This window comes from Triturus cristatus, chromosome 7, assembly GCF_964204655.1.
Source record: "Triturus cristatus chromosome 7, aTriCri1.1, whole genome shotgun sequence".
Classification (NCBI taxonomy): Eukaryota; Metazoa; Chordata; class Amphibia; order Caudata; family Salamandridae; genus Triturus; species Triturus cristatus.
In genome coordinates, this window is record NC_140590.1 from 821,227,696 (window position 1) to 821,502,582 (window position 274,887).

Here is a 274,887-nt window from a genome sequence, read left to right on the forward strand (position 1 = left end):
TTGCGGAGGGTAGTCCTGAGGTACTCTTTCCTTCTGACTTTAGATTGCGGAAGGTAGTCCTGAGGTACTCTTTCCTTCTGGCTTTAGATTGCGGAGGGTAGTCCTGAGGTACTCTTTCCTTCTGACTTTAGATTGCGGAGGGTAGTCCTGGGGTACTCTTTCCTTCTGACTTTAGATTAAAATAAAAATTTGTAAATTTGATACTTGTATAGCGCACTACTCACCCGCAAGGGTCTCAAGGCACTTGTACGAATACCGCTGTGGAACCAATCCTGGCTTTCCCTGTGAGGCGTCCACTCCTGGGCACCCCCACGGTGGAGGCCAGGCATCCTTAGCGTTGTGGGGGCCGTTGTGGAGATTAAGCAAGCTATTGCCCAGAGTTGCAGAGTGGGACTCCATGATTGGAATAGGCACCGAGGCGAGAATTATCAGGTCCATGAAATTTTTGAGCCCAAGACCCGCCAAGGCGGGGAATTGAACCTTGGTCCCGGGCTAGACCTCTGCATCAGGGTCTGCCGCTCTAATCATTGAGCCACACTTCTCCAGGGGCGGAGGGTAGTCCTGAGGTACTCTTTCCTTCTGACTTTAGATTGCTGAGGGAAGTCCTGAGGTACACTTTCCTTCTGACTTTAGATTGCGGAGGGAAGTCCTGAGGTACTCTTTCCTTCTGACTTTAGATTGCAGAGACTGGTCCTGAAGCATTGTCCTTCTAGTAGAAAGAGGCTACCAAAGGAACAGCTCCTGATACGGGTACTCGTAAACATGTGTCAAGAGCAGGAATACTACTCCTTTTTTATCTAAGAATGGATGTAATGTCTTATTCCTTTTTTTCACAGGCAATAGCTGGACACTATCAGAGAGAAGCACGACCCTCCCTTCGCCTTCCTCTCCTTTCATCTGTTCCTTAGGCGCTGGGTCTTGTAGACCTGGGAATAAAAGTGTCACATTATTCCTGCCAGTTAACTTGAAAAACACCTGGTCAGTCTTTGTAATTCCTGACATCCAATAATCCTTAGCAGGAACGTGAATTAGGCACTGGTACAGATTGTGTTTCCTACAAGTCCATATTCGCAATCAGCTTACGTTGTTCTTAAACTGAGGGTTGTGATGGGTTGGAAACAGTCACGGTCCATGCACTCGCTGTAGTGAGTAGAAGCAGCTTGGTCCTTCCTGACTGCCTGCAGAGGCCTGCGGTACTCGCGTTGTGTTGCTGCAGCAGTCACAGGTTGGCCAGGTCCAGCCAACGCCTTCAGAGCAGGCGACCTTCTGAGGAAACAGAATGATGCTGCTCATCAGCTTTGGGGGGCGATCCTGGGTTCCTCTACAGTCAAAGACCATTCTTGAGCCAACAAAGCAGATCACATTGTACGGTAGTAGCGCGCTACCTTGAGCCAGTGCACAGTACATGTAGCAAGGCACTTTGTGTCTGGATCTCCACCCTCCAGCCACAGGAATGTAGACAATATGCTTCCAATGACTGGAGAACATGTCCCCATCCTGCATTTTGTGCTATGCCAAACTAGAGTAATCCAAAATGGATCACACCAGTTTCAATACTGCAAGACTTATGCACATAGAGAATTACTACCATACATGTACAACGCATACACTATTCACAAACAGGATGTCATTGCAGGGTTCTGGGTTCCATATAACAGCAGAACTTTACATAAAATGTGTCAGCGGGCCACACTCTCACCTACATAGATAACAAGATCTAGTCAACTATAAGATAACAAAACACAGTAAGTGCAACTGACTCTACATATGCTAAATCCTGAACAAAGACAGTAACCCTCTGTTATGGGGGCTTGCTTGGTGTGCTCCTCCAGAACACAGGAGAGGTCCTGGGCCTTGCATTGTCAGGGACAGCCCCATGCATCGGTACACAAAATAGATTAGTGTGATGTCAGTGCCAAAATGAAAAGCAGGATACCAGACAAACTAGCAGCCAACTAGCAGCCAAGCAGGTTTGGCAGGAACACATGCTAAAAAGCCATGCAGGGGCATTCACATCCCAACAGGAGGCAGCAATGTTTTTCGCAAGATATACAACACATCAGGAAGCACAAGTCCCTCTGGACACAAAGCAGTGGTACCCGATGGCACACTGTTATTCTGGCTTGTAGTTCCTTCACTCATGTTGCCACATAAATTTCACAGGGAGACCAGGTGATCCTTCACAACTTCAGTCAATGCTGGCTTCAATCCCGGGTTCTCCACAGGCTGGGAAGATGGGGGAGGGGGTCTCCTTAACAATCTCTCCTACTGCAGGACCACACACTCCCCTCTCTGAATAGGCATGCAGGCTTCTAGGCACTGGACAGCGCCACAGCTTCTCCAGCAAGTTACACAGGCTCAAGGTAATGTTGCCTTACCTCTTGGAGACTGGCTGTAAGGCAGACACCAGCCCTGGACTCTTAGTAGCTCTAGAATATTCTGTGAAGCACTCCCTTCCTTGGCAAGAAGAAGTTGGAGCTGGGACAAAGTGGGATGGTTTGGATCCCATCTTAACACTCATTTTGCAGATAGGGAATGTGGATCCAATGCCAGATGTCTTGGGCCAGATTGGGGGGATTCCCTTTCAAATGTCATTTTCTGGCTGTGATGCAGAAAGGGTCTTTTTACAAGTTGCGGGCTCTCTCAGCAGGTAGAGGAGATGCTGGCTCTAAGGAGGGATGTCCAGAACATGGACACATTGAAGTGTGATGACTCTGCCCTTGTCTGTCATCAGCCTTTCTCAAGTAGCAATTAGGGAAAAACAAAGGGGCAGGCCCTGGGCAAAACCTTCTTTACCATTCACAACAGAATCTGCTGGTGCGTCCCCTCAACACTACCATCCAACAAATGGCAATGGTCAGGAAAACTAATCAGCAATCACCTGTTGATAGGTCCTCATAGAATAGAATTTTTAAGGAAAGCCCTGTCTCCATCCTCCCTCACTTCAGTGTCTGGGTCTCCACCCGCCAGGTTCAGGAATTCAGTCCACCCTCCATATTGTGCAATCCTAAACCAAGGGCATTCCGGAATGCATCCAACTGGCCCCATAAATCATATTCTCACCATATAGAGTCATGCCATACATTCACTATAATTAACATACATGTAACATGCACACCACATGTCAGCGCTATGGTCTGGGTGTGACATCTAAACCAAACTTTACATACGTGGGGCCTCTGAAACAGAAAAACAGTCTGCTGAGGACTATTAATGCACAAAATCGATACGCTGCCACTACTGCTTCGTGCCAACACCCAGGCCATGAGCAGTAGTCCCATGTCAGTAAAATGTAAGAAGGGCATGATTGGTGCACCCATCCAGGTCACAGAACAGGTTCTGGTACTAGGCTTTGCAGTGGACAGTCCTAGGCATCAGTGCACACTCTAGATTAATGTGTTTGCTGGGCCAATAAACAGTCGGGATATCTGATTCACATGCGGCCGGGTCATTCAGGGCAGGGTAGGCTCACATTATCTATGAAGGGGGCATTACCATCCCAACAATGGCCCGGGCTGGGTGAGAGGTCCACCAGAGATTAAAGAGATGTTGAGTTTGTGATCTCATTAATCGTAGCTCTCAGTGCTCTGGGTTTCAAAGACCCTCTGCCCTTTCCTACTAAACTAGGGGTAAGGGAGCCCATTGTCTTTGCTTGTATGATGCACCATAGCACTGTTGCTATGTGAAGTAAGCACAGGATTCACATCAGGTGGATTCCAGGTAGATTTATTACCATCAGAGAGGACAACTTATACAACCACACAGGACAGACTCTAACTGCTAATGAGCTGTCAACACATCATGGAACCTAGAACCCTAGTGATACAATAACACTCCATAATAGAACATGACCACAGATAACATGGACACTACACACCTTCCCCCCCCAAAAAAACAAAAAAAACACACAAAAAAACTAAAACATAACAAAATCATTCATTTTAACGGGTGGTTTTCTCACCCGAGAACTTTTCCTTGGAACAGGTGAAATGGATACTTCAACAGGAGAACTAACAAGTTGGTTCTCAACAGGGACCACATTAGATGTTGCAGAGGAACATTGAGTCAAACAAGGTTCAGCAGCATTCCCAACATTATCCAAATTGTCAATATTTGAAGAAGGAAACACCCCTTCAAACTCAGAATTAGAACCATTGAATGTATCCAGAAAATTTTGAAAGTCCCCATTCTCCTCAGTATTCAAAGACTTCTTTACTGGAGAAACAGGTGAATCATCACAAAAATCTTTGGATCTAAATATGGATATCCGTCTGAAATTCCATATTTTGCCACCATGTACCCTAACAGCTCTGCTGAAAACCTCAATTACTTTCACCGGGTCAGACCATTTAGACCATCGTTTGTCAATGCCACCCAATTTAACACGAACTAAATCACCCACTTTGATTTTACAAACTTTTGAAGAGTTGTTGTTCTTCGTGTTTAGCATCTTATCTTGATATCTTTGAATCCGCTCTCTAACCATTTTGAGATCCACCATGGGATCAGGACACTTGTTTTTCCTCAACCAACATGGCATGAGCTTTGAGGACGGCTTCCTTCCTCTTAACATCTCAAATGGAGAACAACCTGTAACAGAATGAGGAGACATCCGATATGTGTGCAAAGTGGCCCGTAAAGCCTTCCTCCAATCAATATTACTTTTAATAGCTAGCTGTATAGATTCTTTCACAACCCTATTGAAACGCTCAACCTGACCATTAGCCATTGGGTTATAGTTAGAAACTCTTTTATGCGTGACCCCGCATTTGTTTAGAAACATTTCAAATTCATGACTGATAAATTGTGGCCCATTATCAGAAACTAATTCAGATGGAATACCTTCTCTACTAAAAATGTTGTCTAAAAATTCTATCACATGGTTAGAGGTTATTTTGTCTACCACCTTGACTTCTGGCCATTTCGAAAAATAATCCACTAAAACCACCGCAAAGACCTGTTTAGCAGAAGAAAAATTCAAAGGCCCGATAATATCAATCCCTAATTTACTCCAGGGACACAGGGAATACTCAATAGGTGAAATCCCCACAGATAAAGGTTTGACCGATTTGTCACTCTTAGAACATTGAATACAATCACTAACCCACCTGTCCACCATACCATCCATGCTTGGCCACCAATAGAACTCTCTCAAACGACGTTTAGTGGAAGACATTCCTAAATGTCCTTCATGTGACAACTTTACTAACTGTTCTCTAACACTTTGAGGTGGAACAATCTTATCGCCTCTAATTACGAATCCATGCAAAAACATAAGTTCATCATTAACTTTCCAAAACGAACTCAACTCACCACTCAACTTCCTTTCTTCCGGCCATTCTCCTTGTAAATACTTTACAACATTTTGTAAAACGTCATCTTCCGACATTGCCTTAATCCAAATCTCCTCCGAGATAGCACTCGAACTTACACTTTCCTTCACATCTTCCATAGTATAAGCTACGTCACATTCCTCAGGGGTAATACTTACACCAGAACTCTCATCTAAAGACAATCGAGACATGCAATCCGCATGAACATTCAAACGGCCAGGAATATACACAACTGAACACTGGTATTCCTGCAATTTAGCAGCTAACCTGGCTAATCGAGCAGTCAAAGTTCTACCACCACCAGCCGCTAACATGTTTATCAGAGGTTTATGGTCAGTCCTTAATTGAAACTTTGTCCCCCATAAAAATTGCCTAAAATGCTGAGCAGCCCAGGTACACGCAAGTAATTCCTTTTCAATAGTGGAGTAATTAACCTCCGCTCCTCTTAAAGTTCTTGAGGCATACGAAACAACATACTCCTCCCCAAATTTCTTTTGTAAAAGCACAGCGCCTAAACCAGTGTTGCTAGCGTCTACCGCTACCATACATTCCCCACCAATAGTAAAAGGTCTCAAAAACGGAGCCACACAAATCTCATTTTTAAGTGTTTCAAAAGCTAACTTTTGCTCACTTCCCCAGATAAATTTAGCGTTTTTCTTCAGTAGATTGCGCAACGGAAACACTTTCGAGGCATAGATCTTGACAAACTTACTGTAAAATTCCGTTAGACCTAAGAATGACAACTATTGATCTTTAGAAGTAGGAGACGGAGCCTTAGTAATACTAGCTACATGATCCATTTTTGGTTTGATACCCTCTCTTGAAATCTCGTGGCCTAAATATTCCACATTATCTTTTCTGAATTTGCATTTGGATAGTTTAAGCGTTAAACCTTTACACTGTATGTTATTCAACACCTTTTTTAGATTACTATCATGGTCTTCAAAGTCTTTCCCAAAAATCAGAATATCATCCTGAAAGGCTATGGCACCAGGGCAACGTTCCAGGACATCCTTCATGATTCTCTGAAAGACCGAAGCGGCACTAGCCAAACCAAATGGCATCCTCTTATATTGATACATGCCCTCCGGAGTAATGAAAGCTGTCAAGCATTTGGATTGTTCATGTAACATAATCTGGTGGTATGCACTCGCCAAATCAACTGTGGAAAACACACACGCACCAGATAAAGTTGATATCAATTCATGAATGTTGGGTAAAGGATGTCTATCAATCCAAATCTCCTTATTTAAGCTACGGAGATCAACACACAACCTAAGATCTCCGTTGCCTTTAAGGGAAAGAACTACCGGAGAAACCCATGGGGATGATTCTATAGGTTCTATAATATTCCTTGAAACTAGATCCTTCAACATGTCTTTCAACTTGTCACGATAAGCTAAGGGAACATTACGAACCCTATGTCTTACAGGAATAGCAGAGTCCTTTAGTATTATTTTGTGTTTAAAGTTTGCATATTCCCCAAGCTGATCACTGAATACTTTAGGAAACATTTTTTTTATGTCATCCACGCAATCCCCACTGAAAATACTGTATACTGGTGGAGACGCATTGGGATCTAATTTTATGCCCAATTCTTGTTGATGGGGCCACCCAAGTATAGATACCCCTTTGGTTGCTACATATAATTTCCCTTTAGTTGACTTCCCTTTGAAAGACAAATCTGTCCAAAAATAACCTTCCAGTGCAATTTTGTGCCCTGAGTAACTACCAGGTTTAATGTCCGGAGGTAATAATTCTCTGTTCTCCCATAGTTTTATGAAAAGATCCCTACCTATAATGGAGTACCACGCACACGAATCTATCATCATCATGACTTCTTTTCCATCTATTAGTATGGAACCAGATGGAAACCCTTTACAATTGTTTTCAGAAACACAAGCAATGCAATTAAATGCATTAAACTCTGTAGCAATCTCCTCTTCATCACAGGTAATACAATTGACTTTTTGTTGAGATCTGCACATTTTTCCAAAATGACCTGGCTTTTTACATTTAATACAAATTTTAGTCCATGCTGGACATCCCTTATAGTTACCAACATGTTCAAAACTGCCACACCTATAGCAGATCACAGGATTTCTCCTGTTGCTAAATTTATTGTCCTTGAAACTTGGATCTCTTCTAATAAAAACTGAAGGAGTTTTCTTTTGAAAAACCTGAGGCTTCACTACTGAAACTTCAGCTACAGGATCTTGTGCTTTAACGTTGACAATTGAAGGTTGACCTCTGATCTCGCTTACAAACTTTTCTGATTGTTCTATGCCTTTAGCGATATTGACCACAGCATTCAGGGAAGATTCAGTACCCAACCATAACCTCTCTTGTATCTTTTTACTTTTGGTTTTCATCATTATTTGGTCTCTAAGCACTTGCTCGTAATTGATGGTATCAAATGCACAAGAGCCGGCAAGAGAACGTAAAGCTGACACATAGTTTTCAATGGATTCATCCTCTTTTTGAGCACGGGAATAAAATTTAAATCTTTCCATCACAATGTTTATTTTCTTCCCGAATCTGGTGCTCATCTTTTTAACTGCTACCTCAAACACATTTACACCTTCAGTGCTCTCGAGAGGAGGCAAATTATCAAATTCTTTGATCCCTTGACCACCTAAACAATGTCTTAACAAATCCAATTTCCTTTTTGGGGAACAACCTTCCTCCTCGAAAACCTCAACATAAGCTAGAAACATGGGATACCATAAATCCCATTCCATTTTAGGCTCTCCAGCTGTAGGCAAAAAATGTGGTGGTGCCGAAATGTTAGACATTTTAATAAAAACTTTTAGTTGCCTTTACACAAAAAAAAATATAGGCGTAATTAAATTGCTTAGAGTCTTGTTTTTTTTTTTAAGAATATAATTTGATTGAAGAGAAGAAAAAAAAAAATGAAAAATAAAAATTTGAATGAAAATGAGTAACGTGACTTCTCTCTTATTTTTTTCCTTAAATTAAGCAAAATTGTATAAGTCAGGTAATGCTGCTTGCCACACGAGTAAAGTTGCCAATATTAATCACTGTATCCGAAACTAGACCAATCCAAGATGGCGGCTAAAACGCGTGACATCATCACGCTCCCAGCATGCTTTGCTGATCTTCCGTGAGAAGGGAAGCGCGTAATCAAGAGAATGCAGAAGATGGTTCCTGACAAGAACGCTGCAGCTAGGGCTAGAGCTCGAGCGGGTGAGTGTGGCTTTTTCAAAACATAACCACGTAACCGCTACGATCTCCCCAGCATACGCACGCCAGTATTTCCATACACAGAAATTTTCCGATTTTGGTGAAACACACTGCCGCAGGCGCGATCAAAGCGCAAGACGATTTCACACACTGCCGCAGGCGCAATCAAAGCGCAAGACAGTTTCACACCGTGCAGACCACTAAGAAAGTGTCATAGGCACAAGTATCGACCGCTCCAAAACACCACTTCAATAAACGATTGAACAGCAGTATCAAACAGCCGCAGGTGCAATCAGAAGCACATACCATTTAAACAGCCGCAGGTGCATTCATGCACAACCAAAAAAAAAAAAATACCTTGAACGCGTCTTCACTAGTGAACGCTGTCCTCCTCTGACTCCCAGTCGTCGCCAGTGTGAAGTAAGCACAGGATTCACATCAGGTGGATTCCAGGTAGATTTATTACCATCAGAGAGGACAACTTATACAACCACACAGGACAGACTCTAACTGCTAATGAGCTGTCAACACATCATGGAACCTAGAACCCTAGTGATACAATAACACTCCATAATAGAACATGACCACAGATAACATGGACACTACACTATGCCGCTGGAATGCTCTTTGCACCTGCATTGATCGCCAACTACCAGAAGCTCCGAAGAGAGCTGTGTATCAGAGCTGCCAAAAACAAAGTCGCCGGTGGGTGATTGTGTTGTTTTGCTTGAACATCCCCAAGATCTCCAGACGGCCATCCATAGTTCACATAAGGCCGGCACAAACTAAGAGAAGAGAGTTCCCAAGGTCCTTGAGAGGCCTTTCAGGTGACGGTACAGCTCAAATCACCCCTGAGTGTACAAAGGGGACTCCAGATGGTTCTCAGTGACACCCGTTTAATTATCAGCAACGGGAACAAACTGTGAATCCCTCCAGGCTTGTTGGAGAAAGTTTCAGACCAAAATATTGCCTGACATAAATACCATAAAATAAATATTATTCACAAAATGATCACCCCGTTGGGGTTAATAATAGAAAATCTACCCCAGTAGAACAGTATTTTTGAATCCGATATTTAGAACACAATATTTCTGTCAGACGATATTTTTGCTAGCTATATTCTGCCATAAAACTCTGATCTACCACTCCCAACCTTTGATGGCATCATAAATTTGCCAAGTGTCTCACAAGACAAGAATATCCAGCACCTTACATTTTACGTAACCCTCCTTAAAGAATAAAACAATATAATGAGGCACAGCAATGCGAAATGTACATTTAATAAACGGCGCTATTGCGCTTGCCTTTATCTCCCACAGAAGCCCTTGAAGAGCTGGCAGGTGGCAAGTCACCATCGACACGACTTATCTCGACTTGCAGCCATACCACCAACCCTTCCCACAACAGCTCTTCTCGCGAGGTCTTCCTCAGAGATTCCTTTAATCAACTGCACTCAACCCTTGTTAGACTTCAGTCCTAGTGCGTCACTGCAGGCTCAAGCCAATCACATCCAGGCAGTCGCTTGGAGGAAGGACACGCTAAGGCCAGTCGTCGCCATGTTCCTAGTGTTGAAATAATCTTGAGCCAGCAATCACCTTTCTGCGCCACCCAAAAATCTTCATGACATCCCTAACAAGTTCAATAAATGAACAGTCAAGTTTCTAGGAGAGACTGACACCTCTACACTGAGTCACTAAAAACACCGCTGGGATAACAGCGGTGACACTTTTCCTCTGCGATGTGTGTGCTTTTCTCAGGACTTATGTACAGTGCAGAGACCGGGCTTTGTATTTTTAACATAATAGCTTTTATTCAAGAAACGAAGTGCACACAAGACTTGCAGATATTTTGACTAAAGGTTAAGGAACAATTCACGGATCTTGGCTTGGCTCCTAGCAGTGGTTTGGGGCATGTGGCCTGGCACTCAACAGCCATGAATGAATGAATGAATGAAATAAATTTATAGTGCGCAACTAAAACCCGAAGGCATCAAGGCGCCTACCAAACAGATCAAAAACCAGAAAACAAAACACCACTACAAGTATGATTTTACAAAAAGATGGGTTTTCAAGGCAGCTCTGAAAAGCTGTAAAGTGGGAAGAGACCTAAGTTCAAGTGGGAGATCATTCCACCACTTAGGTGCCAGAAAGGAAAAGGCTTTGCCTCCCCATCTCACTTTCCGGACACGGGGAACCAGTAGGAGAAGCTTGTTAGAGGAACGCAAATTCCTGGAGGGGCTATAATGGGACAGAATAGCACCCACACCAGAAGAGCTGCCCCTAGCTAGAGCCCTATAGGTCATACACATGGTCTTAAATAGTATGCGATCCTCTATGGGCAGCCAGTGTAACAATTTTCTGGCAGCGGTAGCCGAGGCATACCTAGGCAGATCAAGGACAAACCTAGCTGCTGCGTTCTGGGCTACTTGCAAGCGCTGCAGCAGACTTCTATTAAGTCCCGCATAAAGCGCATTGCAGTAGTCCAGCCGAGAGCCGATAAGAGCAACACCCACTTGTTTCCTTGCCTGTTGTGAGAGATAGTGTCTGATTTTTCTCAATCTGTATATAATGCCCCAGCAGGTAGAGACCGTTCTATTAACTTGTTGACACATGTTAAGGGTAGGGTCGATCAAAACGCCTAGATTTTTGGCCGACGAGGTGGGGTCAGGGCACATTCCCAATGAATCAGGCCACCAATCATGTGACCAGACCTTTTCCTTTCCGCCAAACACCATCACCTCCGTCTTCTCCCCATTCAGTTTCAGTGAGTTGTGAATCATCCATTGTCCTACAGCCTCCATACAAGATCTAAAGTTGGAGGCAGTTGACATAACTGACTGGGAGAGAGAGACGAGGGTCTGTGTGTCATCTGCGTAGGAGACTACCTCCATCCCAAAAGATCTTATAAGTCTGGCAAGGGGGGTCACATATATGTTAAAAAGGGTCGGGCTTAAAGCTGACCCCTGAGGGACCCCACATTGCACAGACAGGGATGGAGATAGAAACTCCCCCAGCTTCACTCTTTGCTCTCTTTGACCAAGAAAAGAGGTCAATAAACACAAAGCTGCTCCATCAACCCCAATCTCCCTCAGACGAGATGACAAGACTGAGGGAGATAGGGTATCAAAGGCTGCCGTAAGGTCCAGTAGGATAAGGAGGGCGGTCTGACCCCCATCTACCCGAGTGCGGATATTATCTAGCACTATGGTGAGGGCCGACTCGGTGCTGTGTTCCCTCCTAAAGCCATGCTGGGAATGATCCAGGCAGCCAGAGCTTTCTACGAAAGCTGCGAGATGTTTATTGAGATGAGTTTCTAACATCTTCGCAGGGGCAGGGAGCAGTGAGATGGGGCGGAAGTTTTTTAAGACCCCAGGATCAAGAGATGGCTTCTTAACTAGGGGCTTCACTACAGCCCTTTTCCATTGAGGAGGGAAGATACCATCCCTTATGGCCCTATTCATGATGTCAACAAGGGGAGGCAAAAAGGTTTCCCTGCATTGCTTAAGAATCTTAAGGGGACAGATATCCAGAGGTGAACCAGACTTAGTATTAGTCAGGAGGATCTCTAAATCTTGCAGGGAGAGAAGTGGAAAGCATTCCAAATGTCCCCGAGAAGGATTCTCCATTAGAGCAGTGGGAACCTGAGCCACATCCCTAAATACCGGGGGCTCAATGGTCGAGGTCCTCTGCAACTCCAAGGTGGAATAGATATCAGAGATCTTTGTCTGGAAAAAGACAGCTATACTGTCACAGAGTTGCTGCGAAGCAGTAACAGGGTCCGGGGTTTGAAGGGACATAAGAGAGTCCACTATCCTAAAAAGCTCTTTAGGAGAGGAAAGAGAGGAGGAAAGGGCCGTAAAGTATTCCTGTTTAGCCCTTATCACTTCCTGCTTATACTTCCTCATCAAGATTCTATGGGCTTCCTTGTTCCTCCAATCCCAACTAGAATGCCAGAGCCGCTCCCGTCTCCTGACTTCCTGTCTGAGAGATCTTAGATGCTCCGAAAACCAAGGGGCAGAAGGTATTTTTCTCGCTGAATAACGCACCCGGATAGGCGCCAACTCATCCAGTGCGTCAGTGACAGCCTTTTCAAATAGCGTTACCGCCCCCTGAACATTCTCCTCTTGAGAGACAGCCAGGCTGGAAGCCCAAGGAGCAAAGGAGCCATCCGTAATTTTCCTAAAATCCCTACGGAGTTCCATCCTGCTAGGAGCTTTATCATGCCTGTTCATAGTCGGGCAAGACACCACAAACGGGACAGCCAGATGATCGGACCAAGAGAGGAAGAAGGGGTCCCTTACTCCCAACCTTTCATCGTTCGAAAAGATCCCATCAAGCGTATGACCCGCTCGATGGGTAATGCCTCTGACCAGTTGCGTCAATCCAGAGGCTGACATAACTTCCAGCAGGGAGAGAGTATCGGTAGACTCCGGTGATTCTAGGTGATAGTTTAGGTCTCCCAGAACCGTAAGGTTTTTGCGACAGAAATAGGGTTCTAAGATATGGAGTAGCTGATGACCAAAGTCCCCTCTGGGACCAGGGGGACGATAAATCAAAATCCCATTGAAAGTGGACTCATGAGCAGCCTTTAGAGAAAAGTACATAGCCTGAAAATTATCTTTAGGATCTGATAAAGATAAAGTGTGGCAGTAGAAAGTGTCTTTATACAAAATCGCCAGACCTCCTCCAACACGACCAATTCTATCCTGCCGAGACAGACAATAGCCCATAGGGACCGCTTCCACCAAATCAGGACCAGAGGAGTCCCTAGCCCATGTTTCCGTAACAAAGACCCATGAGGGTTTCCTGTCCAGTACAAGCTCCTTGAAAGACGTATTGTTTTTTATCAATGAGCGAGCATTAATAAGAATGCAGTCTTCTCCTATCAAATTGATTTCAACCTTGGTGTTATGTGTAGACACGTGGGAGATAGGAGGGAGGATCAAATCTCCCGATCCTACCAGTGAACAGCCACAACCCAAAGGAAGTACAAATTTGTCCGGTGCGGTCTTATGGGAACATGGGAGTCTGGGGGGTTTTAGCCTAAGTAAGTCACTCATAGAGTATAAACGGGATGTAAAACTTTCCCTGCACTGACCTGATGTCCAGCCGGACAGCCCGTCCTCAGCGCGGACGGGCGCAGACGGGCTGGACTCTGGCGTGACTCCGGCGTCACTGTGGCGCTCACGCTGCGCGCTAACGCCCCATTCAAGGATGCATGGATCACCGGGTCTACCATTTGGGCCTGGACAGAGAAAGTCAAGAAGGAATCCCATCGGACTCCAGGGGGAGACTTTAATTTTTTGGACTGGCATTCAAGGAAGAATGAGGTATTAGTAAACACGCCTGCTGCTCAGGGCCTGGGTTTATGGAGGTACAGAGATTGGACATTTTGGCGCGGTTAGCGCTCTAGTGCTTATTTTTTTCGGGTAGGCTAGTCTGTGCCTCGACGCAGATCCTTTTCTAGCTCTTCGAAATGCCACAGAGAATCCATTCCCCCGGCAAAGAGGCGCAGACGGGACAATATCCTTAAAGTTATGCGCAAGTGTCCATTTTACTGCTGAGGTGGGGGGAAGAGAGCATACTTGGAATGGGGCGGGGTAAAAACTGCCCATGCCCCCACTCTTTCGGCATAGTTTGTCCAACTACCCTACTTTGCACCAATAACCCTGTCCTCCTCCCGGATGTCAGAAACCACAAATGACATCTCTGGACCCTGGGAATGGGTGGCTGCACAAATCCCGTGTCAACCAGCGGTTTTGCTGTGTAAACAGAAAAAAACATATTTGCACGTAGCGAGAATTTAGGAAGCGCTTCAGCGGTAAAGACGAACCCAGCCAAACCGACTGGAAATCTCTTCAGAGCAGCAGCTACGGCAGGAGGGGCACGCGGCCGGGTTATGTTGTGGAGTCAGATTTAACACAGGGTGTCTTTAATAAAAACATGAGTCAGCTCCTGGCGAGCAGGCTGAATTTTCTAAACATTTCCTCATATCCTGAGAAAAGCGAGGAAAAAAAGGTCTTAAAGTGTAGGGAAAACAGACGGATTGAAAGCAGGCTCCGCTCTGGCCTGTGAAATGTAGTGTGGGGTGGGAGAAAGGCGACGGGCACAGACGCTCAGAAAAGAGAAGAAATGGGAAGAGGGGCAGACAAGACAAGAGGGAGGGGAAACGAGTGTGGAAGGGAAGCAAAGAACAGAGAGAGAGGCGAAGAAAGGAAGGGACGAAAAGAAGAGGCGTGGAAAGGGAAAAAAAGTCAATCCCCATACGCTAAATCCTGGTCCCCCTTGGCTGTGCAAATCATGTCCCTAACACTTAATTTCTCTCTAAGGGCATGTAACGGACGCACTATCTCTGATACCCCTTCTGCATGCACGTTTAACAGGAAGAACCATGAATCCAGGCTGGACTATATTTTTGTAGACATTAGCCTATGGCCAAAGGTCCTGGACTTTAAAGTCACTGATAGATCGGACAGTGACCACAATGCACTTATAATGGAGATGGTGCATCCTGTGGCTGCCGTGCGATCTTCCTCTGTTGAGCTTGGTCATGATCCTGGGAACCTGGTACTTAGCTCAAACAGACGCAGGGTCAAGTGGGGGAAACTGGAGAACTCAGAGGAGTCCATAAGTAACATCTACAGGATAGCACTCCCAAAGCTACAAGAACTGGATTTGCTAATTATGCAGCCTAAAGATCTGCAATTTAACGAGAAGCTGGCCTTAATCCATGACGACCTAGTGGGTGCACTGGGTGAGGTTTTCTACCCAGTGCTACCGCAGAGGAAAAATAAAACACGTACCCCAACATGGTATAATTCATCCTGTAGAAAGATTAAGACAGAATTACTAAATACAGTCAAAATAGGTATGGATAAAACTAAAATTTCTGAGCTTAGACGAAACTACAGGAGAGCTATGGCAGTGGCACGGTCAGAATGGGATTGGAACAGATGGCAGGATCTCACATTCGCACTTGAAACAAGGGATATGAGAAAATTTTGGTCTCTGGTAAATGCCGGCACGGCAGAACCCAAAGCTGCAGTGGAGTCAAACATTGCAGCATCCATATGGGAGGCCCATTTTGGACAGCTTTATCAAGAACCGCTTCGATGCGATGATGAGGGGTATGTGGCTCCTACAATTGCCCATGACCCCACATCTGATCTGGAATTCACTCTTGTCGAGGTGGTTAATGCAATCGGGGGTTTGGCGAAGGGCAAGGCACCGGGTCTTGATAGGTTGCCTGGCGACCTCTTTCGTCTTCATCCAGACATTTGGGGTCCTTATTTCCTCATACTTTTCAATTCCATTCTGGGTGGGATGGAGATTCCCTGTACTTGGCTGGGGGCGGAGATAGTTCCAATTTTTAAAAAGGGCTCTCCTCTTCTCCCAGCCAACTACAGGCCAATAAGTCTCATAGATGTCCCTCAAAAATTATATTCTCGCCTCCTCTTGAACCACCTCTCGGAGTGGATGGAGGACAATAAAATTCTTAGTCCTCTTCAGGCTGGCTTCAGGAAAAAAACGTCCACCATGGACCAGATCTTCCGCCTCGTTCTCCTTTATTGGAAAACTGTAACCATCGAGAGGGGAAGGCTGTACATGGTGTTCGTGGACCTGAGGTCAGCATTCGACCTAGTTCCCAGGAAAAAATTATGGCAGACCTTAAAGGAGTTAGGCGTTCCGACTCATATATTAAATGCCATTATCAGGCTCCATGAGAATAACTACGCACAGGTCAGGCATGGGAGGTTGGGAGCACTATCATCAAAATTCCCGGTCCTCAGAGGGGTCAGGCAGGGCTGTGTCCTTGCACCAACCCTGTTCTGTCTTTATGTCAACAGTGTCATAGCACATCTTGACACTGTTGTCGACAATGATGCCCCCTGTTTGGGCAGCAGGAGGGTACCCGCCATCATGTTTGCAGATGACACCCTCCTGCTGTCAAAATCTCCGATGGGGATCCAACGGATCCTAGATGGATTTGGCCTTTTCTGTAAGCAACATGGTCTAGAAATTAATACAGAAAAGACCAAGTTTATGATATTTAATCCATCATCTAAAACCAGACCTAATCCTTCTCTGAGCACTGAAAGATTGGAGAGGGTGAATACCTTCCAGTATCTGGGGGTAACTCTCCATGAGAATTTATCTTGGGAACCTCAGGTGACTAGAAGTCGGCTCAAGCTTTCTCAACTGTCAGGGGGAATTCTGAAAGTGGCAAATTCCTCTACATACAAACCTATCAGTCCGGCAGTTGAGATGTATAAGACGCAAGCAAGAGCAGCCGCATCCTATGGTGGAGAACTTTGGGGACACAAAGCGGGTCTAGGAATTGTAAAAGTAGAGAACAATTTCATAAGGCGCCTTTTGGCCCTCCCTTGTGGCACACCCCTTCTCCCCCTAAGATTAGACTTGGGTCTACCCTCCATAAGAGAAGACCTGGAATTAATGCCACTGAGATTCTGGCATAGGCTTTGGTCCACCGCTGAGCTCGAACACTACAGGCAAGAGCTTGCCCATGTCATGAATTATAATTTCTGTGATAAAATCCCGTGGCTGGTTTTTATAAAGAAAGAACTTTACCGACTAGGTCTTCACGAACTATGGGATTCCCCGGAACAAGGCTGTTTCAAGGTGTCACGCAAACACCTTGTGGGTATTTATAGGGAAAAAAGTTTTGCCTCCCTTGTTTCTGCCACCAATAAAGGTATTTTGACTGTTAGATTTTTGGATTTTAAGGATTTATACCAATTCGAAGGGTTTATGGACATAATTTTCCCCATACTAGCTAGAAAATTGTTTATCCAATGGAGGCTAGGGACTCTTCCCATTAAAACATTTACTTACAACTGGACAAAAAGGACGGATAAAATCTGCCCAGGTTGTTGCATTTATGATGAGGAAGAACCCCATATTATGTTTTTCTGTCCTGCATACAATCGACCCAGAAAATACTGGTTAGCTCCTCTATGCAGAAACTTGGGCTTAAGGAGCTATCTCCATTCCCTTAGAATATTGAAAACGAGCACGGCACCCCACATAGTATTTGCAGTTGCTAAATTTTTAATGGCCATGTGGCAGTTAAGGTCAAAATATCTTAAAGACTGATCCTTTTGGCTATGATTCTTAACGCCTTTCGCAATCGGAAATTCTTTTTATACTATGATGGTTTTATGTATTTTACTATGTTCTTAAACAAATGTGGATGCATTTTAATGATATTGTTTTTGCATCTTTTATGGCCAAATTGGCCGAAATAAAGAATTTGATTGATTGATTGATTGAAAAAAAGTAATGAGAAAGAGACGTGGATGAAGCTATGGTAGCAGGCATATATTTGCATAGCGCTCTTGCCATTCCTGTGACCTCGCGGCGCTGGAGAACCATAAAATGGGAAATAGGTTATGAGGGAGGGGAGGTGGAAGATATGAAGAAGGTAAGAAAGAGGGGGATGAGATGGAAGAAAAATATATGACGCTAATGGAAAAGGGAATACAAAAAATAGAGAAGGAATTGCTATAAAGGGCCGGGGATAATGCATGACAGGAGAGAGTGTGAGACAGGAGCAGAGCAGTGTATGTGCGTGAGACACAGGGCACACGAGGGTTGAGAGAGAAGTGTGCGTGAGAGGCAGGGAGACATGAATGGTTAGAGAAGGATGGAACAGGGAAGAAGGATAATGTGAGGAGTGGGAACGGAGGGAGGTAGAGAGTTGGCGAGGAAGAGAGCAGAGTGAGTGAAAGAGAGAGCTGGGGTAGCGGTGCAGGGAGAGCGAGGAGAGGGTGGGGGTGCTTGGGAGGAATCCGCATTCTTGGCCACAGACTCAATGGAAATACTTCTGGGACAGACACAGAGGGTCAAAAGCAGACATGGCAGGAGCCAGAGACAAGAAGGGAGACATCGGGAGCGAGAGGAAAGTGGGAAGAGAAGTGAGGGGGGGTGAATAGTGAGACCGTGCGAGAGCTCAGCGGCATGAGACAGCGCAGTAGAAAAGGTGTCTTCGGTGATCGCACGGATTCGTAGTAAAAGACTGCCGTAGGAGGGATGAACCCCACCACACAGGGGCGTCGTGAACCCCACACGCTCGTAGCTTGATGGGGCGAAGGGGGTACCACTGAGAAGTGTGTGCAAAATACAACTTTTAAACTTTTGATCGAGACACTGGACTCTACAACGTAGGTGCTCAGTACCACAGCAAGGGAAATGTTATGAGGAGGTGGGCAGAGGGAACAAATGAAACAATCTATCACGAAAGAAAATAAGGCAAGGAAGGAAGGAGAGAGGGGCAGGCCAGGGATGGAAGGAAGGATGGAGGAAGGGTGACTGTATAAAAGAGATTGATGGAAGGATGATGGGTGGACCGATGGGAGTGTGGTTCTACGAATGGATAGATTGTTAGATGGATGGATGGATGGACGGACAGACAGGCGGATGGATGTGTGGGTGGATGGACGGACGGAGGGGTTGGGTGGATTGATGGATGAATGGGTGGGCTTGGTGGTCTATGGAGGGATGGATTGTTGGATGGACGGAGAGGGGTGAGTGGATGGATGGGTTTGGGGGTCCACGGATGGATGGATTGTTGGATGGATGGAGAGGGGTGAATGGATGGATGGGTGTATGGATGGGTTTGTGGATGGATGGATGAGGGTGTCTACGGATGGATGGATTGTTGGATGGACAGAGAGGAGTGGGTGGGTGGATGGATGGGTGGTTTTGGGGGTCCGCGGATGGATGGATTGCTGGCTGGACGGAGAGGGGTGAATGGATGGATGCTTGTATGGATGGATGGATGAGGGTGTCTACGGATGGATGGATTGTTGGATGGATGGAGAGGGGTGTGTGGATGGATGAGGGAGTCCTTGGATGCATTGTCGGATGGAAGGAGAGGGGTGGATGGATGGATGGGTGTGTGGGTTTGTGGGTGGAGGGATGGATGAGGGAGTCTACGGATGGATGGATTGTTGGATGGACAGGGACGGGTGGGTGGATAGATGGATTTGTGGGTTTGGGGGTCCACGGATGGATGAATTGTTGGATGGATGGAGAGGGACATATGGATGGACGGACATAGGGATGAATGGATGTCTAAAATTGTTGACAAAGGCCACTCTTTGGTGGAATGAGACGGAGGCATGGAGGGACACGGGTAGATGGACTCCGTGAGATACTGGGTCAGACATGCATGATGAGGAGAGGGTTCAATACGCCAGTCACCGCGGCTGCCAAAGGAACAGAATCAGAGGGCGCAGCTTATGAGCTGTCAGCGGGTCAGAGGCTCTTTGATCTCAAACGTCATGTGTCCTTTGGTGTAGCTAATGACGTCACGCATCGGGGACCCCACTCCTAGACTAGCGCTAGGCAGTGCTTAAGGTTCCCAAATGGAGGGAGGGGGCTGAAAGGAGAAGGCGCGTTGTGCACATGCCCTCCTGGTTTCGCCGGGGGTCTGCCGGATGTCAGAGAGCTTTGCTGCTTTTCTCTTCGGTTTTTAAGAATAAAATCCTGATTGCTCCTGACCATAGAACTTCTGAGTTGAGATGAGCTGCTCAAAACCTTGAAATAACCAACCCACGCCCAAAATCAACGAGAGCCCGCTGAACGCGACAATTGAAATAATCGGAAACTTCTATAAAGTTTAAGAAGCCCGTTCCATGGTCGTCTGAAGGGCAGCGCTCCGCCCCCCAGCCAAGAGCCAATGGGCTGCGGCCCCAGTGCCCCCACCCTTGAGCTGCGGGTGGGGGGCTCCCCACTCTTTCCTTCAGATGGGCAGATTTGGAAGACCGTCCGCCCACGGGGAGGTTTGTGAGCACTTTTCTACCGAAGCTGAGACATTTAAATAGACAAGAGGGGCTTTTGCGAGCCGGAGGGGCCAGGCAGCTTCGAGCAGCAGAGACCACTGACGGTAGGACACTCTTCATTACCCCACGTACGCCAGCTTCTGTTTCCCTCGGGCCACAAGCTCTACACAGCAGCACCCACTCTCCTCGCCCCCTACACGCTCTACATGGCGGTACCCACCCCCACCACAGTACACTAGAAAAGTGAACAATGTACTGTGATGCACCTGTGTGTGTGGGGGGGGGGGGGGGTGGAGGCGGGGCTGTCATCCTCTGTCGGGGCACTCGAGCGGGATTAGGACGGGTGAGTTTGCCACCAGGGGACCCTCACTACACCTGGGGGACAGGTCCCTCCCTCTTGTATCCCAATCCCCGCTTCTAAGCACTGCAGCGCGACCTTCTTCAGAGAGCACTTGTCCCATGTTCAAACGCAGCACGGGCCCTTTCTGTGCTATGACATATCAAGCATGGGGGTTTAAACTCGCTATCGGGGCCGTGCAGCGCGCGAGAAGCACTTGTTTTGGTCCACAACACACGCGCAGCGGGTTTCACCCCAAAATGAAGGCAGAGGCAGAATGTTTGGGCTATGCAAATATTTCGCACGGACACGCCCACGGCTTTGGTCTACTGTCTCCTGCACAAAATCTCAGGTCAATGGCGCAACGTTAAGGCGGGAGTACTTAAAAGCTAGTTTGGTTTTGATAAAAACTGAAGTTTGGGGCAGAATCTTCAGCAGATGTTAGAGAAGGCGGGCGAGATCTAATGGGCCCCGCCCCCAGCATTTTTCCTGGGCTCCCTGGAATGTGTCTGGCTGGACGGACACTAGTTTGCTTTGGACTGAAAGTTGACGGCTAGCAGCAACACCCACGCCCGTTATGTGGCTTTACTATCCATATGCGTCCCGTGCATGTTCCAAAGCGACCCCCCGCCCCCCGTACTCAACCCCCCTCTTGCTGGCTTTTGTGCTATTTGTATTTTTGCCTCAGTGCTTTTTTGGCGGTCGAACAACTTTTGTCTGCCTCTTTGAAAGGATGACTGCCGCCCATATATCTTCACCAGTGTAAGAGACTAAACCCCTCAGTGTCCACAGCGCAAAAAATAGAGCCAGATGAAGATGTTCGCTGAATATTTGAATAGTGGCTGTAGTGGTTTTAATTAATGGCTCTTTCGTGCATGTTTAACACTTCTAGTTAGCCGTGTTCACTGTACTGATGACACCATTACACACTTCCCTCATTGTGCACAGTACAGGCAGCAAAAAAGCAACAGCTCGAATGCCATCACAATCTGCTTCAGCAGCGGGCAACTTTACAAAGTCCGTCAAGTTTTAGAGATAGTATCACGGGTGACGTCACAAAATACATAAATGTGGCATCACGCATGCACCGAAGTGGACAAAGGAGATAGCAATATGGACCATTGTGTAACCACCACATTCTGAAACAGCTGCACTAGACATCTTTAAAATAATACCATCTTTCATACCCATGGCACCACAAGTGACATAACTGCAGCAGCAGGGAAGTTTAAGGTTTTACCTTCAATCGTGCATATGACATCACAAGTGACATCACCACCTGTCATCTCGCGCGGTCTGAAAGGGGACAACAGAGGCGGCAACTCATGTGGCAATAGAATCAGCCTGGACAGGAGCGTGACACTTTTAGACATTTGGCTCATTCACACTGTTGATGCCACGGATGACACAGTCACATGCACACTCCACTTGCGTGCCTTCTGATAGCATCACAATTGACCTCACACACGAGGTTACTCACGAACCAGAACAGAGGGCATGACGCAGTGGGCAGCAAGGAATGATACCACACATCGCAATGGTTGTATTACTTACCTCATTAGCATGTTTAATGTAACACCTACATGTTGGTCACTACTAATGCCGGTCCGCTATTCGCCGCTGCCCAGTGGAGCAATGCGGATAGCACATCATTGGTCACAGGCTCCTTTCAAAGGTCTCCTTCGTCTCCACTGATGACGTCACTACGGATACCACAGGGTAGGCAGTGCAATGCACGGGGTGGACATAGTTACTTCATAATATAGAATCTCTTCTACATACCAGCATCTCTCCTCACAGAGGTGTGTTGTAACATCCACAGCTGCGCACCCTGCTAACCACCCTTCTGTCGCCCAAACCGCACTGAGAAAATGGAAGCTAAACAACGAGAAAAGTCCCCCCAAAAAATGAAATTCGTTCAACTCGGATGTTTGTGCTGATGACATCCTTCATGACGTCACGCACCACCCCACGCATCTTTCTGTTGCACTAAATCGTCGATCCCCAGTGCTGGAAATGATGAACACGTCGGGGGTCCACTAGGGGTTTGAACCCGTGACCCTACAGCCTGGAGAGCTCTCTTCTGATTGGTTGTGTTTTTCTTTCACTTAAGTATGTGGCAGCTGCTGCCCTACCACTATGTGTTGTCAATAAGATTATCATTCCGTGACTCATACGTTGCCTGACGTATCGGTGGTGGCGAGGCAGCTTTCTGGTGTTAAACATTTCATTTGGATGAAAAGAACGTTGAGGGAGGCATCGACTCTGCCAAGATCACACACTCATTGTCAGGGGGACAATCGGAGGGCTCCGTCATGCGACCGACCGTGGCCTGCCACCCACGTTATGAGCTTTCCACGTCTGCGTGGTTCCTGTTTGGCAGTTCTAATAGTGCCCTTTGCAGCTGAGCGCTCGGCGCAGGGGCCCGGAGGGCTGCGGCGCTGCCTGCTTCTCTTGTTTTGGGATATGATACCCGGGCACGGCTCCCTTCCAGAAGCCTCTCCCCTCCCAAACCCCTCTTTGGCATGGAGAGTTTCACGTGACTTTGTTATTGTAATTCCCGGTGGCAGCACGCTCTGGAAACAATTAAGAGTGTCGTAACTGCTGGAAGCAGGAGCCGGTGAAAGGGGAGGAGCCTAGGCTCAGAGACCCGAGTAAAAACCCGTTCTGTTGTATTCGCGCAGTGCTGTTTTTATTGTCCCGTAGTGTCACAGCGCTGTAGTGTACAGGGAAACCAGTGTGTGCTCAGTGTGGGAAACATCCATTACAACGCAGTCATTACAACGCGCTACCTTTACACCGTGGCTGTTACAACACAACAGCCTTACATCTCATGCCATTCCAATACAGCCATTACAACGCATGTCACTACAACGCATGCCAGTACAACGCATACCATTACAACGCATGCCGTTACAACGCATTATATGGTTAATAATGGGGATTTTTAAAGTTTTAGGGTGGGAATGGGTTTTAGGGTACATGAGAATAGTCATTTTTACCCCTACACTGTCCAACACTTACCCTACTGTTGCACTCACTGTAGTGGGAATAGTCATTTTTACCGCTACACTATCCAACACTTACCCTACTGTTGCCCTAAAAGTATTATGCGTTGTAATGGTATGTGTTGTAATGGTATGCATTGTAATGGAATGCGTTGTAAATGTAGTTTCTAAAAATGCATTGTAATGGCATGCGTTGTAAAATCATGCGTTGTAATGGATGTTGCAATGTAAAAAACGCGTTGTAAAAGCATGCGTTGTAAATGTTTACGTTGTAACATGTCCTACTCCTGAGCGCGCGCTGTGAGCTCAATCATCTTCACCTGCATGGGTTTGGTGCCTGCGGTAGGTGAGGGCCCTGGTGATAAAAGTACCCCCTGGCAGGTCCATATCCCACATCTTATGCCTGAGCTTCACGCTTCCCACAATCTCAATGTACCTAGCGCTTCACATCACCGGCCGGAGTTCCAAGCTCTTTACACTGGCTGTACAAGTGCTCGAAGCTCTCCAGACTCTGTCTACGAGCCCCACGTTCTCCACACTGTCATGGGGCACCTTACCCAGTATTGAACATGTCTTTCATTGCATTATATTTTCATTTACATAGCGTCTACTGTGCTCACTATTTCAGACGAGCCTTTGAAGCACTTTATGGCGAGCAGCAAGTTCCTGAATAAATGTATCTGAAAATCTCCTCATTTACGCTGACCCCCTCAAGCTCGAAGTACTATGGACGTGCACCAAGTTTGCCACACTTTCAGAGACTCACCTTCCTTGCATTGGCTGTCCGTGTGTCTGAAACACCCCACACTCTGAGACCAACGTCCTTTGCACTCTGTCAAGGGCTCCTCGCCCACTACCCTGTCCGCACCTGGGCCTGAAATTCTCTTGGCTTTCAATGAGTCCCCACAATCTTCACACAGTCCATGTGCACCAAGTTACCAACACTGTCTGCTCATGTGCCCAAAGCTTCTCTCACTTCCTATCCATGAACCCCACGCCCCTCACACTGTCTCGGTACCCTAAACTCCCCACATCCTCTGGCTGAGCCAGGCCCCCACACCTCTGCCCACCTGCCCTAAGCGATGCAGGCTGTGAGCCCGCCTGGCACCCTGCTATCTGCCCACATGACCCAAACTCCTCGCCCTCTCTGCGGTGGCAGGTAGTGTTATATTAAGGTATTACAAGTGCCACTAGAATTATGTGGCAGGAGAGGGCCAAATTATGAGGCAGGATTGAGTAAATAATGTGGCAAGAAAAAACGAATTATGCGGCATAATGCGGCACGTTTTGTAACAGTATTACGTCCTTATTTTGTCATTTCTACACTTATTAACAGTGCCTGGGAATTGGTTGCCCCTCATTAGGACCAGTTTAACACCCAAAGATGGCAATAGGCAACAGAAAGGTGACCAGTCCAGCTTTGCAAAGGGCCTTCCACTGAGCGGCAACACGCGACGTTGCATTTTAGCAACTTTTGTGCAGTTTGAGCTAGAAACCCATTTTTTTTAATCTGCAGATTGTGTGGCATAGGATGGATTATGTGGTAAATGCAGCAAATTTATAATTATGCGAAAATCGTCGCACATAATTCCAGTGGCCCTGGGTATTACTAGGCAGCGGCCCAGTGCAACACCTCTATGGGGACACAAATTCCCACTGAAGAATCAATTTTGTCCCATTGCCAACAGAAGAGAGGGTGCCAAAATTTGGCAAAATGTCACTTCGGTTAATGCGCTAAAGTTGTTCCAGTGGACTGTCTGGTTCTTCTATGCGCCTCAGGCTCCTTTTTGTGCCTCAACCGGTTACACTGACTATCATTGCTGAGTATCAGTCCAGGAGCCATGCCGAGCTCCCAACACTGTTGGTATGCCCACCCTGTCTCTGTGTCTTAAGCTTCTCACAGTGCCTGTCCATGGGCCCTTGCTCATCACATGCTCCGTGTGCCAGACCTACTCACAGTGTTCTGGGCCCCACACCACTCATAATGTCCAAGTGTGCTAACTGACTCACACTGGTTAGCAACGTGCTCCCCACAATGTCTACAATGCGAGTTAAGCTGCTCACACTATTTATCAATGTTTCTAAATATCGTCAAACTGCCTATCTGCCCTCAATTCCTCAAACTGCCCATCCAGGCATCTGGCCAACCTCCTCACAGTGACTGCACGTGAGTCCCAGGGCTCTCACACCGTCAGTGAGAGCACAGGCCACTTAAACCGCCTCACATAGTCAGTGAGAGCCCCAAACTCCTCTCATTGTCAGTGAGAGCCTCAAACTCCTCACAGTGTCTGCACCTAAGTCCCAGGTTCCACACACCTTCAGTGAAAACACAGGCCATTTATACTACCTCACATAGTCAGTGAGAGCCCCAAACTCCTCACATTGTCAGTGAGAGCCTCAAACTCCTCACAGTGTCTGCACCTAAGTTCCAGGTTCCACACACCTTCAGTGAGAGCACAGGTCATTTATACTACCTCACATTGTCAGTGAGAGCCTCAAACCTCTCACATTGTCAGTGAGAGCCTCAAACTCCTCACAATCTCTGCACGTGAGCCCTAGGCCTCTTACACCGTCAGTGAGAGCACAGGCCACCTATAATGCCTCACATTGTCAGTGAGAGCCTCAAACTCCTCACAGTGTCCGCACCTGAGACCAAGGGCTCTCACACCGTCAGTGAGAGCACGTCCACCTATACTTCCTCACATTGGCAGTGAGAGCCTCAAACTCCTCACATTGTCAGTGAGAGCCTCAAACTCCTCATATTGTCAGTGAAAGCCTCAAACTTCTCACACTGTCAGTGAATGCTTAACATTCCTCATGATGCTTTTCCCCGAGCCCCACACTTCTCACACTAACTGTCCATGTACCCCAAGCTCCTCATCCTGTGAGCGAGAGCCTCAAACCCCTCACACTGTCAGTATATATGCCCTGAACTCTCTGAGAGCTGTTGTGTTGTCATACCAGGGATCATAGGTAAGTTACCACAGAGACTCAGATATTATAATGTTTACAAAACGTACCCTCTCTCTACATTAGTTCACCTACTTCATGTGGAGGCTTGTCTCCACCCACGCTGACCCTACACTTATTATCTAATCATTTAAAAAAAAAAAAGTCAAGATAAACTTTTTTCCCATTTAATAGAAATATCCACCATTCCCAAATGGTGACATCAATGGCCTCGCTTTGGGGCATTATTCAGATTTTGGGGAAGCGGGAACACCACTGTGAAGACAGTGGACCGTCTGCCAGGGCCAGGGCCTAATGTAAAATCTGCCGATTCTGGGCAGATGGGGGGTCGTTTCTCTTGGGAGGTTGCTGCAGAGCTCCACAGCTGTTGGCATTACCCACTTAACTGCATGTGTGTCTTTGATGCCATCACTGCTTCCTTTGGGGGGAGGATGCACATAGAGTGTGAATGTGTGCTTTCATTTCTAAGTCGAAGCATAACAGACAGCTGCAAAAAGACCTCTTGGGGACTTTCAGAAAGCTTCCCTGGAATGCATTCCATTGGCTTTTTGGTTTGTAACTCACATTTTCTGGCTTTCTATTTGCTGGCTTTATTTGTTTTGTTTTAGGCTGCCCAGCATGTCATTGTCCCTCCTGTGGAACAAAGCTTGTTCACCAATGCTCCTTGTATTCTTCCATGAGTCCTCGCTTTCTGTAAACAAGCCTTTACATTTTGTTCTTGTCACATTTGGTGTGCATTCAAAGTCAGAGGTCAAATGTCAGGCTCTATCTTCTGAGGAAGCTTGGCGTTTATTTTTCTTTCTCTGACTTTAAAGTGAGAGGATTTATGTTACAATATTGCCAGGAAAGAAAAGGTTTTCTTTCTAGCACACAACAAAATATAAATGTCTGTAAATGAACTGTGCAAATATTCCAGAATATATCACAATTAGGAAAGCACACATGATGCAAATTCTTTTGTAGTTCGGATGTTTGGTGGAAAAAAATATGTTAATACAATAAAAACAAGTCAGTACACTAAGCAATGCCATTTCCATGCATTATTGTTTGTGCGTTATATAGTTTTATCAGTAAAACTGTATGTGCAAATGTAATGGTCATTTCAATTGAAAATGTGTTGTCTGTAATGGCAGTGTGGGACTACTTGAGCAAGCGCCACCTGTATAGGGGATGTCCCCCTGAGCACAGCTGTAGCCCACCTCATGGGGGTAAGAAACGATGTGCCAAATTCTTGCTCAAAATGATTTGCACAAAACATGGTGAAAACATTGAAATATTTAATGTGCATAAGTCATTGTTGATATTTCATTCTTCATATCAATCTTAGATTAGATTCCATACAAATTTATTATTTATATTCCAATCCCAATGCATTTCGGGCTGTCAAAGCCCTTCGTCAGGGACCAAATATCTGTAAATAATGAGCAGGGATATAATGAGGAAACATACTGTACAAGAGGCGAATAGGAGAGTTACTAAATGCGAGAATGTCACGCATGCAAGTAGCGTGCTTGAAAACAAGCGTGAACCAAGACTGTATAAGCGCTGCACCGATAGACCAAAAACCTGGTTTCCCGTAATAGGGCGCCATCACTAGTGGTGGTGAAGTGCCTGAAATGAGGATAGAAGTGCCCGAGTGAAAAAACAACACTGCGTGAATCTGCACTCAAATTGAATGAGGAGCAACCGAATAGTGTTACCATAAGCGAAAGCGTGATCACAGTCTAACATTGTGGTTGAGAAGAGTACTTCATCGCCTGTGGCAACGTGTAACTAAAAGTGGAATGAAAATCAACGAAAACTTACATGTCCCAGCGCTCGGCGGCGGCAAAAGTCTTAGCGTGTGTGTCAGCAGTGTGGATTCCGCGGGTTTAGTATATGGTGATCAGACAGTGAATATGGACTCAGACGATGCCGAGAGACGTGGCGGCCATATTAGAAGATGCAATAGTCAGCAGTACGATACAGTGAAACGTTGAGAAGATAAAGTAAAAGATGTACAAATACTAAAAATATGAGTGCAATAGTGAATGATGAAATGTGTACAAACGGTATAAAAAAAGGAAAGTGACTATACAATGCGTCATGCCAGCTAAATGATACACAACCATCTGAGGGGCCATGTACTATACATGAAGGGAAGTATCCAATGAAAATAGAGAGACCAATGAGGCGAGTGAGTCCCACGAAGTGGAGCATGTAAACAGGATGTGACAAAATAGAAAATTGAAAGAAAAGGTAGAAAGCATAAAAAGTATGCAGGTGCTGATGTGGGATGGGTGAAGAGATAATTGGAAAATGAGCCAAAGGGTGAACCCGCAAAAAAGTACAAGAAACAAAAAGTGTAACAAATAGCAATTACGAATAGAAATGTATGAGTAAATGAAAAATAGAAGATAACTGGTGCACCAGGTTGATGCCAGCCATACGGCAGGCATATGTACAGTCTGAAGGAATCAGCAAGTCCAGAGAAATAGTTCCAGGAGTTACAGATAACAGGAAAACTCCATTTTGTCATTCAAACCAAGAGGTTTTAAAAAGTTGAGGGCTTTAATCCAATAGTTCTCTCTTTGTACGAGGTAATTGTTGTTGTTTCTGCCTTCTACCTTCTCAATCGTTTCCAGTACTAAAGATTTCAGTTGGCTTGTGTTGTGGTGATTGTCTACAAAGTGTGCGGCAACTGTTGATTTCAGATTTTTAGTTCTGATAATTATCTTGTGTTCGTGTATTCTTGTCTTTATTTTCCTCTCCGTCCTGCCGACATAAGGTAACCCACACGGGCATTTCAGAAGATACACCACATTAGTAGTGTCACAAGTTGCTGTAACTTTCAGATTGATACGAGTCCCTTTCATGGGATGAGTCATCCAGGGACCTCTGATGACATTGTTGCAGTTGCTACAGTTCAGACAGGGTATAGTTTCTTTGTATGTCTTGGTGGGAGTGATTTCTTTAGGCTGTGTTAAAAGGTCCTTCAAATTATTGCCTCTGTTGTATGCAAAGATAGGTTTTTCACAGAAGAGATCCTTGAAGTCAGGTTCCATGACCAGGATTTGCCAATATTTGTTAATGATGTTCTTGTAACGTTGGCTCAGGGTAGAAAATGTTGATACCACTACCATACGGTTCTGACGAGGTTTGAGAGTTTTAATCAATAGTTCAGACCTGGTTTTAGATGCACAACGTGACTTGGCTTGATCCAAAATGTGAGAAGGGTAACCACGGTCAGAAAATCTAGTAAGCATGGCATCGATTTGTTTAGTGCATGTTTCTGGTTGTGAGACAATACGTTTCACTCTCAACAGTTGTGAGTAAGGCAATGATTTTTAAGAGATTGTTGGTGAAAACTGTAAAAGTGCAGAAGATTGTTTCTGTCTGTAGTTTTGCGGAACATATCTGTCTCCAGTTTGTTAGCAACTTTCTTGATGTGCACATCCAGAAAAGACGTGTGTTCTTCGTGTATTTCAAAAGTGAACTGAATCCGGTAATTGATTATGCTCAACCTGTTTAGAGTAATCATGAGTTCATTGTGGGGACCGTTCCATAGGATAAAAATATCGTCTATGTATCTTAAAAAGACTCTGGTGTGTACCTTCCATATATCCTGATTGAGAATATGTTCTTCTTCAAATTGTTGCATGAAGATGTTGGCGTACGCTGGGGCGGCACAATTGCCCATGGATGTACCAGAGAGTTGCAAGAACCATTGATCATCCCACTTAAAATAGCTCTGTTAAAGAGTAAAGTTGAGCAATTCCATGAGGAACAGTTGAAAGCTGGAATCCAAGTCGGAGTTTAGTAGGACATTCTCAATGACAGTAATGCCTATGTCATCTGATATTGAAGTGTACAAAGATTTAACATTGATTGTACATAACCAAATTTCATCGTCATTTTCAAAAGAAATCTGATTAATTCTTGAATTGAAATCAGTGGTATCGCTGATGTATGTTTGCATTTTCAAAACAAACAGTTCCAGATGTTTAACGAGAAACTTTCCTACGGCCTTTCAAGCTTTCTCTGGTGGACACAATTGGCCTGAACGGAGGTTGGTTAAGACTCTTGTGTACCTTAGGTCACATGTCATTGGTGGGTGATTTGGGGTGAAGTTGTGTCAACTATCTTTGAACTTTTTCAGTGATGATACCATCATCCACAGCCTTTTTCAATAAAGTTTTAAAAATGTGAACAAAATCATCAGTAGGATTATGATCTAATAGCGCATAGGTTTCAGTGTTAATCACATGATTGGGTACCTGTTGCTTATAGAAGCTAGTATTCATTATCACAAGGGCTCCACCCTTATCTGCGTTATTAGCTAGATTTTGTAGTGCTATACCTTCTTTCGTAGTCAAGATGCAGTGTTTGGAATTCTTGTTGAATTTGATAGATTGTAAGTCATGTTTAACAAGTGTTTCAAAAGTATCAATGCTTTTGTGACTTATAGAAGCCATGTACGCCATGCATACTCCACACCACGCCACTCCACTCTACACCACTCTAAAACACTCTACTCCACTCTATGCCCCTCCACTCTAAACCACTCCACTCTCTGCCACTCTACTCTACTCTAAGACGCTCTACTTTATGACACTATACTGCACCCTACAACACTCTACGACACTCTACTCCATTCTACGACACAACACTCCACTCCACCACACTCCACTCCACTCTATGCTACTTCACTCTAGGTTACTCTAGTCCGCAAAACAACACTACACTCTAGGACACTTCATGCCACTCCACTCTATGACACTCCAATCTACAATACTCCACACTGCATCACTCTGTGCCACTTCGCTCCACTATATGCCACTCTATGCTACGCCACTCCCCTCTACATCACTCTATGGCACACCACTCTACACCACTATACAACTCCTTACTCCACTTTACGGCCTTCCACTCTACGCCCCTCTACTCTATGACACTCTAGTTTACTCCTCTTTACTCTACGACACTCTACACCACTCCACTCTATACTACTCCACTCTACTACTTTCCACTCTATGACACTCTATGCCACCATACACTACTCCACCCTACGACTCTATGAAACTGTATGACACTCCACTGTATGACTCGACTCCATGACTCTACACCACTCTACTCTGTGCCACTCTATGCCCCCCTACTCTACACCCCTCCACTCTGCGCCCCTCCACTCTATGCCCCTCCACTCCACTCCACTCCACAACACTCCATTCCACTCCACGACACTCCAGTCCATGACATTCCATGGCACTCCATGCCACTCTTCGCCACTCTACTCTACGCTTCACCACTCCACTCTACGCCACTCTCCTCTATGTCACTATCTTTAAATTATGCTGAACAGCAGCCATGCTGGTGTTCAACATGGCAGAAACACATTGGCAAAGCAAAATAGCTCTTACATAGGCGAAACCTATTGGCTTTGCCTATACTTGTTTTAGGTTTCGCCTAGACAGCGTATGCACTGTCTCTGGGAAATATTTTTACATACAGTGGGTTTACAGCCCACCCATAGCTTACCATTTGTTAGTTTCAGTGTTGCTCTCATTTCCTTCATCCCTGTTTGTCACGGCATGCAATTAACATGTCCTTTTCTTGGGTTTGGCCCTCACTTGGAGCATGGACTAAGAACTTGTGTCTTTCCACTGCTCAAGCTTTTGGAGTTATTTTTTCTTTGTATGAATGCTTGTGTTTCAATCCGTCTCCCATATCCCATCCATGTAGCTTTTATTCCCTCCCACCCTCCCTCCTTCTATGTTGCTTCTTTTCCCTCCCAACCCTCTCCCCTGTACTCCACGTTACTGCACTCTTCACCACTGCACTCTACATTGCTCCACTCTACTCTATGCCACTGCACTCTACGCCACTCTGCTCTTCTCTGCACCACTCTACTCTATGCCTCTTCACTCTATGCCACTCTACTCTGCATCACACTATGCCACTGCACTTAGACCATTCTGCTGTACTCAGTACCACTCTACTCTACACCACTGCACTCTATGCCACTGTACTCTACGTCACTGCACTCTGCACCACTGCACTCTATTCTCCACCACTCAATGCCACACACTTTATGCCACTACACTCTACAACACTCTACTCTGCCACTCTACTCTATGCGACTGCACTCTACTCTCCACCACTTTACTCTAAGCTACTGCTCTTTATGCCACTGCACTTTACACTATTGCACTTTATGCCACTGCAGTTAATGCCACTGCACACTACAACACTCTCCACCACTCTACTCTATGCCCGCACTCTAGGCCACAATGCACTTAATGCTACTGCACTCTACTCTAGGCCATTACACGCTATGCCACTGCATTCTGTGCCACTCTATTCTGCACCACTTTACTCTACACCACTGCACTATACGACACTCTTCTATACACCACTCTACTCCACTGCACTCTGCACCTTTCCTTTCTACTTTATGCAACTGCACTCTATAACACTCTACTCTACTTTGCACCTCTCTACTCGATGCCTCTGCACTCCGTGCCACTGCACTCAAGTCACTGCACTGTACACCACTCTTCTCTATTCCACTGCACTCTCTACTCTACCCACTCTACTCCATTGCACTCTACCCCACTGCACTCTACTCTGCATGACTCTACTCTATGCCACTGCACTCTATGCCATTGCACTCTACAAAATGCCACTACACGCTATGCCACTTTACTCTACTCTATGATGCTGCACTCTGTGCCACTGCACTCTACGCCACTGCACTCTAAGCCACTGTACTGTACACCACTCTAGTGTATGCCACATCACTCTACACCATCTATTCTGCACTAGTCTACTCCACTGCACTCTACCGCAGTGCACAATATGCCATTGCACTCTACTCTGTACCACTGCACTCTACACCACTGCACTCTACGCCAGTCCACTCTACTCTGTTTCACTCCATTCTACTCTACGCCACTCCACTTTATGCCACTCCACTCCCAACCCCCAACCCTAAACTCTGCACCATGGCCCTCTGCGCTATGCCCTGCACTCTACGCAGCTGCACTCTATTCTGCACCACTCAACTCTATGCCACTTCACGCTACTCTGCTCCACTCTACTCTGCACCACTGCACTCTATTCTACTCTACACCACTTTACTCTGTGCCACTGCACTCTGTGCCACTGCACTCTTCTCTGGACCACTACTTTCTATGCCACTGAATTCTATGTCACTCTACTCTGCATCACTCTATGCCACTGCACTCTGTGCCACTGCTCTCTATTCTCCACCACTCTACGCCACTGCGCTCTATGTCACTGTACTTTGTGCCACTGCAATGTACGACACACTATTCCGCACCAATCTACTCTACGTCACTGCTTTCTATGCCACTGCACCTTACTCTGCACCACTCTAATCTAAGACACTGCACTCTACACCCTATACCACTCTACTCTTCACCACTCCACATCACTGCACTTTATGCCACTGCACTCAACGACACTCTACTTTGAACCACTCTACTTTTAGCCACTGCACTTTATGCCACTGCACTTTACCACACACCACTCTACTCTAGGCCACTGCACTATATGCCACTGTACTCTGCACCACTCTACGCTAGACCACTGCACTCTACTCCATTGCTCTCTACTTTGCATCACTCTACTGTCCACACAATGCACTCTACACAACTCTCTATCCCACTCCACCCCACGCAATGCTACTCTACTCTGTGCCACTCTACTATACACCTCTCTACTTTACACAACTTCCCTCTACCCCATTTCACTCTACGCCACTATACTCTATGCCACTCTTCTCTACGCTACTTCCAGCCACACTTAACCACACTTAACCACTCCAAGCCACTCTGCTCCACTCTAGGTGACTCCACACCTCTCTACACCATGCCACTCCAGTCTATGCCACTCGACACCACTCCACTCTACGCCATTCTACTCAGTTCAGCTGTACTTTATGGAAATCTACTCTATGCTACTGCACTCTTCTCTACTTAACTTTACGCCACTCTACTCTATTCCAGTCATCTCTATTCTACTCTGCGCCACTTCACTCTTTTCTATGCCACTCCACTCTACTCTATGCCACTCCACTCTACACCACTATATGCCACTCCACTGTACGCCCCTTCACTTTACGCTACGCCACTCCAAGCCACTCTACTCCACTCCACTCCTATCTACGCCACACCACTCTATGCCACTCCACACCACTCTGTGCCAAGCCATTTTACTGCACTCTACTCAACTCCACTCCACGCTGCTGTACAACATGGCTAAAAGACATTGGCAAAGCCAATAGCTTTCACGTAGGTGAAACCTATTGACTTTGCCAATGCCTGTGTTCCTTGAAGTGTTGTGATGCTTGTTTGCTATACACATTAGAACTTTGCACATCCATCTTACTTGGGTAGCAATGCTTTCAGCAGGATACAAAAGGAGCTGAGCTCCAAAAGTGCTGTGGATTGCGAAGTAACTAAGAAACTTTCAAAAGAGGCATGGCCTACATAACCAAGCCATCCTATGCTTGATAAATTCATAAGTAAATTGTTCCTGGATGAAGAATGATCTAAATCAGCAAGAAAGATGATATTTATCTATTATAGAGGCCCACCATCCTTGGTCTTAAACAATAAAACATATCCCAATGTACATTTAAAAGTAAGCCTCAGTATGGCAGCGTGCTTATGCACCCTTTTAGAGTGTGCAAAGGTGATACATTGGTTATTCGCCTGCAATGGAACATTATCTTAGGCCCTTGGACTCAATGGTAAATAACAGTAAATCCTGAGTTGCTTCTTCTCAGTGCCTCAAATGGCCCTTCTGAGGAAACTGTGTTGTATCTTAAGCGTGTGACAGGCAGGCAGAGTTTTTTTCTTCTGCTTACAAGGGAAACAAGCATTGTCACAACCAGTAGGTCTGGTATTGGCTTTCAGCCTTTATGCTTTGTCAATGCTTGTTTTGTTTTATCATGGTTTTTAAAAAACTTTATTGTTGGGGGAGCTGCTAGGCCTTCACCAAAATAAAAACGAAATCATTGGCTAAAGACAATGTTTTTTGGTCTCAAGTTGCTTCCATGCCAGTCTCTGGCTCTGAAGGGAACTTCTTAGTGCAACATGTGCTCCTTGTGAAAGGGCACACTATCATCTCACATTGTAAAGTTAACCAATGGCTGAAATGAGCCCCATGAGGTAAGCTTTAATGGGCAGAACAAAAATCTGACCGACAGAGTAACAGACCAACAGATGAAGGAGGCTGGCTAAAAGCACTTATAAGTAATCATAAAATATATATATATATTTGTAAAGTCAAAAGGCCTTAGGTAGCACCAAACCACAAAAATAGAGGATTCAATGTTTGTGTCTCTGTGGGTTGGCTGATGATCCTTAAAAGGGGTTGGCTTGGTGCTGCACCACATTGCAGCAAGTGACGCACGCAAGCCTTACTTCCCCATGCATCGTCACAGGGGTCGATCCTTTATGGGGGCCAGTGAATATTTTTAGGGCTCCCGGTTTTATGGAATTCATTTTTTTAACTTTTCCATCTGTATTTATCCATATTTATTTTCTGCCCATCTTATTGGCATTAATCCATATTTATTTTTTGTTTTGAGAATACATTGAGTCTTAAAATTGTATAATCCCACATTTATTTAACTTATAAACATGCACTCATACTTAGCTGTCTGTCGCGCTTTCGCAAATTAAGCAGCCAAATATAGCGAAACACTACACACACAGGTAAATATCATCATTATAATACAAATATATGTTAACATATGCCTGTATTTAGGGAAACTGCAACCTGTGTTTTTTATTTAACTTTCAATGCCATCTATCTGCTCATCTGGTTTCCTAGAAATCACGAAGATAGCATGGGGAGTCAACCTTAAGAAGCACACTTTTCCATATTTTTCTACTTTAAAAAAAATGCAGTCAGGAAACACATTGTTTTCTATTTGTATTTAACTGTAAAAATCAGTAAGAAAGGTAAATTGGGAGGCTTCAATATTTTAGAGTGCCAGGACAAAAATGTCTTGCATGACAATCACGGATAGGAAAAATGTACTTCTGAAGACCTGAACGAAACAGGGAGGGCTCTCAGATGTACTGTAAAGGTGGGCCTCTGGAGCACGGATAGCTTGGTCAAAGGTTTTAAACGGCAAAGCCAGCTCAGACTTTGCTATAGAAATCCTTTCGGCGCCCCCCCTCAAAATAAGCAAATGGAACTGTAAGTTTGGCACAGCAGGAGCCCTGCCAATTTATAACGGGGTGTTGGCTCTGTCAAACTTCAAATGTCCCTTTTAGTTATTGTCTTAAAATATCATATTTCATTGTTTAGTTAATCCAGTTTTGTGCCCAAATACCAGTGTATAATTTCCTTCAGGTACCTACATGTACACCTGCCACACATGGAGGGATTCTGTCTTGTATGCCAATATATTACCACCCCTTGCCAAGGATGCCCAAATGATGCCAAGAATTAACACTGCTATGCCGAGTCAGCAGCATACTAAGGGTGTGAATCACAACACCATGGATGCTCACAAGAGGCCAAGAATTTCCACCAATAAATCAGGGCCAGGGCTGTATCAGAGTGGGCACTATCATTCTCTGGAGGTCCCAAAACATGCAACAAAGTACCACCCGTATGCCAAGACCAAGCAGCTCATGCATGTACACAGATATACACGCAGATTCACAAGCGCACAGTGAACAGCTCTGGAGTCATTGTCTTTGCTTCCATTCTGCGTGCGGTTCCTATCCTGGATGCTTGCGCTCTCTCTCTCACCATTGCCTCGATACTTAACTCCACTCCTGTCTGGTCATATTTCCTGCACCATGAAGGTCCAGGGCTGCAGCTGCTGAAATCCGTCTGTTGTGTCACAGGGTTTACGGTGGGGCCCCAGTGGCTCCCGTTATCTTGTCTTGGACTGGCTCAGATGATTGTGGTGACCTGTGGCTGTGGCCCCAACCAGTGGCAGTGCCAGTATTATTGTGCCAGTATTATTGTGCACCAGTGCAGGAAAAGAGCGGGATCCTTCCAGATCCTGGTTCCAGCAGCTATTTCTGAGTCAGATCTGGGTTCCATCTGACCTAGTGAAATAATATGAATTATGTCCTAGTGACAATTTCTAGCACCAGACACAATTCAGCAGTGCCTGCACATTGACTGCTTTCTGTTCAGAACAGCAATGTGCAGACAGTGAGGGGCTTTCTTATTTTCACTTCCAGGTGGTTCTAAAAGGTCTGATTTAAAGAGCCATCAGTCCTTCTTTTGTTGAAATATCAGCCTGGCTGGGAGCCAGCTGGAGCCTAGGACCCAGACGCCAATGCAATGGAAGGAAACAAAGGCAAACAGCTCATCACTTCACAAGAACTTAAGAGAAACTATGATTTTTAGACAGCTTTGACTTTCCTAACCCCCCAACCCCACTGTAAGAGTTGTACATGCACTGTAAGAATGTCACTTTCATCTGTGCATATGAGTAAGTAAACAAACAAATAAATTAAATGGTGCTGGTATTTTCTTCGATTTTTTTTTCTTAAATTACTTCTCATCTCAGTGTACAGTTTCAGAGAGATTTACATCACACACCAAGAGACAACAAATCATACAAGTGTGCAAATCAATGTACAGGAAATAATTCAGGAGACATTGGGGATTATAATGTGCAGGAGTCACATAAATCTATACTTCTAGACATTAAATGTTAAGAGTGCATAGCCAAGAGAAACACAAAGTCAGGATTTAAAACAGAGCAATGATTGGGTTTGTCTGCACTAAGAAGACTATATTACTGCCCAAAGGAACCCTACTTTGCAAACTGACAATAACAACAGATTGAGTAAAAAAAACAATATGTGTCTAAACCCACGACTTGCAGTCTGAATGCAGCTCCTTTATGCTGGTTCGTAGCTCACTGTGCTATATTAGGGTTGCAAATTATGAACTAGAAGTAACAAAGGATCGCTGTGTAAAAAGCATTAACCCATTTACCTATCTACATAAAACACAAATCTGAGATTTGCATCCTAAATGTTGTGCTTTGCAGGAGGAACATTAACTCTCTCTGCTAGTTTATGAGCTAAAACTGTGACTGGACAGAACTCTCCTGGAACAGCATTAACCAACAGAGTTATCTCACCATTGTTATTAAAATCCCCCGAAAATTGCTGGGCACACAAAGATCTCGGCAGCAGGAGTGCTATAACGAGCAGGTACTCAGTATCTGCACTTCTTTAACATGCAATAGATAGTACAGGCACTTCTCAGCATTACTGCTTTTAATGGGAGTGCCAGCACTCCTCAGCAGCAAAAGGTATTCTGGGACAAGGAAAACCTAAAACTGTGCAATTCTATATTTCCATTTCAAGCACTGTGCTGCGGGTTTTTTTTTTAATCCTGTACGAAATTGTTACATGCAGACTATTTGAGACAAATTAAGTTAGACAGAACTTATTTACTGTCACGTTTGTTCTTTGACAATTTTTCTGTGGCATATTTAAAAAAACGAAATGTATAAGTTGACCTGCAGACTCTGCCTTTCATAGCACTAACCCCCCCCCCCCCCCCTCAACTACACTACTTTTCCTCTGCCACTCCTTGACACCTAAATTATGGATTCGCAGAGTAATTTGTTTCCAATTCCAGCACAGTTGTGCACAGATAACACATAGTTCCATCTGAGACAAGCTAAACAAACCAACAGAATGCACGGCAAGTAACACTTGACTGTGCTTGCAGACGTGCAATGCGCACTGCAAATCATAACAGGAGGAGGATCTATGGAAATTTTCCAGTGCAATTCTAGGTGAATGGGAAGTCATCTAATTGACATTATTAATTTCATTCGCTCGCTCACAATGGGAATTGGTCAGTCATCACAAGCCACAAAAATATACAAAAACAAGTAAAGGGCACTATCAGCAAGGATTTACGCAAGGGTAGCAATGTAAAAGTTTTGGTCGTCCCTTGCATCCCACTGCAGGTGGACAGTATTACCTTGGCACGGCCTCTAAGCCAACAAAATATGTGATAAGTGACAGAGAACAAGAGCAATATCTGTTCTGCACACACATCCAGCGCTACAGGTGCATAAGCATGAAAGGTATGTATGCCAGTGTGCAATATCAACTGTACAGAAGATACCATCTATGGGTAAGTAAGGAGGACCAAGTAAAACAAGCATTGGCAAAGCTCGTAGGTCTCGACTATGATTTTGCCAATATGTTTTAGCCAAGTTGTACACCAGCGTGGCTGCTCCTCAGCTTGGCTAAAAGTTAGTGGGGTAGACGATAGTTGCATGAAGTTTTGTAGAGTGGAATGGTGAAGAGTGGAGTTGAGTGTTGTAGAGTGGAATGGTGAAAAGTGGAGTAGAGTGTTTTAGAGTAGAGTGGCAGAGAAAGTTGTGTATTTGAGTGACATAGTTCCCCTTTCCATGCGAACGGAAATGGACCTGCTGTCCTTCCGTAAGCGTTTGAAAACCTGGTTATTTCCTTAAACACTTTTCCGTATTTTGACATTTTGCCCACTCCCCTTCTGCCCCCTCCTGGATCTAGCAGGCTAAGCATCAGCGCTGGGACGCCCCCGGGTAGCTACGCGCTTTATAAATCGCAAAAATAAAATAAATAAATAGTGTGTAGTCACATAAAGTGGCAGACACTGGAGTGGCATAGAGTCAACTGGACTGGTGTAGAGTGCACTATCGAAGAGTGTTGTAGAGTATAGTGGCATAGAGTGCAGTGGTATTGAATTCAGCAGCATACAATGCAGCGTCGTAGAATGCAGTGGCATAGATTAGAGTAGTGCATAGTCAAGTGGAGTGGCACAGAGTAGAGTGGCGCAGAGAAGAGTGGCGCAGAGAAGAGTTGCGCAGTATAGAGTGGCACAGAGTAGAATGGCGTAGTGTGCAGTGGCATAGGCTGCAGTGGCATAGAGTAGAGTGGCATAAAGTGGTGCAGAGTGGAGTGGTGTAGAGTTGAGTGATGCAGAGGGCAGTGGTGCAGAGTAGAGTCGAGTGGTATAGAGTGCAGTGGAGCAGGCTAGTTCAGAGTAGAGTAGCATAGATTGGTGTGGTGTGGAGTAAAGTATAATACTGTAGAGTGCAGTGGCACAGAGTCAAGTAGCAAAGAAAAGAGTAGTACAGAGTAGAGTGGTGTAGAGTTCAGTGGTGGAGAGTGTATTAGAGTGCCGTAGAGGGCAGTGGCTAGAGTACAGTGATACAGAGTAGGTGCAGTGGCATAGAGTGCAGTGACATAGAGTGCAGTTTTGTAGAGTGCATTGATGTAGAGTGCAGTAGTTAGGAGTAGAGTGGCGTATGAGTGCAGTGGCAGAGAGTGGAGTGGCACAAAGTGGAGTAGAGTGCAGTGGCGTAGAGTAGATTGTTTCATAGTAGAGGGAAGTGGCATAGAGTGGCGTGGAGCCGAGTAGAGTGTCAGAGTGCAGTGGTGTAGAGTGTATTAGAGTGCCGTAGAGGGCAGTGGCTAGAGTGCAGTGATACAGTGTAGGTGCAGTGGCATAGAGTGCAGTGTCATAGAGTGCAGTTTTGTAGAGTGCATTGGCGTAGAGTGCAGTGGTTAAGAGTAGAGTGGCGTATGAGTGCAGTTGCAGAGAGTGGAGTGGCACAAAGTGGAGTAAAGTGGAGTAGAGTGCAGTGGCGTAGAGTAGATTGTTTCATAGTAGAGGGAAGTGGCATAGAGTGGCGTAGAGTGTAATGGTTTAGAGTGAGGTGGTGTAGAGGACAGTGGCATAGATTGCAGTGGTACAGAGTAGATTAGAGTGGCATACAGTGGATTGGCATAGAGCGTAGGGGCATAGAGTTAAGTGTTACAGAGTAAAGTTAATTGGCGTAGGTTGTACTGGCATAGAGTGCAGTGTTACACAGGGGTGTAGAGTGGAGCTATGCAGAGTAGATTAGTGTGGCCTGGGCTGGAGTGGTGTAGAGTGCAGTGGCGAAGACTGCAGTTGTGTAGAGTAGATTGGCGAAGAGTGCATTGGCATAGAGTAGAGTGGTACAGGGTGGAGCAGATAGTAGTAGCGTGAAGTGGTGTAAAGTGGAGTGGTGCAGAGTGCAGTGGTGTTGAGTGGTGTAAAGTGGAATGGTGGAGAGTAGAGTGAAGTAGTGTGGAGTGGTGCAGAGTAGAGTGGAGTGGCGGAGAGCGGAGTATGCATGGTATGGTAGCGCACTGCCATTACAGACAACACATTTTCAATTGAAATGACCATTATATTTGCACAGGCACAGTTTTAATAATTAAACCATACAGTGCACATACAACAAGCATTTGCAATGCAATAGGTCTCGCATTTACGCGACTTTAAGCTATTGGCATTGTAAATGACGATGCCTTTTATTTATGTTTGAAAAACGAAAACACAAATAAAAGGCATTGTTATTTGCAATGTGAATAGCTCAAACTCGCGTAAATGCGAGACCTATTGCATTGTAAATGCTTGTGGTTCCTTTCACTGTAGCAGTGACCTGGTTTGTTTTTAAAAAAATAAGACCTTTGGCCTCACGCTGTTTGTTCATTTGCATCTCATTGATGCTGGGAACAAAGAGATTGCAATCTTTACTGCCGATCTTTACTGCCGTGCGGCCCGCGAAAGTGAAACCAAGCGAGTGCTTTCAGGCCTCCAAATGGTGCGCGCGCCCGGCCGGCGCACTTGCACTGTATTTGGAGGCCTGAAAGCACTCATTTGCACTTCCGTTTGCTAAAGCGCTGTCTCAGGCGAGACCTAAAAATGTGTGGAAATTGCATCGCCTAGTGAAGTGATTTGTTTTTATCATATTAAAGTATTTGTTTCCAACTCAAAGCAGAAATGACAAAAAATGTACTTCATTTGTATTCCTAATTCTTATATATTCTGAAATGCTTACACAGTTCATTTAAATGTTGTCATGTGTTAGAAAAAACTCTTTCCGACCCCCTGTATCGAGCAAGATTCTCACATAAATCCTCTCACTTTGAAATCAAAAAGAGAAAAGTAAACAAGTGCCCCTGAAAGACAGCGCCTGACATTTGACCTCGGGCTTTGAACGCACAATAAATATGACAAGATAAGAACAAAATTTAAAGGGCTGTTTACAGAAAGGGAGTTCGTGGAAGTATACAGTAAACACGTTGTAGACAATGGGAGGGACAAACTCAACATGGAGAGCCTCTGGTCAAGGCCTCACTCTCTCCCCAGCAGCTCTGTGCCTAATCCACTGCCGTTGAGCCTCCTCTCCTCCTCCTGGGAGATGTTCAAGCCCCAGCTTGTCAGTTTCTTAAGATGCGCCCTGCCGGTTACCGCTGCATGATTGTAATCTTGTCATCACTGTGTGTTTATTTCACTACTGTTTTGTGCTATTTTTGGTATTCCTTGCTGTTTTTTGTAACTTTACTTTTAGTGTCAGTATCTGTCTGTGGGCCGATTTCCCTCATTCTCCCCTCGTGCATTTCCCCGCCGCTGCTGCCCCTGCGTTCCCGCCCCTCCACAGCCGATCCCGCCTCCCAGCTAATCTTCCCTCCCCCTCCCCTACTTAATGGCGGCCGCTGCAGGGGAGCGTGAGTAAGTCCCCAGACTCTGTTCAAGGCCTCACTCTCTCCCCCGCAGCTCCCCGCCTAATCCACCGCCGTTGAGCCTCCTCTCCTCCTCCTGAGAGGTGTTCGAGCCTCAGCTTGCCAGTTTCTTACGTTGCGCCCTGCCGGTTACCGCTGCCTGATGGTAATCTTGTCATCACTGTGTGTTTATTTCACTACTGTTTTGCGCTATTTTTGGTATTCCTTGGTGTTTTTTTAAACTTTACTTTTAGTGTCAGTATCTGTCTGTGGCCCGATTTCCCTCGTTCTCCATGCATCCATTTCCCTGCCGCTGCTGCCCCGCCCCCTCCACAGCCGATTCCGCCTCCCAGCTGATCTTCCCTCCCCCCTCCCATACTCAATGGCAGCCGCTGCGGGGGAGCGCGAGTAAGTCCCCTGACTCTGGTCAAGGCCTCGCTCTCTCCCCAGCAGCTCCGTGCCTAATCCTCCTCCTGGGAGGTGTTCGAGCCCCAGCTTGACAGTTTCTCCCGTTGCGCCCTGCCGGTTACCGCTGCCTGATTGTAATCTTGTCATCACTGAGTGTTTATTTCACTACTGTTTCGCGCTATTTTTGGTATTCCTTGGTGTTTTTTTAAACTTTACTTTTAGTGTCAGTATCTGTCTGTGGGCCGATTTCCCTTGTTCTCCCCGCGTCCATTTCCCCGCCGCTGCTGCCCCTTGCGGCCCCGCCCCCCTCCACAGCCGATCCGGCCTCCCAGCTACTCTTCCCCCCTCCCCTACTTATTGGCGGCCACTGCGCGTTCGCGCGCAGCGGGCGTGCCTAAGGCATGCCCGTGTGCACCCATTAGCGACCACACCGCAGCCAGCACCAGGACCCCTGGATCGCAAGGCCCAGCCGATATGACTCCGCTGCCCTCCACGCACTCAACCCCAGAAGACACACCGGCTCCCAAAGATCCACACCCAACACTACCCACGAACAGTTCTTCTGCAGACACTGCAGACGATCCTTCACCATAGACAGTGCCCCCACGACCGCCGATGGTCTACTGAACACCCGCAACACTGAAGCCCTGACATGCATCCTCCTCAACGTGCGCTCTCTACACAGACATGCCGTAGAGATCTGGGACCTGATCGACAGCCGCTCGCCCGACGTCGCCTTCCTCACGGAAGCCTGGACCAACGCTACCTCCAGCCCCAACATCATCACCGCCATCCCCGATTGATACAAGATCCAGAGAAAGGACCACCCCCCACCGCCCGGTAGGAGGACTCGCCATCGCACACAAGACCCCCCTCCGACTCTCCAGCACGAACAACCCCCTCTCCAACACAAACCACCTTCATTTCCAGATCCGGACCAACCCCAGAACCACGCTACGCGGCGCCCTTGCCTACAGACCCCCGGGTCCTCGCACCCTGTCCGCAACTACCATCACCGACCTCGTCGCACCCCACGCCATCCCCTCCACAGACTACATCCTACTCAGAGACCTGAACTTCCACCTCGACAACTGCAGCAACCCCGCCTCCACCACCCTCCTTGACAACCTCTCCAACCTCAGACTGAAGCAGCTCGTCAACACCCCCACCCACAGAGCAGGACACACCTTCAACCCCATCTTCACAGGAGGGACAAACATCCACTTCAGCCACACTACGCAGCCCCCCTGGATGGACCACCACTGCGTACACTTAACCTTCAACACCACCACCGCACCCAAGCCCACCCCACTCCCGCCACGAAGGAACTGGAGCAAGATCACAGAGGATCACCTCAACATCACTCTCCTCCTGGACCCCCCCTGCGCCTCGACTGACCCCGACTCCACAGCCAAAGAACTTCACTGCTGGATCTCCAGATGCACCAACAAGCTTGCACCCCTCCGCCACCCTACCAAACAACGCCCCCTGAAGGCCGCCTGGTTCACCACCGATCTCCAAGAAGCCAGGTGTTCCTGCAGACACCTCGAGAAAACCTGGTGAAACAGGAAAATCACAGAAGACCTGAACAGGCACAGGAGTGCCCTGAAGGAATACCACCAACGCATAAGAGACACCAAGCAGTCCTTCAAGAACAAAATCCACACCAACGCAACCAACGCCAAAGAACTTTTCAAAGTCATACAGCAATTCACCAAACCCCCCAGCGTAGCCACAGACGTCACACCATCCCAGGAACTCTGCAAAAAGCTCAGCTCCTACTTCCATCTGAAAATCAAGGCCCTCTATGACAACTTCAGCGAACAGATGCCAGACACCACCCCCCTCGCCACGACCGACAACGAGCTAACCCTCACAGCCTGGAAACCCGGCACCGTCAAACACATCACCGTGACCATGAAGCACACCCACTCAGGAGCCCCCACGGACCCCTGCCTACCGCACATCTACCACAGGGCCGTCGCCGCCATCGCACCCGAACTAGGACGGACCATCAGCGCCTCCTTCAAATCCAGCATTTTCTCAGACGACTGGAAGCGGGCAGAGGTCAAACCCCACCTCAAGAAACCGACGGACCTGAAAAACTACCGGCCCATCTCTCATCTCCCCTTCGCTGCTAAAGTCACCTAGTGACTCGTAAACGCTCAGCTGACCGCCTTCATCGAAGAGAACTCCATCCTAGACTCCTCCCTGTCTAGGTTCCGCAGCAACCACAGCACAGAGACTGCCATCCTCACCGCCACTGATGACATCCGCATGCTACTCGACCAGGGACACATGGCAGCCCTCATCCTACTAGACCTCTCCGCTGCTTTTGACACCGTCTCACTTCACACTCTCGCAGCCAGACTTCGCAACGCAGGCATACGAAGAACTGCCCTCAACTGGATCCAATCCTTTCTCTCCTGCAGAACCCAGAGGGTCAGACTACCTTCCTTCCTCGCCGAACCCACGGAGATCAACTGCAGAGTACCCCAAGGATCATCGCTCAGCCCCACGCTCTTCAACATCTACATGGCCCCCCTCGCCGCCATTTCAGACAGCATGGGCTCAGCATAGTATCTTACACCGACGACACCCAGCTCATCCTCTCCCTCATGTAGAACCCCGAAGACACCAGACTCTGCTTCCAGGAAGGAATGAAGTACATCACAGTCTGGATTAAAGATAGCTGCCTGAAGCTCAACTCGGAGAAGACTAAGGTCCTCATCCTCTGACCATCCTCCTCTGCCAGGGACAACACCTAGTGGCCCTCTGCCCTCGGGTCTCCACCTAACCCCTACGGACCACGCACGGAACCTCGGCATCATCCTTGACTCCTCCCTCACCATGACCCGCCAGATCAACTACGTCGCCTCCACCAGTTTCAACTGCCTTTGCATCCTACGTAAGATCTTCAAATAGACACCCCCCCCGAATACAGAAAGACCGTCACCCACGCACTCATTACCAGCAGACTGGACTACGGCAACGCCCCCTATGCCGGAATCAACAGAACTCTTCTACACAAGCTCCAAACCATCCAGAACACCACAGCCAGACTTGTCCTCGGGACCCAACGGCATGAACACATGACGCAACACCCACGAGACCTCCACTGGCTCCCCGTTGAGAAGAGAATAACCTTCAAACCTCTCACCCACGCCTACAAATCCCTCCACAACATCGACCCAAATACCTCAAAAAGAGAGTCTCCGTCCACGTACCAAAAAAAAGGAACCTCCGCTCTGCCGATCTCGCCCTGGCAGAGACCCCCCCACATTTGCAGAAACAAAGCAGGCGGAAGAGCTTTCTCCTACATCGCAGCCAAGACTTGGAAGGAGCTCCCAGTTAACATCAGACGCTCCCCGACCCTGCAAACCTTCAGGAAGAACCTCAAGACCTTGCTCTTTGACTGAACCGGAGCTGCAGCTCCCCTCCCCCCCCCCCCACCCCAACGCCTTGAGACCCTCACGGGTGAGTAGCGCGCTTTATAAACTCCTGATTGATTGATTGATTGATTGATTGATTGATTGATTGATTGATTGATTGATTGAGAGCCTAAAGCAAATAAATCCAGCAAATAGAACCTGGGAAAATGTGAGAAAGCCAATGCTAATCAATGGGCGGATTGCATTCCTAAGTCAACTTTCTCAAAGTCCCCAAGATGTCTTTAGCAAACCAGACATCACAGCTGCCTGGTAGGCTGCTACCTAGAAACTGCCACATGCATGAGTAACATGACACATACCTTCCGTAAAGGCAAAATAATGTAAATTAAAACGTTGTGGTGTGCAATGAAGCATAATGAAATCAAATACTTTTGCCTTACAAACTGATAATAAAATATGTGGATTCATTTGCTTTAGAAAAAGTCATGGATATAACATGAGACTGAAGAATTCCAGCATTAAACCACTGCATGCTTCACATAGCGATCAAAGTTAAACAACTGGTCCTCTTTGAATGAATGAACGCTGCTTACTCTCTGAATGAATGAACGCTGCTTTCTCATTTGGTCTGACGTCATATAGGAAAAAACAGTGAATTCATATTCTGACACCAACTTTAGAGGAGGCAACAAAATAACAATGGTGGCTTTAACACCCGAATGTTGCTGGACCTATCACTCACTACAACAAAGTGTGTAGGACCTCCTGGCACTTCTGTATGCTTTGGAAAGACAGAATTAACCAAATGTGTACTGTGCTCCATTGTTTGAAGGCAACAGGTTGAAGATGAGTGAGTGACTCAGCCAGAGAGCAAGTGAGGGAATGAATGAGTAAGTAGTGAATTGGCCAGCTTGTATAACCCACTGTTACAGGCTGGTTGACGTTGCTCTGCACACTGAGCAGAGTTTCAGGGCACGTGGCACTTAGTGTTTTAAGATGGCCAGATGCCACTCAGAGGCACATCCTCAATGGGGAGGAGGGCCCTGTCTGTTGATAATGCTCCTTTGTGCATTTTTGCATGAAAGTTGCCCACACTGGGTTCAGTAGAGCAATGCCCAGAAGTGACTCATTTAATTGCCCTACGAGGACACATAAGCGAGCTGTCCAGGGAAATCAGAGGGTATGGGACGAGGGACACTAAAGTGTATTCATGAGCCATGTTGTGGGTTCCGGACTCAAGGACTCTTCTGTTGGGTTAATAGCTATCACTGTCCATTGTATATGCCAATTTACATTTTTTGGTATAGTTAGTGCTATATATATATATATATATATATATATATATATATATATATATATATATATATATATATTCACTGAAAAAACCATAGGTTTCACACACGTTATAGTTAGGAATTAGCATTTAAAAAACCTTGCAAATTCACTTAAAAAACCATAGGTTTCACACAAGTTATAGTTAGCTGTACATTTCACTCGTAAAAAACCAATGAAATTCCACGTTATAGTTAGATCAGGTAACTATAACTCGCGCACCCGCAATGCACTGCTGATGACGTCACATATTACATCACTTATGACATGGTCAGTGACATCACTCATGACATCAATGATGACATCTGAAATGACACATTGTGCATTGCGGTTGCGCAAGTTATAGTTACCTGATCTAACTATAACGTGGAATTTCATTGGTTTTTTACGAGTGAAATGTACAGCTAACTATAACTTGTGTGAAACCTATGGTTTTTTAAGTGAATTTGCAAGGTTTTTTAAATGCTAATTCCTAACTATAACGTGTGTGAAACCTATGGTTTTTTCAGTGAATTTGTACGGTTTTTTAAATGCTAAGTTATGTATTTATTGTTAATTTTTGCGTGCACGGTGCGCTTCGCGCACCGTGCGCGCGCTGTGGGCACTCGGTGCGCTTCGCGCACCTAGCGCCCACGATGCGCATTTCGTACCGTGCACGCCTCACCATTTTTTTACAAAATATCAATTGTTTTTTTGTCCCTTGGGGGTCCTTAGATTTATATATTAAATGTGATTGTTAATTCTTTTTTTTTTATTATTTTATTTTTACCGTACGCGTACGTTGAGCTTACCGTACGCGTACCCCGCGATTTTTTTTTTAAATCAATAAATGTTTTCTTTGTACTTTTCTGTCCTTCTTTGACCCCCTTACAAATGTTAGGGGGTCTGTAACTCTCTCCCTTGCCCCCTTTTCAAGATATCACTCTTTTTTTTCTGAGTGAAACACACGAAATGGCGGCCGCCGCTTCCTGGTTTCGACCGATTCGAATGTTTACTAAGATCTAACAACCAATCAGAATCGCGCTCGCGCACGCCACCGTACGCGTACGGTAAGCGCACCGTAAGCGCACCGTACGCTGGCTCAGATATATATATTGATTTAAAGGCTATTTTCTCAGAATCTACTGAACAGATTTACACCAAACCTACAAAAGGCACTTCCTTGACCTGAGGACTACCTCTCTGCCAAATTTCAAGTAATTCTGTTCAGCCGTTCGGGCTGTAGCTGTGTCTAAAGGTCCTATGGAAAAATGCATGGGAAAAACGCGTTTTGGGACCCCCCTTTTATCTCAGCCCCCGCTTGACGAATCCCCCCGAGACTTTCAGGGTAGGAGCGGAGCGTAGCGCCCCACCTATTTTGAAAAATTCGCGAGGATTCGTCAACCGGCGCCAAAGTTATTCAAAATAGAATGTTGCGGATTTCCTATGGAAACGTGGTCCTAACTATAACTACCTACTGGCGACCGCCAGTAGGTAATATATATATATATATATATATATATATTCACATTTGTATTTAAATGCATGTATATATTGCTTGAACATTAAGTGATAGTATATAAACCGGATCGAACTTTTGTTTGGTTCATCCCCATGTGTTCCTTACCCATGCACCTAACCATCCATTCACATCCACCCACATCCACCCATTCCTCCATCAACCCACAACTAAACATATATCCATTCATCCACACTTGGGATCCATTCATGTATAACCACACCCATCCATTTTGTGCTCAGGCAGCCACCCGTTTATCCTTGCATACAGTCATTCAGCCATCGATCCATCCATCCATGTATCTAACCAACATCCACCTAGTGCCAATCTGGGTTTTCTGACTGCATGTGCATCTGTGTTTGTGTGTTGCTCTGCATGTATGTTTGCTTCCCGGTGTGGTATGTGTGCATGTACATCTCTGGAAGTGTGGTTTCTGATTTTGTGTCTAGTAATATCAAACAACAACATGCACCCATTCCAACAAACAGCACATATATCTAAAACACGCAAGACAAAAGGCTTTACCAATGTTTGTTTCATTAATGCCCACCTTCTGCATCTGCACTCTATTTAAGATGCAGACAGCCAAAGACTATGCATTCCTTAAAGACTAGCGATGGCAGGTTTGTCTGCACTGCTGAGCCCACACAGAAACGATTTTCAGGAAAAAATGTCTTCCCCACCCCAAGGCCTTTGTTTCCCATCATTCGAGTAGACAGTTCCAGAAGACTTCTCTACAGACAGGCCTCAACGTCTGCTAGGTATTGTTTTCCCGCCTTTGGAAAAGGGTGTGTTGTAGTGTCTCTTCCCTGCCCTCCTTCTTTCCCTGTGTTCCCCATTCACAAGGCCATAGTGTCCTTTCATTTTGTGGAAGTCTGCCCTGGCCTCACGCATCTGCTGTCTGTAATGAACGTGGTAGAAGCTTGACTAATGTTGCTTGCTTTCTTGTACTTGTTTCTGGTGTGAGGTGTGTTTGTACTGTTGTCGTTTGTGTTTTTCTGTGGATGTTTGAGGCTCTGCTGATGCTGCTGCCATTCTATGTACATTCCATGTTTGTGAAGTAAGCTTGCTCTGCTGCCTGTGCTGTCCTGCCACATGTGTGAGGCAATCTTGCTGTGTTGCTGCCTGTGCTCTACCTGCCTTGTCCGGCTAAGGAAACTTGGCTTGCTGCTGCATTTGCTGTACTTGTTCTTTGCTTGAGGAAAGCATTTCCTGCTGCAAAGCGAGTTGTATTGTTTGGCTGATGAAAGTTTGCTCTCCTCCGTTCTGGGGTGTATCTGTTGTCTCTGCATAAGGAAGCTTATAGTGCTGCTTCTGCTACCATGAGTGATCGTTGTGCGTAATGCAAGCTTGGACTGTTTATGCATACACCGCCTACTTGAGAAATACACTGGTGCCTTTTTTACAGTTCTTGTTCTATGTGACTGAGATTTGCATTGCTGCTGCCTGTGCTGCACATGTTCTGTGTGTGTGAGGAAAGCCTGCACTGCAGCTGTTGGTGATGTGTGTGTCTTGTTTCCACCGTTTCTGTCCGTGCTGCATTGTTCTGTGTGTGTGAGAGAAGCTTGCACTGCTGCTGTCGGTGATGTGCCTGTCTCGTTTGCACTGCTTCTGTCCATGCTGCATTGTTCTGTGTGTGAGAGAAGCTTGAACTGATGTGTCTGTCTCGTTTGTACTGCTTCTGTCCGTTCTGCACCTGCTTTGTGTGTGTGAGAGAAGCTTGCACTGCTGCTGTCAGTGTGTCTTTCTTGTTTGTTCTGCTTCTGCCGTGCTCCACCTGTTCTGTGTGAGAGAAGCTTGCACTGCTGCTGTTGATGATGTTTCTGTCACATTTGCACTGCTTCTGTCTGTGCTGCACATGTTCTCTGTGTGTTAGAGAAGCATCATCTGCGTTTGGTGATGTGTCTGTCTCGTTTGCACTGCTTCTGTCCATGCTGCACCTGTTCTGTGTGTGTGAGAGAAGCTTGCACTGCTGCTGTCAGTGATGTATCTGTCTCGTTTGTACTGTTTCTGTCCATGCACCACAGGTTCTGTGTAAGAGAACCTTGCACTGCTGCTGTCAGTGATGTGTCTATCTTGTTTGCACTGCTTCTCTCCCTGCTGCACCTGTTCTGTGTGTGTGAGAGAAGCTTGCACTGCTGCTGCCGGTGATGTGTCTGTCCGGTTTGCACTGCTTCTGTCCGTGCTCCACCTGTTCTGTGTGAGAGAAGCTTGCACTGCTGCTGGCCATACCGTACCCGTTCTTTATTCCTTGAGAAAGCATATTCACTGTACAAGAGCCATCACGCCACACCTATTTTCCATACTGTTTAACTTTGCGAGAGGATCCCTAGCAGAACCCCATAATAATATGAACTAATTACATTTACGTAATTATGAAACATTGGGGACCGCTGTCCCCCAGTCCTTGACTGAAGTTTATTGTTTAAGTTTAAGTTTATTGTATACTAGCAGTCGCCTAGCATCATTATTTAAAGCCCCCCCACAAAAAATAAAGACTATTATACCATGCACACACGTTGTGAACTCCCAAAACAAGTCAGTTTGTTCCCTCACACAGTCCTAAATACATAGGAGTAAATGCACACACAGGCCATCATGTTTGTGTACACAGACACAATCCTTCGCACACACCAAATACACGAATACAGCAGTGCTCAAACAACCATCCCAAGTGCACACACAAATGCACCCGTATAGATGCACACACCCTACAAGTACTTGTACAAAAACAGACCTCGTACACTGAAAGCAAAAGTTCCCAACATATTACAAATATACATTATCGCAGTACACAGCCATGGAGCACACACCCAGAACACGTACATCCTTGTACTTGCACACATCCTTTACATAACAATGCACACATTAACACAAGCACTACTCACATGCAAACTTCAAGATCAAACGAGCACGCACATCCCAAATACTCAAACATGCATAAGTCTTTAAACATGTATTCTCCTGTGTAGACCTACAAACACAGATGGACATATAATCTCCTGTAAACATACAATTAGCTAATCAATGTAAATGTATACACTTTCCAACACGCACACAAACACGCCCATCTGTATAAATGAAAACATCTAAGTGCTGCATCACATTGACACCCCCTCAAACACAGGAAGAGCACACACTTCAGCTGCTCCTGCATTGTTCCAGATCTCAGCTGCTACTCCCCAGGACAGGTGCTGCCTTGCCAAAAAAGGCGCATGGCACAAGGATGACTGCAGCTTTGATTCTGCGAATCCCCTTTGGCAGTGGTTCAAAACGAAAATAACCTTCAACACTGTCCCAGCCACAGATCATCGCTGATCACTCAGAGCCGCCCATACGCAATAGAGAGCCAGCAAATGCTGCCCCAGAGTACAGCTCAGCACACAGAGGCTCACATGCCACAGGGACTCAGCGACACTGCCCCAGACTACAGTTCCATCTGAGCCTTCCATAACTAATAGGGAGTCAGCGACACTGCCCCAGACTGCAGCTCGGCACCCAGAGGCACCATACGCAACAGGGAGTCAGCGACACTGCCCCAGACTGCAGCTCGGCACCCAGAGGCACCATACGCAACAGGGAGTCAGCGACACTGCTCCAGGCTGCAACTCGGCACCCAGAGGCACCATACGCAACAGGGAGTCAGCGACACTGCCCCAGACTGCAGCTCGGCACCCAGAGGCTCCATACGCAACAGGGAGTCAGCGACACTGCCCCAGGCTACAGTTCCATCTGAGCCTTCCATAACTAACAGGGAGTCAGCGACACTGCCCCAGACTACAATTCCATCTGAGCCTTCCATAACTAATAGGGAGTCAGCGACACTGCCCCAGACTGCAGCTCGGCACCCAGAGGCTCCATACGCAACAGGGAGTCAGCGACACTGCTCCAGGCTGCAACTCGGCACCCAGAGGCACCATACGCAACAGGGAGTCAGCGACACTGCCCCAGGCTACAGTTCCATCTGAGCCTTCCATAACTAATAGGGAGTCAGCGACACTGCCCCAGACTGCAGCTCGGCACCCAGAGGCTCCATACGCAACAGGGAGTCAGCGACACTGCTCCAGGCTGCAACTCGGCACCCAGAGGCTCCATACACAAAAGGGAGTCAGCGACACTGCCCCAGACTGCAGCTCGGCACCCAGAGGCTCCATACGCAACAGGGAGTCAGCGACACTGCCCCAGACTGCAGCACAGCACCCAGAGGCACCATACGCAACAGGGAGTCAGCGACACTGCCCCAGACTACAATTCCATCTGAGCCTTCCATAACTAATAGGGAGTCAGCGACACTGCCCCAGACTGCAGCTCGGCACCCAGAGGCACCATACGCAACAGGGAGTCAGCGACACTGCTCCAGGCTGCAACTCGGCACCCAGAGGCACCATACGCAACAGGGAGTCAGCGACACTGCCCCAGGCTACAGTTCCATCTGAGCCTTCCATAACTAACAGGGAGTCAGCGACACTGCCCCAGACTACAATTCCATCTGAGCCTTCCATAACTAATAGGGAGTCAGCGACACTGCCCCAGACTGCAGCTCGGCACCCAGAGGCTCCATACGCAACAGGGAGTCAGCGACACTGCTCCAGGCTGCAACTCGGCACCCAGAGGCACCATACGCAACAGGGAGTCAGCGACACTGCCCCAGGCTACAGTTCCATCTGAGCCTTCCATAACTAATAGGGAGTCAGCGACACTGCCCCAGACTGCAGCTCGGCACCCAGAGGCTCCATACGCAACAGGGAGTCAGCGACACTGCTCCAGGCTGCAACTCGGCACCCAGAGGCTCCATACACAAAAGGGAGTCAGCGACACTGCCCCAGACTGCAGCTCGGCACCCAGAGGCTCCATACGCAACAGGGAGTCAGCGACACTGCCCCAGACTGCAGCACAGCACCCAGAGGCACCATACGCAACAGGGAGTCAGCGACACTGCCCCAGACTACAATTCCATCTGAGCCTTCCATAACTAATAGGGAGTCAGCGACACTGCCCCAGACTGCAGCTCAGCACCCAGAGGCACCATACACAACAGGGAGTCAGCGACACTGCTCCAGGCTGCAACTCGGCACCCAGAGGCTCCATACACAAAAGGGAGTCAGCGACACTGCCCCAGACTGCAGCTCGGCACCCAGAGGCTCCATACGCAACAGGGAGTCAGCGACACTGCCCCAGACTGCAGCTCGGCACCCAGAGGCTCCATACGCAACAGGGAGTCAGCGACACTGCCCCAGACTGCAGCACAGCACCCAGAGGCACCATACGCAACAGGGAGTCAGCGACACTGCCCCAGACTACAATTCCATCTGAGCCTTCCATAACTAATAGGGAGTCAGCGACACTGCCCCAGACTGCAGCTCAGCACCCAGAGGCACCATACACAACAGGGAGTTAGCGACACTGCCCCAGACTACAGCTCGGCACCCAGAGGCTCCATACACCACAGGGAGTCGGCGACACTGCTCCAGACTACAGCTCAGCACACATAGGCTTCATACACAACAGTGAGCCAGCTACACTGCCCCAAACTACAGTTTGGCACTCAGAGGCTTCATACGCAAGAGGGAGTCAGCGACACTGCCCCAGATTACAGCTCAGCACCCAGAGGCTCCATACACAACAGGGAGTCAGCTACACTGCCCCAGATTACAGCTCAGCACCCAGAGTCTCCATACACAACAGGGAGTCAGCGACACTGCCCCAGACTTCAGCTCAGCACTTTGAGGCTTCATATGCAACAGGGAGTCAGCGACACTGCCCCAGACTGCAGTACAGCACCCAGAGGCTCCATACTCAACAGGGAATTAGCGACACTGCCCCAGACTACAGCTCGGCACCCAGAGTCTCCATACACAACAGGGAGTTAGCGACACTGCCCCAGACAACAGCTGGGCACTCAGAGGATCCCTATGCAACTGGGAGTCAGCACCACTATCCCAGATTACAACTCAGCACCCAGAGGCTCCAAACGCAATAGCGAGTTAGCGACCCTGCCCCAGACTACAGCTCAGCACTCAGAGGCTCCATATGCAACAGGGAGTCCGCGACACTGCCCCAGATTGTAGCTCAGCACTCAGAGGCTCCATATGCAAAAGGGAGTCAGCGACACTGCCCCAGACTGCAGCTCAGCACTCAGAGGCTCCTTATGCAATAGTGAGTCAGCGACACTGCCCCAGACTACAGCTCGGCACTCAGAGGCTCCATAGTCAACAGTGAGTCAGCGACCCTGCCCTAGACTACAGCACAGCACACAAAGGCTCCATAGGCAACAGGGAGTCAGCGACACTGTCCCAGACTACAGCTCAGCACCCAGAGGCTCCATACTCAACAGGGAGTCAGCAACACTGCCCCAGACCACAGCTCGGCACACAAAGGCTCCATAGGCAACAGGGAGTCAGCGACACTGCCCCAGACTGAAGCTCGGAACCCAGAGGCTCCATGTGCAACAGGGAATCAGCCACACTGTGCCAGACTACAGCTCAGCACCCAGAGGCTCCATACTCAACAGGGAGTCAGCAACACTGCCCCAGACCACAGCTCGGCACACAAAGGCTCCATATGCAACAGGGAGTCAGCAACACTGCCCCAGACCACAGCTCGGCACACAAAGGCTCCATACTCAACAGGGAGTCAGCAACACTGCCCCAGACCACAGCTCGGCACACAAAGGCTCCATAGGCAACAGGGAGTCAGCGACACTGCCCCAGACTAAAGCTCGGAACCCAGAGGCTCCATGTGCAACAGGGAATCAGTGACACTGTGCCAGACTACAGCTCAGCACCTAGATGCTCCATACGCAACAGGGAGTCAGCGACATTGCCCCAGACTACAGCTCGGCTCTCAGAGGCTCTATATGCAACAGGGAGTCAGCAACACTGCCCCAGATTACAGCTCGGCACCCAAACGTTCCCATACGCAACAGGGAGTTAGCGACACTGCCCCAGACTACAGCGCAGCACCCAGAGGCTCCATATGCAACAGGGAGTCGGCGACACTGCCCCAGACTACAGCGCAGCACCCAGAGGCTCTATACACAACAGGGAATCGGCGACACTGCTCCAGACTACAGCTCAGCACACTTGGGTTCATACACAACAGTGAGCCAGCTACACTGCCCCAAACTACAGCTCGGCACTCAGAGGCTCCATGAAAAACAGGGAGTCAGCAACACTGCCCCAGACTACAGCTCAGCACCCAGAAGCTCCATACACAACAAAGAGTCAGCGACACTGCCCCAGACTACAGCTCAGCATCCAGAGGCTCCATACACAACAGGGAGTCAGCGACACTGCCCCAGACTACAGTTCGGCACCCAGAAGATCCATAGGCAACAGGGAGTTAGCGACACTGCCCCAGACAACAGCTGGGCACTCAGAGGCTCTATACACCACAGGGAGTCGGCGACACTGCCCCAGACTTCAGCTCAGCATCCAGAGGCTCCATACACAACAGGGAGTCAGCAACACTGCCCCAGACTACAGTTCGGCACCCAGAAGCTCCATATGCAACAGGGAGTCAGCAACACTGCCCCAGATTACAGCTCGGCACCCAGAGGCTCCCATACGAACAGGGTGTCCGTTGGACTGCCCCAGACTACAACTCCGCACTTGAGGCTCCATACGCAACAGGGAGTTAGCGACACTGCACTAGATTACAGCTTAGCACCCAGAGGCTCCATACGCAACAGAGAGTTAGCAACACTGCCCCAGATCACAGCTCATTACCCTGTGGCTCCCATATGCAACAGGGAGTCAGCGACACTGCCCCAGACTACAGTTCAGCACCCAGAGGCTCCATATCCAACAGGGAGTCAGCGACACTGCCCTAGACTACAGCTCAACAATGGGAGGCTCCCATATGCAACAGGGAGTTAGCGATACTGCCCCAGACTACAGCTCAGCACCCAGTGGCTCCATACGCAATAGGGTGTCAGCTGTACTGCCCCAAACTGCAGCTCAGCACCCAGAGACTCCATGTGCAACAGGGAGTCAGCGACACTGCCCCAGGTTTGGTAAGCCGCTCCCAATATGTTTTCTTTCACGGGTAACTGTAAGTAACTGTGTCTCCCAGGAAAGCCATAGGTATATCAAGGAGTAAGGTGACGTATCCTCCCAGAGAAAGACATAGTGTCAGTCAGCGATAGCAGATGGCATGTGCCATGGCCATAAAAAGTAAGGAGTAAGCTATGGGTAGGATAGGGGCGGCACAGAGCATGTAGATAAGGTAGGCACATACTTGAGGTTAGAGAAATGTACGTGCCTGAGGTTAGGTAGTGTGCCAGCTAGAGGTTAGATAAGCTATTCCCAGGGTATCTGTCAGGGGTAAGAAAAGGTTTGTGAAGGGGTACGAGAGTGTAGCCGTAAAAGTCAGAAAAAGGGAATAAATATAATATCTTTCAGGGGTAAGAAAAGGTATGTGCCAGGGGGAAGAAAGGTAATCTGTCGTAGGTAACAGAGGGTACATATCAGGAATAGTATATGTCACCTGCTATGGGAAGTGTCAGGAGTAAGTTAGGATATCTGTCAGAGGAAAAATAAGGTATGAGTGAGGAGTAAATAGGGTACAGGTGGTGTTAGCCAGAGGGATGAGGAGCATCTGACAGCGTGAGATAGGGCACTGGTTAGCGCATTTCATGATATCTGTGGACAACAAGCAGCCCTCCTACAGCCAAGGAGCAGACAGCTGACAAAGGGGGTAGGACTTATTTATGACGAATGATTGGTGTAATCAGAATCCGTCATAAAACTATAGTATATACACACAAACGTACACCTGTATTTAACCCGCTTCTCTCAGTGCTCTCTGCATCTTAGAAACACCTCAGCGTTACCAGGGCCTTCTCGATCACTTTATTTCACCTCCTTTGTTTATTTCACTGGGAGTTGTAGATCAGAGAAAAGCAATTAATCATCTACCATTGTACTTTACTACTATTTTTCTTGTGTTTCTTCACTAGGCGGCATGAATAGGGCACATGAGACAGGAGACACACGCCACAGGCTGGGTAGGCTACTAGAAAGAGGTAAAGGGAGGTTATTGGCTAACAAGGTGCCGAAGCAGGAACTGAAGAACAAGGAAGCAACCCTTAAACATGGCCGAGACAAGGAGCATTCCATTAGTGCTCATGACACCGGGTGGCATAGTTTAATACTTGACTAACAAATGAATCTCGATGGGGCCATGGAAACATGGTTTAGGCAAGCCCCCTCCCCACTCCGAAGCCACCATCTTCACAGGTGTTTCAGATATTAGATGGTAATGGTCATTGGACAAATGATAGTGGGCGTCTGGCAAAAATAGGCGATCTGGAATTGATTCTGCAGATGTGTAAATCAAATCCGACAAATTCTTTTGAGAACCCTGGACTTAAAGTTATGTGTAGAGTAAATGAAACAGTGACACTAGTAGCTCGGATAAACTGCCCAACAAAGAGTTTCTGTGAGTTTGATAGCGGAGCGAATGGAAAGGGCATTGCCTTACAGGTTGGCTAATACACAGCTCATAGAGTTAGGAGGCGTCCAGCCCTGAGGACACTGATGCTGGTGAGGGAGAGTCACATTGAAGGAGCTGGGAATCATTCCATTACCATGCTTACCAATGCATCAGGAAGCGAGGCACTAGACTAGTTACTGACACATCAGAATGAGTAGGAGATGGTAATACTCAAAACTTATATTGGGGAGACCATAAAGCGTCCCCTTCACACTAATCACTGAAACACAGAAAGTCACACTGAATGGGGCCAGCAGATACTACTTACATATGTAAAGAACCTGACCCGATCACAAAGGCAGACATCTTGAAAAGACAACTGTGTTACATGTAAGTCAGTTGCGCTTTGAGAAAAAGCACTCACTAAATATAAGAGGGCAATGCTGAACTCATGAATAAAACACATCCTAAAAATTGTGAAATCGAAATCCCATAACACATGTTATGAAACTTATAAACAGCGGACTGAAGGATTCGAAAAGCAATGAAAAACTGTGTGACAAAAAGTCCACCTGATGGAATAAAATACACCCAACGAAAAAACAAAAAGAGCACAAAAGGAAATGTATGTATGCAATACTCGAAACTAAGAAATGTTTCTTCAATGAGAGGACACAATAGGATACAAGAATCAGAAAATGCATCAAAGGAATTGTTCAGGAGGCTAAAAGAGAGCTCTGATCTGACTAGCATCACATCTAACAGTGATTCAGATGTGCTGTGCTGTACTTTGATGTGATGATGGTTTAGTCTAGGCAGACCATCACACACTCAGAGCTGGACACACTCAGAAACGGGGTGGAGAAAATAGAAACAGTGACTAATAGAACAGCCAGACAGGACACCTTCTTCTTTAGAGCAGCGACAGTGAAGTGTCCATCCATGCCAAGAAATATATGAACGCTGCGATATGTCCAGGCTATAGTGGCGATCAAAGATGCTTAGGACATTTTGTAAGGAACTGTCTCCCCTTTTCACAACAGCCCTTTCACCACCTCTCAGGGTTTTCCCTTTAAACCCTAGGAAGAGGAATACACCTCTTATCGTTTCCAAGGGGAATAGGATAAGAAAGGAGGGACAAATTCTACATTGTTGTGGGTGTTCAAAACTTACCAGAGAAGCCCTGCCCAAACGTTCACTTGCTGCCCCTTGCGTGTGGTTTACTCATGTATGATATTTCAACTTCGTGAACAATATCACACATTTGTTTAGGCTTTGGTAATACATTTGGCTCATCAATCCAGCCATTTCTGCGTGTAATTCTGAATTACATGTGCAAATGTTTTTTTACATGAGGCTATAACCTACCACACGTGGGGCACGGTGGTTTGAAATGGCCTCTGTGTAACAAAAACATAAACATAATTTAAGTTTAAGGATGTAGTAGCCTGGTATCCTGTAATTCAGGATCATGGTATGTTTGTAAATAGAAAGCAGGATCAATGCACACCACAAAAACATATGATCTGTAATTACTGGTGTGACATTGGACCGATCGCACATCCTACACTGGGAAAAGAACTAAAGTGCTACAATACGCAATTAAAGGCCGCGCGCTGGTGGGGCGCACCGCAGCACAGCCAACAAGAAGGGGCTTCCCTGGAGAAGGAAAATACACTGCTCTTGGAGACTGTGCCAGTGATGCCCAGAACAACGAGGAGAAGCAGCTGAAACAGCACAAGGCGTTATAAAATGTGAATAACATCGTTTCATGGAAACAGAGATGTATGCTTTTGTTAAGAATACACAGTAAAATCAAATAATAACAATTAAAGCAAGACAGAAAAGAAAACGTGGCTCAGGAGAAAGCGAACAGAGCCAGAGAAGCAAACGGTGCCAGAAAGACAAAAGGCTACACAAGGCCTGCAATGTATGGCCCCGCAAACTGAATAAGAGAAAAGAGTGGTGTTTAACAATATGAAAGTAAATGTGGAATATAATCTAAATTCATAACATAGAGTCACCAACACAAATGAGCAAGGCCTTCTCCATGCACCGAGCAGCAGAGTAGAGCGAAGCCGTCTTACCTCCCCTGTCTTATGGCCAGGGCCCCAGGAATGATGCAGCAGGAGCCACCAAGCTATGCAGCAGGGAGCCACCAAGCTATGCAGCAGGGAGCCACCAAGCTATGCAGCAGGGAGCCACCAAGCTATGCAGCTGGGAGCCACCAAGCTATGCAGCTGGGAGCCACCAAGCTATGCAGCAGGGAGCCACCAAGCTATGCAGCTGGGAGCCACCAAGCTATGCAGCAGGGAGCCACCAAGCTATGCAGCAGGGAGCCACCAAGCTATGCAGCAGGGAGCCACCAAGCTATGCAGCTGGGAGCCACCAAGCTATGCAGCTGGGAGCCACCAAGCTATGCAGCAGGGAGCCACCAAGCTATGCAGCTGGGAGCCACCAAGCTATGCAGCTGGGAGCCACCAAGCTATGCAGCAGGAGCCACCAAGCTATGCAGCAGGGAGCCACCAAGCTATGCAGCAGGGAGCCACCAAGCTATGCAGCAGGGAGCCACCAAGCTATGCAGCAGGGAGCCACCAAGCTATGCAGCTGGGAGCCACCAAGCTATGCAGCTGGGAGCCACCAAGCTATGCAGCAGGGAGCCACCAAGCTATGCAGCAGGGAGCCACCAAGCTATGCAGCAGGGAGCCACCAAGCTATGCAGCAGGGAGCCACCAAGCTATGCAGCAGGGTTGGTTGGCCAACTTGTGTTGTATGAAAAGGCAAATATTTAGGAGTAATACGACACATTTTTTAATAGTATTACTACATTATTTCTTAACATTTGTACTTGGTAATACTGTCTGAGCGAACATATCCCCTCATTAGTACCAGTGTAACAACAAATACGGAAAAAACAACAAACAAATGAGCAGTTTACTTTTGCAAAAAGTTTTCCATTGCGCACGGACAGATCGCCATGTTTTGATTCGTTTGCGCTATCTTTTTAATTAAAATATTCAGATTATTCATCTGATAATGTATTTGGAGGCAAATGAGGAAATTCCATAATTATGCGGAATAAAGCCGCTGCCACAGAATCCCATAATTCCAGCGGCTCTGCTTATGCCGGATACATTTACTTTGTGGCATTTTTCTGCCAAGTGTCCATCTTTGCTGCTGAGTCCAATGGCATTAAAAATACTTGTGCGTACTTCAAGCTTGTGTGCCATCTTATAACCTGCATTGGAAAATACAATATGTCTAGTGTTAGCAGCCAGCCTTTTGGCATTGTCAATGCTTGTTCAGTTTTGTTATGGTTTTTGTAAAACTTTTTTGTAAGGGCAGCTACCTCTCCAATATAAATAAAGATGCATTGGCAAAGCCAATTTGTCTTGCCTCCACGAGATCTGTTGGCTTTATCCATGTTGCAAATGACTGAAAGAAAAGACAAAATCTATATGACAAAGCTAGCGCTGACTGCATGATCGCATTTTATTTTAACTGCAGCTGTGCTGCACTGAAGCCAGTGCTGCTGTACTATCAGTACTGTAACGTCCCTGTAGATCTATATTCTGGGGGCAGCAAGCGCACTCCCGACCTTTGCATGTGCCCCCGAGTTCAAAACAGGCAAGCATTTATTTACAGGTTAATTCCATGTGAAAGAAAGGAAGGAACTAGGGTGTCCTGCACAGTCAACTTTAGGGCCACCTTCATTTTCAAAGACATTTTGTAAAAAACATGTAAAATATGAAAAAGTCTCTTCAATTTTTTCAGAAATTTATTTTATTTACATGCAGAACTGTTTCATCTTGGTAGAAGTAGTACATCAGACTAAATCATTACAAGTATTTTTATTTTTAAGGAATAGTTTTCAAACATGAATTTTGAAACATTCATGCTTCCACCCACCCTGGCAATACCAATAATGAACTTCATGCCCATGAATGAAAGGCATATGTTTTGTGCAGGGGAAGAACGAAATACCTTTTGAGTTGGCAATGTCTAAATATGTTTATTTAAAGGGAATAAGCAGGCTTCATAGAGAAAGTGCGCTGCATTCCTCATTCCTGTAGCCGAAAGCAAAATAAACACCAAGCTCCCTCGAAGACACAGCTTGACATTTGACCTCGAAATTTGAATGCACAGCAAATGTGATAAGATAAGAACAAGATTTATAGGGCTGATTATGACAGAAAACGAGTTCATGGAAGAATACTGTAAACACGGCTTTGGCATGGGGAGGTATGTACTTGAGCTGTATAGCCTAAAGCCAGAAAACATGAGTTGCAAATCACAAAGCCAATGGTAAGCAAAGGGCAGAACACATTCCCAGGTCAATTTTCTGAAACTCTCCAAGATGCCTTTCATGTACCACACAACTGCGCTTTCTAGTTGGCTGTGAGCTAAAATTTGCTAAAACTGAATAACTGAATTGAGCTGACCCACAGCTCCATGCTGTAGCTGTAATAGGTGGAAGAAAAATCTTAATACACAAAAACAGACTAATGGATGAAGAGGGCTGGTTGAAAACTAGGGGTGGGTGGAAAATTCCACTCTGCCAACGGAGTTCACAGGGTTTTGCCCACTCCGCGCAATATGAGTATTGCAGAGTTCTGGAAAAACTCCATCAAGTGTCATGTGGTGTAGATTTTTCTTGCGCACGGCTCGCCAATTGTAAGTTGTTGAGCATGATTGAGACTTTGTGTCCCGTAGCATGATTTTCGGGTGCTAGAACACCTCCTGGTGAGATTCAGCATAAGCAGCACAGTGTGCCGAATTCTGTCCGCTCTCAGAACTTCCTGGAATCTCCAGGAGTTTTTATGTAACTCCATGGAATTTCATGAAGTAAATCTCCACGGGCTCCGCATACCCATACTGGAAACTCCTATAACTTAAAATATTCTATATATAATTTTAGTAAAACCAAAAGGTCTTGGCTAATGCAAGATGTAAAAACACTCTACATCAGCAAAATGCACCAGGCACATCAGTCTAGCAAAACTAGTAGATATCTACAAGTAAATACTATAGTTTCATGTGAAGTTGGGGCATACAGTGAGACACAACAAGTATGCTATTATAAAATTACTTCCTTGGTATTAATAGTGAAACTTTACGTAACAGTGGATTATAAACATAAATATATTGTAATATGTATAACCCATACACTGATTTGTATCATCTGTGATGGGGTTTGTACTCTATGATCATTTTTTTCCAAGATTAACCTTTGAAGTTGAATGGATTAGATTTTGTACAGCTTAATATATTTTTATATTCGTTATTAACTGAAAAATGTACAATGTTGGTTACTGTGGTATTTGTATTCTCGGAAGAAATTCCACAGGTTATTTTTGTATCTGTAGATTCTCAAGTAAGCTGTCACTTCATCACTTCAGGAACGTTCTTTAGCAGCTCTTCTCTTTGTTGTGATAAACATCTTGTGCTAAGTATAACCTGTCCAAAAGTCCGTTTTGTTTAGTTAAGGAACATTATAAGTCTTGAAATCCGACACAGGGAGGGAGGCAGGCCAGCTGCACAAAGCACAGACCTGTGGATTGTATTCAGGAGTATGCACTCACCAGTTCAAGTGCATGTAAGTGCATGCACTCACCAGGTCAGGTGGATGTAAAGGCATGCACTCACCAGGTCAGGTGCATGTAAGCACATGCACTCACCAGGTCAGGTGCATGTAAGCACATGCATTCACCAGGTCAGCTGCATGTAAGCGCATACATTCACCAGGTCAGGTGCATGTAAGCGCATACATTCACCAGGTCAGGTGCATGTAAATGCATACAATTACCGGGTCAGGTGCATGTAAGGACGTGAACTCACTGGGTCAGGTGCATGTAAATGCATACATTCACCGGGTCAGATCAATGTAAGCTGATGGACTCACCGTGGCAGGTGCCTATAAGCGCATCCACTCACCAGGTCAGCTGCATGTAAGCGCATGCCTTCAACAGGTTAGGTGCATGTAAGTGTATGCATTCACCAGGTCAGGCAAATGTGCATTCATGCATTCACAAGGCAGAACATCACGTGAGTGCCTGCATACAACAAGTCATGCACACTTAAATGCACAAATTAACCAAGCTATGTGCATGTAATAGCACACACTCACTTGTACATTTAGGTATAAGTATGCAATGTCTGCAAGCCTTGTGCATATAAGTTCCCCAGGCATTGCGTTACAAAATGGTCAATACGCAGCTGAGAGAGTTGGGAGGCGTCCATCTTGGGAATAGAATTAAGAGGAGAGGACACTGATGCTGGTATGGTAGAGTCCACATTGAACCAGCTGAAATGCATTAAGTGGTCATGCTTCCCAATGCTCCAGAAAGGCAAGACACTAGACATACAGTGGTGAGACGGGGGTTGTGAGGGGCGAGGGAGATAGAAAATGGCCTCAGCTTCCCGGATGTGTAGTTAAAATTATATCGTTAGGGGTGCAGTGGGTCTTTTACACCTTTTTGTGCCACTGCACCTGCTGCACTAATTATAGCCCATCGGCACATATGTGGACACGCTGAGCAACTGATGCACAGATGCTTCATTAATGTAAGTACACACCTCTCGAAGTCATGCACGTCCGTGCTCACATTCACAACAAACTAAAAACGTCATTAGGTGTCGGTGTACACACCTGCACCACCACTAGCAAGGCAGTGCACGCTTTTACCTACCTACACACATAGAAATGCACATGTTCAAACACTGCAGTCAGGCGACTAGTTACCCAACTTTTGAAGAGCCCTGCCTGCCGTTTCTGGGCTGAAAAGCGCCCAGTGTTCCTACCGCAGCTCCTGGCGGCTCAGGCTGTCTCCCAGCTCTGCTCAAGGGCTTGGAGGAGAAGGCTGGCGCTAACAAGACGCAGAAGTTGGCACTGCTAAACAGCTCCATTCACACAGGATTCGGCTGAACCTGGCTAGACACACGGTCTCATTTATGCAGAAATATGTTTGCTTGTGGGTTTTTGTGAAATGATGCCAGCAGCCATTTTGCTCAAAACATTTCCCTGTCTCTGCACCCCTTTCCCGCTCACTCCGCCTTTCTCCTGTCCTGTAGTACCGTCTCTCGCTCAATCTGCTTTCATTTTCTGTGCTCTCATCTCACCCTGTTCTAAGGCAAACTTTCTTCCAATCGTTCCTTCTCATTTCATACCTGCCTCTCTGTATTTTCCATCTTTTCTGTCTCCAGCTTTCTCCTTGCACCTCTTTCACTTGGTCTTTCATTTTTCATTTCTACCCTCCCACTTCTCTCTATCATAAGTTGTAAAAACAAGTGCTGGTGCCCAGCGTTTTGCTCAGAAGCCAGCAACAGGCGCTATCGCATGTCGTGGGCGCGAATTCCAAGGCTGCATAGTCTTGATGCCATCACATGCCTCTTTCCTCCACCACCAGACTCGAACCCTTTATCTCACTCTTTCAAATTCTTTTTCATACTTGATTTTTTCCTATGCTACAGATTTTCCAACTTTCTATACCTCCTTCTCACCCCGTTTATTTTTTTCTCTGTCTTGCTCAGGTTCAAAGTTTGATGAGGAAAAATAAGTGCCGGTCCCCAAAAATTGGTAGTGGTGGGCCTCACCTGTAACAACCCGCTCAAATTAAGCAATATAAACACCTCTCCTGTACTTCTACTACTTGTTTATCCTGCACTACTTTTTCTCTCTAGCTTCAGTCTTACTACCTGACCTCTCGAATCACCTCTTACTCATTCCTTCCATTTTTCTCCGAGCTCCCTACCTCAGCCCTTTTCATCACTTGGGGCCTCATTTGGATGTCTGTTGGAAAGCTTCCGACGGACATCCAAGGTTTGATTTCCGACCGCCTAATAACAATCTAGGCGGTTGGAAGTCAAACCGCCCGGTCATTCCGGCTAGCTTACGACGAGCTCAAAGAGCCTTTTGGCCAGTCAGAACCGCACCTTAAGGACAGCATTTCTGCCATCGGGATTACGATGTTGGTTTCCCACAGGCTTTTCAAGTCGGGCTTTCTGACATGAAAAGCCTGTCAGAAAGTGACTTTGGAGGCCCATAGACCCCCATGCTTCCAGTTGCCCCCTGTAAATCTGTGCACCGCATGGCAGGCACCATGAGGTGCCTGCCTCCCGGTTTAGGAATTAACACAAACTCCCTTTTCTCTATGGGAGCTTGTGCTGCGAGCGGACACCACCTGCAGCACAAGCTAGGTGGTCGGAACCGCCGACCTACTGTTGGTCGTTCCAACACCGAAACAGTGCGTCCACCCTACATCGTAATAAGGCCCTTTGTTTCCTCTCCCATCTCTCTAGCTCTGCGCTGGCAGCATCACCTGTTTTGGCAATTGCTTCTTCACCCCTCAGCCCGATCTAGTTTTTGAGAAACAATTAGTCATATTTGCCATGGTTAGTCCCTGTCTATGGTCACAGAGACAAGATAAAGCCAAGCATTGGCAAAACCCATTGGTCTCGCAATAAAATAACCATAAAAGTTTCTAGGCGTGCACTTGTGTGATGATGTGTGTGTGTGGATGCATTATTATGCCTGCTCGCCCACAAAATGACACTGTGGCCAATTTTTTTGTCAACCAATCTGAGAAGAATTTACAAACTGAAAAAATGAAAGAGTAGCAGCACAAAAACACCGTTTTTAAGGCAGAGGTGTCGGCTGCAATTTCATGCTGTGTCCCAACGCACCCGAAAAATCGCAATAAAAAAAAAAGAAAATGGCCGGTGGGGAGCAATGGAGCTGCGGGTCCGGAGGAAGCAGTGGGGAGGGGGCAGGGCAGGGGAAAAGCAGCACATGAGTAAGAGTGACACATTAGGTTGGGGAGAAGCACACAGGCAAGAAAGCAGCACTGAGTATGGGAAAGTCAGGTAGTATGACGAGCGAGAAGCATACAAGAGAAAGCTTGCATTATAAGGGAGAGAGCAACATGAAGGGTGAGTATTTGGTGGGGGAGAGAAGCACACAAAAGAGAGAAAGCTGGAAAGCACATGGACTCATGTGGAATAGTCAACTAAAAAGTAGTTCCCTAAAAGTGAGCAGTAAAAGGATAAAAGTTAGCCAGTCAGAGAGATGGTAAAGGAGCTAAGCTCCAGGGGATGGGCAAACAGAGAATGGACAAGCTGGGAGGATGAAAGCCATTGAAAAAGAAGCACGCAAATGAGAGTGATAATAAAGCCAACTAATGGTAAGCCATGGGTGAGCTGTAACCCCTGTAAATCCTACTTAAGCCTGCAAGGCTGTCTGTCTATAAGCAGGTAAATAGCTGATCACCTACAATACAGAAGGAGCAAAAAGTTGCATCATAACTAATTTTATACGACAAAGTTACTAAGTAGATCTTTTTTCTATTCTTGAGCAGAATTGTCTTACTGGCAATTACTGCAGTGTCAATAAATAGTGTAAGTGAACTGTAAGAATAGGGTCCACCCACTATAGAATTGGCGGTCGTTGCGGGGCACATCTTTTTCTTGTGGATGATATGTAACTTACCCTAAAGTGAGTGGATTCTTGGTGTACCACACGAGAGTTCATTTCAAAATGGCTGAATAAGTTCATGTAATCGCCCTTATGTTAAAGGAAGCCATGGAAGTCCTCTGTGTCTAGTCCAATGGTCGCAGGTTTGAATATTAGCGGGTACTCCAGAAGTGCATGCCTGCAGCATTTTAGTCCATTGAATTCTAAGAGTACTCATCTCAAAATGTTCCTCAAAATGAGTACCCATAAATGCTCTCCATGGGGCATATTGTCAAGCATGGCGTTAAAATTATCGCTGCTTTAGCGGCAGAAAACTGCCGCTAAAGCGGCGATAATGGGCTTGATAATATGCCACAGAGAATTCCAATAGAAGCCCATGTTGACACCAGAACATGGGCTTCTATTGGAATTGTCAAGGGCATATTATCAAGCCCATTATCGCCGCTTTAGCGGCAGTTTTCTGCCGCTAAAGCGGCAATAATTTTAATGCCGTTTCTTGATAATATGCCCCATATGCTTAATCATAGCTGTTAAGAGTATCAGCTGACCGATGGTGTCCTGTTTTTCCAAACATGGTAGGCTAGGCCTCAAATTTACTCTGTGTCCAAATTATCCATATTTGTTATTTTTATTGACGGTCTCAAATGTATTGAAAAAATAAATAGCTGGTTGTGCCTCACTAGCTACCCACCATCATGTGACATCACTCTAAAATAAAGAGGTGATATTTTTATTTTCCAGCTCCTGTTCCCTCTCTCTGCTCCTCTGTACCCATGATTCCTATCAAAACCTACTTGTGTTTATCACCCATCCTTATACCTCTTCACATGGCAGCCTATCCAGGTTGTAGCAAATTCAGTGCTTTCCTTTTGTTGAACCACTCATGGAGTCTCTGTACCGCAATAGGTTGATGGGCTCCAAAGTATACATTTTTAGGTAGTTAGCAGGTAGATGATTTTACTTGTGAGTGGTTTGAGAAGGTGTTATTGAATTGATTCATCACCATGTCAAAGACCATGTTGTTATGCATTTTGATGGAGAGAAGGATTTTACTTCCCTATCTGAGCGGAAGATAAGAGACACTCCTCAGGTAGTGCCTATTTCCTTTGATGGTACTCACACCAGTTGCACACTCTTTAGAGAGGCCACAGATGAACTGTGAAGGATAGACTTTGTGCAAATAGAAAAGGCTGGAAATGGTCTTTGTTGCAAAGGTACGCCTGAATTGAGGGAATTTACTAGTCCAACATGACCCTCTGCCTTATACCAAGGACGGTCCCACATTTGCGGAATCTGGTGGAAATAAAATAAAAGATCGCTACTGCACATTTTGTTCCATCCAAACGCTCTAGGAATGTTCCATTTTGGTGACATGTCTTCAAACTGAGTTTTACGTTCTGCACCGGTCCAGTGACAAGGAACATATCTCATTCTTGAGCGACAATATACTAGGTCAATGGCCACATCATCAGGCCGAGAGTGTTTTTAAAGTTTCAATTGTTCATTTATGTCATAAGCCCTTATGAGCCCTTTCTGCTACTTTAGAGTAATTGAAAATGGCCTTAGGACGTCTTGTGCTCTTTGATCAGCGTAACCGCGCTGCTCATCAGAATTTCCACGAGTACGAACTCTTCCTCCCTCATTACAAAGCGTGTCCCTAGGATCATCATAGAATAGAAGAGTGCACAGCCAAATTTACCCAGTTAAAACTAGAAACTGGTGGGTTGAACGGACACCAAAGTCAAATGAGTACCTCCTACTAATGAAAAATAAAAACCCTGTTTCTTGGCCAGCAGCGTATAATGTACGGACCTCTATATTTGTTTACCCTTGGGGAGCGGCTATCGATGGCCCATTGTCAGCACCTTTAGACCTCCTGTTTATGTCTTCGAGCAGGGGGCCACTTGAGGCAGTTTCTCGTCTCCATTGAACTGCACCTAGTGCCTGCTTTGTCACCAACCACCAGAACCCAGAGATCCTTCTAGATGAACAGTAGAACTTTGATTTTGCACTGATTTTGAGACACCTTAAATGGATCATTTATCTGTGGGTGTGAATCAGCATTCACTTTTGGACAGTGTTTTATGGGCATTTGAGACATTGCTTTGCTTTTTGGCAATTTTTAAAATATGTTCCTAGTTGATTTGACTGAAACCGATTCAGTTGTCCTTCCTTGCACCCCGGGGTGTAGCTTGGTAGATTGGTTGGGGGGTGCGAGCGTCAGATTTCCCAACAATCACGCTGGGATATCTTGCTAAAGCACATTATGTGAGAAGCACGACAGGAGGGGGGACTTGAGAGGTTGTGGAAAAGAGAGGAAGGCAGATGGTTAGAGGAACTTAAAACAAATTTTTCCAACTAATAAGCATTTTTGTTGCCTTCTAAACAGAGACGTGCGTGTGTGTGTATGTTTGTGTGTGTGTGTGTGTGTGTGCATGCGTGTTTGTGTGTTGTTGTCAGGGTGGCAACATAAAAATCCATGGTGAAGTCTTACAGACACTTCACCATACCCAACTGAAAGCAATTGTACCCAACTATTTACAACAAAATGCATATAATTTATTTAGGGGGGTGCAACACCCCAAACACACCCCTGAAGCTACACTCCTGCGCGCACCTATGCTTGCTGAGAAACTAGGATACGACCAGACATATTGCAGCTTCTGCACTGTTTCGAAAGTCACCTCTGGAGTACTGAATGTGCTCTAGTGGCATACTAATGGCATAGACACTTACACCATACAAATAACAAAGAATAATACTTGAGCATAGTATCATTCTCTTGGGCACTATTTGCTCCGTTGAATGAGTAGTGTTAACATACCCATATAAAACCCCTTAGTTTCAAAGGTTGCCAAGATTTGCTGAGTAATCACAAACCGGCCTTTAAAGAATAACGGGGCATATTATCAAGAGCTGGCGATAACATTATCACCGCTTTAGCATCCGTTTTCGGGCGAAAAGCGGCGATAATCTTATCGCCTTATTAACAAGGACACGCTAGCGCATGTTTCCTTGCCTTAGCGCCCGGTTTCTTTCTGCCTCACAACGCATCGTTAATGAGATGTAAGGTAGGTGTGCCTCGTAAAACTTCAGTGTAAAATATCGCTAACGGGGCTTCGCGATATTTACAACGAGGCCCGTCCGGTGTAGCACTGATCTTTTTCGCGCTAACTTGGCCTTAACGCAGGAATTTAACGTCTGATAAATTCCTGACTAAGGCGTACCTAACATGGGAGGTGGATTGTGGGGCTAAGACCACAGGGCCCTATCATCAACCATATCGCCGTTTTCCACAGAACATCGCTGGAAAACCAGCGTTGTTCCATGGAAAACGGCGATATCCCTGCTATCGATGGAATTTTTTTCGCCTCTGTGATACACATTGTTAATAACGCGCTAACCGGGCGATAAATTCCAGCGATAAACGGCGATAAATAAAAGAGCGCAAAGCGCGCTTTGCGATATTTATTGCCGTCTATTGATAATATGCCCCAACATTGTTAAGAGAGGCACAGATTATGTGAACAGCATAGATTTTCTGGTGAATCACTGTAAAGGTTTGGGATGATGTGCTGGATCCAGAACATAGGATGCCACTCTGTTAATATTGTTCTTAATTTTAACTGTCCTGCATATTCAGCCTGTAAATAGGATAGATACAGCTGAGTGTGATCATCCTATAATTGGCTTCCAAACCTTCCACTACACCTGGAGTCATCTTGACTGTTTGACTGGCTTCCCTGAGAACATCAAGTGAATAAAAGGAGTAAACTGGTGATCCAGTTTGAGAGTAATAATGCCTGAGGTCTTGGACACCAGTAATGAACGACAGACCCTACCATAGATACTGATCATGAACCTCTGACTAACCTCGACCTACAGAAAAAGCCTTACAACAATCAACAAAGCAAATTCACTTACGAAATCCTGAATAAATTATTTATGATTTCTATTGGCACAAATGAGCCAAACAGAGATTCCCAATTCAAATCGATGGCTTGATTCAGACATACAAGCAGGGCAGATGTTCTGCAGTGTGCACTTTGAAATAGCCCAATGTAGATGACAACTGCTTTAAGTTGTGCTTTGTGAATCTACTAGCCAAAAATGGAGTGATTTTTATTCAAACTCTCTTTCAAGTGATTTTCAAAAATACTACTATTTTGAATATGGAGAAGCATTTAATAACATGCAGTGATTTGTGTTTCACATTTTTTGCACAAATTCACTTACGAAATCCTGAATAAATTATTTATGATTTCTATTGGCACAAATGAGCCAAACAGTGATTCCCAATTCAAATTTTCTGCAATGAAGAAGGTAAATGATTTGGGATATTCCTATTAATCTCAGAATGAACCAATCAATCCATGGTTCACATTCCAAAGTCACGAAAACCATCACCCTGAATAGTGAAACACCCTCCATCAGTGTGCAGTGCGGCGACTCCGAGGTGTTGGACGGGTTTGCCCATAATTCTGGTAGAATTCTCAAATCGAGAAAATGAAAAAAGTGCCCAGCCCTGATGTCGGTGATGGACTGTGACACAAAATGTGTCTCATGAGTAACCTGAACTTAAAGGAAACTCTTTCGGGTTAATGCCTCCAGGTGGTATTCCTATTTGCTTTGACATTTTAATTTATATTGAATTATGTTTCTTAACGTAGCCACAGATATATTAAGAACTGCTATGTCATAAGGATTTATTTAAGTTACTTGGTATTATAGTAGGGCAATCAGAGGCTGTTCTTGTCAGTATGTGTATTTCCATGCTATAAGCAGAGTGAGAAGTGAGGGACTCAGGCTAATGCATGAGGTTGGAAGTATTGCTTCATGCAGAGGAGGTGTGGGAGGGTGCTCCAGAGGGTGAAGGCTTGAGTATAGGATTCTTCAGATGTGAAGGTATAGCGTCTCAAGCTCGGGTGCACCCTGACATACCCAGGTACAGTTTCGCAGGCCTCTGCACCCCCTCTTCTTCCCAGAAAGAGTCCCCTACTTCCAAGAGAATCTTTATATTCCCAGTTAGAGCCATCCTATGCCTAGGTACAACCCTGTGCACCCAGCACAGCACAATGTTCCAGTATCATTTCAGCTCATAGGTCGAGGTGCAGCTGCATATGAAGTTAACCCTTAGGTACTCAAGTAGAGCCTCATAGACCCATGTCCAACTTCATGTGGCTATGTAAAACCCTATATGCCCAGACACGTCCATCATATGCCCAAAGGTGTGCACAGCCGCAGTATTACCATGTCACTTTTAATTCTTGACACAGGCATTAAACCCCTGTTACCAGCCGCATCAGCACTTACTGGCCCCTTGCAGTGAGGGTGTAAATGGTTTCACCACCGATGTTGATGTGAGTTGCCATTTCCTTTAATTTTTTGCATAGTATGTGGGCACCTCAATTCAAATGTTAATCAGTACAAATGCCAGTGAGTCAGTATGTGCATAGAATCTGTCAGAAATGTTGTCCTTTCTGCAGAATCACCCCCGATATTGTTTTGCATTTTTGCTGGTTATAGAACTCTCTGGACTTTTCCTCTGCTAACCAGTGTTAATGCTTGCACTAGTCTACAGTTGATTGGCATAATTAACTTACAAGCCAATAGTCTCGCATAGGCTAGAGTCAATGGATTTGCCAATGTTTGTTGTTTTTATCTTGTCATATTTGCTGGGCATTCAAAGACAGGTCAAATATCAGGCTATGTCTTCTGACAAATTGTTACTTATTCTTTCTACATGGAGATTGGTGTTTACTTCTCTTTCTCTAACTGCCAAGTTAAAGGATTTAGTAAACCATCTGACAATCTTGCTGGGTAAAGGGTGTGTGAATGGAAAGGATGTAGGATATCAGTTTTTTTCCAACACACAACATTTAGGTACCAGCAAAAATAACTCTATAGATATTGCAAAATATATCAGCAGATAGAAAAGCACAAATCTGAAGTCTATCCTGCTCCATTTTAATAGGATCAAAATAAATTAAGACACTTTTCTTAGTGATGTACAAATGGTAAATATTTTCTAAAAACCAACTGCCACATATCATTATTTGTTTTGTTTTGTTATATAGTTCCATAGGTAAAACTGCATGTCAGTTCAAATTTTGTGGCCATTTTTACCCCATATTTTATCTGGCCACAAAGACGTCCTGGAGCAATATTTTCATCTGGTGGGATGTGTGTTTTGGAGCCTTATGAACACATTGGTGCTGCAATATTTACAAAGATATTTTACAGGAATATATTTTCTCACACAATTATTACTGCTAATACATAGGCACCCTAGAGTTTTCCACACAACCACATCCATTTTTCAAGTCCACCAATCATAGTGCAATGTTTTTAAGCGTAATAGTCTTTTAGCCTCAAGTTAGCCTGTGAAACCTTGTCTGTGAATTCAACCTTATTAGGGAAAAAATGTAAGGAGAGACCACTTTCTTTGTGATAGATTCAGTATTGAAATGTATCCCTGTTCTTTAAGCGTCTGTGAATTTCTTTTACATAACCTCAACTTACTATAGAAAATCTCAATATAACAAACCAAAATCCATTTCTAGGAAAATTATCCCCTTTTCAATAGAGAGTTTGACAGCAATCCCCTTTGTGGTGTTTGTAAGAAAGGGCATTATAGCCTGTCTTGAACCAGCCTGACTTTTCTTCCTACTGAATGTCATCTTAACATCAGTCGAAAACATTACAATTTCCAAAAAGAGAGTTCAAAATTCTCTCAGATAGCTCAGGAATATTTGGACCATTCCCTGCAGGCTCAGGGAAACCGACCTAATGAATGTTATCATTTCAGCAATAATTTTCAATTCTACTTTTTTTTCTGTAGTTCTGTCTTCACTTCATCCTCCACCTTTTATCAACCTATGCACTTTGCATGTTTTACTGTCCGTTTATCCACGTCTCTCTTCTGCTGAAGAGGCTTTATCAGAGAGGGCAAGTTATTATACCCCTCGGGTAGGTCACTTCCCCACCGCTACAGCTCCGCCTGCCTGCCCGCCTTCCTGCTCTGCTTCCAGGTCAGCGCTCTGACCAATCGCCACCTGCCTTGAGACCCCTTCTCTCTTCTGTACCCGAGTGCCAGGTTCGCCCCCATCGTATTTTTCCACTTGTACCCCGTGTGCCTGCACCTCCTTCTCTCTTTTTGTACCCTGAGTGCCAGTTTCGCCCCCATTGTATTTTTCCACTTGTACCCCGTGTGCCTGTACCTCCCTCTCTCTTTTGTACCCTGAGTGCCAGTTTCGCCCCCTTGTATTTTCCCTGCTGTGCCCCGTACGCCTAGTGGACTGCCCCGGCCAGCGCTCGCTTCCTTCGCGCCGTTTTCCCGCCGCTGCATCCCGTGTGGCCCCGCCCCCCGCCCCTATTGGCTATTCCCTCCCGCCTCCCAGCTGACCCCTCCTCCCCTCCCTCCCTCTTATGGCGACCGCTGCGTGGCGGAGTCAGTGACCCTTGACCCTCTGGTAGGTCACTTCCCCACCGCTACAGCTCCGCCTGCCTGCCCGCCTTCCTGCCTGCTCTGCTTCCAGGTCAGCGCTCTGACCAATCGCCACCTGCCTTGAGACCCCTTCTCTCTTCTGTACCCCGAGTGCCAGGTTCGCCCCCATCGTATTTTTCCACTTGTACCCTGTGTGCCTGCACCTCCTTCTCTCTTTTTGTACCCTGAGTGCCAGTTTCGCCCCCATTGTATTTTTCCACTTGTACCCCGTGTGATGTACCTCTCTCTCTCTTTTGTACCCTGAGTGCCAGTTTCGCCCCCTTGTATTTTCCCTGCTGTGCCCCGTACGCCTAGTGGACTGCCCCGGCCAGCGCTCGCTTCCTTCGCGTTTTCCCGCTGCTGCATCCCGTGCGGCCCCGCCCCGATTGGTTATTCCCTCCCGCATCCCAGCTGACCCCTCCTCCCCTCCCTCCCTCTTATGGTGACCGCTGCGCGGCCGTGCCGCTGGCGCGCCCAAGGCAAGCCCGTCTGCGCCCGTCCGCACCTGGACCGCGCCCAGCGCCAGGACCCCTGGCCCCCGAGAACACCAGCCAACACGACGGACTTACGACCCCACCACCCTTAACGCACTCAACACCGGCCGGAACCCCACCTGCTACCGAGCCACCCCGAGACGCACCCACGGACCCTTCACCTGCCAAGACTGCAAATTCACCTGCCTCCGGACCTGCACCACCCCCGCCAAGCCAGACACCAGCAACAACCACCTCAAATGCATCCTGCTCAACACCCGCTCCGTCCACAGGCACACCATCGAACTCTGGAGCCTGCTCGACGCAACAGCACCAGACGTCGCCTTCCTTACTGAAACCTGGATGAACGCCTCCTCAGCGCCTGACATCGCCATAGCCATCCCGGACGGACACAAGATCACCCGGAGGGACCGCGTCAACCAGACGGGAGGAGGCATCGCCATCGTACACAAGAACACCATCCGCATCTCGACCAACTCCGACGAAACCTTCACCGCCGCCGAACACCTCCACTTCCAGATACACACCGACCCCAAGACCACCCTCAGAGGCACCCTCATCTACAGACCCCCGGGACCACGCACACAATTCAGCGATGACATTGCAGACTTCATCAGCCCGCACGCCCTTCCCTCCGTTGACTACATCCTCCTAGGGGACCTCAACTTCCACCTGGAGAACAACAATGACAGAAACACCACCACCCTGCTGGACAACCTCGCCAACCTTGGACTCAAGCAACTGGTGAACACCCCCACCCACTACGCCGGCCACACGCTTGACCCCGTCTTCTCATCCAGCAAGCACATCTCCTTCAGCCACTCCACCGGACTCCACTGGACTGACCACAGCTGCGTCCACTTCAGCTTCAGAAGAACCACAACGCACCACCTCCCGCAACAGGTTCCTCGCCGGAGCTGGAGCAAGATCACCGCCGAGCAGCTCACCACCTCCCTCAGCCAGAACCCTCCCACCAGCACAACGGACCCCAACGAAGCAGCCAGCAACCTCACCAAGTGGCTGACCGCCTGCACCGATGACCTCGCACCACTAAAGAATGCTCCCAGCAGACCCGGCAGCAAGAAAACCCCCTGGTTCACTGACGAAATCAAGGACTCCAAGAAGAACTGCCACACCCTCGAGAAAGCCTGGCGGCTCGACCAGACTACAGACAACAGGACCGCCCTCAAGCACGCCACCCGCAAACACCATCAGCTGATCCGCGCCACCAAGAAGACAGCACTCAAAGAACGACTGGACAACAACGCCCACGACAGCAAGGAACTCTTCAGCATCGTCAAAGAGTTCTCCAACCCCAGCGCCGGAAACAACGACATCACTCCCTCGCAAGACCTCTGCAACTCACTCGCCTCATTCTTCCACCGCAAGATCGCCGACATACACAACAGCTTCGTCGCACAGACCACGCACCCTACCACCGAACCAACGCCCGCCACCACCACCCTCTGCAACTGGACCCCGATCAGCACCGAAGACACCACCCGCACGATGAACACCATCCACTCCGGATCCCCCACCGACCCCCGCCCCCACCACGTCTTCAACAAGGCCGACGCCATCATCGCACCCCATCTCCGGGACATCATCAACACCTCCTTCCACACCGCCACCTTCCCGGAGAGCTGGAAGCACGCCGAGCTTAGCGCCCTCCTGAAGAAACCAACGGCGGACCCCACCGACCTCAAGAACTACCGTCCCATCTCGCTCCTTCCTTTTCCTGCCAAAGTCATCGAGAAGACCGTCAACAGACAGCTCGCCCCCTTCCTCGAGACGAACGGCTCCCTCGACCCCTCGCAGTCTGGATTTCGGGCCAACCACAGCACCAAGACCGCCCTGATCGCAGCCACCGACGACATCAGATCCCTGATCGACAACGGGGAAACAGCGGCCCTCATCCTCCTGGACCTCTCTGCTGCGTTCGACACTGTCTGCCACCGCACCCTAGTGCAGCGCCTCAGCAACATCGGAATCCAAGAGAAGGCACTGGAGTGGATCATCTCGTTCCTCGCCGGAAGAACCCAGAGAGTCCGCCTCCCCCCGTTCAGTTCCGAGGCCACCGAAGTCATCTGCGGCGTACCTCAAGGATCATCACTCAGCCCAACCCTCTTCAACGTCTACATGAGCCCCCTCGCAGCCATCGCACGCCAACACAACCTCAACATCATCTCCTACGCCGACGACACCCAACTGATCCTCTCCCTCACCAACGACCCCGCCACCGCCAGAGCCAGCCTACACGAAGGGATGAAAGACGTCGCAGAGTGGATGAAGAACAGCCGCCTGAAACTGAATTCAGACAAGATGGAAGTCCTCATCCTGGGATCATCCCCCTCCGCCTGGGATGATTCCTGGTGGCCCCCTGCCCTGGGCACCACTCCCAAACCAACGGACCACGCGCGCAACCTGGGCTTCATCCTGGACTCCTCCCTCTCGATGACCAGACAAGTCAACGCCGTCTCCTCATCATGCTTCAACACCCTGCGCATGCTCCGCAAGATCTTCAGATGGATCCCCACAGAAACCAGGAAAACCATTACCCAGGCACTCGTCACCAGCCGACTGGACTACGGGAACACCCTCTACGCCGGAACCACAGCCAAACTTCAAAAAAGACTCCAACGCATCCAGAACGCCTCCGCACGACTCATCCTGGACATCCCCCGACAAAAGCCACATCACCGGACACCTGAGAGACCTGCACTGGCTCCCCATCAGCAAGAGAATCACGTTCAGACTCCTCACCCACGCACACAAGGCTCTCCACGACCTGGGCCCCAAGTACCTCAACGACCGCATGACCTTCTACACGCCCAACCGCCAGCTACGATCGACCAGCCACGCCCTCGTCACCGTACCACGCATCCGCAGAGTCACCGCCGGAGGAAGATCCTTCTCCTACCTGGCAGCCAAGACTTGGAACTCCCTCCCCATCCACCTTCAGCTAACCCAAGACCATCTCTCCTTCAGGAAGCAGCTCAAGACCTGGCTGTTCGAGCGGTAGCGTACCCCTCCCCCCCAGCACCTTGAGACCCTTCCGGGTGAGTAGCGCGCTATACAAATGTCGTGATTGATTGATTGATTGATTGATTGATTGATTGATTGATTATAATGTCATATAACTTTCACCCTTGGTCTTGTTAGTGAAGATTGAAGCTGTCTTTACATTTCAAGGTCTTTGCCAGTTCAGCTGGAGGTATTTCTGCATTGCATTTCAGGTATGGGAGCAAAAGAAGCATCATTTCTGTTCATGACCATGATGTCCATCTTTATCCTAGAAGAGTAACCTGATGTAGAAATGGCATTGATCACATCTCCTTTGATTAACATTATGTGAGTATAGTGGCAGCATCTCCTGGATCAATGTGCCAAACCATTGATGACATCACAGCACAGAAGGTTTTTTCTTAACATAAAGGAGCCTCTTTTACCTCTTCAAATACCCAAGTATTGCATTTGTGACTTTTAAGTTTAATTTCTTTAGTGATGAAGCTAGAGAGATGGTTAGTATGATACATTTTCTACATTCTCTAGAACACAACCTAGGAATAGGTTTTCTTGACTCGATGGTACTAGGACTAGGCCTGGGCTAAAAGTCTGTTTCGCTCGTGGAAATTGCGATAATTTGACATTTTCGCATTCCGCGGAGAGCGTTAAAATGTAAAAATTTCCGCAATCCTCATTTTACCGGAAATTTTTTGCTTGCTCGCGCTGTAAAATAATACATTCTCGCGTGCGCGCGATCGCCTTACCTGAATCACCGCGTTCGCCGACAAGTTTTCCCGATCCGGTCGCGTTCTCCACGAGATGTTGGATTGTTGGTAGCCATTTGCGCTGTCTCATGACAGTTTGCGCCCGCTGTAAAGCGATTCGTCGCGCGATCACGTCTTTCTTCTCGCGATCATGCACCGCGAGACAAGTGAAAACAAGATAGCCGCGCCCGCGAGCAACCGTATGGGTAAGTTAGCGAGCCGCGACCACGCAGAAAATACCGCAAACGGGCGGGAAAAAACTTCCGCATCTTCGCGGTATTTCCGCGTGTTTGCAGAGATTTTTAACATTTTCGCGATAATTTGCAAAAGTGAATTTCGCAAATTCTGCCCACCCCTAACTAGGACATTGTTAATGTGCCAGCATAAGACCGAAAGTTAGCTGGACTGCAACCACACTACAGCCCACTGGGCAGTAGTTAAGTGAGATGAGTTTCAGGTAAAAATCGGTTTTGTGAACTATCACAGTGATGATTAGTGGAACCCAAATTCTCTTTCGTGATAGAAAAGCATACTCAATAACACTAGGAAACAATGAATATATTTTAAAGATTTATTTTAAAAATCAAAATATTATCCAAGTGCCTACAGTAGGTGTAGCAACTATTATAAGAAACAAAAAGAATAGTAGCTGCAAGATTTATAAGTATTGTAAGAAAATATTCAAACATATTGACTGTTTAGCTTTGGATGGATCACCCTCATATATTTGGCTTACTCATCTAAACTAGGCACCAAAAGTAATTCAAATGCTGGTGTACACTCCAAGTATTGGCACTGTACACAATAGGTCTTCGACAACAGACAGCTGAAAGCAAAACAACAGATAGCTAGAAACTGAATGTCATCCTATTTCAAATAACTTCTGAGAATCCAAATGTGGATGACACAATTTAAACACAATGTAACTAATTACATTTTGACATCTAGGTAAATTTTGTAACTGGTTTGGGCGGGGCGTTCTGTAATTAAATACATCATAGGAGTGCTTATGTACCGCTGGTTCCACTACATTCAGTGCTATTAAACACTTCACACATGATGATGCGTTGTTTCCACCTTCACTCCTGCTTCACAGGTGCTGGAGGGCAGGTACAGAACAGGACATACTTCTTTTACAAAAGAATCTGGACATCACTGGAATTTTGGCTGTCTCCTGGTAGATGAGGTTTACTGTGGATAAGATAAGGGTTATTTGTTAAGGGCGCAACGAGGACACAATAAAACACAAGCTAAACATCAAAAAGATAATAGTGATGCTGAAAAGAGCACCTTGAAGTGTAAAAGCACAACAACCCAAAATAAGTGCACTGTCATATTGTGACTAACAAAAGCAAGCAGTGTGTTGTCATCCCACTAAAGAGGCATAGAGAGTAGGTCAAGAAACATATTAGTATATTTATGTGAAAATGGCGCAGCACAGTGCTTTAAGCAATTTTGCTGCGCTGATCTGCATAATTTTCAAAACGCAGGGATGTGTCGTATTAACCACTAATACAGTGCATCCCTGTGCTCACCCCTGCACGGGCGCTAAACAAACTACCAAGCGCCAAAGCAAAAACAACAATTGATGGACAGAATGCAGAACAATGCCATACATTCACCCCAGTACAGAGATCTGGGCCTAAATCCATCGTTTTTTTGCTCACCATGCCATTCCAGTTTGAACCCAGCCATATGCAAATCAGTCTTGACCCTGTGCCTCATGGGAACAGTCCAGCCCGAACTGCCAAGCCAGGTCCTCCCTGGACTGGAAACAAGTATCCTAGGACCGGTTTCAGGGTTTCACCCCTCTTCAGCCAGGATAGCTTGATTCCAGTGGCATATGGCCATGTCTGAACTGGGGTGGTGGAGTGAGCTATAGAATGATGATGGATTAAACCTAGATCAGTTGACTGGGGGTGAGTGTTTGATTTGCTCAAACGCTCCGTCCATCATCCCCTTTGGTATCGCTTTGTTCGCCCTAAGTTGGCAGGGTATGCCCAGACGTGGGTCCCTTGCTCACTTTGCCACTGGATTCAAGATATCCTGGCTGATGAGGGTTATGAACCCAAAACCGGTCCCAGGATGCTTGTTTCCGGTCCAGGGAAGACATGGCTTGGCAGTTCGGGCTTGACTGTTCCCATGACGCACAGGGTCAGACTGTTTTGCATATGGCCATGTCTGAACTGGGGTGGTGGAGTGAGCTAAAGAATGATGATGGATTAAACCCAGATCAGTTGACTGGGGGTGAGTGTTTGATTTGCTCAAACGCTCCGTCCATCATCCCCTTTGGTATCGCTTTAGGCGCTAAAGCAGGCACCCAGCAGGCACCCTTGCAGCATGGTGCAAGGTGCTCTGCGTTGCAGGAATCCCGCACTAAAACAATCATTAATGGTATTTTGCTCCTTCTATGTGTGCTGAAGAATGTAGCACACATAGAAAGAGCAAAAAACAAGGAGAAATAAAAGTATTTCTCCTCGTTGCACCACATTAACGCCTCCCTTTGAAAGGCGTTAGTTTTGGTGCCGCCTCAGATTTACAGATCCTTTCACATCTGGAGCAGTGTCAAAAAAGCCATGGGTGTTGCTGGGAACGTCCACAACAACACCCATTGCACGCTACTTGGCCACAGAAAACTGCATGAGGGCCATATTTACAAGGCTGTGTTAAGCCACGAAAGGTGCACCACCGGAGCATCAAAGAAAGTGACGCTCCGGTGGTGCTAAAGGCTTGTAAAGATACCCCTTAGTTTTTATAACGTCATGTATGTGGTCATAACCGGCCACAACTCGATTTTTGTTCATCTGTGCACACTGTACTACTTTATTTTTTATGTGTGTGCCATTTCTTGGACGCTTGCCTCAGTCTGTAGGCTGCTTCAGAAGAATTGTTAGTAATCTGGAAAATGTTTAAAGGGATGTGAGGGTTCTGGTGCGAGGCCCAGCGAGTCGGGTTGTGCATTTACAGACAAGGTGGCTTTGGATCCCAAGGTTAGCTCTCAATCTATCAAATCACATCACAATATGACCTAGTTCTTCAGAAATCAGATGTATTGCCAATGTACCACCCTAGAAGGAAGGATGGCTGGCTGAGTTTGCCTTGCCGGGATTCGAGCTGTGGCCATCAGATCACCTCATGTTTCAACTCACCCGGTCATGCCCCCAGTGCCCAGAGTTGGGGGTGCGGGAGTGCTACGTCACCCCTGATATTGTGGAAAAAGTCCGAAAGAAGAAAGCGACATAAGGCTGCCGTTTCAAGTGTTTGTTTTGCAATGTCGGTTCTAAGGCCTACCGTTCCCAGGCCGTTGTCTAAACAGTAAATAAACAAGGGACAACTTTGCCTCATAAAGGACAGCTGTAGTTTTTGGACTACACAGACCTAGGGTTACGTTTGCCCAGTGAGAAACTGTGTTCATTGTGTAACTTGCAGCGAATTAGATTGTGTGCTTCGTCACAGGGCAGGGTGAAAGGCGACAGCTAGGACATGTCTTTACTAAAACAGGCAAAAAATACCTTGCTTTCTGATTCCCGATGTCTACAAACATTTTGATCTGAGGTAGAATTTCAAAAGTGGTATATTACTTCCTAAAACTGAAGAATGATGACAAAGTTTTCTACAACGGTCAAAGTGAATCAATCTTCAAAAGGCTGCGGGGAGCACAGATGCTCAGACAGCTCTTTGCCTGCTGCGCTCGCTCTCTTGGAGCAATTAGTGTCTGGTATTCAAAAGCTCCCTGCTTTGGATTCCCAGTCCACCCCAGAATGTTGTGCTTCTTGTTCAGAGCTCCAATAAAATAGCTTCTCTACTGTTGCACAACCCTTCTCATGTTGTTCTTCAAGGGTGATACCTGGTTGCATAAGGTTTCTGCGGGTGAATTTCGTAGCGCGCCCTGCATCGCAATTTGCGATGCAGCGCGCGCTACGAAATTGGTTTTATTTATTTAATTGTTTACTTACCTCCAATTATCCATATTCCGGTTTTTGGTACACCCCACCCTGCCCCTCCCCTGCCCCGCCTTTCCGCCCCACGGAACACCCTCCACGGGCCGCGGCTGGTCTTCACCTAACGTCTTCTACCTCATCCGAAAAAATGTGTCAGTCCTTTTTTAGTGTCGCCGAAGACGTGAAAAAAAGGCAAAAAAAAGAAAAAGGGAGGCTTGGGGGGCCTCCCCCCCCCAAAAAAAAAGCGTGGTAAAGGAAAAATCGAGGTAAAGGCTATGCGTAGAAAAATCATTCCGTTGTAACGCATGCGTGTAAAAGGCATGCGTTGCAACGGAATGCGTAGTAACATCATATATTCGTCATGTGTTTGTTGTGAAGTCACTTTTAGGGGTGGGCATAACTAGTATAATTCTGTGTAGTGTAATCATGCAGATTTACCCAAAAATTCAGAAAGATTACAGGGAATTATGCAAGAAATAATTTCTGCATTTAGCACTATTGTCTTAGTGCAAAAATGCCCCCACGCTTCCAAAATGGGCCCGAGGATGCATTTTGCGCAAAGAAATAATGCTAAATGCAACCGAACATGATTAGCGTGCACAAGCAGTTTGACTCGGATTATAGAATATGTCTGGAAGCTGGCTGAATGTGCATTTGAGGCACGGTTTTTCCCAAATTTACTCCTGGCATTTATGCCAAACTGAACTCGAGGATGCATTTTGTGCTTGGAATATAGCAGTAAATGCAAAAGAACGTAAGCCGCGGTGCAAGCAGCCACTCATGCTCGCTAAATGTGCTCTTGCGGTAGAATGTTTTCTCCTACATTCCTCCTAATTACATAAGTGGACGTAATCACATTATTATTGGTAATTCCGCATCAAAGAGTATCACAGAATTACTTCGATTACTCCGGAATCATTGAAAGTCTGTCCAGGTCTACTCACTATGTGGGCTTTGTCATGGTCACAGGCGACTGAGAATCTGTGCATACAGCACTATGGATAGATGGATACAGGTGTTATCATTAATTGAGCGCAATGTGCGGTTTGGAAATTACCAGGAGTAAATCATGAGACCGCCGGTGCATTACCGTTCGGTAATACCGCAGTGGTTACAAAAAGGATGAGGTCACAATAGTGGCATGTATCCACCCCTGCTCTAAACACTGTTCCAACAGAGACGTTTTAATGCATGGGCAAAGTGGGCTCTGGCCCAGGGCCCCAGTTTTTCAGGGGGCCCCCTGCTAGAGTCCTGCAGAGTATTGCCTTATTGACCTTAACTATTTCTTAAACAGATTGTTTTAAATACTGTTTTCCTTTAATTTACTTTTAATGTGGGTGATGTGTAAGAGTCCAGTACAGACATTCTGCAGAGAAACGTGCTTGTTTCATGCAACATCCATAAAATGTTTCTTGGAGATCAAAAGAGGGCCTCACATATGAGAAATGGGAGGGTGTCATAGAGATTATTTGCATTAATATTGGTGAGCTGCTGCTGTGTTAAAATATTGAAAACACACATCACTCTCCCTCAAAAAGAGATGTAAACACATTTAGAATTTGGACGAGTGTTTCTGTCATGGAGCTAGCCAAAGAAGGCATGAAATTATGTCATGAATTCAAAGCTGGTCTGAACAGGGGCCCCGAAATACGTTTGGCCCAGGGCCCCAAAAATCCTTAAAATGTCCCTGTGTTCCAACCCCCCTCCCCCTCCCTCACTTTCGTGTACTTGAGTTGTATTATCAAAAGTTTTAAAGCCACGTGAACAGCTTCTGGGGCTGTGTTTTAAGACACCCTGTATTTCATAGAATGCGCGCGTGCAAATCCAATAACACTGTGCACATTCTCAGAGGGGGAGGGAGATGGGGCACGGAGGAGATGGCGGCTTCCTTTAATTGAGCGCACAGGAGGAGGCCCCAAACCTGTCGCCGAGTGGAACAGATGAAGGGAAGTATCTCCCTCCTACGCTGCAAGATGTTTTCTCTCTCGCCAGTGAAACATTTTGATTTAATTAGTGGGGAGAGATGCCCCTCCCCGAGCAAGGATCCGACTGCGCACATTGTCAGAGCTCCTCTCAGCTGCCCGTCTCACTGCTCCCATGCAGCAGCCGGACAGATGACCCAGGCTCACATTCCCGACTCACCCTCCGACGCACAGTGCACCCTCCGACTCCTGCCACCAAGCTGCCCCACTAAGCTCCCTTATGAGTGAGCCCACATTTACAGCTTCCTGTGGGCTCATGTCGGACTGTTATGTTATAGAATTGTAATTGTATTTAAATAGCGCTTACTATCCCTAATGGGGCATCGAAGTGAGTTACACCAAGCACACGCTGCTCTGGAACCCAAGGTTAATGGTTAGTTCAATGTTATTGGTCACTTTATTAGGATTCGTTTTGTGCGCTCAAAGCAAACCATTCCATGCAGTCATTTCAGTTTTTTTTATAGTGGACCATGTAATAGTGGTTGGTTGTAATTATTATCAGAGGGGAGGTGAGCTCAAGCACATGGTTGGTGGGATTAATACACAAGTTAAAGGAGATTAGATATTGTTAGGTTGCATAGGTATGATTTTCAGCTGAAGGAGGAGAGACTGTAATCTTGTAAATGAGTTGTGGGAAATTTGCTGAAATAGAGAATAGTCACACATGCACGTGTCAAGAGTAGTTTGTGCTCAGACAGAAATGGACTCAGATCATGGAATATGTCTGGCTTTGCATGTAAACTTGCTACATACTCATATGTGTCAGGGCTTGTGGAATAGTGGAGAAGATGGAAGGGATGTAGAGGGGCATTTGAAAGAGAAGAAAAAAATGAGGTGATAAACACAGATTTTAATTAAAGGACAGTTTTTTAATGCTGGATTTAAGGAATGTAGTGAATACTTTTGAGACAGCATGCAGTTTGAGGATGCAAGAATGTTGAAAGAACATTATTTACTTGTGTAAATTGTGCTACATTGGACATTTTTTATAGGAACTAGAATCAGGTAAGCCATCTCTCTGTTGCTAGACTGATGCTAGACCACCGATCCAGCCAGGTCAGTTGATCAGCTCAAGATATGAAAGTGAAATATAATGGCTGGACGCATACGTCGAGAAACAACATGGGTAATAATGTACAAATTGAAAAAGAGAATCTGACGTTCATCCTCAGATTTGGCATAGGGGATATATGTTATGTTATGTTAGCTTCTTGAAGCTTAAATTAAACAAAAGCAACTACAAAACTGAGTGTGATAAAAAAAATCAGATTCAAGGAAGTGTGTTACACCTTATCAAATAAGCATCAGATCTGGAAATAAGACCAGGGTTCTAAGGACAAGCACCCAAATAGGAAAGTGATAGCCATCTCTCCCCGGCTCCCTTCTGATCTTGAGGACTTTTGACAAACATCGATCACCGCAGGATTCAATGTTTCACTTAGGTGCACACTTTCCCTTCAGTTCAGGAGCAGTGAATGATGACCTTTGAGGGCCCAAAGGGAAGGGGCTGAACTGGCCCTCATGGGCATCAGGTACCGACTGAAGAGAGCAAAGGCCAGAAGAGTTCCGCCAGTCGGGAGAGGAGGATTCGGACATCCCTCTGGGCTTACATTCCATGAGACACATTCTTGGTCTCTCTGAGATCTGTTCCCAGTCCCCCTTGTGCTCAATATCTCCAACGCTCATCTCGGTTCCCTCTAGATCCACATTTCAATCTCTTCCTGGACTCCCAACCCCAGAACCCACATTCATGGTTCCTCAGGGACTCACATTTCATTCAATGTCTGCACCAAAAATTGTACAAGTCCACAATCTTGACTCCGTATATATTCCCATCCCAGTCACCCTCTCTGCTTATATTAGATGAACTTACATGTTTTGCACCTATGGGCTCCCATTCTCCCAGGCCGTCTTCAGTTGTTTATGTTGTCATACGTCGGACTCCCTTTATGTTCATATTCTCTGGGCCAGTTTCATGGCTCCTTTTTGGTCTTCATTCCTTGCTTCTTATGCACTCTCATTCTTGGGATCACATTCAAGTTATTTCAGAATACACATTTGAGTCTGCCCCTGGATAAACATTTTATGCTTCCTGTGGGTTCACATTCCAAATTCTCTATGAGTTACCCATATTTCACACTTGATATGAACACATGTTCTGGTCTATCTCTGTGGTTGTTTATTCCTTAGTCTGAATTAACTCAGATTCTAGAATATGTCTTGGTTGGCATGTAAACTTGCTATATACTCCCATTCAAGTGTCAGGACTTGTGGAATAGTGGCCTCCAGGCTTCAGATTCTCATTGGCCTCACGTTATTGGCTCACACGCCAAGCTCAGTGTACATTCCAGTCTTCCTGTGAACACACGCTCCCAACTCCTTCAAGATTCCAATTCTCTCTACTCAAATTCCAACCTTCCACGAAAATCCCATTTTATCCTCTTTCTGAACCATCATTTCTTTATCCTCCTGCACTCATTCCCTTTGGATCATCATTCTTTGCCCTTCTTGGCTCACTAACAGACTCACTCTGGGCACTCACGGACAGGGTTCACACTTTAAGCTCACTCTATGCTCACATCCCAGTAGCTCTCGGTGACTTCGTTCCGTGCTGCCCATGAACTCCTATTCAGCCACCCTATCGACCTTCAATCCATATTCTCTCCAAACTTTCTCTGGAGTAAGGATGCACATGGTCTGGGCCCACATTTTAGGCTCTCTTTGTATTCACAGTTTTACTTTCCTTTCCGAGGTTTAATTCCATGCTCGCCATGGGGTCATATGAAAGTCTTCCTCTGGACCTTCATTCCATACTCCCCCTGGATCACCCCCCAGACTGATTCTGGGCTCACACAATCTGAGCCCACACTTCAACCTCCCACTGTATTCACTTTCCGGCCCCTCTCTAGCACTTAATTTCCTGTGGATTCCTATGACAGCCTCCCTTCGAACGGTCGTTCCATGTGCTCCATGGACTTAAAACCCTTGACTCCCTCTGGGGCTGACTCCCATAACTGAGCTCATAAGCTGAACTCACTGTACCCTCCCATTCATCTCTCCATGGACCATCATTCCATGCCCCCTGTACTCACACCCCAGACTCCCCCATGGTCTGGGCCAACACCTAAAGTTGCCTCTGTGACTTAGTTTCATGCTCTCTGGGGGCTAATATTCCAGTCGCTCTCCGGACCATCATTTCATGCTCTCCCTGGACACAAACCCCTCTTAGATCATAATTCAATGCTCCCTGTAGACTATCGTCCCAGGCTTCCTCTGGGGCTGGCTTACATAGACCCAGACTTCATTTCAAGACTGGCCTGTACGCTTTTCCACTTTCCCTTTGGATCATTATTCTGAGTTTCTATAGACTCAGATCCACCTGAAACATCAATCCAGGCTACAGCTGAAGTAATTGCAGTCTACCTTTGAACCATCATTCAAACCTCCCCCGTACTTACTCTCTCTGGGCTATCATTCTACACTCCCACCACCACAGACTCACTCTAGTCTCACACGGTCTGGCCTCAGACCCGCTGTACTCACATTCCACTTTTGTTCTAGACCATCATTCCACGCTCCATGTGGGCTCGTATTGCAGTTTCCATCTAGACCATCATTCCGGGCTCTTCTTGGACTCTCACCCCAGACTCTCGCTGGGCTCATGGGGTATGTGCCCACACCTCAGACTCCCTCTCTTCTTAAACTGCAGAATCCCTCTGGGACTTCATTCCATACTCACTGGGTGCTTAAATTCAAGTCACCCTCTGGACCATCATTCCATACTCCACAAGGCTAATAGTCCAATCACCTTGTGGACCATTATTCTATGCTTCCCATGGACACAAACCTTTCTGGATCATAACTTCGGGCTCCGCATCGATTAACAACCTACACTCTCTCAGAGGATGGTTCCCATAGACGGAGGCCACATTTCAAGCCTGCTGGTTACTCCATTCAGCCATCTCTCTGGGCCATCCTTCATGTTCCCTGTGCAATCCAAGCTCCCTGGGCCATGATGTTATGATCTTGTGGATTCATAGTAAAGTCTGCCCTTGCCCATCATTACTTGCTTCCCGTAGATTCACACTCCCAACACTCTCTGGGGCTCGTGTAGACTGAACTCACTTGCCCATCTCCCTCTGGACCATCATTTCAAACTCCATGTGGACTCACATTCCACTCTTCCTTTGGACCATCACTCCATGCTCATAATGAACTTAACTCCCTCTGGGCCATCATTGAACTCTCCCATAGATGCACATTCCACTCTCTCTATGGGCCATCATTCCATGCTGCCGGTGGACTCAAGCCCTCCTAGGCCATCATTCCATGCTCCCATAGATGCACATTCCTTTCCATCAAAGGAGACCATCATTCCATGCGCAACGCAGACTCAAACTCATCTGGACCACCATTATACACTCCCCATGGAGTCCCATTACGCTCTCCCCGCGAGTCATCATCCCATGCTACCTGTAGACTCAAACTCCCCTGGACCATCAGTCCACACTCCCCATAGACTCATACCCCTGGCTCTGTCCCGGGCCTGGCTTACATAGACAGAGCACACATATAAACCTATCCGTGTACTCTCGTTCCTCTCTACCGCTAGGCCAACTTTCCCAGGGTCGACCCTCTCGGTTCCTTCCGGGCTCACACAGCCCCCTGGCTCCTTGCATCCCCTGTGACTCTTCGCCGCCTCCCCCTGCACTGGCCTCTCCTGTGCCCCTGGTGGCTCCACACTGCGGCGCTCAGAGGCTTGACACTAGCAGGAAGTAGGGAGGACCCGAGGGAGGGAGGGAGATAAAGGGAGCCACATCTGGGGAGATAGGGAGCCTGAGAACTTGAACTGTCTCAGACTCAGGAAACCCGACTCCACCAGTGCGGCTTCTGTTCAGGCTCCAGCGTCTTCCTGTTTCTTTCCCCTTCTTTTATCGTTTTCTCACGTTTTACCTTCTCTCTCTTTCGCCGTCTCGCTTTCTCTCTTTATTAAATCCAATTATTCTTATAATGTTCCTCCTCTTTTTCTGTTTTTCTTTCTTTCCATTTTCTTTTAGATCTAACGGTGCCCTTTTTTTTACATTAAGATGCACATACATCTATTCCCCTCTTTCTTCCTGGCAGTTTTCTGAGGTTGTAAGTCTTATATCCATCTTTGGCTCTCTATTTTTGCTAGCCCAGCTCTATATTTCATCCTTTACTTCTCTCAGATTTACCTCATCACCAGGCTGTGGCTGAATGCCAATGAACCGAACACGGTCCACTCCGTCCTCTGGGTCTTTCCCCTGCCTCTTCCTCACTTCTCATCCTACATCACAACCGTCTCTTGAATGAGCTCACTCTCTTTTTATTTTTTTGTCTCTCTTTTTCTTTTGTCCTCTCTTGCTCTTTCTCTCCTCATCACGCTGTCTCTCTTCTTTTTCTGACCCTCTCACTCCACTCGCTCCTATTTCTACTTCCTCTCTCTAGTTGTTTCTTTCATTTTCTCACCCACTCTTTGTCTCCCTTCCCCTGCCTATCTCTCTTACTCTTTCTGTCCGTCTCCCTCCATCTGTCTTTAGTTCTCTCTCTCACCTTTGTCCCTTTTCTCTGCCTTTCTTGCCTCCTGTCCCCAATCAAGTATTCCACAATTAATGTCTTCGCTCCTCTTGCTGCTCCACATTTTGCGAGGGTGAGAAGGGAAAAGGCATGATACACAGGGGCCTGATGGCTCCATCTCTCTAGTGATGGGGCCTCGACTGATTAAGTGCACGCTTTTGCTGTCAAGTGAGACAGACAGGGAGCCTTGCTCACTGATCCGAGAGTAACGCTGAACACCCGGAGACAAACTACATATTCTATACTGGTGACTGCAATATTGCACTGGTGACTGCTGGACAGGTTTCACCATGATGTGCAAGCACACAACCAAATCAAAATGACTTTTGCATTGATCGCTTAGTGCAAGAATAACATAGCACCTGCCAGGGTTGGATTGGGATCAAAAATCGGCCCGGGCACACCAAAAAAAAGTGGCCCATATTTGCGTATTGCCTTTTCGCAAAACACTGCTTCAGCGAAGTTTTATGAAAAGAAAGGGGGTTTAGGGCATGTTTTATTAACTTCACTTCGATAAAAAATAAATGCACAGATTAGTTCACACTGCTGAACCACACATTAATGCAAGTCAGACCACTTCTGCTCAGGCCCCCTGCCCCCGCTCAATCAGCATACATTAATGGGCCGGCCAAGTGAAAGAAAGGGAGTGATACCTCTCCCATCTGCTTCTAGAAAGGCCACTCAGGCACCCACTGGGCCACTGGAAACATTCTAACAGCACAGACAGCCCCCAGGCTGTTCAAACAAGCATTTACAATGCAATGGTCTCGGCATTGGTAAAGTTAGAGCTATTGGCATTGCTCATGACATTATTTTTGTTTATGTTATTGTTTTTAAAACATATAAAGAAACGGCATTGTCATGAGCAATGCCAATAGCTGTAACTTTATCAATGCCGAGACCGTTGCATTGTAAATGCTTGTTTAATATATACCTTGAGACACTGGCAAAACGGATGGAGACCTAGGGGATGCAGGTGGTCTCTTGGGACCAAGTCCCTATCGACTGCAGAGAGGGTGGTGCCACTGCAAAGAGTGTACTGCAGCCCTGTGTTCCTCACATTATAAATACATGCAACTGGATGATATGTAAAACACAGTGAGATCATAGGTAATGTAGGGAAAAAACTGTACGGAGTGCTCTGGATCCTGCTTTAAATAGGCAGGTACTGAGTACCTTCACTTTTTTTGTAATTGAGTTTGCAAGGGAGTTTAGCAGCACTTTTCAGCAGGAGCAAAAAATACTTTGTTACTGAGAAGTGTGGATAATCCCATATTGAAACCGCGTGGGTGCGAGCACATGGTCTGTCAGACACGCAGCCACACACACCTGGTTTCTAGCAATTAGGGTTCAACACCCACATAATCCCGTGGCCATGTTTGAGCCCTTAAAAACATAGCTTATTGGGGGTATGGTGACGTAATTACCTTCAGCTTGGTTCAAATTGTTGTCCCACGCACCACAAATATTTAATTTCAACTGCAGATATCGGAGGGCAATCCTACACGGGGTCTCTTTTCAGTATCGCACACTGTACACAACACATAATTGGGTATTGTAAGCACACTCTCTTATGCTAAGACTCCTACTTTACAATATTAATATATGTAATCCTTTTCTCCAGCTATCCCCTCTAAATTATCCCAATCTAAAGCTTAAACGTATAATTCCGCTTTGTTGCTCCCAGATGTTGGGATTTACAGTTGTGTCACTCGTGGTGGCCAGGTGTACCTGCCATCGTCTTTTTGGACTACTCGACTGAGCCCTCTCACTGACGATCTACTGCCTGATAAACGTATTTCGGCGACGCACCCCACGCCGGCACTTACTGCTAGCCAAACTCCACGGTACCCGGGACACAAAAGCCTCAAAAACCTTCTTGGAAGCCGCCATCTTTGACAGGACACAATTCGTGTGGCTGTGACCTTCCGCAAAAACATAGAAAAGAGACTACACTTGAAACGGGCGGCAGCCATCTTCTAATTTTCTCTCATTATTTAAAGTCTTCTATGGGCGGCCATATTTAAATCAAATAACAACTTTTTTATGTAGGCCATATACAGTGTGATTCACGGAAACTTAAGCAGTACTTGCAAAGTAGCAAAAATATAATGTAAATACTGTGAATCGAACCTCACGTGTGTAAACATTCTCGTCATACCATCCATGGCAAAACACATCTAAGGGATACAATGGGAGGAGTTCACGATCTTCAAAAAAGCTAAGGAAATAGAATCACATTTGAAATGTTCCCGGTTGACAATATCTTGCAACAACTTCTGTCCCAACGACCTGTGTCATCTCTTCTGGTCTGTCTTTTGTTTCCATCCTACTTGGCGTGTCACATTCATTCACTGCCTTTCAATGCGGCATAGAGGCACTACGAGTCACGTATAACAAATCTATCTTTGACCGTTGTTGCAATTTAGGGTGTCGACTGCGATTCGTTCGCGAATCGCGACCCTGAGGTTGGGCTATTTTAATTAAATATGGCAGCCGGATTGTCGGCACGTGAGTCGGGGGAGGACGTCTTCAGGAAACTTTTCAAGTTTGACCGGCGCCGAAATCCGGCACATGACTCTTCTGCAGTCACCAACTTCTCACCTAATAGAAGTACTGACAGCAAGGTAAGAACCAGAAACGTAAAAAAAACAAGAAACGAGAGCTCGTCACTGTGAACACAAGCTGAGGGCACCGGAAGACACCACCGCCTTTCTCCGAGGCAGAGCAGAAATGCCTCGGAGAAAGGCAGCGTCGTTTTCGGATTCGGGGGCGTGTTTTGCTGTTGTCTCCTCCTTGAGACTTCTTGCAAAAAACACGCCCCCCGATCCGAAAAGGACGGGGCCTGTTTGGAATGACTGACCTCTTCTCCATTGGCTGGCCAGCATTCAAGAGGCCAGCCAATGGAAAACAGGGGAGAAGAGGGGCGGGTTCAAGCCCCTCTTCTCCAAGTCATTAAATCTCGGAGCGAGACTGCGCAAGCGCAGCCTTCGCAGCCGAGACCTAAAAAGCAGCCCACAGCTAGAACTCGGCTACCGGCCCTTGGCCATTACCCGACTGCCCGTGTTACCAATCAGACCCTGGCACCTGCTGCCAATTATATTTTGCACTGGTGATCAGTGCAAGTGCTAGTGCAGCCCTAACCAGGCAGCAGTGACACAACTGCTCATTCACAGGCATGGCGCAAGTAAGCCAAATTCTTTCCTACAACAAAATATGGAGAAATTTAGAGGTCCTCTATTTCTATTTTTCTCATTCTGTATACCTCTACTTTTCAGTGTTCCCTCTAATGTTCTCCATGCCTTTCTCTGTCTCACTCATATCCTTGCCTGTAGAAAAAGGAAGAGCTATAAACCCACAGCCATCTGGGCTCAGGAACTAAGCCATCGCCTGCAACATCGGATGAAGTAGGAAAACTAGGAGTGGTCATGGACTTCGGCCTGTCTCCAATCTCTCAAGGGAGCAAGTTACATCAGTTCTCTTCTAGACACATCTTCTCATGCCTTGGTTTCCCGCAGAAGGTCCAGGATAGCTTTGAGCTCGACCTGTCCACATAGAGTACAGAAAAATACTCTTCCTAGAAGAACCCTTTTTCCTACGCAGAAGACTTCAAAAAATCCAAAATGCTGCAGCCAGACAACTAAAATGCCTATGCCAGTGTGACTACTTCCCTGGCCCTCCAAGAATTCCATTGTCTGCCATGGCCAGGCACTCCTCCTGCAAGTCATTCTTCCTGCCCACAGGGCCATCTGTGGCAGTGGTCCATCCTTCATTCAAGTAAAAAACTTCAAAGATAATTGCAGAAAAGAATCCTTCACTTTAGACTGGCATCCCTGCCATCCATCTCACATTACAATAAGTTGTGCCAGCAGTAGTAGAACTTCCTTCTCCATACAAACTGCAAAATCTTGTGCCTCCCCCACCACCCCCACCGTCACCCCCTTTCTGTAAAGCACAACAACCAGCTAGTCAGTAAAGCAGTAGTAACCTGCACTTCCCCAGTAGACAAACAGATAATTCAAGATTGCACTACTAAAGAATCAGAACAAATATCCCACACAAGGATGATGGACAAGGCCATATGTTCATCTATCCTAAACTCCCATTCAGTTCATAAAACTCATAAGGGTTGTAGAAAAAGAGAAAGCCTCTGCTCATTACACACAACATCCAAACACTTCCTGTTACTGGCTACACACACAACCCCCACCTTTCCAGCTATTCACATGCATGGCTGCATGTGATACAATAATAAAACCACTCTCTCTGTTCATCATACAACACCAAAACACTTTCCACATAGGCCACACTACAAACCCACACCCTTACAATCAATAGAGTTGCATGGCATCCTTCTACTAGGAGTGCTAGCATCTTGTCAGGGGTATGAATGCTATAAATATTCAAATGTAATACATTAGAATACACCTGAGTGAGCATTTTGGCATGGCATAAGTCAAACAAAGTAAAGAAAAACACAGTCTAGATAATCAAATCAACAAGCAAAAGAACAATCCAAATAAACCAAAAGCTATAATTATAGGAAACCGGAGCCCGGGTTCACAAAGTACTTCTGTAGTGATAATTTACCAATTATCACTTAGTAACAGGGAAGCGGGATAAACAAGAAATACTTCCTGACATGGGCATTTATCTATGGAAAGATCCCTAACTGAAAGTAAAAAAAACTGACCCAGCCAAATTCAGAGTGAGAAAGACCCAGATGACCATACAGGCATGTTTCCGGAACAGTAAGTAGCTGAAACAGATCACTGAAGCAAACTAACCTGGTGGAATCTTTTACATTTTGACATTACCTAACACTACTCAGGAGCATGAAGGATTGGAATGTTTGGTTGGGCGAGTTTGGGTTCACCGAAAAACCTAGTGTTTATACACATTTAATCTCCATAGTTTATGACCTTCAGATAGGTTCCCAACGTCAGAAAAAGCTTTTTAAAGACCCTTCTGTGAGCAGAAATCGGCATAAGTGCCCTGGAACCCACAGCCACAGCGGGGCTACTTGTAAGCACGCTCTCTGAGTAACTTGTGAACTATCAACTTTCACCAAAACATACATGTACAAAGCCCACCCAACCCCTCGAATCTACCCCATCACTGCAGTAGACCCCGGCGTGCCACTGACTTTCCTTTAACTTTGCCTTTGACTCGTAGTGTTACACGTGTGACCCTGTTCAGGAGGCCTCAGGGCACACAGGGGGTGCTGGGCCCCAACCATGCTCTTCGAGGTCAGTTACCACTGGTGTTCTGGGATCCGTCCTACTGTGGTTCTGCAAACTGGGCCAAGGATACCTTTTTCCACACTTGAATCACAGGGTAAGGAGCTCGCGGAGGCTTAGATGTCTCTGTGAGGTAGTGTTGGGCGCCTGAGCTCCGCATCCAACTGAAGACCAACTATTACAATGAAGTAATGTCCATCCCATTGCCAGCTTCTTGAGTCAAAGAAAGGAGGAAGAGTAAGACAGGAAAATAGTGACACAGGGAAAAGGAAAGGATGAGAAGACAGCAAGTGTACAGTAGCCGAAGAAGGAGGCATGGTGGGGAATATTCAGCAGGCAGCCTCGGTTTTCAGGCACCCATGCATTCAGCAGCGCTGGCAGCAGACTCTTCAGAAACACAACCACGTCTCCACTTATTTATTTTACAAATTACTGCTGCTCTCAGCCGCGGGTTTACCTCTCTCTCTGGCTCTTTGAGCATGTGCCATGCTCTTCCTCTGTACACTGGGGACTCTGTTTTGCAGCATCAGACGAGGTCACAGCTACCACCGCCTCTGAATTTAAGGCTTCTTTCTATCCCAAAATGCTAAAGCCACACATGCAACAGTTGGTCTCATTGCTGTGGCCCCCTTCACTGAAAGGGCACCTCCCCTTACCCACACTCCTCCCTCTGAAATAACCTTTCATCCACAACGATGCTTCTCAGCACAGCACCTATGGAAGCGGTGCCTTGAGCCTATTAGTTGCAATACACTGCAGGTAGGTACATTAATGATTGCTTCTGGGTCACCTTTAAACTCGCACGGAAACACTGGAGTACTCTCTCCTTCTCCTGGGAACTAGCCAATGCATCTCTAGCCCTCTGGGCAGTTCAGGGCTTGGGTTTTAAACACTCCCGAACCTCTCTCTTGTAAAAACAAGTGGACAACACAAGCGCCTCATTGATTTAGTGGATTGGAAAAATAACCTGGAGCTTGACTTCCCCATGCCCACTTTACTCTGATCACCATGTGTGTTCATGGCCTGGAGCTTGTTTCATTGTTGTGCTAAGTGAAACATTCTCAGTGTCCTCCCAAGAACTCCATTTGCCCTTGGCCTGGTGTGGCATACCCCTGAATCTTGGCATATATCCAGGTACAAGCATATTGGTGAGCAACCTTAAAGTCCTCTGCTTGAATTCCAGCAAAGCAGCTGCCTTACAACAGAATTGGTTTTTTTCACACAACAGTGATTTTCCATTTACTTGGATTTAGAGAAGGTAGACTTCAATAGAGGATATACGGATCGGAATTAAAACCGGATTAAATGGTTCTTTTATTGCATAGATTTTCAAGCTATCAGCCCTGAAGAAGTCGTGAGCCACTCCCTCATATGACGAAACACGTGTTGGCAGGCTAAAAAAAGGAATGAAAATGTCAATGAGCCGAAAATAAAAAGAAATATATTCAAATGCTATTTGTTAATCCTCATATGTGTACTGATTACTGCTTGTTGCTAAAAATGTTGTGATGGTCTTCACTGTGGCTTGACTACTTGCGTTTTTAACAAGCATTGTCATAGCCAATAGGTCTCGCTTTTGGGACATTATAAGTATTTAGTTATGCAACTGTTGCATTAAACACTTATAAGGTCCCAAAGGCGAGACCTATTGGCTATGCCAATGCTTGTTTTCTTTCTAATCGCGGCACCGGTGCTTTACTTTTAACATTAAAAGTAAAGCGCGGGTGCCGCAGCTATAGCAAAAGTAAAGGAATAGATGTTTGTTTCTATTTCTTTACTTTTGCTCTAATCGCGGCACCGGCGCTTTACTTTTAAAATTAAAAGTAAAGCGCAGGTGCTTTTAATGTTAAAAGTAAAGCACCGGCCGGCCACAGCTTGCAGTGCATGTGCGCGAGTGGTGCGCGCGCAGCAGTAATCACGCCATATGGCGCCTCTGCTGAAGCGCGCACACGCGCACATGCACTGCAAGCTGTAGCCAGCGGTAGCATTTTTTAAAGCCCTTACTAAAGTCTCTCCGAGCAGCGCATGCACGCTGACTCAGAGAGACCTAAAAACTGCTAGCACCCATCTCTCAGAAGAAAGAGCTTGTACATCTATTCTCTTTATCCCTTATGAAGCTGCTCAGGGTTTTCGATAAACATTCTCATAACTGCTCCTTTCATGTGCTTATACGCATTGCTCTGATCTGCACCCACTTTTAAAATGGCTTCTCTGACACCCACAGGCAACATACCCAAAGCAAATTCTTACCTTAAGAGGGCTAGGCCCACTTGCTCGGTGTCATTGTTCCTGCTACAATGGGACCTCCATTTGATATGGCTCCTCTTTACTGCTTATTATTACCCTCCTTCGTTGCCCGCTTACACCTGTTTATTGTATTACTTTCCTTTTCTCACTCAATGTTCGATATTGCATTTATGTCCTCCCTTACATCGTATTGTAAAGCGCTCTGATATCCTTCGGGATCTTGTTTGCGCTATATAAAACTTTATAAATAAATAAATAAAAACGTCTCTAATACAGCATCCCAATTTCCCTCTGAAACCAGGTGAGTTTTGCAAGCTGATTCAAATAGACTGAATCTCGCCAGAGCATTACAACCTTATTGTAAATAAGAAATATCATCTTACAGATATTGGGGTGAGAGGTTCAGTTATGATCCAGACCAACCTTATTGCAAATGATGCCATTGGAGTGGATTCTCTGAGACTGTAGTTCTACTTACTTCAGCCTCATTACGCCTCGCCTCAGACAGCACATGCGCTGTCGCTTCATAGACATTTCTTAACTAAAAGGGGGCTTGGAGCCCACCAATTGCTTACCATTCGTTGGCTTCATTATCACTCTTATTTGCTGCCTCCTGATTGATCAATGCATGCCGTTTAACTTTCTCTTCCATTTGTTTCTCCCCTCTGGGGAGCATGGACCAAGTACTGATTGCTTCTTTTTTTATTCGTTTTCTTCTACTGCTTGTGCTGGAATTATGAAACTTTTTTTATCAGTGTGCAGCTCTTTGTCAATAAGGTACCCTGCAAACTATCACCCCTCGCATAAAGCAGTGCTGCTTTGCACACCTTTTACTAAATCTTGGCATTTACTACGTAAAGTTCAATTTAACAATATACATAACTACCTGGATAATATCAATCTCACACTAAAGACTATGCCTCTGTCATCAGATATGTAACATTTAAAATCAACTTGTTCACAATTTAGAATTCGTCACAAACATAAGCTTTAAGTGGGAGACATGTGACATGTGTGATGTATGCATTTATGCTGATATCCAATGATGGGAATAACATCTCTTCGTGGTTTGATTTGAGAAGTCACGTCATTAGCGGATCGCTTAGGTCGTTATAATCCTGTTACTGGGAGACAGACTGGGAGAACAGAAATACTGGTTCTATCTTATCACACGACCCAGCAGTCCCCCAAAGCATGAGACACACTTCCCCTCCGAGCTGCCCCTTTTATCCAGCGGCCTGTGTCTAGTCACTGATTAGCTGTGTGTTTACAGGACAATAAATGCACCCTGAGCTGATGCTCGGCAAAGCTGAGGCCCTCCCGGTGTCTGCAGCTCCCTGGCCCACATCTCGGGCCTGCACTCAATACGGGAAACTGTGCTTGTTTGCCAACAAGCTGCGAGCACGGTAGCATCTCCGTCTAAGTAGTGGCCCGACATGTTAGCACCAGAGCGTAACAAAGGCGGGGGCAATGGTCACCATTCAGCGTCTTCCCCTGGGGGTCGTGCTCTTATCTATTATCAGGGCCACTGGGATTATGCAGCAGAAGTGGGCCAAATTGTGTGGCAGGGTTGAGTAAATTATGCGACAAGAAAAGACAAAATATGCGGCATAATGTGACACATTTTATAATAGTATTACTTCATTTTATTTTTCATTTTTAAACTTGGTAACACTTGTTTGGGCATTGGTTGCACCCCATTATTACCAATGTAACATCCAAATTTAGCAATAAGCAGCAGGAAGTTGACTGTTCCAGCTTTTCAAAAGGCCTTCCACCACGCGGCAACACGTGTGGCTGCATTTTTAGTAACTTGTCCTTATCTGTAACCTGCATGCTGACTAGCCCTTTTGCTTCGGTTGTTACACGTACCTCTTATTTAGTCTGTAAGCACTATTTTCTTTAAATAGTTTCACCTACTATAGGCACAACATGCTTTCCTGCAACATTCAGCACGCCATGCATGCTTTCACTTTCCAAGCAGCCGGGGAAAATAGCAGCCGCCTCTTTGAAATGCAATAGGTCTTGGATTTACAAGAGTTAGAGCTATTGGCATTGTAAATGACAATGCCTTTTATTTATGGGTGAATTATCAAAACAGATAAATAAAGGGGATTGTCATTTACAATGCCAATAGCTTAAACTCTCACAAATGCAAGACCTAATGCATTGCAAATGCTTGTTGAAAAGGTGTAATTGATAAAGGGTGATATTCATTAACTTTGCTTCAGGACAAAAACAATGTGCATGAACCCACTCCTTGGCACGTAAGACAGAAGCTTAAAATCGCTGTGTGCTGCCAGAGGGGTGCAGAAACAGACTCAGCTGTCGCTTGAACAAAATTCTGTATTTCTAGGAGGAAGCCTTGTGACGATAGGCCTGAAAAATAACTGAAAACCCAGACGGTCGGATAACGGAAATAAATGTGGTGACATGGGTCCTGATTTTGACTCATCTGTGTGTCACTGGTCACTTTAAAATATAATAGTGAGAGGGCGTGGCTTGACGCCAAACGAAGATGGCCGCTTCCTGAAGCGGCTCGGGAATAATGCAGTTTTTCTCGGCGGACCCTTTCCCTGCAGCTGCGCCTCGTTGAGGATTTACGAGACACAAACCATGCAGGCATCGTTTGCTGTTTTTACTTAATGCCGGTGAGCCCGCTATCATCTTATAATTACGGCCGGCGCGTTCTCCTCATGAAACGTACCTGACATTTTGTTCTCATCTGCTCATCCTGCCTTCCCCTTACCGATATGCCGGTTTAACTAAACAGTGGGGAGAAATGCTCAGCTGCAATCAGTAAAAGGTACTGAAGTGGACATAAAACATATCAATTTGAATTGTGAGTCAAAGGCAAACCCAACATATGTATTTTGAGTAGAGTGGTTGCTTGGAAAGAGAAACTGTTATTTGCGGATGGAAATTTGAAGCAGTGGGAAACATTGACTTGGTCCACCTCGGGCATATTCAAAGTAAAGTGACTTTTTCCAGTCTAATGGATTAAGCCTTTATCTGTTTGGACATTCATTATCAATAAGTGAATATTGCTGGAGACCAGATATGCTGTTACTTTTTGCTGTTTTGTACTCACCCTGCTTTCTCTCCAATGGCATACCAGTTTTCTTAAGTTAAACTTTCTCGCTCTAGCAATCTTTTTCTTCAGTCCATTCTCTTGCATATGTTCACTGGATGAAATTCTTCTGTGCCAGAATTTTTTCTCTGTACAGTGCGATGTTTTTGAAATGTAAGCAATGGATGCTATTGATGATGCACCGCAGTGTTGTTTGACAGAGCAGAAATTATGGTATTGATGTTCTAGAAATCCTGCCAACGCACTTTTTTAGGTCTCGCCTACGCAGTGCCCATGCAATGCCTAGGAGACCTTTAGCCGTCGTGCAGCTCTTTTTCAAAGCACATACTTGTGCTTGTAGCGGCATACGCCTTACGGGAGTGTGCGCAGCGGCGCACCTCAAGCACGAGTATGTGCTTTGAAAAAGAGCACACTGCGCGCGCCTGCATACACGCACAAACCGCATTGCTTTTAAATATCAGCCTTATATCTCCATTGTTTTAAAATATCAGTACCACTCCCGGGCATGAAATATCAGCATTAGTGAATGTGTTTTTAAATATCCGCATTGCTTACAAATATCAGCCTTAGTTATTAACTTGTGCACGGGCCATTAACTCTGTAGTTCGCGCACTCTGTCATTTTTCTTTTTTTGTATTCTCCCACAGGGAAAGGTAGCATTAGTTGTGTGCTTCGAAATTTAAGCATTAGTCATTCACTTGTGCACGCATTTTCTTTTACTGGGACAAGCACGCGTATGGCGTGCACGGCTCTGTTATTTATTTTATTTTTTTAACTAGTCATTCACGAACGCAACACTCCCAGGCAAGAAATTTCAGCATTAGTGAATGTGCTTTAACATTTCCGCATTGCTTACAAATATTAGCCTTATATTGCACCTTTCCCATCCCACGACCACCTCTCTGAGTTGCTGCTCCCCATTCCCCCACCCCTCCCAGCCAGCCATGATCAGTGTCTGTTGATTTTGTCTAGTTTGACAGAAGCTAAAACAAGCATTGGCATAGTTAAGAGGTCTCGCCTTTGGGACCTTATAAGTGTTTAGCCATGCAACAGTTGATGCTGTTGTACCAATGATATTGTGCTGCATAACTAAATACTTATAAGGTCTCTAAGGCGAGACCTATTGGCTATGCCAACGCTCGTGTATTTTATGGGGAGAACGAAGTCTTCACGTCGAGTCAAAAGTTCACTCATACCTCTTTTATCTTTGGCAGACCATAATCCTTACTCTATTCTTTTATTGAATATGGGGAATTCTGAAAATATGGCGTCATCTTCTGTCACTGAACCTTTTGTATCCTAATCCAATACTCCGCTACCCACCAACAGCCCTACACCTAAAATGACCACTTCATCTATCTCATTGTCTGGTAAACGCCTCCCTCACCTTCTGCATCTCCTCCATCGGATACTTTGGCAGTACTTTTGGAAGAAATAAGATCTCTTCGACCTTACATGGAGGAAACAAATACTAGACTTCAAGCTTTGGATGATAAGTGGTCTATTATGGAAACTAGAGTTATGCAGATTGAACACCAAGTAAATTCTGTTCAAGCTGTGACGAATCAGGGTCCTGCAATGAAAGCCGAACTTGCGCAGCTCAAAAAGCACGTAAAAAATTTGGAAAACCGCAACAGATGTAATAACTTGCGCATTTATGGTTTAGCAGAAGGTTTGGAAGGTTCCGATGCTATTTCCTTCTTCAAATCCTTCATTCCACAGGTCCTTGGCTTGCCCAGTTCTCCTGTTTTAAACATCCAAAGAGCACACCGCCTGGGTCATCCTCGAACCATGACATCTTCTTCAACCAAGGCTCGAGGAGTTATTTCATACTTCCTGGAATATACTGATTTATTGAAAATTTTACAAACAGCCAAACTCAAAGGTCATATTTCATGGCAAGGTTCCAATCGTTGTCTTTGCGCAAGACTACGCTAAAGACACAGTGGAACGCAGAAAGAAATTCCTAGATATGTGAACGGCATTACGCTCTATCAATGCCAGGTTTGGCCTTTTTCACCCCTGTTTATTCAAAGTCACTTATAAGAATAAAACAACCAACTATGAAGATACTTCTCTTTTACAACAATTTTTGGATCAGTGTAGAGAAGAAGACATGGAAGTCTCCAGATATGCTGCTGTTTAATTTCATGCTGTTGTTGTTCTCAAAATGCTATGTCGGTCAAGCTCTGTTGTCTGTTGTAAAGTGACTTATGATATCAAGACTATGATCTACCAAGATCCTGTATTGCTACAATCCAGTTTTTCCAAGACAATATGGAAAAAGAAGACTCGGACTTGTTCCAACATGTTACTATTTGTTCTCATGTTGTCATTTATTCAATATGTTTTGTTGTTTGCAGCAATGTTGTTTTCTATTTGTTCATTCAAGTTTTTCATTTCTCATATATTGCATATTGTTTTATGTTATACTCACCTTGTTGTATTCTTTTTTCTTCTTTTATTAGGTGCGGTATTGCCTGTTTTTTCGTGTTCCCTGTTTCATCGCTGGTCCGCTTCGATCATATCCTTCCTCCCTGATCCGCCCTGAGTTGCTCGGTTAGTTGTGCCATTTTCCTTGTGTGGCTTCTCCACCCCCATCTTGTTCATGTTTTTGTTTTATGTCATTGGTCACGATGTTAATGGATTTCATAATATTCGTTTGTTGTCTGTGGTCTTTCTTATTTTTTACCTTCTCTACTCTTCTTACTTTTTTCAATTACCTCTTCCTCTTTCCTATTCTGTTTCCTATCCTACTTTTACCTACCTATATTTTTCCTTATCAACTATTCATACTTCTTACCTTTATTCTTTCTTTCTGCATAATCACTTATTTCCTATTTTATGCTCCTTACTCTAGTTATCGTAATATTGTAAATTGTATACGGTTTATTATCATATATTGAGTATTCTTAAACTTTAATCGACGTATTATTTTTACATTGAAGCTATATTTCATTGTTTATTTGTAGATGACTTTGAGAGTTGTTTCATGGAATGTTAAAGGCTTGGGTTCTCCTATAAAACGACAATGGGTACTTTCTCACTTATCTAGCTTAAAATTTTATATAGCGTTCCTACAAGAAGTTCATGTTTTAGAAAAAGAAACAACTAAGCTCAAAAGACAATGGGTTGGTTACATTTTTGCTTCACCAGGTACAGGTAACCGTAATGGTGTGGTTATTTTATGTCATAAACGCCTTAACTTGAAAGTCCTTTCACAAGATTCTGATGATGCAGGTAGATGGGTTTCTCTGTCACTGTTGTTAAATAATATTCCCTTGAGCCGTCTTAATTTATATGCACCTACTGCTCCTCATATTACTTTTTGGCCCACAATATTATCTAAATTGATGCCTTTTCATGATGATTACCTATTGGTTGGTGGGGATTGTAATTTAGACATAGATCCTATAATAGACCGCAACTCCCGTTCTAGATTCACTCCCTCTCCTATGCATTCTCAATTCACATCCACTATCCAACAAAGATCTCTAGTAGATGCCTGGCGATGATGTAATCCCACAATCCGAGAATATACTTTCTTTACTCCAGTACATTCCTCTCAGTCTCATTTAGATTACCTATTCACCTCAAAAGCACTTGCACAACATATTATTCATTCAGCTATTGGCTCAATATTAATTTCAGATCATGCTCCTGTTTCTTTAGATCTTGACCTTCTTCCTCCTATCCAAGGTACTCGTAGATGGAGATTCAATAATTCCCTTTTGTTGGATTCTAACTTTACTCAACAATTTAGTGCTTTTATCACCACCTTTTTCAATGAAAATGAAACTCCTAAAATGTCTCCACAGATTATCTGGGATACCTTTAAGGCAGCTTCTAGGGACTTTATTATCTCCTTCGTATCCCAAAGGAAAAAAATCCTCTCTACATTCTTTGTAAACACTTACAACACGTATCAAACAATTAGAACATTCCTTTTTCCAGACTGGCTCCAAATCATGTTTAGATCAATTAATCAAAGCAAAATTTGAATTTAATAAATCAACAACAGATAATACCATCTCGTTTTTGCTTAAATCCTCAGCTAAATACTACGGGGGTCAAAACAAGGACCCATCTCTCTAATTAATCTGGATTTCAACATTTTTGCAAAGATTTTAGCTTCCCGTAAACTCTGTAGGGACTCTTTAGCAGCTATATCTCTAGATGCTGAGAAAGCTTTTGACAGAGTAGGCTGGCCCTATATTTTTTCCACTCTATCCTGGTTTGGTTTTGGTCACAAGTTTATAAACTATGTTTCTTTACTTTACTCATCTCCTGTCTCCTCTATCTTGGCTAATGGTCTTGTATCTCCTTCTTTTCCTTTACATCGTGGGGTAAGACAGGGCTGTCCTCTTTCTCCCCTTCTTTTTATATTAGCTCTTGAACCCTATTTGATTAAGATCCGTTCAAACCCTAATATAATTGGTTTTAAATACAGCTCTAACCAATTAAAACTTTCTGTTTACATGGATGATATTCTGCTTTTTCTATCACAACCTCAATCTTCTTTGCCATCCTTTTTGTCGGAAGTTCAATCTTTTGCTGAAGTCTCTGACTATAAACTTAACTCTGACAAATGCAAGATTCTTCCATTAAATACTTTATGTTTTTCTGCAGATTATCTTTCTTCTGGCTTTCGTTGGAATTCAGATACAATAAAATATCTAGGTTCATGGTTTAAATCCTCCATTTAAGAATCTGTTGCAATGAACTTAAAAGAGTTACAAATACAATTAAAAATGCTACATCCAGGTGGAATCCCTTATTTTTATCCTGGTGGGGCCGTCTTGACACAATAAAAATTATGTTAGTCCCTATAATACTCTTTTATATTTCCAATCTTCCTGTAAACATTCCTAACTTTCAATTTAAAACAATTTATTCTATATTATCGAAATTTCTGTGGAACAATAAGAAGTCTCGTATGTCTTTATTTAAACTTAAAAGAACAAAACAATTAGGAGGTGTTAACTTCCCAGGTTTTCAAACTTATCATAATGCATTTTTTCTTAAGCAAACTTCTCTTTTATTTCAAGAAGATAATGAAGATTTATTATCACCTTTGTGGACCGTTATTGAGAAGCAATTTCTTCATCCTTTCTCCTTCCAATAGTCCTTATCTTTTACTCAACGTCTTTCCTCTCTTTCTCTTCCTATTTTTAATAATAGTTGTAGACCTATTCAACCATTATGTGTTGGTCACCTTCCTCCTAAGGATCGTTTTATGCAATCTTCTTTATGGTATAATAAGCTTATTAAAATTAATCATAGAGTTATTTTTTGGAAAGAGTGGCATACTAAGGGACTTCATTGGGTTCATCAACTTTTCCAGGATGGTACATGCATATCTTTCTCAGTTGCCCATACACGTTTTCTCTATCTAATTCCTGTTTATCTAAATTTACATCTCTAACTGCATTGATCCAGTCAACATACAATAGTTTATCATCAGATATTCCATCTTCCTGCTCTTCTTCCAACATTCTTCCGCTCTTGTCTCTTTCTCCATCTGCATCTCAAATGTATAAACATCTTTCATCCTCTCCAGTGATTCGCGATAAAACCGATATAGAACTTTTATGGGAATCTGATCTCAAAATTTCTCTTACTATTTCTACTTGGAATAAAATCTGGCTTAACATTAGATAATCCTCTAGAGCTGCCAATACCACCCAAACACTATTTTATATATACTATAGATTATTATTTACTCCTATCTCTTTACATAAAATAAACCCTACTCTTTCGCCTTCCTGTTGGTCTTGTAATACTGCCTCTGCTGACCTATATCACATGTTATTCACATGTCCCCTGATCAACTCCAGGTCTCTGCCCAAACACGCCCATGAAATACACTTACTTATCGAGGAACACCATCTAGAGATCCTGTTTCTTACAGAAACATGGCTTGCGCCTGATTCAGACGCCGATATAGTACAGGCACTACCCCACGGATTCCTGATTCAACACCTGAACCGTCCCATGGGCAGGGGAGGAGGAATTGCCGTTATCTTTAAAGAGTCTCTCTCTTGCCGATTCCTTGACAGCCCCCTGACGGACTGTGAAAATACACACTTCACTATCCAAATGTCCCCCTGTATTTCCCTCTCAGGAGTCCTCATTTACCGTCCACCAGGAGCCATGGGGCAATTCCACAATTCACTTCTGGAATGCTCCTTGGCCATGGCCAGTACACGGCCCAATCTCCTAATTTTAGGGGACCTCAATGTCCACTTTGACAATAGTAAAGACGAAATAGCCACAGAACTGATTTTAGACCTGGCAGCCCATCAACTCCACTTACAAAACGATCTTCCCACACATAATCGTGGACACCTGCTTGATCCCATCTTTTGCAACTTTCCTGACCTTGTGGTGGGAACACCGATCCCTGTACCATGGTCCGACCATCTGTCATCCCTTTTAGTTGGCGAATTCAGTCCACTCTTCCTTCCACCCAAGCACCGAGCAGACCTTCCCGTCCATGGGCGAAACTTGACATCGACAAATGGAAACAAGCACTAGAGGACATTAGGCCACATCCCGAAATGAACCCTTACTTAGCAGATGTGGAGTTCACGTCCTGGATTGCTAAATCTTTAGATACAGTCCTTCCCAAAAAACTGCATCGGAAACTTAGGAAACAAGCCACCTCCCCGTGGTTCACCCATGAGGTACGCCTCTTAAAGAAAATTTGTAAGAGAGCGGAAAGAGTATGGAGGAAAGATTTCGATCCCAATAGCAAAAATGACTACAAACGGACTATCCTCAATTACAAAAAGGCTCTAAAAAACGCTCAAATATCCTTTTTTAATGAAAAAATTAGTGAGGCATCCTGTTCGTCCAGAGAAACGTTCCAAATTGTGAAAAAACTTTTAAAGACCCCAGTACCATCTGTCACGCATAATCTCTCGGACAATCATTGTAATGAGTTAGCCACGTTCTTTGACCTGAAAATACAACATATCCTTCAACACCTGCCCCCTCTTCTCCCTGTGGACCCCCCTCCTCTTCACTCGCCGCAGTGCCAGAACAGGGATACAGAACTAATCAGGTTTTTTTCCATCAGTGAGGCAACCTTAGGTCCCATCCTTCAATCCCTCAAAAGCGGGTCCCCGCATGACCCAGCGCCAGTCAGACATCTAAAACAGGTCGCCCCTACCATCCTAGCACCAATGGTGAACCTGATAAACTCTTCTATAGTAAGTGGAACGGTTCCCGCAAGCTGGAAGAAGGCTGTGGTAAAAGCCTTAATCAAAAAACCCAACCTTGACCCTGGCAATCTGGCCAACTTCAGGCCGATTTCTCTTCTCCCTGGCATTAGCAAGATGGCTGAAAAATTCATCAATGGTCAGCTATCAAACTATTTGGAATCCAACGATTTGTTAAAAACATCACAGACTGGCTTCTGTCCGGGCCAGGGCACGGAAAAAGCGATGGTGGCGGTTGTCGAAGAGGCTAGGAAGATCATTGATGCAGGAGGATCAGTGGCAGTGATCCTTCTGGATCTCAGCGCGGCATTCGACACCGTCAACCACATCATCCTGGCACAGCGGCTTGAAAACCTTGGTATTTCAGGGCCGGCCCTCTCTTGGCTCAAATCTTATCTCCACAATCGCTCTTTCCAGGTGGCGGAAGGCGACTTTATCTCCAGGGAGACCCCTATACGTTGCGGAGTGCCTCAGGGCTCGTCATTGAGCCCGACGCTCTTCAACGTGTATATGTCGCCCCTGGAAAAAATTGTCGTCCCGTATGGTATTAAACTCCTGACCTACGCGGACGACACTCAGCTGGTTGTCTCCCTCAGTCGGCCAGATAATCTCACCATCGACCTGCACTCCTGCCTGGGGGACATAGTCAGCTGGATGAACGCCTCCCATCTAAAACTCAATGGGGATAAAACGGAGATAATGGTGATGGGCAATCAGTCCCACTTCCGACCGGAGTCTCTATGGCCCCCGGGCATGGGTCCTCCCCCAACCCCCAAAACTGACATCAAAAGCTTGGGGATTTGGTTGGACCATAACCTGACCCTAAACACCCAGGCAAGGAAAACGGCTGGAACCTGCTTTGGCTTATTACGTACCACCCGCAAGATCCTCCACATGCTTCCTTTCCAGTCAAGAAAGCTACTCCTACAGGGCCTCATCCTGTCCAGACTGGACTACGGAAATGCCCTATATCTCGGTGCACCAAAAAAAGTCACAGCCAGGCTGCAGGTGGTGCAAAATGCTGCCGCTCGGATTCTCACGGGCACAAAAAACCGCTGCTCTGCCAAACCGGCGATCAGAGCACTCCACTGGCTGCCCGTGGAGCAAAGGGTGCAGTTCAAGGCCCTGTGCCTAACCCATAAAATCCTTCATGGAAAAGCCCCGCCTATCCTTAAAGACCTCGTGGTCCCTCATACCACGACTAGAACCCTCCGATCCTCTAATGCCCACCTTACCCAAATACCCAGGATTAAGAAAGCACGCTCCGGAGGCCGGCGGTTTTCCTATCAGGCGTCCAAGATGTGGAATGCCCTTCCACTGGACCTCCGTGTCCAACCCAACCGTCTGCCCTTTCGAAAGTCTTTAAAGACTTGGCTGTTCCCTTAACCACCTTCACGCTTCCGCCTGATCTATCCAGATTTTCTGTCAGCGCTGGGACGCTCTCGGGCAGCCATGCGCTTTAAAAATCCCATTCCATTCCATTCATAATTTTTGGTTGCTAGTCTGGAATCAGATAAATACGATTTTTCATACACAGATTCCCTTCACTTTTGTTAACATATTTTTAGGTAGTCAATCTTTGGCATGGGAATCGTATCCAATCAATCAATCAATTTATATAGCGCGCTACTCACCCGCTAGGGTCTCAAGGCGCTAGGGGGGAGGGGCCGTTACTGCTCGAAAAGCCAGGTCTTGAGTTGCTTCCTGAAGGAGAGATGGTCCTGGGTCAGCCGTAGGTGGATGGGGATGGAGTTCCATGTCTTGGCCGCCAGGTAGGAGAAGGATCTTCCTCCGGCGGTGGCTCTACGAATGCGTGGTACGATGGCGAGGGCGAGGCTGGTCGATCGCAGCTGGCGATCGACCAGCCTCGCCCAAATACTTTTCATATTGTAGATTTACTCCTGGCAGTTGCTTTTCAGTAAATTACTAGAGCATGGAAAAACACTGCTAATATTTCCTACAAAGCTTGGTGGTATGGAGTTTGTTATAATCATAGGTTGGATAGAGCTTATGTCCATCCCATATCTTTGCTATAAAATGAAAAGGCTTATGGTCACCTATCCCTTTTCTAGATGCTTCTGCAAATGTAACACAATCCCACAACCCTCGCATTAAATAAGTCCCTAAACCTCCATAATTGTTTTTTTTTCTTTTTTGATTGTTATTTATTCTTCTATGTTTATGTATTATTCTGCTTAATTATGTTTTTCACAGCTTAGTTTAATATTTATATAAGTGGTTATGCTAAGGATAAGATTTTATAAATACCAGTTTTCTTCCCTCCCCCTTTTCTTCTTTTTAAATTAATTAACAAGTTATATAGTTTAAGATTGCATCTTTCTACTCTTTGTACTTATTATATTACCTTATATTATCTCAATAAAATTTCCTTTTCAAACTAAAAAAAAAAGTATACAATAGTGTCAGACACTATCTTTCATCCAGGTCGCTCTACCATTGCACCCTAATCCTGCCCCCATCATTTCACTGCAGTGATGTAGACAAAGCTGTTGGTACATCTCAAGCCCGACTTCTGCAACCACCCTTTTTTAGGTCTCACCTATAGACAAATTGTAGCTGTCTATTAGCGAAGACCTATTCTGAAAAATACCAAAACTTACAGTGTGCTATGGGCCCGCCCATTGTTTACCATAGGTTGGTTTTCTTGGCACTCTCATTCGCTTGCTTCCTAGTTGATGGGTTTCCTTTCTGTTCTTGTGTTTGCCTCTCCCTGGAGCATGGCTTTTTTACCATCGCTTTGAATGAATGAGATGTATCCTTTCACTGCTTACATTCAGTGAACTACTTTTATCTTTTGCTTATAACACTTCATGGGATTTCTTGCTCTTTCCCCCTCTAACCAACCATAGCCACTTTCTCCATGTTACCCACCACTGCACTCTAGCTGGTCGTCATTTTTGTTTTGATTTTTCAACACCCAGCCCTACCGCAAAGCTCCTTCAACCCTGCAGGCTCCTATTGGTCCGTCAACCGACTCCCCCAAACCTCCATTGCTGGGTCCAGAAGATGCAGTTTGCAGCAAGGCTGACCATTTCCTACAACAGGCTTTCACACATATTTTATTCCTGTTTATATTTACCACTTCGAGATGAGGTCCACAATATTGGAATGCTAAATTTAAAAAAAATCCACCCACATCATGCCGTCTGCATGCATTTTAGTGGTGATGTTTGTGCACATATATGCCATCACTCTTGGCCCCCGTAGCGCCATGATGCATAGACGCACAACCTTGAGGAGACATGCATGCATGCACTTCATCAAACTTTTTTATTTCTTTTTTGCCAATCCTTTCAGCATCCCCAAACAAGTATTTTGTTTTTTGCTGATGTGAAACGGCATGGACAAAAAGACTTGGCAAATCCAAGTAGTCTGCATTGGCAAATCCAAAAGGCAAGAATTATTGGCTTTGCCAATGCTTGTTATTCCATTGTTCTGGCCCACGTGTTGGTCTGTTAAACGGAGCTCACTCATGACCTTGGTGCTCTCTGCTATTCTAGTGGGAGTCACACACAGCTCTGTAAAGGCACCTCAGCTCTGGCTCTTGAAGAACATTTCATGTCCTAAAGTTGCGATCCACGCACATACAACAGCTCTTCGCCTGTCCTTCAATACTGACCCGGCACACTCTTCCTTTCCATTATTATGGTTCAAAGTGCCCTGCCAGTTATCTGATTCTGCTATTGTAATATCGTGACTCTCACATACAGCTCAGTCAAAGCATCTCAGATCTTGACCTTTGCCACTGCCGGTCACTCACTTGCATGCTAGACTGAAGAATCCAAGTGAATGACGCGCATGGCCCGGACACGTATCGCAAAATGATGCCCGCCCCCCATGCACAGTGCGAAGAGGGGTCCCTGAGAACCCCATATCTTACATATATTTCCTGGCCTATACGGAATGGGACCCTCATGAAGGGTTGGAGGTCCACCTGGAGTGCTGGTGGCTCCCTGTGCCGCTGGGGCTGATGGGATTGTGTTACTCCCCTCTATGGCCTTGTAAAACCGGTCAGCGTGCCCGAGATGGAGAGTCTTGGCTTGGTTGTAGTATCTCTGACTAAACCATTCGGTGGGGCTTCTGAGTGGGGAGACCTCCAGGCCGGTGCACGCTACACTCAGTGAGGCCCCTATAAACGGACACAAATCACCTGGTGATGACGTCTCCAGGAAGAACACCGTTCTGTAGATGAGGACTCCAGATCTGGTACAAAACTCCAGCTGCAGCTTTACTCCGGCAGAAGCCCCTGGAGTTGGCTGCACTACTTCACACAAGGCCTCGCCGGTGATAAGGTTGCCGGAGACGTGGCACAGACTCCTTTTCTGCCGGTTGTGCTTGTCCATGTGCAGCCCTACTCTCCTCTCCCTTCAGCTGCCAACCCTCACCCCTGTTCTCATTAAAGACCCAGTCCAGGGCGGGAGAAGATGGTGTAAAGGAAAATGATGACGACCCCCTGCAGAGTGGGAAGAGGGCCTCCTTAGACTCCCATATCTCACAGGCAGTCATTGGTCACGGGCTAAATAGGGATCCCCTGAGGAGTTGAGGGAGGGGGGGGGAGGCCTGGAGGGTTGGGGGGCCCGCCTGCAGCACATGGTGTAAGGACACTTAAGTAAAGGCTGTGGTGGGAATTTGTTTGTACTCGCGTGGGTGTGAGAAATGAATTGACAAATTTTCACATTTCCTCTCCCACTTCCGGCCCCTAAATCCCCTTGGATGCAATAAATAAACGGGTTCAGAATTTGTTCCCACAGATGCCTTCGGTCTACATCAGAATCGACGCTTCTGACGCCCCCGCTCGCCCCTGTGGACCCTTCCAGTAGATTCAGAGAGAGGCTCTGTCTGAGCCGGGAGAATGGCGCGTGGGGCCACTGGTTCTGACCCTTGGGGGGGACAGCGGAGGGGGTTTATTAATAGGACTGGCTCCCCTCCAAACAGATGTTTTATTTTATATTAAGCGTACACGAAGTGTAGTTCCCATCCATCTGGTTCCCACGGGGTCTCCTGGGCTTTTCGAGGGGCTGGGGGGGAGGGGGGGAGCGGGGTGGTATGACTGCTTCTCTGCCCGTAGGCTCAAAATAGCATCCCGCAGCCCACGCAAAGCATCCACAAAGGTGTACACTCACCCAACACGTGGTGCTTAACCAATTGTGCACGTGATTCTGCCCTGGAAACAAGAAGCTTCATGCATGATGCCTATTTTAACATGCCTACGGCTGTGCACTGACAATCTCTCTCATTCAATGGCATTTTCCCTTCAGTGAGTACCCCGTACAAAGTCGAGAGTCCTTACCGGCACGCGCGAGACAGGCTAGGGATCTGTGGGAGATGCTCTATCTCACGCCGGGTTATTCCAAGCTCATCGCTAAGAGGTCGTTAATTATTTTAAAGCCCGTGCGTCTGGGCGCTGCCGACGTGAAACATCACTTTATATTTCCGAATGTTTAAGAAACTCACTCACAAGAATGACTCCTGGTTTAGGGCACACGCCTTAGATTTCGAAAGATGCTCCCACCGGAAGGATGTGCTCTTTGCTGGAATCACTTCCACGTGGGCAGGCGTCCTGGGACCGCAGAGAGGCTCTGCCCGTGGGAATGTTATTATAAGGCTAACGGCCTCTTTGCAAGAATGATGCTATCAGTAGAATCGCCTCGAAGCAGGCAGGGCTGCTCTAACGAAAGACAGACAGGGCCCGGGGGAGTGTGGGTGACTGCTGAGGAGGGAAGGGTCCTGGGGTCGCGCGCGTGCTCTTCCCAGCTGCGAGGAAAGCTCGACTCTCCCTGAACTTGCGGGAGTCTCTGTTCACCTATCTCGCCTATGCTGCTTTATATTACCCAAACATCACAGCAATAGGACCGTTATCTCAAAATGCCCCAAACAATACAATTAAAAATCCCCAGGGAGAATTAAGATTATGACAAATCCAAATACATGCAAATTCGTGAAATTATAAAATAGTTGATATCATTCATTTCCAGCTCTACCTTTGCCTGGAAATGTAATTTTTAGGGAAATGGCAATCCTGGGCCGTAAGGAGCTAGTGAGCTCCGGTGACGTAGTATCCCACATGAGTAACGTTTCGCATGTATCCCATGTTGTCACGTTTAGCTGACAACCTGAAGCATGCAGGGCTTGAAGCCCCGCGTTTCTTTTAGTGCACTCACCACACAGAAACCTGGAGTTTGGAATCCTGGAGCCTGGAAAGTGGGCCGGGGCTGGGTGTACCCAACCCGATGACCTCGAAGTGTCAGACTCAAAAAGCTGGCAAGATGGCTCTGTGGATAAAACACCACCACTGACAGGGTAATACTGACTATGGAAAGGGTCATGCAGAGCACGTGACCACCCTGTTGCCTGAAAATCGATTAGGAATGACTTTGCCAAACCACTGTTGACTTTTCACCAGGAGAGAGTTGTGGCAAGGCTGGCGTAGTACCCAGGGCTTTAAGTGGGATTAAAACACTGGGGGGGAGAGTGTCCTCAAAGAGGCGTGGCCGATGTAATTAAGGGCGGGGCTTAAAACACATAAGCTAAAAATCTGTGCTCAGCATAGTGTGCCGCCTGCCCGGTATTTTGCTGCTTCTGCCTTTGCATCCAGATGCACAGTACAACAAGGAACATCGCAGGGCTCGGTATCTAACGTGCTCCCCTCGCAATGAACTCTACATCTTTTAAATGATCAACATAAAAGCTCTGCGTCTTTTAAATGTACATAATAAATGAATACCATGCCGTAGTGCATCAGGAGATTGTACCCCAAATACAGCTTGGAGATGCGCTATGAAAAGTTGCCTTGTAATGTAATGATATTTACCTATGTGCTTCTTTTTGAAATCATCATGAACACGCTGCATGTTGACTTACCTAAACAAAATGTATATTATCATTTTCATGCAATTTCTTTTTGTGTCAACCCTATTCTTCCGTATTGATGGCCACAAATATTCACATATATTTCTCAGTCTGTTATTAGTCATTATTTTTATAAATTGTACAACTCGCGCATGCAGAGCCTTGCTCTCGTCCCTTCTCTAGCCTCTTCAATGGTAGTTTCAGTGTTTCCACGCACAAAAACGATTCCGTAGGGAACTTTCTTGTTAGTTGAAGTAACTATGTTTCGTCTTTGTAAAAACGTTGGGGCTTATTTACAAGCCCCTTGCGCCACCAGTACGTCACTTTTCCCATGTTAAAAATGACAGAAAAGTGGCGCAAGAGGCTGGTAAATAAGCCCAGTAATTTTTTGTCATTGAAATGAGTACAGTTATGTAAACGCGTTATTAACAAGAGGTAAACCGAGCAAAGACAGCTCTTATATCAGTGAAACAAGTAAAAGCCAAAATGTCCGTTCTATATTCGTTTCTTCTTCTTTAATTCACTCTTGTACATATGTTTCTCTTATTCCTGTACAAGTTCTTCATGCTAATGCCATCAAGCCAAGCCAACACGTGTTTCGTCCTCAAGGCTATCCGCCCAGGACTTCATCAGGGCCAAATACTAAGATCGATATCAAGCCGATAAAAAGGTACAGTCTTCAATGTCCTTAAGAGAGGTGTAGACAAGCTCCTTCACGTATGGCAATTATTGAAGTCAAATATTAGGTATCCTTGATGTAAATTAATATATGGCAGCCAAATATCCTTGTTCTGCATTGACACGGTCCGCGAAAGTCGACATGTAAACGCGCTCTGCATTTATATTTATTCCCCAGTCATTTCACGATTTGCACAAACGCGTTCCCGGTTGTTGCAACTGAAATAAACCTCTCGTCACTTTATCAGCACTTATTTTGGAGCACTGCGTATTTTGGAGCATTGCGTATTTTGGAGCACTGCGTATTTTGGAGCGCTGCCTGTTCTCTATTTTCATGTTGATACCGGGAAGCAGTGGGCAGAGCTTCAGACGGGCACTGTCAGCTTTTTATATTAAGAACCCTGAGGGTGAGGACACAAATGCAGAGTCCAACAGGGACCCGTCTGAGCACCTGCTTTTTAGAACTGCAAGAACAGCACCACTTAAAGCCCTGGTTATTGTACCAACTATCCCAGCCCTGCCCTATCTGAGTCCCTGGCATGTTTGAGCATCTGTCTATTGGCAAGCCCTCCTCTGCTGCTCTCTTCTGAATTATCTTGCTCTGCTACAAGACCGGAAGTGGGAGCGGACCCAGCTGTTTGAGCAGCGTCCAGCATCCAGTCACCACAGCAGCCGTCCTGAGCAGGCTCGTGGCCCCCTCTCCAGAGCCCGCCCCGCCCATTCCTGTCAGGCACGGGCAGCAGGCCAGCATTCTTCCCCATCAGACGGGTTTGACTTCTCAATCTCTGGACCCCGGATGTTACGCTTCGTCATGCCCTCGGCCGTGCCACGGGCCTGGCCTGCTGCCACGAGCTGATCCTGGAAGCAATGGCTGTATCTTCCAAGGAAACAGCTGTTCCTGGGTTCAGCTCGCCACTCCTTTCCTTCTGCTCAGTAATCTGCTGCAGAGGTGTCATATTACCGGAAACTTTCAAAATTGACATAAACCAGTGTACTATCGTGTGTTCTATATGTAAATCAGAATCACTGACACATTAAAAATGACCGTCAGCATTTGGAGTGACGCATCAGAATTTCCAATGACCAATCACAGTTTCCAATGGCCTACTAGATATCGTACTGCCCAATGGCCCAATGGCAATTTCCGGAACAGAATTAAAATACCCAATGACAAATGATTGGTACGTTATCTTTAAATTTGATATTACCTTGCTGTTCCCAGGTAATCCTTCTGTATTCAGAATTCTGACTAATCAAGTGGAATTTTGACTCTCCCCTTTAAGGTCTTTAGTGGATAGGTTTTCTCAAACGTACTAAACAGAACTTGCAGATTTTCCCCATAATTTTCACTTGTTGTTCCAAGGACAAGGTCTCATCGAGTACAAAGCCGGGGTTTGGTACAAGTGTGTTTTTTGTTGTTGACACAGTTTGCCTAAATACTCTCACTGGATTGGTTTCCCAGAATTGCCTCCAGTGTCTGGATTACACCATAATGGCCCATCTGGTGTTTACTCCAACATAAGGAAAAATAACCGTTCCTAGTGTTCAACTTCGTTTTATCTAGTTTAGAAAGACTGGAGTCCACGAGCGGGCTTTCTGCTACTGCCATGAAAGTCACCCTGAATTAGGAACTCTGTAAATGCTACCTTACTTCTAAGGGATGAACCATTTAAGGTTTTAAAAAATGTTTCCCCTACAAAGGTTCTTTTTTTTGTTATGATTACTATAGAGCGCAAAAAATAGTGCCCATTTGCTACGGGACGAAAGAGCTGCACGGAGACATAGTGAAAGTCATCAGTACACTATCAAACAAGCATTGTTCTGTTATGTATGTGGCATTTGCATGGCACTAAGCTTGCTGTGTGGAATCAAAGGCAAGCATACAGTCCATGAGTGATGAGAGGTAGGCTTTATTGGATTGTAGCTGCGATGCGATCTGGTGTTTCTGGCACAGCAATGAGGCGCAGCATAAATCTTGGTGGTTAAGAACAACAGTCCAAAAAACAGAACATTAATCTCAAAGGGTCATAAAATTATACTCTCATGTTTTTAAACATATTTGCCCTCATAGAGGGGTTCAAAGCTGTTAACATCCTTTGCTCGGGGTGTTAATTACTCAGCCCACAATTGTGGTCACCAAGCTGAAGGCAAAAGAGCGTGACGATGGGGAAAGGGAGTTTAACAAAAGTTAACATCTGGCAGACTGTGGCCAATAGGAATCTTAGCAGCCTTCCAAAACCCCGCCCCTTACAAGCAGACAGACAAGCCGGCTCTGGCTCATGTCTCTTCCTCATCCTTTTACTCTGCTTAGAATGCTGACGCTCCTGAGGGCCAGTGTTCCATCCCTAAGACCGACCCTGGTCCATGAAATCCTGAAAGCGTACCGTTGACCAGCGCTTTGTTGTTCTCTAGCTGGGCTTACGCTACAGAACTTCTCTGCACACCTACGAGGTCCAGTAGTTGGTTGGTGGGTTTCGGTTCCGAGATGTCCCATCACTACCTCGAGTAGTATTGATCGAAAAGATCACAAAAATGGAGCTTCAACTTAGCTTTCGAGACAACACGCAGCACGTGGTGGCGAAGAGAAAAGGATGGCTAAAAACGAAGCGGTTTCATGTGACTAGAAACTTATTTATGCTTTTTCAAGGCAATCAAGCCAAAATGAATTTACTGCGCAAAGACAAACTACCTGTGGTTTCCATATCTGTTGTCAGAGAGGAGAGCTGCCTTTTGTGTCTGGGGTGTATGCACTGTAAAAAAATACCCACAGTTTTCAAGGTAACAAAATGTGTAAGTAGTGCAAGGGTGCAAGCTCATCAGTTACTAATACCCATACATCATAGTCTAGATCAAACTGCGTATAGCCTTATAACTTAGAATACCTACGTATTAGCAGAATAACACGTCCAAACTGTGTAATTGGTGTTGAGCTTTTGAGGGTTAAAAGTCACAATTGTGCAGAATTTATAGTCTACAAATCCTACAACCCCTATCACCCCCTACACTGTTAGTGTTTAGTTTCGTACAATGCGATGAGTGTCAGTATCGAATGTTTTTAATTGCTGTCAGAAAACCATAGCGCAGGAGCCATGCAGAAAACTGGTCTGTTGTGAAAAGGTCTGTCCCCCTTTTGTGTGGGTGGCAGTGAGCAGACATATCTATTCCATATTTAGCTCCAAATCATAGTGAACCCCAGTGTTTGATCTTGGGCTTCAAGTTTGTTTTACGTTTGTTCCGGCTGGCAGCTCAGCTCAGCATCATGTGATTCTGAGCAGTAGCTCACTTAATCAGGCTGCATCTTATGCCTGTCAGGTAGACATTGGTGGTCTTTAGAGTATTGGGTTGGCTTCTAGTGACTCTGAGGTAGAGCTGGGTTTCATCAGCCCTGGTGATGTGTAACATTGCCTTCTGCAACTTTGTGAAGTCTTTTCAAACCTTTGCCAGTTTCACAAAAAGCAGGCACATGCGGAAATTCCTTTACACTGGTTTAGGCTCTATTAATTCCACAAATACTGTGTTACAATTGTTGTGCAAAATTGCCAAAATTATGTAATTACGCCATATAGTTTCATCAAAACTTTAGCACTGGAGGTTTCTCCTCACACCACTTGCTCGTGGTGTGGGGTACAACTATCCACAAAGTGGGAGGAGCTCTTAAGAAGTTGGAATGTGGGAGATGGTCCTATGTTGAACAGAAGGTGTGGGTGTGAGGGACAGAGTCCAAAGTGAAACAGGATATAAATAAACCTATCTCTTGGTGGAGCCAGACAATTCTTATTTTGTGTCCCCAAGGTATAGGGTGGTGTGAGGAGGAACCCTTTGATGAAGTATGCCACCCTAGGGTGGGTGAGGGTTTTGCCCTTAACAAATTAATATGGTCATCTTTACAGTCATATAGAAATTACACAGGCATTTTGGATATAACAGACCGTTTATTTCATTGACTATGAGCATTTTTGTGATTGGGGTACATTCAAAATTACACGTAATGCAGATGATAGCACAAAAGAAGGATATAGATAAAACATATGTGGAGTAAGATGAATAAGTGCCCAAGATGGCACGAAGGCGTGCAGAGGGAGGCATTGTTAAGGAAGATGAAGGATAGCTTCTCAAACTTCCCACTAGTGACAGATTCCCAAACTGCTAACCATACCAGCATCTTACACTGCTTGCCAGTCCATGTTTAGAAGCTTCATTGTGCTTCAGTGAGGCCGCTTCATTATGTCCATCAGTGCCAACTTCTCCTCTGCTTTTCCCTGCTTGAGTTTCCATGCTGCCTAGTAGCCCCACCGCTTCACATGGTACACCCGCACATGCTTCTCACACATCCCACACATTTCTGACTGTGCTCTCCAGTCTGAGCTCCACACAGCGGCCACAAATGGAAAACTCTAATACTGCATAGCAGTGCTTACTCTTGTATCTACCCACTACTGCAAGCTTCTTACACCAAGGACCATTGAGGACTTATCACACTGCTCAACCCAGCAAGCTTACATTTCCTAATCTCTCTGTGTGTGGGGGTCATTACTTGTTTGTTTCTGTCTTTCACAGCAAGGTAAAGCCTGGTGATGAGGGACAGAAGAAGTACTTCACATCATCCACACTAGTTAGCGTGGGCGGTGTAATGCCCACTTCTAGCAGCTCCTACTCCGTCGGACCATGGGAGGAGGCTTTCCGTCAATGGAGCTAACGGAGGCTCAGTCAACACAAAGCTGATGGTCCTCCCAACACTAAACCATATTCACCAAACTATAAATCACCCCCTTACTGCTGTCCCTGAGAAAGAGAACAAACCAGAAGGAAGGGGCCTGTGTTTTGTGTCGGGTACAACCAGGCGTGCGAGCATGCACACACTAAGCTCCTTGTTGCATAGCCAACTAAAAGTTGTACCCACAGTGTGTTTTTTCTTGTAACTGCACGGCATGTGATGGGATACGCACTGTCTTTAGTTCACTTCATGGTAGTCTTTGAATGGCACTTACTAATGATTAGACACCATTGAACTGCACTGGGTTTTAAATGTCTGTAGTAAAATCAATACCCTGTGTGGCTGACCAGAAGAATGACCATTGTACGTCTCTTATCTCCAGATAGACGTGGATTTAATAAAGGCGAGTCTGGTGGAGTCGTTTGCGGCTTACTGGGGTATTGGCCAATAAACGTGATCCAGATGCTTGCTGTCACTAGAGTGTCCAAGAAAGCAAAACAACAAACAATATCTGTAAGGGGAAAGAGCTGTGGTGGACAGCAGCAGCGCAGTAAAACATGCCTTGTAAGGACAAACATTTCGCAAGTTCATGACCAGCACACTTAACAATAAGCAGGTCCCACAGGACATTCTCTGACCACATCCCACGCGGGCCTCATCCCACTCGGCCTCATATCATCCATTCCTCGTGAGTCACTCTGGGGCCTGACTGCTCTGGGCCCCAATGAGCCCCTTTTCCTTCCCTGCCTCGGGGTGGGGCTTCCAGCCTCTGTTTCTTGTAAAGGATAAAGTACCCCTCTTGTGGATGCTTTTACCTCCTCCCAGAATGGTCACAGGGCTGTTGTGCTGGTCCAGGACAGGAGACCATGAATTCTGTGGAGCAGATGGTAGTTACTGGAGAACTGTGAGTGGTGTACCGACTGTTGTTGCCAGTCTAGTTAGAGGATACAGATATAAGCTGTGGGACCTCTTAGGAACATTTTTGGGTGACTGAGGGCTATATGGGCGTTTAAGGCCATTAAGACTGCCAACATCAGTGTATTATTTCTGTCTGTCCATTAAACATCACATCTCCATAGAATCTGTCCACTGTGATAGGAAAATGAGCTGCCGAAGGGCACAGGCGCCATGAGTATGCGCTGAGTCATGAGAGCCGGCGAGGGTCGCTAAGAGTATGTGGCAATCCTGGGAAGTTTCCTGCAAAAATCCACTCGGATTTGTGCAAATGAAAAGGGTGGGAAATGTTAACATATGGAGCCGACTTGGGCTGGGGGAGGGGTCAGCTGCAACGTTCAGTTAAGCAGAGGAAATGAGGCAGACCCCAAGAGAGGAGATGATTACAGAAAGAGGAGTAAGACTAGACCATGGGGTAAGTGGAGGACAAGGAGATCGGAGGCAGGGTAAGACGGTGGAAAGTGTTTCATGTAATCAGGGCTCACCCTTTGAGGGAGACACTGAGGGCCAGGGACCTAGCAGGAGGGTGCCTGTGACTCCATAGGGAGCGCCCTAATGCAAAATGATGAGTTCCCCCGTGTAAAATATGTAGATGGACCCAGTGCTTAATTTGAACCAATGGTTTCTGGTGCTCGGCACTGGCACTTAATTGTCGACACTGGCACTTTTGACAGTCTGCCGCAAGGTGGTATTGTCTAAGATGACCATAACCACAGGTATTTTTAATTCAATATACATTAAAAATGACTTATTACCTGCCTCCCAAACCATTCCCATAGCTTTGGGGGCCTGAAATAGTCTGAATCGTCACACTTGCAGGAGTGTGATGGTTAGTAGTTGTGTTGTTACTGTCATTGGCAGCATGGCAGGGGCAATGGGTGGTGCAAGCTGCAGTGGTTTCCTGATGAGAGCCCTGATACTTACTTTTTATACAAATTAAACACTGTTTGGCTCCAGGCATTTCTGCCTCCAATGAGATACCTGCTCAAGCGTGAGAGAGGCAGCAACTAAAAGTGATATTTTAAATGATGACGTATTTCCAGTGCGGCAGTGTCTAGCGTCCTGGGGGAACTTCTAAATGCTCTACACAGCACGGGCGCGCGCACTGTCAGTTACATCACCGCCAACAGCTGTTTATGGAGTTCTATTAAAGATGAATTCATAGGAAAGGATGCTTCAGAATCAGACCTTGTGGAGAAGCAGCTGTGTGGCAGGAGTGGGTGGCAACACAGGCCTCGCTGCGCGGGCACAAAATGGAAGATAGCCTCACACCAGGATCTTTGTGCACAAGTGGACCTTTCCTTGTACACCCTTTGGTGACTTCAGAGGAGCCTTACTGGAGCCTAGAAGTCAAAGGAGGATGCCCCATTAACAGTCTGTGGGGCATCATGGACTGGAACAGATTGTTGCTCATTTCAATATCGTGTGACCCGACAGACCGGCAAGCCTGCCTTGTAGACTTCAACAGTAAACACACAACTTACCTCTCTGGCTAGTCCGGAACAAGGAAGCACCCAGGCTCCCCTTACCCAATCACAACGCTGCAATGCAGTGTTGCGATAGGTCTGACTGCCGTGGATTGGCGCTCAGATGGGGACTGGGGGCTGGGCATGTTCCCCACTAGGCTGTGTAATGTAGGCTGGTGGGGAACATGCAAAGTAAGCATGACTTTTTGGCCGGTCCGAGATGGCCGGCCAAGCAATCATGCACACTTGGAGTGTGCAGACCACTCCTCCCCCTTTGCCTCCAGCTCAGACCCGCCCCACTTTTTCCTACTCAAAGAGCAGTGGGGCGACGCGCCTCAATTTTAGCGGAGGAAACGCCCCTGCTCATTGTGACTTGGAGTCAGTTCTGCCCCATCCTCGCTGGCTACAGGGTAACAAGTGGTCGTGGTGACTGTGTGGTTTTAGTCCTGTAGAGCAAGCCTTTTTACCTGTAACCCTGTGAAGACCGTACCTTCTAGCAGCCCCTGTAAGGGTTAAGTGAACCCCACATGAATGGTGTCCTTTACCACCCTCATGTTTATAAAGCATGTCTAGGTGGCATATGTGTGATTTTTATGTTGTGTGAAGGGTTCAGGAGTAAGAAGGGTGAGTGGTGGTGTCCTTTCGGACATTACTTTGCATCTGTAATCTTTTATTGGGCTCGAACATGAGGGCAATCCACACTGACCAGGTCAAACAGGTATGACCTTGGAGTTTCTGCTATGGTCACCACCGAAATAAGAGGTGAAAAAGAAATTACATTCAGTGCCGGATTAAACGCTGTGGAGTCCCCTAGGTACTCAAAATTTCAGAGCCCTCCTCGCAAATTATCTCCTGATACCCAATGCCCCTTTTTTGTTATCTACAAACTGCCATCTTCCAGAAGATGAGCTCTCTAGAGACAAACTGTTATGTGAATCTTATGTCTCTGGTTTATGTACTTTAAGTTGTTAATGGGTACATTACATTAATTCAGTATTTTCTTTATAGAGTAAGGTCAAGTTTTCGTTTCTTTGAGTTGATTCATTTTTGTCTGTCTTTGGAAACAACATTTAAGAAAGCTTGATTGTAATTTTCTTTCAAGATCAAATGAATGTAGGAGTCTGGCCCATCAGCCGGTGCCTACTTTGCCTATTTTGTAATCCGGAACTGACTACATTTCATAAAGATTGGCAGATTCACTTGAGATTAAAAAATGAGGCACTGTGAGGCACTTTGATAGGAACATTCCAAAGGATGAACACTTACCTTTTGGTATGCTGCTACCATTAAGATATAAGTGAGGCTTAACTATAATTTAGTGTGAGAATATGATACTGACAAGACTAGACATATGTAATTGATGATATTGGATATATGTTGAAACATGGTTATAGATGAGGCAGGGAAATGTTGCTTATTTGGACTGATACAAACACCTTCAGGACTTTACACTTATGAGCAGATAGCAATTTGGAAAACATTATAGGCCCTGTTTATCAAGGTATTTGCATCACGCAACATGGTGCATCCGTGACGCAAACCCTAAAATGCAATTTATCAAGCCACTCAAGGCCGCTTTGAATAACCCTGCACGGCTTGATAAATCAGGAGTAACGCAGCACAAATCACGGTGTTGCGTTACTCTTCCCTGCGTAGGCATTCCATGGGCATTGTGTGCCATGGATTTTGATGCATTCCCAGATTTACCATTGCTGGTGGACTTGGGAAAGCACTAAAAAGCTATGCCTTTTCAGGTGAGGCATAACAAAGAGAAATATCTTCATTTCCCCACGCTACTTCCTCTTTCTATGTGTGCTGCTCTATGTGTGCTGCATTCTGCAGCACACCTAGATAGAAGAATATGCCTCAGGGGATTGTTTTTGTGCAGGAAGGTGCCACTTCTTGCACAAAAAGAATCCTGCATGCAACGCAGGCACCGTTGCACCAGGGTGCAAGGGTGTCTGCGTTAGTGCTAGGCAGCCCATTGTGTGTCAGTGCTAGGGAAAGGACAAGAACGCACCGTATTGTAATAAAACTGCAACGCAGCACAGCAAGGCGACTTGCTGCGGTGCACTGCATTACTTTTACATAAATAGGCCCTGACTTTGTTAGGAAATCCTATTATACGAGGTACACTGCCCTGAAGAAGCTACTTTGTATTGTCAAAATGTTTGCATGTGGCATTTCTATAGCGTAAACTAATCCACAAGGCAGCAGAGCAATGAACAGAATCAACGACTATACCATAAGTGTGATGAGAGGCAGCAGAAATTGGTGTAAGGTCTGTTGTGTCCTGTCTTCAGCATAAGCAAAGAAAATAACAGCACTATTCATTGATTCGTTACATGCAACGTGCCATGTGTATGTAGGTGTAGCTGTATAGTTATACCAGGACTAACAATTAGTACACAATACAAAATAAGATGTCTTTGGCTCTCGCGAATGGGTGTTAATCTCTACCCAGCACAATGACTCTCATTGTATTAGCCACTAAAGGATGAACATTGAGTTGCAAAGATCCTTACATAGGGCAGGTTAAATGCAGCTGTTTGAAACAGGCACATAAAACACTGAACTAATGGCTAGCATCAAAGTGTTTGACCTGCACTTTACTCAAGGATCTCTATAACATAAACATGCATTCATTGAACCTCCTAGAATCCGAACTCATGACCTGCAAGTTACACACCGCACCCTGCAGACACCGCATTGAGACTATAAACTGCACTCTCATGGCTCAGACCTGTGACCAGCAGATTAAAAGCAGATCTCTGCAATACGTGCATCAAATAGTCTGGTTGTGATGTCAGTATTAGCGGTTCAGGGGTGACTTTTCACATTATTGCCAGGTTTCTGAGCTGCCTTGTGGTGGTGTGTTTTGTCTATTATATTACGGACTGCCACTAGGTTGAGTGAGAGTGTATTTTTGTTCATGTATACGTTTGTTGTCAGGGAGCTTTGGATAGTTGTGTGTATCAATTGCGTAGACTTTAGGACAGTAGCATGCGTGCTGCTATTGTTAAGCTGCAGTTTCAGGGCCGTATGTTTGGCTGTGTCCCTGTAGTTGTTGTTTTTGGCTTTTTTTTGTTTTTCATTATTTTGTTGCCCCTTACTAACACTGTCTTCCTTCAGTGGACGAGTTCATGCTCATTTCATATGGGTTTACAGTGTAACCGATTCGTGGCCATTGATTTGATGGTTTTTAGGGCAGGTGCTTGTCTTCCTAAATTACATTTTGGACCCAGTCGTCCCACAAGGATCATGGATTGTGCATGACTTGTGGGAGGCAGTCAAGAGTTGGTGGTTAAAGTCTTGTCCCTTCTAGCAAAACGTTTAAAATGTTAAAGGTGATGCCCCATTCCTTGCTAGCAATCTTAATCCCAGAGTACCACTGTTCAGAACCACAGATGTGGGTTCTCTCCTTCCTGTGCAGCGTGTCTTGTGTTACAAACAGGACTTGCAACAGAAGAATCTGGCATTTACAGGGGCATAGCTATCAATGGTGCAGCAGGTGCAGTGGCAGCAGGGTCCAGAGGGAGGATGCCCCCCCCCCATGACTTTCTTTCACAGTCCAACCAAGGAGATTTATTTTACTTATATTAGGGCCCATGGACGGTTGATACACCAGTGGCCTTTTAGAGGAGACACTAAAAACTGTTGTTGCATTTAACGGGCTCGTGCAGTGTGCAGGGATGACCAACCATTGTAAATGTGAGGGCATGTACAAGGAAGAGAAGGACCCCTCCCCATTGATGAAGATTGCTGTTAGGTAATCAGAGTAATGCAGGTGGCTGGCAGACCAGCCGAGCCTACTCATCCCCTAAATCCATCCTTCTTATGGCCCTAGTTACGTGTTAGGTGGAACTCCGTGCTGAGATCCCCAGCGGCTAGGATTATTGCTACTGGCCAATATCTCCACATGGAATTTTGCCCATTACTTGATAACCCCCTTCGAATGGGGAATAACATTGTGGACACGGGTTTCCTCCCAGAGTTCTGCATAGTATTCCATATTCTGAAAGGTTTGACGCCCATATTTACCACCTACTCAAGGGTCTCTGTGTGGGGCAGAGGTGGGGGGGCGTGGGGGGAGGGGGAGTTGTTGGAGGGGACACTTTTGTCGGAGAAACAGTTTGGCAGGGGCTGGGGAACACGGTTTGGCCGGTGCTACAGCCAGAGCCTGGTGTGATTTTATTGTCCAGAATTACCAGCTGGTAAAGTTGAGTGCAGCGGTGTGGTCAGACAGACGTGTGTCCCACCCAGGTATACTTCTGAGACTGACTCGTAGTGAGGCCCTTAATGTGCAGCCAGGAGCCAATCAAGTGTTATTAGAGCAGTGAGTACCGCCTTTAAAACACGAAAATATTCTAACTGCAGTCTCAGCCTTGTCTGTGATTACATATGTTTATACAACACTATTAAGTCCTAGAGCCCTCACGCTGTACTTTGCGAAAGGGGACAGATGCATTCAATTACAGACTGTACTTCCCCTGTCTGGCAGGCCTGATGGCTCCTTACGGGAAGACGGACATGAAAGAAAGGTGACATTCGAATAGTATAGAATGTATCATATGAACAACTGGAAAACAACATCGAAACAACGTCAAAAGAGGCTGCGTGCGGTGTTTATGTCTCCATTTATTTCGACGGTTGTTGTGTGACGTACATCTAAAGAGCTCTGACGAAGTAAAACAGGAGCATATTATTGGTGCTGTATAAAACCGCTCAGCCGAGCAGCGCAGTGAGGAGAGAGGTGAGAACCCGGCCCCGCGGCCCCCCGCCCCCCCCCCCCTGCACCTGTCACGAGGCAGGGGAGTCCGTCAGGCCCGGCCCGGTCTGCTTGAATAGCGACCCGACTTGTTTAGTTTCTCAGGCCATTAAGAGGCATGTCAGGGGCTATTGCGCGGTAATAAGGGAAGGAAAACAGCCCTCCCCACTGAGGCCTATTGCTAGCGTGACTCGCAAATATTTGGAATGTAGGGGAAATGCTGAGTGTGTGGGCTCTGGCTCACTGGGACGCAATGTGTGGGAATGTGACAGCATGTGACCCATTGTGTGCCGCAGAATAACCTCCCCAGGAATGTGAGCAGCGCAAACCCACGTTCTCCGCGGAGCTGGAGGGGCGCACGCGCCAGGGAGTTTAACAAAACAAGTGAACTGCTGAATCCATTCCCTTTCCTGATCCCTGGTGCATCAGAGGAAATGTGGCCAAATCTACAGAACACCATTCAGGCAACATAGAGTTAAGTGTGTAAATCAAAAGGGAACGACAAGGAGGAAGGGAAGGAAGAAAGGAGGAAAAGGAAATAATGGGAAGAAAGAAAGAAAGAAAGAAAGAAAGAAAGAAAGAAAGAAAGAAAGAAAGGAGGGAGGGAGGGAGGGAAGGAAGGAGTGGCTGGCTGGCTTTTGCATCAAATATGAATACACTTCATTGCCAAAGTGCACTTGGAATGTGAGTGCAGAAAAGCATTCCAAACTCATTTGGCCCCGCATATTTTTAGCCTTCTAATCTGGTAGTGGCAGGCAAAGAAAAAGTGTGCTGGAACTGTCCTAACCCAGAGGTGTTCAATTACGAATTGGGAGAAACCAGCACCAATGTAAAAATGCTCATCTTTTTTTTTTTACCTCCCTGGGTTACACATATTTTTCTTGGGAAAAACATTTCCCTACATCCCAACATGTTTGGTGGTGTTTCCTTTCTCTTCCCACCCTGATGAGGGATTTGTTTGAGCTCTTTGCAGGAGCCAATCTCCAAGTATTTCTAGGAGAAGAAAAGATCGGATAACAGTTTACAAGTTCTCACTAAATGTCACGTTTGAGGGTGTTTTCAAGTTCAGACGGCTAACAAAACCTTGTAATGACCCCTTGCTACACTTTGCGTGGGAGTTACGTTTTGTGTAATTGTACACAGCTGTGGTGTGTAATTACAAGTGAGGGAATGGTTACACCCCAGGTGCCCTCTTGCAAAGACTCGGCAGGCACAAATCCGGACATTTTTGGCCCTAAGCATATATTTATGGTGAAAAGTTCATTTGTAAATCAGTCATTATTTCATATGGGTAATGGCACTGCTGGGCTATGGTAGAGAACTTCATAATGTATAGCATACCAACCAATTGCCTATAGGAGGAAGCATTATATGACGATGTCTTCTGCTCTCGTGGTTGAGAGGAGTGCCTTTAGACTTATTTATCTATCAGCAAACTTATACAATTGAGGAATCAATAAATGAATCTATTGTGCCACGAGTTGTTGACAGCTCCTGCATCTTTCAGACTCTCGGAGCTATACTCTTCTTGGGCGCTACATATAAATGTCTTATGAGCTTTGTCCTAAAGAAGACCCTATGAACGTTGTGTAGTGGGGTCAAAACATTGACTTAATGAGTGTTGTTCACCTAATTCACTCTTATTTTGCAATTGTTACATTTGACAATGTTATTTTGGAGAGTGATGTCAGCAGCCAAACCTTTGGGTGTCTGTGTTTCCATTTTATGTGTTCAAACACCCCAACCACATGTACAATGCACCCGTGCTACTTTCACCTTCATGTAACACCAATTTTTTTCCCACATATGGAAAATTGTGGTTCTTGACATAAAACCATTGATCTGTTGGTGGTGGGTTCCTCTTTATTTATTAGTGGCATTCATGGCCTTGGTTGATTCTTATTGATCCCACACTTGTATACGTGTACTGATAAAAACATCTGAAGGCACCCCTCTATACCTACATTGACCTAAAATACCCATATTCCTATGATACCAAGTTACCCCTGACTCTTTTTATAGGCTTCTCACGTAGGCCACTGTGAGTTCAACAAAGCTATCATGGTCACCACCTAAAGCACTCTCATTTAAACCTTGAGGTGTTTACTCTAATTTTCAGCAAGCCTGTGAATGCTGCTAGTCACGTGCAACAATAACAAAATGCATTGCTGAAGAAAAACAGAGGGGCACTTAGGAAGTTTGCACTATAAACTGGACACTGCCTTTTAGTAATGTCTGAAACTGGAATTAACCAGAATGTATTCTGAAATAAGGTCTTCCATCTTCTTAATTTTGCCAATTATTACCCTCTCACAGGTGTGGGTGACACATGTGGGAGCATCTTCCAGCCATGGCCATAAATTGGATGACACCTCTCTGCATTCTCACAGGTGAGTCCAATGTTTGTGAGTCTTAGCGTGCAGGTTCACTTGCATGCAGACAACATCCAGACTCCTTCTTTTTGAGTCCGCATTTTTGTTTTTTTGCGGCCATCGCCTGGATGTTGAAACTCAATGGTCTAGTTTGATATGTCATACATATTTTTGAGGTTCAATTAATTTCAGTCACTAGGGTTCAGAATTCGAATCAGTATTTCATAATCTCGAATTTTCACTGACTAGCAAGTTGTGGCGCCAATCAAAGGCATCTACACTATCAATTGGTCAATTCACGGCCTGATTGACCAATAGGAACAATGATCCACAGAAACTCGAAATCCGGATAAATATTTGGAATTTCTAAGCAAGTGCCTTGGATTTTTCAAATTCCAAATGAATAATCAGAACTCCAAATATCTATTCAATTGCATTTTATCTTTGGCATTTAAACAAGACAGCAGTCCCTTACTCTAATCACTTGTGCCTAATTGGAATTTACGTTGAAAATGGATATGTAAATGGTAAGGATCAATATATCACAGCTGGAGAAAATTCCTTAGGATCAGTTATTTTGTAATTTCAAAAATCAGACCTGGGTTTGGCATATTCCACACCTCTTGTCATCATTGCACCATTGGCTATTAATATATAAGGAAGTATTTGATGAAAGAAGTTATATTCATGAGAGGGAAGACATACGTGAATAATGTCTGAAGAGTACACACAACATTTTGAATATATGGTGTGCCTGAGAAGTTGCAGTGCACTAGGGCCAGAACCACAAAGGAGTGGAAACTGAGTGAAACATAATTTATCTAGAACTGGCTATGAGGGTGCAGTGCATTGTAACTCTTTAATATAAGACATATAACTAATACAGTTTCTAAGCTTGTTTACAGTACAGGATACATTTAGCATAGATAATATGATAGTCAATGCATAATGCAACAAAGACAAAAAGGGAAGGGAGGACTAGCAATTTTTTACGGAGTGAAACAGGTGATCTATAAAATTATAGATGAGTAACAGTGAATTATAGGGAGGTTTTTTACAGAGGGGTTCTGAGTGGTGTCAAATAGACAACAAGAGCGAGGCTTGCGTTGTCTATGATGTCACTCCGAATCCCGAGGTGAAAAACATCCCCGTAATTCACTTTTTACCCATCTATAATTTTATGTTACCTATGACCTTTAAAATCATCTGCGCCTGCATTCAATTACTGTGCAGGGGCAGAGGATAATGGGAGAGCTATACATAACATGCCCTCTCCTCCCTGACAAAAAAGTGAGAAATAAATATCTTGCCTGCTATCCTTAACCAAAACCCACTACCTGTGCTGCCTTCCTCCCCCTCCTGCAGCTGTGTTTTCTGCTGTCAGTCAAAGCAGACAAGCAGAGCTGCGCGGAGCGGCTCTCAGGGAGCCCCGTGGCCTGGCCTAGAAGGCCTATATGAAATTACAGCTTTTGATAACCAATATTGTATTCAACTGTTGTGATGCCATAGCAAGGAGTTATGACTTTCAGAAACTGAATTAACGATAGAAGCTCTCTATAAGAGCCATACATGACAATGTATTCGTAGCTTGGAACTTGTTGTAAATACTGTGTGGCTATTTTACATCTGTACTAGCAGAAGCTGATACAAGTTGCGTACTCGTGAGTGCATATATTTACCAACAAAAATGACAGTGGGTGAGCATGTGATACTGTCTAATTTCAGTTAGCAAGCTGCTAGAAGTATCATTCAAATTACACATTATGATTATGGATGGTTCAGCTTGGGGGATTTTTGCTGAGAGCGAGAGATGGGAACCTGCACTTCACTTCTTGAAAGGTCTTTGAAAGATTATCACTAATGTTTCCCGACACGGTTGATAAATAAGAGAGAAGAGTATATTTATTTTCTCTTTTTGTCCAATTAGCTGTTCATGGTGAATGGTCATTTCGGGACTGACCAGACATTTATGTGCAATAGGATAGGAAGAGTATACATCATAGCTATAGAAAGTGAATTTCTATTAGTGGAATTGTTAGATTCACATTTGTAGTTCCATATTTATTATATCCGCATTGGTTAAACCTAAAGTAGTCAATAATTCTCTCATGCTGCGCGTCTCAAAAGGCTGTATCTTCGAGTGTGGCGCTCTGCAACTTCCATGTTGGATTGTGGGGTAGGGGAGTGCGCTTTCCCCAGCTGAATCCCGCCTGTGTGGCTTGTGATGTGAGACTTTTCAGCCTTGGTAGTCAGTGTGGGTTACAGGAGGACATATGGACGTAAAACATGCAATGAAGTTTAGTCTCAGGTACAGGTCATGCAGAGGCGAGATAAATGAGAAGGTTCTGATGCCTGAATTATGCTTCCTCTATATGTCCTGCAGATCTCATTGCTGAAACCAGTGAGTCGAGTTCTTGGAATTGAGTGATGTTGGTGCATGAAGGACGGGGGATATGATCTGTCAGGGGATACATCCAACACACTCTCAGGCCATTGCACTAACTGGGCTGACAGTCAGTTTAGGAAACTGAGTTGTTCCAAATTGGGGCATATATGCTGCTCAGCTCAATTGGGCATCCACCTAGTCGGCCCTCAACTAATGCATATCTACCATCTTTGTCTCACAGTACGGTACGTGGTTGAAAGGGAATACCGGCTTTTATACAAATTACGGCTCCACTGGAATATGTGGAAATATCTGCCCTCTCAGCATGTCTTAAAGCTTCTATTTCTATAATGTGGGTGTCAGGACAGAAACGTCTTTTGCACAGTGATAGACATGTACCCCCGACCTTAGTGCCCCAGCCGCAGTGATATCTGGATCATTGGTAATGATTTTTGGTTATGAGCAAACATGTGTGAACCTCTTGTCAGCCCCATGGCCTGTATTTGGGGCTATCAGAATTGGAGATTGCCCTGTTGTGATAGACTGCCCCCTGGAGGAAGAGCTAAGAAAACTAGTGGGGACTTCAACAGTGGGCAACTTCCAGAATCCGAACTTCAAAGACATAGACACTAAATCAAAAGCTTGAGACTCTCAAATTGTCAAAAAAAAGCTGTACATCAGCGTGGAGAAGCTCAGCACAAGTTCTACCTGTTATGACCAGGACTGGGGATAAAGTGTCTGCTGGTCTCCTATGCTGGGCGAGGAGAATCAAGAACATTCGCCTGGAGCATTAACTTCTGCCTGACCCAAGACCAGTGGGTTCTGTGAGTTGAAGGTGACTGCCTGAAGGGAGCGAGGTCTCGTTGTAGTCCTACAAAGAGGCTTCTGGGAGCCGAGCATGAGCTTCTGTTCTGTCAAGAACAGCATGCGATTGGGTCTTCTGCCTGTTTGTGCTGTGCGACCCCTGTATTCTAGATGGGGGCAGCAGAGAGGACTGGACTGCCACACCATTCAGGCCACTAGCCTATGTGTGTTGTGAGACCCCAAAGCCAGCAGGGGACAGCTGCTAAGATGAAGGGTCACTGTACTGGTGCGTACTGCCAGGAAGGAAGGGATGTTGCCCCTGGTAGTGCTGCGACCCAAAGAGGACTGTCACTTTACCGATGATGCTAAGCAATCCCCATATTTCTTGAGGGAGAAGACTAAGGGCCGTCTCCCATGTGCACTGTGAAGATCCCTTGCATGTCAGTAGAAGACCAGAGTCCAGGAAGGGGCTGTCACCCTAGGACAGCATGCAGATGCAATCACCAGCGATTTGTGACCCACAGAGATAGAACCAAGTTTCACCTACTTGAGCCTGGAAGCACCTAAGACCAGCCCCAGGTGAAGAAGAAGACTTACCACCGAATTGGAGGAGCACCCTGGATGTCTGTCACTGCAGCTGCAGATTCCAGAGTCCTGCACCCCACTGGGCCAGGAAGATGCAACCAAGGACTCTGGACTGCTGTCCCAGTGAGTGCAGTTGTGACTGGTACCGGGGCATCGGGCCCAGGGACAATTTGCTCTGACTGACGCACCCAGGCCCTGAGACACGTTGACTTTTTCTAAAAGCCCTCGTAGAACTTTTAAGACTGGAACTCACTAGTGGGCCCAGCTTGAATGTTGCCACATGTGAATGAGGAATAATCATCATCCGTTGAGTGGAAAGTGGGAGAGGAGCTGACCCGGGTAATGCTTGCAGGCCTGCCTTAAGAAGCCTGCATATATTATTTGCAGTGTGTTGTATTGTACTTAGTGTTAGCCCATAAATACTCCGTTTTACATAAAAGCAAGTATTTGAATGGACAATCATTTATTGGTGTTGCTAGGTGTGTCTTGAGTTGTGAGTCTTTGTCCACCTTAAAGCAACCTCCTCCCTAAGAAGCCATGGACTGCTCGATGCGGACTATCACTGAGAATCAGGTGCTGAAGGGGCCCAGTTTCTCAGAGCTTATTGTGGGCCAGGGCCTGTGGCATGCGGAGCAAAAGGCCTCAGCCACCATGGTTGGGCACAGTATTTCTGGCTTTCCCCGTGGCCCACTGAAAGGGATTCTGACAGTGGGATTCTTGGAGTAATGCACGAATATATGGTATATCTCTTGCTTACGGTGTCCATACCTCTATGACTTGTAATTAGTCAGCAGCATTTTTCTATAGATGAGCTAGTGTTGTTTCTCTATTGATATGTGTATTTCTCCATTTAGTTGCTATTGACTGTAGTTGTGAAGCCACACCTAAGGCAGCAGCCTTGGAAGGGAATTCGGTCCAGCCCACAAACTACCTAAGGAGACCAAATAAATGGGGCAAGCAGCCCCCGTCCAAACTTATGACAGCAAATAGATAACATCTTTTGGAATGTGAGCCGTTTTTGGCTCCATATGCAGTTCTGTCTGCCGCCCTAGCATTGCTATGGTGTGGTTTCGCCTGTTTAAATAGTGGCACAGTTACGGAAGTATGGAGTGTGGGTCTTCTCGTCTTTAAGTAGGAAAACATGTACTATGGGCCCCTTGATCTCAGGAATATGTTAATAACACAGATTCAAATGAATAGGTGTGGCCTTATTTCTGAACTCCTAGGTATTGTGAAAATATAATCCAAACAGAAGAAAATCTGTGGTAGTACATTTGTACTACTTTTTAGGTCTCGCCTGACCCAGCGCATGCGCTGGTCTGGCGAGACTTATTGAGAGGGCTCCAAAAAGTGCTACCAGGCCAGCCTAGAGCTACAGTGCATGTGCGCGGGCGCGCACGCCGCGCTTTTCCGCAATTACTTTCACTCTCGCGGCTGCTTTGATGTTTGATCGCGATCATTTTCGCGGCGGCATGGCCGCTTGGCATAGCCAATAGGTCTCGCTTTTGGGACCTTATAAGTATTTAGTTATGCAACTGTTGCATGGCTAAACATCTATAAGATCCCAAAGGCGAGACCTATTGGCTATGCCAATGCTTGTTGCTATTTGCAGTGAATAACTCTCGTTTGTGGGCTGGACTCTCTGACCAACATGGGAATATTATATTTGAGCAAAGGTTAAAACGATGTGTAGCAGCAGGTACTTCTTCACCTCAAAGAGCACGGAAACTGACGTGAAAAAACACAATCTATGCTTACCTCTCATGTACAAACTTACTGCCCATGCTTCATTAAAAAGAACACAAAACATTACTACTCCATCCATGCTTCTGTATAGAGTATTTTATTCTGCACCTCTTACGGTATACATCTCTCAAAGGAATCCCTTGGAAGAGAGCATGTCCACGCTTAAAAGCTAACATTTTAAGCAGCAGAAATGTAACTACTAAAAAAAAAAAATAGCAACAGTAATGCATTTCGCTACGTGTAAGGTTGAAATAAATGCAAACTCACTTGGACTCTTCTAGAGTTTTGTACCTACATTTTTACGGTAAATACAGCCCTTTCGCAGTGTGCTTTTCCCTCTAAGTGGGGGTCACTTGGCACCTTGCTACCAGATGCTTTTGACAATTTACTTTCAAACCGCATTCATCTATTTGGTGAACTGCTGAAGCAGCAAACTGTGTTTGTGAAATCGGTGAATTTTTCAGTTTACAATTTCAGTTTTTTAAAGAATGGTAAAGAAAAACACCCCTGAATCCTTGCTAGTCTGATGATTGCTTAGACAACTTTTTTCAGAAAACAAACAGATCATAGAAGGCCTGATAGCAACCAACACAATCCAATAGGAAGTGGCAAGTAACTCAGCAGGAAATCAATAAGGAAACCATAAAGGAACACTGACAAGTGGATTGCTTCCAATATGGTGTCGAGATTTTTTTGTTTCCTGTCAAGTCAGTGTCTTGTGTAGTACTGTTACTTCCTCATCCTGTTGTTGGAGGGGGGGGGGGGTCATAATCCTCAGAACTCAAAGTAACTCTGGTCCAGGACAAACAGCATCATGTGCATTAATGAACTGTTTGTATATTCAACACAACGAATATTCCCCTGTTTGGCTCGGTGAGCCCATGCCAATGGCAGAAGGGCTCTAGACTCGTGCCTCTAACATAACATATAACATAACACAACAGGACATAAACATATACTTTCTAGGCTGGATAGCATCCATATAACACAATAAATGCTACTGGAAATCTCAAAATCGCAGTTTTTCAATAGGTCTAATACTTTTGTAAATTCAAGTAGGTCCCATCAAAACACAAAAGACTAAGGGGCCGGATTTTGAGTTTAGGGGACAGGTTACTCCATCAGACATGTGAAGCTTATCCCGTCTGCCGTATTACAAGTGCCATAGAATAAAATGGACGTGTAATGCGACGGATGGGATATCCGTCACGATTGGCATGAATCTGGACCTAAATGCTATGTTATCTTGATGGCATTTATCTAATGCATATGTTTCCATTAGTTTGAGCTCTTAGCACTGTCGATTGTCTGGTGGCATCCTTAACGTTAAATCAGGCTCCATCACTGGCCAGAGTCTGATAATTCTTGGGAAGATATGGTCCATGTATCAGAAATAGGGGATGGGGCTACTCACTTAGCATCAGGTTGATCATTTAACCAAGTTGTTCCTGGGATATTGGTTATCCTGTTGGCTAGTTTGAAAGGCACTTTGAAGTCATTGGCCTGTGCGTGTATAATGTTGCTGTCAAACAATTCAGGTCTGGCAGGTTTACTGATTGCTTGTGTTTCTCTAATTTACCAATTGCTTTGTCTTGCAGTTAGAGATCGTATAAGTCTGGGTTTTACATGGTGTTACAGGGTTACTAATCACAACAGTCAACATTATGGCGTATGTTAAAAGTATTGACTGTATGTAAGTTGTTCTGTTTTATCTTGGCTTTTGTTTTTGTGTGTGATATGTGTTGATAGTTGGTACAGTTAGAAACCCTCTCGATTGGCAACTGTAAAGCATATGCGAGTTGTGTTGGATACATATGGAGTGTTCGATCTAAAGTGTTGTTTTTCACCTTTATAGGTGGTGTTTCTTTTCCGCATGTACTGTTGGAAGCAATGTGATAGCATCTGTAAGGCATCTCTCCACCGTGTTGTGTGGAGTGTTTTATTAATGTCTGCTTTTAGTATCCTACACGAGAAGTTGAGATGAAGTCCTTGAATCAGGATCAATTTTGTACTTTCGAGAGGGTTCTAGTATAATATCTGGAATATCTGCAGAGTGTCAGGGGGTAAGCATAGGGAACAGCTAAGACCTGTCACTGGAAATGCATGAAAACTAGTACACTTAATTCCTACTATGCTTCCAACAGCAGATAATGGGGCCGGTCTTGACTAGTTAAAGTCAATAAGACAATTATAACTTATATGGTGTCCATTTTGGGCGCATTAATGGGCATTTTGCTGCCAAGCTAAAAAGTATTATTACAGATTTGTTCATGTTGGAGGTGGGTGCTTTTGCTCTGAGATGCTTTGTATGGCTGTCTTTGTCAGGGTAAAGAGACAATTCGAGCAAAGTTGGTGAGTTTGTTGATAGGTTCTTCCTGTGAAACAGAACCAGCCCTTAAACCATAGTCAAATAGGAGCAACGTCCTCCACTCACTCTCCCCCATACACAGAACACTCCTTTATCCCCATACAGACTTGCACTTAGAAGGGAGAAAGAGGGAGTGGGGGTGGGCATTGGCTGTGCATGGCTTCTCTGTTCTAGATTCCTTCCCCAATCTACTGATCACAAATAGGACTGTGGCTGGTGCGACTGATTCATTCTTGGGAGAATTGTGTTAACCTGTTAGCATGTTGTTCACATCCCCTACTCTCTCCTCTCTTGAAGGTTTGCTGGTGGTGTCTGGAAACCCCAGGCCTCGCATCGTTCCGAGCACTCCCCCTGAGCTGGTCCTGAATCTCTCCAGCACCCTCTCCCTGGCGTGTGAGGGAGAAGAGATGGTGGCCTGGAAGCATGACACGAATCCACTGGACTTACCGGTGAAACGCAAGGGAAGCGTCTTCTCCAGCACGCTCACGCTGAAGAACCTGACGGGCCTGGACTCAGGAAAGTACAGCTGCTACTACAACCACTCCCAGGATGAAGAGCACCGGGAGGCTGACGTGGTCTACATCTTCGTACCAGGTGACCGAGTTTCCACTCCCGAAAACTATGTCACAAAGCAGATTAGGTGCTTTCTGCAAGTGAATAGTAAGGTAAAAGTCTGTGCAAGCTCAGTGCAAAGCGGAAAGCTGCTCTAGCGTCCATAATGGAAGAAATACTAGGCAAGATACAGGAACTGAGCATGCGGGTATTCTCAATGACACCCTTCGGTAGATGTACACTGTATGAATGAGTGAGTCAGTGAATGCATGAATGAATGAAGGATTGCATTGAGCAGCGGCAAGAGCTGTCTTGCCCTGGTGGAGATATAAGAGGCTCATTTTAAGGTTTGTTTGCAGGGGCCTTTATGTGTAATTTGCAGATTTGCATAGGGTCTGGAAAGTGACTAAGGTATTCGCTGGCAGTGGGTGTCCTCAGTGTGTATTAACTGGGGGGCAGACTTACTTTCTGCTTAACCTGCAGAAGAGTGTTATGAGGGGCAAGCAAGTGAGTAGGGTTGTAAAGTGCATCTACAAAACCAGTTGCCACAAGGCGCTCAATTTGGCACTTTGGGAATCCAGAGTAGATGCAGTAAGTGTGGCTGATTCAGGACTTATGGTCATTTCTGACGCTTCAGGTTTACAATAAAAGGAGGTGAGCGAGTTAGTGGGCAGGACCAAGGAGATAAAGGCTGCTCACTTTTCTGTGAGGAGGAACAGTGACTGATGAAGAGGAGGGCTCTGACAGTGTATACTGAATGCCCAATGTTACCACTGAAAGAAATACGTGTTGTTTCGTTAATGCATGGCAGACTCTTCCTTGGTCATCCCAGTCCCTCTGCTCTTCATATCAAGGAAACAGAAACATTTCTAGTAGTGTTACTGACGCCAAGTAATCAACAAAGCATGGTATGAGCTGAGCAGCTACCGCCCAGTCAAGAGAATGGCACTAGTGGAAGTGAACACAAGGAGATGATGGACAGAACGCGGAAACTTTTCAGACACTCTCCCCCTGTCACAGATCTGGGTTGAATTCATCATCGTTCCTTAGCTCACTTTGCCACGCCAGTTCAGACCCAGCCATATGCAAAACAGCCTTTACCCTGCTTTGCATGGGAACAGTCCAGCCCGAACTGCCAAGCCATCCTGGGACCGGTTTCGGGGTAACACCCCTAATCAGCCAGGCTAGCTTGAATCCAGTGGCAAAGTGAGCAAGGGACCCACATCTGGGCATACCCTGCCAACTTGGGGCAAATAAAGCAAACACAAGGAGATGATGGACAGAGCGCTGAAACGTTTCAGACACTCATCCCCAGTCATAGATCTGGGTTGAATCCATCATCGTTCTTTAGATCACAAGCAAGGAAGAGTGGAAGAATCGAACGGAGGGGGCTAGAATGGAAAAAAGGATGAAAAAGAATAAGAAAAATAGGGGAAATTGGCATACAAATCAGAGATAGAAGAGAATATGTTAAAACAAATCAGAGAATGAAGACTCAAAATGAGAAAGAATTGGATAAAGTATGCAAGAATGAATAGAAAGAACTGGAGCACATAAAAGCACTTCAGTGACATCACAGTACGTGCACTAGCCTTCAGTGATATCAACCAGTTGCTTATAGCCCATAAATGTATGACATAGCCCCTCATTCACTACTAACGGGCTCTTCTTCTTCAATCTTACCCAAGATCCTACCGTGTGGTTTCTTCCCAATGAGGAGAACGAAGGATTCATTTTTCAGACAAGCACTTCAGAGTCCATCTTGCCATGTCGTGTGACCAACCCGGAAGCACACGTCAGCCTCCATGAGCGAACGAGGGAGAGCCACATCCCCGTCATCTACGACAGGCAGCTTGGTTTCCGGGGTCACTTTGAAGACACACTGTACCTGTGCAAGGCGGAGTATGATGGGCAGGAGGCGTACTCCGATCACTTCTATGTGTATACCATTCCGGGTGAGTAAGCTTCAAGTCTCCTTCCTAATATGGGAAAAGGCTGTGCTTATTAAATGAACAGCATTTTATGTCAGTCCTCTGAAAGCACTAACAAACACACAATGACTCACCAAACACCGATGACGTTCCAGACTACACAGGGCTGCACAGGTTAAAAAAAACCTGACACTGGCACAAGTAAACACAATGCACTACAATGTTCTTCATCGCAGCATTGAAACAATGACATCCGACACTTTGAACCTAAAGAAACGAGGAGACTGTAAGTAATTGACCTACTATTTGTGTTATCCTGACTTTCAGCTACAGCCTGGACCACTTCCCTTCCTGGCTCTACCTACTCCCCAGGATTCTGATTGGGTCACTCTATGCCTGGGCGGGTACATCTCCTGTATTAGGGTCTCCGAACTTAGAATACTGCTCCCAGACTTAGGTTCCTCCTACTCTCTGGAGGTGCTTCATTACATCAACAGTTGTAATCTCTGATAAACCAGGCTGCACTGGGGATTTCTCAAGAAGGCTCTAAGCAGATGTCTATTTACTTTTGTACTTGGGACATTTATTAAAGTATCTTACAATTAGCTGTCACTAGAGGTTTCTTTTAGTAGCTTGCCATGCCACCACAAATGCTTACAATTTCGTATGTTGCAAAGAAATCCCTTTACTCATCGAATACACCACACTCGGGCATTTAATCCAGGGTCCAACACAATTAATTTGGTAAAAAAAACATAGAACGCTATTTGTAGAAAAGAGCTTGTGAAAAATGTGTTGCACTATTCAGACTATTCATAAAATGTTTGGAATGTCCTTTGAGTGGATTACAGAATGAATACAGAATGATTCCAATACATGAGTAAAAACGTTTTCAGAGAAAATGCCCTTTTATTCATCACTCAAAAGTTAAATTATTACTATGCTTGTTGGCGATGCTTTGTTTCGACGGGTGAAGACTGGTACCCAAAGAGACTTGCATATCCACCAGGAACTGCTCTGGGACCTTCAAACTAATGTTATCTTTAGAGGTTGAAGTTCACACTTGTGTGGATCGGGGTGAAGGCAACATAACACGACACATGGCTGTGTTAATTTGTTTTATCGCGTTCCCTCTCGAATGCAGCCTCTCTGTGGAGCGGGGGCCCATAGTAGTGCTCGATGCAGCCACCAGCACTTATCCAGGTGTCAACCACAGCGGCTGCTCCCACCAGCTCCGGAATCGCAGCTAATGTCCTGTTTCTTTCTTGCCTTCCTAAGTCTCCACCTTCACGGCCTCCGTCAGCGCGTCTCAAACTCTGGTGAAACAGGGCGATAACTTTACGGTCATCTGTGCCATCAGCGGTAACGAACTGGTGCATTTCAGCTGGGAGTACCCTCGAATGGAGGTGAGTGGCATTCTTTCGGAGTTGGGCAGGGACATGAAGGCATTTTACTTATCCATCTTATGGTATGTGTAATACAGGGGTCTGTAATAGTATGTTTCTTGCAGTATGTCTACACCCAGCCATGTGCACACTGGTGACTTGCTCAAAGCCAGCCCAAGTGCATAGCTTGGTCAGTAAGATTGGGGGGGGGGGGTGAGCTTCAGATTCCAAAACAATCACACTGGCATATCATGGTAACATGGTAAAATACATTATCTGCGAAACAGGACATGAGGGAGGCTTAAGGGGCAGTGGAAAGGAAGAGCAGTGTGCACTGTTAGCGGTACTTAAAACAAAATATTTTTTTAAATCACCAACATTTTTTTAGAACTTCAAAACAGAGAGAAGAGAAAGTGTGTGAGTGTTTTTATTAGTCTGTGTGTGCATGTAAAAATTCTAGGCGAAATCAGACAGACACCTCACCATACCCAACTGAGAACACCTGTACCCAACTATTTACTAGATAATACATTTATTAGGGGGTGTAAAACCCCAAACACCCCCCCGAAGCTACGCCTCTGAGCCAACCACAAATGAGAAGGCACAACTCTGGAGACTTAGCAAAGGATAAAGATAGTGTAAAAGTGATTTAGACAGAGCCTTGTAAAAACTCCATGGTTAGCATACCCGTTGAGCGAAACACGTGTATTTATTGGATAAACAAAGATTGAAGTGACCAATGGGAATTGTATATATAATTTTGTTGCCCTTTGAAGGTTCAAGGAAACAATATTGTTCTCTGGAACAAACTACAATCGGTGACATAGCCCCAGTCCAAACAGTATTTACAAACAATTGCTATTTATTATACTATCCTTGTTCAATCATGCGGAGAAGCGCTGTGCTCTAAAGCAAACTCTGTGGAAATCACATGAATCATGTGAGTAACTATCCAGATGAGGTCTTTCCTTGTTTAACAATTAATTTTGTAGGGTTGGAGTATACTTTTAGTGGGAGTCCAATGCAACCCAGGAAGACAGCCTTGTAGCCAAAATACAATTAACATTTGCTTTATTACTTCAAAACAACTTATAAAGTTCTGAGTTCGAACCATACTCCTTCCAAGCTAATATTTCAAGCTAATATTAAACGCTTCTTCATCCACTTCGTCTTAACGGGTGCTACTGTTATCCAGTGCAATGGTACTCAAGTTGGCAACATTGAAAGGGTGGAAGGCTGAGTTGGGAATGTCAGCATTTGAAATTCAGACCTCCAGCTCACCACACATCTTACAAAAAAGCAATTAACTCACTGAGGTGTCCTGTCAGCTCAACTAATTAGGTTAGACGTCATTACCTCTTTTCTCTTCGGTCCCTCGGCTATCTGGAAACATAAACTAGCTACAGATACTGAGGGTCTCCTCCTGGGACAACAAGGACTCCCCCCCCCCTCCATGGTAGTGATTAACTTGCATACCTAAAATAAAACTCTGAGGGCACGAGTAACATTTGAAACAAAAAAAACACTGAAAATCACCAGTTATAGATATTTCAAGTAACTATAACTCGCTCTCCCACCATGCACAGTGATGTCATGAATTATGTCATTTCAGATGTCATAGAACATGTCATGGTGAATTTTAGTGGGGGTTTTTTTTGTTTATAATGTTACATTTAAACGGATAATTTCACCTAATTATAACTTCGCTTTACCCTTTGGTGTTTTCTGTGATTTTCTGAGCATTTTTATAATGCAAATTATTACCATACATAACTATAATGTCACTTTAACCTTTGCATCTTCAGTGAATTATTAGGCCGTACATCGCATGGGGTTAGTTGCAGGGCTGCTGGCCAGGCCCTGTAACCCCTCCCTCCCCCCGTAGGCTGCTACCCCCGCAGAACACAGCCTTCAGCCAACCACCTGAATACAGCCAACCCACCACAAACCTTTACACGCCCTATTTTATTCTCTCATGTTATGGCCAGCCTATCACAGTGCAAGCTCCTGCGGGACTCACAGCTGTCCACCCCAGGGACATAGCGGTTTCCCTGCCCACACTGGTGCAGGCAGGGAAACCTCGGTTTGCTCTCACTTGGAGGGAGCAATTTAAAGCTCTCACCTAGCAAAAGCGAACAGTAGGTTCATTCCCAGTGGGCGGGAGCACGTAAAATACTCCCGCCCACTGGGAGTGAACTTTTCAACTGTTTCCCTGCCCGCTGCTAAGTGGACAGGGAAACAGCTAAAAAATATTCCTCTCACCCGCAGGGGGCAGCAATTTTAGCTGCTCCCTGCGAGGTGTTGGCTGCATGTGGGTGGCTGGCCGCAGGGCCTGGCCACAGGCCAAGCCCAACAGCCAACTTCCCACTGTGCACTGCCAAAGACCATGCATGGCTGACATTGGCTTAAGGTAGGGTAATTAGCAGTGGCCTTAGACACATGCAGAATCTCACTAAAGGACAGACTCACTGGCCCTACAGTGACGAAGAGTGTCATGTCAAATACTCTGAATATACAAACTTGGGGTGCCTCACTCATAGACACACACACACACGCGCATGCACGCACGCGCACACACATACACACAGACACACACACACACACACCTGTGCTCTTATAGGCCTAATAAGTCTCATTGAAGCAAAGTTCACTAGTACTAGGAACTTGGGTGGTCTCCCTCAGAAGCAGGACTCTGTAGACCTGAAGACTTTCAGTGGCGGCTCCTCCGCTAAGGTTGAGGAGCATTGTTTGTAGTGAAAGACAGAGAAAATAAAATTATAATAACTTGCACAAGGTGGGGCGGGTGTGGGGGAGGAGTGGTAGCGCCCTCCTAAAGTGCACAATGACTGCTTGGACGGGCCTCTCAGGTCACCCAAAACAATCTTACGCACTTCGCATGTTCTCCATGCAGGCTGCATTGTAGCCTACATGGAGAACATGCCCAGGCCTCCAGTCAGCGTCTGAGCCCGAAAACGGCGTTCAGCCCAAGCACAATGCTGTGGTTGGCTGACTGGGAACCTGGGTGTGCTTCCTGTGGCCGAAGGAGGACTACGGAGGAGAGACAGGCGAGGAAGTGGCGAGAAGGTACATTTTCAATTTCTAATTTCATTTTTTCACAGCTGCTTCCCCGTGTCCTCCCCCTTCTCGCGTCCTTCCCCCTACCTCACGCGTCTTCCCCTCCCACCCCCGCTCCCCAACCTCAGATCAGTGCCAGCCCCACCTGAAGACTTGCTTAGTCTAACTTAAGGATAAAACAACCTACCTATAAGTTTGCAGGGTCTCAAAGATTCAGTGGCACTTTAGGCTTGGGCTGTCTTGCTTTCCAGACACTGGTACTCAGTGGTCCGAGAGATTTAGAACACCCTCTTAATAATTAGCATTTTACTATTCATCCTCCATGTTTTTGTTTAAATGTTTGTCATCATTGATTAGTGTGCCTTTGTATGTAAGAGCAGTAAGGAAGTGCACTGGATTTTAATGTGCTGGAAGTTGGACCACCAGACTGAATATCCGGCGGAATAGACCCATAGATAAGACAATGACTGTAGATTCGGTTTGACATTCAACTAAAGTGCTCACCACATTACTTTTATATTGCCAGATATGTGCATAGAGCTCCTATGAGGTACAATGCATGCCCCACTTCTGACTGCCCCCTGCTGAAGAAGGCTTGTAATCTTTGTAAACTTTCCTTCCTGCAGGTTGGTCTGATTGTGGAACCTGTGACAGACTTTGAGTCCGGGAACCTGGGCGATATCCACTCCATTCTTCCCATAGACAGCGCTGAGCTCACGGACTCTGGAATATACACGTGCAATGTCACTGAGGTCCTCCAGGATTTTCAAGATACAAAGAGCATCAACATCACTGTGGTTGGTACGGCACTTCCCACACTAACTCCGCAGTAGGCAAGGAACCAGGCACAAACAACCTCTACACAGCCACAGTACTCTTCACCTTAATCTATCCAATCCGCTTACTATTCCCGCCCACTTCTCCAGATAGCCTATGCTAGCTCTGCTTCTTCACATCCATGCAGGGCTGGCCCCACTCTCTGCCCCCATTATGTGGTTGGACAAGTTGTGTAAGGAGGTAACAACTCTGCAATAATCATCAATCAGGGTACCATCAGACCTGCATGCAGAACATGCCCACTCTGTTCACTCTAAGGTACCATACCAAATGTTCAGATAGGGAAATGTATGCGACTTGCTGTGCATTGCAGACCCCACAGTTCAAAGTAGTGTTTAGTCTCACTCGTGGTGCTTAGTCTTGCCTTAGTCAAAGCCTACATGCTGTTGGCCGTAGGGCTCCATAAGGCTGGTAGCACTGGTGGTGCTGCTGGTGAGCTACAAGCAGCCGGGCTCTATGGTAGTGCTGTGTGCTCCGGCCAAAAGTCTTGCTGGTCATGCTGTGACGTGTCACTGTAGGATCAAGATTTAGGCTATGTGCCCCATTCAGTTAGTGGGTTTTGTGAGGGTTGTGATTGCTTGAATAAATAGTGTCACTCCTGACTCAAATTCCTGCATTTTCAGACGTGTGTCTTGTTATTTCAGATAGCACATTTCCATTCTAAATTATGTGGTAAAAACCACACTCGGAACATTTGTATTAAGTGAACTCCTACTGGCATAGTCTTGCTTTGCCTTTGAAGAAGCAGCAACACCAGCTCTCCCACCATGGAGTACATGTTTATAACCACACATAGTGGGAGAGGCTATCCACACGAGCATGTGCCAATATCCTCATGAATTTCCTCTTTGTATTTTTTTTTTTATAAACAAATTTTTATTGTTTTTTTTCCGCATAAAGGACAATATCAAGAATGATATACAACAGTGCATTGAACATGGCATCAGTAACTTCAATCAGGGAAGCATTGACAAACGAATGTAGAAACCCCCCCTTCCTCCCCCATCCCCCGTCCCCACCCTCTGCGCCCCCACCCTTCAAAACAGGCCCCCCAGCCATTTCCCCCATATTTTGCGGAATTTTTTGGGGCAGCCCCGGGCAGCGTATAACGACCGCTCTTGGGCCGCACACCAATCCACCCCTCTACTCCAGGTAGCCCTTCTGGGCGGGTCTGGCTGTGACCACACAGCCGCTATATCCCTCTTAGCTACCATTAGGGCAGTAGTGAGAAAGTACTTGTCGTTACGGGACCCATCCATCCCGTCCGTGATGCCCAGCAGAGCCATTCTAGGCTCATGGGGGACCTCCCATCCCAGGACCTCCGCTAGATCGGCTTCAATCGCTGCCCAGTAGTCCTCCAGGCGGGAACAAGACCACACCATATGGAAGAAGTCCGCCGGAGCCACCCCACAGCGAGCACAGGAGGCGTCCACGCGGAGGCCCGCACGATATAGGCGGTCCGGAGTCAGATAAGCGGTGTGGAGGTAATAGAGTTGAATGAGCCGCAGCCTAGCGGAGGTGGTAAGCGACCGAGGGGCCATAAGGGCGTCCCTCCAGTCCGCGTCATCTAGGGGTCCCACCCAGGCCTCCCATCGCTGTTTTAGTCCGCTCCAGTCTACCGGGGTATTGTTAATCAGGGATTTGTAAATGCGGGATATACCCCCCTTCCCCAGACACCCTAACATCACCTGAGCTTCAGGCGGGCTATGAGAAGGCAATCTGGAGTCTAGAGGGACGTGGGCCCGGACTGCATGGCGCAGTTGAAGGTATCTATAAAATTGAGAAGGCTGTAGCGAGAAGCGGGCCTGAAGCTCCTGGAAGGAACACATGTGGCTCCCACGCCATATATCGCCCAGACTGGAGATCCCGAGAAGATCCCACTGCCGAAAGCCCGCTAGTCCCACCACCTCCCGCAGCCATGTCCCGTGCCAAAGCGGTGTGAGTTGTGTGTTCTTCCCCGACCATCGGGTGTGCCGCAAAGCTGCGCCCCACGCGAAAAAAGGGGCCCGCATGACGCCGGGGAGCGACAGGGGGACCGTTGCTCCATAGAGCATGTTTTGGATAGAGGAGAACCCGAGGCATTGCACTTCGAGTCGATAAGCCGGATCGCCCCTTCCACTCGAGAACCAGTCATGGATCACCAGTAGCTGGGTGGCCAGGTAATAGAGATATAGGTTAGTCATGCTCAGGCCGCCGTCATAGGAGGGGACTCTGCAGCGATCTAAGGCCAGCCGGGGCCTGCCGCCGCCGCCCCAGAGAAATTTAATCACCATCTTATCCAGTTCCCGGAACCACGGGCGCGGAAAGGGGCACGGAGTGTTTTGTAGCATGTACAGAAACTTGGGGAGGATCATCATCTTATAGAGGGCGACTCTCCCCAGCGGGTTCAGTGGGAGTGACTGCCACCGGAGCATATCTGATCTGGTCTTGTTGACTACAGGAGCCACATTGAGGGCCCAGCAGAGTTCCGGAAGGAGGGTGACCCAGATCCCCAGGTATTTAAATGAGAGTCTCCGGAGGGGAATATCCGATTGCCAGTCGAAACAGTCCCTTGATGGGTGCAACGGGACTAGAACGGATTTTTCAGGGTTCAGATGAAGACCCGACGCTTGGCCAAACCGACGGAGAATCCGGCGGACCTGGGGCCCCGAGGTCGCTGGATCAGAGAGATAGAGGAGGACGTCGTCCGCGTAGAGGGCGATCTTATCGGGGGCCGTACCTGGCCAGTCCCACCCGCGAAGAGCGGGATCCAAGCGAATCAATACCGCCAGGGGTTCCATGGCCACAGCGAAAAGGAGGGGTGAGAGCGGACATCCCTGGCGCGTTCCTCGACCTATGGGAAACGGGAGGGATAGAGCACCATTGACTAAAACACGGGCCCGCGGGCTCCCGTACAGGACCGCAACCATGGCACGGAACCGGGGACCGAAACCCATGTGCTCCAGGACCTTACCCAAGTACGCCCACCCCACTGAGTCGAAGGCCTTTTCAAAGTCGACCAGCAGGAGGGCCAGATAGGGGGAAAGGCGGCCGCGGTGTGCCATAGCGAGGTGCAGGCGCCGCAGGCAGTGTCTGGTCCCCCGGTCCGGCATAAATCCACATTGGTCCGGATGGACCAGGGAGGCAAGAGATGGGCGCAACCGCTGCGCGAGGACCGTGGCATAGATTTTGAGTTCGGTGTTAATAAGGGATATCGGCCGGTAGTCCGAGCAGGACCGCGAGGGGGGCTGCGTCTTGGGGAGGACAACTATGGTTGCCGTGTCCGTTTCGGGCCGGAACGAGCCCGTCTCCACCACGTCCGCAAACAGGTCCCGAAGCCTCGGGGCCAGAGTCTCACGATAGTGAGCGTAGTATTCCTGAGGGAACCCATCAGGTCCCGGGGTCTTCCCGGGCGCCAGGCGGCCGATCGCTTCCTCAATCTCCTGCAGCTCGATAGGCGAATCGAGGATCTCAGAAACCTCAGGCTGCAGCCGCTCAAGCACCGCTCCATTCGTCCCCAGCAACTCCTCCAGGGAGAGCGTGGACGTCCGGAGTCGGTACAGCCGGGAATAATAGTCAGCGAACGCTTGGGCCATCGCCACCGAGGCTGTATGGAGGCCGCCCGCAGAGTCCGCAATGGCTGGAATAATCCTACCTGCCCGGGGGTAAGTAGCCAGTCGGTGGAGAAGAGTGCCGTTTTTGTCTCCCCAGCCGTATACCCGGGCCACCGAGGAGCGCCACAGAGTCTTTGCCGCCTCCAGGGAGTGTAGGCGAATCTCTTCCCGCAGGAAGGCCAAGCGACGCGACCGTGTGTTGTCGTCCAACTCCCCCAGGTTGCGCTCCAGTTCCAAGGCTTGAGCCTCGCACTCCGCGAGCTTCTGGGATTGAGCCCGTCTTTGCCGTTGCAGATGCCCCTTAGCGGCTCCCCGAATAGTCGCCTTGCCGGCCTCCCACAGGACGGCAGGGGAGGGGACGGAGCCCACGTTGTGAGAGTAATAGTCGGCTATCTCGCCACCGACCACCTTCCGAAAAGCCTTGTCGTGGAGGAACCAAGCGTTCAAACGCCACATCGGACGGGCAGAGAGGGGGGGGGGGCCAAGAGCAAGGAGCACTGGCGAGTGGTCCGAAAGGCCCCTCGGGAGAATGCGCGCATCCTGCACCCCTGCGCAGCCGGTAGATGGGACAAAGATGAGGTCGATCCGGGCATGGGAGTGATGGGACGCCGATGTGTGGGTGTATTGGCGAGCCTGCGGGTGCCAGATCCTCCAAACATCGCAGAGGCCCTGAGATTCAGCCCAGGACGAGAGCTGCTTCGCGCGAGCGACGCGGGCCAGGGATACCGGACCCGTCGAGTCCAGGTGGGGCGTGTAGACAGCGTTAAAATCCCCGCCGAGAATGAGGGAACCCGCCGGAAGCGTCGGGAGGAGGCCCGCGGTGTAGGAGAGGGCCGACGACAGGAGGGATGGAGCCGCGTAGAGGGACATCAGGGTGAGGGGTCGCCCCTCAAGAGTACCACATACCACCACTACCATGCCCTGGGGGTCCAATTGCACCTGGGTCAGGACAAAGGGAAAGGACTTGCGGAGCAGGATAGCTACCCCTCGGGATCCCCGCGCAAAACCTGAGTGCCACACCCTGTCATAACCATAGCGGGTAAGAAAGGGACAGTTATTGCCCAGAAGGTGAGTCTCCTGGAGGAGGAGCACATCAATCTCCGCACGTTGCGCATATTTGAGGACCGCCATGCGTTTAAAACGGTCCAGAAGACCATTGACGTTCCAGGATAATACGCGCATGGCGGCCATAGGAACAGGTGGGTCAGCCATAGTCCAGGCCAGAAGAGGGGGCCAGTGGAGGCGCGGCTGGGCACGCCCCTAGAGAGGAAGGACAGCGGGACATCGGGCAGGAGAGCAGGTCAAAGATTACAAGATACCTTGGCACAACAAATAAGAGGGAGTCACCCCCCACCAACAAAACCTTCCCAATGAGGAAGAAACAACCCCAAACCAACCCCAAACCCCCACCCCCCACCCTATACTTCGAAAACAGAAGCATCTGTCGCCCGAACCAAATGGAAGAACCACCAAGCTAAAACGCTCGGGCTTGAGCATTAGTGGACCCCTGGTACAACTGAAGTCAAGCCTGATTCACCTGCCATGGCCAAGAGCAACACTGACAGCGGAGCATTCCAACCCCTGCCCGGGCACCCTCCCCCCCCCCCCAAAGAAACATAGAGAGTCAAATGTTAGGGCTGCGAGAGAGGTCCGAAGTGTCCACCAACTCGGCCGGTTGGGTTGCAGGGCCCGCAAGCCGGGGCGACACGGCTCGCCGCCCGTCAGCCGCGGGACTGGCGTGCGCGGCTGAGGAGGCAGAAGATGCTCTCGACCCCCGGCGCGGCCGTCCCCCAGAGCGCGTGGTGATCACTTCCTCCACCGTGCGCTCCCGGGGTAACGTGCGATGCCGCCGGCGGGTCTTCGATGTCCGGGGCCTCCCCCGTCCCCCCCGCATACCCGTAGGCGATCCGCGCCCGCGTAGTCCGGGAATATCATGATTTTGTGGTTCTGGTAGTGGAGGGTGTCGGTGCGCCGGGCCTCGCGGAGAATGGCGTCCCTGTCTCGGAAATTCAAGAGCTTGAGGATGAACGGCCGGGGGGGCGCACCGGGGGGCCTGGGGGCCAGGGAGCGATGGGCTCTCTCCACTACGAATGAAGCAGATAGGCTGTTCGCCGGCATCCAGGATCGGAACCAGCGCTCCATAAAGTCGTCCGCCCGGCCCGATTCGACCCCCTCCGGCAATCCCACAAGGCGCAGGTTGCTGCGCCGAGCGCGGTTTTCTGCATCTTCAACCCAGCGGTGTAGCTCCTTAGAGTGGGTGGTCAGCTCCCGAACCTGGTCCTGTAGATGGCGGATGTCATCTTCAGCGGTGGATATCCGGGATTCGGCTTCCGAGATGCAGGCGGTGGCGTTCCGCAGATCCTGCCGGAGAAGAGCAACATCCACCTTGACCTCTCCCACCATGCCTTCGAGGGAGGCGCGGGATGAGTTGATGGCCTGCAGGATGGCAGCAAGGTCCGCAGCGGGGGCCGGGGCCAGCTCGCCCGTGGGGCCGGACCCCTTCTCAGAGGTCGTGAATTTGTCCATCCTGGTTTGGGTGGCCCCGGACGCCGGCTTAGTGGCCCTGTCCTTACCCATGTCTGGGGCGGCGGTCAGCTAAGCAGGGCAACGGGTTGGAGACACTCCTTCAGGACGTTGACGGGTGCTCGGGATGACATGGAACCAGCAGGAGGTATGGCCGGGGGGTCCCACGGCGGGAAATGGTCGGGCACCACCAGCCCCAGCGGTCAAGCCCCGGCGGGCCTCCCAGCGGGACAGCCAGTCTGACCCCCGGCCACAGTCGCGCCCGCAGCCTCCCACCGACAAGGCGAGGCCCAGCAACGTAGTTCAAGGTCCCAGGCCCTTGCAGTGTCCCCCGAGTGCCCCGCAGCCGGTAGTCGCCAAGGCCTCGACTCCTGCGCACAGCCCACCTCTCCGAGGGGGCGCCTCACCAGCGCGGTCCCCCCACAGCCCCAAGGGGGGGCACGTCGCCACACGTCGGGTCTCTTCGTCCGGGGCCCAGAGCGATGGGAGGGGGGGGGGGGCTGGAGGACGGCACACACACCCCCTCGACCGCCGATGCGCGGCCCGAATCAAGGAGGGCCCCCCGCACCCGGATTCCTTCAGCCAGTCTCGGGCCAATGGGGCCAGTTCAGCACTGCAGCCAGGAGGAGGAGGGAGAGAGGGGGGGGGGCTGGGGGCCCGAGCCCCCGGCTGCCGACGCACAGCCCGATGGGGGGGGGGGGGTCTCCCCTCTGCACCAAGCCCCACAGCCGCCCCGGCGAAGCGGTCCCATGCAGCCGCACTCACCGCTTGCTCCGCCACCCTAGTCCACTCGGGGGGGGTCCGTCGCACCACTCCTGGGTCTCCGCAATGTGTCAGCGGAGCAGGGCAGCGCCTCGCCGGCGTCAACAGTGCCCGCGGCAGCCTCGCGGCCGCCGTCTCCTCGTCACCGGCAGGGTCCGGCCTGTGCCCCTCGTGGGCGCCGCGGGCTCAATTTACAGTTTGCCCGGGCCGCAGCTCCACAGCCGCCACCGTCTGCCGCCGGTCGGGATCCGCGGTGTCCAGGCGGGTCCCGCGATGTCCGCGGCGCCCCAGGATCAGGCTCGGGACAGCAGGGCAGCTTCACACGCCTCCGCACCCAGAGCGAGCCGGCCAGGGCAGTCCAGGAAGGAACCAGGAGGATTTGCGGGGACCGGCGCCGGGAGCCTTACTGAAAGGCGTCCATGATGGTCAGGCGCCACCTAGCGCTCCCTTCCTCTTTGTATTTTAAAGCCTAACAAGCTGTGAATTATGCCAAATCCCAAAAGATGAGCTGGCAGATCTCAGTTTAGAGGTTAATCATCATTCAGTCATACATAGCTCTGGCTAAAGTTCGCGAGGATGCATTCAGCCTATCTCTTAACAGGAGGGTGCCACATTAGAATCAAATGTGAGTGAAGAATAAAAAAGCAACAATGGATTGGTAAGAGAATGGTGGCTTTGTTTACTTCCTGCCGCACTACGCACATGGGATGTTTGTTACATTGCTAAATGTGTTGGATGGTGCACCCGGATAACGTTAAATAGCTTAACAAAAAAGTGTGCCACCCTTCTAGGCCCAGTGCACATTTTCTAGCATACTCGATTCGTGTATTTGGCTTTAATCTGAGACTACTGTCTGCCAATCATCAACATTCATGACTGACTAAAACCATAGCAGGGATGTCATTAAATCTTGCTGGATGTGTTGCCAAAACTTCACCCAAGAGATTACTGGGTGTGTTATTCCAGAAATCGATTTCCCATTGCTGGGCTTTGGTGTAGAACTTGTACAAGCCCCACCACCCTGATGATGCTGAACTCGGATTTGCTAGTGAGGGCATTCATTATCTACTCTCTACATTTGGGGTTTTCCTGTTGTTGCATTACACTTTGTAGCTATAATTTCATGCGACCACTGGGTACTTCCAGAACACCACTCCTCAGAAACCAATCCTTGCTGCTGTCATTTCAGAGCGTGGGTTTGTGAAGCTCGAGATGAACCGAAATACCACTCAGTTTGCTGATGTGCACAAAAGTCGATTCTTTGAGGTACTGATCGAGGCATACCCAAGACCAACAATCGTGTGGCAAAAGGACAATGTCACCGTGACTGAGGACAACAAGAATCAGATCTCCATCTCCAACCGGAAGTTGTCAGAATACAGGTGAGGTTAGCGGAGCCGTCAGTGTGGGTGTGATGTGTGTGAAGGCAACCTCGACCTGTTCACGCTTGTGTCATGAAGGGGTCTTAAACAATTTTTAAGTCATAATTAGGGCACAATTCATATCTGAGTCACAGATAACCTGTCGGAATGCATTCATGTGCATCATTTGTGTAGTTATAAGCCATATGATCACGCTTGGCCTTTTGTGTAATTGGCTGAACTTGTCAGAAAGGTCAGTGGCACATAGTCTGTCTTGATCTCTGGCTGGCTTCCAAAGGATACGTTTACTGATGCTCAACTTGATGGCTTGCTAATTATGCAAAGCTTCTCCTCAATCAATGGAAGGTTTGTCTTCACTGTCCCTACGGAACTCATAGAAGCAGGGGCTTTGTTATATTGTGCACTGTACACCAGAGGCGCAACTAGAACCACGCTTCGGGGGGGCTAACACTTCGCCGAGTCTAACAAGACATACCATCTTGGTGTTCAAGCACATTTGTTTGGTTAATGCTCTGCTCATACTGCATTTATCAGCAAATAATACAACTATGGTTGCTAAAAAACTGTTGGTGCAGGAGACATCTCCTTTGCAGCCAAGTGGGGAGACTCAAGTCCAAACTATCTAACACTTAGAATGTTGAAACTGCGCTCAGTGGTTCTACATAGTAAATCTGGCTTTCAATTGCCATCAGGTTGTCATGGTAGTCATATGCCTGGCCAATCTCACTGAAATGTAGCTCACATTTGGAAAGAAATTTGCTGTAGAAACACAATGATGTACCGTTACTGAACATAAAGGATTATCCAAGGTGCCACCACATGACAGAATCAATACCCAAACTTGCACCATACCCATGTGCATTGATAACAGCAAAATGTAACATACCAATACTCCTTGTGCAAATATTTTGCAACGGTGCGTGAAGAACAACTCCGCTAAAATGTAAGTCTGGAAGTTTCGCAGCAACCATAATGAGTGCATTTCAGTGGAATTCCTACGACAAGCATGGTATCATACTAGGAGTCCTTTTCAGGGAAGGATCAGTAGAAGCATAACAGACTTCTTGATGAAAGAAAGGTAAATGCCTGAAACTGGCTACATGCAGGGATGGTTGGGTAATATCAGAAATTGAATTTAAAAAGGTTTTGGACAAATGGGAGTATTCGTTGTGATGATAAAGGTGAGTGAGAGTTAGACATAGAGTCTACTGTTTTGCAGCGGGCAGATAAGAGGGCAAAATAAATAGGCTTGGCAAGCTCATTCCCAACCTCATTTAATTTTCAGGGGCAATGTACTGGATCTTCTCATCAGGAAGCAGATATTACAGTAAATTCTTCCACTTACTATTTACATTCGAAGCACTGACATTCCTGGTAACTGAACACTCTTCTACCCACACCCCATTAGTCTTTGTTAAAGAAGCAACCTCTAACCCGAATTGTCTCTGTCCTCCTGGAAGCTTTCCTGCCTACCCGCTTCTCTTATCTCTTCCTCCCTCTTAAACTGGAGGCACACACGCTTCTCCCTCAATGGACGTCTCTCTGACCTGATTAACAGTTCACCCTTATTTATGACTCTCTTCCACCCCTGTTTCAATTGATCTCGCTTGCCCTCTCTTATCTCCTTGTATTTACCTGTTCTTTAGATGCTTCAGGCCAATTGCTCTTAGGCCCTATTGCTTTGTCTAATAAGAACTGAGGTCTACATTTACCATAGTTTGCACTTACACCATACCACAACACAATGTATTCTATCTTTGGCATTGCTTTGCATCAAGTGTGGGTCTCAGTATCTTTGTGAAGGGCACTACATTGAAAATGATTCTTTCTCATTCCTTCTATCTGAGCTCTTCCCTTGTTCTTTTTCATCTCTCTTTTCCCTGGTTCTTTATAGGCTCCATGCTTCCTCTACTATTACTGCTTTAAGGAAAACTTTTGATGATCAAGGTATGACATCTTAGGAACACATTTTTTACTTTAAATCACTACTTCTGGGTTTCTTTACCATAGGCCCTTATTATGATGCAAGGCAGTCGGACCACCGCCTGCTATCACGGCTGTCAGGAGACTGCCCAGCAAGCAGGCGGTGGCCCGACTGTTCAATTACAAAGCGGCCGCAGGCTGGCGGTCGCAAAGTGCTCATTTTCATGGCATATCCAGCTGCAGCCCAGGAAAAGGGCCGCAGCACACGCTACCATGTAAAAGAGCACTTTGTGCACATTCATGCACGTGTGCCATGCACCATCGGGATCACTAATCCGCGTGGAGGTGGCGGTTCATCCCGCGACAGATAAGGGTCCGTCTACCAGCACTGTAATGCTGTGGTCGGAGCGAAGGGCTGACTGTCGTTGGGACTGCCACCGATGGCCTGTCGGTGGTTGTCCATCCAACATCATAATGAGGCCCTTTGTCTCTCTGGTCTCTCCTATTGGTCTCAAAATTTCTCTCTTTTTCTTTCTCTCTGCTGGTCCCTCTTTCTGAATTAATAGAGTTGCTGAAGAGGTGGCAACAATCATTGAAAATAGGATGTCCTTGCACATTTGAAAGGGACAGGAATCTGATAGTGAGCCAGTTAAATCATGTGCATAGACCATTTGCTTGAACTGGGATTTTGAGAGTTGACTGCAGAAGCCAGGTTCCTAAGGCTGCTCCAATCGTGCCATTAATGTACCCAGCTCACTAAAAGTTATCCTGACAACCGGTAGAAATTCCTGTGAAACACATAACAGCATCTTAGAAGGATTGTCATTTTAATAAATACAGTTCTGCCAATCATTGGTAAAAGAAGCCTGGCCCAGAAGGGCAGCGAATTAAAACCCCAACCAGAACTTTATTTACATTCAACTCTACATATGCAGCCTGCACACGTGTCACCACAAATTCTGTTTTTCTTCCATTTTCCTTCTTGTGTACAGATTGACTGTGTTGTGTCGCCAGAGTCATTAGAATACAAGAGAGCTGCAGGATTAGGTTAGCTCTTGCATGTTGTAATTGGGCTGTTTGGTGTTGAACATGGGGTTGATGGAGTGACACATGGGTTCAAACGTTTGATTGCCCATGGAGACGTCTCTGGAGGATATGAAGGTTTGGTCTTCTCTGTGGTGTAGGCCTTAGTTTCTTCGTAGCACACTGAGCAGGGAGATAGGTGTGGCAAAGTGTCCAGTCTAGTCCAATGGTATGAGTGGTTTCCATTGGATTGTCAGGGATGTATAGAAGACAAGGATTAGGATGTGGCCTTTTGAGTGCATTAGTTGTATGACATGCTGTACAACACCACGTGTATTGATATGGTTGAAAAGGGTGTTTCTTGCTTTGTTTTGGGCTTGCTGTGTCTGGGACGTTGAAGTCACTCAAGAAGATGGTGTGGGCATGTCGGATATATGAGGTGGTGAGAAGATCTGAAAATTCAATGAAGTCCTGTTCTGCGCAAGAAGCCTGTCGATGAGATGGAAGGTGGTGGTCTGAGTTTCAGAGTGGGAAATGGCATGTCACGCTCAATGAAGTTGAGTATTACTTGCTTGCCTATTATGCACAACCTGGATGACAGCGAGGCTTCCTCCCTTCTTATGTGCATTGCCTACATAATGAACATCGATAAAGGTTGACATGACATGAAATCTTACCAGGCTTAGGGGTTACAGTGATCATCACCTCTCTTTTTTTAGAAAATCAGAGAGTCTCTTTTTAAGACAATTATTCCTCAAACATCCCTCTCCCCCCTGTGAACCAGGTAGAACTAGGTAGCAAGAGTAACAAACGTAAAACTCAATGGGGAGTCAATCACTCCTTGGGGTTTCCTACACTGTATTTTTGGCAGGGGGGGCAGTGCTGTAATCTCTGGAGAGCATCCCAAGCTAGAGAGGCGATGTGAGGCAACCCCAGACTCTCCCTAAGCGTCCAACCAGGAAAAAGTACAAAGGAACAACCGCTTTAAAAAGAGTTTGACATACATTGACTGACTGGAGGATGAGCTCTTGGTCAAAGATTTCCACTGGTGCTTCCCCCAACTATAAATAAAGTGGTGGATTCACACTTTTGGGTACTGGAAATATGCCCCTTTTGGCAGGTGATCCTTATCTGCCAAACTTAAAATGAGTCCCTCAGTCATCTAAGTCCTGCATATTTTATCAATCTCAAAAGGATGGAAGGATGAGATGCTTCTGCAGGGATTCATACCTTACCCTGTAAATTGCATATTCTTGTCTGCACAAGGTGCAATACTGGCACATATGCCTATATATAGGTATATGTATGTCAGGTGCATTAGGCAGATTGAACTGTGAATTAAGGCCAAATGCACGAAAAGATTCTGGGGTGGTAAACTCAGCAATTTGCAAAATCCCCTAGATTTACAACCGCAAAATCCCTTTTTGTAGCATACAAAACCCATTTTGTAAGTTGGAATAAAAAATTGCAACTCGTAAAATGGGTTCTGTAACCCATACTAAGTTGCAATTTTAAAGTGGCATGAAAAGGGCATTTCTTCCAAATCGAAATTTGGCTTGGAATGTTCCATATGATTTTCAACAGCAATTCTAGTTGCAAACCATTGAAAAGTTACTCATTCCTCAAAAGAGAAAGTAAATGATTTGCAAAGTGGAAGGTATCACCTTAGGACCCCTTCCCCATTGGGAAGAGGGGTGGCAGCCTCAGGGAGAGCAGGCAGTGGTTCAAACCACTGACTGGTCAGAAAGACGTTTTTCAAAACTGAAAACTTTCTTTTTAAATCAAAGATTCTCCAGTTCCTTTAGGGGACATTGGCGGCTTTAAAAAACAGTTTCAGTTTTGCAAGGCAATCACAGTGTTGGTGGTGTGCTATCCCTTGTAGGCCATGCCCCTATGATTGCAACCGATCGCAAGGGGTACCAAACTGCGCCCTGCCTAATGAATATTAATTAGGCAGGCCATTTTGTGACCCCGTGATTAGTTATTTTGTGAACCAACCTATTAGTACATTATGTGGTTTGCAAAATCCGAATCCATTTACAAAAAGTCTGTACTCAATTTTCAACCCCTTTTTGCAAATTAAATAATGCTACATCTAGCCCTAAATTATCACCGCGGAAATATCCAATTTTCTTCAGGTGACTGTTTTGAAGCTTCAAAAGTAGATTCTACCTTCCGTCCTTCCAAGACTGCCATTAAATTAGGTTATCACAAGGTCTGTTATTTACAGTGCTTAGAAATGTGCTGTGAGGCACTATAAAAATAAACTCAACAAAACAAATCTGCGTACTCCAATGTCATAATGCAACATTGATTTTCGCTCATGTTACATTGAAATTTTATTCATATAGCGCTTATATTTAAATAGTGCTGCATGTAAGTAATATCCTAATAGCAGTAAAGCAAAAAGAGAAATCATAACTTTGAATTTTGTTCCATTTACAGGCATGTTTTTGTTTACTTTTCTTGGAAAGGTAAAACCAGTGCCATGCTTTCCTGCAAGAGCCCTGTTTCCTATTTACAGGTTGACGTGCGCTGCATTGTCTTTTATCAATGAGGATGGGATTCTCACCCAGCCCCAACACTTAGCACACAGTATTGTTCATTTTTGATGAGAGTCGAGGCACCACAGGGGAGAAGGAAAGCAGTGGGAAAGCTTGATGGAAACCTGGCAAACAGATAATGGCCTTATGAGGAGAGAAAGGCTAGCAAAATGTTTGGGAGTGGACTGACCAGCCGGGCAAGCGGGCAAATCCCTGGGAGGCTGGAACCCCAGGAGGCCGGTATTGACACTTGGAGGCCGGTTTCAGCCTCTAGGAATGACGTGCTCATTACCGATCTCGGCCGCAACTTGAAAGAGTTACTCTTGTTCTAGCGCACATTAGCACGTCTGCCCATGCGGGCTGAAATGTTCATTTTTGCCAGGGCTGTTTTAAGTTTCCAGTCCGGCCCTGCTGGGCAGTCAGACCAGCAGCTTCAGCCTGGTCCACGGAACTTGACGGGGGTGGGGAGGAAGCTGAAGCCCTTTCAGCCCAATTGATGTTGCGCGCCTGCTGTACAAATGATGGGGCATATTATCAAGCACGGCGTTAAAATTATCGCCGACTTAGTGGCAGAAAACTGCCGCTAAAGCGGCGATAATGGGCTTGATAATATGCCGCAGAGAATTCCAATAGAAGCCCATGTTGACACCAGAATATGGGCTTCTATGGGAATTCTTAAGGGCATATTATCAAGCTCATTATCGCCGCTTTAGCGGCAGTTTTCTGCTGCTAAAGCGTCGATAATTTTAACGCCGTTTCTTGATAATATGCTGACAGATAGACCGGCGGAGAGACGGAAGGATGACCAGAGGGACAGACGGAGGGACAGACAGACAGACAGACAGACAGACAGACAGACAGATAGACAGATAGACAGATAGATAGATAGATAGATAGATAGATAGATAGATAGATAGATAGATAGATAGATAGATAGATAGATAGATAGATAGATAGATAGATAGATAGATAGATAGATAGATAGATAGATAGATAGATAGATAGATAGATAGATAGATAGTCTATAACCAACAAATCAGGGGCTCTTTCATTTCCAAAGTGGCAGAGTTAGGAAGCTACTGAGATGGCACCTTTTGTGTGCCAACCCCCAATAAAATGTGTAGAATGTGTATTCCTATTATTTTGCACCATGCATCTCAACCAAGCATGTTCAGAAACTGTCTTTTTCTTCCAGGTATCACAGTAACTTGTCCCTCGTGCGAGTGAAGGAAGACGAAGGAGGACATTACACACTTAAAGTTTTCAATGAAGATGACGCACAAGAGTTCTCCTTTCACCTTCAGATTAACGGTACACAACAAAGCATTTCAAGTCACTAAGGCATTCCAGCTCAAATAAACATTTAAGTCACCGCATAGGCTCAATATGGCACAGCGAAAGTAGAAGCAAAGTACACAAACAAATGAAGCTGTGTAGCAGTTCATACAGCACAGAAACAACTTAGTTCAAGCAAATTTACATTTAGTGGGAGTCAAGGCAGGGGTGAGGATTCACACTGGATTAACCTCCATTCTGCCCATGCATAGTCCATATTTGTTTAATGTGAGCACTGGGATTATCTGTGCAATTCACACTATCTCTCTCTCTCTCTCTCTCTCTCTCTCTCCCTGACCTACAGCCAGTGTAACTCCAGATTTTTCTCTTCACTTGCTACAAATACTGTATGTGTTACAGAGGCTAAAGCCAGTGTATGTGTGAGGAAGCCAGAGCATGATTCTCTTCTCACGTCTCATGATCTGTGTGTGCCCAAATGTCACTTCTGAGATCTACAACAAGCAGATGCTCCAGGGGTCGCATTATACATGCAGCACATTTTCCTTCATTGAGCTAGGCGCCCAGCACAATGAAGGAAAATACATCGTATTATGATGAATGCCTTGCCCTCAGGGCAGCTGCGAACTCACGCTGCCCTGGGCGCAGCACATTCATGTGAAAAACGGAGCAGCTGCTTTGAAGCCGCGTTTTCACAATGACTGCACCCGCCTGCAAGAGGATGTCTGGGGGGTCCATAGGACCCCCTTTCCCTCCTCCAAAGGGCTGCTTCAGGGGGCGCACGGACAGTGTGCCATCTTTTAAGTGGAGCACTGTCAGTGTTCCTCCTCAGAGCTTCTATGCCTCTGCACCCACATCTGTAATACGGCGTTGGCGGATACACAAAGGGATTCCCTCATTTGCATGGGGCACGCCCCATGCAAATGAGGGAATGCCCACTGAAGATAGGCTGGCGCTTAATGCGCGCCAGCGCTCTCAGTATTACAGAAGGGGCTGCACAAGCATCTGCGGGTCATTCTGTAATACCAAAGTGCCCCGGGGGTGCGCAAAGCGGGCACAAACGCCTGTTGCACCCCGAGGGCACAATCCATGCCATGTTCTGCGCATCACAGAGACCTCTTGCTATTTATTTTCCCAAGCTCTCGACGTAATTAAATTAAAACTCTCTTCCCATGGGTTATATGTGGAGTGCGTTCTAAGTGGGCAGTAAAATTCACCCTACGTCACATTGTCCTTTGTAATGTGCCTATGGGGGGCTGATATTCCTGATGACAAACATAATCCATATCAGAATCTTTACCCAAGCTCCATAAACAATTTTATGTCTTAGATGGGCACAAAAACCGTCTATAGTTCTCCTTGTCAAACAGACCACAGCCACTGTGTGCTCTAGTTGGCCACCCGAACTTGACCATAGCAAGATTTCCTGTTGCCACAGACTACGGATAAAGTGTGCTACAAGTATAGTGCAGTTATATCCCCAAAATGTGGTTCCCTTCTCAAACTCAGCACACTTGTTCATTACCAGTATCCATGCTGGGTTCTCATCTTTCCAAGTTGAAGTTCTAGGAAGTTGTAAGTTCTGTGCTTTTGTAATATTTATGCAAATGTTCACTTACTACATGAGTCTAGAAACGTGTGGGAGGAGAAAGCCATTCACCACTTACCTAAAGGGCAGGCCACCAATTAGAAACGAAACTTTAGGTTGATCGAGACCTGTGACACTGTTGACCTGGCTCCCTCATGTCTTCTTCCCTTGGGAGCAGTGCCGGCCCAAGTCCTGCTGCTGAAAGATTTCCACCATGATGCCAGTGGAGGGCAGGTAGTTGTGACCTGCATCAGCAAAGGAATGCCCTTGCCGGAAATCTCGTGGTATACCTGCCGCGACATGAAGAGGTAAGGGATACTTGACACTTATTGTACCCAGATTTTGTTGTGCCATGAGCCTAAAATGCAATGTAACTATAGGATCTGGCACCATTTAATGGCTTGAACTAATGTTTTGATATTTGACCACACAGACCAGCTTCTTAAGGCTTAGAAAAGCCAGTGGTTCATCATTTTTGTAGCGGGTAGTGGTGAATCAACTATTTTGGCCTATTTTTGATTCAGTGACAGACTATGACTCACACTTACTAACATTTTGCGTTAGCGCTCTAGGGACACAAAGCGGTACAAATGGCAGTGCCAATCAACTTTCACATGCGAACCTTACTTTGCACTGAAAGTTGACACGATCACAGCCAGAAATTGCTTTGATTCTTGCAACGCAGCACCTGGTACTCTGTGCAAAGTGGGTGCAATGGTTCAGGAACCATGCAATCACCTCCATGGTTCAGCATAAAGTCAGGTCTACTAGTACAGCACACCCTGGCTGAGCATGAAGTCCTATCACCAATGAAACCAGGTCTACTGACATAGAGGGCCTTGCCTTTGCAAGAAAACCTAGCACTAAATGACGCTAGGCATAAGCTTGGGTGAGCAGAATATCGTGATATTCTCTTGTGTAAGGCATCATTTCTGTAAAATTACACTTTTTACTTGACCTACTCTTGGGCAGGCGTCATCGCAGTCAAACTTGTATTTAAGGGTATCCCTTGATTGCACTCGTTGTGTAGAACAGCACTGATCTCTCTTTCCACCGCGGTGCCCTGAAATGGCTTATTTTGCACTAGCTTTGCAAATGACACCAGTAGCACACAACTCTTTTCAAATATGGCATTGCCCAATTTTGTATAGTTCCCTGGAAGCACTCTTGAAATTCTGGATGTGGTTTTTAGTAAATCTGAGCCTAAGTTTCTGGAGGAATTTAGTTATATTTAACCACGCATCTGGTCAATCAACGGTAAGTATATAAAATAGCATAGTTTATCAGACATAGATGGACTTCCCTGGCAGGAAATGATGAGTTTTTACTACAGCCTGGTCTATCAGGAAAGTCAATGCCATGGTAAGCTGCATATCAGCCTCTCATACAGACATCTTTTTATTCACACCGTTATTTAAAATATTTTCAAATTATAAATCTCCTTATGTCACACTTCTGCTTTATGTTACACTATGAGATGGAACACGTGCTGTATTGTGTGCTCTATAGTTTTACTTAATCTAGGAAAAGTTGTGTTCATAAGTGCTTTATCGTCTGGAATTGAACTTTTCAAATGCTGTGGATTTTGTGTTTGTTTTTAGGTTTCATTATGTGCCGTTTGCATTAAAGGTATAGTCTGGGTTAAGGTTGTACTTTTAGGTAAAAGTTGTGTGCCTGTCCTGACATTTTGGCTTTCGCGATATATTAGTTATATTTGTTGATCTTTTTGGCTGACGATTACTGTTAGGTTGATATGCTTCTGTGATAGAAATGTTACTTTTGAAGTTGCATGCTTTATTCGGCAGAACATTTTTGTCTGAGGTTAAATGTTAGAAGGGCCAAATAGTTTTTAGGTTTTGGTTGATGTATTTTAGTTCGAATTTCTGTTTTTGGTAGTTTTCAACAGAACCTGCACTTTTGGGTTCATTTTGTGCTATCGATGGTTGAAGTGCATTTTTTCTATGTGGTGATTTTAGGTGTCAATATGTTTTCTTTATTAAAATTATACCTTTAGTTTGAATTTTGGGATTAAGGTTGACTTCATGCTTTTTGGTTTACTGTTAAAATTGCAAATATTATTCTTGTGTTTTTTGTTTAATCTGCTATTTTGGTTGACATTTTATTTTTGGGGATATGGCGTGCTTTTGATGTCACTTTGCCCTTTCTTTGGTTGAAGTTGTGCTTCTGGATTGACTTTGTGTTTCTGTGTTTTGTAAGGTGCAACGGGAATGGATCCGAGCCATGGAAGGCGCTGGACAACAGCTCCAGTGTGCTGGAGCTGGAGACCAACTACACCGCCTTAGAGGCGCAGGAGCAGAAGGTCTTCCTGGTGAAGAGCACACTGCAGTTCCTGAGTGTGGAGGAGACCCTGTCTGTGCGCTGCTTGGCACACAACTTTCTGGGCGCCGACAACCTGGAGGTGACATTAGTGCCAAACTGTGAGTCCTCACATCTCGGGTGTTAGTGAAGGGTCATACTGGGTGGGGGAACTCACAAATATCCAGGAGGTTTGAGGAGATGGTGTAGTTTAGACTGATTCTAAGTTTCTCCACAAAGGGGGTTGGGCTACACACCCAGAATCCACGTGGGCAACTGCTGCAAGGCCGCTGTGGCCCAAGCAAGCCTGCAGAAGGAGTAGATGTTGACCTAGACGCTAGAAATCTCAGTGGTTGCTTTTTAAACACCTAATTTCCAAGTGACACATTCTATCAGCAGCAATCAGATCCGCTGAGGGATCTGGGGAGGATTCAAGGACATCCCTTTATTCATGGGGTTTGTCTGCCGCAAACCTCTCCACTTTAGGGAGTCATAGAGTTGTTCATGGGAAAACAAAATTATCTGACATGCATATGAAGATGTATGAACATTTTCTAAGGACCCACTGGTCAACTCCATCAATGCTTCGGTTTAAATTATAGTCAAAATGATTTAAGAAGTGAATGAGTGAATACCATTGTGCCGCGCATACTGCAGAAAGGATGCCTCGAAGCACTTGTATGCATTTTAACTACAGACTTTTGACACTGATCTGAGCCCGACAGATCAGTGTGAACTTTCTCCTGTGGTCTGGCTGTGGGCATAAGACCGGATCTGGAGCTCACAATCCAGCTTCTATTCCCATTTCACTTTTGGCCTCTGCTCAGATGAACAAATAGAATCACAGCTTTGAGGTAACACAGCCAACACTTATTTTTTTAACATGCCAAATAAATTCCTAGATGTTGCGGTCGGTATCATGAGTAAAAAGGGATCTGTGTAATTTTTATTTATTTATTGAGTTTTGTATAGCACAAACTTGACTCGAGGGTATCAGATCGCTTTACAGAATTAAACCAGCAGCAATTACTAGAGTTACCTAAGGAGTAAATACAGGTTCATAGTAACAGCATATAAAGAGATTAAAGGCTCTGTAACCTGTTCCAAGACATTGATTGATACATTCAGTGATAGGGAGAGTTAAGCTGGATGGTGTGAAGTCTCACTTTGACAGGGTACCAAACTGGCCTGATGTGTTCTCCCACGCCAATGATGCTGTCGCCTATGCCTCTGCTATAAGATGATTGGAGGGGTGGCAGTGATGAGGTTTTGTGGCAGTCCAGTTGCACAGAAGGTCACAAGAGGATGCCAATACCTTGTAGTCTGATGCTTATGAAGTGCTCGGAATCCCTACCTCCCAAGGCACTGCGGGGACCCATACGTCTGATCTACAAAAGAGAGTTCTCTGCTGGGCTGTTATGAAGGTAGCCAGGCTTTTAATGTGGTCTGGACTCAGACTGATAGTTTTGCAAAGACCTCACAGCTTAGGAGAAAGGTTCGTTTTCAAGTCTAGAGAATAAACGAAGCACATCACTGGGTCTGCACTCTTTGCGTTCCGTTTCAGGCGGGGTCCTCTTAGGATCACGACCAAGAGCAGATGGAGAACAGCACACCTCTTTCTAAAACGATTTACCAACCCGTGCCAGTAAAGCCCGAGGGGTCGCGGAGATGCATCAGATGAGAGCAAATACCACGCTAGAAGCACATTACTGACATTCTGAGTCCTGGAACATTTCTGCCTCTTTGTCTCTTAACATGAAGCAGAGCATCTTGTAGGCCAGGCCACAACTACTCATGGTTTGTGTTTGGTTTTCCTTTCCAGCCCTGCCCTTCAAGCTGGTGCTCATCTCTGCCGTCCTGGCGCTGGTGTTCCTGGTGGTGATATTCCTGATTATCCTCATCGCGCTCTGGCGAAAGGTAGCCTGCTTCTCCGGGGAAGCCCTCGTCAGGGGTGGCTTGTAAATTTATCTTGGGGCTGCCCCATGCGGCCCACAAAGAAGGGAATGCCTCCTGTCCATGAGGACGGTGCAGGGAGATCCGCCTGGGCATGTCTAACCATCAAATGACTGACAGATTTCATGTGCATCCGCGTTGAGAATGATGTTGGTGTGAATTAAAGGCATGTAAAAGGTTGAAACTTTGCCCCTGTGACGTCAAGAAGCTGGGGGAGAAGTCATGCAGTTACACATTTTATTATCATACATGTCATGAGAACTTATTAAAAATTCAAATCTGAGCTCTACCCTGAGTCAGTCACTCAGTTACCGCTACCGCAGTGATAAGGTCCCAGGAGCACTTAGACACCAATATCAGCCATCGTTTGAGAAAGCTTCAAGTGTAGCTGCCCACTGATGCTTGCTAACAGTATACCGCCCGCTTCCCTGTGGGTGGGTGTGTTGTGTGGTTGTCTTTGTTTGAACTCTCCCTTCTTTCCTCCTGCAGAAGCCCCGTTATGAGATCCGCTGGAAGGTGATCGAGTCAGTGAGCTCTGATGGCCATGAATACATCTATGTGGACCCCATGCAGCTGCCCTATGACTACAGCTGGGAACTTCCTCGAGAAAAGCTTGTGCTAGGTAAAGAAGGTGTCTACAGGGGGGATGGCTCTGGGCCTAGAACGGTCATCCATTATTATTCATTCAGAATATCTCTGGATCCCCCCATCCAATACAAGATGCCCAGTTCCTCAGAGAGATAAAAAAGCAGTGTTAGTGCAATGCTAAGTGTTGTGCTGTGGCTCAAAGGTGAGACAGCCCTACTCTGCGTGAGATCTGGACCCAAGGTACAATCGTGAACCCAAATATCAGTGCAAGATCAGCTGTCCAAGGGTAAGCATGCAAAATCTGTCATTTTGCATAAAACACACGTTACGCATAGGAATATAAAAATATTTTCCTGTTGTCCCTCCGTTCTGCTGGTTTATTTGGGTGTTATATTTTCACCAAAAGACAAGGCACACTATTTTAGTACATCTGGATTTACATGAAAATCTATGGGTATTACCACTGTCCTAACCAATTATTCCCACTTTACATAGATTATAGCTGGGTGTGTGCTTAGTGACGCAATTCGATTTGAGCACTGCACCAGTGTGGTGGGGGGGGACCCCAACTTTAGCAGCTTAAGCAGGGGATGCAACTAAGGTTGATAACCGGGCCAACTGGAACCACATCAACATTAATTAGTTGTTTTTAAACCTCTTACCTCTGCAGGTCTGCAGATAAAATGATATTAAAAAACACCAGTAGGAATTACCATGAGAGAGGGGTTAGGGCTTCCAGTTGGCATGAACAGAGAAGGAAACACAAAGAAAGACATTAAGTCAAGAGAGGAACACAGAGGAAAACAATGAGCATCAGAGAGGAAGCTATGAAAGAAAAAGAAGGATGAGGGAAACTAATGGGTTGATAGAAAGGGGGAATAAATGACCAGAGGAGAAAGGAAGGATGGAAACGTGGAAGGAATAATGTGGGAGTAGTGAAAGGATGAAAGAGTGAATCAATGTATGGAAGTGCGAAAGGATTGGTAGATGGAAGGGATGAAAGGTTGGATGGGGAGTGAAACGATTGATAGGTGAAAATGTGAATGGGTGGAGGTACAGGAAGATGGACAGATGGAGAAGAGTAAATGGGTGGATGGTTGAAAGATGGATGGACATATGAACATATTTCTGGGTGGATGGGTGAAAAGATGGATGGATGGGTTGATGAAAGGTGTAGGATGGATGGATGGCTAGATGGAAAGGTAAATGGAAGGGTAACTAGATGGATAGAAGGAAGGAGGATGAAAGGAACTTTTCGAAGGCGGGCCGCATTTGCGAGCTTCACAGGCTCAGTCTGATTAGAGGTATGTTTCAAGAGTGAGGTGTTTACATTTTCTGGCTACTGCCTTGCGCTGCACTTTTGGATCAAAGTGTTTGCATTTTTTTTTGTGGCTCTTAGTACTGCAAAGGGATGCCTTGTACGTTATTGTAAACCTGAGCATGGGTGCCCAAAACGAAAGGAGCGATCGAGCAGCCTTTCAGTGTATGCAGAGAGCTGGTGGGCACACAATACCAGCCGCGGCCTTGAATTCCGATAAGAACTGTTTCACAGCAGTGGGTAGCAATGACGTACTGCGTACCGGCACTCTGATGACGGCCCGGCACTTCCTTTTTTTTTTTTTTTTTTTTTTACAAATTAAGCACTGGTATCTGCACTTTTATATTTCCATTTCAAGCACTGGGTAGCATCAGACTCTTGGCATCGCTGGCAGCACCAGTCACTCACCATATGCCACTCACTAGGCACACAGAAAAGGCGCATGACCTTTCTCCGATAAGCCATGCCTACTTGAGAAAGAGGTGGGAAGGCCCTTCCTGCTGTGCATGGGGCCAGTGAGCGCGAAAAGGGCTGATAAGCCTCACAGCTCAGGGGCCCACGCGCCTGCGTTCTGATGATGTCACAGAGCGTCACTCACCAGGGTCTAGACAGGGGAGATTGGCTAAGGTTTGTAGCCGTGGTGTGAGAATGATGCATCTACAAACAGGTTAGGCTTACACAAACATTCCCTGACAGCTGAGAAGGTTATCTTTGACTTTTAAGGCGAGTGGAAACATTTAAATCTGGTGAGTGCGCTTGAGAATTCAGAATTACGAAAGAGAAAAAAATGACTTCTATTTCAAAGGAGGAAATTAATGGACGAGGGTGTAGGGAGCACTTCTTGACATCTGAGATCGTAAATACTTTAATTCTTGGCATCTCTTCCCGTCACATCTACAAGTGAAGGAAATAGGAGACAGGCCTGCAAATAATTAGCAATAGCAGTGAATGCTTTTCAGAAATAAATAAGTGGGCGAGCACTGCCCTCTGGTGGTTCACTGAGTAACGTAAAATGGGCGGTTTTCCTACTCTTCACTAACTGAAGTACAAGTGAGGGATAAAATAAAAATCAAATTCTGGCAATTCCGGAAGTATGTCTCGAAACCTAAAACCCAGAATAATGGCAATAACAGGCTGGAGGTCGCGCATTAAGAGCAACATTTGAAAATATTTACCCAGGAAGGAAAGGAAATGCATGGGATCGTGTAGGAGTGCATTTCGGAATTCTTGATATATCCAATGGGAGATATTAATTTCTTTACATTCTCTCTACTCCCAAAGTCATCCAGGCACTCTGACTCTCTTATCTCGTTAGTTATCAGCGCAATGGTATAAATATTCATAGGTAGCAGACTACAACAGCAAAAATACAATGAAATGCATTAAAAATATATGTGCGCAGTAACGCAAGGGTTTAATTCAAACTGAGCAAAATCGTGAAATGTTCCAGCACAGGCTAGGCAATCGTTTTCCCCCTCAAAAATGTACTCTGGAGGGCATCACACAATACATGTAACATGACAAATTATACTGCCTCTTATTAATAAATGAGCACATCATATGAAGGTCCATTATGTGTTGACTCTCGTCGATTCCTGGCTACTGACCTCATTTGCTTCTTGACACAGGTCGGACCCTGGGCTCGGGCGCCTTCGGAAGAGTCGTGGAAGCGACAGCGCATGGCCTCGGCCATTGCAAGTCTGCCATGAAGGTGGCTGTGAAGATGCTGAAGTGTGAGTGAGATTCCTATCGCTTCCTATGCAAACTATACATTTCTAGCCGAACCCCCCCTGTTTTCTTCCACTAATTGTGCTTTTTAAACACTACCTGCCCAGGAGAAACGCCCTTTGGATTCTCAATATTTGAGGATTCTGTATGACCATGCTTTCAATGGCCCTTTTAGCACCATATAAACATCATATAAGCCCACCCAACCAACACACTGTCAACTGATGGCGTCCTGAATAACATGCATTTATAAACAAAAATCCTAAAAACAGCATGGCTATTCCCCCACTGTGCCAGATTTTGTTTTCTTCAACTGCTGCCACCTAATAAAAGAAGTCTTTGCTGTAAGCCAATGCAGTGCTAGGATCTAACACCTACACCGTTTTCCTTTGCCTTTTCTTTCAATTTTTTCACAGCTACGGCTAGGACCAGCGAGAAGCGCGCCCTGATGTCTGAACTGAAGATTATGAGTCACTTGGGCCCTCATCTCAACATTGTGAACCTGCTGGCGGCGTGCACTAAAGGAGGTAACCGACCCCTCAATATCCCAGACCATGTGCCCATCTCCACACGCGTGGTCTGACCTGAGTATTACCGCTCTGGGACCAGGAGGCAGTTTTTCCCTTGTGTATCAGGAAACACATGCTCTGCCCTCTATCACACCAGAATAAATATGGGTTTACAGTTACAGACCGACTCTCAGACAAAACGTGCATCCTTCCTCCATTGGAGAGTCCACGGCCTCTTGCCTCAGCCCCATGGATTCCTCATACATCCAACATTGCGCCCTCAGTTACCCAGAGACCATGTGATCTCCACCAGCATTAATGTATGCAGTTATTTACACATGTAGGTTAGGTAGATATGTCTGTTTTATGCACCAAAGTATGTCTGCATACATACTCATTCATTCACTTCTATATGATTTTTGTTGAGTGGGGACAGACAAGTTCATGCTTCGGAGCGTTGTGCAGCATCTATGGGTCTAAATCAGGAAATGGGACAGATCGGCCTGCCTCACGGCCATCAGCTCACAGGTCTTGCACAGTTGAAGAGCTTGAGTCCTATAACGCTTTACCCAGGGCTATAAGTGGGCCTGGTCTCACCAGGTCTAAGCACCGGCAGTTTTTTAAAGGGGGCCTCGAAATTGGTCTCTATCGGGCTCTGTTTTGTGCCCTGGCACAGGCGGTCCATTTATTTCCGGACTGCAGTGATAGCAGGCACATAGATTTGCACGTGCTCACACTGCTCGCTTCTCACTAGTGGAGAAGTTACGGCATGACGTCATGCCAGGTGAGGGGTGTAGGGGAAGGGAAATCCTTTAAAGAGAGTCATTTTCTCTCTGGATTTCTCTTCTCTTTTTCAAACTCAAGAGCAGCAACATTGTCGTGGTGTCAAAGGGCTTCAAGTGAAAGCTTTTTCAATATTATATACAAGCCATAGTTGCTGCTTATTTATCTTATGCATCTAACAAGCATTGACAAAGCCAATAGTCCTGCCATGTTGTAGGTATGATGTTACTTGTTGTATCATATATCTGGATGCAATGGCAAAAACAGCAACATACAAGTCCGACAGCACGTTATGCTAAGCACAGATTTTTAGCTTTCATGGTCTTAAGCCACGCCCTTAATTACACTGGCCACACCCCTTTGCGAGACCTCCCAGTTTTTTCATCCCACTTAAAGCCTTGACTTTACTTAAATTAGGCCTAGAATTTAACTCTGAAAGAGACATCCGTCTCCCTCCACCAGTGTATCGTCACCTGCGACTCTGGTGCCAATAATAAGTCTAAGGCAGGGATCTCTGCAGTATCCGCGCCTCCCTGCGGTCTGCTAGAGCCCTGCTGTGTAAGCATCCGACAGTGGTATTTGTTGTTCAATTTTACCTGATATGGTGGCGCAGAGGTATTGTGGTACCAGCTCAGAGCTGGCAGGAGCTTCTGAGGGATTCCCTCAGCCTTGGGGAGAGGGTGGCTGGTGTCATCAAAGCGCCCCAAAGCACAGTGGTAATCACAAGGCTTCCATGCTGTGCGCACGTTACCCAATTCTAGAGATTACCTCGCCAATATCAAGGCATTCCCAGGACCTTCATGGGAGTCCCTGCGATGCTCCTGCTGTCAGGGAGGTGCCTGCACACCCCACTGTGCCTTTATACCACTTGACCCATGGGACCCTGGGATCGCCCCCCATGCTGCTGTGCATGAAAAGCTGTGCGGGGGGGGGGGAATCTCGGGCATTGCCTGTCCCAGGGGTCTCCGCCAGGCCCTCTTTCCCTCTGGAGGCCGTGCAGGACTGGGGCGCATGCACCTGAGATGCGGATGACGGTGCTCGCCGCTTGGCATTCTCCAGCCGTGGCTCGGTGGCTAAAGTGGTAGTCAAGGTGCAGGAATGGCCTGTGCCAGTTCTATACGAAGGACTTGGGCATATATAATATATCCAGCGATTAACTAGATGGGTCGTTAGAACGGTCAGTGTGGTTTATTTAGTCCCCCTTAAGATATAACCGCATTAACATACATTTTTTGTGACGTATTACACTGTTGTATTTGACTAGTAACATAAAAACGCTAATGCACGAGTGTAGGTGAGCACACAATCCTGCTTGTAAACTATTCAGAAATAGAAGTATGCGTCTAAGGCACGACCACACACTATTGCTGACAATAGTCCAGTTCAAGGCTGCCCATTACACAAAATACGGGGATCATGCCCAGAATATGTACAGTTAGATTTAATGGGGTAACCCAGTAACCCTCAGAACCTGGGTACGTATATGAAAAGGAAAAAAGTGGTTCTGTTGGGAGTGAACTTGATTTAAGGAACACTGAATGTGTATAAGAGATTGTTACAAAAAAGTGTACCTAATCACAAGAAAACACACACACATAACAAATATTACTCTAACCAACGTAAAGTGATTTTCGTTCTCAATATATTTTTAAATGTACATGATTATTATTGCAATATAAGACTGACCCAACGGACAATACATAAATACATTTAGTGAACAATAGTGTACAATCACATTAACAATCAACATGGACTTGACATCATGAACATATATTTGGACAAAAACATTAACATTAAAAGAATGATGATCCGTAGTTCGTAGCATATAACACCACAATATGTATTATTCAATATTCCAATGGTGGAATTGCATGGATCAATCAAATAGATAACGTCGACGTTTCGACCCTAGGAATACGTGTAGATTTATACGCATCAAAGACGGGTCTTCATCAGGACAACGACAACCAGTCAGTCTGTAATTACAGAACATATAATCAAAACCTCAAAGTTATGTGTGTGTTTAAGTAATTATTCTACAGCGATTATGTGGCTGCTGCTCACCTGAGGACTAAGAATCGATTTGTATATATATCTCCTTGTGTCGCATACGGTGAAAGTAATCAAAAATATCCCTGCGACATGGCAAAATTCCTGCAACAAATAACGTAAAGTAACTCTCATGTAGGGTAAAATATATAATCATAGTCCGTATGGTGACTTATCGCCGGCACATACCTTACGAAGCTCCTGCGCAGGGCAGACAAATTACCATCAAGGCGATCAACAATGTCTACAAATAAACGCATATTGGATATCGTTAGTGACGTAGTGAACGACGGAATTAATTTAAAGAAAGTCACCTATTTATAAGCTTAAATGTACTAGCAAGGTCTGCGCCTGAATCTACGATACCGTCCTTGGACTGGTATCCACACTGAATGGTAACTCCCAGAGCGATGTCAAAGTCCTGTGCGGGCTAATGCATACGTCTACAATGACCCATGAGCGTAAATTAAATAGATTTATTAACGTCATGATAAAGGGCATACTCAAAATACCAATACGCAACAGACGTATTCAAGCTTGCGTGGCCTCTATATTCTGAAGCTATGAAACTGAATAAACCGAAACAATTCGGTTGAGGAACTTGCATTGACCCCCACTCCGTAAACCGTGAAATTGACTAAAACAGGGGCAAACAGCACAGAGTGAATAATGCCCGCCGCTGAAAAACATGCGCCTCTGATCTAAATGTAAATGCTCCCAGACTTACTTAGAGCCGAATGAATCCGCTTCCAGTCTCTCACAGTCCGGACAAACAAAGAGCCGAACCTGGAGATGCAGTCAGCTGCTTAAGTAAACGCGCGCGAAAAATTGTGTGTCAGCCAAATCGAAAACACGACATGGAACGGGGGCCAAGGCTGAAGCAGGTATTATTCAAAAAACGTGAAATGGATGCGGAATCTTGAAGGCCCTGGAGTGGGGGTCCTATCGAAAGGTTTAGAACGTTGTTCTCAGGTGAGCAGCAGCCACATAATCGCTGTAGAATAATTACTTAAACACACACATAACTTTGAGGTTTTGATTATATGTTCTGTAATTACAGACTGACTGGTTGTCGTTGTCCTGATGAAGACCCGTCTTTGATGCGTATAAATCTACACGTATTCCTAGGGTCGAAACGTCGACGTTATCTATTTGATTGATCCATGCAATTCCACCATTGGAATATTGAATAATACATATTGTGGTGTTATATGCTACGAACTACGGATCATCATTCTTTTAATGTTAATGTTTTTGTCCAAATATATGTTCATGATGTCAAGTCCATGTTGATTGTTAATGTGATTGTACACTATTGTTCACTAAATGTATTTATGTATTGTCCGTTGGGTCAGTCTTATATTGCAATAATAATCATGTACATTTAAAAATATATTGAGAACGAAAATCACTTTACGTTGGTTAGAGTAATATTTGTTATGTGTGTGTGTTTTCTTGTGATTAGGTACACTTTTTTGTAACAATCTCTTATACACATTCAGTGTTCCTTAAATCAAGTTCACTCCCAACAGAACCACTTTTTTCCTTTTCAGAATATGTACAGAGCATTGCCCTGCACTGTATATCAAAAATGCAATACAAAACTATATAACCACTGACATCAGCGCCAGCAGCTCGAGACCCATCCGCACCTACCAGTCCCAACACGCCACAGGCTCACAGCATTGCTCAAACTGTCAACATGCAGGACATTTATTTGTTCTAAGTGACTTTTCCCTCTTGATCTATCCCCACACTGGCCGATACCTGGACTGGACCCCAGATCATCATGGGTTTCCACCCTCTGTTGGAAACTCCTTCTCCGGCAACGTAAAAGGTGGAATTATGGTAGAAAGTGGAGGCTTGTTAACAAGACAGAAAAACACAAAGCACAAAAAAAGAAGAAATAGAGGCGCACATCTAAATATATCTATACCAAAATTGTTGAATACAAAGACAGTTAAACTAAGATTACATTCACTTAATCCGGGGAACCGATGGCAACAACTTTCTTTTCTTTGCGAGAAGTGTGTAATGTTCTGCTCAGAACCAACCTTTATTACTTGATGAAAAAGCAATCAGGGTCAAAGTTCTTAACCACCTCTCATTATACCAGTTGCCTCGATTCATACACAATCTTCGATTTACCCACACTGGATAACTTTACATAAATAACTATAAAAATAAATGAATGCATTAATTAATGAGGCATTGGGAACCTATGGCACGGGTCTGCTTCTTGATTAATGCTGAACACCGAGCACAGTACAGGAACAGATGCTAAGCTGGCAGCCAGAGCGAGGTGAACGCCTGCAGCAGACGCCGCAGCAGCCTACAAGCAGGAACCGAGATCACTGGTGTTGGAGCGACCTCTTGTGATTCGAGTATGACACTTGCTGAGGTACCACAGGCGCCCATCGGTAAACCCACCAGTTTGGGGGAGTCACAGGCATTTCGTTCCAAGAAATTAATTGAAAACAAAACTCGGTGCAGTAGTGACATCTACTGGCCAGTTAACGTGTTGTACTGGCCTTTGTTCTATTGGGATCTTGTACCTCATTTCTTAGTAACGAGGAGAGGAGACAAACCCAAAGAGGGAAAGGGAGGTCACTGTAGTTTTTAGATCTCGCCTGGTAAACGCAGCGCGAAGCGCTGTCGCCAGCGAGATCTATTGTTGCTGACTTGCCTCGGAAGTGGGACAGGAGATGGGCACGCGCATGGTCTCGGTGGATGTGAGTTGGTGTACGCGCTTACAGCCACGCGGCGTGCACATCTCCTGTCCCCCTTCCCTCGCAAGCCAGCATGCAGTTTCACTATCGTCCTCACCAGCCTCATGTAATTTTTTTTTTAAATGCGCACGCGCGCTCCAAGCGCGGCGCGCCTTGCGATGTACAACATGCAATTTTTTTTTTTTTTTAAATGCACACGTGCACTCCAAGCGCTGCGCGCTTTGCGTACAGCATGCCCCACTTACCAGCTCTTGTGGGGACTCCGGCTGGTCGCGTGTCTTCAGCAGCTCACAGCAGCACCACGCGGGGCTCCGTCTTGCTCACAGGAGCCCCGTCTGAAACCATGCGGCATTCACGAAGGCGGGGTGGGCTCCCGCCGGACTTCTGCTTTTGTTTTTTTGCCTTGGCTGCTTTGGCGGCTCCCTCCCTGGGCTGCACGATGCAGCACTCATTAAAGTACGGCGGCTTTTGAAGTCCACACGCGCCGCTGCCACTGGGCATGAGCTGCAGTCGTAGAACACGCAAAAAATTCAGTTACAGCGCATGCGCGGGCAGCCCTCGACCTCCCACGTCTTCTCCCCGGCCCGAATATGGCGGAAGAGGCTCTAGTAACTACCGGGCTTGTTACTGTAGTGTCTTTAGGTGAGTGCGCGGGGGCGCCCGTGGTGGCTTTTCCCCTTCTGTTCTTGGGCCGTGCTCGCACTGCCAGTGAGTGTCCATCGGGCATCATCACACAAGAGTACAGTTTGACAACTTTGCAGACTACCACTAAATACATTTCAGGTTTACACCTAATAAGCGACGGGTTACTTGTTTACAGGGAGTTGTGGTTTCACTCCATCTGCCTTACTTTATTTGATTTGCATTTAAATGTTTGATCAACTTGTTCTTTATGGAACTGCGCAAATGTGGTGCCTGGCTATTTGGCAATGTGCAGATGGTTTGATTCACTGGGTTTAAATCACTGGAACGCTGCCATTTAAACGAACACTGCTGAATATAAAGCAGAGTCAGAAATATGCAGATTCAAATCTGCATTCCTTTCATGCGCACATTGCACAGCTCCATGAGGCACGCGCCTTGCACTTCACCTGTCCTATTTCTAGACCACTGACGGGACTATTGGCTTTGAGCATAAATGTCAACATCGCAGTCTCCACCGCAGAGCTCGAAGACACTTAAAGTCGAACACAATGAAGGAAAAATGAACACCTTCATGTTTTCCACAACGCAGCATATCATCCAAAAGACATTTTAATTCCAGCACAACTCTCAACATGCCATTATCTGCTCCTCCACTACTGGCTGGCCCTTCTTGCTCCTTTCACAACATCAAACCTACGCCATCAAGAGAACAAAATGTCTGCCCAATTGATGCACTGCTTCTAGAACTTTCAGCATTTCATTCTACACCATCCTCCCTCAATATACTTCATCCGTCTATCATCTACTTGTGATTAAAGCGCAGGCTGCTGCTCCCTTGGGGGAAGCATGTGGTGTTAGGGTAGCACTGCCTACTTAGGAACTGGGGGGAACGGGACTCACTTAAAGTCTTGGCGTCGGTTCAGTCAGCATCGTGTGATTCTGGGCAAGCCGCTTAATCTCTCCGTGACTCAAATAAAGACCATGACCTTGTGTAATGTAACTGGCGTTCATGTAAAGTGCTCCAGCACCTTCACACATGTTCGCGCCATACAAAACTGCCAAAAGAAACGGTCTGCATTATTCCACTGTGACCAGTCTGCAGATGTCGGCGTAAGAGCAATATTTAGACGAATGCTACCTGTAGCCTCTTTAGCCAGACATTTAAAGTACATTGTTTTCCATTTAGGCTTTTGACCTGAAAAGCGCATTAAATCTCATTCCAACTTTCTTTTTCAATAAAAAAAAGCATTTGCAATGCAATAGGTCTCGCTTTTGCGAGAGTTTGAGCTATTCGCATTGTAAATAACAATGCCTTTTATTTATGTTTTGAAAACTTGCAAGAGGGGCGTAAACATGCACTCTGTACTTATAGCCTTTGCTTACGAGAAGCATGGCTGGCAATACCTGCGCCAATTTTACTGCCAGCCTTGCTTCTCGTAAGCAAAGACTATCTGTACAAAGTGCGTGTTTACGCACCGCTTGCAGGTTTTCAAAACACATCAATAAAAGTCATAGGCATTTACAATGCCAATAGCTCAAACTCTTGCAAATGCGAGACCTATTGTATTGCAAATGCTTGTTGTGTTTGCTGAGGAAGAGATTGCCAAACATACTAATCTGGTCAGGCAGGCCTTACTAACGTGTTTAAGTATCCACAGTGTGATTATTAGAAGAAATAGGGATGGAGGTTTTGAAGAATATTTGAGGTCCCTTCCCTTTTGACACATAATCTCAGCTAAGATATACATGACAAAACATGTTAGTGATGGCCCATTATAGGGTGGCTTACTGCTGCTCATTTTTTCCACTTAAAACAAAGCACTGCTATCAGCGTAATGCTTATTTGGCCAGAGCCTGGCGCCCCCACTGGGATCACTTGAAGAACCCACCCCCCCTCCCGAGAGGGCCTTCCCCCCAGTTTGAAGAACCCTGCCCTAGGAGGACTGGTAGGGCCAGATTCAGAAACTGCAATTTGTAGTACGTAAGGAAGTACAAACTATTACTACTTAATTACTAGCAAATACAATTTGCTAACCACCTCAATCTCTCCTATCTTTTCTATGGGGAGATCTCTACACATACGTGTACCACTTAATACGACCGTGGAAGGGACCAGTGGAAGTGGTGGGAAAATAGGGCATATCTATTACAAACTGGGAGGGGTTTAGAGAGGGGTGAGGAGGGGTTTAGGGAGAGACATGTGAGTACAAACACTTACCCACAAAGGAGTAAGCCTATTGATATTCAAAAATGATACTTCTACAGTTAGTACAGCCCAAATGGCACAAAAACAGCCATAAATGTACTCCAGCCCAGCCTACAAGTCAGCCTCTCACAGATACACACTCCCATAGTAAATTATGGTGGAAAGGGACTTAAAAAAGAACCGTCGTAGGAAATAATATAATTGATTTTGACTTTTAAATATATATTTAATTTGTTGTTAAAAATTCTAATTAAATAAAACATAAATATTATTTTATTATAACATAGTTTAATAACCTTTTTTACCTGAAAAGAATGCAACAAAAAAATGTATATTATTTTAAATTAATACTTATTGTTTTTAATATATATTAAAACAATTAATACAATTTAACATAATTTAATTAAATAAATATGTAATTCATATTTTCCTTAATACTGTTCTAGCATTTTTTATTTTATTATTTAATTAAATAAATGTATACAATTATTTACATTGAAATCTAACATAAAAATATTTTTACAATTTTTTTAAACTTTATTAATCTTTTTACATTTTCCCTACACCATACCGTGATCTCTGTCCTGGTGGTGGAGACCTCCACATACATGTGGAAAATTAAAAGTAGTAACTTTACGCTTGTACTCATGCTGCAGTCTCCCTGCTCCACAACCTGGGATTCTCCATAAATTTCACCAAGTCTCTCCTCTAACCCCTACAGTTCCATCCCTTTCTAGGGTCAGTCCTAAATGCACTAATAGGCAAAGCCTACCGCAACCAACAGAGCATACTGGCATTTCAGCAGCGGCTGCCTTTTTATCAGCAGAATCTTCAACTTACGATCATTATCATAATGCGCCCAATAGGGGTGATCCATTACCATAGTGTCCCATTCCAGGCTCTACATGTGCCTCTTGCAGGAGTGCCTCTTGGTGCAATGGCCACAAGCAGAGGGTTACTGGGAAGATCTGGTGTTGGTAAAGACTGGCGCTCACCACTGTCTGCAGTGGTGGAACAGCAGCAGGGCAGGCCTTTCTCAGACCTGCAGGTCCTACAGGTGACCATTACCACAGAAGCCTCTCTCACACGCTGGGGATGGGGTGCATCTAGACGATATTACAATACAGAGGGTGTGAACCCATCAATACCCGGGGCACCACATCAACTACCTCAAGCTGCTGGCCATACACGTAGCTCTGCAAGCCTTCTTTTATGTAATTCAGGGCATAGTAGTCCTCACGGCACTAGAAGCAAGGCAGCATGCATCCGCCCCTTCTGTCAGCACTAGTGCAACAGATCTGGCACTGTGCCATTGGACACCACTTACAAGTTTTGTCAGAGTACCTATCGGGGGTGGACAATGACACTGCGGATCAGCCTAGCAGGATGCATCAACAAATCCATGAGTGGGAACTCCACCTGCAATTCCTACTCACTTACTTCGAGAATTGAAGCACCCCACAGATAGACTTATTTGCCACCCAACAACTAAAAATACGTAAACTTTGCCATATAAGTACCCACACCAACAGTCCATGGGCAATGCTCTATAAATGAATTGGTCAAGGATATTGGCCTATGTTTTTCCTCCTCTCCCACTCCTTCTATACTTGGTAGGAAGATGTAGCAAGCATTCCTCATACTCATCCTCATGGATCTCACTTGGGCTAGACAGACTTGGTACTCAATGCTCTTTGAGCTGTCCATTAGCCCCAACAACAAGCTCCTGAACAGACTGAACCTTCTCACACAAAACCAAGGTCAGACCAGGCACCCAGACACTAGACAGCTCAACCTAGCAATCCGGTATTTGAGGCCTTACACTTTGGCTGTCTTCATACCCCTCAGGAATGCATGACTATCCCGCAGGAAGCCCACTGTCCTAATACATGGGCTTGTTATGCTGCATAGTGGGAACGTTTTGTTAACTATTGCATTCTCAAGCACCCGGATCCTCCAAAGTCAGATGTCCAGGACAGCATTTTTTACCTCTAACACCTACAAATGTGAAGCCTTGCCTACACTTCCATATGGCTACACCAAGACCCTATTGCCTCCTAAATGTAAAACAGGGAACATTCTTCTTTATTTAGGATTCCTTTCATCAAAGTATTCATCAAGGGCCTCAAGAGGATCATACCTCCCACATTGCCCCCTGCACCCTACGTGGGACCTTAATATAGTCCTCTCCAGGCTTATGGGTCCCTTCTGTGTACCCCTGCAGTCCTGCACTTTACTGTTCCTCTTGTGGAAGGAAGTTTTCCTCATGGCCATTTTGTCCCTCAGATGCATCAGCGAGCTGCAGGCACTTACAGTGCAAACGCCTTTCATTCAGGTCTTAAAGGACAGGGATGTTCCCAGAACTGATCCTAGGTTTGTCTCCATGTTAGTACCTCCTTTCCACCTCAATCAGACTACAGCACTACCATTCGTCTTTCTGCAGCCAGACTCTGTAGCGGAGAGACCCCATGATACCCTAGACATTAAAAGAGCTCTCATGTACTATACTGACACGATCAAGCCCTTGCACAAGCTCTTTGTAACCTTTGCAGAACTCCATAAGGGCCATCCCATCTCAAAGGCTAGCACAGCTGGGTGGGTAGTCAAGTGTATACAGACCTTGAAGCACCAAGCTAAAAGGACCCTGCCTCTTCCACCCAGGGAACACGCCACCCATAATAGAAAGTGCACCCATGGCCTTTTTAGGTAATATCCCACCAGATGACATAGGTAAAGTGGACCCTTGGTCAACCCACACACCTCTATCAAGCACTGTTATGTGAACATAGTTACCCACAAGCAGGCTATGGTTGGCCAGACAGGATTAAGAATTTTGTTTCAGACATCTGCACTACCCACATGCTAACCACCAATTATAGAGGGTGCAGCTTTAAAATCTTTGCAGAGCATGTGTATCTTTGGCCACTCATTTTACAAACGGAAAGTGCTACTTACACTGTACGCATCTGTTTGTAGCATGTAGTGCTGTAGATATTCACGTGCCCACCATCCTCCATGGAAGCCCATGTTAACTGCAGATATCTTCTAATAATACCTGTTAAAAGCTCAAATTGCACATGTAAAAGAAGCTTCGCTCACTCGCCGCTGCATACATGCTCTCATCCACTAAGGGGGAAGTCACAGTGCTTCTGGTGACTTCAAAGGTTTTTTTGAAGATAAAAGTCCTCCAAACTTCCAAGCCCTACACTAGATGGCCGGATTATGCAGAGCACGTGAATCAAAAGCATTACATGCTACCATCAAATGCTTCCAGGCTAAGTAACATGTTCCTTATATATAACATTGCCGGGATTGAGAATGTATCTAAATTAATTTGAAAAATTCTCACACATTGTTAAAGGTATAGAATTGTTCAAATTCAATTGATATATGTAACAGCTTTTGGAGACAGTAGGCCCAGTGTATGAAAATAGTCTTATTTTTCACTGGTATAAATTGTAAAAGCATCTGATTGTCAGCTACTTCTATTTGTGGTATTAAAAAAAATGCCTCCTGAGGAACAACCAACAACATATGATATTCATGAAAAAAAATTGTAACTCTTGTTGTCCTGGCACTACCAGTGATTTATTTTATTGTATTTCATCTACAAATATTTGTTCCTAATATGTTGTTTTCTCCTAAATACCCCCTGTGAATTTTGAGTGATTAGTGTGCTTTCTCACACTTCGTCAACCCTTCCACTATGGACATTCAAGTGTAATGTAGGTGTGCTGAATATTGTATTTACAAATGATTATGAATACCCACCAAGTTATATCTGTGTGATGGGTGTTCGCCACAGTAGCACAGGATTTCTCTGCCCACTGCTCTTAACCCCCTCCACCCTTTGTATGTGCACCAGTGTGATTAGGATAAATGTGGGTAAGTTAAGCACATGTGCAAGTTACACATCCATATTTCACTGACCTATGCTTTTTCCTACACCTCCGTCATTACGGTGTAACTTAGGGAGGGGTAAAATACATATTTATTGTGGCGAAATACTATTCAAAGCTGTGAAAAAACATCATAAATAAGGGTTCGTTTTACACGAATGTCAAAGATATTTTTTTACATTTACATTTTTAATCCAACAACATGACAAGCTTCAGAAATGGCAGAAGTTTCCAATTAGATATGCAAGTGGCAATCAAGAATCCAATTTAAATGGCTTTTTCTTTCTTTATCCATGCATTTTTATAGAAAAAATAGGGAAGCAGTTGCCACCTGAGTTAAATCATGTTGTTTAAAAAAAAAAACGAAATTATATTGTAAAAAGTGCATATATCATGAATGTACATACATCATTAATGTTATTTTTGTTTCTTTTACTCTTCTACAATACTTCAACATTCATACTTTCTGTCACAGTGCTGGGTTGTCATGACTTGTTATGTGTGTATCCATGCAAACAAGTGTACAAACATTTATGATGAAATAGAAGGTCCACTTTTCAATGCACGTTTAGCCATTGCAATAACTAAGGGACCTATTACGATGGCGGGCGGACTTTGTCCGCCCACCACCGTACCAGGAAACTGGACCGGCCACCACAGGTGCGGCTGTCCCGCCATGGGAATTAGGATGCCTCCGCCACCGTGGTGGTGGCATCCCGCATATATTGCATTGTGGCGGGCGGTGCTGTAAGCAGCACCCGCCACAATGCAATATATGCATGTCGTGCTTTTGCATGCACAACGTGGCAGGCACCGCGCGGTGCTTGCCACATTGTGCTTGCAAATGGAGGGGGTACCATGGGTACCCCAAAGTGCGCCCCCAACCCCGTCTGCCGGGGTCCCCTCCGCCATCGTAATTTGACGGGGGGGAAATGGTAGGCGGGCGGTGGAAAATGGCAGGCAGATCGCCACTGCCAGACGGGTGGTGGCGATCCGCCCGCCATCCTAATAGACCCCTAAGTTTCGGGGATTCAATACCATTTACCACAGAAACCCACTGGCGCATATCTGAAATAAAGGATTTATGTGAATTTGAATTCTGCAACTTAATATTACTTGTATAGCTAGAAAAAATAAATATAACTCTGGACTGTAATGCTCAGGTCCCGAAGCAGAACAGGACTTTAAAATATTCCTCTCCTGACAGCCATTTCCATAATATTTGGAGTATATTCAGAGATTTTTGGAAATAGCTGAATGGAACATGGTTTCTGGTCATTATCATAAGTCTTTACAAACAGCAAATAGCTGCAGAATGAATTCCTGATAATTACAGAGAGCTGTGAGATAGTAACCAAAAAATGTTATCATGCTCCATAGGGAAAAAATGCTTGGTAACCCAGTTACTAGACGTTTTCTGTGCTCCAGATTAATATTTTGATAGCTAAAATCTCTCTTTTACCTTCCCTAATTATATCCCAGGTAAGTCTGTCAATGCTGAAAAGATGTGGCTTTCTTTTGTAAAAGAGGAAGGTAAAGTTATATTAAATAATGTTCAATAAAAATAAATAAGCAAACGTGTCTTCCAATGGAATAAGTACAAAGTGCCTGATTAGATTACTGTTATGACTAGATTTAATTTGAAGCTTGGGCGTTTTGCTTCACAGTTTAGGCGGGAAATGCAATAAAAAGCAATGCAAATTGCAGTTATCAATCAGAGGTTTTTGGCATCATTGAAATTGATTTGAGGATCAATATCTGGGTCTAGGGAGGGTTTAAAGATGTATAATTTGCAGAACTGCTATATCCTGAAAAAACACATTCCGGAAGCAGGAACCTGTACTTTTATGGTTTGAAAATAAATATGCATCAACATACCAGTAGAGTCTCTTTAAATATTGTATATGGCCTAATAGACCAATCCTTCAAACAATTACACACACTTTGGAATACATTGTTACAAAAGTATTACAAAATTGTTCTGAGCTATACTTTTTATGTCAATGGTTGGGTCATATTTTCTTAATATTTCTCTTTAAATTGTGTGCAAGATAATGCCAGCAGTTAAGGAGTTATTCATATAGGTATATCTTCTTTTTTATTAAACCTCGGATTCTCCAAACATTAAGACTTTAACCTTACATACGTTTTACTCTTTCATAGAATAAGATCACATAAAACAAGTCTTATTATGTTATCCATATTCCAGTACTAGTCTCAGTTTACTAAATTGATAAGTATAAAAAAATCTGTATGATACAATTACAGTTTTGTCTTCTGCTTTCTTGCCCATCTCATGCTTCCGGTGTTTGATTTAGCATTTTTGAATGAGGTAGACTGGACCTCCTTCAGCGACGGATGTGCTTCACTCTGTTATTTCTCCGCTTCTTTAGGTCCCATCTACATTATTACAGAATATTGTCGCTACGGGGACCTCGTGGACTATCTACACCGAAACAAGCACAGCTTCCTGCACCATTGCATGGAAAAGGGACGAACAGATACTGGAGTCAGTGACTCGAGTGGTGGCCAAGTGCAGAGGTATAATAATAATAATCCATATTTGTAAAGTGCGAACATATCACCCCTTAAGGTTTCAAGGTGCTGGTGGCCGTAGGAAGATTCAGTGAGCTATTGCCCAGAGTCACATGATGCTGAGCTGCCGCCCACACCGGGATCAAACCATGAGCCCCGCGGTACAGAGTCAGCTGCTCTGGCTGCTGTGCCACACCTCTCCCAGCGCCACAGCTCTCCTACGGACTCTTCTGTCACTTTACATGGATGGGGTACTGATGGCAGTGGTAGACACTGATGTGATGAGTTTACAACATGGGGCTAAATTTGGCATTTTACTATTAACCTAACATGGTTTTCTATTCGGTAGTATGTTTGCCTAAACTATCCCAGCATATATGCAGTTGGGCAGAGCTCAACTCTTATCTTATTTTAGAAAAATGTTTGAAAAATCCTCTTTCAATTATTTTTTTTAAACCTTGCATCTGTTACACACTTAGCATGTTCCCTTGTTGTAAAGCATGCTGCGACAGAGAACACAGCGTTACTTTGTAAATTAAATTTAGTATGACTGGACATCAGGGGTGGTGTATCATCCAGAAATCATTTGCTATGAATCATCTGCAATACTGAAAGCTATTCAGAAGGATATCACCATGGTAGTGTTAAAGCTTCCTTCATGGGGTGCAAAGGGGCACTTATACAGTGATTTATTGGACTAGTCACAGTGAACGGTATTTCCAGATCACAAATAAGAAAGAGAATGCTAAACCCCTCCTTAATTTTCTAGTGGCCATCCCTAAAGGGAATCATTGAGTTACTACATTTGATGAGTTTAAAAGACCTGATGCACATAAAAGTAATAAATGAAAGATATATAGCTTACAGCTGTAAGTATTTTTGACTGTGTCTTGATTTATAAAATTCCTAGGGATTCAGTAGGAAAATCAATTTGTTTTAATAGATTTCCTTTTGTTTCTTTTAAGTCTTTTTCTCCGGTCATAAAATTAGAAAAAACATTAATCTGCAATATGTTTCTTCACCTCGAAAACATTTTTTTGTGTGAATAAATCTATTCCTCACATCCCTTCAATAATTGTTGTTTTTAGGTACTTCCCAACTTTTTTTACACCACTTGCAACTACTTTTTTTAGAGGTAGGTTTACAAGCCCACTGAGAGCAGGAAGGTTAATGAAATTGTGAGTAACTGTCGCTACCTTGTGGATGATAACTCCACTCAAAGTGCTCACATCTAAGACATTCACTTGTGAAAAATCTGCACTTAGTGTGCATTTTCAAGTCATTTCCCCACAAAAAAATTCATACATCCTGATTTTGTGAGTCAGGAGCTTGGCTTTCTGAATAGTTTTGGTGCTTGTATGGTGCACATCTGTGCACAAATTTGTGTGGTGAAACTTACTAGACTTGCAAGGCCATTAGGAGAGGAAGAGACGGGGTGGAATGCATAGAAACAATTCTAAGCAGCAGAAAAGGGATACTGTGTTGTCATTGTACTCATGACTGATGAGGCCTGACCTGGAGTACCGTGACCACTGCTGGAACCCTCAGCTCCAGTAGTGCACAGTTTTTAAATGGCCTCATCTTTCAGAAAGATAAAGATAGCCTGGGAAGAGTCAGAGTACAATGACGAAAGTGATACATGATTTAAAATCACGAGACCTGGAAAAGAGTTAGCATTGGAGACATTAAGGTAAATATTGACATCAGAAAGGGAGAACCTATATTACGTGGGCGAACATTTTCTTTGTAACAGTGTCAGTAAAAATCGTGACATGCTTGAGATCCAGTGGAAAAGGGTAAGAAGTGACTAGGCAACAAATAAATGTCAACAACTTGCCTATCAGCCTTAAAAATAGATATTTCTTTTGCACAGATACATTCTCTGCTAAAGTAGAAGTATCTGTCTCCTAATACCTTACCCGGTCCATCCTCTATGCAGAGGTAGATATGCAGGGTAACCACAATCTGTTGATTCCAGCATCTAGAATGGTCCTTAATGCCCAAGTTTCTAAAAGTCCCATCCCCAACAAATGGAAGCCTTCAGATTTGGCCACCTGCTGATAAGACAAGATACACGCCTTAAAAGCTTGTTAAAAATAGGAAAAATACAAAAGAACACTTCCTAAAATGCTCATGGCTGTGAGGCCTAAGCTTGAGTAACCCTAAGAGGAAGTGTTCTTCAGAAGAATGCAAGTTGAGCAGTTCAGACGTGCAGGTTTTAAGAGAAGTGAAAAAATGGTGCTATTCTTATGCAATACAATCAAAAACAAAAGAAAACAACATAATTGATGCCAAATAGTGTAAAAGAAACTGGTTCGCATGACAGTAGTGTCTGTTTGGACTAAAATTATGCAAATAAACACACTTTTGACAGATTCAGAACATTTTAATATTCAGATTTTCCTATAGCTCTTAATAATGGGGCGCACCCTTTTCTAAGGCGTTCCAGTTATGGCATGACAGCTGTGAGCACAGTGCTCAGCGATGCACTCATGCTCCTCACGCACCCAAATCAAGATTCCTGGTTCCAGAAATCACAAGTTAGTTATCAGGTGGCACCTTCGTCGCACTTCCGCGGTCAGCCATCCATCCTTCTATTGCGGTGGTCTGTATTGTGCTTGCCATGTCTTGTGCAGAATGCTAATGCCATCATGCTTCTATTGCAGCCTGAACTCGGTCTCTGTGGAAAGCGATGGTGGCTACATGGACATGTGCAAAGATGACCTGAACTATGTCCCCATGATTAATATGAAGGGAGAGATAAAGTATGCTGACATTGAACCCTCCAACTACGGCACAACATACGAGCTGGACAGCTACTCACCATCGGGTAACGTGTGCATGAATGACTCGGATGCCCTCTTTGCCTGTGTCAATATCTTAGTCTCTCATTAAATCCCTTTTGAACTTTGCAGCTCCTGAGAGGACCGATAATACCCTCCTGATCAACGAATCCCCCATCCTGAGCTTCTGGGACCTTGTTGGGTTCAGCTACCAGGTAGCCAATGGAATGGAGTTCCTCGCTTCCAAAAATGTAAGTGCACACTGTTACCATTTTATGTTTCACGTCACAGGAATTGTTTGTATGTAAATTTGGAGAACAAACCTGGTGGAATTGGTTCTAGTGACTTTCTGTCCAAATGGGTTCCTCATACTTTTTACCAATGATCAACCGCTCCTGGTGGATCCCTTCTTTGTCAAACATGCTTGTTTTCCCAGTTGTGAGGTTGCTGCACCCTGTTTCTTGCCTTTCTTTACTATTAAACAGCACCCCTTCATTGAACTATCCTTTTTGTTTTTTTCCGTAAGGTTTCTTCCTATGCCTTCCCATACCCATTTCCCCATTTTTCTTCTACTTCCCTTCCCTTCTGTTTTGTTTTTATTGCTGTGACCCTATTTGGTCGCATCCATTCTTCCTCCACTTCCCCATACACCATCTGATACCTGCTCGCAACTGATAAATTCCAAACCTGGCATTGTCAGATTTTAATAAGTGCAATACTGAATGCGCCCCTCTGAGACCCTCATAATCACAGCCTATTATTCAAACATTACAAAAGAGACACATTACATACGCTCTAACACATTAACTTCTAATGTAAAATGTGAAAGGGAAAGAGAGGCTCATCTGGTGTCTGAATTACAAAATGTGAAAACAGAAAATCTGGTATCAGTCCACTTCATGAAATTGTGTGATCCTAGGCAATAGGTTAATTTCACCGTTAAAATATACGAGTTTTGAATGTGTGCTGTACAAAATATTCTCTTGTGTTTTATTTAATAAACTATAATGTTCCAATTATATAACCAAGGCTGCACACACGGTGCACCTGACAAATGCCTTGCCTCTTGGTTCTCTGATGGCGTTGTTTTCAGAATGGGGGAGGCATGAATGCTTCCAAGATCGTGTTTGAAAACTATCACTGCTAATAAATGCCTCTCAATGCAGTGATACAATCGGATCTACTAAGGTAAAATGCTCATGCATGTTCATAAAACACACTTATTTGAAGTTTGCAGAGAACTTATCATGTTTTTACATGTTTAGTGCAAGAAGTCTTTAAAACTAAAGGTGTTCCTAAAGATAAGTTGCCTTGAACACCTTCTTTTCTTCTTTACCCTTACTTTAGTTAACATGTAAATAAAGTATGCCTGTTTGTTTCACAGCTTTCTGAATTCCCCTGCTCTGTCAAGTGAACAACAGCCCAGTGCTGCTGTTCACCAGTGGGGCACAATTAAAGGTCAGGGTAGGGCCGCATGCGGCCCACAGGCCGTACTATTAGTATCCCTGTTCTAGCAGGGGTGAGAGATCCTCCTTTGGGGCAGGTCTGGGAATGGAATACCAGGTTCTTGTTATAGTCCTTGAATGAAAGGGCTCTATGGGAAAGAAGGTGGGTTCTATGTCCATATTGTATTTATAAGGCAATGGTGCACAATATACTCATTTCAGTAGAATATGCATTCATTTATTTGAGATGTTATGTGCAGCACTACACATGTGTAAGGCCACTTCAGCGTGCTTACATTTATACGTAAGTGTGTTCATTTTTAAGGGACGATATAAGTATCATGCAGTATTATTGTGAATAAAGTACAGTATTGTTATAGTCAGAACAATCTCTAGTACAATGTTTGTGTCAAGGGGAGGTCGGTCAATGGTGGAGATAATCATGTCATGTTCTGAACATAAATATGTTATTTATCATGCGGCCTGTGCCACAATAGATGCCAAGTGCCAATTTGTCCCCTTCTCCTTAAAAAATGTGATATGTTTCTGGGGTTAGGGTTAGGCCCAGGCAAAATTTCTGTTATGCCGACATAATATTACAGAACTTTGGTAATTTTGCATTATGCTTGTTTCGCAAAAGTCCCAGAATTAAGCTTTTAGACCACGTTGCGTGATTATGCCCTGTTTGCAGCAGAAATTTCACAGACGGAAAGATGAGGCGAGCGGTCTCTCCTGAGACCGCTAGGAGGGGTCGAAACCTCTTCTCTAGTCCTGGGATTCCATTTCGGAAATCAACGCTTTCCCAAAGTTGTGATCTTGGTTAATTTGAAGCAAGTGATGCAGCTCACCTGAAAACATTGGTTTGTGAAAAGAAAAGTCCAGAATTGGTTATGTATAACCTTAGGAAGGGGAATCTCCATGTACACTGGTAATTATCCCTGACTAAATTGTGTGGGTAAAGGGTTTCCACCCGATTTCACTTGTGGTACAGAGTTGGACTCTGCCCTGATTCCCCTATTATGGTGAGACTGAGGTTCCTTACTGAAAACAGATCCCACTAGGGACAGCATGGTGGCATGTTGGCGCTAAATAAGACACTAATATAATTAAAATGAATACACAGTGGAAGATGATGGAGGGCTCTGTCCCAGATTACAGTGCAATTTTGAAACCACTTGTGAAGAAAAGATGTCTGACTGTGCTTTACTTGAATGAAGCAAGATAATCCCGCGATGGACTGCCCGAGAAATGCTGCCACATCTACTAATAGCAAACGGCCAGAAATGCACCTGAAACACGAGTTCCATGGCATTCAGTGAGCGGATAATCGCTACTGCTGGTGTAATTAATGCTCCAGTGACAGACTGGATAATTGAATTGTTGAATACAGCAATTTGTGCTCATTAGAGACTACCCAGGATTGATGGAAGCTACTCTTAATTACTACAGAACTTGACTGCTCAGTCAAGGAGACCCCCCAGGGACATGGTCATTCACTGCCCCTTGCCTCCTAATTGGCCCTTCCAGCCAGTCATCTATTGGCGCGTGTCAGCGGGGTGTAAATTAGTGGAATTCTTCATATTGATTTGACACAGACATTAAATGAATGTAGTAAAGCATCCATTAAGTCTCGAGCAATCCCCTGGCCAGGGAAAGGAAGTGTTTGCTCTGTAAAACATAAGAGAATGTGGTAAACCAGAGCTAGTTAATGGCCAACTGGTAGAACATGCCAACTGATCCATGTCATATCCAGGCACCAGCCACACATATCCCACACTCTTAAGCTGACTAGGGTAAGAAGTCTGGCATGCCAGACTGTGACATCATTACATTGGCATGCAGTACTCTTGAAAAATAAAGTATTTTCTCCAATTATCAAGACTGCATATATTTTATGGGAAACGAGAGTGTTTCCCAAAATTCTAGTTGCTCTGAAAGTCTGGTATGGCTGGGGCAGAGTCGGTAAGATGTGACTGAAAGATGTAACGGACTGTTCCAGCCCCACTGACCTTTCAGAGTCATGGGCAAATGACTCCAACACAGTCTTTCAGGGGAACCAGATGCAGATGGTCAGAATATTTTAGTGTATTACCACATGCGAGTTAGTCCACAAGGACACTGCTTACAGGGCCTGCTGTTCACAGCATGCAAGCACCCCACAGACTATTCTAGTGCCTGCATGTGGAACATGATGTCCTCATCTGAAATCAGTATTTCTGCATCTGCTTAAAGAATGTGGTTCTGGACAACAAGGGTAGATCTGCAGGTAGAAACCTGGGGGTCCTTCGTGGTGTGATCAAGGGAACGAAGACTTGATTAGCGGGGGAGCTTCCCCAAGCTCTCTGCGGTCTTAGAACGTGACACGCGTAAGAAGTGATATAATTAATAAAAGTTGTGACATGATTGGCAGATGGAGTACCATGAGGGGCTGACAGGGGGGATGTGGCTGGCAAGCAGGTAGCCTTTAGGTTGTGCCCATGATGTGAATGTCAGGGTAGTGAACAGCAATGAATGGCATGCACAATACTTCGAATGGTTCACTAATGCTTGCTCTTCATTTTGTAGTGCGTTCACCGGGACCTGGCTGCAAGGAATGTCTTGATTTGTGATGGAAAACTGGTGAAGATTTGTGATTTTGGCCTGGCAAGAGACATCATGAGGGACTCCAACTACATTTCAAAGGGCAGCGTAAGTGTTAATGATCTTTCTGTTATCTTCAGCTCATCAGCCCAGTTACCTCCAGTACTGTTCCTTTAATTTTCATTGGCACAGAAAGGATGAACACTACATCTTCACTGCACTACCATTTAAGCCCCGTATTTTCAGAGTTTCTTCTAAAGTACAGACAAAAGATAACTCTGGCTCTGGAAGGCATTTTATGGAAAAGTAGGGACCCTTGATGGACCACAGCCCATAGCATTTCATGAAATGTCCTAAATTTGCTTTTGCAGTTAAACTTTGCAAGGCTCCCATCCTTAGTGGATGTGAGGGGCCAAAACTAAACGATCAAAGTGGGGGTGATACTGGATAGACTAAATATCTGTTTGCCTAGTGAGGACTCTCTAATTTCTAAACTGCTCACAGAGCAAAGGGAAAACCACAGACAGTAACGTGGATGTATATGCTTTTTCTGGTTTCTTTTTCAGTGACTCCTGGCTCTGGATACAAATCGGCAACTCTGTGTCCCTGGCCCTGGCTGCTAATTATCCAATTGTAAATGGAAAAAATTGAAAAATTGAAAAATCCTAAACCCTAAACACTCCCTCAAAAGAACACAGGACACTCCCAATGTAGTAAATGGGTCCATGTAGGTCTGTTTCAGAGTCTTTGTGGTTAAATCCATGGTGAACACAATCAGGCTATCAAAATCCTGGGAGGGCACTTTTAAAACTGTTTTTAACACTACTTAAGGCCCCAACTGATGTTCACTATTTGCAAAGAGAGAACAAGGATTAGAGGTTCAGCACTCACCTTGAGTCCCTTGCTAGGGTCTATCCTTAGGATCTATAGCTCAACTCACAAAGCCTGGTCAACATTTTCTCATGGATGGGCACCCATGGGACCAGCGACTCCCATTTGACCTCAAGGCTTCACAGTTCACATTCATAACTATAATTTAGGGTTTGGTTCCAACCACAACTATAAATTATGATATCGTTCTTATGATATCTTCAGGACAGTCGGCTCCAGCCCGCAGGACGAGGCCCCATACTGGTGGTGGTGTGAAGGCACAGAGCCGCTAGGTTCTTCAGGAACTGGAGCAGATTAATAAGCAGCTTATGGGTGTCAGGTGAGGTAGGGATGGTGCAATCTCACCAATGATGGTCCTTGAAAGAATCTCTGCAGCTCCATGATCTAGACAGTTCTTGCATGTGATTGTTTTCCTCCAGGCCACCTGGGCAGGAGTGATACTGAGGCTCCTAGGCGGTCTTGCTACCTTGACTCATCCCTGTTACAGAGCTCTAATTAGCTTGATCTTCACTGAACAAACGCCACTCTGGGAGGGAGAATTTTTGAGAGAGGTGAGGCATCTGAAGGGTTTCTATAGGTGGAGTAACATAGGCATTGGCCTTCTGGCGGACGTTTGGATAAAGGGGAAAATGATTACATTTGATGTTCTTAAGACAGAGTTCCAAATGCGTATGACTGAACACTTCCGATACCTACAATTGAGACACGCACTTCACTGCCACCTGAAGGAAGGGGACTCCATACCTGAGTATACACCACTTGAAGACAGACTCCTCCTTGACCAAATGGTAGATAGGGCAATATCCCTCACCTACAAAAAGATAATCAACAATACACCTGACTTTCTGGGACCCTTGCGGGCGGACTGGAAATCAGATGTGGGTCTCCTGGAGGACGATGACTGGAGAGAGGCCCTACAGAGACCCAGAGAGATAGCGGTACGAGCGAGATTTAGGTTGATTCAACTTCACATCCTACACAGGTCATACGCCTTGAGGACTGTACTGTGCCAAATGGGCCATTGTGCGTCGGTGCTGTGTATTAGGGGTTGTGGCGAGACAGGAACTTTCTTCCACATGCTGTGGGCCTGCCCCAAGATTCAGAATTTCTGGGCGGGCGTGGCCAGAGTGATGACATCGGTAGGGGGAAGCAGGTCCCACTAGAAGTGAGATGGCATATCCTGGGGGTGACAAGCGAAATTGTATGGCCCAAATGGGCCACAACGTGTCTCGCCCTGGCAGGAGTGGTGGCAAAATGCAACATCGCCCATGCATGGGGCACCAGTACAGTCCCAATGGCGGAGTCGTGGGAAATTTATTTAGATTGGTGCCAACAGGCTGAACAGGCTGTATATCAGAGTAGGGGATGCCCACACAAATGGGGGAAGATATGGGGGGCCTGGGTGGGTTACAGAACCAGACAGTTCCCAGTTTAATAATGGGCTACAGGCATGTTAGAGATTAATGTTGAATGATTGCGACCTATGTCAGACTGGTCGGGTGGGTGGGCTAGTGGGAGGGTTGAATTGTGGTAATATTTTGTACCCATACACACCAAACTCACTCTATGTATACTGTAATGTTTTCTGAAGCATTTGTGTTTTTTTCCCTTTGGTTAATAAAAAGAATCGTTAATTAGCTTGATCTTGAACTGATCTTCAAGCAGCGAGACAGATCCTTTGCTTGTGGGTCACTCCAGCTCATCTTCCCATAGGTAACAGCAGAAAGGGTACCAGGAATCAAGGCCTGTCCCTACCCAAAAAGAGTAATGGCCAGCAGAGGTTTTGCTCAAAGGAATGCTGGGCAGGGCCATCTCCGTCTCCAGATGACCTACAATTGACTAGGTTCAGTGGTAGCCCTGCCAGATGACACACATCTCTGATTAAACTGATATATATTACTACTTTTGCTGCCTCACTGTGAGGTTTAGAGATTACTAAGCAAATGAGAGACACTTGGCTGAAACAAACAGTGGAGTAAATAACCTAACAGTAAGCAGGCTGGCTCTTTTTCCGCAGCTAGGTGACATCCGGGTTATGGCATCATTCATCATGAAGGCTTACCTTTTGATCATTATCCTGAGTGCCATTGCCCTGTGGACTGGAAAGTCATGGGGCCTCAGATATGGAAATGGACGGCCATAGTCAGTAAAAATAAAAGCCTGTGCCTCTGGCCTGGAGTCATGCTGCCTCCACTGTCACTCACCTCATAGCTAAGGATGAAGGTGAGAAGCCACTTTCACTCTAAATCAGGGGTCTTAGAACTGTGGGCATGCCCTCCTGGGTTCATGGCTGTGTGCCTAGTATTGCGCAAATGCCTTTGTAAATTCTTGTAAATGAAGGTGGCCTGGAAGTGATACTTTGCTACATTAGCGAATTTAAACTTTAAAGGCTGTCTTCATTTACATCCAGGGGTTAAAGTGTATAAAAAGAATGGAAACTGTGATTCTGAGCGCTGTGGTGGCGGGGTCAAAGACACGGCTAGGTGGCTAAAAAGAACAACATTTTCTGTAAGTAGTTGTTTTCCCATCGTTAGCCAACTGCATATAAAATAATGCACATAACTTAAATAAAAAATACATGCAAATTAAACTAATTGTTGGGAACACTGTCTTCATATTATGAAACCTCAGTTGGTTAATGTGATCACTGCAGATGTCTGTTTGTGAGATCAGAGAGTCACACAATTGAATCCTGGTTGGTGCAGCGCATTTATAGTGCTATGATATCCCAGCCTGTAACAAAAGCACTGTCAATATGCAAGTCATTATTTAAAAATATACTACACACAGTATACACAGGCCTACTGGAATTATGCGGCACGGGCGTACCAAATTATTTTGCAGGCTTGACTAAATTATGGGGCAACATAAGGCAAAATATGCAGCATTATGCAGCACATTTGTGATAGTATTACTCGATTAGTTTGTCAGTTTTACACATGCTAACACTGGCAAAGGTGTCACCTCATTAGTTTCAGTTTAAACACCCAAATACAGCAAAAGCACTGGAAAGGTGACCATTCAACCTTAGCAATGGGACTCCCAGTACATGACAACATGTGTCACTGCATTTTTAGAAACTTTAGATCCATTAGAAACAACCCTTTATTGTTAAAATCAGCAGAATATTCAGCAGATGATGGATTATGTTGCAAATGTGAAAAATGCATAATTATGCGGAAAATACTGCAGTCGCAAAATCGCAAAATTGCAAAATTCCAGTGGACCTAAGTATAAGATAGGCTGCTACAAACATTTAGTGTTTAAAATAAAACAAATGCTTTCAAAGAATACCATTTACCTGTAGGTAATCACATTGCACCTAGTGCAGACATTTTAGAAGTCCGTCAAAGGATGCTTTCCAAAATTCAATACCCTTAGATTACCTCTCAAAAAATTGATCTTTGTCACCATGAATCTTCAAGTGACTCCCTAAATTAATGCTCATACTTGCTTCCAAGCAGCCTTTACATTTGGTAACTAACACATTGCACACGTTTATATTTATTTCAGGTAGCAGGTACCCTAGTGAAAAGGCCTGTTTCTTCTTTAGCTGTTCATCCATGGATAGTGTCCAGAGGGTGTTATATGGAGGCTAATACTTTCGTTCACAAATGGACAGACACAACTTCTTCAGGGAGATGCACTGAGGAAGGTAGAGAGGGATGGGGCTTTTTTTATTGGCCATTACTATCATTAGTGCAGCTGGTGCAGGGGCACTGAGGTAATGCTATGAGTGACCACTACACTGCAGTCTATGGATTGTATACTTTTATACAAAACTTACACAAATCGTCACCGTGAGTATTGGGTTGTTGGTTGAGGAGGGGTGAAACCCCCACTCAAGCAACAGCCACACTTCTTGTCAGGGAGGGCCTCAAAAAGTCACCAAATTAACTATGCTTGACCCTCTGGTAGCCTGGCACAAAAGCAGTCAGGCTTAACTTGACGCAATGAGTAAAGCATTTATGCAGCATACAAACAGTAATACAGTGAAAACACTACACAAGAAAAATCCCACACCAATTTAGAAAAATAGAGTAACATTTAATAAAATATTTAACACCAAAACAACGAAAATCCAATCTGAAGAACCAGAGATATGCAATTTTAAATATTTAAAGTAAGCATAGCACCTAAAAGCACAAAGCACCATTTGTGGTTATCTGGTCATGCAAGACTGAGTGAAAACAAAAGTTCAGACCAACTACGATGGAGCACAGGCCAGATACAGGGACAAGGTTAGTCCTGCTAAAAAAGTTACCTTCTAAAGTCCAGCACAAAGAGTTTCATTTGCCATGGAGAAGGCCCAAAAATTAGGCTGGGCGTCGCGGACAGTCAACACTGTAACACAAACATCCTGTTGTGCATTGTGGATGGTAAATGCTGGAGATTTGTGTTGGTGGTCACCAAGGGCTGTCCATGCTGTAGCGTGAAGTGCACATTTCGAGTTGCCAGTTGTCGCTTGCAGTGCCTCTAGCGTAAAGAGTCAAGTTCACTGCAGCTTTGGTTGGTGTGCGGCACGGGTGGAAAGATCTTGTTGCAAACTGGCCTGTTTTGGTCACAAAACGCCCAAAATGTCATAATTTCTCCTTTTGTTGAAGGAGGGGTTTAACTGATGCCACACCAAGGGTCCAGGACCTGTGATGCACCTCTTGGGAAACAGGAACTCACTCCAGCAGAGGCCAGTAGAGTTCAAGAAGGCCCATCTGCAGGTCCAGTGCAGCAGGTCAACCTGGCAGTTGTAGGGAGTCCTCTGGAGATTGTTGTGTCCCTATAGCTAAGCACGGGTCAGTCAGTTGACCTTTGGAGTCACTTCCAGCTCTGATGAAGGGTGCAGGTACATTCTTCCTTCTCAACTAGCAGGGCAGCCTCAAGCAGAAGGGAGCCTCGCAACCTTCCTCTGTAGTATCCACAGGTCCAGGAGTGTACTGAAGAGTGGGTCTGAGTGTCCTACTTTTATACCTGGTGACCCCCTTGAAGTGGGAGAAGCTTCTGGCGATTTCTACGTAGAGAGGTTTTGGAATTTTCTCCCTCCCTGGCCTGTTCTGAATCAGTCTGGGGGCACAATAGGCTTGTGGGATGTCCTTTGTGTCTGAGCTGGGCCAGTGTCTTTGAAGAGCTAGTGTGGTAGGAGAAAGCTCCACCCGCATCAAGCCAGGATTGCCCCTACACTCTATTGTGATACTGTCTAGGAGGAATACACAAGGGCCAACTGCCAACTACCCTTAGTCATGTGACTTTCTAGTATGACCTGTTAATGCAGATCTGCACCTGATATAGCTTGCTCCATCATGCTACGTTTATATTTCATGTTATCTTAATACAGTGAGTGTATTCATTTACCAGTTGCACTGATACACTGATCAGAGAAAGTATGCTTCAGTTTAAATGTATTTTATTGAAACAGCTAAAGGTAATGGGTGAAACATGTACAACAAGCCAACTTGGTAGAGCCCACAAAGACAAACACATTAAAGTATCTCTTGGCAGTTGTAGCAATCTTTCAATATAAGACCTCTCAGAAATCTTGCAGACAATGCATAAATCTCTGTGATCCAGTTGGACCCTAAAGGGAGAAGGAGACTTAGCCAATGGTCCATATTAATATAAAGCATCCCACAAGTGTAGTGATAGACATCCAAAGTCTTCACTCCGAACTTGGACCCTCCCCCTTTACTCTATAGAGCAGTGGTTCCTAACCTTTTGACTTCATTGGACCCCCACTGAATCATTATTGGAATCCCAGGACCCCCCTCTGAGTCATTATTGGAATCCAGGGACCCGCACTGAATCGTTATTGAAACCTGGGATCCAAGCCTAAACAATTTTGATGATTTGAACCACAAAACAATACACAAAAAAGTGGAAACAAGCATTCATAAAACAAGTACAGGAATGATGAACTATTTTATTTAATTCACAAACAAATTAAAAAAATCAAAATTATAATTTTAATGGGAAGGTAGGCGCTTTTATAAATGTAATTGAGACAACCCATCGTCTCTACTATACTCTGTTTGATGAACTTGAACTGCTTACACAAATGAATCTGAGGATACCAACTTCATTATTAACCTCCAATTCCAAATTCCTTCACATTTACAGAACGTTTTGAAAGTTGAAATTTTACATTTTGCGTCTTTATTCAGATGCACTTTATTAATCTGCTGTTACCATTTTACTTTTCTCAACCTTCGCCATCCCCCTGAGTGGGCATTGCAGACCCTTAGGGGTCCCTGGTCCACAGGTTAAGGAGCACTGCTATAGAGAAAATCCCTATCTGTACCCGCATGTACAAAAATATACTTCTTGCCCAGTTGATCCACCTAAAGGTTTTTAGGGTAATGAAGCAAAAGCTTTTTAGAGTATTGAAGCAAAGTGTTAATACCCACTAAGACCAGTTTCTTCCTAACTACCAACGGGGCCCTCTACGTACTCAAGCATCTGGGTGCAAGATAGGAAACAACAGAACGAGTGCACCTGCATATGTTACCCTCTTTCACCGGATTGCTTCTTGCAGGATACGCTCTTCAGCTCGGCTGATCTGAATATAAAATTCACTGACCCCTCCCAATACACTGTCAGTCTCAGTATTGGACCTTCTTTTGTGAATCCTATACCATAAAAGCAGTGGGGAGCAATTAGAATCTTTCTGCAGACCAACCAGACTAAGTGTAATACCCTCCATTGATCATCCACGAAGTACATTTTAGGAATACCTCGGGCACTCACTTGGGTGCTTAGTGGTTTTCAACTTTGGTGTCAAACTGCAGCACACTTTCCACGACACAAAGCTCAAATGTTCTTGTTCTTTCAGAGACGAGTTCAGCATCAGTCTACCTTGTACCAGTACACTGAAGTGGGCGCCACATTTCCCTACCCAAGCACATCATCTAAATTCACGAGAGCCATCTCCACCCCATCGGCATATCACCAAAGGCAAATGCCTTGTTTTCACATACGAGGAGTGGAGCTTGAAAAACTCATCATCAGCATCCTTCTTCCATCTGGTCACCTTCATTCCTAGGTCACAGAGCAGTAAGGCCACCTTAAATTTTCGTAAATTTAGAAGTCGTCTAGAAGAGCACAGCAGGAGAGTTACAGGCCCAGCATTGTATCGCTCTAAAAGTTCCAACAATTAGTAGTGCAGGGCTTCAGACCTCCATCATCGGAGAGCTGCCGTTAATTCACATCTGTGATCATATCCCTGAGGAATGTGGAAAACCTTGCTCTGCTGGCTCTTTCTCCACTCCACTATGTCCTGGCGCAGGCAAGGGCCTCCATGGCACAGGTTTCACTGCAGCACTTTGTTCATCATGCACTCACATCCTGCCCAACCATCGACTCTTCCAGTGTTCCCTGGCAAATAACAGCTGTGAAGAGTATTCTTTCAGTTCTGTGGGCCTTCACATTTGGGCCAGTCAGACAGTAGACCAATAAACTATGTAATCTGCATCTCAAGAGCTTTTCTTCGTCAAAGTCAGACTTCATAATCTGCCGTTCTTACTCTCAGGATTCAATGACTCCTGGGACCATTATTCCCAAACAGGGTAAACAGGCCAAAAAAGACGAGAGCTGACATCCGGAACCTAAGAAGAAAGACACCATCTCAGTCACCGTCAAGCTCTGCCCACCAGAATCGAGTTTTTGTAAAGCTGTGTATCTCAGCCGTAGAAGCTCAGTACAATGGCTAAAAATCAGCTGTAGTCCTTTCAACTCTTTACTCTGTGCAAAAGCGTATTTGAGCTTTTTTCTCTGTCCTTCGCTACCAGGCAAAATGGCCCAGGGCCATGGGATCCTTGCCCACCCCCACTTCTCACTCCAAGAATACTCCTGGCAGTCTTACAACTATCTGTCCGGACTCAGAGCTGAACTTCAAGCCAAACACAATCCTTCTCAGACCTTTATTTTGGCAGCTCTTGCATAACTCAGCTTATGGCTGACTGTGGACAGCTCTTGCAACAAAACACACTAATCTGGACCACACAAAAAATAAGAGTCCTTGGTGGGATGCCATACAGCAGTTTCATCTGAGCACTCAGTGTATGCAAGGGTCAAGGCCAGACAAATAGCTGTATCCTTTTAATAAGACGCATCAGTTTAAAGTTGCTAGCAAAAAGTGGGCTGTTTGTACCACCCCGCACCTTGGATTAATCACCAGGGTCACATGTCTGATGAAGTGACAATGAACCGTACCTTCATATAAGTATGGTAATCACTGGCAGATATGTCCTGTAGGAGTTTTAGGAGCGTTTGTAAATTATCTATAGAGGATACTAATATCCAGGCTCTGTCAACCCCCATCCTCTGGAACCTAGGTCTGATCGAAGGGGGCGTGCATGGGTAGTAGGGTATAATTTGTGAGGTGAGAAGCAGGGCTTCCACGACCATTACCCGCCCAGACTACTCCAAATTGATGCACTTCTGTAAAATTCATACATATTCACATATTAACTAAGGGGCATATTATCAAGGAGGCGATATAAAATTAGCGCCGCTTTTGCGTCCGTTTTCGGACGAAAAGCGGCAATAGTTTTATCGCCTTATCAGCAAGGTCACGCTATCGCGTGAATCCTTGCATTAGCTCCCTTTCTAATGAGATGCAAAGTAGGCGTTCCGTCCCTAAATAACTGGAGAAAAGTCGCTAACCGACATTCCTCCAATTATCAATGGGCACGCTAACAGGCATAGCGATAAGAAAAGTAGCGCTAACCTTGGTTATCGCTACTTTCCTTACGCCTGCTTTTAGTTTGACTTAGCCATTATATCCAATGTAAGGTGGATATCATTGCTAAGTCTGCCCTGCCCTATCAACAAACTATCGCCAAACTTCATGAGATTATCGCTGGATTTCCAGCGATAATCTCACATTTGGCAGTTAGCTCTTGGAATTTTATCACTTTTGAGATAAGCGTTGCTAATACCACGCTATCTCAGCGATAAAATTTCACGTTACCCGGCGATAACTATCCTAGCGCTAAGTGCACTTAGCGATAATTATCGCCGGTCCTTGATGATATGCCCCTAAATCTTTAGTCTGCCCCTGACTCGCAAATAATTGTGTAGTCCACGCACAACACAGAAAAACAAATAAGAACATATTTCTGGAGTGTGTGTCCGTTTCTGCCTGGACCATACCCAGGACATGGTACTGTCTGCAGTAATCTCTCTTCTTCAGGTCCCACTACAACTGCTCCCTATGCCTGATGCTTCCATGGAGCGCTTCTTTGAGACCTTTAGTGCCCAGAGGACAACAAGCTTAAAGCAGTCGTCGGACTGTGGGATTCAATAACACGATTCATACACACGGCCCTGAGACTGACTATAATAAAAGAATGAAAGGGCACGCCTAGATGGTGACCAGGGACCTATTTTTTAGGCCCATATATACTTCTTTTGGACAGGTATTGTTTCTCTTCCTATGGAATCCTATGGAAGGAGGATATCATGGCTAAGTTTGTCTGTCCCTATCAACAAGCTAACGTGAGATTATCGCTGGGTTTCCAGCGATAATCTCACGTTAGCCACTTAGCGTTAGGATTTTTATCGCTATTGAGATAAGTGTTGCTAATAGCACGCTATCTCAGCGATAAAAATCAACGCTACCCGGCGATAATTATCCTAGCGCTAAGTGCGCTTAGCGATAATTATCGCCGGTTGTTGTTGATATGCCCCTTACCTTGTTGGCACACACTGTAATTTCATCCGTTATTACATTCACTGTTTCATTGGCAAATTCAGCAATTTTCTGTTCCATCCAGTGACATGAAAAACATTTTATATCTCTGGATGAATTCTAAATATGAATGACATGTTGCTTTTGGATTCGATTGAAAGGAACCGGGCACGAGATGAAAATGGCTGGAATTATCCCAGTGAGTGTCGCTGATGCTAGGGCTCACTGATGGGTTTCTTGGACAGTGGCCTGAGGGCACACATTACAACCGTCCTAAATTTCATGCATGAATTGTTTTTTGACATTCAGATAAATGATGGTTTTATAGGAAGAACGTGGAAAAACAACTTGATGTTTATTTAATGGAGAAGGCTTGCCAGTTAAGATTCCCGAATTCACTAAAATGGAATTCGATACCACGGTGTGCTCTGCAAACAGGGACCCTTTCCAGAATAGAAACATGAAAAAACAGAAAGAGAAAGCAAATAACACAAAAGCATTAGCCCGCTGTTCTCTGCTCAAACATTCAGAAGCGAAACGTCTCCTGCTGAGTGTAAGATTAGCCACCGCATCATGCTCAGGGCAGACGCATCATAGAAGTCAAGGAGGTGAAGGGACCTCGCCTTAATCTGTGCAGAATCCAGCCTTGGCAGATTACTACAGAAAGGGAGTTCAGGGCTTTGAAGGTCTGCGTCCATTGTCCGGGACCTCAAAAATCCGCTCTGTGTTAAGGCAGACTTCGTGGCATTATTAGAAGGTGTGCGCAGTATTAATGAAGGGAGAATTACTGGTGTAATGGACCATGAAGCATTCAGAGCTTGCAATGGCCGCTGTGTGACCACACACTGACCGGATGATAGGGAATCAGTGGCCTTGTATCCCTAAAAGGCGCATAGGGACCAGTCAATACATGGCTGACATGCGACTGAGTTTGCCGTTCACTGATGTGATTTTGCCACATAATTCTCTTATATATGATTTTGCCGCATAATTGTATTTATGTAGCACTTACTACCCCAGACGAGGCACTGAAGTGCTTTTCGGCGAGTAGCATGCTACTCCGCAACTATAAATATATTAACCATAAGTAATATATACATTTGTTAAGCAACCTATAAGAATATCTATATATTTTAAACCATAAGTAGTATATATGTTTTTTCAAAGAAATGCACATTTCTGAATACATACATGTAATCAAATTATACATAATTCCATACACAGGCATATGCTGTACATTTGTGTTTTGAGTTTGGTGCTCATGTAAGAAAGAACCAACTCTTGAGTTTTTCCTCCCAAGGATAAGATAGTTATCTGTGAATCTTATGTTTACGGGTGAGGAATTCCATAGTTTGGCTGCTTGAACAGAGAAAGAAGTACCACCTGTGTTTTTGTTTCTTGCAAGCTGGGATTTTGAGGCGCGGTGATTTTATTCCTGATGAAAAGCGGTCCTGTTCCATGTATTGGTTCATGGGTAACACAAAGCAGCTTGAAGTTGGATCTTCTTGCAACTGGTAACCAATATAGGACCTTCAAGGCAGGGGAGACGTGGACATGTGGCTTTACATGTAGGAGTGGTCTGGCAGCAGAGTTCTGAATTCATTGTAGTCTTTTCATATTTGATAAAGATTATCCGTGGTAGAGACCATTGGTGTCATCAAGTTTAGACAGTACAAGAGAGTTAGTAGCTTGAACGTTGTGTAGAAATCCTAGGTCAGGGAAGATGCGTTGCAGAGTTTTCATAGTAAAGAAGCTTGATCTTGCTAACTTATTCATTTGGGTAATCATTGATAGCTTGTAGTCCATAGTAATTTCAAGGTTTCTTACTTTATTGGATATTTTAGGAGGTGGTTCCAAATCATCAGGCCAGGCACAATGGGGTCATAATTTTTCTAATCTCCACATGTAAGTATTTCAGTTTTGGACGCATTCAATTTGAGATGGCTCCATGTCATCCACTGATCAACAGCTCTGAGGCAACTGAAGATTGTTGAGTTTCCAATATCTTTAGGGCTTTCCAGTTTAAGTATTTGTATTTCATCTGCGTAGTTATAGCATAAGAGCTCAAATTCATTGATCATTGTCATTAATAACTTTATGTAGATGTTGCATTCGTGAGATGATAGAGCCTTGAAGGATGCCAGCTTTTGTGAAGTAAGGGTTGGTTGAGAAACCAGGAGTATGGATGATATTTGTGCTGTTGTGAAGGAAGGATGTGATCCAGTCAAGTGTAGTCCCCTCTATGCCAGCTTCGTAGAGTCTTTGGATTAAAATGTGATTAACAACTGTGTCGAAGGCAGCTGGAAGGTCCAAGACAAGTAGTGCTGTGACTCGGTTCCGGTAATTGTGATGAGGGCAGATTCTGTGCCTCTTGTTGGACAGAATCCTGTTTCGAAGTCGGATAGTATGGAGTTATCTTCAATGAATTGTGACATCTTGGTAAATGCTGCTCTTTCTATCGGTTTGCCCAGGAAAGGTCAATTTCTAATCGGTCTGTAGTTGTTTGGGCCATGTGAGTACAGGTCTGTTTTCTTCTATTGGGCATATGTATGCCTTTTTTAAGTCTTTTGGAAAGATCCCTTTAGTTAAGGAATTATTGATAATGTTTCTGACTGGTGTGGCAGCACAGGTAATTAAAAGAATGTCCTTGAAGAATTATTGTAGAGAAGAGTCAGAAGGGCAGCCGGCTGGCCTGCTTGATTTGACAAGATCCATAAATTCACTTTCTGAAAGTTGTTTGAAGGAATGTAGAGTCTGGATTAGTCTACTCTTGGAGGGGATTCTTGGAAATGGGTTAGTGCTGTTGGTTTACCTTTCTTTTAAATAGGAGTCCAACATGTTTGCTTTGGTTGTGTAATGATTTGCCAGTTTGTCAGTAAATTCTTGAGAAATTGGATGAGTTCCTTCTGTGCATTTATGTTTACAAAATTCAGTGAACATTTTGTAAAATTCTTTATTTACACATTCAGCATTTTGAGTTCTGTTTCAATAGTACCTGGTTGTTAGCTTTTTTGTTTGCTGACTTGTATATTCTGTTAAGTGTGTGTATGTGGAGTTTGTTTTGATAGTTATTGGTTTCGAGCCAGGCATTACAATTTGTTGTTTGATCTTGAGTTCTGCATTCATCTAAGGTGCTTTTTTTCTTTTGTCCTGTTTTGTTGTTCTTAGCGGTAGTAGGATATAAAAATCTTCCTGGAGCCACTCATACAGTATTTGAGCTGAATTTATTGTGTCTGGTTCTATCACCCCAACCACAGACTCTCCATGATGGAATGGGTGGGTGCAACATGGAATCATAGTAAACTAAAGTAACATAAATTGATATATTTGTTAAATGTCATATATAATGTAAGAGACTACAATAACAGGTCATGATGCAATGGAAAAAATGCAGTCTGAAAGTGATCTCTCTATGATTGACGGAATTGTGGGTTCCGGATTGACTCACCCTACAAAACTACTGTTAGAGGTAAGCAAACAGTTTTTTCTGCTCCAACTCTACCAACCTTTTAGAACAACCTGCTGTTTGATCTCTAGAGCAATCAAGAAACGTGTGCATCATCCCTCTTGAAAGAACATTGACCAGTGTGGGAAAGAAATGTGGGTCACTATTAGACCCCATCATATATCCATGCCTGAGTTTGCTAGTATTTTATTTTTTATTTTTATTTCTTTACAGACATTTTTGCCCCTAAAATGGATGGCACCGGAGAGCATCTTTAACAACCTTTACACAACGTTGAGTGATGTTTGGTCTTACGGCATTCTTTTATGGGAAATATTTACCTTAGGTGAGTATGGCTTTTGTAGAGAGTCTCTTCAGGGATTTCTAAATATCCTTTTTATTAGTTTGTATATGGCAAAGGCTATACTTATGTTTGGAAAATTAGCATAATTTGAATCACTTGGTTTAAAAATTGCTAAACTGTAATCAATGTCTTGAATCGAGATTGGTCACACTGACTGAGATCAAAAATCCTCACAATGGCAAAGGGAATGCCCATGAGTAAAGATTTTGTAAATAATCTCTTCTGGGCCCAACTACTAGAAGACGGTGTAATGCACAGCATGTGAATACAGAACAGCTTCATCCTGGATATCCTTCTAATATGCACATAATTGGTTTCATTCAATTCAGCTACCGGTGATTACTTCTACATTCCAGTTCATCATTTTCACTCACTGTGCCATCTGCATTTAACTTTTTGTATTTTCACAGTCTCTACATGCATGATGCTCCGGTTAAATGGTGAAAGTTGTTCATACACTAAATATTCCAGGCACTCTCACAACAAGCAACATGTTTAGCTATTTTACGGAAACGTATTCAGCCTTTTTCATATGCCACATAAAAATCATCCAATGCCATCTGAAGTTTACCCGTGTGACTGGTTCTCCTATGGCACTGCCTCTCAGCGTGTTCATCTTCTGATACAGAGACGGCATTGCCAATGTCTGGGGCAAAGATCCTGGAGTGCTGAAATCACGAGGAAATAATTCTAGACTTAGGACAGCTTTTGACCTCCCAGCAAGCTCTCCAATTTGATCTCTGCCACAGATTAAACACATGAACACTTCTTGAACATTTTGACAAATCATGCAAATGCAGACAATAAATGAAAATAATATCCTCTCCAGTCTTATAAGTTACAACATCTGTCATAAAAAAAAGAAATCGAATAATTTCTGATATACATTAAGCGGGCATAACGGACAAGATGGCTCAGTGAGTTAAACACTCTTCACTCATGCTGTAATCTGCAGGTCACGATTTTTCAACCTGGTAAGTATGACTACTGGGATCTGTAAACACAGTAACATTAAAATGAATAATAATAACGCCTGTTGTTCTCAGCGCTTTGGTGCAGCAGAAGTGTGTTACTATTCAATCAATAAGAAAGAAGGGGCATATTATCAAGCACAGCGTTAAAATTATCACCGCTTTAGCGGCAGAAAACTGCCACTAAAGCGGCGATAATGGGCTTGCGAATATGCCGCAGAGAATTCCCATAGAAGCCCATGTTGACACCAGAACAGAGGCTTCTATGCGAATTCTGCAGTTTTCTGCTGCTAAAGTGGCGATAATTTTAACATCGTTTTTTGATAATATGCCCCGAAGTTATTATTCTTGGTATAATTACTACAAACATCTTTTCAAACATTTCATGCCCGACGCAACAACCAAATTACAAGTGTGCTAGATGTCTAGTAGCAGTGCAGCACAGCATGTTCCTGCGAGTCTTTTACATTTAAATGGCCATACCATTTTCCTACTGTAAATGACTGTCTGTGTTATCAGTTCTACACAGATTGCAGACAACATTTAAACATCATTGCCAAAGCCAATAAGTCTGACGAGGAAAGCTGGTGGCCTTTTGTTTTAATTGTATTTTTATTGCAAGCATATGCCATAAAAAAGAAGTAAAACAGAAAACATGCAGCCACAGGGGACATACGCTTACAATAATAAAGTTAAATGTAAAAGAAATGGTGATTGCATATTCTTGTAACAGAAAACAGTACATTTACCCGTTAGAAGGCATAGTACTGAAAACAGGCATAGAAACCTCTTTTTATTTTTAATGCTCATGACAGAAAAACATGATCCTTATTGTGGAAAAAAAAGGTACTTTTGTCTTTCAATTACTGTAACCTGAAGACATATTTGAAACACAGAAAGTTCACAAAAATATCTACTAAAGGATAAGGAGCGAAACAAAAAAAGCACTGGCAAAGTACAGCACAGTCTCACCAGCTCTTACACTAACATGCATTTCTTTTTTCGAGCAGATGTACACATGAGATTAGGACAATTGCTACCATTCATAGTACAAGATAGCAAAATGCACAAGTGGGTTGCCTACTGCCCCATGCTACATACAGTTGTGGGCAGAAGCTAATTTGGAACATTTAAGCAGACAAAGGACAGAGAGAGCTGACCCAAGCTGTTAACTATTATTTATGTAAGAATCTCTTTGATTTCATAAGGCTGGCGAGAAAGATAAAAAGCGTCTCAAAGACACACCTAACAATATTTTGGAATCGCCACGTGGCCAGGGTCTTTGGCACTTTAGTTCCCTTCCTTGAATTTGACGTATGCTGCATGCTGGCCACAAGGATGGCATGGAGCAAAAGAAAGACTGAGATTATCTGTTTTTACTCTGCAAAGCTGACCTCTTCATTGGTGGTCAACCTAAACCTCTATTAAGTGAATCTTTCCTGATCTCCTCCGCTTGTTCAAATGGAAAAATTACACATTTCCTTATCCTGAAACACAGGGCAATAGTAGTGGGAGGAGTGATAAATTCAAAGTAACATCAAGTGAATGCAGCATACACAGTTATATAAAAAAAACTACAGCTAACACCAGGGCCGGACAGGCCTTTTATTCCAGCTGGATCTCCCTGGTGGACTGGAGCCATTGGAGGCGAATATATGTCATTACTACGCATGCTTTACATCGCATGCCATTACAACGCGGTCGTTACAACGACCGCAATGTTACATCGCAAACCATTACATCGCAAGTCGCTACAACGACTTGCTGTAGGGGGTGCACTGGATTTAGGAATAGTATAATTTACTTTTTCTACTCCAGTTTGTGTAAAAGCAGGGAAGGTGTTGGATTGTAAATCCAACACCTTCTGCCCCCTACAGCAAGTGGATGTAACGACTTGCGATGTAATTGTTCGCGATTTAACAACGTGGTCGCTGTAACAACCGCGTTGTAATGGCATGCAATCTAAAGCATGCGATGTAAACGCTGTTTCCCATTGGAGGCCGGCTTTTGAAAGCCCCAGGCCGCTGTTGGTGCCTCTGTCACTTTTCCCATCTGCAGAGGTTAATTTCCTCAGGCCTGGGGAGGTTTCAAGACAGAAAGAGATAGAAGGAGCGAAGGAGGTGGAGACGTAGAAATCCAAGGGAGAGGAGAGAGAGAGAATGGATGGATGTAAAGAGAGAGCTAGAGCAAGAAGAGAGAGGGAGGTGGGCTGGTTTGAGCATTTTTTGCTGCTCTTGGTTCCCCTCTCTGGCCCTTGCCAATAGTGTCAGATCATGAAAAATGAGACCATGTTTCCCAAGCCTGGACTTCCTGCTAACAGGAGGATCTGGTGTAAGGTCACCTGTCTGTTCTTCTAACACTGGCTTGCCCTGTGAAGAGCTGTTCTCACTTCAAATGAAGTAAGCTGCAAAGTGGAAATCTTTAAGCCTTCAGTACTTCCCCACCTCCCGTTGGCATTTGATCTGGTGAAGGAAGAAGCTGCCAAGACCTATAATTGTACTCCCAGTCTCTTTTCTTCTTGCTGTTGCGAGTAAAAATGTTTCTCACATGTGTGGAACACTGGTATAAAAATACCACACAAGTAATGTAGGTATTAGTATTGTCACTCTTTTAGTTACCTTTTCTGCATTTAAGATAAGTAAAAACATGGCTGTTATGCAATTCCAAGATGATTTTTGGTAGATAGAACTAATGAAAATCCAGTCTTCAAAAGTGCAACTTCCCATACCACACCTCAGTGACATCCTTGTTACCCTATGCAAAGTGCTCCAGAGTGGCTAATATTTGTGTGTAGCGCTTTAAATAAAAAATGAAGGGGCATATAATCAAGCCCCAATCGCCACCACAATGTCACTTTTTGTGATGTTGTGGTGGCGATAGGGTCAACTCCCTATTATCAAGGCAGCGTTAAGCCACTTAACTTGGCTTAAAGCCAAGTTAAGTGGCTTAACGCTGCCTTGATAATAGTGCCCCTTTAACGCTAAATTTAGCATGAAAGGGGCGTGCGGTGGGTGTTGCGGTGGGCGTTCCACCGCAACACCCATTGAATTCGACGCTGCCAACTATTATCAAGGGTGGCGATAATAGGTGGCAGCGCTGAACTTAAGACCAGGAAAATCCTGGTCTTAAGATGCGAAAAGAGCAGAAATGCTTTATTTCTCCTCTTTTTTGCTTTTTCCATGTGTGCTGCCTTATGCAGCACACATGAAAAAAGCAAAATGCCATGGTTTGTTTTTGTACAGGAAGGTGTCCCTTCCTGTACATAAAGAAACCTTTTAAAAAAAATGCCATTTCGTAAGTTACATGCGTGCTGCATGAAGCAGCACACACGTAAGTTACAAACTGTCATTTTAGGTCTGTTTATGTGCAGGAAGGGACACCTTCCTGTCCATATACAAACCCCCCTACTCGCAGTCACCCTTGCACTCTGGTGCAAGGGTGCCTGCGTTGGCGCTAAGTTGTAAAACTTAGCGCCATCGCAGGGGGAAACACGAGGCTGCACCATATCCTTGATAATATGGTGCAGCCTTGCGTTTCCAAAGTGGCGGAGAGAGGCGTTAAGCCAAGAAGACTAGCGCCTCTCTCCGCCACTTCCTTGCTAATATGCCCAGAAATATTTGTGATATGCATTGGTACAATCTATATAATTGTATGGAATTAAATTATGTGAATCCACTGTGATTATTGTTTTTCAGCCTGAAACCTTGAGAGATTCAAATGTAGTGGGAACTTTGACAGCTAGCAGTTTCGCTCAGAAATGTACTTGTTTTCAGCTAAATTAGATAAAAATCGGTCTACCTCAGTCATATTACGATTAATGACTCACTGTAATTTCAACCCAAATCCTCCCCAACACAATTTTTTGATCCGTTTACATTCTCAATGGTGTAGAAATTACACTTATTTTTGTTCTCAGAGCTGTTCCTGTAGATTATTAACACAGACCTGCCAACATTTAAAAACCTTTCAGATTGAGAGCGGGGTGGGGTTCTTTGAGGAGCACGGCCTCTGATGCTGACACCAATGTCCTGGGTTAGTTTCCAAACACGTAATGGATATTGGTTGCGCAGTACGTTTAAAAACATCGGGAAATCTACTCTCTGACGTGGTTTGTAGCTCACCTTAGGTTCCACTATATGATATCAGTTCTTTACTGGGTGGCCATGTGAAGGGGGCTGATATTGTGTGACACACAGTGGCCCCATATAAATTGACAGGCTTGGTGTCACATGGAAGGCTTGTGTGCATTTCCAGCTGAGGATGATTGCATGTTGTGGGCTGAAAAATGTTCAAAAAATACTCAGAGACATGTTGGTTTTATTTAAAAAATAAAAGCAGCAACATTTCTGTAAATCTATCTTTGAATGTTTTTCAGCCCACAAAATGCAATCATAAAAACAATGTTAAAAGAACGACTCATGGGCATTGAAAAAAATTATAATTACTGAACTATACATTTGATTCCAAATATTGGTGATTTTTGGAGAAAGATGATAGATCAGATGTATATAGGTATGTTCACCCTTTGATAAAGCCAATAGTCCTATTTTTTATACTTTGGTGTTGTGACTCTTTGACAAAGTCAATAAGTCTCTCTGAGTGCGTGGGTGTGGCCGCCTGTAAGGGGAGGTTGAATGCAGCGATCCGAAAGCCGCACACGACTGAAGACCATGAGCGGCATGGGGTTGGCTGCCTGCAGGGGTCTGATGCAGGGTCTGGCCAAGTGGTGATAAAATATTACTTTATGTTAAAAAAAAAAACTTGAAATCCACAAACAAAAACAAAGGGTAAGTGACATCACAGTTAGGAACTGTAATTATATCTTACTTTACATTAAAGAAACCTTTGAAATTCACTGAAAACAGCAAATGTTAAGGTAGCATTATAGTTAGGTGAACATTTCAGTGAGAACGTAACATTTTAAACAAAAGAAAAAACTGAAATTCACTAGATATAGTTATTTCAAATAACTATAACTCATGATGTAAAGTAACTCCACCACGCACTGCTAATTACCCCACAAAGTACATCACTCATGACATGTTCTATAATAGCTTTGATAACATGACTGCAACATAGAGAAATTCCTCCTTGTGCCCCCAGCCAAGTTAGGGGGTGATCGGTTCTATTTTCCACACTAGAAGTAAAGTTACTTCAATCATTTGCGGCAGTAAAACTCTAACCCTTTATAAGATGGGAAAGGAGCAAATAAGAGTTTGTGGGTGTTCACAGATTTACAAGGCAATCCATGCCTTGACCTACACCCTCCCCTCGCTTGAGGTTTTCTACTCAATATATCTGTGCAATAGTGGACAAGAATTGTGAAGTAGGGAAAACCCTTTGCATCTGACAAGTGTCCCTTTGTGGATAATGGCCGGTCATGTTCCTTAGCCATTTTCACCTAAGAATGTAGGGCATAAATTGTTTCATGAATCGGGCCACCATGCATTGCACTTTATGTTAATTTCCGAATTACCAGACTCTGACATGGAAAGAGGGAAGTTTTGGAAAGCTGAACAGTTGAAAGATAGAAAGCTAAATTGTTACTCACGGTGGGGCTGGAACGTTCAGATTGCAGTACACTTCTGGGCCAAAAGTGGGTGAACATATTTAACTGCACTACACAGAAGTCTTTCTGAAAAATGTTGATCATAAGAGTAGAAACATTCTGTATGCAAATGGTTAAAAGCACAAAGACCACCACACCTCAAAGCCTATACTTAACGAGTGCTATATGAGAAATTAAGGTGTGGTAGCGAGGCTCATGGAGCTGGAGGCATTGACGCTGGTCTAGATGCTGCTGGTGTAGGACTGGACAAGCTTGCGGTTCTCTGGTCTGAGGCAGGAAGGAGAAAAACACTGTTTCCAAAATGTCAGTCATGTCAGAATCTCATTAATGTGTATCTGTTTCCCACTTTCCTAGGTGGGACTCCGTACCCTGAGCTGCCCATGAATGAGCAGTTCTACAATGCACTGAAACGAGGGTATCGGATGTCCAAGCCTGTTCATGCATCGGAAGACATGTGAGTTCCTAAATGTTTGTCGGTTTCACACAGGTCAGCTAGCCTTCGACCAGCTTACTATGCACCTGTTCTAAAAGTACATAATTAACCCTTTTCAGCTCTATTCCGAAGAGCAAGCTGTGTCTCACATATCCATCTTTATCACTTCTATTCACCACAACCTCCTCTCATTCATCCTTATCCTCTGTGACCTAATTGCCTCTTTCCACACTGTTGACTGCTGCTGATCGCACTCTTGCATCCGGTTGCATTGCCAGGGCTACTCTTGATGGCATCTCCTTATACCTATCGTATAGCTCCCCAGTTTTCTGGTTGAGTACACTGACACTCTCCCGCAGTAGACATTCCCCAGGGCTTGGACCAGGGCTTTCTGCTTGTCTCACCATAGACCCCTTCCCTCAGTACCATGTTCCTTCGTTTCTCTTGTCATAGAAGTTTCTATCAATCTCACCTCATCCACACTCGCAAATTGCTTGCCCGCTATCTTCCACTGGATGGCCCTCTGTTAATTTATGCTTAATTTAGTTAAACCACAGACCTCTATTTTTCAGCCTCTTTCTATCCTATCTCATCCCCAACTACTCCCACCTTTACTCCCTCCTCAACAGTCTGAATTCTTGGAGTGTTATTTGGCTTGATTATGCATCTAGAATACCCTCTCTTTTATGTCCACAAAAACATTTTCCCAGTTCTGCAATACCATAAAACATTTGCCCTCACAATTCAAATCCACAAGTCACTCAAAAACATATCATCTGTATTATTGTGGTAGTCTGCTCGTCGATCTCCAAAAGCACTACTCCACATCCATTGACAAAGCTACGAGCACATTTACTTTTTTATTCTTCCACATCAATCTGCAGACCACTATAGAAAGCAGGTAGGTTGACTGTCTGTGAGATGTAGGGCTAAAGTCCCCCTGCTGTTACACTTCCATCCATTTACTGTTCTCTGCTAATCTTCATCTCCTCCCTGTCCCCAATTACTCCTTTCTGCTTCCAATCTGTCCACTTAGTCCCTGCACTAGAACACCTGCCATGCTCATGGAGCTACTTAACGCCTCACTGAGAGAAGCCATCCTACCGGCAGAATGGAAGCACGCAATGATTCTTCCTCTTTTGAAGAAACCAAATGTGGATCCAGCGGAGCCCTCCAACTTCCGCCCAATTTCCCTCCTCCCTGATCTCTCTAAAGTCCTGGAAAAACACGTGAATCAACAGGTCACACGGTTTGCGGAATCCAATAACATCTTGCACGAGTCCCAATCTGGCTTCAGAGCCGGCTACTCCACAGAGTCCACTCTCTTAGGAGTCACCGAAACAATACACCGGCTTCTGGATAAAGGGGAAATGGTGGCACTCATTCTACTTGATCTGAGTGCCGCCTTTGATACGGTATTCCATCCTACCCTCCTTAAAGCACTCCAGTCTCTGGGAATTGTCAGATCAGCATTAGAGTGGATCAAAAATTTCCTCACCGACAGGACTTTTCAGGTCTTCTCTCCTTCGGCTTGCTCAAAGACCTATGCTTCTCCCTATGGAGTGCCTCAGGGATCGATACTTAGTCCTATGCTATTTAATCTTTACGTCAGCCCCTTAGCTACCATCGCGGAAGAGGCTGGGCTGTCAATCTTCTCCTATGCTGATGACACCCAGCTTCTTTTTTCTTTATCCGCCAATGACAAATCCAGCGTCTCCTCCTTACAGCTAGGGTTGCTTAAAATCGCCAACTGGATGCACACTAACTGGTTAAAACTAAACGGTAGCAAGACAGAAGTTTTGATCATGGGGAAAGATAAAGATCTTTGGGGCCCACGCCACTGGCCACCTGAAATGGGTGAACTCCCTAAACCAGTACAAACAGCTCGCAATTTGGGCATAGTGATTGACGATCAGCTGACCATGAAACAGCAAGTAGCCAAGACCACGTCCACTTGCTTCACTATTCTCAAATGGCTCCGCAAGATATTATGGATGCTGCCTGAATCCACTCAAAGGACAGTCATCCAGGCCCTAATCACATCTAGACTTGATTACGGCAACATCCTCTATCTAGGAGCAAATGAGGAATTAATACGCAAGCTGCAGGTGGTGCAGAATTCTGCAGCACGGCTACTCTGCCAGATACCTAAAACATCCTCCATTTCAGGCACTTTGCGTGATCTCCATTGGCTCAGGATTGAGCAACGTACACAATTTAAGGCCTTGTGTTACATGCATAAGATCAAGCTGGGCACAGCACCCCATTACCTTTGCTCCCTAGCCCAGCTTTATCTCTCGCCCCGCCTTCTTCGCTCCGCATCCCAAGTCAACTTCACAGTTCCCAGATTCAAGCTTTCTCACATGGGTGGACGCTCTTTCTCGTACCTGGCCCCTGTGCTGTGAAACTCACTACCTACCCCGCTCCGCCACGAAATTTGCCATAAAAGCTTCCGTAAAGTCCTGAAGACCTGGTTTTTCAGCCAGTAAAACAGCCCTTCCGTTCTATCTGCAAACCGTCCGTGCGCCGGGAAACCTCCGGGTAGCTGTGCGCCTTATACATTTAATTTAATAATAATAATAATAATGCTAATCTCAGGCCACTCTTTCCCTGATGCCATCCAAGACTGCTGCTCTCACACACCAACTCCTACACCTAAAAACCCATCAATGCCATCTTGCTCCAAATCATGCCCCAAATGTGTCCCTAAATTGCCTACATAGACATGACAAATAATCCCCCAAAAAGCAATCCAAATACGTATGTAATTTTCTAATTTAAATCTTCTATCTCCTGTTCTATCCATCACTTCTCAACACATCACCAATGTATGCATCCACCAAAAGTGCGTATTTATCCGACGTATCATAAGATATTACTATTTACTCCGTTTATACTTGAAATACTTCTAATACTTTGCAAATAAAGAATTAAAGGAAGATGTGGTAATCAGGCTCACTGTCTCCTCTTTCATGCAGCTATGAAATCATGCGCAAGTGTTGGGATGAGAAGTATGAGGCAAGGCCATCGTTCACCCAGTTAGTGCAACTGATGGGGAATCTACTGGGGCAAGACTTCAAAGAGGTATGATGAACTAGGCCTACTATAGTTGTGTGTCAGAATCTCGAGGCCATGAATATTGTACTTCAAACATAACACAACCTAAACATCGAGAACCAAAATAGCAAGAAACTAAGAATATAGTTAAGTAAATATTTACTATTCTTAACGGCATCCGCATACCTTGAAGGTATGTTTATATATTGTCAAGGTACATATATGTGTAGTTAACTACAATAAACTCTTTACTTACCTGTATATACTTACCATCGCGATGTTTTAATAATCAAAATTGTATCCACAATATTTTTGTAGAATGATATTTCCTCCATATACTCCTACTACTGAAGGACAGGGGGTTAGACTAAGAAGGGATTTATTGAGGAGGAATAAATATGTGTATATCAGTTGTTTAAAAACATTTTGTTGATTTACTTACTTTCAATATCTTAAGGTTAAGGTTGTTGCTTAAAAATGTTAGTAGACGTTTATCACTCATTATCACAATGTCATTATAGAAGCAAGCATTCGTAAATGCAATAGGTTCCCCCTTGTCCAACCACCCCCCCCAAAAAAATCTGAGGAATGGCAAAGACATTAGTTTTGGGTTTTGGAGAGGTTTGCTAAGCATGTACACTAACATACCTTCTACGTATGTTTACTTGCACTGGTACTTGTCTTCTCTGAGCATGCCGACCTTTAATGTATTCAAAATTATTTATATTTGTGTATTGGCATCATCATACCTTGGCTGCCCACAAAATAGCAGGGGTCACCACCATTGTGCCACAATGAGCATGTTGCTGGAAATTACCACCACTGTGCCTGGACCAGCATCCTGCCAGAAATTACAAAATTGTGCCTGTGTCTGTCAGTATGCTAGTGATTACCAACATTGTGTCATGTTGGTAATCACGTTGTAAAACCAAAGGAAATGATGCACGGAGTGTTGAACATTGCAAGCACTCACCCCCAGTCAACTGATCTGGGTTTAATCCACCACCGTTCTTTAGCCCACTCTGCCACCCCAGTTCAGACATGGACATATGCAAATCAGTCTGACCCTGTGCCTCATGGGAACAAATCACGTTGTGTCATGCTGGTAATCACCAACATGTTGCTAGAGATTCCTACCATTGCGCCAGGACCTGTATTTACCAGAAATTGCCTCTATTGTTCCAGGGCCAGAATGTTGCCAGGTATTACCACTAATATGCCAGGGGCATCGAGTTGTCATGGGTTATAAGCATAATGCTAGGGTCAGCATGGTGCCAGGGATTACCTCCAGTGATCAAGGGCCCACATTCTACTGTGATTCACCACCATTGTGCACAGGCTAGCTTGGAAGGGATTGCCACTATTGTGCCAGGACCAATTTGTTGCAAGGATTAGAATCACTGTGCCAGAGATGACCACCATTTTATTAGGGCTAGCATTTTATCAGCAATTACCGCCATTGTGCTAGGGTCAGCATGGTGCCCAGAATTACAACTGCAGGGCCAGGGTCAGCATGTTTCCAGGGATTGCCTTCATTGTGCCAGGGCCATAGTTTTGTCATGAATTCCCACCATTGTGTCTATCCCTAAATATTCACAGCAGGGGCTGGGGACAATATACTCACTCCTCACCCGCACATATACATTCATGCACACAAAGACACCAAAATACAGATATGCATTCCCAGACTTTCTTGTGCACACACAGACCTACACACACACATACAAGCCCATACACTTTAACACACACACAAACAAACCCAGACTGGCACACATGTACTCATGTGTACACACAGTGCAAAAACGTGTTTTTGCTTCTCTTTATTGTCTACTGCTGCTGTTACGGTGCACTTGTTTCGTCTCTCCCCGGCACTGGCAGCTCCCCATCAGCACTCCCAGGGGGAGGAAGGGAAGGAAGGTAGTGGTGGAGTGACTTGGATAGCCTGGGACATGGAGGAACAACTAGGGGACAAGTAGGTGTGCACAGGGCTGAGGGGAGCAACATGACTCTTGCTGCTGCTCTGCTAGACATGGCTCTTGTCCTCTCCCACAAGCTCACGGAGCTCCTGATTGGTAGTCCCAGAACAAGTAAGAGGAGGAGCAATTGGGGAAGCCTGGGAAAGTGGGAACAAAGGAGGGGACATGTAGGTGTCTGGGGGTGAAGAGAGGGCAATCCAGCCGGACTGCGAGGGGAAGTGGAACGGGTCAAAGTGTCTTACTGGGGGTGAGAGGTGCTGGGTGTCAGACTTCAGGGGTTTTTGGGAGGTGAAAATGCAGCCACAATGAATACACTTGTAGAAGGCTTTGCATCCCTCCTCCATTGCTTGTCCAAGGTCAAATAGAGTCAGAGCAGGAATTGATGAACAGGGACTGCTTGCTGTGCGTGCGTAAAGATACATATTTAAGCTTGCGCAGCAACAGTCAGAGGTGTGCCTAGTGGCATGCTGAATGCTCATTTTTCTTTTCACCCACAATAGTTTTTGCCTCAATTTGCCAATGCGTAGCAACACTGAAGTGAAACATAAACATATCTACCAATATGTTTAAAAACCAAGCTATAGTTATAAACACTTATATAAGGAAATAAGAAAAAAAGGGGCAAATAGATAAATACAAAAAATCGCTAATACATTACCGATAATAATCATACTGCTGTTGAACACTACAATTCAAGTAAAATATATCATAAATAATGCTCCAATAGTATGAATGTAATACATCATCTATTGCCGCGATAGGTCAGAAAAGCAAACTCACTTTCCACTAGTGGGGAGGGCCTGTGGTCTTTCCACACATACAAAATGCCAGCCCTACAAGTACTGCTAGATTATCTAGTAAAACCCAGAGCTTTGTGTTCTGCCTCTGCTTCCGCTGACCTGATTCGGTAATGGGGGACACTTTTATTTTTTGGTCCCAACCTATTTCCCAGTCCGACCTTGAATAATATTAACACATTGTTTCCATCTACTATTAACTTTAACCAATGAATCGCACGAGTAGTGATGAGTAATTACAGATTTCTACTAGATTTAATTAAAGGCTCGAGTCAGAAATACGAACATTTAAAGAAATATTGTTTTTAATCCTAACTATTTTGTTTAATCGCACATGTATCCTTCCCAGAGCTGCTTGAGGTAACGAAGCCTTACAGCACCACCAGCAGAGGCAGCAAACAGCAGCGTTTTGCATTTCGGAGCTATGAATTTAGCCCTTTTGCTGGGCAAAGTTGAGCACCACAGGGAAAAAATGCATTTCGCCTGTGGTGTCAGTAGTCCTCACATTGCTCCTGTTTCCCCCCCCCCCCCCCCCCAGAAACAGGGAATCAAGGAGCATTTAAAAATTAAATGCAATAAACTACCATTGCGTTTTCATAATGCAAGCACATGTAGGAATAAGACTGGCACATTGGGGCATATTTCCAACAGAATGGCGAAAAGTGGCGTTAAGCAAAAATTGCTAACGCCTCGCTTCGCCATTCAAAAACACAAGGATGCACCTTATTCACAAGAATGAGGCGTACGCTTGTGTTTCCCCTAGTGCTGGTGCTAAATTAAGTTGCCTGGCACCAACGCAGGCTCTCTTGCACCATAGTGCAAGGGGTCTGCGTTGATGGAAATTATTGTTTATGTGCAGGAAGGTGCGCCTTCCTGCACATAAACAATCCAAAATGCCGATTTGAAACTCCTATGTGCGCTGTATTGTGCAGCACACGTAGAAGTTGCAAATTGCCATTTGTTTAATGATTGTTTATCTGAAGGAAGGGACACCTTCCTGCACATACACAATCATTCATGGCGATTTGCTGTTTCTATGTGTGCTGCCCAATGCAGCACACATAGAAACAGCAAAAACGAGATTAAATTAAGCATGTCACCTCGTTTCGCTGTGATAAGACCAGTATTTCCCTTATCTTAATTTTGACTCTGCATCCTATTTACACCAACCACTCTTGTAAATAGGGGGCAGCAGCAAAATCAATGAGTGTTGCAGAGGAACACCCACTGCAACACCCATTGCCTACCCCTTTCACGTTAAGTGCAGCGTGAAAGGGGGCCTTATTTATTAGGTGGCGTTAAGCCACGTTAAGTGGCTTAACACCACCTTGTAAATAAGATGAAGGGATTATCGCCACAGGAATGTTGCAAAAAGTGACATTCCTGTGGCGATAGGAGCTTGTAAATGTGCCCCATTGTATTTTCACTCCGATAAAAGATGCTCATTTGCAACACATGCCCTAACTTTACCCCATTCCTGTTAAGCTTGGCCAAAGGAAATGAAGGCGTTGAGAATACCAGCTCTCCCACCCCCTCTTGAAAAGAGGTTAGAATGTGTTAACCCTTCTCACTGGGACGTGAGGAGAAACAGGCGAAGGGAAACTGACACAGCATCTGCCTGATCCGGTTCAGTCATAGGGTCTTCGTACACCACGTCTTTGGAGTCTGGCTGTCTTTGTCAACCTGAAAGCGAATAGCAAGCCCTGCCAAGTACCACACATCAGGTGTTAGACTAACGTATTTCAGTGAGGTGATTAATATCATAGCACTAAATTGCAAAGTTACGCATTTATAGCGCCTCCTGAAGATGTCAAACCGGAGTGCTATAATCAGCACAGACAAAAGTAGCGCGCGGTCATGCTGCTCTGGCAGCCACAGAGTCATGTGACTGACAGAGAGTCTGACTGCTGCGGGCTTGGGGGCTGGCTCTGCTGCGCTGGGCTTGCCGGCTCCATTCGGCATTCACGTGACATGATGGTGTCATAGAGATTGCAACAATGCGTTCCACATTCGCTCAATGCAGAGACAGGGCTCATAATATAGGGTGGGCTGCCCGTGGTGCAAGGTGAGCCCGCAGCAGCAATCAGATAGTTCAAAAGTTTGACTGGGATCAGAGGAGCCCGCTGCTGCTCGCACGTCTATTGCGCCACCGGCCACTATGGTGCGTGCTGCAGCATCGCATCAAGGTGCCGCTCGAGTCCGAACCAGAGTTGTACCGTGGCCGCTGCTGGAGAGAGAGTTAACTGGTACCTGTAGCCGATCTTAATGATGCTGTGCGAGTCCCGACTGAACCGCGGTTGCCGGAGTCCAGTTTTGGTCCTGCAGCCTCCCATGAGCTGGCCCGCGGTACCGTGTCTTACTCTGCCAGACTACCACTGACTGTCTATTCTCAGGAAATGTGTATGCTAATTATATTTAATTTTATAGCATCATGATCAACCTGCTGAGAGCCGGGTCTTAAAATGCACCTAATTTACTCCACACAACCACCAATCAGAGGCAGCCTTTCAAACAGAAGCCTTGTAATCTTCGCTTGAGACAAATCAAGTGCGTTCTTTCGGGTGGCAGGCAAAATTGCTCTCTGATTTGAGAATTTGCTGTTGAAAATGACTCAGCATGGAAAGGATTTGAGTTGTGGCTGATGGCTGTGTTGCCAGAGCATAGCTGCGGCTTCTCGCATAATGGCATATAATGGGTGTAATTGTTTTCGGTGCGAAGTGATTTCAGACATAACAGCTCTAAGTGCGTTGGAGTCTAATTTAAGTAGCCCCATGCATTTCTTTACTGAATGAGCCCTTTTTTAAGTTAAAAAATAAGTTTATTGAAGAGTAGTGGTCAGAACAACAATATTTCGTACACATGTTCAATACCAAATTTCATAAATGAGGGTGGGAGAATAAAGGATAATGAAAGTATATAGTTACAATAAAATTGTAAAAGAGCGTACACTGATAAATATTTATGCCTGAAAGGTAAAAGGATTCTGGTTCATATTAAATATATCACAAAACAAAAAGAAGAGAATGATAATATTTTGATATGTTCACATTTATATATTACTAAAATTAGATATCTAAACATTGTGAAAAGTATATGAGGAAAGTCAAGGAGGCTTATAATAAATAATAAATAAATCCACATTGTAAAGCGTGAGCAATCACCCGTAAGGGTCTCTGGGGGCCGTCGGGAAGGTTAAGCAAGCTATTGCCCAGAGTCACATGGTGCTGGGCTAATCTGCCGCCGGGGATCGAATCGTGATCCCAAGATTTCGGGATCAGTCGCCCTGGCCACGGTGCCACTCCTCTTCCCCTTAGTAACTTCTTGTAATGAAGGTTGGGGTATAAAGGATGTTTTTGCACTGTCATCAAGAAATTGCGTGATAGGAGACCAAACCTGCACTCGTTTTGTGGCAAGTGATATTGGATGCACAAGAATCGTGTCCAATCTATGATTATGACATATGGCATACCGCCAGACGAAATATGATAATTTAGAGGTATCTTTCCAATTCTATGTTATCTGCTGAAAAGCAACTGCTAATAGTAAATCTATGATTTGCGTATGTGAATGTCTTTGCTTCCACTCAGAGGACAGGCTACCCAAGATAATATTAATGAAGGAAAGGGGGAGTGTAGTGTTAAAAATTGTGTTAATTTGAGACGAAACCCGCTCCCAAAACCTAAATACATATGGACATGTGTACAGCAAAAGTTTTAAGTCGGCAATGTCGTGAGAGCAAGTCCAACATATACTAGGAGTAACAGCATGTATCTTGTGTAAATGAGTGGGTGTAAAAAGCAATCTGTTGTAAATGAAGAAAATTGTTTGTGTAGTGCTTGCTGCTCTAGAAGATTTCTTTATTTTTATCAATATTCTATTCCATAAAGAGACAGGCCAGACAATACCCAAGTCAGTCTCCCAAGAGAGTTCAGTTTTAGATTTATCCCTATTTATAGGAGGTTGTTCTAAACGAGAGTAAATGATAGAGGCTCTAGGATGTATGTGTAGGAGATTATTCCAATTGTTATCAGTCAGGGAAGTAGAAGAGGACATGCATGGAAATTGAGCAAAAGTCTCAAGTATTGCCTGTCGCAGGATTGAAAATTTATGTTGGAAAGAAGCAGGTAAGTGATAGAGGTCTCGTATCCGCAAGAATTGAAGAAGTATGCCCTGATCAAATAACTGATGCATCTAAATTGAACCTTTATTTCTCCATACTTTCCAGTATATGGGTTTGTTTTTAATGAGTATAAACTTGTTATGCCAAATTGTGGACTTGAGAAAAGTGTCAAAGTCATAAGGGACCATAGGAAGGGTAGTTTGTAATAGTTTGCATGAGTGTTTGATCACTGGTGTATAGTTTTTTTGCGGTTTACAAGAAATAGAAAGATATTCTTGAAATGAAAAAGGTGCTATAAATGAATCTTCAAGGGCAATCCATAATTAACTGTTAGATGTTTGAGCAGAAATCCAATTTGATGTTTTTGTTGAAACTCTTTATGATAGTTGGAGAAATGGGGAAAATTGACACCTCCCTCTGATTTTGGCCGTATTAATTTTTGAAGTGCCATTCTTGTTTTTTTGTCATTCCACAGAAAAGACATAAGTATAGAATTGATATTGTGAAAAAAATGGGCTGGTATGGATACTGGTATATTGGAGATGGTATAAAGTATTATAGGGGTAAGCATCATCTTATTGGTATCAAGACGTCCCTACAAAGAGAGATGAAGTGGATGCCATCTTGCAGTGAGCGTTTTTAATTTATCTATACATTTATCAAAGTTCAGAGAGATGGAGTTTGCTATGGAGGAAGAGAACCATAATCCAAGGTACTTTATGTGTTTAGAATTCCATGCAAACTTGGAGATCTGAAACTCCTCTCTAAATGTATATTTGGTTAAAGGCATAACCTCACATTTGTCAATATTTAGTTTGTATCCAGATACTAAACCATTTGCTTCAACCTCCTGTAAAAATGCAGGAAGTGAAGATTGTGGCTGAGAAAGGAAAATTAATATGTCGTCTGCATATGCTGCTAATTTGATATGCTGGGCCTCGGATAAAAAAACGGTAATGGATTAGTTCTGCCGAATTCGAGATTGTAAAGGTTCTAACGCTAAGTTAAAAAGGAAAGGGGACAAAGGGCAACCTTGACGGACTCCTCTTTTAAGACTAAAATAGGAGAAGACTAGACCATTGGCAGAGATGGCCGTCTTAGGTTCTGAATAGAGTAAAGCAATCAGGGAGATGATTTTTGGTCCAATTCCAAACCATTTGAGGGCATGAAAAATAAAGAGCCATGAGATTCTATCAAAGTCTTTCTCCGCGTCAAGAGCAATTGCTGCTAATGAATCTGAATGATGAGACATTCTAGATAAGATGTCAAAGAATACCCTGGTGTTGTCTGTGATGTTTCGACCTTTAACAAATCCTGATTGCTCTTTACCTAACAGCGAAGGAAGATGTGGTTCTAATCGCATAGCTAACGTTTTCGAGAACATTTTATAATCTTCACTGACTATAGAGATGGATTTATAATTCTTGCAATATCTGGGATCCTTGCCATCTTTTGGTATTAGACAAATTAAGGCCTCTAAAAATGAACCTGATGAGTTACAAGAAGAAGTGAAAGAAGAAATGAGAGTGTATAGATACGGAATAAATAACTGAGAAAAGTGTAAGAAAAATTCCACAGTAAATCCGTCAGGTCCCGGGGCTTTATCTTTTTTAAGGGTCTTCAGAGCATTTAGTTGTTCCACTTTTGTAATGTCAGTTTCCAAAATATCTAAATAAAATGGTGAATATCGCGCTTTTGGATATTGAAAAAGTAATGAAGTATATCTGTATCCGGGGGTATATTTTCTGGCGTATAAAGGGATTCGTAAAACAAACTAATTCTTGAAGGATTTCAGGATCTTTATGTTTTGGTGTTTGATTGTCATCTATAATGGAGTCAATGTGAAGTCTGCTTTGCTTGATTTTGAGATAATTAGCTAATAATTTACCTGATTTGTTTTGGCCCCCGTAGTATTTCGAACCCGTTTTCAGTAAAAACAAGGAGGCATTTTCAGTCGAAGTTTTATTGAAGGCTATTTTTGAGTTTATGAGCTCTTCCAAGCTGGTTTTTGTGTTGGAGGTGTAAAAGGCGTGTTCCAGTGTTTTAATATTGGTAAGAAGAGCATTGTGGATTGTTCGGAATGATTTGTGTTTGTTTGATGTATATCTAATAATGAAATCTGGAGCGGTAGCTTTGAAAGCGTCCCAAATTGTATGGAAGGGAGGGTCATCAGTTTGGTTGGTTCGAAAGAACTCATGAACAAAAGAGGTGAAGGACGTATTAAAACTGGTGTCAAGAAGTAAAGAATTATTGAATCTCCATCTTTTAGGTGAGGTAGGTTGATGTAGGACGTCTAGTTGAAGCATAACAGGAGCATGGTCAGATATGAGTATGGGGCCTATATCAGCTGAAAGCAGAGACTGAGAAACATTGTGCGCGATAAAAATGTGATCTATTCTGGACTGTGTCTGATGTGGTGGGGAGAAAAAGGAGTATTCCCTCAAAGACGGGTTTCACAGTCTCCAGGCATCTACCAAATTTCTTTGTTCTACAGTTCGTAAAAAAGCTTTGTGCGATTTGTTTGGGATAAAGGGGGCTTTAGAGTTCCAGTCAAGGAAAGGATCCATCACTTGGTTACAATCCCCCGCAAAAATAAAATTCTGTGTGGGATATTTTAAAAGTAAATGGGAAATGTGAGACCAAAATGAGACATCGCCATTGGTAGGAGTATATATGTTGAAGAAGGAGATGGGAGTTTTACCTATTAGCAACTTAGTAAACAACCATCTACCCTCGGTGTCTGATTCCTGTGAGATGAGTTTAGCATTTAGGGATTTATGACATAAAGTTATTCTTTTACCATACCTTGGTGAAAAGAAAACCTCTCCAACCCAATTTCTCTTAAGTTTTAGTGTTTCGCTTTCTGTGAGATGAGATTCCTATATCATAGCTATATTGGCATTCATCTTAGATAAGTGGGAAAGAACACGTTGTCTTTTAATGGGAGAATTTAAGCCTCTAACATTCCAAGTGACAACTGTTAGGAACATATGTAATGTAAATAGAACGAAAATTCCTTAGAACCAGAACTTACATATCTTTTTTTAAGTGTAGAACACAGAATAAGTACGGAGTTATACATTATAAAGATCAATCAATGAGAATATAAAAGATGATGAAAACTGAATGAGCTCTTTGAAACTAAAAGACACAATCTAAATTGCCTCCTGCACGGTTTTATTTTGTATGCGTATGAATCTATCATGGGGGGAGAAGAGAACGGGCAGCTATAGTTCTTGAATGGAAATTGCAGGCCCTGGGAAGCAGGGAGTGTGGTATTTTTATGGAGAGACACAGTGTACCTTCCCTGAGCAGATCTGGTTTCAGATTAGATCTGGCCAGCTCTGATCTTTCTATAATGCATTGCAGGTGCAGGGCGATATGCTGCTGCCTGGCAACATATAGTAGAGCAGAGGCTTATCATGCCTGCACCAAAGAACTTGTACCTTGACTACACCAAAATGTATTTTATGTAGATAGCTCAGTGAGTTATTCCTTTTGCCACGGAGATCCTTTTGGTAATTGTGGTTCAGCTGCAACTGCGGCTGAGCTGGGGGAAGGGGTGCCGTGCTTAGACATAACTAACCGGTGTAAAAGCTTCTGCTAAAGAGTTACTTGTCTAGTAGCAGTTTTGACTCACCATAAAGTAGTGCTGCAAAGATCAGTTGCTTTGCTCCAATTTCAAGATCTTCTTAGAGTTTCTCGTTGCTCAAATGCGTCTAATTTCTGATATTTATATGTTTGCCTCGTCTTCCTTGCTTGATTTTGCTCATGAGGAAATGTCACTCATGATTACACTGAAATTATGAAAATGCCACACATAGCAGTCTAAAACCTTGGCAGCTATGAATAAGCAACCTAGAAGTAAGCATCATCAAACTGATTAGCAGTCTCATCTATTCTCACCAGCCTCCACTGCCCAGTCCTGAAATGTTTTGAATTCCTTCCTCTGCATATGTGTGTGGGTCTATAAGGGATGAGAGACCAGGACAGCCTCATATCTTTTGATGCTTCCTTCCTGCCCTGAGTCCTGGCAATTTATTCTGTGTTGTATCTTTCTCAGAATACTAGAGTTTTGTAACCCTAACCCTGGTTTAAAAAAAAATGGTCATTATAAATGTATTAACAGAAGATCCCAAACCTCCAGAGATCGGAAAAGATAATAAGCTTTTCGATAACCTCTGGCAATATTAAACCCATAAACAGTAAACTGAGAATGAAATGATGGCTTATGGGTATTGGAAATGTATGTTTTCCATTAAGATGATCCTCAACAAGAAACTCTTCATTTTTCTTATCATTAGCAATTTAAATTACAACAGGAAAAACATAATGTAGGCTTACTTGTGATCCGAAGCTTAAGAGTAAGTCACAAGGATATGAGACAGTCCACTCTGAGCTTAAGAGTAAGTCACAAGGAAATGAGACAGTCCACTCTGAGCTTAAGAGTAAGTCACAAGTAAATGAGACAGTCCACTCTGCTTCCGAAACCAAAGAATCTGAAGGTAGCAGCTATGTAGGACATTTGATGCAATTGAGGGTCGGCGTGATTCCTCCTCCGGTTAACGTCCAAATTGAAAGAAAATAGGAGAGTTTCCAGGCCTAACCAATAAATGGCGATAGACTAATACACAGCATGTGAGTCTAGACAAGCTTCACCCTGCAAACCTATGGTTACAGGTATGTAATCTACTTGCTATCTTAATCCAATAGGGAGTTTATCAATAGAGTAACTGTTTTATTGTCTATAATGTTATTGGGTAAAGTCATGGACAGTTTAGTAACATCTCAAGTGCAGCTGGTTCAAGACAGAGATGAGCTGGGCTAGTATGGATTTGGTCCTGATAGGATGATGCTTCTCATCTGCTGATAGGGGTAGATCAGAGGTTCTCGTGTGCCGATGTGCCCTGGTTCATTAGATATTCCCGGTTTTGTTTTTCCCGTGCATCTCACCAGAAATATGAGAAGGTGAACGAGGAGTTTCTGAGAAGCGATCATCCAGCAGTTGTTCGTGCAAGACCCAGAGTGAAGAATCACATTATCACAGCCAGGACTGGCCCGGAGGAGCATTTGAACCCAATCAGCTACACAGTGGTGGCCCCCAACAGTGACAATGACTACATCATCCCGCTCCCGGATCCACAGCCAGAGGAAGCAGAGGAAGTTGCCAGTGGGACTGGGGAGAGTCGGCCCAGGTATGACAAGAACATGAAGGTCTGCAGACAAGAATGCACCTCTAACGTGTGTGTGTGTTTGTGTAGGTGTGTGTGTGTGCGTGCATGTGTGCAAAGCATGTGTGTATGTGTGTGTAAGCACGCGTGTGTGTGTGTGTGTGTGTGTACCTATTCATTCAAGTGTTAGCCAGAGAGATATATTTACAGGGAAAGACACACATACACCAAAAGGGAGAGAAATCAATGAAAGAGGTGTTATGATAGACAATCCAGAGAGAGAAAGAGGGAAAGAGAGAGATTGAGGAGGGAACTTTCCCTTCTCTTTCCCTCTTTCTCTCTAGGTAGGCAGGTCGTGTCTCCTCAAGCAGCTTCTCATCACAGTTTAGGACCCCCATTGCAAGGTCTCACCCCTTCTACTCCTTTGCAAAGTACCACAGCCCCACTTTAATTCTCTTGTCCGCTTTCATAGCTCAGGCCCTCGTCTCCCACTCTTTATTTTCCCCTTTGTTTGCCCTGCAGTTCAAAGCCTTGTGCCCCCTCATGACTTCCTCCTACCACCTACCTCACTGCCAATCACATCCCGCTTGAGCAGAATTCCATTGCTTTTTAGTTCTATTCGCACTGTATATAAATCACATACATACAGAGAGCTAGAGCGAGGGAGGAGGGGCAGATGAGTGAGACATGCGAGAAGTACAAAGAGAAACGCATGGGAAAGGCAAGAGAGAGACAGGGGCACAGAGAGAAACAGATATAGTTCTAGAAAGAAAGGGAGTTGAAAAGGAAGACAGACACAAACACAGAATAGAAAGAAAGATGAAGAAAAGAAGGGCTAGAGAAAGTGAAAGAGAGAGGGAAAGTACAAGAAAGAGCGCAATAAGTCGAGATATGAAGAGAGACAGCATAGGAGAGGCAGACGAAGAGAGCAAAGAGGAAGAGAAATCTTTACTATTTCTATTGCAGTTTAAATTAAAATACAAGAGGGGCAGAGAAAGCGGAATACATGTATGGTGAAATCCTTGTGTGTGTGAGGGGATAGTAGTTACTGTGTGAAGCTTCTCCCTTAAAGAAGGGCTCTACCTAGAAGTACGGTAAAGTACAGCAGAAAACGCACTTTCCCCATCATCTATCCGCCGCCTCCTATGTATTTTCCCTTCTTCTCATCCTACCTCTCTAAATTGAGGCATGATTAAAATGTGAGTTCATGCAAATTTTCACCAAGAAACACCCCCTTTTCGGCCTCTATGGTGTAAATCAAACACTCAGAGAATAGTAATAGCCCAAAGGTGGCGTCCCTTGCAGCCTTGACTTTATAGCAAGAGCAATTCAACAGTCACTGATTTTTTTCTTCATCTTGGGACTCGCCAATGTGATATAGTTGACGTGGCTTGAAATAGCCAAAAGCAGAACTGTCCCAGTTTTGCAAGGTTGCTTAATCTGGTGTTGTAGCTCAGTGGGTAAATGCCCCTATTAATGTTATTTGGCTGTATCCAGTGAGATATCTTTGGATCCGGGTGTGTATATTTTTAATTGTATTTCTTTTTGAAGTTTGCTTCTTGATTCCATATTGTATTGTCTACAAATATTTATTGATAAAAAATCTCTCAGGATACCTTTGGATTACCTGCGTGTTGTTGCAGGACAATACATTTCGGGATAAGGTTATGTTGGAGAAGCACAAAGTTTGATTGCGGAGGTACCCTTTCCAGTCCTTGCATGCCAAATGAACAGCAACATATTCTGCTCATGCTGACGTCGTTTCAGAAAAGTGGAATTCCGTCTTATCTCCCTTATCTGTTGTGCTCCAGAGTTAATGCATTAGTTGTTAACGTTTCTAATCACCAGTGAATTTTAGAAAGTCACGTGTTATAGTGCCACGTCTTTCAGAAGTAAAAGCACAACGACCCACTGGTTCTCAAAAGGCATAAACCTATGTTTCAATAAAAATTTTAAAAACGCATGTAGAAATCATGAAAATCCAAGACAACATGGTTACGTTCCATTATGTAGAGATAAAACAACGACTGTCATTCTATAAGTTGAAGTAAAACCAGAGAGAAATCTCAGTTTACTGTCCAAAAAGTAACCTCGAGGCCTGATTTAGGATGACTCGGCAACCACCATCCCCAGGGGCCTCGTCTCTCTCTGCAAGACCCCCATGCTTCATAAAGTGGTTTCATTCAGAAAACATTAAGACCCTCTCTCATGCACATAGAGAACACTCAACATACAAGTGGCATTTTCAGTGTTAGCACCACCTCTACTGGATATTTTCCAAAACCCAGATAGTATGGCGGTGGCAAGCGGTGAAGTCACAGTGGGGGCTTGACTGGAGATGTCTGAGTAATAAGGGGGCAGTCACGAGGGTAACCAGCCATTGAGACTAGACAGAAGGGCAATGCATCAATGCTGTGCAGGGTCACTCACACCAGGCCTCTTTATTTACCCAGCTCTCTTGCCAACCAGGTGGGAGCTGACATGGGTAAAAAGCATCCCCAACGAGGCAGCAGACTGAATACAGCAGACCGCCTGCCGCTGGTCCAGTGGAGGAATCCATGTGCTGCTTCTATCTGGCACCTTGGGCACCATGAGTGAAGTGTGTGTCAGTCCAAGACCCTTCCGCAGGTCTACCAGCCTTTCAGAGGTGCTGGTTATTGGGGGAATCTCCCAGTCTTGTGACATCTAATGACCTTGAACCAAAGCATAGATGATGTCAATAATGCTGTTCATCTTTTGTTCTTTGCAGCTCTGCACTGGACGAAGGACACACAGCGTCCACCATCTCCTGCGAGAGCCCGCTGGAGCTCCAGGAGGAGGAGCCGCAAAAGGTGCCCTGCCAAGAACAAGAGTGCGAGTCGCCGGAAGTGGAGGAGAGCTTCCTGTAGCAGAGACCATCAATACAAAAGATACTGAGTCAAGGCCTGAAGAACTGAACGACTTTGGGCTCTTCCCCAAACTGGAGGGTCACATTTTTCAAGTTTCCAAAGGACATTTGGGATTCTCGACTGTGGAGTTGGAGTGAAAAAATGGACATACACTCCAAGTGCTTTCTCCAGATTTTGCTATTTTCGCAGTCTGAAACTCACAGGTACGAAAATTAAATAAGAGTGACGACGTACAAAGACCATCACCAACCCGGAGCCAAAGCAAAAAAAAATTATTATAAATCATCCAAAGAAACAGGCACCACCTGATGTTAATAGAGGTCAGATGCCAGAACCCTCATGGCTTCAGTGCCATACAAAACAATGAGACAAGAAAGAAAGAAAGAAAGAAAGAAAGAAAGAAAGAAAGAAAGAAAGAAAGAAAGAAAGAAAGAAAGAAAGAAAGAAAGAAAGAAAGAAAGAAAGAAAGAAAGAAAGAAAGAAAGAAAGAAAGACAAACAAAATAAGAAATGAAATTCAAAGGTTTACCCATTTAAACACTCAAAATTAACGCAACACAGAAAAAGAGAATTATTGGTGTACAATGCGTCTCTGTCTGGCAGAACGTGTTCTGTTCCCCAGCTGTAGAGCCCAGCTGCCGACACTACACTCTGAGTCAACATTACAATCAGATCTTCCTCCGAATAGCTTCTGCAAAGGCTCCGTGTGCAGCAGGAAAAGGTGTAAATATAGCTTGGTTGGAAAGCACCAGCACTTTCTGCAAAAGGAACATTTTCAGCCCTTTTCGGACACATTATACAACAGCCAGAAAGTGCGAGAAGACGGAACTATGTTAGAATGATGGGATTGTCCTAGGTTTGATAGAGCCGGCAGGCCATGGATGGATAGCAAGAATGTGGCATCTGGCTGTTTTTTATATAGGATCCGAGCTGGTCTTTGGGACATTGGCTCCTCTTTTGGAAGGAGACTGGACGTCTCAAGATGCCCTGAGTGAGGTCAGAGCGGCATTTAGGAAGATTAAAGGAAGGACTTTGCACTTATCTTTGTTTGGAGCACATTGGCTCTAAGCGAGGGCTCTGAATGAGTAAGATTGGTACATATTTGATTACCCTCTGTAACCTCACCTGGACCTGGTGTTGAGAGGTTAGAGATGGAAATAATCCATTTGCCTCAGTAACGTCACGTAATTGAAGCTTACATTACAATGGTAGAGTTTGAATCTGTAATTATGTCCTCTGTAAGGTCATGTGGGCCTAGACTACAGAGGATAGAGACATTACGCATTTATTTGCCTTAAACAGAGTCACAAAGACCTGCTTCCAGGACAGTAGCGATGGAGCGTGTTCATTTGGTCTTGGTAAGGTCAGGTGAAACTTGTTTTAGGAGGGCAGAGATAGAATATGTTTATTTGCCCCCGGAAAGATCAACTGGACCTAGTGTTAGGAGGGCAGAGATGAAACAGATTTTTATTTGCCCTCCGTTCGTTCAGAGGGTCTGTTGTGAGGGTGGAGTGGGAGTATGCCCGATGGATGAACCCGATGTTGGCATTCCCAGTGACTCGCAAACACTATGTGTCTGATTTCAGACCCAGTGAGAATGGCCACTGGTCAAATCCATGACTAGGCTGTGATTGCCATTATAGGTACAACTTCACCCCCGAGCTGCCAGTTGCTCTTTGGGGGAGTACTAAATACTTTATCACAATTCCTCCCTTTGTTCCTTGAAGACTCTTTGAGATGAACAACCCCACCCTGGGCCACCTCAGTGTCTTATCGGGCCAGATGGAGGAAGGCACTGGGAGCAGGATTTAAGACATTCCCTGTAGTTACAAAATCACCTTCATTACATTCTATCACAAAATATTTTATAAATGTTTTTCCAGAAATTAAGCCTTAGACTATGCACATTTTTTACTAGTCACTTTCTTACATATATAGTTGTATATAAGTATAGAAATCTATTAGCGTTTCAATCTATATATGAAGTATGCACGATGGTATTGTCATGCTCAAATGTTGATCATTCTGTGATTTGTTGCATTAGGGGGGTTGAGTATTTGGCTGTGCCCAGGCCGACCAGTCCACCTGCCTGATCAGAATGTTGCTGATATGACAGTAGGCCAGCCTACCTCTCAGTTAGAGGGACCAAACATTATCAACGTTTTATGTCACTTTAAGATGTTTATGTGGTTGTATGTTGGGATTTTCCCATATGTATTGAACAGATAGTTTTAAAATAAAAACCATGCCTCGGATGCTGGCAACAGGCTTGCCAGACCTGCTTAATAGTTTAGGTAATTAAAAATATATACCTATTATAAAGACTAGGATTTCCTAAAAAGGTTTCCTGAATGGTGTCCTTTAACTCTGCATCATAAAATTGCTCTCTGCCCTCAAGCTTTCCCCTTTACATTGTTGCCTTTGCACTCCAGAGAGGGCTTGCGTTTGCAGCCCTAGACCTCTTTCCAAATACTGCATGTTATCAATGAAATTGTATTGCTGAATGTTACTGGTTAAAATGCATTGTGTGTCGAGTACAGGCTTCAGTACATTTCAGGGGTGCCTCTTTTCTGTTGGTTCATTTGTAACGGAGAAAGCGATATAGTGTACCCTTTGTGGTAGCACCTTATCTACTAATTAGAACCCGACCTCTCTTTCCAGGCATCTCATTGCTGTTGCTCCAATATTTTTTTCTTTGGAGCTTCCCTTGTTCTTAGACCTGACAAAACTGAGAACATGGCTCCTAGTTGAAATGGCATGAGGTAGTGCAGCTCCTAAAACTCATTGAACCCAGTTTACAGAGAAGGTAATGCAACATCACTCGCAGGTTTACTGCCTCGCATGGACACAGATTTGCAACATTTTGGAATTCTCAATGCTTTTCCAGGTTAGCCTAGAATCCTGAGCCAGTCCCAGTTTTCTAATCGTAATCTAGAAAATGCCAAGGAGGGTTTCATTTTCTCAAGCAAAAATATACATAAATACATTTTGCATGCGAAAGGAACAGGGCAAACACACGTGGAACCTATTTTCTTTGTTATTCACCGAGAAATATTTTTTCTTTCCTGTGGAGAAACACCTTTCTTCACTCCCCAAACCCCCAATTGTGGATGTGTTTCCTTTTGCTTCACACCCGTGAAAGGGATTTACTCTTGCTCCTCTTAAGAGTAAATCAATAACCATTTTCAGGGCAGGAAAGACCCAGAGACGAGTTTGTGAATACTCACATATGTGAATGTTTACGGGTACTCACAGTCTTCTAGGGAATTGACATTCAGGGCTGCTCACTTGCCTCTCACAGAAGCAGATTTAGTCACACTGTGTGTGAACAAATGCCTCATCCTGGGATGAATATATTATGTGCAATGGGCACGCATTCTTGGGTGAATGTGTCATGTAAATGAGGTACTGATCATTTGAAACTTTGGTTACCATGAATTCAGTTTCGCATTTTTCTCTGTTGTTAATCAGTACCTCAGCAAAAAGGAAAATAAAGCACGCTTTTCTAAACAAAACCTTTCTCATAGAAATCAAGCTAGTACATTTAGTAAAAGATTGAATAATCCAAATAATCTGTACTTCTGCAACTCTTTATGACATAAAAGGAAAATATCCATATAAAAATGCTGCATACGTTTGTCATTATACATGCACAACTCGTTAAAAGATAAACAAGCAAAGCCAAAGTCTACATGCTTCACTTTTATGAGGTAAAAAAAGCTTTGCTCTCTATGGGATGTTCTAGTGTACCTCACAGCCCGGTAAAGAACATAGCATAATATTTTTTTTTCAGGGGTAAAGCATTGCCTATAAACAAAGCAGGCCCTTGCTCAGGTAGTGCCCTAGGCGCAGTGGTGTGGCGGGGCCGCAGGGGCAGCTGACCCGGGAGCAAAATTGCTAGGGGTGCAAAATTGGGGGTGGAAATTGCGAATTGCGCCGCACAATACTTGGCTTGTCCAGGGCGCTGGTAACCCACGCTACGCCGCTGCCAAGGCGGAAAGACATTTGGCACCCACCCAGCAGATAGTGAATAAAATAAGGTAGCAGGGTTGCCCATTTTGTTTTTACAGGTCATTCACCCATCAAAGCAGTAACTTACCTCTGTGAACAAACTTCTCGGCACCTCCCCCAAATAGTCTTAATCACTCACAGCGTAGCTTGATCACCCTAGTGCCAAGTTGTTGGTGGTGTGAATGGCGGTGTTGGTGTGTGTCGGCAAGTGAGTGAGAGGGGGGGGGGGAAGAAAAGGGGTAATGGGGTGTAAAACTGCATCTGTAGCAAGTAAAAGGATTAAAAGCAGTTCAGTCTCAATCATTGGAGTCAAGAGGGACGCTGCTGTCTGCAGAAGTTTAATGCAGACAGCTCTGTGCGGCCCTCTGAAAACTGGCGCCCTGGGCCTAGGCCTAGGCCCAGCCCTGCCCATAACCCCCACATCTGTACACTGTAGCTGACCATCTATACTTATCAATGAGAGTAACGTAAGGAGGACTTTACCAAATACGGGCGCCGTCCAGTCACCACATTCAAAAGCATAAAAGAGCTTTGAAGTATAACCCTCTCCAAGACAAAAGTATCACACTGTAAACATCGAACATGATCAAAGTAAATAGCGCATTCTTAGGCCCTGATTATGAGATGTGTGGAGAGAAATTACCATGTAGAAATCTACAATTATAAGTGGACCGGTGTTAGCACACCTGTGCCCGAATTACAGTGCACCCCCAGGGAACTTTGGTATTAAAGAAGGGGCTACAGATGCTTGTCTGGCCCCCACTGTAATACAGATAGCACTGGCCCATATGTAGATCCAGCGCTATCTCAAAAAGGAACTCCCTCATTTGCATGGGGGGTGGCCCCATGGAAATGAGGGAATCTCTTTACCACTGCACCTGCAACATATTATGGAGCGGGCGCAGAGGTAAAAGCTGTCAGAAGGCGCACCGACAGTGCGCCACAAAATAGTGGCACCCTGTCAGTGCACCCCCTGATGACAGACCTCTGGAGGGGAGTCCGAGGGACCTATTGACCCCCCCCCCCAGACATCTCCTTGCAGGTGAGTGCAGTTACTAATTGCACCCGCCTTCAAAGGGATCTCTGTTCCCTCTTTAATGTGCATGCGGGTGCCGCTTGCACAGTGTAACACTGAGCGGCTTTGAAGCAGCCGCTCTGTACTTAACTTGAATGAGTCACGGCTGACCTGAGGGCAGCGCATTCAGCCCAATAGGGCCTATTTTACCTGTTTGCACATGGCACACCTGTTTGAAGGAGCCCCGTGGCGCAAACAGGGAAGTGCGCCCTATACATAATAGGGTCCCTGGATTGACTGGGTGTGGACCACTCAGCCTAATTTTACCAGCCAGAAACTCTGGCTGGTGACATCACAATATGAAAAGACCTGCATTCCAGCCCAGATATTTTCTACAGATGCCCATCACACCACCACTACCCATAGCCAAGGCACCAGGGAGCATGTTTCCCCCATACAGGCAGCTTCTCCTCTAACCTCTCCCATCCTTCCCATGACTACCTCTCCCTCCCCACCCCCCTTCATATTCTCTGGTCTTGCCTGAGGTTCCTTCCAGACATTTACCACCAGTTCTGTGGTAAATGTTTATATTAACCCTTTCTCTCATCCACCTCCTCCCACCGCGGATATGGACATACAGTGCAGGATTCTGCCCGGTTATTTTCACGTCAGTATGGCTATTCCCCATTTAAGAGGCTCCAATTGTTAATTGCAGGAATTCTATGCAGAGAATTCAGCTGGTGTCGGTAATGCTGGCAGCCGGTTATCTCCTCCAAAAATTCCTCACAGCTCATATGGGGCCCTTCAGTGGACTACAGCAAATTAAATTAAACCATATGCCACCAGACTCAATCTTTTCTAATTGGGTTTGCTCAAGAGACAGTAATCATGATAAAATTATTATTGACAAAGTAAGGCGTTACCTTCTGCAATAAGGGGTGAGGGATGTTTCTCACCTGGATGTGAAACAGAACATTTTGACTATTTTGCGACCATTTTGCAATGGGGGTCCCAAAAAAACATATTCCTATTCTACTCTCTCAATAACGGGTAAACTACCTTCCACCTAATTCGGCTGGGCTCTCAGAATCCACGCTATTAGGCTCCATTTCATTCATAATGGTGAGTTTGGATCTCACAATTTCCTAAATTGTTAAAAGTTATTTAGCGTGCATCCTTAAGTGTATTTGGTTCAGTAATTTTTCTAAAGTGTAAAAAGATATTTATTGTGCATTCCCATTTTAGAACCTGAACATAAGTATGCAGCCCCTGTAATACAGATCACGCATTCTTGTTGCCTCCATTGCGCCATGTTTAAAGGTTTGTGATCCATGTACAAATGAACCAATCAGATGACAGATCGCCCATAGTAGAACTTGATGTGTCAAGATTTACAGGACTTCAGCTATAACTTTTGCGAGTGACGGGCTACTGGGGTCACCTTTTAAATGTACTCCTCATAAACCAGTGCAAATATTCCTACATCTTTCAATGGCATGTAGGGCGGCTGAGAACGCTCAAGTTATCACGGTACCACAAAAGTGTTTTTGTAACTCTTGGTTTACATATATGTATAAATATATATTTACAAGTTATATTAATTTGCATTTAAACATCAAGATATTTCCATATTGTAAACTTTTTATATGTGTATTTTTGTAAAAGAAAGATTTTTAAGTAAAACTGTATAAAATTGAAGATTGACTGTTGTACTTTTGAAATTTTCGGTTTGCCTTTGTTTTTTTCAGATAGAATTTAATATGAGTGTAGTTTGCCAATGCTTAATTTGTGGTGGTGGTTGCCGGTGGGGACGATTGGACGCATTTTTTGGGGGGCCAGAACTTAAGTTCCGTCATCAGACATTGACCGAGAGCAAGAGAGGGAAAAACGCACAAAGGGGAAAGGAGGAAGAGAAAGACAGAAAAGCGTCACAAAGGTAAAAAGCAGGAACCTGCATGAGCGAGATAAAAAGGGCAGGGAGTGTCTGATAGTGGATGTAAGAGCCATGAGGTTGATTCCAGACGACACAGCATTGGTATTCGGTGCACCGGCATTTAACCCCTTGCGTGTTCATGACGGAACCACTCCGTCATGAGCCACGGGCGGCGTGTGCTCATGACGGAGTGGTTCCGTCATGCTGCGGCCGCTCCTCCCACGCGGCACTGATTCCCGCCTGTGCGGGCGAAATAGAGAGTGGGCGGAGTCGTGACGGAACCACTCCGTCATGAGCACAGCTCGCCCGTGACTCATGACGGAGTGGTTCCGTCACGAGCATGGCGGCGCCGCGCTCACCCCGCACCCCCCCAGCGCCGCGGCAGAATTCGCGCCGCGGCGAAGGGGTTAAAAACACCAGCTTTGAGTTTCTGAGCAGAGCTTTGAGCACCGGCACTGATTCTTTTACAAATTAAACACTGCTCTTTGAGGAAAGGCATTGTGCGCTGTAGGGAGGTTCCCTTGCATGCTATTTTTTATTTATTATTTATAGGACGCATGTTCAATCCAGAGAGCAGCTTCTTGCTAAAGAAACATCTACTCACAAGCAGTAGCGGTCGACACAATTAAAAAGTGGTAGGGCGGATGGAGGGGGCACGGGTGAGCGCGGGAGGGGTAAAGCACAGGGGTAATAATAAAAAAAACACTTACCTTAACCTGCCGGCTGCTTCCAGCATCGCATCGCGCATCAGTGAACTTCCTTGTCCCAGCAGGCACTGGAGCAGTGTCACAGACTCCCATCCAATCCCCTGTGCTGCTCTCATGCTTGAGATCAGTGCAGGAATTGGCCTGAGTGGGCTAAGAAGACGCTCCGCTCAGGTTAGGGAGTCTGTGGGGTTTCTCCAGCCCAGCTGCTCAATGCAGCTGGGTTGGAGAAACCTAACCACATGTGTGTTTGGCCAGCCTGAGACGGCCGGCCAAACACATATGTGCACATAGAAGTACACATAGCACTCCTCCTCCCCCTCCCATGCCCGCCCCTTCCTGCACAAGCTGGCTCAGAGCCAGCAAGTGAAAAAGAAAAGAATAGTAAAATAGCGTTTTATTTTTCACTTGCTGGCTCTGAGCCAGTGAGGCGACGCTCCAGGGCCATTGCAGAGGAGCCGCCCCTGCTCACAAGTGTAAGTAAGCTGGTAAGCCTTGAGAAGACAGAAATGCTGTTTTGCCAGAAGAGGATGTACAGTAGAATAGAAAGGTCTCCAGTGTTTTCATGAATGAGAGATGGTCCTCCTGACTATGGTGGTAGATGGGGAGGTCATTCCATAATTTAGAGCCCAGGTATCTTAGAGACGCCCCTCTGTACCACCAGAACATGAGGCTTTGATCCGTGAAACATGTAGCAAGGTAAAGAATTAACATGGAGGGGTGTAGCAGATGCGTGCCATGAGAATCTCTCCATAAGATATGAGTGATCAAAATCATAGAACATGTAATTGCTTTTACATTCAGGCAGTGCAGATTTTGGCCAGTAACCCAGACATGATGGAACGTCTTCATGCCAGCCGCTTTCTAGGCTGTGAAACATTTAATCTGCTGTAGATTTGAGGGTGCTTATTCAAGGAGGCCTAAGTTGGACCAATACCAGTAGTTAATACAAGATAGAGCAAAGGTGGAAATAACATGAACATGTGATGCCTGGCAGTAGCAGCTGATGTAAGGGAAATATGGTGGGGGGCAGTGAGGAAAGGGCAGCGCAGGTGAGGGGGCAGTGTGAGGGGGCTGAAATAAAAAAAAAATGTTCTGCTTGCTGCGCTGCTCCCCGGGCTTCTCCTCTGTCACAGGCTGAAACTCACAGCTCCCCCTTTGGCCAATCCCGACGCTGCTCTCACCATGGGAGCAGCGTAGAGATTGGGCGGAGCTCACTGGTCTAGCGTTCATCGGGACATGGGACCCTGTGCCTGAAATACAGCTGGGTTGGAGAGATGTCAGTGCACATGACAGTTTGGTCGATCTCAAATGCCGGCAAAACCATCATGTGTACTGACAGCAGGGCCCACCACTCCTCCTCGCCCTGCTGCAGTGCTGTGACCCCGCCCCCAAGACAGCTGCAGGACGAAAAATAAAATGATCTGCACTTAGATCATTTTATTTTTCGTTTGCCTCTGCGGGCAGTGGGGTGACGCTCCACTGCCATAGCGGAGGAGCTGCACCTGATGCCTGGGATAAAAAAATAGAAGGATCGTTCCTGAAAAGGACAATGTATGAGAACTAGAAGTGAGCACTGCAATGATGCACGCTTTGAAGAAGAGGTTCACACTGGGAAGCATGCCCAAGGATGTCATGTGGAGGGACAGATGTTGCGTTGCTGCCAATGGTAGTGATTTCCAACTAGGAATCTTTTGGTCTTAGTACCATTCAATTACGAAATTGCTGCACATCTAATGTTCAGTAGCATAAAGGCATTCATCAGAGTTTCTTAGTGTTCCTACAGTCTTCTGACCAAGAGAACTCTCTCCCGCCGGAAGTACGTAGAATCTCCTCCAAGGTTGCTTTCAAATTGGAAGTTAAAAGATTCCTTATAAACAAGCTCTTACCTTAAAAGGGCTTGGATAGTCTGCTCTAATGCTTGGGACTTGCACCTTGAAGCCCTGCGCTGGGTGCTTCTCTTCTTTTACTAATCATTTTCTCCCCTCCTTTGTATAAATTTTTGTCTTATTCTCTGTTGACCCCTTTTGTTTGTAACTGTTTTGTTTGGTATTTTTATTTGATGCTGGTACTGTAATTGTTACCTTCCTTTCCCTCCAATTGTGGAGCACTCTGATATCCTTTGGGATCATGTTCACGTTATATAAAACGTAATAAATAAAAAAAAAAAAACTCTGCTCCCCATTATAATGAAAGCATCAATACCTCTGCTGCTATAAGGAACAAACGTGCAATATCGCTCAGCCTTTTTTACCTTACAAATTCCACCCTCTTTTTTCAGGAGGATATCTAATGCTATACAATGCTGCATTACCATGGCTCTAATGGCCCTCTTTTTCCAGGAGGATATCTAATGCTAAACAATTGTGCATTACCATGGATCTAATAGCCATGGCTCTGATGATCCTGCTGGATCTGCTTCTTTTTTATCAAAAAGCATAGGCAGATGTCTAATTTTCACATCATTTATTGCCATAACTAAAGAATGAATTACAGCACCTAATATATCTAAAAATACTGGTCTAAAGACTGTTTGCAACGCAGCAAATAGTTTCCACTTACTTCATGGGCTCTGTCATACTAACTTTCTCCAACAAATTCAGCATTTCTTTTTTTCAAAGGACTGTGTCTTTCCATACATAACTCACCCCTTCGTTCCTGCTCCATCCTTAACCTAGGATGCAAACTTGACAAGTTAAATTCTTGTTCCCTTGTCTGCTCTTCCACGGCCTTTCCTTTTTCCCAATTCTTCACAATCTTTACTCCTCTCACCTTGTATTCTGTAATAAAATTATGCTTGTCACTACTCAAAATGCGTACGTGACCTTGATTATGAATTATAGCTTCATACTGGATGTGTAATCACCCTTAAAAATGTGTTATATTTAATTTCTCTGTTATTCTCTTTTACAGGCAAACCCCCCAAAGACAAATTATAATCAGGGAGAAAGAAATTATTCATTGTTAAAAATGGAAGCATATACAATACAGGAAAGAGCATATGAAATTGGAAGTTCTACAAATGTAGTGCCCTTCCCAGCACAGGATGGAAGGAAGGCATAAACAAAGCACCCTTCGACCGTCATTATGTCTATATACTCATGAATCAAATTAGTATAAATATTATCCTGAAAAGCACCAACTAAATTCTATTTATGCACTGGTACATCATGTTTTAATTTCTAACAGTAGTAAATTCAACATGATTAGAAACATATCCCACTGGGGTAAGTAAGCAGAACAAGTCCCTCTAAAACATTTAATATTGTTAATATTGTTGCTAACCCACACTTTTACAGCATTTGCTGTAATCCATCAACAAAGTTGAAACAAAACAAAATTAGCTTTGATAAATCTAAAATTAAAGGCAATGAAAAATGCTCTGTAAAATTAAAATAGATTTCTTCTTTTCTGCGTATTTAAAAAAAATATATAATCAAATACAAAAGTTCAAAATAATCTTCTTAGGTTCTTGAGACCCTCACGGGTGAGTGGTCGCGCTTAACAAACACCTGATTGGTTTTCAAAAGTTCATTTCAGTCAAAAGTTCATTTCAGTTCTGGATTTCAGGTTTATCTTTGTTCAGCAGCTGTCTCTAGATCTTTTTCTATCACAAAGGTCTGTTTCACCTTATTCAAGGTGATTCTTCTTCTGTTTCAATTTCACTCTCAGATCTACTCTCAAAGTTGTACTGGCCTTGGGTCACTGATTTGTAACTTTCCAACTATGTTTCTTCTTCTTATCGGAGACTGTAGCTAGATATACCCACTCAGGTTATTTCGGACCACCATCTAGTCTCCTGGTTTGAGGTTTTGACAAGGAATGTATTTTGTCTCTTCAGTAGCCACATTCACCTAATGAGAGACAGATTTCACCATATAATACTACTAGAAAGGATGGTATAGGTCAATCTGCCTTAAGTCAGGGGCAATGCCTCTTTACCAAATTCTCAGCACTTTCGGTTAATCAAATAATATCTTTAATTCAAGACACTAAATCGGTTCTCCCAGGGACCCATGTTCCCAGTAGTGATCAAATTAGCAGTGGAAACTTTGGGCACTCATTTGAAAAGCATTTTTAAATCCATAGTGAGTCAGGAGGCTTTTCCATTCAATGGAAGAAACCACCTACACTTCCTCTCATACAAAAGCCTAACTTGAGATCAATGGATCTGAATAATTATCACCCCATTTCTTGACTTCCTCTGTCAGCGAAGATTGTAGAAAAGGCTAATAAACAGCAGCTGGCTAGATGTTACCCAATTTGGGTTTAGAAGTGGTTATTGTTCCACAACAGCTCTACTTAAGACAACAGAAGAGTTGAGATAGATTATTGATGGAGGGGGTAGCGCAGCACTCATCCTTCTTGATTTATCAGCAGCCTTTGAAACGGTTAATCAGAAGATTCTGGTTGACCGTCTCCAGGCTGTTGGTATCGAGGAGACGGCTCTCGCTCTCTTAAAATCTTTTCTCTCAGAGAGAAAGCAAATGGTAGCACTGGATCAATTTGTGTCTGATCCTTTTTCACTGCCTTGTAGGGTCCGAAAGGGATCCTCACTCAGTCCTACTTTGTTAAATGTATATGTAAAACCTCTGGCAACCTTGATAAGGTCGTTCGGTTTTGATCAAGTCCTATGCAGATGATACTAAAATTGTGGTAGCTATGCAAACTGGTGACAATAGCACAGGATTAAGAATTCATGACTGACTGAAGGTACTTATAGAGCGCACTACTGCCGAGGCGTCCTGGCGCTGGGTAATGTGATTAAGCATAATGGCCGGCATGTTTAGGGTTGGGAGAAGAGCCATGGTTTAATTACCTTCCTGAAGACAGATCTATTTGACTGCATGGCGGCAGTAGGGAACTGGATGCATATAAGCTGCCTGTAACTGAATTCCGGAAAAAGAAAGACCAGAACTGCCAGAGAACCAGCACAGCAAAAGAATAGAACCAACTTCCTTTCCATAATAGAACCAGGCCTAATCTGCTATCCTTGAGGAAGGAATTCAAAACCTGTCTCTTCTCTAGATAAGGACGGATCTATGTCCACTTAACAGAGCTAGCATTAAGACACCTCTGGGTATTTGCTTGCAATTTAGAATTTACTATAACATAACACATCATTCAGACCTTTGCAGTAATCTAGTACAATGTAATCAGTGATTGAAACTAGTGCAGCTGAAGGAGTGTGTGCAAGTCTCATTGCCTACCCATGATCACCTCATGGTGCAATAACCAGTCTTTTTGTCTTTTTGCCAGGGGTACTTCTCATGCTCATCACGACAAGAGAAAGTGCATCAGGCCATAACAAACCAGTTGAAGCACACAAGTTTGCCAGTTTGTTCCTAAGAGTAGCATTATCCCTCTCAACTACTCCTGGAGATTGATGTCGATAACTACAATGGAATTTCTGCTCTATTCAAAATGCTGTACAGATGATTTCCAAAAATTAGCTTTTAAAGTAATGACCATGAATTGTGTCAAATGGAGTTAGAAGGCCATACCTCAGAATCAACACCCTCAACAAACATTTGGCAACTGTAAATCTATCTGATATCCGAATGGGATAATCTTCCACTCATTTTGAGAACAAGCAGACAATGACCAAGATATACTTTAAACAATTATATTGTGACATCTCTAAAAAGTCTGCTTTGAGTCTCATATATGGGCCCTCTAATTTGCCAATACGATTCACCACTGTTTGGCTCTTTCTTCCTTGAATATTTCTTTGGCACACCAAACTCCTAGAGCACAAGTCTTCGGCTACATTTCTAAATCCATTATTCCGAAAAGTATTTTCTAAAGATCTGCAACATATTATCCCTACCTACATGTCTTTGGTTATGGAAGTATTTGCCCAGTGGATATGGCATTCCATTAAGGATTATGTACTTATTTTCAGCATTGATATACAAATCCTGATAATTTTTCCTGTAACCTTATTTTCTCTCTTCTTCTGAAATATCCCCTGCAAATCTCTCAGCTCAAAGACATCAGAATGGAATTCATAAACAAAAAATTTAAATTTGCTGTATTGTATGCTAGTTCTTGATTTATCATCCTCACTTTCTTGTACCACTGTCTCTTGTAGTGCACTGTATTTTGCCACTTGATCCGCATATCGGTTACCAAGTGTAATTATATCCTTTCCAGCCTTATTGTTGCTGTATTGCTTCAAACAAATTGAATATGTAAGCACTATTTTTAATGGAAACTCCAGAATATATCATTAAGTCCCTCTGCAGGGGGCGGAGCTTCCCTAGCTCGAAGATGACCACTTCTTAAGCGAGCTCCTTCGGCCGCCGCAATTATCCTACATTATCCTGCGCCATAACTACAACTATATGCCCCTAGACAGCTGATCTGGTGCCCCTGAGAGGTGCTGTCAAGATCAGGGGTCCGGAACAAAAATTGAAGCACCGCAGGAGGTAGCTGCCGGCAGCTGCAACTATGCTGGCTGGGGAGAAATTAGACCAACTGACATGGCAGAGCCTGCAGGAGCCCACCAGACCCGAGAGACCGAGGCTACAACAGAGGATGACAGACACACCCGGACCGCTGCCTGAGTGTGGTCAGGCGGTGCACCAGAGGGCGCACTCCTCATAGACTCTTACGCTGGATTGCTGCGGCAGAACTCCTGACTCCTATCACCAGAAACCTATTGCTGCAATATAGGCCACAACACATATATAATATCACCAAAACACTGTGACATGCTACATATACGCATCACTGTAGCAGACTGGCCATGCCTATGAGTGAGCGGCATGGCAGGAATCAGGGCCAGCTTTAGCGCTGGTGGCGCCCTGTGCGACAATGTTTGTTGGCGCCCCCCCCCACCCCCCCAATGTCCACCTCCACTACGAATTCTCTCACTAGCACCCTTTAACAGTGACCAAGTCTCCATAACCACACTTTCTCAGATACATTGAATTACTTATTTAGCGCCACTCATACCAGTGTAGGTTGTCAGAGCACTTTGCATCACACACACATTACACAGAGACAATCAATCATACGTGTTTTAAATCAGAGTATAGGAAATGTTTACATAAGCCAAAGGACTAAAAACGTAGGAGTCACATGTCATCCATACTGGTAGGCAGTATAGTTTAAGAGTGCTTGGTGTGGAGAAGCACAAACAGCATAGTTGGGAGTTTTCTTTAATAATAAGAATCGATTTCAAGACAAATTAACCCTTTATGCAACATTAATCAATGTTCTAATGTATGCTTTGCAGTGTGTATGCAGTTCTATGATGAAAGTTAATAGCTCACTGTTGAATATTAGGACTTTCAGTTATAAATTGCAAGTAACAAAAGGATGTCTCTTTTAAAGCAGTAACCTGCTGATCTGTTTACATTATATGCACTCTGTAATCAACTTGGTGGACGTTCTTTGCAGCAAGCACATTAACCCTCTGCACTAACTTCACAGAGGTCAAAACCTCAACTATACAAAAATGCTGATCTCTCTCCAGGAAAATAATTAATCACACGAGTTATCTTGACATTTTTGTGAGGCCTGGTAATTGCTGGAGGAAAGAAACGCTGCAGCAGGTGCTTCAAAAACATAACAAACTTGCAAACACTGTCTCCCCAGGAAGCCAGTAACCGGTGCGGTGGCACCAGTCGCACCGCCCTAAAGCCGACCCTGGCAGGAATACGCGGGACGAGTACTGGAGCTGCATTTGCATGGAAAGAATGCTGGGGGGAGCATAGTGGTCGGTAATCAACTTCATCCCCACAAGGTCGCGTCCCTCAACGTACCTGGAAACCCCACCAAACTACAGGAAAGGCATCATTGGGCCACCATACCAACTATAGTGCAGCATTAGAAAGGAAATAGTCATCTACATCTCACTCCTCCCAGTGCCGGTGCACTACGACCCTGGGGAAGGCAGATAAAACACAATCAAAGTTGCAATTTGAACAACGCAAGCCTCTGGGGCTAAGAAGAGAAGAACTGGAGAGGCTAAGTGCAGACGCACCTTCCCAGGTGATAGATGTCAGAGAGAATAGAGAGGCATGCAGCGCGTCTCGACACGATGGAACGCAGGGTGTCTGACACGGATGGCGCTCAGAATACAACTGTGGAGAATCCAAAAAAGATGGAGAAAGCACTAGCATCACTCCAGGCCAAAGCCGAGGACTTAGAGGCGCACTCCAGGTGCAATAACCTCAGAATAACTGAACACAGGCAATATGGAGCTATTCATAGAAATGCTACTTGTAGACTTGTTAGGGAGAGAAGCCTTCTCATAAATATTTATAGTAGAAAGAGCACATAGATTGCTTGCGCCACAGCCGCCTCCAGGGCGAGGCCCAGTCCCATCATAGTGAGGATTCTCAACTATGGAGACCGGGATGCAGCACTATGTCGTTCCAGGCACTCAGATAATAGGGTGCGGAGATCTCCATCTACCTGGACTTCACAAAACAGGCCAGAGAGTCGCGAAAGAAATTCCAGCCAATGAAAAGGAAGCTTCAAGAAATGAACATTTCATACACTATGCTGTATCCTCCTCGCCTCAAGTTCACAGTAGATGGCAGATCGAAGGTCTTCGGAGAGCCCAAGAACGTACGGCAGTTCCTACAGCAGTGGGAGAGAACAAGCACCGGACAGAAATCTCCCAGATGGGAAGCGGACGAACAAGCCTGTAATTCAGGATTAGATGACCCTGCTTAATAATATATAGTGAAACTAGAAAATTATGCCCTGGCTGAAGGTAGACACAACAGGGCGGCCACAGGGAACTGTTACCTCTGCAAAATGTCCCTTTTATCGTGCATCCGGAGGCATCAGAAGTGATCCAATATTGCAAAGTAAAACACTTAAGTTCCTACTAACAGACGTTATGTTACTGGCGCACCGTAGATAACAGATGGGCAGGCCCCCACAAGTGCCATACAGCGGCGGTAACTTGCTGGCCGTTTCCGCTCCGATGTGTGCACCACACTATGTTTCTAAAGTTGTAGGGGGGATTGGGAGGGGGTGTGGGAAGTTGAGAAATTTGGGCTAAGAGAGGGGATTGTCTCCGACACAATTGGGGTGCTGGAGTGGGAGGGGTGTGGGTATAAATTGGGGTTGGAAAAAGTTGTTATTGGCCCTAACCAACACCGCACGGCTGACTTATTGCTAGAATCTAAACAATGTGTTTCCAAACACATCCTGGGACACAATACTAGGCTGCACTGTGGCACATAGACCTCTGACCCTACTCACGTGGAATGTCAGGGGCTTAAATAAGACTAGACAGGTACTGGCCTCTCTCGGCCGCCATGGGGTGGAGGTAGCATGCCTTCAGCAAACACACTTTACAAACCACGCAGTACTAAATGTGGGTACCAGGTGGGCGTCCATATATACAGCATCCTCCTATTCGACACACGCCCGCGGGGTATTACTGATGGTTGAGAAAGGCACCCCATTCATATTATTACATACAATTACGGACACCCAAGGTCGGTATATTATAATACAAGAAAGCTTTAGTGGCACAGTACAGACACTAGTAAACGTGTATGGACCAAATACTGACAATCCGGCCTTTTATGCTCAGTTCAGTGGCGCCACGTGGCGCTGGCTGGCGTTGAACAGGGTTAATGGCACCACGTGTCACCGGCTGGCATTGGATGGCCCCACCGGCCTGCGTAGTTCGGGTTCAGTGGCGCCACGTGTCGCAAGATGGCTATATGGAACTATGCCTCATTAATGGGGGGGGGGGGTCTAGTGCTGGGACCGCTGGCCCTCGGGCTTGGAGCTTGTGCCTGCACGTAGTGGGCCCTCCTTGACACACGCCGGTGTCGGAAGGTGATCAGTGTGGCCTGGCTGCACAAGGGCGGGCCTGACGGGTTTGTGGTACAGCATGCTGGGGTCCGGCAGGCGCACAGCATCGCAGGCAACTCCGCTTACGAGGGATAGCGTCGGCCTCGTGGCAGAGTGAGAGGTGCCGCCCTGGCAGAGACGTTGTGCTTTCCGGAAGAGGACCACACCCAGGGCTACGTACTTTTTCACACCCCTACGCTGGCGTGGCGTACGCCGGGCCATACCACTCCGGTCACGTTTAGGGAGCGTGACAGGCAACATTTTTGCGAGGTCCCCCATTGGCTAGGGTTACATGGTTGTGTCCATTGTCCACTACACTCCATACACCAGAGGTGTATGTCGCCGTGGATATGTCTGTGTTCTGCATACTACGGTCTGTCCAGCACATCTCTGCCACTCTTGGCATTGTGTACTTTCCCAATCATGGTTCTACTGCATCCTTCACACATGCCTGGTTGCCACCTCTCCCCACATTCGGCTATTGTGTGGCTGAGGTGCCATGCCGTTGATGGCTCATGTTCAAGGCTTGCCCAGGTTACCATTTTAAGTTGTTCTGTCGTGTGTGGTGGGTGGGCATGTTGTTGGCATGTTGGTTGTGATTTTGTGATGTGTGCATTGTCAGAGTTGTGAGTTGCATGGTTGTGGAGTTGAGGTGAGTGGGGTGTTCATTTTGAAATTGCCAAGGGGCTGTGCATTATCCTTGTTGCCATTCTGGGGACACTGTTTGATGATGGACTGTCGGTGTGTGAAAGAATCATGCACACTGGCTGTGTATTTGGATGCAACATTGTTGGAGGTTCCACGGTGTTCTGATGTTGCCTGCACATTGATGTGAGACGTGTGCTTCCTGTTGCGGTGATTGCGTGCTGTATCACCAGGGTGCACTGGTAGGACATATGTGCTGTGGATTGCCCCAAAACGTGCCTGTATCCTGCTATGGCGTATGGTCATTGCTTGGTGTCCAGCGGTTCCAGCGCATTGTGTTGGACGTATGGGGACTGGGGTACCAGGGTGATGGTGATGTCCAGGACAGGTGTAGGGGACTTGGATGTGGCTGGCTGTGAGACTCCTCCGAATCTGGCAGGTGTTTTTTGGGGTGTGCCAGGGGCCAACAGGTGCAGCCAAGCCAGCAGTTTGGTGTGGGGTGGGGTGGGGTGGGATGTTGGTTGTTCGCTGTGTTGGTGCCATAGGCCTGTTAGGCGATGATGGTCAGGATGCGTAGGATGGTTGTCCCTTTCAGCCTGTGGTGGACGGTGACATTGTCAGATGTCGGGTCTTTGAGGCTAGATATTGACAGGGTGAGAGCCTGTGTGTAACTGTGCACTGTTCACAAAGTGTCTGGTCTGACACTATACAATCTTTGAAGTCATATTGTGCTTTAATTTCCAACAAAGAAACAAGACATTATCTAAAACTTTTCACGTTTTTTGGGTGCGAAACAACAAATAAAGATATTGCGGTTTGAGGCTGGCATGCTTCCTGGGGGTCCGCTGTCTTTGTCTGCGCTGCGTCTGTGGTGGTCTGGGGGTGGGTTGAGGTCCTGGGGTGGTGTGGGTGGGTGTTGTGGCCCTCTTGGGTGTCCGGGCCGCGTGATGAGTGGCTCCATAGCGTCTGTTGCACTTCCGATGAGGCCCTGGGCTGGTCTCCCTTTTGTGGTGCTGGCTGCCGTCCGACTTTACACCAGGTCAGAGCAGGTGTAGATTTCCTGGTGCTAACGCACCTTATCGCCGGTTTTGTGTTTTTATCGCCGATGTGGCTGGTCGTTGAGAATGTTGTAGTGTGAAGTTGTCGCGGATTGTGGCACGGGAACGCCCACTCTGCATCTCATTAGCGATAGTTGCAGTGATCCTCTGTGGCGATGCTTTTTGCAGCTGCTATCGCGGGTAAACTGGTGCTGTGGGCTGTTAGCACCAGCTTCTGAATGGGGAGGTAAATTTATCGCCACTTTGGCTGCGATAAAGTGCCGATGACTCAGCAATAAATCCCTGTGAATATGCCCCAAAGTGATGTACAATCTGAAGGGGGTGATGGATAAAGACAATTACATGATAAACTCCATTTTGTTTAAATCTGTTTATTGTCATTGTTTTCCTTATTTAACATATACATAGCCTTCAGACATATCTCGCATATGTAGTACATTTCCATTATATGCAACTGTGCGACATCGGTAAGTCAACAAACCTAATCAGAGTGAGACAGAGGGCTGCTCGCTCAAGTTAATGGCACCCCAGTGGTCACTAGCGTGGCATATGTATTGTATGTTAAGCATGAATTACATGATAAACTCCAAAATGTGAAGAGACCATAGATTACTTTGTAATGTACTGTAAAAGAAGGGAATCAGTCGAGAAAATATCCATGGTTAATGTGCTGATAATTACATGGTTGTATTGTATACCGCACTATTAATAAAAATATAAATAAAATAAAAATAAATGTTTTTAAAAATAGTTACTTTTCTTTTGTCACTGCAAATTGTTTTAGGATCGATGTTAAACTATTTGAAAAATTAACAGAAAATCATAAGCTCATTCCTGTTAACTGAAAGGTGCAATTGTACAACTACATTATAATTGGTGCAGTGTGAGGCCTTCGATGCTTTTGCGCTCAACAACAATTTTGCAAACAATGAACACACATCTTTGTATCCCCCCCAAAAAATTATAAAATTGTTACAGTAAAATTTGCTTTTATTATAAAGCCCCTCTACGACCACAGCTGACCATAGTCATGCACCACTGCAAAACCATTTGTCTGTCTGTATAGAATTTCACTTTTAATTTTACTGAAAAACAGCAAGCTTTTGTCAATGCCACCATCTCTGTCACCTATGCTGGGGTTAAATTCAGCAGAACAGATGTTTCAAGGGTCTCAGTAATGGAGCATACTGCAAAGGCACCACTTAGTGCTCCAGATTGGTCTCTTAAACAAGCATCATCAACAATGTGAGATCATCCATTTTTAAGGGAGTTTACTTGATGTCTGGTCTTGGTTTAGTGTATAACTCAATATATGCTGCAATGGAACACACAGCATAGGCACTTTTTAGTGCTCCGTAATGGTCTCTTAAACAAGAAACGTTCACAAACAATCTCAGATCAGCCATTTTCAAGGGAGTTTCTTTGATGTCTGGTGTATAACTCAGTAACAGCAATGCAGTCATGCTTAGGTTTGTAATCAATTTCATCGCCCTCCTTGCCTTCCAGGGCCTGCCTGTAATAGAAGCAGTGTTGCTGAGTTCAGTGAATTGCACCATTTGAAATATTCTCAGCTGCAAGAATTGTCTGCCCATAACAAGTCAGTCTGCTATTTGTCAAATGATGTCTTCTTGTTCTCGTCAAAAAGATCTCAACTGAGTTGGGAACATATACAATTAATGTATGTTCAATCACTATTCCTTCACTTTGGTCAGTAGCAACACAATGAATTATACTGGAAGACTTACAGTTACTGGATACAATAGGGCCGAAAGCTATGTAATTAGATGCATCTACCCACCATGTCTCTGGGTCAGAATTGACAATGAAAATCCACTTCTCTCATGACAATACAGAAAAAATGTTAGATTATGGTCTGGCATTCACAGTGCTAATTCACGGCATAGACTCCCCTTCAAAAATGTAATTGCATGAGTGCATTCTTTACCAAATGGTACCAAATCTTGGATGTCATCATGAGTCAGCCTTACTAAAGGCTTTGCAATCAAAGAATAGTTTGAAATCCGTTTATGACAGTAGGCAACAACTCCAAGAAACATCCAAACTTCCCTCTGGGTGGTTGGTGGGTTTATTCTCAGAATTGCAAATACGCATTCTGTTGAAACTTTCTTCGCATCTTTTTCAATTTGATGTTCAAGATAGACCACTTCTCTTTAACAGTAGTGCAATTTTTTCGAGGGAGAGTTTATATGCACTGTCCGCTTGATGATATAACTAGGCAGTTGTATCAAGTTTACAGTCCTTTTTTGTCTTAGATACTACAAGAAATCATCAATATAGTGCACTAAGACTGAAATACAGGGCACCCTCACACTTTCTACATCTTGCTTCAGGTTTTGACAAAGAAATGGAAGGATATTCTGTGTACCATTGTGGAATTCTACACTATACGAGAACTTTATTAAAAAATTCTAATGGAAAGGGGAATTGGCTGTCCTAATGCAAAGAAATTGAAAATATCGCTGGCATGAGTGAACAACTTATTACCATTCTGCATCTGATAGAATTTGGAACAAAATCATTTCTAGATTTGGTACCACAGGACAACATGGGATGACAATGTTGTTTATCTTTCAGAGATCTTGCACAATTATCTATTTCACACTAGACTTCTTTATTCCCACCACATGATAGTTACAAGGACTACCAATCCTCCCAGAGGATTCCCAGCTCAATAATTTTTCAATCACTGGCTTCCTTCCTTCTTCTACTTCTTTTGAAAGTTTATACTCTTTAGTTTTAGTGAAAAATGCATCTGGTTTCAATTTTATTCTGACTGCCTCAGCACTTTTTGTTAGACAAACATCCTTTATAGAGTAATCAACCCTATACCTCATCCTTGACAGTATGTTTAAATCATGAGGCCAGTTATCTTTTGTTAAGCCAGGAATAGTTGAACTTTAGTCTCTTGTAATTTTATTTTAAACATGTCTTTTTGTGTCTCAATCACAACAATATCCGGTGTGCAGTACATCACACAATTTATTTTGCACAACAAGTCTCTTTCCAACAGATTTAGAGGACTTGATTCACACAAAAGTGAGTTATCTAATTTTGATTGGAACATCTGTTGTAACCTTCACAATTTGTTTATGACTAATTCCTACAACTTGAACTTCTTTTCCTGGGAGGGGTTTGGGAGGGGTTGGTTTGGGACTTCCACAGAGCGAACTGTAGAACAGGTAGCCTTGTATCAATCAAAAATTACATGGGGTGGCCATTGACTTCTTTGTCAATGTATGGACCACTTTGATCTACCTCTAGGACTGCTCCAAGTAAGCAATCCTCCTCTCCTCTCAGACACTTTCATTGTGAATGGCTCCCTTTTGAGTCATCATTCAGAATCAATAGATTCTCTTGGTACCTTACACTATATGGCATTTTGTTTCTGATAGTTTGCTGCATCACTGGAGCTGGAGTCATCAGCATCTAAATGATTTCTGAATTGGCATACCCTACTCAGAATTTGAAACAGTTGACACTATCATATTTTTCTGCATCTGGGGAGCACCAGCATCCTAAATTCTATTGGGATTCTGATGACATTCCCATTTCAAGTGCTCAATTGTCCCACAGAGGTGATAAGCAGTGGTTTATTTTCATCATTTCAACACTCACATTAATTCAATCATTCTTCACCATTCCTCTCCTTCCACCTTTCATTTTCATCATTCTATTTCCAATCACTGCACCCTGCATTTGATTTATCCCATCCATTCCAGACTGACCCAAACTCATTTTAAACCCATCTAGTTTTGAGAGCCTTTTTAAAACTGATTGAGCAATCGTCAGTTTCTCCTTTATCTTCTTCTGCTTTGCATCCACGTAATCACTACTATACTTGGCCAGCTTCAGAATCTCATCAATACTCTTTGTCTGCCAGCATAGTTCACTCTGTTGTATATAATTAATGAGCTCTTGTTGCAAACCCATGACAAAAGAGCAGAAATTAAACCACAAACATCATCTTTCTCTGGATAATCGACTTCACTATGTTTCCTGAAAATTTGCATAAGCCTCTCATTAAAGCCATGTACTGACTTTTTTGTTCCACTTCGCTTCTGCAGAACCTATGGGTAGAGCAGGGGAACCTGATGGGAGGAAGTGAATGAAGGAGTGGAAAACAGAACAGAAACAGCATCCATTTTATCCAACCTGGCATTTTCACCAAAACCTCATATTAAACTTGTTTAAACTACATTCATGCTAATTCATTATTCGTATATTGGATCCAACATAAAAATCATTAATACTCGAAATTATTTGCCACACAACAATATGAACGTTAAAAAAAATGAGCAGTGTGTAGTCAGTTTTTGAAAAAAACAAAAGCAAGTTAAAGGTTTGACAGGCGGGCGCACGGTTTGGTGGAGTCTTCTGCAAAATTTATAGAACATTGACAGGAACCACCATAACAGCAGTTCCTTCCAATTTTAAGAGTTGTCTGTTAAGATGTATGTTAAGAGCTGTCTATGGGACTGGCCAAAAAACCCAGTTTTAGGGGACAGCCCGTCAGAGGTTGGCCTTCAGCCTGCCCACCCAATTTGGAGTGGATGATGAGAATTTTTTTTTTTTTTTACAGAAACAGCTGTGACAGTGGTTCCTGCCAATGTCCATGAGTTGGGGTGATCAGACAACTCTAGATTTGGGTGACAGAATGATCATCAGGGCGACAAAGTAAGTTACTCTGTCACACTCATGGACATTACCTTGCATGCCTAAATCTAAATCAGGCCCATATTGTTGACATGGTACATAGTTTGTAGCTATGTATAGTAAGCCCATGCTTGTCTATACAATATTTGTGCCAAACAATGTAAAAGCCACAATATCTGGTACCATACCAACAAGAGTTACACCTCACCTGTTTCCTTGACAATGTATACATTGTTCCAACATCAAGGAAAGATTTATCTGCAAGACAGTATTCTGGTAAAATAAATTCTTCAAGTCACCAAATATCATATGCACATTTCAAGCCCAAACACACACAGACACATGACCAAACCATACAAATAGGCACAGTGATCACATTCTTAATGCATATGGCATAGCCATCACAACATACAACACGCATGAAAGAACTTTTGTCTGCACGATTCCCAGAGGAGTGCACACTCTAGACAGACATGATTTATATACACAATCTACAATCAAGACAGTCCAGAGCTGTGTGGCAACTCACCACTAGGGGTGGGCGTAACTTGTGTAATTCCATTTTGGGCAATCACACAGAATTACCTTAGAATGCCGCAAGATTAAACAGAATCAAGCGGGAAGAGTAATTCTGCCTTTAGAGCTATTTCTTTGCATAAAAATGCCCCATGCTTTCATTTTGGATGCGAGGGGCATATTTGCACCAAGAAATAGCGCTAAATGCAAAAGAACACAAATAGCGAGCGTGAACTTATTCCTGGCATTTAGGAATATTTTCTTAGTGAGAAATGCACGCTTGCCTCCAAAATGGACGTGAGGACACATATCACGCTATAAAATAGCACTAAATGCAGGAGAACATGAATATCAAGAACAAGAAGCCACCCACGCTCGCTAAATGTGCTTTTTCTGGAGAATGTTTTCCCCCAAATTACACAAGCATGATAAAAATGGCATAATTATTGGTCATTTTGTGTCAAAGAGTACTGCAGAATTACCGAAATTACTCCGATTACTCTGGCATAATTGAAATTCTGCCCGGGCCTACTTGCCACCTGGACAACCCATAGCACTAAAAGGCCACATCCATGGCCAATGTTTACTATGTAAATAGGAATAGCATAGCATATTGTTTTCTAAATGTCATAATGGGACGGTAATATCGTGCGTTTATCATTTTTTTCTGCTCTCCCACAACATTAATGAGTATGAAAATTCCAGGTCTTCAAGCAGAAAGTCTCAAAAAGCCCTGCCATGTACAAAAAATCCTCATGATCATAAATTAACAGTATACTTTGCGGCAATTAGTTAAGAACTTGGCCAGTGGTGCAGAAATCAGCACAACTTCCTTTTAATGGAACCAATGTTATTCATGTTAGATGTGAGAAGAAACTGACACATCCAGATTCATGAGCCAATGCTGTCTGATGCCGCTGTTCCTCCTACTAAAACTCAAATGAAATATGTCAGCCAAAGTATGCATGCCTGCGTGGTCGCTCTCCAGAGCTCACAGGACAATAGGAATCCTAAACAGCAGTTAATGTCTGAATTTTATTCTGGCGTTTTCAGCTTCCGCTGATTAGAAGTTACAGTCTGTGAATCTGAGTTAATATTTAACACTATTCATTATAAACACTGCACCTATATTATACAGGCAAATCTAAGAACAGCTGTGGCAGGACCATGCTCAGAAGTGTGGTCATAGTGTTCACGATTTGTTATTGAAAAGGCTTGTCTGGCAGGGGACACACTCAACACCAGCCTAACTGGCCATTCTGAGTATTTCTGCTGAGAAGTTTACTGACCTCCTTAAAGATCCTTCCCTTAATCAGCTAGGTCGAGTATAACTAGGATGCCTCTGGGAGATGAGCAGTGGAGAGAAACCCTCAGAAGCATGTTTTATTTCCTGCGTTTTTATCGTGCTTTCTACCAACAAATGTAGACATAACCATAACAAGCATTTGCAATGCGATCGGTCTCGCCTTTGGGACCTTATATGTATTTAGCTATGCAGCACATTAGCCTGGGTTCTGAAACATCTACCGTTCTTTAACATTGAGGGAAGATAATCACTAAACTGCGCCAGGTATGGGAACACATGGAGAGAAATATTGCCTCTCAGTGGGAAATGGTATAGTTCAAAGCTCTGTTTTTAATATAAAATCCGGGCCTTCGTGGTCATATAACTGAAAATACAAGATTTGGAAACAATATTGTCTGCGGGTGCTCGTGGAAGACAATTTCTATGGACTGTAATCTAGAGAATGCGAAAGTGAGTCTGTTATTTTACTAACCTCTGCTGGTCGTTTTCTATCAAGAAAGTTAAATAGAGGCAGTTGCCAGAAAAACTTTAAAAAAGAAAGTCCTTCAGCAGAAAGCAATTCTGGTATTTTACTGACCTCTTCTGTTCGCTTTTTATCAAGGCAGTTGAACAAGCAAAAAGCAATTCTGGTATTTTACTGACCTCTACTGGTCGTTTTCTATCAAGACAGTTAAATAGAGGCAGTTGAACAGAAAAAAAGTCCCTAAGTGGAAGCAGACAAGTCATAGGGCTGATCTCCAGAGCCCACAAAGTACATACACATATAAGTTTATACTAAAGTATAAACATGATTTGTCTCGAATGCTCAACCTAAAAATGACACCAGTGGGACAACAAGGGTGCAATTGGGTATATTGCACACAAGGAAAGTGGGACCCCAGCACTGAGGGTGGATGGGTAAAGACATCCACAACTGGGTTGTAGTAAACCATCATAATCCGCACCCTCCCTGAGCAAGTGTGCAAATATGAGTATTAGGGGAGATACAAACAATGATGGAGAAAGTGGAGTTAGAACTTATTAATTAATTCCGTATGTCAGACCATATTCCTATCATTTCAAAACATTCAGGTTAGCACTGCTCCTAAAAATGCTTTCATGTGTAATATTTCATATTCATATACTAGTAGCTGCATGACGTTTACATGCATTTTGGGTGTTGCTTCTATGTTTATTTCTATTATTCTGCAGTCTCCATTTAATCTAGTATGTCATTGCTAAGGTTCCCATTTTCAGCTGTTTCGTCCCTCTTCGCCAGCTAATTCCCTTTGCATGTGGTGACTCCTGCTATTTCGTCCAGCCACTCTTCAGACCTTTGTCTTGTGCATTCATACCACTTATTATCTCAATATAGATTATATTACCATCTCAAAACCTGCTTAAAACCTTCTTGCCTGGGTTTCAAGTCTATTAAATGAAAGCTCATGCTTAAATAGTTCGATTGGCTGCTCTTTCCTGATATAATAAAATATACGGAAATCAGATTTGGTTCATGAAGATGACTACCCTCCTTGTAGATTTCTAAATCCCCAAACAAGGGATTATTGGTATTTAATGGAAGGCATAACGATAGAAAGGTGCCATGAAAAATAGTCTGCAGTACTAACCTGAGGGAAGCCATAGAGATTAACAAGTGTGAAGGTCCAGTACATTTCCAACAGTAGTGTCACTAAATTATTCCCAAGGCTGACACTACAATGGCGGGTAGACTTCTGTGGCTCTCAGTGGCATTGATGTTTGTTGCAGGCTGTGCCCTCCGCAACGGAGAAAGCTCCATCGTGCCCCATTGCCTACAAATGGAGGTTCCACAGAGTCAGGCCCTGATTATGGCTTTGGGTTCACTCAGGTTAGAATTGTTTACACTCAATGTGCCTTGCAGAGCACATTAAACCCGAGTCCTTCTTGCCTCCACAAACGCAGCTTATGAAGACTTCATTTCATAAGATATTACGGGCTTTGAAAAATAACTAAATGTGTCTTTGAAAATTAGAACATTTCAAAACTTTTACAATAAACTTCCTGAAATCTAAAATACTATGTAGTTCCGCGAACCAGAAGAGCATGAACAGAATGTGCATTACACAATACAGCTAAGAAAAAGAAGATTAAATTATAAGAGAGGAGCACTGGTGTTTAAATATAGATAGTGTAGGAACGTAGCAGAGCAATGCAAAAAACCATCTCCCTCTGTGTGGGAGTGACAGCAAAGAAACTTTTTATGAGTTCTGTGCAAGTAATTAAAGACGTTTTGCACACACAAAATAACCTAAGAATATTTCAGAGAGTAGAAAAGTTATGCGTTCCTTGAAGAAAATACATTGGATAAGCCAGATCCTCAAACGATGCTTTAGATGACACATATATGACTTTTTTGTAATTGCAATACAATTTCTAATAGAATAAAGCTAATGAGTTTTTATAAAATATTTCCCACATTTCCTCCCTAGGCAGACTTTGCCTTCCATTTAAGAAATTAGAGCTTTCTGAAGTATTTGTGATTTCACCTGCAGACTACATTTGTGCCCTGATCTCAAAGCTGGATCTTTTAAAAGTGAAATACTGCCAAGGGTTGCGGGGCGGGTGGCAGGATACCAGGTATATATTGATGTTTTAGGTCCAGCTGAGGGGTCGGCTCAGGGAGATGATGCAATCTTGCTCATTGCTTCCACTGGACATCTGTACCCCTACACAGCTAATCTATGAGATTAGCTGAGTTGGGGAAGGGAAAGGGGATTTGTGGGGGCAAACGTGCCATCAATTAGACAGTTCAACTTATGTTCTTGTTCTGTTTGATCAAAACGTGGATCCCTATCCTGGAAAACAACCCTGTAATTGTGAAATACCTATCTATAATTGTATAGGCTATGTTATGTAGTTTTTTCATAGTAATACATTTCCTAATTCCTTGAATTTGGGTCTGTGTGGTCCTGCCTACAAAACACAGTATTAGCATATCTAATGAATGAGACATTGTACATGCAGTGGAATTGCAGTCAGGCGGTGAGGGGACCAACGTGATGGTGGGGCACAGAGCTGCTCCCAGATCAACAGTAGTGATGGAGTACAGTATACCGAAAGGGGACTGGGGTTCCAGCATTAAAGGGATACTGAAGGGGATAAGGTGAGGATGCGTGGCAAGGGAGGAGAACAAACCTGGAGGGATAGAAGAGGATGGGTTGGATGGACGTGGTTGGAGAGAGGAGGAGTTGGAGACGTGATGGAGCCTTAGAAGAGCCCAAGGCAGCGCACGAGCAGTAGGCAAAGCAAGGAAGGAGCAACTGAGGTTATTTTCATGGTTAGGCTAATTTGGAGCAGGATACAGAAAGGCCAAGGAGAGGTGTAAGTGTTAAAGGTGGGTTCAGTCAAGTCACACCAAGAGAGTGAGAAGAGCAATGAAGAGGAGAGAGGCCAGGAACAAAAGGTATCGGAGATCAGAGAGCAAGAGGAGAAGCGTGGACACTGACTGTGAGGGAGAAGAGATTGGTGGAATGATTGGGACACAGAAGTGTGACACAGTGAGCGAAAAAGTGGGAGTACAATGAAAGGTTTGGGCAGGGGTGGAAGGTAAGAAGAGAGTCTGGAATTCGAGAGGTTCAAGAGAGCATGCTAGAATGTGTGGGACAAGTTTCTGAAAAGGGGAACATGGGATCTTGGGACAACAGAAGAGGTCGGGAAGAAAAAGAAAGAGGCTGACAATGGTTTGGATGCAATGTATCTAGGGGATGAAGTAAGTAGGGGCCACAGCCACAGGGGAAGCAGAGTTAACAGGGGACGAAGGGGTTGAAAAGGAACAAGAGAAGGGTGCTAAAGAAAAAAGGACAGGGAAAGAAGCAGTGAAGTACTTGCAACTGCCATTCATGGGGATTCCGGATCCTTTCGGATGGAATTTATTACACAGCACAAATGAGACAAGCATTTGCAATGCAATAGGTCTCGCATTTACGCTACTTTGAGCTATTGGCATTGTAAATGACAATGCCTTTTATTTATGTTTTTAAAACCAAAACATAAATAAAAGGCATTGTCATTTAAAATGCCAATAGCCCAAACTCGCGTAAATGCGAGACCTATTGCATTGCGTATGCTTGTGATCTGGTGGTTTCCAGACAGACGATTGGTGCCCGCCATGAAATGCCTCTGTGAACTGGCACTGCTAAGTGATATAGTGTTCCCTCAAGTGACGTGCTCTTGCTAACCTTTAGGGAGAGGGGTGAGGATCAGAACCAGAAGCACACAGGAGAACACAGCATTACACATAAAAAATACCGTCACAAATATCATCACAAACATGTCACATTGCCACGTAACCACCACATGCATGAGTCACCACCATGACAGTATCACTTGCACACATCACCGTAATAAGGAAAGAAAATACATTGCATCGCAGTCACCCAGATAAAGCAAACTGCATCATTTTATGGTTCTCAAGACGAAAGGGGGAGGAGAGAGTGGGAACGAATGTACTGCTAGATCAGAAATATTTTGCATGTCAGTCCATATACAGTGAAATAATAATTTAACCACTCATAATCTAAACTGTAAAAATGACGTGTTTCCTTTCATATTTGGGAACTATAGAAGAGAAAAGCTGGAGGTAAAGCACTGAATGATGTTTTTGTAAAACGCATGCATAATATATGTGCATTTGTTAGTGGTTTAAAATAACTGTAGCATTTTTTATAATTTAAACAACGTATTTTATTTACCTGCCACGTTTGTTAGAAAGAAAACATGACATACCACTTAGTTGTAATGACAGCAATAGGTATCAACCAAACTTATGCAAGTCGGTTAACCCAGTTTCTTTCACAAAGCAAAACGTAAATTCATTATTAACAGCCTTTTTGTCACTTTTGTATGAACTGCAGTTCGCCTTTTCCGAACTGCAGTTCAAATCAACACATTACAAAAATCAAACTGCAAATCCAAAAAAATGTCACTGATTGGAGACGAGATGGATGCTGGCTGGCTCGCTTGCCTGGGAGGGCCAAGAGGCAATGCGGGGGGTGACCCAGTTTAAAACATTTACAATGTGCACCTCAAGCGAACAGACAACATTGGCAGGGAGGAAGAGAGTACAGGAAGCATGGAGCACTCAGTCTGCATCTTAACCCCTACAAAACGGTGTGGCTGGTGTATCAGCATAAGAAATAGGAAAATAATTGCTGGTTACTTGCCCTGATCCAGAGGGATCCTGATGGAGAGGGAGGAGTCGAGGATGAATCCTAGGTTGCGTGCGTGGTCGGTTGGTATCAGTGCTGTCCCCTGGGCGGTCGGCCACCAGGAGTCGTCCCAGGCTGTGGGGTGGGTCCGAGGATGAGTACCTCCGTCTTGTCCAAGTTCAGTTACAGACGGCTTCTCCTCATCCAGTCGGCGATGGCCTTCATGCCCTCGTGAATGTTGGTTTTGGCGGTGTGAGGGTCCTTGGTGAGGGAGAGGATGAGCTGGGTGTCGTCGGCGTAGGAGATGATGTTGAGGTTGTGGTGGCGGGCCACTTGTGCGAGGGGGGCCATGTAGATGTTGAACAACGTCGGGCAGAGGGATGAGCCCTGGGGGACGCCGCAGATGATGTCGGTGGCTTCTGACCGGAAAGGTGGGAGGCGGACGCTCTGTGTTCTGCCGGAGAGGAAGGACGTGGTCCAGTCAAGGGCCTTCTCTTGGATTCTGGCTTCTTGGAGGCGTGCGGTGGCAGACTGTGTCGAATGCGGCTGACAGGTTCAGGAGGATGAGGGCTGATGTTTTGCTGTTGTCCAGTTGGCGTCTGATGTCGTCTGTGGTGGCGATGAGGGCTGTCTCGGTGCTGTGGTTACGTCTGAATCCGGATTGGGACGGGTCCAGGATGTTGTTGTCTTCGAGGTGGCGGGTCAGTTGAATGTTGACGATTTTCTTGATGACCTTTGCCGGGAACGGGAGCAGGGAGATGGGGATGAAGTTCTTGAGGTCCGTGGGGTCCGCCTTGGGCTTTTTGAGGAGGGCGTTGATTTCAGCGTGCTTCCAGCTTTCCGGAAATGTCGCTTTTTCGAAGGAGATGTTGATGACCTTCCGTAGTTGGGGTGCGATGGCCGCGTCTGCTTTGCGGAATACGTGGTGTGGGCATGGGTCTGACGGAGATCCTGAGTGGATGGAGTTCATGATCTTGCATGTCTCGTCGTCGTTGGTGTTGGCCCAGGAGGTCAGGCAGTTGGCGCTGTTGGTGATCGCGGGGCGGGAGGAGTCGTGCATCGTTGGTGTGGTCGTGGAGTTGAAGCTGCCCTGGATGTCAGCGATCTTGCGGTGGAAGAAGATGGCCAGTGAGTCGTGCAGTTCTTGTGAGGGCGGGATGTCGTTGGCGCTGGCGTCAGGATTGGAGAGTTCTTTCACGATGCGGAATAGCTCTTTGCTGTTGTGTGCGTTGTTATCCAGGCGGTCTTTGAAGGAGGATCTCTTGGCAAGTCTGATGAGGTGGTGATGTCTGCGGGTGGCGTCCTTGTGGGCTGCGTGGTTTTCTGGCGTTCGTTTGTTCGTTTCTTCTCCAGCTTACGGCAGGCGCGTTTGGAGGTCAGGAGCTAGTCGGTGAACCAGGTGGCTCTCCTGCTGGCGTGGCTGTTGGGTGGTCTCTTGAGTGGGGCGAGGGTGTTGGCGCAGTCGTCGATCCACTGTCTGAGGTTGCGGGCTGTGGCGTCGGGGCAGGTGGGGTTGATAGGTGGGTTCTGGGCGAGGGTGGTGGTCAGTTGGTCTTCGGTGACTTTGTTACAGCAGCGGCGCGGCAGCCGTTGGGTGCGATGGTGCGTGGTTGGTTTTTTGAAGGTGAAGTGGATGAAGCGGTGGTCGGTCCAGTGGGGTTCGGAGGTGTGGTCGAAGGCGACGTGGGTGCTTGTGGAGAAGACGGCATCCAGCGTGTAGCCTGTGGCGTGGGTGGGTGTGGTGACGAGTTGTCTGAGGCCGAGGTTGGCGAGGTTTTCGTTCAGAGTGGCGGAGTTGGCGTCATTGTTGTTCCCGAGGTGGAAATTCAGGTCCCCGAGGAGGATGTAGTCCGTGGAGGCGAGTGCGTGGGTGCTGGCGAGGTCGGCGATGGAGTCGCTGAACTGTGCTCGTGGTCCGGGGGGTCTGTAGATGAGGGTTCCTCTGAGGGTGGTGTTGGGGTCGGTTTGGATCCGGAAGTGCAGGTGTTCGGCGGTGTTGAGGGTGTCGTCTTCGTGGGTGGTGACCTTGAGGGTGGACTTGTGACGATGGCTATTCCTCCTCCGATTCCATTGGCGCGGTCCCTGCGGGTGATCTTGTAGCCGTCCGGGATGGCTATGGCGATGTCGGGTGCCGAGGAGTCGTTCCACCAGGTCTCGGTGAGGAAGGCCACGTCTGGGGCGAAGGTGTCAAGCAGGTCCCAGAGCTCGACGGCGTGTTTGCGTGCAGAGCGGTTGTTGAGTAGAATGCAGCGGAGGTGGTTGGGTCCAGTTCTTTGAGGTTTGGTGGGTCTGTCGCAGGTGAAGCTGCAGGTGCGGCAGGAGAAGGGCCCGTGGGTCCGTTTCGGGGCGGCCTGGAAGCAGGTGTTGTGTCGGCCGTCTATGAGTGCGTGGAGGGAGTCAGCGTCATATCTGAGTCTGGCGTTGTGGCGAGCATGGGGTCCAGGGGTTCTGGCGCTGGGCGTGGTCCAGGCGCGGACGGGCGCAGACGGGCTTGCCTTTGGCGCGTCTTTGGCGCGCCGGCAGCGCGCCCGCTGCGCGGCCTCCATAAGAGGGGCTGAGGGAGGGAGGGGCAGCTGGGAGGCGGGAGCAGGGTGGCGAATGGGATGCCTGGGGGGCGGGGCCGCAGGGGAGCAGTGGCGGGAACCAGGCAGCGAGGGGAGGGGGGCGGGGGAAAAAACAGCGGGAATCGTGGGAATCGGCGTTCGGGTGAGCAGGAGTCAGGATCAGGTAGCGGGCGAACTAGAGCGGCACTCCGGGGGGCAGCGCAGCGGCTGGGGAGCGACCTAGCAGAGCAAGGTACGCTCTCCTCACCCCTGCGCGGCCTCCATAAGAGGGGCTGAGGGAGGGAGGGGCAGCTGGGAGGCGGGAGCGGGGTGGCGAATGGGATGCGCGGGGGCGGGGCCACAGGGGAGCAGCGGCGGGAACCAGGCAGCGAGGGGAGGGGGGCGGGGGAAAAAATGTCGGGAATCGGCGATCGGGCGAGCAGGGAGTGGGAGTCAGGATCAGGTAGCGGGCGAACCAGAGCGGCACTCAGGGGGGCAGCGCAGCAGCTGGGGAGCGACCTAGCAGGGCAAGGTACGCTCTCCTCACCGCTGCGCGGCCTCCATAAGAGGGGCTGAGGGAGGGAGGGGCAGCTGGGAGGTGGGAGCGGGGTGGCGAATGGGATGCTCGGGGGCAGGGCCGCAGGGGAGCAGCAGCGGGAACCAGGCAGCGAGGGGAAGGGGGGCGGGGAAAAAACCAGTGGGAATCGGCGATCGGGCGAGCAGGGAGTGGGAGTCAGGAACAGGTAGCGGGTGAACCAGAGCGGCACTCAGGGGGGCAGCGCAGCGCAGCGGCTGGGGAGTGACCTAGCAGGGCAAGGTACTCTCTCCACCAAGCAAGTCAACGCCGTCTCCTCCTCCTGCTACAAGACTCTACGCATGCTCCGCCAGATCTACAAATGGATCCCGACCGAAACAAGAAGACCAGTGACACAGGCCCTCGTCACCAGCAGACTGGACTACAGCAAAGCACTCTACGCAGGAATCCCAGCCAAACACCAACGGCGGCTACAAGGCATCCAAAACGCCTCCGCCCGACTGATCGTCAACGCCCCCCGCCGCAGCCACATCACCCCCGTCCTGGGAGACCTGCACTGGCTCCCCATCGACAAGAGGATCACCTTCAGCTCCTCACCCACGCATACAAAGCACAACATTACTCCGGACCAGCCTACCTGAACAGCAGACTCAGTTTCTACACCCCCACCCGCCAGCTCCGCTCCGCCAACCTCGCCCTCGCAGATGTCCCTCGCATCCAACGTACGACCGCCGGGCGGCAGATCCTTCTCTTACCTCACCGCCAAAACCTGGAACACCCTCCCAACCCACCTACGACAGACACTAGACCTACTCGCCTTCAAGACCTGGCTCTTCGAGCAGTAGCAGCACCCCCCCCCCCACCCCACCCCCACCCCTCAGCGCCTTGGAACCCTCACAGGTAAGTAGCGCGCTTTACAAGTACCTTGATTGATTGATTGATCCTGGATCAAAACAAAACATGCACACAAACCCCAATTTACACTAATGAAGACAAACAATACCGCAACTCTGCCGGGAGATTGCCATGCTGTGCATATACTAGTAGAATCGTGTGGCAATAGAAATGGGACTAACCCAAGTGAAAAGTGATATCTGCATATCGCCATTTTAGACTGTTAAAAACATCGTAAACGCAACAAAAGAAAACAAGCATTGGCATAGCCAATAGGTCTCGCCTTTGGGACCTTATAAGTGTTTAGCCAGAGATATTGACTTTGCCTATGTTTTTAAGCTGTGCTGTAAATCAGTTTGCAGGATGCTGAAAAGTTATAATAAAGAAGTGTTCAAAGCATTTTTGTTACCTTATATATGACCAAGAAAACATTACGTACAAGTGAAAGATGATATTAAAAAAGTGTTACCCATAAATATTGTCTTGATTTAATTTTGTTCTTTGAATGCTGGCAACTTGTTTCTGCGTGTGCCAATGCTTGCTTGTTATGTTTTTTTGTGGTTATGGGGGGGGCATAAATAACAGGAGGCTGAAGCTTGGGAAATAGTACCTGTGTAACAGTTAGTGAGATAGTTAGTGAGTTAGTTAATGAGAGAGTTAGTTAGTTAGTTAGTTAGTGAGAGAGTGAGTTAGTGATAAAGAGAGTTAGTGAGAGAGAGAGAGAGAGAGAGTTAGAGAGTTAGGTAGTGAGAGAGAGAGAGAGAGAGAGAGTATTTAGTGAGAGAGAGAGAGAGTTAGAGAGTTAGTTATTGATAGAGAGAGTCCATGAGAGAGAGAGAGTAAGTTTGGAGAGAGAGAGAGAGTCTGTGAGAGAGAGTTAGAATTAGTGTCCAAAGAGAGTCAGACAGTGAGAGGGAGTGAGATAGTTAGTTAGTGAGAGAGTAAGTTAGTTAGTGAGAAAGTGAGTTGGTGAGAGAGAGAGTGAGAGAGTTAGTGAGTTAGTGAGAGAGAGCTTGAGAGTGAGTTAGTGAGTGAGAGTGAGTTAGTCAGTGAGAGAGAGAGAGAGACATTACTTATTTCAAGCGTTATTTTTGTACAACCAAAGTGCTGGGTACATATGAAGAATACTAATAAGAGTGTAGCAATTCAATTCAAATAGCTTTATTTCGACAGTTTGTCATAAAAGCACAACCATACAACACATAACACATATATAAATAACACATAATACATTACAATTATAGATTAAAAAACCTATTAAATTCCATATACTGTCAGATATCTAAAAACTTTAAGAACAGTTAAAAAAGAAGGAGAAGAGGCAGCAGCATAAACATGTCCTATTTAAAAGATACATCTTATGATAGGATAGCAGCAACTTTTTTGTTTAAAGTGCGAGTGCGAATAACCCAGGTCCAGCCCAGGAATTTGGCCATTGATATGGCTGTACTAGGGCGACAATCAGACCCTAAAATTCTCAGCGCAACGGCACATCTCCGGACACCCAACAGGTTACAAATCGGCCTCAACCATCTCCTCCGTGGGGCAGCATATAATGGACAAACAAAGAAAATATGGGGAATGGTCTCTGCCATTGTCACACAATAATGGCATTTATCATCAGTTCTAGAGGCCCATTTACACGTAAAGGACTTTATAGGCAAACTACCTGCCCTAAACTGAAAATAAAGTTTTCGATCAAAGGGCTTCTCGATCAAATCCCAGTAAGCCTCACATACAGGCCATGATTTAAAATCCAAAAAACGACCTGTTAGGCTAGTTGCAGTACTGGAGTGACCTATAGATGTATAAACCATTTCCCAATATTTCTGTTTCAATTGTACCTTTGACGGAAAAACTGCCGTCTCAGGATTATTCCAGAGTATCTCTAGATCCAATTTAATAAGTAGGGACCTAACCTCGTTTAGCCAACCTACTCTGTGGAAACAGTCCCGCAAGATCACATCCTTGAAACCCATAGCGTACTGCACAAGTTCTGGGGTGACCCAAAGACGCCTCCAATAAAGGATTGGCCGTAGCTTTGCTGTGTCCACAATGTTCTTCCTCCCTAGATCTAGATGGAGCGGGAGCATGGGAGTGCTTTGCGGGACACTTGCAAGGTTACGTAGAAATTGATTTTCTAGTCTTGCTAGTTGTTTTAAGTCGTTAAATCCCCAGAGCTCAGCTCCATAGAGGGCCGAGCTCACTGCTTTGGCGTTATAGATTTCTAGGGCAGGTGTGACTGGTTTGGTAAAGGAGGATTTATATTTCTTGGTAAGACACCCTATGTGTTGATGTAGTTTTAGAGCTGTTATGTCCAAGTGGTGTTTCCAACCCAAATCCTTTTGGAGAGAGATGCCAAGGTACGTGAACGCACTCACCTGTTCTAGGGGCTCATTATGTATTAAAATACTGCCTCTAAACGATTTGTGCTGATTAAAAGCCATAAACTTGGTTTTCGAGATGTTTATTTCTAGCCCTCTTAGGGAACAAAAATCCACAAATGCATTGATGGCCTTCTGGAGGCCACTCGGGGTCCTGGAGATGAGCAAAGTATCGTCCGCAAACATGAGGACAGGGACATGGTTGCCAGCCAGAAGGGGAGCATCGGTGGAGACCGCTGAAAGATACTCAACTACCCCGTTGATATACAAAGAAAACAGGGTAGGAGCCAACACACACCCCTGTCGGACGCCCCGCTCAACAGGGAAAGAGTTGGTAACCTCTCCCTGTGCCCCCCACCTGACTTTTGCAAAGTTGCCCTCATGTAAGCGGACGAGAAGTGTTAATAACTCTGGAGCCATCCCCATATCACCGAGGACACCCCATAATTTCCTCCGAGGGACCAAATCAAACGCTGATTTGAGATCTACAAAGACAGCGTATAACGACCCCTCGTTCAGGAGCACATTCCTCCAGTAGATAGTTATAAACCGAAAAATTTGGTCTATGGTGCTGGTGCAAGAACGAAATCCCGCTTGAAGTGGGGACAAAATATTAGCATCCTCTACCCAAGTCTGTACTTTTCCTAGCACTAAACGGCCCATAACCTTTTGAATTGAATCAATAAGACTTATGGGCCTGTAATTACTGGGGAGGGATTTGTCACCTTTTTTAAAAACAGGGATTATCTCAGCACCTTTCCATGATGGGGGTACTGGAGCTCCATTAGCCACTGCATTAGCAAGAAGGGCTATGTACTGGCACCAAGTTGGCTTGTCACTTAAAAATATATCGGCCGGGATTCCATCCATACCTGGAGCTCTTCCCTTTGCCACACAGTCTAGTGCTGCCTCAACATCCTTAATAAAAAACACTGGACCAGAATAAAACTTTTCAGGGAGGGATGGTGGGGTCTGTTCGTTAGTTGCGCTACAAGCGTACTGGGGACCAAAGAATTCAATCCATTTTACCTGGGGAACATTATTCTGTGGGGGCTCTGGACGCCCTCCCCTGTCCCAGTTGACAATGCTCCAAAAGGTTCTCGAATCCTTCGCAGCACAGGCACTTCTTAAATCCTGCCACCATTGTTGATCCCAATCTTTTTTGGCTTTTTTCTGCACCTCCCTATAGTGATCCCTTGCATCCCTGACCCCCATGTGATCTCTTAACCTTAGGGCTTCACTAAGCCTTTGTCGAGCAGTTCTACATGAAGTATCAAACCAGCTAGCATCATTGATTTTCGGAACCTGTCTCCCTGGCTTCACATCCCTTAGAAAGTTGGATTTCAGGCTACAAAATAAGCTAGTATGGGCCTCTATTACAATTTGTGGGAAATCTTCCCTCAAGATTCTTGACATAAGGTATTTGGTACTCTTGGTTACTTCAGCTTTAAGAGCTTCCAACTTCTCAGGATGTTCAATTAGTTTATTCCATTTTACACGGCGTTTGTCGTTTGTGATCACTACATCCGAGGTAACAGTTCCCTCAACATGGGTCGCGTCACCCTCTCTAGTAGTGGCCCAAAAATCCATACATAGAGGGTTGTGGTCGCTTTCAAGCCGCCATATTACCTTCATGTCATCAAGTCTATGCCATATCCTGAGATCAATCAGTATATAGTCGATACGGCTGGTGGAGCGCCCATTATCAAAAGTGAATTCACCTTTCAAATCAGATCTTGTGCGCCCATTTGCAGCCCTAAGGCCTCTTTCCAAACACAACGCCTTAAGCTGAATTGCAGCATTAGACCATTTTTTGACAGGCGGTAGGTCAAGCCTAGGGATTCCCCATCTAAGGTCTTGTTCTGATGATAGCTCTTGTACCTCATTACCCAATGGTTCGAATGTAGTGTTAAAATCCCCTGATACAATAGAGTTGGTATAAATGGGAAGATTTTCTAGCTGTAAGTCCAAGGACGATATGGTCTCTGAACTGAGACCTCCCCTCAACCCCCTAGCATACACGTTGAAAATAACAAGGGTACTCTCATTAACCCTACTAAGTTTAAACGCTAGGATATCTATGTCAGAGGATTTTAACAATTCCACATTATAATCTAGTTTTTGGCTAACCCAGGCCACAAGGCCTCCTACAGGGCGCCCTTTAGGATTTTTTTTTGCAGGGGTGTAAAAATTAAGATATCCAGCCCTAAAAACAGGATCAACAGCCCAGGACTCCTGGAATAGGCAGATATCATTTTTATCAATAAAGTTGCCCCATTCAGGAGACAACAATTTCTGGGCAATACCTGCAATATTCCATGATACCAGAGATATTTTACTACCACCATTAGGGATTTTATGTAGTGAGCTACACCTATCGCTTGTCACAGGGTTATTTGCAATATAACCGGGCTCAATCATTTGTTCAGGTGGATTATTGCAAGCAGATACCACTATTTGATGGTTACTCTTAGGGGTGTAGGATGAAGTTAGGGTACTAATACAGGGGATGGTTTCAGCCTGGGTTTTGTTTCCAGTCAACTTATTTTCATGAGGGAACTTGTAGACAGGGTAGATATCACTTTCCCTATGTCAATCGCATTCCTCTAAATTAGACAAGGCATTATATCTATTTTCTAGCCTAAGATCAGTAGAAAAACTTAAAAGTGCCCTCCTCCCTGTAACTACATTTGGGACATTTGATAGTAATGACATCATATTCCGTCTCAAAGGCCTAGGATTACCAATAAAAAAATCCAATGTGAGAGGAATTATATCAGAGTCCCTTTTCTGGGGTGGTAGTAAGTTAACAAGAACATTGGGTAGTACATGCGTGGTAGCGAAATTAATGACAACACAATCTCCCCCAAACTTTTTAGTATTATGTCCAAGCCAAGGAACCCGTCTGGCCATTATAATTTCTCTTGCCAATTGTTGTTGACCACCCATTCCACCAAAATACATATTCCTACTAAGCCAATATAAGGCTTTGTCCATTAATGCAGTTGTGGATTCTGCTTGACCTGGTCTTAAGTGGGGAACATTGGCAAGGACAAGAGCCAAAGGGATAGCTTCTCTAACAAATGGGAGTCCTTTCCCTGAATAAGTTTTATTAAGGTCCATGGTGTTGGTAGAGTCCGTGGTAGGGAGTGTATTGTGATTAACGTTTTCGGTCTGTGAGGTTTGGGTAGGCAAAGTTGGTGTCGGAATCAAAATACGCGAAGAAGGGCCTGCCACCACTGAAGGAGGTAGAAGATCAACATTCGAGGGGGGTTCCTTCGTTAATACTGGCACCAAACACTGGGTATGATCATGAATGCTTGATCCTGGCAACTCCAGAATAGACGGTTGCACAGTTGTAGACCTGGCATTGAGCTTCGCTTCCAATGACGAGAATCGATCCTCAATAGATGTCAGTCTTTTATTTATAGGGGCCAGTATAACATCCAGTTTCCTCTTAATTGCTGCCCAAAGTTTATTGGGTAAAACCTCCACCTGGGGCAGATGACCCGAACCTGTTTTAACTGATCGACCCACAGGCAGTTTCTTTGGTCGCCCAACTGGAGCCAAACCCCCTGCTCTCGTACGTCTTGTCTGGATTTGAATTGGGGGGGAGGGGGAGACCTCTACTACCGGGGGCACTTGGGTAGGTGTTGAGGTAATGGACACACCCTGTTCGGTAATATATGGTGGAGATGGCATATGATCTAGCTGGTCTACTAGATCCCTAGGAATGCCAGGTGATTGCTGTGATATGTTTAGCACTGAGGTATCAGGATTCTCGTGAATGAGGGCTGATGTCTTGTTCCCTATCCCCATTGACAGACGCCTTTTCGTTCTTTCTATTTCCTCCGTTAAAACGTTGGCTGCTCTAACCAAATATGAGTCCAGGGTTGCTCCTGCCATCCCATTTGGTTTGATGCCTGAGGGCTTCTTTTTCACCATAATCACGATTTTCAAGCACCACTACTCACGGTTTCTTATCTGTGTGCAGATCGCAGAGGGTATGCCCAGCCCGGCCTCTTCTGGCCCCTGACGGCCACAGACGGCCCGCCCTTTGCCCGGGCTTAGCCCGGCGGTGCCCGTGCGCGTCCCGCGACGCGGGGGTATCCGCGACCTTTTCAGCGCCTCCGGGCGCGTGCGTCACGTCAGCAGCCGCAGGGAGGTCTGGGAGCTGTAGTCTCCCCCTGCTCGCGGCCGCGGTGAAGTTGCGACGGCAGGGGAGACTAACAGCGTGTGGATCCCACGGTGACGGCTGCTGGAGTAGAGGAACAGAGCAGCAGGTGGCAGTGAAAATACGGAGGAACGGAGCAGCAACAGAGCCCCTTGCAGC

At 45.2% G+C, this 274,887-nt stretch overlaps 1 protein-coding gene across 1 annotated transcript; it reads left to right on the top strand.

The window, feature by feature from the left end:
* Nucleotides 1-20,316: 20,316 nt before the first annotated feature.
* Nucleotides 20,317-233,901, top strand: PDGFRB (platelet derived growth factor receptor beta). The gene is made up of 24 exons (XM_085617731.1): nucleotides 20,317-20,444; nucleotides 105,039-105,129; nucleotides 131,560-131,633; nucleotides 139,802-140,098; nucleotides 141,745-142,011; nucleotides 143,266-143,393; nucleotides 147,074-147,248; nucleotides 155,352-155,544; nucleotides 162,229-162,344; nucleotides 164,093-164,222; nucleotides 166,132-166,352; nucleotides 168,053-168,147; nucleotides 168,673-168,805; nucleotides 171,718-171,822; nucleotides 172,234-172,344; nucleotides 187,031-187,178; nucleotides 189,839-190,002; nucleotides 190,088-190,206; nucleotides 193,966-194,088; nucleotides 208,230-208,341; nucleotides 215,254-215,353; nucleotides 218,311-218,416; nucleotides 230,239-230,477; nucleotides 233,203-233,901. Exons 3-24 carry the CDS (start codon nucleotides 131,573-131,575, stop codon nucleotides 233,339-233,341), a joined length of 3,282 nt encoding a protein of 1,093 aa, XP_085473857.1. The 5' UTR covers nucleotides 20,317-20,444; nucleotides 105,039-105,129; nucleotides 131,560-131,572; the 3' UTR covers nucleotides 233,342-233,901.
* Nucleotides 233,902-274,887: the final 40,986 nt, after the last annotated feature.

Bases quoted from the DNA above. Each gene is read 5' to 3' on its own strand.
- PDGFRB (XM_085617731.1), top strand. From the start codon at position 131,573: ATGTGGGAGCATCTTCCAGCCATGGCCATAAATTGGATGACACCTCTC. The intron at 166,353-168,052 runs GTGAGTCCTCAC...TTTCCTTTCCAG, and splicing joins GGTGACATTAGTGCCAAACT to CCCTGCCCTTCAAGCTGGTG. The intron at 190,003-190,087 runs GTAACGTGTGCA...TGAACTTTGCAG, and splicing joins GGACAGCTACTCACCATCGG to CTCCTGAGAGGACCGATAAT.